The sequence below is a fragment of the Gymnogyps californianus genome, chromosome 5 (genome assembly GCF_018139145.2).
Source record: "Gymnogyps californianus isolate 813 chromosome 5, ASM1813914v2, whole genome shotgun sequence".
NCBI classification, from domain to species: Eukaryota; Metazoa; Chordata; class Aves; order Accipitriformes; family Cathartidae; genus Gymnogyps; species Gymnogyps californianus.
This window is the reverse complement of record NC_059475.1, coordinates 25,125,865-25,405,109: the sequence shown is the minus strand read 5'-3', so window position 1 is coordinate 25,405,109 and position 279,245 is coordinate 25,125,865. Positions and strand designations below refer to the sequence as shown.

The window sequence follows — 279,245 nt, the reverse complement described above, 5'->3', positions numbered from 1 at the left end:
AGTCTCTATTTAAGTCTTCAATGCATCTGGCAAGACTTCAGAAAGGGAACTGCTTTTGTGGCATGGGAGTTGTGCAGCAGAAAATGAGCAGAGGCCAATTCCACCCAAACCTCCCGTCCAGACTACTGGAATGTGTCCAGGACCATCACCACCCTAGCTGACACAGGAAAGGAAACGGAGATCACACCCATAAAGATGTGAGCTCCTTGGCTTGAACTTGAGTCAGGTGTCTATAACCAAGACTGTAGTAGCAGCCTCCATCCTTTGTAAATCAAGGACAGGTGGGAGACAGGCAATATGATCTCACCTGCAATACTATCAAAGACTTACAAACAAGAGCCTTCACATCACATTCCCAATTTCTCAGCCTTTCAGTCTGTCCTGTTATCATCTGACTGTACAGTCCAGGAGTATCTTCCCCACCCTTAAGAGACTTTGTTTTAATTGAACGCAAATTTGAGTCTACCCTTAAAAAGTTATCTTACTGGCCAGATTTAGTTCATGTCCCTTCACCCCTTCTCTGCAGTTTTGGATCTATTGCAACTGAATAGGGTAATTATCAAGGAAGACACACATAAACCTTCCCTTTGAAACGAGTGCATTATCACCATCTTTCTTCCCTCTGCTTTCCCATTTTTCAGTTTGACTGAAACTGCTTTGGTTCAGAAGTGACCAAAATTACCGTAACTTTTATGAAGGAAATTAGTTACATTTCAAGCCAGTCATTTAGAAATGATAAATACCTCACGGAAAAACCATTAAGAGTGTTGCTGGCCCAGAGGTCATGACTGATGCAGGCTGTTTGTCCCGCAAGGAAACCTGCCTCTTTCCAATTGGAAGCAAGAAATATTTTGGCAAGCAGAGGCAGCATACATGGAAGTGTGTTCTGCCTGTGCCCAGACTGCTTCAGTCTGATGGATGGGATTTCATTCAGTCTATTGCCATGAAACTCCTTAAACTTCACTAAATACAAATATGCAAAAAGAAAGAAATCAGAGTATAGTTATGTTCAGAGAGACAGCACAGATTTCCAAGCCAGCTCTCCTCATTAGTGTACTTCAAACCTCTTTGACTGCAGACAGAAGAATACGTCTTTCAGAAAGCATCGGAGTCTGTTTAAGCTAACATTAATCTGTTTTATTACTAGTAGCTAGTTTTAAACCACTCCAAATCTCATCTGCATTACCAACCTTTGAGGCAGGGGCTTTGCTAAATGGCAGTGGTTGCTTGGTACCCAGGAGGCAGCGTCGTCTGTCACTCACACGTCTGCAGGAAAGCACTGGCGTGGAAGACCTTCTGCGCCAAAGTAGAAGTCACCTCTTAGCCGTGTTGTCTCACCAGGCTCTCTCTTGTGCTCCAAATCATTGGAGAAAGAGTGAGAGATCATTGCTGTCTCCCTTCCAAACCCAGGTACAAGCCACGTGCCTGTCCCACGTGAAGAACACGCCAGATGCTCCCAGGTGATGCTGGGGAAAAAGCACAGGTGATCCACTGATTAAGTGGTCAAGGTCTGGCCTCTGGTCCAAAACCAACTGTAGTTATTTAGAGAACAATTTGCAAGAAGGGAGGAAGAAAAGAAGTTTCATTTACAGCTTTCATAGGTTTTTCTCTATCAGCTGCTCAGTTAAAAGAAAAATATGTATACTAATATACACAAAAATATGTAATTCCCTGAGGTCTGTGTATCCCTCATTCCAGTTAATAAAACCAGAAATTAAAACCAGCATCTGTTTTCCACCAAAGATTTTATTATCAATATATTGAGTTAGCAAACATTCAAAAACAGTCATCCTGACTTCCCCTTTTCCAGGAGACTTGCCTTAAAGCTCCAATTTTTGACAAATAGTAATAAATTTGGTGTTCTTTCAGGATGTTTAGACTCACTCCAATTCTAGCTTCACGCTACAAACACAAAAGCTAGGAATGCATTATTTAAATATGAATAAATAAACACTGATTTCCATGGAGCTGGGGCATTAAGAAAAGTGAAAACAATCACAAGGTTGATAGAAAAAGCCAGACTTTGGCAATGCAGAGCTGGTTCACGTTCTCTCCCATTTGCATTCAGTCAAGCTGTTGGCTTAGCTCTCCCTCTCTCCCTTTACCCTCCCTCTCATCCACTGGGAATATTTATTCATGTATGGCCAGGCTTCAGATGTTTCCCATAAGACTGATGACCTAACGAGCAAAATGTTGGGCCTAGGCTGGTGCAAAGATATTGTATGTCTGTGTAACTAGTAGTCCTGTTTTAATACTCGCTTGTAACCCAGAAACAGAGTGGGAGTGCTCGATGTTGCTGAGCGTGTCTTGGGCAGAGGCTGGAAGCAGGTGTGCAGTGTTTGTCCTCCCTCTTCCAAACCACTTCAAGGCCTCGTACCAGCTGACAGGCAACTGATTAAATACAGTGTTGTCCTTACTTGATTAGAGAAGTGTTAAAAACTTTTATAATGGGCAGGAGGCAACTGGAAGATGCAGCATGCTCTAGCCACTAGCAGGCAGGGCAAGCGTGTACAGGCAGCTGGTCTTTGTCTTGTCTTGCTCATCTGGACATGAAGGAGCCTCCATGTGGAGTTACTCCAGCATCAGTGAGGATAAGTTGGACCTCCTTCTCCAGAATCACATTTGCTTTCAATTGCCTCTACTGCCATCATGTCTATGGCATGTGGCAACGGAGGAGAAAGAGCTGCTTTCATGGACACATCTAGTCTGAAGGCTTGGAGCTTGATTCATACAAGCGCTAATGTCCAGAAGCTACTCCAAACCTCTGGTACTTTTTTCAGACTTTGTGCTCTGGTTCACAGCCTCTGTCAAAATTAGCTGCAACAGTGTAAGGCAGACAGTCCTAGCTGTCCGCTTTACTCCTCTGCTGAAGGTCATCACTCCTACAGGTTGTGGTAACCTCTGGCAAGCTTCTGCATCAACTTCTAAGAGAGGTTTAGAAATCTCTGAAACCTTTGCAGACAAAGTCACTGGTGCCAGATTCAGAACTCATAGCAGTAGGTGATGTTTGTCTCAACAAAGATGAGCAGTACAGTGCCTGTGCTCCAAGTGAAGCGTGCTTTGCCATAATTTTCCCCATGTTCGTAGAAAGTACTGAAAGATTAAAAGAGGAACGAGATGAAGAAACACAAAGATGCTGATCTTCAGTGAAAGAAGTTGATCTGTGCTAGGAGGAGTCTGGGACCCTACTGGGTTGAGAAGTCACCACCACACTGTGATCTTTCAGTGGTCTGGGGTTAGAAGTGAATGGAGTATGGTAGTACTTTACCTCTGATATGAGACTCAAGTGAGATGCTATGTTGATCACAATGGTTGGTAGTTTAAGTATAGGCCTTTCCCAGTTTGCTCCAAGACTTTTCATAGAAAAGGTGTGATACATCTTTTTCTGCACATACTAAATAATCTCATTTTATTCTGAGGGATATTCAGAGCTTTTTAGTGACACAGCTTCATTGCTTTCTCCTAAATATTTAGCTGTGCAAGCTCATGCTGTTCAGGTCTGGAATGTCTCAAGATGGAAGAGGGAAATGAGACTGCCTGGAGCTGGGCCCAGCATTTCTCTGGCAAATGTACATCAAATAAAACAAAACATTTACAGACATAAATAAAAGATGAGAGATCAGAGGGGAAGAGGAGGGGGGAACCCAGATCTCTCTCCTGCTGTGTCCAGCTTTAACTCAAACACAAATATTAGAGATGGGGGGAAGGGGACAGAGGAAGAGGAGAAAACGATACACAGAAAAGAATGTGAAAAAGCTGTACATTCCAGCACAATCTCAAACCTGCCAGGGAGACAAATGGGAATAAGCAGGTAACAGCGTGCGGCCTTTTATGGGAAATCTTCCATTCATGGGAATTCTCTTCATTTCTGTATGACCATGTCTCACTGGTCTTTTTTCCCACCATTGGCTGATTCTGGATTCACAGGTCCTCTCTACAGTTAACCACAGCAAATATTTTGAGCAAAAGTCACTTTGCATCTCACACAATATTGGAGAAGAAACCTAACAGAGACCTACCAAGAGAAGCCTCAGAGCTAGTAGATTTACTTTAATAATAAAATGATCTCTTTTAAACCAGCATGTTTAAGGTAAGTGGAAAAGGATGCAACCTTTCATCTACAGATCAGAAGGCAATTAATTCCATCTCTCTTTCAAGCTTCACTTTTCTTTCTGATGTGGTCAATGAGATGGCAGCTGTGGTGGTAGTTTCTGGGTGGAACAGAACTGCCCCCTAAGAACATGATTAAGATCTGCCACTAAACAGATCTTGAGGCCATCGCTATGGCCTCAAGAAAGAGTCAAGGAGATGACAGAAGCAAAAGGATCTGCTTTCATTCCAGAGGTGTCCTAAGATAACAATGTTTTCATGGACTTTGAGTCAATGTGTTATGTTCTTTCAGGGAATTATAGCTTTAACTTACTTTCCATGAAACCAAAACATCACTGTAGCCATATTCCTTCTAGAAAGCAGGAATGTCTATGAGTTGCTCACAAAGGTGCATAAATAGGTGCTGATAATTTTTTTCAGTTTCCCCATAATTAGGTGATATTGGGATAGGAACGCTCATCCAGATAAATTCAAAATAGCCATTTCAGCAAAAATGCAGCAGGTGGAAATCTGGCATAAGCAGTCATTTTCGGCATAGAAGTACCTGAACTAGGGCTCGCATCATTTACCCCTGACATCAAGAAAAGGCAACTGTAAGAGTCTCAAAAGATCCTAACTTGCAGAGACAACCAGACAATGGGAGACTAAGCAAACTGCCTTTACTGGTGTTTTAAAAACAAAATTAAACCACTTACTTACAAATGATTCAGTAAAAATATTGCTCAAGTTTCAGCAGTGGCCAAAACCAATCAATCTTTAGGCATGCTGAAAAGATCACAAAGATAATACTGAAAATGTAATGGAATTAAAGGAATGATAGTAGTCCATCCTCTGAAATAACTGTGTTCAGTGTTCTTTTTCAAAAGAAACAGCCAAAATAAAATAGAAAATGATGAAGGCGGCACTAGGAATATTGGAAAATTATCCATATCAAAACATGGAGAGGGATCCAAAGAAATGGTTCTTTTAGAAGAGAAAGAAAGCAGGTGAGCAGGGATATGAGAGGGCAGACATAAGCATAACTGTGGAAGAGATCATTTAGGCATACCTAATGACCTCACTTTAAAATGTAAGACCCAGGGTGCACCCAGCTAAAGAAGCTCCAAGTGTAAAACTGTCCCACCCACCAACAGAGCTTGCCACTCACTAGTGAAACAGATAGAGCTGAAGCAAAGTATTTTGAGTTATGATGTGCAGAGCACAGTTGCACAGATGGCTCCACAGGAATTTGAAAGACACGGCCCCTGTCCTGAGAACTTGCTTGAGACAAAGTGCTCGCAGGAATGCAAAAAATCCAGCGGAGATTTATGCAAACAGCAGAAGTACTCTCCATAGTTAAACATGGTTATTAACATGGTGCTACCCAGTGTCCACTTTAATAGCATTTTATGCTGTCCTCTGAAGCAACGAAGGCTGGGCACAGTGATGAGCCCTTGATCTAAGCCAGTGTGGCAATTCCTGTGCTTGAGTCCTGCTAGACTGACACTGCACTGAGAAGGTGCTGGTAGCCATTTCATTTTCTAAACCGCTTCCACTAAGGGAAACTCATTTTTCCTTTCTAGGTCCCAGTGGTTTTCCTTCATCTTTCCCACTGGAAAATCTCCCAGGAATTCACCAGTATTTTGCTCAGGAAAGCACCTGCGAGCAGTACCTGCTGCAGCACTGGACAACGGGGCAGCCTCCAGCCCGACTTCCCTGAAGCAGCGAAATTTCTGCTGCCACAGCCTCACGTTTTCAGGAAAGACAGCCTCACATGCCAGGTCCATCCGAGGGGCTGCTGCTATTCACTGCTGAATTTGAATTAACAAAAGGCTTTTTCTATTCATCGTTATTCAACGACTTTGGAATTTTCAAGAATAGAACAAATTGTAATGACCAAATTTCTGCATTCATGACAAACTAGCACCAATGAAGGGGATAATTAGTCAGATGAATTAGTCTGGGGAGAGGGAGCCAATCTGGGAAGCGTGTGTTTAACAGAGCAATCACAGAGCTCCAGAGATGGGCTTGCGGGTGGGTTTTCCAGGGAATGGGGGAATTATTGAAGGAGCCAGACCAGCAAACAGCTGCAGTTACAAAAGCACAAACCAGATGCCAGGCCGTATGAGCTCAGGAGAAAATACGAATGAGGATCTGATGCTGAACGAGGCATGGGGTGCTGACGTCAACAGTGCTGCACCAGGAATGCGCTTGGCCCCTGTGCAAACCCAGCTCCACCAGAATTCCCCCTACAAATTCCCTGCGACTCCAATCCAAACCCTCTGCCCTTTGGAGACACTGGACCCCTCTCGTGTTTGTCTGTCTAGAGTACGAGGGGACGAAAGCCTGTTTTCCACTTCGCGTCCCACTGCACAGAGTACGGCGTCTGTAGCAATTAAACCCAACTGGCTTAGGCTGCTTTGAACCCAGCAGCTGAGTAAAACCCAGCCTGGAACCAGGCAAGGCGCCGCTGGTTTGGGGTTTCATTACAAACTGCAGTGAAGGCCAGGTCTGCTCAAGTTCACAAATGTTTTGTCAAACCGGGTTATGCTTTGATCAAGTCTGGCTTTTTTGAGAGGAAAAAATCTGCAGAGTGGAGAGATCCGGAGCCGGGTTTTTTCTCAGAGGACTTTGTGTGGGAGAACTCAGTAAATATCCAGGCAGCTCAGGCAGCCAGAGGTGTCAGGAATTTCGCTCCCATTTCCATGGGTGGGCTGGGTCGCGAGGCAGGCTCTGACCTGGAATTTCAGGTCACAGTTCGGACAGGCACCTGAAAGTCTTGATCTCGATAAGAACGAGCAAGGAGGACCTGCCCAAAGCCCCCTTCCAGATACAACTGCGTCAGAGTGATAACAAAGCCAATGAAGCCCTGGATGAGGCTTTGAACTTGGCAAGCTCAGCCCCGTCTCTGGGACCTGCCTGGCCTGGGGCACTGGCTGTGTGAGGGCAACCTTTCCTCTAGGACTTTTAGCTTTCCATAGCCCGGTAAACACTGTAGAAGGTGGTGCACCATGTACGGTTTCACAGCTCTGTGGCAGATCCCCAAAGACACCAGACGCTGAGAAGAACAAATGTTTTTCAAACCTACGGCAACAACAAACCCCTGACCTGAGCTTTTTGCATTTTCAGTGGAGGTCTGAGCCAGCGGAGGTTCTGGCAGGAGGCGGCAGCTTTATGCCCATCCCGCGTAGCGCAGCACGCCAAGTCACAAAGGACGTTTGCTCTGCAGAGACTCTGTGTTTCGATGGGTGCATTGCATGTATGGCCCTGCGGAGCATATCACAGTATAAACAGAGAGCAGATGGAGCCTCAGTAGCCCATGAGACTTTTCCAGCTGTGAGTCTACAGAGAGCCAAAGAGGAAGCAGTGACAGCTGCTGTGCCCAGGGGACCTGCCAAAGCCCCAGGCGCCACTGGTAGACCTGGGAAGAGGAGCTCGGCCGGCTGTGCTCAGCCCCCTCATCATCCCTCATTCGCTTTGTGCTAAACTGGGTGGGAAAAGTTTTCTCTTCTCTAGTCTATTCTTCATGACCCAGCCTGTCCTCTGTTCAACTTCTGCTCTCCTTCCCTTCTCCTCCGCTCTGGATTTCACCTATATGTTGCTACTGCCTCACAGAAAATACCAGTGCTGTTAAGTAGCTGGGACGATGCGCAAAGGCAATTCTTATTCATCACCCATGTGCCTCAGCTTAACAACCAGGACTCATTCGATCTGAAACACAGGCTTTAAACTCAACAATTTCTGCTGCAAATAACAATCTGAGAGGTCCTATGGGTTACATAGGCTGCCAGAGAGAATATTCACACAGATTATGCAGTTAGGTAAAGCTAGTGCTTGCAAAGGGAAAAGCTACTCCAGGCCTTCCAAGTACACTAGTTTCAAGGGATTCATCCTTACTCCCAAAGGATTAGCTAGTGTGAGGATTAAAAGCTACAGAAATAGGACATCAAGAAAGTGGAAAATGAAAAAGTGGGGCAGGCATATTCTTGACCTACTCTATTATCTAATTGCTTTGAAAATTAGAACATTGAAGCCTCTAGTAATCATTTGTTAGTTTTTTTATTATTATATGCTTTCTCAAAATATTTGAATATATGCTATAGATTTCACCCACACTTTCAGGGGTTACAAGAAAAGAAAGGTCTCCATACAAAGTGATATCACAGCATGGAAAAAAAAATCTCTGCAGCGTGGGAAGATTGAACTGAATTTAAAAAAAAAGTTACTGACTTAAGAAAAAGAGGCTGAACTGCTTTTGCCATGAGAAAAGGAACAGAGAAAAAGGGATAAAGGAAGGAAAGGAAGTAGGACAGAGCTCACTGGGGAGCACAGTAGCCAGCCTGACTTGCCAGTACTCTGGTGCAAGTGCAGCGGGGGTCTGGGACCCAATTTGCTGTCCCCGGGTGTCTCTTGCCTTAGATCTGGCAGGGTCAAAGCCTTCCTCAGCTAATCTTGAAAAAGTCAAATCTGCGGTAGTGGGGGAAGGGATGCTATTCTGCAAAAGATTCACAGAATCTGAAAAAATACATTATGTCTTGAAGGAGAGAAGGGACAGTCCTGGTTAAGACCTGTGGGTGATGTCCTCTGGGATACTCTCGCTCAGTTATGGGCAGCACGTTACCAGTGAGACATTGTCAAAGTGGGAATTCAGAGAAGAAAAACAAACGAGAGAGAGAGGACTGAGCTAGACTGTCAGAGCTGAGCTGTCTCTGCCATTTGGCTGAGAGACAAAACAGATATGCTAGTAAGTCTGCAAATACGGCAAAAATAAGCAGAAGATTTTTTTTATGCATGTGAAAAGGACTTAACTAGAAAGAAAAAAAAAAGACAGACGTGACTACAGAAAAATCATGTAATACAGTAGGTCTGAAAGCTTCAGTGCAAGAGTATTTTTCAAGTTAGTCTGGCCAAGGTACTAAGAAATCCCGCGGAGGGACTGGGTTTGTTTTAGCAGAAGGGACAGGAGGGAAAAGGAATTATTTGTGATTCTGGGAAACATCAGAGATCTGTTTTGTGGTGTGTGAGGAAAGGATGTCAGGTCCTTGGGTAATTTCAAAGACCTAAATGCTTTTTCTGGAGTACTCAGCTCTGATGATCTGGAGGTTATTCCTTTTCTTGCGCAAGGATTTATTGGGAAAGAAAATGTAAAGAACAGCACTGCATCCAACTCCCTGCTCTCCAAAAAACTGGATGTTTCCACGAGAGACATGGCATTTCTTAGTTGCCCACTGAATCCCATCTCTCCACCCCACTCCATGCCAGCCTGTCTGCTCCAGCCTGGAGTACACAGAAGTTACTAAACTGCTCAAGTGCTTAAGTAACATAAAAGTACACATGACAGAGGAAAGGTTGCATGAAGGCATCTTTCATCACCAGCTCTGTTTACCTGTCCAGCACTTCTTCCTGTACTTCACTCCCCTAATTGAATCCTGACCTAAAACAACCTGTGTTTTTTAAAAAATCTTCCACCCAAGTGACACAAGTAATCCTGCTGATTTCAGCACGCAGGAAGAAACCACTCAATGTAAGCAACAATAATGAAATCAGGCTCTAAAAGTTTAGATTAAACTATGGAAAATTGAGCTAGTGACTCATTCTGCCTGGTGACTCCTCGTTTAGGACGCTGAGAAATACAGCTCTGCTTGGAGATGATCTTTGTATGTGAGTGCACTAGGAAGGATGTACAACACCATCTCTCAGATGAGAGGAGAGAAAACCTGCAACGCTCGTCACTGTAATGGGACAGTCAAGTGCAGCAAATCTGACTTCTTCCCAGGGTCTGTCCAGATTTCTTTCTCTGTGAAATCTTTGAATCACAGCAGATCAGTAACATCCCAAAAGCAGCCTGTGCGTGTATCCAAACAGCTGAGCAGTTCAGTCCATCTGCTCAGAGTTTAGCACTTCAAAGTGTCCTGGCAGCACAGCGTTAGGTGGAGGAGGAGAGCTGGCAGGCAAGTGATTACAGTGTGGGACCTGCAGCGGAGTACTTTAAATCACAGACATAGAAAGAGAGGATTCATCAAAAAAAACCCCAAACAAACAAACCAAACCAACCAAACAGACAAACACCCCCCCAAAAAACCAAAAAGTGGGGAAAGGCCTGGGCAGCCCTTCCAAGCCCACAAAGCAAACAAACATACTTAAGCCTTTGCAGCATGCCTCAGAGCAGGGCTGCACACACGGGTTTCCCAGCAGCAGGGTTCTGTGCTGAACAGTGCCTCCCAGCAGTGGTCAGGAAAGCAAGAAGCGCATCATTCACCTGAAGGCAGGCAGGCAGGGTGGCAGGTCACCCAGCCCTGCTAGAGCAGCTGGGGACAGGGGGACACAGTGGCAGTCGCCCCGCAGAGCGGGGAGGGAGCACCCAAGCACGGTGAAGCACTGCAGTGGGGGTGGGAGATGGGAAGAAGTGAAGAGCTTTGCCGGCTTCCACAAGAAGGGAATAAAAATGACAAAATGAAAGCCTTAATTGCAGAGTAGAGACGTATCATCCCCTCCGCTCTACACCCCTGTAAGGATGTGCTGCGCAGATGTCTCTGGCTGGGGTGGTTGCCAGCAGGGCTTTGCAGAGGCTTTGTCTCTGGATGGGGACTGTGCAATGGCAAAGAAATTACAGCTTTTATGCACTTGGTAACTGCAATTGCGGCTGCAGCTTTATGTTCTTGCGTTGCTAGAAGACAGCTTGTTCCTTCTTTCCCCCTGTCTAGCCTTCGTGAGGAGGATAGGGGCATTATCATGGGCCAAATAACAGATGAGGAGAGAAAAGACTGATGAGTAAAAGAACAGATTTGACATTGGAGGCAGAGGTGAAGGTATCCCCATAACAAACAGGCATCACGCCTGCAGGCAGAGTTGCTGGGAAACAAGAGAGCCAGAGGCAGTGGCTGCAGGGGGAGGAAAGAAACTGAGGCCATGGCATCACCACGTCCTTCCTTGGACACTTTCTTTGGTGCCTGGAGGAAGGTCACTGTCATGGCAGCAGGAACTGCGATCCTCAATACCGTTCAAGCAAGACAGATAACTCGCAAGAAGCAGCACCTCAGCAGCCCCAGGGTGCGTGAACTGAGCAGTTCGGCTGTCAGTGGGTAGAAAGGAAGGTGCCCAAAGGACAGATGGTATTGTGAAATTCACCCCTCTGCCTGAGGACAGCCCTGAACCTATGAACCACTCACCTCGTTTTGCAGGGCGACTTTTTCACTGGGAAAAACACAGGGAGGTGTGACTCGACCTCTCAAACATGAGCTAGCCCTTGGGGTCAGTGGGTGCCCCCGTATCGCTCCCCCCAGACACAGTTCTTCCCTCAGCCTGAGCACATTTTGCATGACTGTCTGCACCAAGAAGGGGAGATAGCGCTGCCATACTTTCACTGCCTTGTCTTTAGCATGAGAGGAGGTGGGCTCAGGCACTAATTAATTTTGTTCTGTCATGGAACAGGGCAAAAAAAAAAGGAAGTGTTGTTGTGGGTCCCCCTGAGACTGGCATATTTTGGAATATCTGGCAAATTGAAAACATTTGGCTTCAGAGTAAGTGAAATGTTTTATTAGGTGGAAAACAAATAATTTCCCTTGGGGGGCACTTTCTACAGAAGCCAAAGGAATCAGACAAAATGGCTGGATTCCCAAGGGAGCGGAGACTGTTCCCGGGGCTGCAGAAGAGAGGTGGTGCTGCGTGGGTTGCACTAAGCAGCTGGCCATGGAACCACACTTACTCTGACCTCAGAAATTATTGGAAATGAAGTAGAGCAGCTTCAGCAGAGACAGTTAGAAGGCCCTATTACCCAGGGCAGAGTAGCCACGGTACTGATTGTTCATCATGTATAAGGGAATCCCAAGTTCATGTACTTTTATCTGCCTGTGTTACCCTTCCCATTAGAGGGTCCCAATCACCAAACCATCAGATATGCTACCTATGTCTTTCAGGCTTCTCTTTTAAAGCCATCCCACCATTTCTACAACAAAATATAATGGAGACAGCATAGCACAACAGCCTGGTGACTGAAGCACCTGGGCATCAGTCTTTGCAGAAGGAGGCTTGGACATGGGTCTTTCACACCAAAGGGTCTTCTGCCCTAGTGAGTGGACTGGAAATCCTTACAGTAACTGGTAGCCAGTTCTGCTTAGGATCCCTGCCTGAACAACATGAAACATCTTGTTACAGAAACATCAAAAAATAGATTGGTCTCCATTTCAGCCATAGATAGCTGAAACAATCTGCTTATTTTTACCTAAACTAATCAATCATTTTGAGCAATCAGGTACTGCAATCTTTGGCAAAGATAAAACAAAATCCGCTAACATGGAGCAAAAAAGGAACATGCACATATTTCTGGTTTTTCTTTCTCTCATAGCTTTGCATTAATTATTCTTTCCTTTGGTCAGTAACCAAGATGGACACAGATTTTGTTGACCACATGCAGCTTTGTCAGTAACCTTTGAACAGGCAGAACCCTAAGTTGTGCGGTACCAGGCAGATGTGCAATGCTCCCAAAGAGACGGGAGCATCTGTTCCACTGATATGTGGGATCAACGAGGGTGCTGTAAATACTAGAGGGAAGGCCAACCAGATCTTGCATAAACAGCATCAAGGTCCTTTTGTGTCAGCAGTCAGTGCCGCAGAAAACTACCTCATGACAAGGTTTTGGGGGAGAGAAAAGTTCTGCACAGACTTCTAGCTTCCGTGACGTAAGTGCTTGCAACACATGCTTACTGAACACGCTCTCCTTCAGGGCCAATTTATGCTTGTTTTAATATTCTTTCCAAAATATCTTACTGGGGTCATGGGAAGTGCTATGCAGCCAAGTCAAGTGACAAGCATCAGCATGTTGTCGGGATATGAAAGCAAAAACAAACCTTTTTTGAAGGAATTAGAGAGTCTAATGACTGAGCTAATCTGAAACACTTCCAGAAAAAATTGCAGCTGGTAAAGGAGAGAAACTGGAGGTTTTTCCCTCCAGTTACTCCCTTAGGTGGAACTCCTCAGCACCCCAGATGCAAAGCCAAGCATAGCAGAGACAGCAACAGGATGGCCAAAGCAGGGATCTGGCATCAGAACATGTTATTCCCAGTCTAGGCTGACTAGTCCATCATTTCTAGCACAGCCTCAAACAAAGCCGACTCCCTGTGTTGCCTTTGCCATCTGTATAATCACAAGAACAGGTGGATTTATTTTACTTCCAAACGAGTAATGACCGAGTGCCTCACAAGCTGTACTGTATTCCCACCCCTGTGAGACAGAAAGGTACTACTGCCCCCACTTTGAAAATGAGGAGCCAAGAATAGGTGAAATAAAACTGTTCGCCCAAATTTGCACATAAAAGCGATGGCAGAGCAGCTGACTCAAAACCAGTTGGCCTGTCCCTAGGTAAGGACTTTAATCCTTAACAGCTTCCTCCCAGCTTGACCTGAGATTTGATCTAGAAGGTAAATACTGATGGATGTGGGTGAGTTTTGCATTTATCTTGCAGGATTGCAGTTCTTGGAATTCACCTCATCAAGATCTCAGTCTCTGTTTACTTATAGGCAGCAAAATTTCAGCACAGAAACTAAGCATCCCACAGCTAGTATAATTTCAATATCTTGTGAAGCCACTTGGAAATGAAGGTGGTAGGCATGCCATGGCTTTAGAGTCATAATATCTCAGCTTTGATTTCTGTCTGTAATAGGATAAAAATGCATAGAATTGGGTCATAGGGTCTCTTTAGGCAATAGTTAAACTTCTCTAGAGGTTTGGGTTCTCTGGGGTGGGGTTTCTTTAAGCACTAAATATACCTGTGACCAAATTCCCAAGAAAGTAAAATCTCCTGAATGTAGAAAATACTAACAGTTTTTTTGTTGCTGTTGAGCTTCAAACTCATTCTGTAGAGACAGAACACGGCAATTTCTTATCAGAGACTGTAAAACAATTTTCTTTCTTGCAAAGAGTTTTAGAAATGGCCAAACACATTCAGTCTCCACTGAACAAGCCTTCAGAGCCCGTGGGCAAGAAAATCTCAGTATACATTGTATTTTATACAGCAATAAAGCGCCTGCTATCTAGGAGTATAGTGGTTGTCACAGTGTCTCCAGCCACATCTACTCAAAATCTCAGTAACAATAAGGTGGAAGTCCGATCTCAGGCTAGCTGAATGATAGGATTCCCCTTCTATAGAAGTTTTCAATAGCTTGAAATGTAATTTCAAATAGGCATAAAAAAGGTTTGCAAGTTTCCTATGAAACAGAAATCCTGTAAAATTTAATTTCAGAAACACTGATACATGGTGTTTCCAAAATATTAGACATAACCTGGGACTTCAGTAGCTGTTGAGTAAAATTACCATAGTTGGGTTTTTTCCAACATCACAGCTGCTCAACACTGAATAGGGACAGCAAATTTCTTTGGGAGTGAGCAACAACGAAACTGAAGAGTCACATCAGCTTCACTCAAGAGCCAAGTTTCCAGGTTCTACAGGACAAGAGAAGTCCCATCTCAGCCAGCCAGAGGATGCCAGGACTGTGACTACAGGGCAGTAATTCAGAGGCAAACCTTGGAAGCTGTGTTTCTGTGCAGCACCGAGATCGAACATATGATACAACAGGCGAGTTATCCAACAGAAGACTGACAATTAAAGTTTGTCAAACCACATGTTTCCATGAAACATTTCTGCTTCAGCACATACACATTTTCTAACTGCATCATCTTTGTTGAAAAATTCAATAAGCTCTATTCAGTTCTGCTTGCTCCCAAAATTACAATTTCTCCTCATACAGGCTACATGAAAGCTGTCATTAGGACCTTATCAATGCAGATCCTTTGAGCATGCACATGAACAGTCTAATTCTGTCACTGGTAGCATCAGCTGTAGCAAATCATGCACACGTGCTCCCTTAACCAATTTGTCGTGGTACTTAGAAACGCACTGGGCCACACTAAATAGACAGCATTGACCAGCTCTGCAATTCTTCGTTATTTACTGTGGAGTCATAACCTAGCATAGGTAGATGCTTCTCAGAGGGGAGCCACAGAGATCAACTTTGTTTTGGAAACAGGCACCTGGACAGTCCATAAAAGAACAGGACAGCTAAGAAAGAAAAACATGTTCCAATTAACCACTAATGACTGACTTTCCTTTGTGTCAAACAGACTGTGCTGAACAAAGCAAACCTAGAGCCTGAAGTATTTAAACAAAAACACGAAGTAGTGCATTGAGATACTATAAAAGGAAGAAATATATAAGAAATCTCATTTCTGCATCCTTTTCCAGTATCATCTAGGAATGCACAGTACTTGGTACAGCCACAGTATCTGGGCTGTTGAGCTCTCACACTGCAGTATGCATCCTAAGAGGCATAAGATGCTCTGCAAATGACTGCATTCTCTATTAACTTACAACAGAAAAAAGTCACCTTTGTTCCCACGATCAAAGAGGTCACATCAGTGCGTGAAGACCATCAGGTCCCCACTGTCACAATAGTCATTGCCAAGTCATTGCTGGCAATCAGGGATACTGGTACCCAGAGTAAAGGCAGAAACAGCAGGACAAAGTGATAGGGCCTTCTAGATACATGGCTACATCTTCACATACGGTATGAGAGCAGCTACGAGCACAGCCTGCTCAATGACCTGCCCCCTCACGGACAGCCCCAGCCTGACTGCAGAGTAGCCTAAAAAATGTGCCCAAGAACATGACATCCCAGGAGATGGCCTCCAGACCCACTCTGAGATCACATCAGGGTGCTCTTGACAGAGTCCTCCAGATGTGGTGGCACTTAAACCTCTGAGTGCTCTTTGGAGTGGGGATTGTTTCTTGCTATTGGCTTGTATCAGGCTTGAAGTCTCTGGATGTTACTGTCATGGGGGTGACTCTGGGACCAAGAAGGCCTGGATTAGCTGTACTAGATGAATTTAAGTAGATGTGTAAATGCACTGAAGACATACCATGGCTCTTTACTGACCAGGGAACAGCAGGCTTTACTGACCTGCGCTCGTCTGTACAATCCCTGTATCAGGCATCACGTTTCATCCAGCAGAAGACAGACAGCCACCATGAGAGATTTTCTCTTCCACAAGTTCAAACTTAGAAGAGTTAAAACAAAAATGGCCTCTGCCCCAGCTGCATAAATAAGAATATTTCCACGCAGAACAGGACTGAAATGGAGGTTAGATAAGCAAGGCCTTGGCAGCAGGAAAAACAAACAAAGCCAGTCCCTGCTACGCCCACTGAGAAGCAGCTTGTTTTGCCATCAGCAGTTTGTCACACAAGACCTGCAAAGACTCACAGGCAGGCAAGACCAACTCAACAAGATTTCTCTGAGCCCAGCCAGGAGGAGAAATGGCTCCTGGCTAGGATTATCTCAAGCTGGATGTTCCCGGTGTTGTGACAGGAGGGCAAGGCTGCAGCCCATCCAGGCAGCTCAGCAGCACACCAGCAGGGAGATGTTCCCAGCCCTGGGCAGAAGGCTCACCTGAAGGCCACCCTAGTTCCTGTACACCATGTCAGTTGAGAACAGGGAGCTAATTTAATCAGGCCGCGCAAGTTCATGGCAATCCTCGCTCCCCTCAAAGAGGCTTTCCTCTAATAACAGCCCATCTTGGCTCAGGCAGTCGTGAGAAGCTTGGGTTCTTCTGCTGAGATCTCAACACCAAGCTGAAAGCAAGAGGTATGGGGAACCTAGGCAGATGTCAGAGCACTCACCTCCCCACACCTCTCTAAGGGATCCCAGAGGTCTAGGACAGAGGTCTGGGCTCTCCCCAGCACCCTCACAGAAACAACACTATTTGCAGCCATGCATGGAGAAGCTGCAGCCAGGCAGCCTTGTGCTGCTGACAGCAGCAGCGTGGCTGTGCTGAGCCCAGCTGCACCCACCAGCCACCTCTCCCTTCTGGGACACCTTGGCCTTTACGCTGTGGGGAGGCTGGCTGATGAATAGCTTCTTGACTGAAGGGATGATTCAGATACAGCTCTGGCAAGAGGAAACTCTCGTGCTACGAAAGCGGCACAGAACACAGCGTCTCTGTTTGCTGCTCAAGTCTCCTTTCCCCTCCCGCACCCCCCTCAGCTCTCTCCCTCTAATTTTATTCCCAGAGCCCAAAGATTGCTTTTAACAAAGATGGTTGAGTCATTTCCCAGCCCTGATGTGCCATCTACCAAATGTTTCAGATGACTGACATCTTAAGAAAGAATCCAGCCTGTTCCCTTGCTGCACTTCTTAAAGCCGCTGAAATGGAGCAATTATACCCAATTTCTGTGACAAAGAACAAGAAGTCCTGTCATTATCACAGCTTCCCCTTGGAAAGGCAGTGGGTGAGAGGAGGAAATACATGAGCAGTGTCACAACAATAACAGGCTGATGTATGCTATGAACTGCAACCAGCTGTGAGTCTGCACCAGGAAGGTGTCTCTTTGTGCCTGGAAAGAATAAAGCCCATGAGAGATTCACCTGGCTGTTACAGGAAGGCAGTGTTGTTTGATGGTGGGCCCAAGGGAGCAGGGGTGCCCCTTTAAAAGACCCCCTACCAGATAGCTGCCACTACACCCGGGGTCCAACACTGGGCTCTCTGTACAGAGTCCGGAGGACGTTAGACATGACACACTGGACTCCCCACACCATGCAGCCTGGGCTTAGCAGAGCATAGCATACCCAGGACCTCCAGGACAGGCAAGGCAGCTCCATGGAGAGGTGCTTAATAGAGCATTTGGCATTTCAACCCAACACCCGCCTCTACAGGGACAAAATGCTGTCAGACAGCTGCCAGGTAACCTTCATATGAGGCTACAGAACACTTCTCCCTGGCTTCACGTCCACTGCAGGAGAACATGTGTGCCTTTGGCTTTTATTCCCTTCCATACATAGTCCCATAAGGGATGCTGAAGGTCGACAGAGGAATGGCCATGCCTATGATCCCCAGGCACCTGTTGTGGATGTTGGCAAGGCAGCGTAGACAGCACCTTACTGAGCAATTCCCTGGCTACCTCAAGCAACCAAAGCCACATGGTGCACCCCTCCCTCCCCCCACTCCTGATATCCATCCCCACAACTCTCCCACCCTTTCTCAGTCACCAGTTTCTCACACACATAACTGATCAGCCGCTGCCTGGATCAGAGGATGCCTGGCGTGCTCCAGCATGCCTGCGTTCTCACGTGCCTCACGGCAATGATGGGTCCTTTCATGGGAACAAGGAGAGGAGGCAGCAGGCAAAGTGGCTGCCAGTAGCACGGCTCTCCCTCTACTCTACCTGGGACTCGTGTGCAGCACCTCCAGCTTTGTTCAGCCATAGTGTGAGGCTGACAGACGAAGGAAGGACAAGTAGAAGAGACAAGAGAAGTGGACAAGTCAAAACTCTCAAACCTGAGCTTCCTTGCATGTCCCCTTGTGTCTGAATGCACAACTAATATTTAAAAGAACTTGTATGTTGTCACAAGTTTCAACAAGCAACACGGGAAATCTTTCACCGACCTGACCTCTCCCTTTGGAGGGGCTCCATACCGCTCCAGCTTTTCCCTTCCTACTTTCCCAGCCCATTTTCACTGCCCTCATATTCTGCTACTCCCTACCCTCCTCCTCTCTTTTCACAGCCTGTATCTCTTCCAACTCATCACATGGACTTTTGAAACATAGGGACCAGTTACGCCTGAGTCAAGCACTCTCCATCTCATGGCTAAGGCTCTCCCTGCTCCTCTCTCATGAACCCAGCAAAGCCCCTTTCCCCGCTGACTGCTGTCTCCAGCCTCCACTCCACCCAGCATGGACACGTTACACACCAGTACAACCACCAGCCACTGCTCCTCACCCTTTGCTGTTTTAAGCTCAAACTAGCACAATATAACCATGCAAGTCCCAGGCGTACCCTCCTGCTCCCCTCTCGTTAGCTGTTGTGCTTTGTTAAGGCCTGATCCTGCAACTCAAAGACCAGACAGCTCTCCCAATCATCTCCTTGCGCTCAGCCTTCAAACTGCTGACTGGGTCCAAACGAAACAAACTGATGAGCAACCTTGGGCTTGAGCCTGCCCTTTTACTGACTCGACACTGTACAGTGCTGAAATAAATGTGTAAGTAAGTGAGAGCAGAATAAAGGTACAGACCTACACTTAGGTGTCTGGAAAACTATATGCTATTTGTACTGTTGGCAGGAGACTGACTTATTTATAAAGTCATCATGTGCTCATGTTTACGGGTTTGAGTGTAGCCTATATCCCTTGGATAAAACCCATGCACACCTTCCCAGCCACAAAGGACAGTCCCAGAGAGCAGCTATTTCAGGTATTTCATGTCTTTTAGAAATATGAATACCCTTGGACAAAAGTCACCATCATTCTATGGCAGGGTCACTGATCCAGCCTTGCCAAAACCACAGCAAATTTTTCTTTAAAGATGAGTGCTTCTCTCCCCAGAGCAACTCCCTGCCTCAGACACCACTGCCTGTCAACTCATTTCTCTGTTGTCATCTCAAAGAAGGAATAACAAGTGAAAACCACAAACCAGGGTGGCCTGGAAAAATTTTGACAGTCTGACAAAGGAAAGCAGAGGAAGTATCTACTTGTTTATACTTTTTCAGATCTTCAAATAAAGATTTCCATGAAAAAACATCGTGACTTCCTCTAACCAGATGAAGAAAAGAAGATGTCAGCTTGTATCTCATCAGATTTTCTGGTGTAAAAGCTAAACCAGGTATTTGTATGGATGATGCCATTCAGTGACAGTAATGTCCCTTTTGCAAAGCACAACCTGCATTTAAACACACAGACTAAACTAAACCCACCAAAAGAACAGAGCGTACAGAAACTACACACCACCCACTCAACCTCACAGATGCAAAACAACTGAACCCACAAGGAGGAAAACAAATGGGGAAGGCAGCCGGAGCACGACGCCTGGCTCAGGCGGCAGCGGCGAAGCGGCAGCTGTATCACGGAGGTGGGCGAAGGGCTGCACAAACACAGCCCGAGGCATGCCGTCCCCCACGCCACCCCAGAGGTCCCTCTGGGAGATGCCAGGGGTCCCAGCTGCCTCCTGCCTCTACCGTGCTTCTCTTCTCTAGTACCAGAGCACATTTCTCAACATGAAGCACGCTTGCAGAGCTGCAGTGCCCCCAGACTCCCTTGAGTCCAGTGAGTACATGCTTGGCCCCTGTTAATTTAGGCACTTCAGGAAGGGCAGCAAGACTGATCTGGGAAATGGAAGGAAAAGGTTGGATGGGAATAGGATAGAAGATCTCAATAAAGGGTACAACAACAGCATTACATGCAATCGACACAGGACAGAGCAAGGGAATTTCCCTTAGGTATTAAGCCAAAAAACAAATCCTGATGAGGGTGGTCAAGCAGTGCAACAGGTGCCTGGAGAGGCTGTGAAATTGCCATTCATGGAGATATTCAGTAATCGACCAGATATGGCCCCGAGCAACCCAATGTGGCTTTGAAGTTCGTCCTGCTTTGAGTGGATGGAAGGACCAGGTGATCTTCAGAGGTCTCTTCCAACCTAAATTAGAGTCTACAGTGGTGTTTGATCACAAGTTACCATTAAGCATTGGAATAAAACAGGAGCTTAAGAATGGCTTTTTACAGTATTTAGGAAGGGAACTGTGATCAGGATGAAGAAATCAAAAGCAGGAAGATTTGGAAATATTCTGTTATTAAAATAAACATGATCAAATAGGTTTTATTGAAATCACAGGCCAGTCTCATGCCTGAGTTTCCTAATATTGCTGGCTGCAATATTCCAGGATGGGAAAGGCAGACTGGGGAGAAACGGAGCAGCACCTTCCTCCACCTTCAAGAGATGAGTTTCCTTCCTACCATCCTGCCACACGTCGCAGAGGCGAGGGTAAGGACCTGCTTTGGCAGGAGGCAGCTCCCTGTCTGGTGCCGGCAGGTTCTGGCAGGCAGGAGTGACCTCTCCTGGAGACTGCCAGCCCGGTAGTCCTGCTTCACGGACGGCAGGAGCCCCGCCACAGGCTTCAGTTGCCTCCGTTTGGCCAGAGTGCAAGAGAGAGGCCCCCGGCAAATCTCTGCAGGCACCCCCGTGCCAGCCACGTCCCCCAAGAAACACATCTCACAGCAGACACCCTCTGTAACATTGTCAGCCTGTGGAGAAAGACGTCTTTTGCAAGCACGCTTGTTTTGTACTTGGCATGAGCAGGATTACTGATAATGAAGTGCTCTCTATTTCATCCATAAACACGGAGTTCTTTAAGCAGATGTTGGTATAAAAGATATTTAAATCTGTCGGGCCTATTCCAGTTAACCTGTCATTGGAGCAGGGTGAAATGCAGAAAGATGACTGTAGAGAACAGTGACAATTATTAAAAATAGTAACCTAATTAGTCACATAATTATATAATTACAGAAAAATTGGGGTTGGAAGGGACCTCCAGAAGTCATCTCATCCAAGCTCCTGCCCAAAACAGGTGTGACTAGCTGGTCAGGTTGCTCAGGGATTTGTCCGGTTCAGTTGTTAGCATCTCCAGAGACAGAGACTCCCCTTTCTCTCTGGGAAATGTGCATATCTTTTTAGGGGAACAGGCCTTATTAAAACATACTTGGTCTCATATTTGGTCAGATCACTAGTTTATTTAATGTAGAGAACTATCAGTATGTTTGCATCAGGAGACATTTTACAGCCTCACTTGGCATTCTCATATAAAAACAACAATCTGCAAATTTAGTATTGCTCATCGGAAGCAGGTAGCACTAAGAATGATACAGAAATGGCAGGCTTGGAAAGAGGAGCATGCTCAGCCGTACAGGCCCACCTAGAAGACTGTCCAGGATGACAAATTCATTTATGCAATATGGTGGTTAATTAATACATCCAAATTGGGATCATGCACACGGTAGCAAAGGATGGTGATGGTTACATGTGTACAATGGAAGACAGTCTCTTGCAAAGTAGCATCTCCGTAAAGGATGATTACAAATCTGACTCTACCCAAGGGCTGTGGTACATAGTCAGTTAAACATGATCCCTTAACATGATACTGTTGCTAGGACAAATGTGATTCTTGGACATACAAGCAGGAGAGTATCACGTAATAGCAGAGAAGTAGCATTACCTCAGTATACAGTGCTGTTGAAACAGCAGCAGAAACAACTACACTACATCGAAAGAGAAATGTGTGGTTGTATGTCAGTGTTCACAGTTTAAAAACAACACAGAAATTGTCAAGAGTTCAGGGAAGAGCTTCAAGAAAGATTCAGCATCTGGAAAACATACTTCTAGCAAGAAACTTAAGAAGGTCAATCCAAGTTTATCCAACAGAAGGTCAAAAGATGACTTGAGCACTGTCTATAATTACCAGCACAAGAAGAAATGATTAAGATTAGGGCTCTTTAATCAGGCAGAGAGAAAAAAAACAGGAATATAAATTGATGCAGTGGCTGGAAACAGAAGCCAAGCAAATTCAGATGAACTATAGGGAGCACTGTTTAACAAAAGCCATTAACCATTAGAACAATTTACCTAGGGATGGGGTAGAGCTTCCACAATCTGAGGTCTTGAATTGAAGACTAAACAGTCTTTTTTCAAAGATACTTTGTATCTCAAGAAATGTTGAGGCAGAAATTATTGCGTGAGATCCATTGTCAGAACAGATAATCATAAAGTTCCCTCTGGTCTTAAAAATATGAAGAGTGCCCAGGAAGAATAGTAAAGACCTCTGAAAGACATCAGAGCAAATTGTGCTGTGTTACGGAAGAGATTTTAATTACTATTAGAAGTTACAAAAGAAAGTGAAATCTTATTTTTAAAAGCCACAATTTCTTTAATAAAGATGAAAAATCCAGTGAGAAAATCCTTCATGTAGCTGCCAACAACTGAAGGAAAGAGAAAGGACATTTGTAGAAAACAAAAAAGAGGACACAGAGAAGTATTCCTTTTCTGCAAAACTTGAGCATAAATCCAAAATGGAGTAAGTCCAGATGAATTTTGGTGCAACTGAGAGCAGCATCTGGCCTTTCCTTTTAAACAAATAAAGCAGAGTTTTGTACTCTCATAAAATCAAACACAGAAAACAAAAAGAAAGGTGTAAAAATTACAATCTAGAGATTGCTAAATGTCTTTGGGTATGCTCTACCCAGTTTTTGAGAGCTGGCGTTGTGCCTTGTGTTTTTGCATGTTTGCAGAGGCTTTGTGGGTGCAGAATACCACCAAACCAGCCACTTTGTGCTGGTGCCAGTGATAACGCAGGGTTGCGGGCTGCAAGGGAGAGTCAAGTGGGCTGGCAGAGAAATGGCTGGGAAGCGTGCTGTTTTGATATGAAACCAGATGGTGTTTCAGTGGTGTTTTGCTTTGAGATTTCTGGGTTTGTTCAAATCTAGGAATCTCAGGAGGAGGGAAACCATAAGCAGATGAAAACACACCCAACTAACAAACAAAGAGTTTGCACAAGCCCCCCTGCACACAGTCCGGGGAGAAACGTACCCTCGCGCCTGCCCGCTGGAGCCACGTTGGGATCCACAGCAGAGGAGCCATGCCGTGAGTGAGGACACGCAGACAGTGGGAGATTTACAAACCCAGCTCCTCGGACAGATGGGAAAGGAAACAGGAACTCAAAACAGAATAATGCTTTGCAGAAGATGTTTTTTTCTAAAATAAATCCCAAACAACCACCAGCTGGTTCTCATTTCAGCCTGCAGATGAATAGATTTTGAACAGAAAAGCAGCAACAGATGCCTCAATGCTGCTCTGCATGGAGCAGAGAGACAACCGTCCACACCAGACTCACCTCCAGGACTTCCGACCCAGGAGGTTGTGCTGTGTCAATCTGGCCTGGGGCAGGGGAGCTGCACCCTGCCGATGCCTGTGGCTGTTGCTTTCCTAGCCCCTAGGCGCATCCCTCTGGGGAGGTGCGGGGCATGGTTGGGCTGTGGGAGCTGGAAGAAAAGGCTGTCCCTTCCTTTCACACCCTCAGAGCTGCTCATGACCCCAGCAAGGGCGGAGGGAGGCATAAGAAGAGAGCTGGCTTGGGACAGCCACGGGAGGCAAGCCTTTCACAGGTCCCCTGCAGAAGGGAGGACAGGGCCTGTGCTGGGCTCTCAGCCGTCTTTTAGGGACAGAAAGCAAAGCTGGTCTGCCAGTTGCAGGTTTTACCTACTCAAGTCCACGTAGTTTTTCACAAATTACACACAAAGGAAAACAGCTGAGGGCCATAGCCTCTCAGGAAGCATGTCACCTTCCTCCATGTGCAACCAACCTCCATGTGCACCTTCCTCCATGTGTTAAAATCTCCCTATCTCAGTAAAAGGAGAGCATGTCCCCTGAGACCAGCTCTGCACAGGCCCTGCTATACTCGCTCTGAGACACTCTCCACTTGCGCTTCAAAACTTTTTGGTCCATGAGGGTTCAAGTTACATCAAGTGACAATGACATGCAGGAGCCCTGGACACAGTCCACCCAGCCAAAGCCGAGCACCCCCCTGCCTGGGACTTACCACCTCTCAAGCTGCCATCCTCGGCCATGGGGGTCTGCCTGGCAGAGCAGCAGCAGCCTGGGCAGCTTCAACTGTGAAGCCAGCAGCGGTAAGCCAAGCAGGTAGTGAATTGGCTTTGCAAGATGGTTGCACATTTCCTGCACGTCCAAGGACCACCCCTGTGCCAAGAAGGGGACATGGAGGCTGGAGCTGCTTTCATGGCTTTTGCAGAGCCTGCAAAATCCTCTCTCCAAGGGGTGTATATAAGGAAGCTGCACCGGCCAACTAGTTGCAGCAGGGCCTTCGTTTCCTTCAGCCCTTGAGGAGGAGGCAACAGGTGGGTTGAGGTTGGGACGGGGCACGTATGTGCATGCTACAGAGGTAACCTCATCCTTTCTTAAGTCTAGCCCACCATTCCTGGCTTCACGGAACTCTTCCTGGGGCAGCCGGCTCTAGGGGTACTGCGGGGTTGTTTGATACCTGCTGGAGCTGGGGTCAAACGAGGAGAGGCAATGCGGGTAGGGATTAGCACAGCGGGTTCATGGCAATCACCGTTTCTCATGAGGGAGGGCTCCTGTGTGCTTTCCAGCCATTCCCACCCATGCCTTTAGTGCTGAGCTTAGACTGTAAGCTTCCTGGGATGGATGCCACATGAATTTGTATATAAAACAGAGGGAGAGCACATACATGCTTTATATAAACAGATATCGGAGTAAGGAACTCTATGACGGTTAACATATCCGTAGGTCAACTAGAGTCCTTGTTATGATTGCAAATGGTTTCTCAAGTACAGCTCTTCCCATCAAGGAATGTGCATTTTAAATATCTGTAACATATTGCGCACAAATACATCACTACGTAAACAGTACACACACACGCACACACCTCCCAATACTCCTGTATTATGTGGTTACATTTACCTCGTGCTCTCTCCTGGTCAACAATGTTCTAAAAGCCTGCGCACCTTTCAGCCATCCTGTTCCAAGAGCAGCCTGGACTTGCTAGTTAATGGCACATCAGCTTATTGTGACAAATCAGGAGGACTGATTAGCTTTTTATGATTCTGGAAAAGCAGGTTATGGTTTCTCTGAGATTAAATAGTCCCATTTCTCTGACTGTTCCTGCCACCGAACAGCTACCTGGCACAGAAAGCTGACAACCCTGGTGAGGGAGAGGGCCATGGAGAAATGCGGGAGGAGCAGGCAGTAATTCTTGCACTTGTTTATAGCTGGACTAAAAATAGAGGTTCTTGAACCTGTTTCACTGTAAAAAGCCTGCATAATTTAGACAAGTTTTACCAGTACATTGCAGCTATAAAGGAAAAACTCCACAGCCTTAAAAGGTCTCTTGAAGCCCATCCAAAACAGTGTTCTGTCCAAGTGCCCTGTACGAGAGGGTGGAGGAGGAGAGGCTGGGAAAGTAGATGCTAAAGGCAGCTCTGGCCTGGCAGGGAAAGAGCAAAGTTTGCTCCCCGTCTCTGAGCTGTGCCTACTGCCGGGACAGCATGTTCGAGCACTCTGGGCTCAGGGCAAGAGGCAGTCCTTTGCTTACTCATTTCTGTACTGCCACCCCCAGTACACGCGCACACCGTGTACTGCCTCTGCCTTGGGAATTGACTTCTACCAAGGGAATTGTGGGAAATGATGATGAGGAATCTTTGCTTGCCAGACTGCAATGCAAGCCTTTTAAGAGAAGTTCTGCCCCTGGTTTTATGCAAGTGTCCAAAGACAAAACCAAACCTTAAGTGCATTTGCAAAAAAAACCCCAACCCAAATACAGCCCCCAGATACACAGACATCACTCCTCTGGTTGCTCAGGTAAGACCTCCCCTTTGCTTCTGCAACCCTGTGGGTGCGAGGAGTTGACATTCTCCATCAGTCTCCTGTCTTCAAGCCTCATTTCTTGTTTTCTCTCCCTTTATTCCTTAAGCCGCTGCTTGCTTCCTTCTTCCTTCTCACAGTCTGCTCTCAGCATTTCCTCAACACAACAATGACCTTCTGCAGAAGATGATGTAGTCAAGGGTGAACTCTGGCAAAGCTCATCCCCTTCTCATTTGGCCTATAAAGAGTTTCCCCACAAGTACTCAGTTTTAATTCATCAACTACCACTTTTACATGTGCAGAGATGCAAACCTCCTTTAACTCCAAATGTTAAATACACTACATAAACTCAATGTCCTAAAAGCCCCCATCACAAGGTGAGGAGCAGCACCTATCCCTGAAAATACAGGTGAGAGAATACAGCTGAGCCAAGATGAAAAAGATGGGTTCATTCTCCAGTCAAAAGCACTGCAGCGCGTTTAGTAGTCAAGAGGGTGCCCAAGCTTTACTACATAACACACATATCAAAACTGACCTCCATGGCAAACCTGCATCAGAGTAAATCCATCTCTGTAGTGAGGAGGAATAGCTGTGACAAGGCAGTTGGCACTTCAGGCTGTGAACACAGGAGTGCATGGCTGGAAGGGCATCTCTGTGACTCAAACCTGTTGCTAGGACCATTAAATGGCCTTTCCAGCTTTCCCTGCTACCATTTGGACTGCTCTCCAGCACTCTTGGCACCAGCCCTACCTGAGATGGAGACGCTTTCATCTCCATTTGCACCAGGGACATTTAGAGAACTAGTAAATCAGCAGCGGCTTCCCCAAGGCTCCAGCTGGCACAACAGGCAAGGCACCAAGGCAGGAAGCAGCCAAGAGAGCGGGGCCGTGAGCCAGGAGCGGCTGCCCCCTCCGTGGGACTGCATGTACCGGCCCCGCTACCCCACTTGCTCTCAGCAGCCTGGGCCCTGCCATGCCCTGGGCATGCTGCCATGGTGCCGTGCCTGGAGGTGTGCAAGGGAAAATGCTGCTGGGGTTTCCGACCCGGCACTGCAGCATCATCACAGAGCCAGGTGCATTTACAGGAGGCAGATCTGATTTTTCCATTAAAGATCCACCTAGAAATAATGGGGGAAGCCCAGGCAGGGAAAACAAGCATGGTGACATTCAGCAGACCAAAACTCTTCCACCTTCATGATAAATGAATTAGTCTGGAGGCAGCAAGCAGAAGCATCCCAGCTTGCTGCAGCAGAGTGAGTCATCCTATACTCTTCCCACAGCAAAGTTTAAAGATTTCCCCACTTGACAGCCAAACACGTCTGTGGAAACAGAGAGTGAAACACAATTGACAGAAGCTGGTAGGTAAGGGCTGCCATTTGGTTTTTGCTGGGACCCTTATGCAAACAAGTTAAAGGAGCTGTATTTCATTGGAAAAGTGTAACTGCCCTACTGGCATTGAGAGGATGTCACACAACTAGTAAGTCACGTTTATTGGCATTTTTCAGGCAACAAATGCATGGGTCACAAGACCCTGGCAGTGCACTGATGGAGGTCAACAAAAGCCACAAGGATGGTTTAGTCAGCCTTCAAACTTGTGATAATTAGAAATGTGCGCTACCTGCTCACCTCCAGCCAAGTCTCCTTTTCTCTCACAAAGCCTGTTGTCCTGGTTTCGGCTGGGATAGAGTTAATTTTCTTCTTAGTAGCTGGTACAGTGCTGTGTTTTGGATTTAGTGAGAGAATAATGTTGATAACACACTGATGTTTTAGTTGTTGCTAAGTAGCGCTTGTCCTAAGTCAAGGATTGTTCAGTTTCCCATGCTCTGCCAGCAAGCAGGTGTGCAAGAAGCTGGGAGGGAGCAGAGCCAGTACAGCTGACCTGAACTAGCCAAAGGGATATTCCATACCACGGAACGTCATGCCCAGTATATAAACAGGGGGCAGTTGGCCAGGAGGGGCAGATTGCTGCTGGGGCATCGGTCAGTGGGTGGTGAGCAATTGCATTGTGCATCACTTGTCTTTTCTTGGGTTTTGTTTTTATTTTTTTTTTTTTTGTTATATTCCTTTTCATTACAATTATTGTTATTATAATATTATTATTATTCTTAGTTAGCAGCATATTTTATTTTACTTTAGTTATTAAACTGTTCTTATCTCAACCCATGAATTTTACCTTTTTTCCCAATTCTCCTCCCCATCCCACTGGGAGGGGGGAGGGGGGAGGGGGAAGCGGCTGCATGGTGCTTAGTTGCTGGCTGGGGTTAAACCACAACACCAGTGAAATCAAATGGGGAGAATAAGATTGGCTAATATTCCTTAAAGGCTTGTTTCCATCTACACGTTAACATATCTGATCAGTTCTGTTACTACCAGCCTTTACGCTTTTAAATAATAAAGAAACTAGAACGTAGCAGCATTGTGTCATTTCCCATATAATCCTGAAATGTTTATTGTGACTGGCAAAACACATGAATTTTGCACATCGCAAAATATACAATTGGTGGCAGGACAGAGAGAAAAATGAATGGGTACCATTGTGTTCTTGGTGAGTGCAACAATTTCCCTCAGCGTAGCAAAGAATTTATCATTATTATGCTGATGTTTGGCCAGGATCATGGATCCAAAACTGCCTCAGGTATCACACGCTCAGCAGGCCTTCTGCATAGTACTTGCTTGTGAACCCATTTTGATCTGCATTTCAGATGCCTGGTTTTGAATACGAGAGATATCAATAGACCAAGACTGGATCAAGTGGTCTTCAAAGTCACTCTGACAAATGCTGGATGACATCAAGACATCACGAATGTAGCAATATTTTCCTAAATTTCTCCTCTGTCAACCTCTATCAGGCCCCAAGATCTCTCTGGCCCCTCCATCCTTCTGTCGGCTCTTTCTCCCTTGCCTGTCACCCCTTGCCCAGGGAAATCAGGCAGTAGGCCACCACACGTATTATTCCTAAGATATTTTAAAATTGATTTAGAACTGGTGAAAGATGACAGCCCCAGAGCCCAAGACAGATCACTGAGATAGGGCAGTAGGGCAAGCTGCCCAGATACCGCCCGTTATCAAAATACCTTCAGGGAAAGGGGGAATTTAATCTTCATGGCCTGCTCCATGTTTGCTTCCCTGGGAATGCCAATTAGTGTTCAATGTGGCATTTTCTAAAATATAACTTTGAACAGTTGATGAACTCGGCGAAGATCGTGAACTCACCAGAGACCGAGTGGCCATGAGATGACCGTCAGAGAGGATTTTTGGACACAATTAACTGGGGTCACATCCTAAGCAGTGACTCAGAAACAAGTGGCGCTCTAACCTTTTTGCCAACCTTGCTTCCTGCCTCCTAATGATTGCTAAATTGAATCTGAAAACATCCACACTGATGACAGGAACAAGAGCTCTGATTCCTGGGAACAAGTGTTGATGACAGGGGAATCACTGGTTTTAGCAAAGCACTGGTTCCTGGGCTCTGCTCCATCAGATGAATGTTTCCTTATTATGTCCCCAAAATCCCCTGGGCAGGGGAACATGCAGTAGAAGCACACTCAGTTATTTTTCAGAGACTTTCCCCTCTGGGCTGTCAAAGATCTGAAGGAGCTGGCGACCAGCCCACTCTTATTCTGATAAATGCTATTTGCAACTAAAAATGGATTAAAATAGCCTCTGAAAGCTTGTCTGAAGGGGAACAAGCAGTCTTCTTCAGAGATGCCATTAGCAGGAAGATGTGGAGAGGGCTATTCTGAGGGCTGCTTATTTTTGGGTTTCACCCCACTTTGTCATTTGCCCTGACCAAAGCAGAATAAGGAGACTATAATTAGCACTTGGGGCACTGTCAATGGGAGCAGCAAATAGGCCCTGGCCAAAATTCAAACTCAAGGTTTCTCTGGTTCTTCATCCATTCCCCTCCCCATGATACAGATTCAGGGAATCTGGGCTTTGGCCACCGTGTCCATCACAGAGCATGGATTCTCCGCTGACCACAAAAAGGCGATACATCAGGAACTAGGCGCCGGCCGTCTTTTTGCCTGCATGATACTGCTCTTGGTCTTTCGAAAATCCAAATCTTCCCTTCACAGCTAGCTGGAAGTGAGGGAGATGCCAGAGTTTTAAGGGTTAACAGAGGGAAAGTGCCAACTTCCAGCTACCATTTTTAATCACTAAATATGCATATGCAATTAAATGGTCGAACTGGGAAGGAGAGGTGAGCTGAGGCTGCTAGGAGCCAGGTGCAGAGTGAAAAAAAAACGCAGCCTGTGGTCTTAGAAGACAAATTGGGTGGCAGTGGTAGGGCAGGATTTCCAAAAGCTCATCCTGCTGCTGTAAGACAGCAGCTGACAACAGCAGTGGGAGTTTTGCCACACATTGCACTGGGAGCAGAGTGAGTGTCTGGGCCCAATGTCCACCCCAAATGCAGGAGCTTTTGCTGTTGCCAGGGTGAGCTGTCACAGCTCAGCTCTCCGAATTAATGCTTCTCAGATGGGACAACCCTACCAGATCCCAGACAGGCCTAAAAAGAGGAAGATGGGGATCCTGCCTTCATCTGCTGAGACGGTTGGTCTGTACCCCCACCTTGTCACCACCACAAGTCTCCCCAGCCCATAGACCAGGCGCTTGTTACAACCTCAACAAACTGCTCATTAACTCTTCCTGACCTCCTGCAGGTTAGGTTAGTGTACCTTGTCAGAGGTCACAGCATCGTTGCACAGAGCAATATTCAGGCTTCACAGTGAGGTGGGTTACAGTCTGTTTCTTAGAATCATATCAGAGTTTTGCACTAAGAAATTCCCCGCTGCAGCAGGGACCTAGGACACCGGGGATGCTCTTAATCTCTCACGTCCTGTTCCTGCGGCACCTCAAAGTTGTTGCGGCTTCTGGTCCTCTGTGCTATAGGTCTGAAGTTGGTTTGAAATAAAAGCACTGTAGGCAGAAGGTGCTCCATGATCCATGGTGAGGATGCAGGGCACAGGTGGAAAATTCTCATGTGCCCTTCCAGACGTTAGAGTACCCTACTCAATGGCAAGCCTTCTTTAAGGTGCACCATGACTCAAGAGCTTTGTTGTCTTTCCCAGTTTTCTACAGTCTCCAGTCTCTTTCTAGGCTACGCAGGATTGTAACAAGCCTACATGACCAGCCTTTTCTTCTCCTAGCTGATGTTCTGATAATCAGCAAGCCATGAACAAAAATTTCAGTTATTGCTGATACTAATACTGCACCTAAGGTGACAAGCTTACTACTGCTTAACAGCAACAGCCTCCTGCCTCCATGTAAATATATTTTTGCATTGTAAGACTCCTGCTTTACACATTCATTGGTTAAAAAGAGATTCATATTACAAATAAGGAATTAACAAATTATACCTGTGTATGTAGTGAATCATAAATGAATGTACAATATTTTCCCTTAACACATTAGATGTTCATTTCGCACATCATCATAATCCTTACCTTCCTCCTCCAGATATTTGCTGAAATGATCCTATGCACAGTCCTCCTTTTGATATAGATTTGCAGCTTGTGGATCTCTGCACCGGAGTTCACGCTCCTCTGTGCCATTGACTGATCTACTAGGATCCTTCCAAACAGGCTTTCTGAATTGAAATCTCCTTTCTTTTTTTTTTTCTCACAGGCAGGTGAGCAGTAAAATGATATATTGACATGCATGCACTCGAAGTCCAGGGGATCATGGCCCAGATGAAAAGCAGATGTAATATCCACTTTCCCTGCTTAGAAATCCACATAAACCCCTGCATAAAGAATAAGAAATACAAAATGCCATTAGTTTTCCATTGCCTTTCAGTTAACTGGAATAAACTTACAAAGAGGTGTGGTTCATAGAATGGGTAAATATAAAAGGTTGTTTCAAAACCTGCTTGACACCCATTGTCATAAATATTGATGATATGCTGCAATGTGTCTTCCAAAGGGGCCGTAATCAAAAGTTTTTCATCTGACAGAAGGTATTTCCTGCCTCAGATGCTTCAAACCTCTGGAGCCTGCTTCAGTGTTGACCTAGAGATTTCTCCCTTGGCACTATTACTGCTGTCAGGCTCTTGTATCACACTAACATCCACAATTTTTCTGGCTGTGAACAAGCTGCAGCATTTTTAACATTTGCTCTGTGGTACGTCATCCTCATTGACATTTTTGTTGACTCCTAAAGTTGGTGTGTGACTGTGGACCTGGGCAGCTCTCAGAGCAGTCCACAAACTTACTTTCTTAAGGGATGCTGCCACGGCCGTTGGATCTACTGGGGCCATGTGATTTCCACGTGCATTTTCTGCTCCTGGGGGAGAACACTTGCTGCTGCTTCTCCTTACTGTTTACCTGAAAAAAAAGTGACATTGAGGTTTCACATCACCAATAATAAACTTTGTATTGCAACTGGCACTAAAAATAGCCGAAGTCATGTAAATAAGAACAGTAGTAATAGGCAGACAAACTAAAATTATATTGTGGCACCTGATTTTCATGATGGAGCTTCTAGGAAAAGCTTCTCAAGGATAAGATTATCATGCGTTAAAAAAAAACCCTAAAACAAATAACTCTCCCAAGCTTCAACTGACACAGATCAGTTACACCTCGAGCCCGCAGATGATCAGCCACCACCGTGAGAAAAAAGCTATGGTGTTTCTCTTTCAGCAAGGCCTCTGTGTTCCTAAATTGACTCCTTCTGATATGAAGCTGCTAGAAAGTCATGATTATTTTTTAATAGTTGATGCATTTCCCCTCTCTTTTCCCAGCCTACTGAGAATACTGGAATCCCATTTTCAAGCTTTTTCTTTCCATAGACAGGAAGTGTGGGAAGTGTTATAAAAGCAAAAGCAGAGATTTTTGCCAGACCAGAGGCTTCCAGGAGCCAAGACAGTAAGAAAAAAATCCTCAAATAGCAGAAGATTTACAGTCAAATTGCAAGAGCTGGGACTCAGAGCTGAGTTACGGTGACAAGAGTTACCATGAGTAACCAGCCACGCGCACAGGATGAGCCAGGACTATTGCAAGGCAAATGAAATTAAGCTCAGCCCGTGATGAAAGAGGGTAAGATGATCAGCTCATCCTGGGCTGCAGCACGTACACGTAGACAGCTGCCCCCACTCAGCAGCTTCACTGTAACTTGCAATGGCATGGCAAAGTGATGGAGCATGGGAGCCCTTCGCAACCTGGAGCCCTTCAAAGCAAACTGTCCCTTAGGGACATCTTTGTCACTGGGGGCCAGAGCAAGCGACAGAAGCAGGAGAGGCGACCACATGGCACCGCTGTGCCTTCCCAGAGCAGGCTGGGTGTGTGCCCCTCGAACCGGCACCCCGGGGAGCCAGGGGGAAGGAGCCGTGGCAGCAGGCAGAGTGTGCAGCCAGGGGAAAGAGCTGTCGCTGCAAGAGGAGTAGTCACAGCCCCCAGGGTTCGCTCCCTCTGCCCTCTCACATGTCCATCTCCTTCCCATGCCACCCACAGCCAAGCCCTCCCTTTTATGCTTATCTGTTTCCCTCTACAAAAATGTTCCCTCTCCAGCTTTAGGTCAGCCACCTCCTGTCTCCACGCAGCCAGGTGAAACAGCAGCAGTGACACATCAGCTGTACTGCCAACGCCTCCAAAGGCAGCCTGGCTTCAGGAAGATGGAAAGCCAATGCAGAAAGCAAATTCCCCAAAATCCCCCTGGTCCACAGCCCAAAAGCAGCACTTCATTTGTTACTTCCATGATGGCTCTCAGAAAATGTTTGAGGCATGACGGGAGCCATCATGCAGCACCGAACACGTCACATACTGGCACAAGATAAATGAGCTGCTCTTCCCCTGTACTCCCCAACCCTACTGGGTATAAGAGAAAGCAAAGCTCAGCCCTAGAAAGGACAAAACTATATCTACCCGCTACTGCAAGAGAGGCTTATGGTGGTGAGACAAGTGTCCTGCGGTGCCCAACTCATCCCGACACTCCCTGCCTGTGCCCACAGCTGGCTCCAGTATAGTTGAGCTGCTGGGCTTTCATTTTACAGGGCAGTTGACTCTAAATGCTAAAAATTGTCCTGGAGACTTCCTCACCTGAAATGTCAAAGGGATGTTTTAGCACAAGTGCCCACCTCAGCTTGTGGTCATGGCAGGGCCTGGTGCTGGGGGATGTCCCATTGCAGAGTTTTCTCCCCAGTGCCCCCACTCCGATCCCGGGGCTGACAGACCTCTCATCTCACGGGGCTTTTTGCAGCAAGGAGACAAGACTAGAAATCGGTGGCAAGAAATGCACAGCAAGGGAAATATTTTGAGATGATAGGCTAAAAATAGAGCTCTGACCCTGCTCGTTTATATATAGCGAGGTCTATACGTGCGCTTGCTGGCAGTAAGTCAGCAGAGGGGCAAGGCGCGCAGAGAGGGGAAAGCTGAAAGAGCAAAATTGCTGGGTGCAGCTGCCAGGCAGCCCTGAAACAGCAGCTCCTGAGGGCAGAGGGGCAGCAAGCACGGCCGCCCCACGGGCAGAGGCGGCAGCCCCTGGCGCGAACCGCAAAGTCACAGCACGTGCGGCTCCCACCTCAACAGCCCTGCAAGTGCCTTCTTCTCCAGGACGTCAGATGGGACCACATTAAGGTGCATGACAGGGGATGAATCCACAACGTGGGGGAGCAACGCCAGCTCAGGGCTGCAGCTGGAGGGGTGACTTCTGCCAGGACTTCTCCAGCACAGGACTTATGTAGCATCCTCGGAGGCCCCTTGGGAGCAGTTGCAGAGTGGGAAAGAAGGCACGGTGCTGTGCAGCAGAAATGTGGAAGGTGTAGGCCTTGCAACAAGGGCGCAAACTCCAAGTGCAAGACTTCTGGCTCGTGGCTAACAGCTGGGCTGCACAAGAGCAAACCCTTTCTTTTCACCCCACTGCCCCCAAATACTCACATTCCAGTCTGGCACTTCATCCAACCCCCTGTTGCTTGGGATTTTATCATGATAGCTCAAGACACATTTATCACTATCTTTAAATCTCAGCCTTTGGCTTTGCACAAGACTCTCAGTTTCTGCTCAGAAAAGAAAACGTGTTTCTAGTCCTCCTGTGTACAGAAAAGTGCTTGAGACTATTGACCTAGTTGCACTCAACAGGATACAGGCTGTATCTGGAAACAAGGAAAAGGAACCAAAATGCATTCTTTGTTTAGTCTCAAAACTTTTTCTGCACATAATTCATGTTTTTCACAGCCTGGACACATGGCTGAGCAGGCAGGGGCAAGTGGGGCTGATTGCCTCCAAGTCCTCTACGCAGAAGTGAACCAGGTGTCTGATCCTGTTACATCAGGATACCACTCTGCTGAGCCTGTATGTAAAGTAATCCTCTCTCTTGCCTTAGGCCTCTTGAGCTCTCCGTGTGCCCATGGTATTAAATGCACCAGAAGAACTGCTTTTAAAAACCAACAGGATTATAAATCTCAAAAAGCAATTCAAAGCCCTGGACCCTTCCTCAATACCACATTGCCCATAAGGTGTGTACCATAGACCTTCGTTGGCTGAGACCAGAGCTGGTCTCATAAGCACCTCCTGAGATGCTTGTGAGCTCCAGGATCTGGAGCTGTTTTTGAAATCGTCTCCCTCCTCTGTGATGCTTTCGGCAGCCATGAAAGGCTTAAATAGTTGCACACTGTGCTGCCTCACCACCAGCTCCCCACATGCTGCTGCTGTACTAAGACGTGGTTGCAGTTGGCAGCAAGCAGGGCTACACTCACAAGTAGCCAGTTGCATGGCAATGCCGAGCTCCTAGGTGTCTTCCCACACACGGACAGGCACAGTCTAGAATTAGGTTCCCAGGGCTTATTTTACATGACGGGGAGGTTGTTAAGGTAGCAGCAGAGCAAGCTGGAAGTCAGCTAAAGTACCTAGCAGGAGTGGCCAAGGAGAAGTGCTTAGGTGGCAGCCTCTGAGCTAAGAGCAGCAAGTCTCTCTCCTCAGGACCATGAAGTTTGAGTCCCTGCCTACAGTGACAAAACCGGCCACAGAGCTGCAGCCAGGGGTTTTGCAGTCGCCTCTGGCTACACTGCCCTCCAGGATGTGGGGGAATCAGGTTTATTCCCAGAGCCAAGTCAGGCAGAGTAAGGACTGAACACAAGTCTTGATTTCTGTCCCTCCAAAGGTTAATGCTCTATCTGCTGGACAGGCGGATAAAATAACACACAAATGCCATTGTTTGTTGACGTTTATCTGAGGTCTATTCTAGGAGACCTGGTCTGAGGACAGTTATGGGGTCAGGCCAGTCCTGTTGGGCAGACAACCAGAAACTTGATTGCCATGAATAGCTGAGCATCTACAGGTTTAAGCTGGAGTGATTGTGACACTTAAATGTTAGGTATAGATTCCTAAAGACATGGTGGGTCCTGTTTTGGATTTAGGCCTTCAGGACTAGGAAGTGCTGACTTTGGGATGGATGTTCAGCCTTAGCTTTGCCCTCTGAGCTCTGGCAGTACAACAGATTCAATACCTGGTATTGACATAACTAACTCCGCTTCCTGCACTAAGCAGATACCTGAATGTAAAATGCATAAATAAAATAAAAAGGAAAATGTATTAAAAAAGAAATACATAAATAAAATTAATATAGCTCTATAATAAACAATGAATTAAATTACTAAATAACAGCTTCTGGACCCAGCTGGTTCTGGGATCTTGTTTTCTGAGGCTATGCCCTGAAAAATAAACCTGCTCAGAGCTGAGCAAGCTGGAGCGTCCTGCACCTGCAGCGTGGCTCCGGCACAGCCCTGCCAGTCACTCTGAGGGAAGCAAGAGCCACTCTCCTTTGACCACAGTAGCCCTAGAAGGTCTGTGGAGGCCCCAGGGCCATGTTGAAAGCTTCTGCCACTCTGCACAGCTGCGCACACAACTGCTGCACCCTCATGTACCACATGTTCATGTGTAGGGGAGCTTGCCAAGATAATAGAGAATACGTACCTAATGCGCAGTACAATTCCCGTTTGCTGGTTATATAGGCAAGGTCCACTGATCCAGACAGATGACTTTCTTAACTGAAGGTTGTACTGGTCCATGGATAGATCCATCCTGTCTGGGCTTGCACTCTCTATCACACCAGTCCAGAGCAAAACTCTTCTGCTGCAAGCCGGTCCCCCATGGAGAGTGTGACATACTTTAAATCGCATCGCCTCCTTGCTAAATATCAGCACCTCCTGGGAGTTGTTTCCCACGATTGGCTTCCCACCCAGGAGAAAAGCCCTGGATCAGACTCATGGAAGATGAATTACATCCAGCCCCAGCCTGTTCCCCCAGGGTTCATGCCCTGCAGACAGGACACTGATGTCCATCAAGCGCGCACATTGCTACGGTCAGGCGTGAGGCTCTTGGGAAAGGAAGCCTGCAGGCAGGGAGGGGGAGCTGTGCTTCCCACTCACACAGAGACTCCAGCAGAATCAAGAAAAAAACATTAACCACATCCCTCATCTCATCACAAAATTCTCTCTGCTGACCTTGTTAGAAGCAGAAGTCAGAAGCAAGGCCCCAGTGAGAAGAAGCAAGGCCCCAGTGAGAAGCAGTAGCCTTAGGTCTGCCATGCAGTGCCCTGGCTGTACTTTGCACTTCAGAATCCAGTATTTGGTTTATTGCTAAAGATACAAAGATATGCGGGTTCCCACTGCATGAAGAGCATTTTGTTCTTTGCACCGATCGATAATTAGTGAGCGAGCAGAAATTCCTCTTCTAAAAGCCTTTTTGGATCCCCGTCTGCTGGAACCTGATATGTGAGGAGCTGAGGGTTTGGTCTCCAGGGAACATTGCACAGAGGGAGAGCTGCCGGCCGTTAAACAACAAAGCCAGGTCGCTGGGACTCACAGAAAGGATTAACAGGCACCATTTATCTTTTGGATTTTATTTGCCATTTCCTTGTCCCAGGACAGCTAACTGCAAAGGAATATGGCCCCACAGAAAGTGTGGGGAGCACAAAGGAGGGCTTGAAGCAGGCTCAGCAGTGTGACCGAGTGCGAAACAGATAACAGAGGACATTTTTTCACGTGTATTACCATGCTGCCCATCTGCACAGCAAGACTCCCAGGGCCCAACCTGCCCTTCCTAGTCCTTCCACAGCCTGATGCTATCAGACATCATCTTTTTTCGCAGTGTCATCTGTGGTTTCCCTAGGATCCAGAGCGGTACCAGCTTCCACAGCTTGTCACAGCCTAGCATTGCTGGGTAACAAGTGTCAACAAAGATTCCCACAGCGTCCAAGTTTTTGTACCATTCATTCACCCCTGTTTTCCTCTAATCTTACACTACTTTTTCTGCCTCACGTAGCCTTCCTGATGGGAGACAGAAAGGAAAAGACAGCTCTGATATACCTTCATGTTGCCTCCAGCAAGAACGCTTCTCAAAATGCTCAAGTTATTTGGGAACAAATAGCACTTACCTCACCTGGCCCTTCCAAACTTAAATATTTGAGCACCAACAGTCAGTACCCCAAAATACCATAAGGTAATGCTGCTCTGATTTTGTTTCATGGGAGAGGAGTAGAGCGGTACACGGGTGATTATGCTAAGAACAACACATTTGAGGTTTCTATTCTTTATTTTCCAGCTCAAGAGCCTTAAATGCATTTACTCACACCTCCGATTTTCCTCCAAGGATTGGGAGGGCTACTAACAGCCCCCTGCAGACTCAGCCTTGTCCTGGACTTGCTTGTTGTTCTCCTGCTCCAGCACATACGTAAAGTATGAGAAGCCTGAGGTGAAACCTTGGCTCACAGGCATGCTGTGACAGTGGCTCTGCGAGCCAAGAGGAGCCCTAACCTCCTGCCTCAGCCTCATTGGGCATAACCATGATAGCAGCTGAGCCCAGCCCGCTCGAGCCGCTGCACCTCAGCAAAACCCACTTGAATCCCTCAGTTTATTACACGGTCACTGCAAACTCCTGGGGCAAGAGAAGACCCCAGAAACTCCCTTCTCCCCCAGCCTGGAGAGATATTAAACCAAAGCCTTAGGTTAAGTCCTTGTGAGACTGCAGCTGAAACACAGTGAGCACGATCCAAGAACAAGCAGTCATAATTTGAGGGCTATTTGTGCTCTTTTTATGGCTTTCAGTTTTAACGACAACAAGCACTTGCTTTGTGTGTTATTCATAGGCCCCTTCTCAGCAAGCCAAGGGCTGGTTTTGACTTGTCAGAAGTGCCTCTCAGTGCCACTGCCATCAATGTCAACCACCTTTTCCTTCTGGTTGCTACTTCACCACTGCTGGCCAGCTAATATCCTATGGTAATTGTCACTTACTAGTGGATGCTTACAGTATTCAGATTCCGAGAAACCAGAGGCTATTTTCCACACACTTGTTAGCCACTAAAGCATCATAAAGTCCCACTTCTAAAATCCTGGTGGCATTTCAGTTTGAGGTCTGCCTTCTATACACTGGCCATCCCTAAGAGCCTTGCCCGCTCCTGCGTTTCAGCCAGTGCCAGAGACTGCAGTTTCCTCTACATCATAGAGAGGTTTTCAATGTGGTGTAGTGCAGGCACACAGGTGTGGGAGGCATGTCGGAGCTTGCACATCGCTTTATGTATGCTGCACAGGGCACACGTGCTCTTACGGATTTACGTACAGAAATGCATGGGAATCTGTGTGCATGGCATACGCTAAGTGCACATGCTTCTGGACGGCATGCGGAGCTGTGCGTGTGGTTCGGGTAAATATTGACGCAACAGTTTTCTCCGCAGTTCGGTCTGGCCACAGCAGCCCCAGACTACAAGGAGTCTTTGTGTTCAGCTGGCAGCTCTCGCTGCGGCAGGGGCCAGCTGAATCAGCTCCAGCAGCACAGCCACCCAGCAGCAAAGCTGGGCTGGAGGCAGCTCGTGGCCTCTGCAACTTCTCTCAGTTGTCTTCTGCTTGTCCTGCTCATCTTTTACTGCACACATAGGACAGTCATATTCTTTGAAAGACAAACCCTATGCCGTGAGGACACATTTTGCATTCAGTATACCCGTGTAGTGCCAGGGTAAACAAAGCTGTGGGTTTGTGTTTGGTGCACTCGAGCAGGAGGTGCATGTGATGTGCTGGGTTTGTGTTTAGCACACGCATCTGTAAATCGTGGATAAAACGAGAGTGCTTTGTGTAACCACGGGTAGGTTGTATCCCGTGTTTTACAAGGTGTGTGTTGTGTGGGTGTTTGGGCGTGTTTGCAGGTGGCTGGAGGATCTCCAAGGAGCTGTAACGCAGTGAGAGCAGCTGGGGCTGGGACTGTATTTACCATGCTAGATGAGCAACACAAAAAGGTCAGAGCTCTTCCTGAGTTTTAATCAGGTTAAAGCATCCCCAAAGGCAGGCAGGGCTGAGGCACACTGGGCTTAGATGTCTGCACTGGAAGACTTTAAACAGAGCTGTGGCCTCACAGCTCATAAGCGAGCAACGTGCACCCTCAGAACAGGCAAGTGCCTGTGCCTGTGCCGCGGGCTGCTCCCGTGCTCACGCATAGCCTCCCACAAGAAGTCAGGTCCTCCTGCCTTTTGCCAACAACAAGGGAGCCCTAACGCTTTCCTATTATAGCAGCATTAAATAAAAAATCTTAACAACATTTTTTAAAGTCTGAAGACTCTGACAGGGGCACTTGAACAGTTTTTACAGGAGCAATTGAAAAGGTTACCTCAGTCCACTGCCTCTGCTGATGCAGCACGTGTTTTCTTCCAGCCCTCTGCCTTCGCACCTGGCTCTGTTCACTGGGCCTGAAATCAACGGCAGCTCTTAGAGTTAGACAGAAAACGAGGCAAAAGCAATCCCCTCCTGAAGATGGCGCGCTCTCTGGTGAAAGAAACAAAAGCAGAGCATTTTGAGAATTTGACTTTAGCTGTCACTTGGGCATCTCCCTCTGCCCTTCTTCTACCCGGGTCCCCCCAAAATGGTCTGCTGCCCTTCCCGGCCTCGCCAGCACCCTTCCTGGCAGCGCTGCCTCATGAGGCTTGCGCAGCCCCAGGGCAAGGAGGAAGATGCCCTCGCCCACCCCAGCTGAGAGAAGGGCAGCCGTCAGGCTGCTGAGCTGCGCCTCCCACGAGGCACTGCTGCAGGACAGGCAAAATTAGTTTTAATCAAAAGCACGTATTTAAGCTGGGCAAAGAAAAAATCAACACAGTGGAAAAAATAAACAAGCAATTTCCTGGCCAAAAAAAACCCCACAACATTTTGACAGGAAATATTTCCTTATTAATATTTTTAATTAATTCTTCTATGTGCTGTGGCAGTCAGAGATAGAAGAAGAGATCTCCATAATGCATCAAGCATGCCACAGAGGTTTTCGCAGGCACGCACAAGGTGAAGCACGTGGAAGGCCTGATTCTGGCTGAGGCTGCATCAGGGAAACCATGAAATGAGGCTGGGGATGGGGAAAGAAGCCTTGCCCCTCTCCAGGGCACAGGCATCCCTCACCCAGGCTGCCTACATGATGCTCCCACCTTGTTAGGTATGATGGAAGCTGTTGGCTAAAGCATGTGGTGGCTGGGACACAGCTGAGAGAGCTGCTTGCAGATCAGTGCCACCAACGAGCAGGGGGAGATGGTAAAAATAACACTTGCTTTGAGAACCCTGATGTACTTTTACAAGCTGCTAAGAAGGAGACCGAGTGTGACATGCTGTCCCACTTGAGCACGCATCAGGCTGAGAGAGAGATAGCAAAATGGAAAATGTGAATCTGCTGGGGTTACGGAGACAAGCAGTCACTGGGCTGTAAATCAGAGTTGTGAGCACAGGGAAGACTGGGGACAAGCAGGCAGGCAGTGCAAACATGAAATAGGGTTACAGCTTTCCATGAAGTTTGTTCGCTTCGGGATGATGGCAAGAAAGAGCAGAACATTGTGTGATGGATGTGGCGTGCGGCAGTGGGAAGAGGTGCTCTTCTCTGCGAGATCAGCGCTGCTTCCTTGGGGCAGGTTTTATTCAGCTGGGAACACTAACAAACCAGAGTTTGTTCACAAAACAAAATGCACTTGTGGAAGGCTGAGCTAAACATTATGTCAACTGTATTTATATTTTGAGGAACATGGCCGAAAGGGGTAGCTTTCTGTGGGCTGGACGGCATATACTCCTTTAATGACCCAAAACTGGTGTTTCACAGGGACACAACAGCAGGAGGTGTGAGAAAATAGTCCCCAAAGGTCCTGAGTCCTGCCCTCCTTTCCACACAGCCCTGCCGACGTGCAGGGAATGAACCGGAGCAGCTCAGGAGGAGCTTGGCACGTAGCTCCCAGTCTGCAGCGAGCCCAGCGAAGCCCAGAGGAGCCAGCTCGCTGCAGTCTGGCCTGGCAGGTTTTCCTTATGCCCCTCAGGTCCAGCATGGTCTTAAGATGTTCACAGAGGATGTGGCAGCATGTTGCAGGCTTCAGGCCACAGAAGCCTTAAGGATGGGCAGGATCCAGAGGGCTCCCAAGAGCCAGTGGATGGACAAGGGAGCCCTGACACTTCCTTGCTTTAACAGCGTTTGGGTTTTTTTAAAATCTGAACAGTATTAAAAAAAAAAAAAAAAGCCTAAAGGCCCTGTCAGAGGAGCGCAAACAGTTCTTGCAGGAAAGCCAGCAAGACCTCCCGGCCCCAGTGGTTTCCGCAGGGAATCCTGCCCCTGCCCATAGTGGGCCAGGGACCACTGCAACGGTGGCAGCCTTCGTCTTCAGCCTGCCTCCCGCTCAGATGGTCCCGATCCTCTGAGACTGCGAGTCTCTGCTAAAGTGCGAGGAAACTGCAGGCACAGGTCTCCTGGGGGAGCCGAGCAAGGATGGGACTTGGAAAGCTCTGAGCAGGAGGGTCCAATAGGCTCAGCAACACTGGGATCCTCTCCAGAGTTTCACTGGCCTGGTCAAGCCCGACAGATAAGCACCAGGAAACACGTCAAGCCAAGCTACGAGGATCAGCCAAGACCTTGCACATGTGTATGAATTTGTTTGTGTAGGAAGCGGGGGCATCACATGGTGACAAGAGCTTTCAGCCCATCATACGTGAGCTAGGAACGTACTCGATAAAAATAGGCACTGCACATTCAGTAACAGCAGGGAAAAGCACAATCCCGGCTTTTCACATACAATCCCAGTCTACCTGTTATTATTGTCTGGGCTCCAGCAACGAACCCTGAGCCAAATTCTGGGGTGATTTATTCCTCGCTCAGTATAATTCCATTTATTGAGTGGAGTTACTTAGTCATTGCACAATTTGGCCCAATTCTTTTTATTTGGATATTTATTTTATTTTTCTAATCATGCCCCCTGAAATGTTAACCCTACAGCCTATGAAAATAACCATTTTCTCTAGCAGGACCAACATGGCATTTGGAAAGGAACCATATGCTGGCACTCGACTTCTGCTTTATTTAGATATGTTCTGGAGGTGGTGCTGATGCTCACTTTAAGATCAGTCTCCAAGTGCCTACGCAGGAATTAAGCACAGGGTAGGAGATAAAGCTCATGTCCATAGGGACAGGGACATGGACATGGGAGGACAAGGACAGAAATCTTTGTTTTCTTCTTATAAAGCTGAATTTCCAGCTGCTTGAAAGCAACCAAACCAGTCAGCACACACACACAAATGCACACACTGGGCATGGCATCACTGCGGGGCAGAGAGGGGCTGCACAGGGACACGCAGCCTCTCACCTCAGCCCTCCCGTGATGGTGCCCTGCCAGCTGGGTGGCTCAGTGCAACAAGCCTCGGGGGGGCCTGCCTGGCTCCTACAAAACTTCCCCCCAGTCTTGGGCTTAACAGCATTTGTGCAGCAAACACCATGGCCTTGAACACCTCCCTCCATGGCAGATATCAATAACGCTCTTGGAGGCACCACACCAGTGCTTGCTCCCTGCCGGAGACCTGGGGCCACGTGGGGAAGGGACTGTTGCTGCACCACGGCCATGAGGACTGCCCCCAGCCAAGAGCTGCCCACCACCACCTGGGGAGTGTTGGCAGGGGATCGGCACCCCTGACCTGCCCTTGCTCTGCCTGGACAGGCAGCTGTGGGGTCGCACCCGGGACGGACCAGGCGGCTGGAGTTTGCCCCAGAGCAGCTCAGGCAGCCGGCACAGCTGGGCGGCAGCCCAGGGGCGTCCGGAGGCTGCTCCCGGTCAGGTAAAGGTCCCTCATCCCTGCTGCAACTGCGGCCACATGCCCAGGCTGCAGGGAAGCACCGATACATCGCCCAGGAGTGCCCGCCGGGCTTCTGGACACCAGTGGTTTGGAGAGCCTCTGTCCCCCGTCCCCATGTGATCATTACTAGCTCGGCATAAACCTGTCTCCTAGGAATTTGCCTAATTGCATTTTGAGCGGGCTAGTCCTTTTGGCATCCACAACAACCTTTGACAGTGAATTGTGTGACTCTGTTATTCATTGCACAAGAAAAGTATTTCCTTGTGTTTGTCCTAAACCTGCTGTCCAATAACTCATACACTGCTCCAGCTCTTGTATTGTCAGAAATAATTAAGAAGGTCCTCATTGATCTTCACAAACTATTCATGAATTCCTGCATATCTCTCCTATCTTCGGTTTTTTTTCCAAACCAAAAGGTCCTACTCTATTAAATTTCTGTTCAACAGCAGGAAATACAGATACCTTTTTTGAAATTTTTTGTTGAAATAACTAGACCTAAACAGAACATTCAAGATACCAGAGCACTGTCATTTTAGACAGTTGCCAGATAAGGATTTTTGTTTTGCTCTTGATTTCTTTCCTAGTCATTGACAACATTCTTATCACTTAACCGTTGCTGAGTAGCAAGTTGACTTACGACTATCTCCAATGACTCCAGCATCTCTTTCACCATCAATAATTGCTGCTTTAGAGTCCTTCGTATTGAATATATAGTCAAGTATACATAGTTTACAGTGTTGCAGGGAATAGACTTAGCTTTTCTGATATTGCCTTATCCCCCTTGAGTGTTCACTTTAGTCTCCGTTCAGCCAGAGGGCCAAAGACTTTCTAGTGAGCTTCCTTCTTCCAATGTGTTTGCACAAGTTTATAGCAGAAGCTTCTAGCCTTTTACAAGCCATTCTTCAAAATCTTTTTTTAAGCATGTCTTATTATGATTTCACATTTAACATCCCAGTATTTATGATCCTTTCTGTTTTCCCCCTTTGGACATGACTTATGCTTTTTGCAGGATATCTTTTTACTTCTAATAATATTCTTTAATCTACTATTTAACTATGCTAGCTATTTTTATTCTTTTTGAAAAGTCTTTCTGGTAGTTAAATTTATCATGGACTCCTAATATCCAGAGCCTAGATATCTGCAAGCCTTTTCTACTCTTTTGACTTCTTTTCATTTTCATCCTTGAAGCTAAGACTTTACTGTAGAGGATGGGGGGAGGAAGTTTCACCCTACATGAAAACTGTGAGCTATGAAATTTGAATGCTTGATTACCTCTATTGCAAAGTGCCTCCTCATTGCATCTGTATACTCCCTGAGCTAAGTCAAGAGCTCCCCAAGGCTTGTAGGTGCTCAGACTTGTTGCTCTAGGAAGCACTGCTTATAGTACCAAAATGTAGCATCACCATCATGCCCTTTTGTAATATTTACCCGGTCTGTACGAGGTTAGGTGAAATTTCTTGTTATTGCTTTATTGGCTACCTTTGTACACTGTCTTTCCATCAGAATAGCTCATCCATTGCAGCATCCCCTCCAGGCGCTCAGTTTTGCCACCCTAGTCATACACTAATCCTATGGAGGCATGACATCTCTGCCTGTAAGGACTCTGTGGTACTTGCTGGCACTGTTTACTTAGCTATGTTGTTTAGCTCAGATTTTCTTTCACATAAAGCATCGCTCCTCTCCTGGTTGACCTACTCAGCCATCACGTTCTTTGATGTCCTACTGGTCAGCTCCTTTCCACTAAGCTCCTGAAGTAACCACATTTCAGCTCAGACATGATGCCACCTTCTTCTCTCGGATGCTCACATGAAGCCCTCCTTCCTCCCTGATGCAGACTCACATTCATGCTGACAAAATAAGCCCTTTTCTAATGTAGAAACACCATGAGATCCCTGCATAGCAGAAGGAGGAGAGTCACCAGGCTCAGGTCGCCAATCAAAGGGATGGGACACCTGAGAAGGCCACATGCAAGCCTGGTAATGTGTAAATACCATTCATCAGCTTTCTCAGCCTGAAATCCTAGCACAGTTCGCCAGCAAGTGGCAGGACACTTTTTTCTCCCCAGTTCCCCAAAGTATCTGCTGAGCAGCAGAAAGTGTGTGTGTCCCCCCAAAGGGCAGGCGCCTCTGGTCAGCCAAGGGCTGCACACAGCCTCTGACGGGTTGCATGGGGAGTCTGGACCGGAGGGGCTTGGGATCTGTGTGGGGCTCTCCAGCAAATCAAAGCCTCCTTCTTCGGCACAGGTGATCTCACCACGCAGCTCTGAGTTTTATAAACCATGACATCACATTGCTGGGCATTTGTCCTCTGAATAAATCCAAGTCCTCACCATTCACCAACCAAATGCATCTCCCGTGGCTGCAAAGCAACAGACCTCCATCTGCAGGGATTAATGAACCAAGCCTCATCAATCCCCAGCTCTCCTACAGTGAAACTGAGGTTCAGAGAGAAGCAGCTTGCTCAGGGCCATGCAGTGCACCAACAGGAGGATCGGGAACAGCACTCTCTCCCCTAACTCTCCATCTCTCCCTGTGAGCACGAGACCATTTTCTGTCCCCGAACAAGCAGTAAACCCCTGGAGCCCCAACTGCCAGCACCCCTGCTCTTAGCCCTGGAGCACCTTCGCATCTAAAGCTAAGCAGAAATCTCAGTGATCCTGCCACCTCCCCTGATTTGCCTGCTTGCTTGCTTCATCTGTATGGTAAAAATACATGGGGACACTTTATCCAGGAGTAAACACACACACAGACACAGTCATAAAATTAATAACTAAACTCCTAAAGCTAGTGGATTGGTTATTTTGGGTTGATTTTCTGGGAAAAGGAGGAGTCGGTTGATAACTCTCACATTTATTTTGGGAAACAAACAGAAATGTCACATAAAAATGTCAATGTGCTTCAGAACTAGAAAAAGCAGGCAAAACTTCATTTCATTTCCTTGGATCCCAAGGGTGCCTAAACTCAGGGGTGCTACTAATGGAAGTTGATTAAAAACAGGCTCTCTTGTTTGCCTTCTTAGGCAGGCGGGCCACATCCAATTTCGCTCTGAGATTGGGTATTTTTGTCTTCTTTCTTTCTTTCTTTCCTTCTTTCCTTCCTGCCTCTCCCCTCTCCCCACACCATTTGGTTCTGCTCCAGCAGCTCCATTCCCAAACAACTCTGCTTTAGCTGCCTCTCTGCAAAGCGACAGCGCTGTGTTCTTCCAGGTTTCAGCACTTCTGCATCTTTCCACCCCTTCAAAACCCGACCATCCAGCCTGCCTCCAAAGCACAGGGTACCTCAGAGCTGTGCAGATCACCATGATACCACATCCGTGCCTCTGTGAAACCCCCCTGCATGCACTCCCAGCTGATAAATGCCAGCCACATACGGTTGAAATGCATCCAACTCAGCTTAACAGCAAATGTTGAACAGTAAGCATGAGCGATAACCTATGTTTCCAATGCTGCTTTCCTTCTGTTTGCTTTTACATATGGAACAGTGAAAAAACCATGTTACCGCGCTGAACTTCCCCTGAAAGATTCAAGTCAGCAGAGTGTGGGCTGCCTCAGACATTAGAGGTTGTTGTGAAAAGAGACTGAAATGGATCTTTAACAATCACGGTCAGGACCTCCAAATACTTCTCAAAGGGAAAACACTGACTTGCCAGAACCCAAGATTAAAAGTAACAAGCACATAAACATCCTTCACATGGTTTTGTATTAGCCAAGAGCCATTTCACAAGTGAGCTGTGTTCTCTCCCTCCCTCTCTCCCTTCTTGCCAGTCCCCTTCCCTCCTGCCCAAGAAAGGTCATTTTCTTCACAGGGAAGGAAAAAAAAAAAAAAAAATCTTCCACAACAACAGGGTTTTAAATCAAGCCAAGGAAGAAAACTTCCCTTTCACCAGCTCCTAATAAATAACTTCAACCTCTTCAATGCAAATATTTCCAAACAAAGAATCTCTGTTCAAGACAGAGTCGTAAATTATCATGGTAGATCTTGTTTTGTTTGAAATTGGACCCAGGCAAACCTCAGTTTAGTTTCAAAGAAAGTCTTCTGCAGTCTCATATCAGTATGGACTCACAGAGAAGCCGAAGGAAAGCCCCCTCCCCTCCTGCTCCAGCTCCCCCAGCCTCTCCCCATCGCTGCCGCCAGCTCCCGCTCCATCTGGAAGGAGGGAACAGATGTCCCAGCCAGGCGGGCACACATCATCCACACTGCTTCCAAAGCACAAGGATGGTTAAACTTGTGTAAGGTTGTGTGAAGCCCCAGAGTATCCTGGGCATGACGGAGCAGGGGAGCAATGGCTTGGACGTTTCAAGCCAGTCCAGAAATGTGCTCAGCAACATCAGCAAACAGCATGAATGCTCAAGGAGCAAATCCAGATCAACTCCAGAGTACAGCTGGACCAAAACCAGTCTGACAACAGTGCAGCCAAAATCAGGATCTGACCCTATGCTATTTATAACATACCATGACATTTGCTAACACGGTAGTCATAAGTGCATAATTACCAAGTTCACACATTTAATAGCCTTAAAGCTGATGCTCTGGCACAAGAAACGGTTACATGACTCTGACACCACAGTTATTGGTTATGCAGGAAGCATTTCCTTCTCCCCTGGTACCAGTTAAACTAATTGCACTGTCAATTAAATATCTGGGGGTGCTTTGCTCTACAGTCAAGAGCTGGGCTGCTCTGTTAGCAGCACTCACTCTAGACTAGACAGACCAGGCACAGGGACACACACGCACGTACGTGTGATGAGATGCTGTTTGGGAATTAATTCATCCCCACAATTAATTAATTCCCCCAAGTTCAGCCATCTGACTTCAGGTGGCTGCTCAAGTAGAAGTGAAAGACCATGTACTACTTCTTGATAAAGCCTGCAGTGTTGAGCTGGCAACCTCCCCGTACTGTGCAATGGCCTCCTACTTCAGGAGAAGGTGAGCTCCCCTTGCTTGTGTTATTACTGGGCACCTGATTACTTTCTGCTTGGGATGTAATCTTGCATCTTTACAGCTTAAAAAATACCCCTCAAGTTAGGAGCCAGGCTTGCTGAAGCACTGTGCACAGCTTGCACGCTCTATTTAAGATGGCTGTGAGAAGCTAAACCGCAAATCCAGGGCACCAGTGCATCACTGCACAGGCAGCCTGAGCTCTGCTCAGGGATTTTAGGCTATCTGCACCTCCCCAAGGTTTTTTTACCCCACAGAAATGCAAGCCCCATGTACAAAAGACAGCTCAGGCTGAGCCATGCCATGGGAGCTGAGTGAGGTTCAAACAAGGCTAGATGCAGCCTGGAGAATCGTGCTGATCTCTCTGGTGGTGGCTTCAAAAGCCCACACCTAAGACCGGGGGCCACGGAGGCTGAGGTCCATGTACGCTGCTGGGGAGCTACAACCCCACGGAGGGCAGCCAGCAAACCGCCGGCACTGCTAACATTTGAAAAACCACAGCAACCAGATTTTCTAGAGCTCGCCCGTCAGCCCCTGTTACATGGCAATTTGTTCGCTGTCAGCCTGACAATTAAATAGATGCCTCGGTTTGTGTTTTGTCCCACGGCTCCACTGTTACTTTGGAGGTTAGATAACGACAGTCATGTGGTGTTTCTTACCCAGGGCAGTGTCCCGCAGTCTGTCCACTGCGCTCCTGCAGGATCAGACCCACAGCACTGGTAAGGGTCAGGAGACACGTCATCATTAACCAGCTCCTAATGCAAACGCATTCTCAGGATCCCAGCACAGAAACCTGCAGGAATTACAAGCACCTTCTCCTATTTGCTCCTGATAACAGCTCCACTCTGAAGTGTCCCCAGTGAGTCACTGGAAACCCAGAGATGAGAGAAGTCATCCAACAGCAGAAATGGTGCACACACAGCTAGGAGAGAAGACTGTCCTCAGCCCCTTGGCGTGGACACTAAATTGCAACCAGAAATCCTCCATGAATTACTGAGTCAAATTTAACTAAAATGTTTTGGAAAAAAAGCAGAAAAAGCTTGTCCATAAGATGCACAGAGAGGATTTTTTTTCCTGATGCCAGGAGAGCAATGATACTGCACCATTCAGATCCCCTCTGCGCTTCTCAGGCCAATGTAAGGCGCAGAGGTACAGATCCACCACACCAGCACGAGTAGCTTTACACTAACGCAGCATTTCAACACGAGCACAGGGGAAAAATGCTGACGAGCTTGAAGGGGACTGGACACAAAACAGGAAGAGAATAAAAGAATTGCTTTCAAGTTCAAGCTTTTACTCACCCCACCGGGCGCTCCTCTCACCGCAGAGGACAGGATGATTTACACATGAAGCGATATGAGAATAAAATGCATGTCCCGTTAAAGACAAACTCTGCTGTGCAATTTCCTGTGATTTGGAGAAACAGGCCTGAAGGCACCCCTGGGGTGCTCAGTCTCCCCTCCGTCCTGAGACCCGTCCTGCTGCACTGTAAGCGTTTGTCTCCCAGCTCCTTCCTGTGCAGACGTAGAATGCTCGTGCCTACTCACTGCCATGCTGAGCATCACCGTAAGTGGCATCTGCTGGATGCTTTTAAGCTGTGAATTGCTGAAGGGAACCCACATCTCAAGCCTGGGTAGCGGGTGACAGACTCAAAACCCTTTGATATAGTCATTACCCTCAGTAAAGTGAATTTAATAGGTCTTCCTGCAATCCTTACAGGACAGATATCCATGCTGCTAAAAACCATTGCAAAAGAAACCTTCAAAATTAGCAGCACAGGAAGACTGGAAGGGAGGCTTATTTTTCCAGCTGCATTCAGGAGGGCCTCTCCAGGACAGAGCTAAAACATCCTGGCTTTTCACCCTTTTGCCTCAATCGTAACTGTTTGGAAGATAAACTCTAGCCTATCTTTAGCACTGGCATCTCCCATGTTATTCACTTTGAGATGGAGCAGAAAAATGTTAACAAAGAACAGTTGAAGAGAAACTTATTTATTCAGCCTAACCACTGGAATATGGCTTTTTCTCAAATATTATGCTACAACAGATTCTCAAACCCTCTTTGTCCTGTGTTAACATCCACATTTGTCTTTTGAAACAGAAAAGGGAACATGGCTATTTCCCCCTTCCAGGAAGCGAGTACCCGATGCTCTGCTGCGTGCGGCTGGCACAGCACAGCCTCCTGTGCCTCCTGCGTGGTGGCAGCATAGCTGCATGCTAAAAGAGGGATGGGAAGGGCGACAGTAAATGGCCTGCTATTAATCCCAGCTGCTAAACAGAAACGATGAGCGAGGAAGAGGAGCGTGCACTCACAGCCTCTTGAAGCTACCACACACTTTGTGTATCATGGGGATTTGTACCAGAGCTGAAAGCAAAGCAAGACTGAAAAGTAGTCTGAAACCTGCAGTATAGGGAGGATGCTATACAACCTCTGGAAATCTTATGGAACTCATTAGCCCGCTGTGTACATTATGCAACATTTAGGCACATGGCTACAGAGTTCCCATAAACCCTTTCACAAACCCAAAACTCCCAGAATTGTAACAGCATTAGGAATTTGTTGAGGAAAATTAGCCCAGCTGCTGATAACTGATTATTTCTTACCGAATCCGGTTTGTCTGGCTGAAAGCTGTTCTGGAGGTCAAGTTGCTTTGCTTTGTACGTAGATGTTGTGTACGCATGTACTGCATCTGCACAGAAAGCAGCCATCAGGGTCTAACAGCAAAGGGAGACAAGCTGTTTCACAGACTGCATGCAGTGGGACAGGTGGGGTGGTTTAAATGCTTTTTTTACAAGGAGGTCGGGTCAGAGCCCAGACCTATTTCCTTACCTGCTGAATTGCATGCACAACCCTCCCCTGGTGCTGGAGGTCAGCTGGCTCTCCTACTGCAAGGGAGTTTTAAAAACTCTTCCTGTACTTAGGAAAGTTGGCGAAGGACCTGTCCAAAAACAAGGCCCCCCCCCCCCCCCGATTTTCCTCAGCTTTGAGCTAGAGAGAGACAGGCTTCAGTTGTGCCTGGAGCCAGAAGCCACCATGGCGCTCCTCATGCAGGTCATCTGCTCTGCTTCAGTGCCCAGAGGGTCCAAGCCTGTGGTTGCCAGCCCTAACTAGGCACCCTGTTCTCCATCTGCATCATGTTCATCTTTTTCCACTGCCCCAGCATTCACCTCCCCCGATAACCTCACAGCATGCTGTTTATCCCTATTTATCAGTATGATTGCACTTCAAACCAGGACATAAGAAAAGCTGTAACTCCCCAGAAAAATCTTACCACAGAAATGTTAGTTAAAGGCTGCAGCTCACTATCGGCTAATACCTAATAACTGGGAAGTTTCAACTGCTGGAGGCTTGCCTTGAAGGAAGATGCTCCCATGGGATTACACTATTAGCACAGGAATATTTAAAGAGAATGGAGAAAATACGGGGAGAAGATTCCTAGTCCAGGAATTTGCTTTTCATTCTGTGGAGAGCTTCAGATGCTCCTCGGCACATACACCGTAGACAGAGAAAATCTTACAAAATCTTACATGCGCCTGCACACGCACACGCAGAAGCCCCACGTAACTTCACTCCTATACCACAGCAAAATACCCTTGCTTTTCAACTCCAAGAAAAGCATGTCCACATAGTACCACTTGCTCTAGTAAATAAAACTGCATTATATCCAATTACCAAACACGTCTGCAGCACTAAACAATTTACGGGTCAAAAGGGGTAGAAGAGACAAAAACAACTTGGATGAGAACAGAAAGTATATATGCATTTTTACGAATGCACGAGGCTCGCCCAGTTGCATTAAGGTTCTCAGACACAGCCAGTTATAAACACTCCTTAAACTCCAGGTTAACACAAAGATCTCAAAGAAGCAAATAAAGTTGTCCAAAATGAGTCTAACCTGGCTCTTGTCTCATTAGCTTGTACCTGACAGTACAGACTGCAAAACCTCTCTGAGCAGCATCCCCAAGGAAAGCATTACTGCTTCTGCGCTAGCTACCAACAGCCTTTAAACCCTTTTAGCCCTCAAAGGGGTCAAGGAAGCTGAAAGAGGACAGTTAGGTCCCTGAAATAAGGACAGTCCGGTATGTACTGTGCAAATATATCAGATTTTATTACTCTTTTATGGAAATAATAACAGACATTCAGGTAGAAACATATTAAATTAATGCAGTCAACAGTTTAAATGCAAAAATAAATATAAAGTCCAGCAGCTCAATGCATCTAAAACAGCTCATTTCTTCTAACGAATAGAAAAGATTTTTTTTTTTGTCTTTTAAACGGAGTTTCATACAATCAAATAGAAACGAAGGTACAAGCGCTTTCTTAGAAAACATCCCGACCCGGTTACCCGCCCCGGGCGCTCCTGGGCCGGCGGCGGGGCGGCTCCCTGTAGCCCAGTCCGTGCCGCCGCTGTCGCCGGGCGCGCTCCCGCCGGGCCGGGTCCCGCCGAGCCGAGCCGAGCCGGGTCGCGCCGAGCCGAGCCGGGCCCCGCCGAGCCGAGCCGGGCCGGTCCCCGCCGAGCCGAGCCGGGCCGGGCCGGGCCGGTCCCCGCCGCCCTCAGAGGGCCGAGTCCGAGTCGCTGGAGTCGAGGCTGTTGCGGAGACGGCAGCTGCCGAGGCGGTCCCGCTGGAGGCTGAGGTTCTGGGTGCTCCGCCGCAGGCACTCCAGCGACTGCAGGAAGGACTTCTTGGCCTTCTCCTCCTCCATGGGGGAGACTCCCTCCTCCTCCACCTCCTGGATCTCGTCGAAAGTCACCGGCTGCGTCTTGAAGCGCGACTGCCGCGGCCGCCGCAGCTTGCCCTTGGGGGCCTTGGCGGGGCGGGCGGGCGGCGGGAACTCCTCGGCCACGCAGACGAAGTGGGGCATCACCGCCTGGTAGCTGGAGCAGATGCCCATCAGCTCGGCCGGCTTCGCGGCCATCCTGCCGCCCGCGGGAGCGCCCGCCGCGGGGGCCGGGGCCGGCGGAGCGGGGCGCGCTGCTTCGGCCGTGCCGGGCGCCGAGGCTCCGGCGGGCAGCCGCGGCCGGGCAGGGACGGACCCCGCGGAGCGGAGCGGGGCGGCGCGGCGCGGTACCGCCCGGAGAAGCGCGGTACGGTGCGGAGCGGCGCTGTCCGGAGAGGTGCGGTACGGAGCGGTGCCGTGCAGTACGGAGCGGTGCGGAGCCCGGTACGGAGAGGCGCGGTACCGTGCGGAGCGCGGTGCCTGCCCCCTGCCTCACCGGAGCCGCGCTGCTGCCGGCGGCGCCTCGGCGCCGTTATATATCCCGGCGCTGCCCCCGCGGGAGCATGCTCAGACGGCAGCGGAGCCCACTTGCAGCCTGCCGGGCGCTTCCCTTCCGCCTGACGTCTCCCCGGCACCGCTGTCACCGCGCCGCCGCCCCCGGCCCCCGCCCGCCGCCTCCCCTCGGGGAGGGGGGGCAGGGCCCGGGACGGAGGAGCCGCCGGGCGAGCCTCGCCGCTGCCCCTGCGGAGGCTTCGCGCTCGGTCCCGTCGCCCCTTCCCGGCCCCTCTCCCCGTCCGACTGCCGGCCCCGAGGCTCCGCTCACCCGTCTCCTCTCCCCCGGGCACCGCCGCCGCAGAGGCCGTCTCCCCCGGTCCCCTCTCGTCGCCTGCCCCGCAGCGCCCAGTGGAGCGTCAGGCGGGTTACCGAGGCCTCGCTACATCCCGGAGAGCCACAGCGGTAGTTCAGCTTTCTGCATCTCACCTCGCAGCTTTTTCTATCAATACCACGATTTCTATGGCTGTAAAAGAATACTAACAGACTTGTCGCCTCAGCTTTCAGCGGGGATCGCTACCGTCAGAGTAACATACACATGGTTAAAGGAAACCCCGAGGCAAGCCCAAATCCGAATACCCTAAATGCTACAATGAACCAGACTTAAACTACAGGGATCACACGGGATGGTCCCAGACAAGAAACCATCAACAACAGAGGGTTAAGCAGGACTCAAGACACTGGGATCTCGTCCCCAATTCTGTCACCTCTAATGTAGTTTAAACACCTGCTTCAGTGTGACTCCATTTTTTTCCTTTTAGAAGGGATCCTAAAATTTTCCATTCCCTTGTGGGCTCTGTAATACTTCTTTGATATGATGCAGAATCGGATCCTCAGACAAAAAACGGCATACAACTGAGCTGAAACAAAAGCTTGCAAATTAGTGACGGCTGGGACCATGCTTTAAAGCTGTGCGTGCCAAGGAGTCTCAGTGATGGAAAAACCCAACAGCGTAAGAAAAACATACGATAGGAATAGGAAAGGAGCTAGAAGGAAGCTGAGTAGAAAAGCATGAGGGAGGAAGAGCCTGAAATGGTTAGTCTGTCCCCTCTTCAGGGCTAATGTTAGACTATTCCCATAAAGACATTCTCCAGTATAGCTTCACCCACTCAAGGATATTTTTGAAGCTTGGTTAGGAACCGGGAAGGAAGCAGAGGCTTAGCAACGGCATTGGGAATCCTGGTCTGTGCTGGCGAGGGGACAGGGACAGCGCGCTCAGGGCCCCGACGTTTGCTGAGCAGTCAGTACCCCCGTGCTCGGTGTGCACACGTGGCACAGCAGTGCAGTGTAGAGGTACCCGGGGCACCTCCAGCACCAGCCGGTAAATTAGCCCACAGAGAGATCTGCGCTTATCCCAGCAGCCCTGGGTCCTGTGCCCAAGCTAGCACATGTGCAGCTAGCTTGAGTTTATTGCATTTTGCCATAAAACATGTTCTTTGTGCGGAGGTAGACAAGTGCTCTGAAAAAACCCAGAAGCTTACATACAGCACACACGTCCTGTGCCATAGTCCAGCACACAAAAAGGGACTTGTTTTTGCGAGTTCACCATCAGAAAGTCTCAGCTTTGTCCTTGGGTAAAACTTCAGACTGGTCCCTCCTCCTTTCAAAATGCCTTAGCTGTGGCAATGTTTCAGGACCTGCACTGGAAACAAACCATTTTAATTACAACCCTGTCTCAAACAGGATAAAACAAAACAAGAATACAGCTTTGGGGGAGAGGGGACCAGAGGCACTCGCTAGCGTGTTTCCAGAAGGCTGGCTGCTTTGCCTCTTGCCAACGTAAAAGAAACATTAAGAGCCTTGGCTTTATGAAGCACCTGGCTGCAATCTTTCGGCTCCTTGGCTCCCCAAGGCAGCTTTAGGGCCAGGTTCGGTTTGAAGCCTCTTTATTGGGAGATACAATTAGCTTAATAAGGGAACAATTTTCTGTTTGGTCAAATTGAATCATTCCAGCTTGGAGAAGGCTGTGTTTTCTACTGTTGATTTTAATGGCTAAATTTAGCCCATACAGCCCTTACTGCAGTACAACAACTTTCTCTCCAAGAGCCCCATTTACAACAGTTCTTATTCCTGACAATTTGATTCTGCAGCACGGTGAGGGCCGAACTGTGTTTCCTCAGCACAGCCCTCCAAGAAGACAAGCCTGCAGAACAGTTTGGAGGACTCCTGGGGCTGAGCTTGTCTATCCTGCAGAAACAAGCTGTGGGATGACATAGGAGCTTTGTTCTGGCAGTGGAGAAAAGCATCTCACATTCATATGAAGCAAGGTAAATTTAATCTGCTCTAGCATAAGAGGATCCAAGGTTCTGCTGAAAAAAGGCCAGTTGACTTGATATCTGAAATTTAACACATGCATCCCCAGTCCAAGCTGCCCGTCTGGTTCCATACAGAAAGTTCAGTATGAGGTTTCACTTCAGGTACAGCGAACATTTAATTCCCTCACAATTCTGATTACAAAATGCTCTGGGAAATTTCAGTGCTGAGTTGGAGCAACATCACCATGGTAATAACCAGGAGGCCTTAAGATTTTATTTGAGACAATTCAGAAAAAATATCCTGTGACATAATCCCCCAAGTTAGGTCTGCAATGCGCTAATGTAAAAACTATATTTACTCCAGTGGTTTAAATCATGACTTTAATCTCGGTTGCTCCCAGTATTGAAATGTGACCTCATGGTATAGATTACAGAAACTCTCTGCCACGTGGATCATCAGAGTGGATTTCTTTCCTGCATAGTGCAGGGCTGAAGTCATGTTGTATGCCAGGGCGCTGCACAGGGGCTGGAGGGAACCTCTACCCGGGGCTGGGAGTGTTTCAAATGCTGCATGTTTTACATAAAATACCCACTCGACAGCTGTGGGGCCTTGGGAAGTTAAAATGCCAGTTTCATAGGAGGAGAAACGACTAATGCTGCTGAAACAGCACCATGGAAATTAGTTTGTCATCAGGTCAATTGTTTAACAATGTGATTATAGAAAATACACACATAGCCTATTAATTATTAGTCCTCTTGCTGGCTATCAGATTGAATGCCACAGAAGGGAAAGGAAAGAGTAAGAAGAGGAGGGAGAGAGAGATATCCACATCTTCCTGTAGAAAAAGAAAATTTTGAAAGGCCAGGGCTTCCACAGAAACCACCTGCAGTTAGGCAATCCTAGTGCAGATACCCTGGACACCAGGGTTCGTGCCCCAAAACAGAGCGGTGCGGTGCGGTAACCCTGTCGTTGGTCGTCGGAGTTGACAGGGCCTCGCTCGTGAGCCAGCAGGATAAGCTGCTTCCCAGCAGGATGCCTTGACCCATCCCCAGCAGGTGGGTTTCAAATCTCCTCTCAAAACATACTCAAGAATAAAACCTGTCTCCTGCTGTCCTGCCAAGCGGCATTTCCAGTCACACTTTTGTACTGTCAGCCACCACACAGCACCTCGTCGTGCACTTCTCTACTCAGCATTCTGCTCTGTGAATTAATTTCCATGAGGAAATGGGAAGGAGTTGCAGTTCCTTCTCCACTATAGTTCGTACCCTGAACCAACCATTTTAAAAATAATAATAAAAACATTCAGCTAACTGCAACCTAACAGATACCAGCTTACAAATAGGGAAGGACAAAATAAATAAACAGGCAGTCGATACAAACTACTTCTGAACACAGAAGGTAAGTCTTCTCATCTTTTTCTCTGCATGCACACATGCACAGTTGATTTAAACTTGAAATTGTACCTTTCTGATGGGGTAACCTACGTTATTCAACAAGGCCCAACTGAAACCCACTCCGAGTCTGCTGCCTGGAAAAAAGCAAACTTGTTTCTTTCTAGCTATCATAACAAAATAGCAGCACCACCGAGTGCAGCTTAACTCAGCAGCCAAGCCTCTCTGAAGCACACGCAAATGCATTTACACCAGGGAATTGTTTGACTAATTACTTGCAAGGACTATGCACTCAAGGTTGCCATATCCCTTTTCTTATGTATTTGGTTGGATATCCTTTATCTTCCTTTCCAATGTTTCTAGCCGGGACTTCAGCAGCCTTTTAACATTTTTTCCTTTTAAAAAAAAAAATATAAATAAAAGCAAAGCCAGCCCCAGCAGCTGACTGCCTGAGGGTAACCCTACAGTAAGGATCACACGCCCGCACGCTCACAATCGGGCAGCCAACAGAGCAACACGCAGGCAGCATTTTAAATGCTTGATGTGTCCCTTGAAACATTTTCCTAAAGACAGATCCCTCACGTTCCCTGGGCCATGCCGAGGGGCATCCTACCCGGCCGCACTTGGGGGCAGCCGCGGGGAGCCCTGCAGCTGGCAGCGCAGGTGAGGAATAAGCACTTCTCCCCTCTGCAGCAGGCAGGTATCGGGAGGGATTTAGCTGCAGGATTGAAAATCTCCGTAGGTAAGAGAACATCGGGCTTGTTCTGCAGCACACCCTGACTCCAGCCTCCTGCGGGCTGGGGCTCTCCTTCACACTCCAAGCATCGCAATTTTTGGCCCCTGCAGCAGAAGAGGGAAAAGTGTTACGCAATAAGGTGTGAGGAAACTCCTCTACGGCACTTACCGTATCTTGGAGGGCAGATGCATTCAGCGAGGCACCAGTGAGTGGCACCAGCAGGCTCAGGTCCCTGCTGGGGTGTTTGCAGGCAGCTTATGAAAAATTATTTCTACAAGCCCCTTCCACGAGGAAGCTCTTGCTGATGTACCAGGGAGTTGCTAGGATGGGCAAGTTCTCCAAGGCATGCTTCAAACTGGATGTGTTCAATACATGAATTACAGGTGCTTGAAAGGATTTTTACATCTCCTCAGGCAAACTCCCACAGAAATGGTGCCACCTTGCCACTTACTGAGGTTTCAAGGTACTTCTCTAGACAAAATAACTTTTTAAGAGAAAAAGTTTGTCTCATTTTTGTATGTCTCATTTTTACATATAACTTGGCTATTTTAGCTGAAAAATTTCTTTCCAAGTCAACCTAAAGTAGTAAGTATGGGAAACTCAGCTGAGTTGTTGATTCCCAACTTTTCCTTTTTACAGATAGCTTCATCGCACAATCCTCCCTTCCTCAGCCCATCCCTGAAACCTGGTTCCTCCTCTTCCCTGTCCTCCAGCTGCAGCTCCTGCTCCCTCTTCCTCAGTCACAGCCACTAGAGTTTTAGCAAGACCCGTGTGAGCCCAGGCCCACCAGCCCAGCAATGCTTACCGGCACAGGCACGCCGTGGTGTTCACCATCGCCAATGGTGCCTCTCACTAGCTGGGAACTGACCTGGAAGAGAAGGTATTCCACTACGCAGTGTTCGCCATACAACGTCTGAGCATTATTACTTCCGTTAAGTATAACTATATAACCTATACGTGTATTTATAAAATATAAATCAATGCAATGCTGAATCATTTCAGGGGTGCGGTCACAGGCCTCGGAAACTGGAGATGTAAACCTGTCACAGATTTTTACTGCGACGTAAGTCACCAAAACCCACATTTCAGCTTCCCAGTGAGGCATGTGAGAAGAGGGCTGTTGTAACTTGGCCAAGGGCAGTCAGATCAGGCTTGGGCTGCTTTAAAATGAAGACTGTAAAGATCAAAGTCAGGTCTGATAGGAAGGATGAGTTGAAATGAGGAACCCTCAGAAGCAGAGGAGCCAGCCAAAGGCAGGAGCGTGGTGAAGGTTGACACAGGAGGGAGCAGGAGGAAAAGCGGGGCCACATGGGCTGGTCAAGAGCAGAACCAAGGCTGGAGTAACAAGAGCAAGGGACAGAGTCTGGGGCCAATGACTAGGATGGAAAACCCAGCAGGGGGCCGTACGGCACGCTGCCTACAGGGTACACAGCATTAGCTCTGTTCAAACCTCACTTCTCCCTGCCAGCCTGTGACGAGATCTAGGAGCAGGACCATCTCCTTCAAGCACAGCAGCCAGCGCTGCAAGGTGAGGATGTACCCACAGCATGACTGTAGGTCGTGACAAACACTCGTTAATACTTGTGAGGCGCTCATGATGCAACACAGTTAATACAAAGTATGTGTATTCAAAGATGCTACCCCCTCAAATATCTCACTTTCAGTCTTGCCTGACTTTTTATGAGCTGTAATAAATCCCATAAAGCTTCTGCTCACTGCCATTAGGACAAAGTACTAAAATGTTTGAATGTATTAATGCTCCTCACAGAAATACATTATTTTATTCTCTATATTGAATTGTTTTAATTGTAAAGTGATAGCTGAAGTGAGAAGTCAGTGTTTCAGTAGCACGTCACAGGATAACAGCATTTGGCTGTCATCACACCACTAAATAAATGTAGTAATAAAACTCTTTGTTTTCAAAGAGAGCTGCAAAATGTTCCCTGACGAAAACTGCTACATGAAATTTCCCTTGTTTGGCCTGACAGGTGTCAGAAGGGATGGCAGCTTTTCCCAGCACTGTTACTGACGTATCGGAACACGGTGATACCAGGATACAAGATAAAAGTGCAGTTTAGACAACTGGAGACCACTGACTGCAGAAAAGTCAGCTGTTTAAAGAATGAAACTGTACTTTTAACAAATTATGAGACTGACTGCTTTGAATATTCCTGCTGGTACAAGTTGCTGCCACTTGGAGTAAAATTAACCTCTAGCCTCCCATGGCTTTAACTGTGGAGGTATTACTATGTCTAGTTGTTACTGTGATCCTGTCAATTAAGCAGCACAGAAATTAGGGTTTCTAGTTCAATAATACCTTTTACAATTAATAAACCACACCCTCTCTCAGGTTCAAAAGCCTGAAAAAATGTTTTGCCCCACAAAATCAATTTAAAAAAAAAGTTTTGGGGAAAAAAAAAAACCTTTGCATGTGCAGGGGAGAACTTTGCACATGCACTCCCAGGAGTTTCTGTCCCTCCACGTGGTCCATGCCGAGCTGGTGGCTGGGACAGTGCTGATGGCCCCGCGTGCTGTGCTGCCTCCCAGGCAACGTGTCAGCTGCAGGAGCAGAAATGCTATCGACAAGGGAATGAGGAGGATTCCCCCGCTCCTCATTGGGGAGGCCCAGCGTAACCCATAGCTGTCTGAGCATAGGACGCTTGTCTTGGTTTCTCTTCTGTACCCAACTGCTGATTTTTGCAACAGCTGAAGAAATTGAATTATTTCTGAGACTTCTCCTGTCCTCTCTCAGACTTGGACAAAACTGACCATGAATTTCAAAACTAGCAAGGGAGGGCTGACCAGCAGACAGCACGGCCACAAAGGCTCTGGCTGCTTTGGAGGTCGGGCAAAAGGGAAACCTTTCCTATGTATGTGAGTCGAGATTAAAAATCTTAAGTTGGTGCCACAAACAGGATCTTAGCACTTCTGAAGGATTTTATCTTCCACTTTCTTCTGCAACTAAAAACACTGCAGAGCATCCAAGTATTTCAGCAGAATAGATTTCCTTTTTTCCTCTCTTTTTAAGCCTATTTGTAAGTAATCAAGAAAGAAATCAACTGTAGTCTAGAGATTAAAACAGAAGTTTCTTGACAATGAACTATCAGACTTCAAGTAACCAGATCCTGCAGACTGTTTTTCACTCAGTCTCTAAACCTTTTTGGGAACTATAGACAAAAGTTACTGCAACCACATCAGTAAATAGGTGAGTGATGCTGGTTCCAGCAACCAAAGCCCTGCCTTGCGGAGGAGATCCAGTGTGGCCCTAATGCTGACAAGCAGAAATAAAAAAAGCGTAACCCCATCCCTGTCAGATGAAAGCCCACAGCACCTAAAGCTGAGGAATGATCTTTGTAACAGCAGAAAGAAGCCTTGCTAAGATAGAGACACTTTGGGCTCTGCAAGGAAAGTGAAGCCAGGAGTTAACTGATGAGGCGACCAAAGGAAAGACTGATCAGTGCAAAATACAGGGATGTTACAGAGAAGCAGCCAATGCTCAGGCCATTTTATTCTACCTCTGGCTGCTGCAGCACCAAGATGCTGGGTCCTGCGTCCAGCCCGCAGTGCCTCACTCCATCGCTCTCCTTGCCCTGAGGCCTGGGAGGATTTCTTCATGCTGGCTTGTCAGCCGGTCCCAGGGAAGCAGTCTCTTCTCTGGCACCAGCTGTGATGGCTCCATCGCCGCTGGGGAAGGGCAGATACTGGCAAAGTTTGCCTTATGCGCAGTTTGTCAGACACCTGCCTACTGACGTGCCCGCCGCCTCCCCTCCCCTGTACATGGGTGGGTGGGTGGGCACCAGCGCCACATCCTGGCCGCACAACCCAGGGAGCCTGCAACCACCCACTGCTTCCCAACAGAAAACGCCACCGGGCAATTTTAAATCCCTCTTCCATCACTCCCACTTGCTTCTTCCAAAGAATTGAGGAGCCTGCATCTTGTGGCCCCCTCCTTTCCAAGCCCCCCCAGCTATTTCCAAGCTAAAGGGATGCCACGCTGGTTGGGCAGGCTGTCTCCTCCTCGGCACAGTGCAGAAACCCAGCACGGATCTGCCTCCAGAAAGCAGGACGTGGCGGGGGGGGGATACTGGGAACCATGTAAATTCTGCAGCCTAACAAACCGGGCACCAAGCTGGGATTGCGGGTTGTACGCCCTCTGGCAAGTCACGTTTCTGTTCGCGCCTGCTTCGTCTTTTGCTCTCTACATCAGAAGCTCTTCAGGGCAAGAAGTCCTCCCGCAGCCCGCCCTAACGATGATGAGGACACGACGGCCAGTGACAAGTCTCAGCCGTAACTCCCCTGTCCCACCCAACACTGGGGCTCTTTCTAGCCTGTGGGTTCTTCCAAGTGGCCTGTTTTCTGCTCTTTTCTGCTTTAAGGGATCATGCTTGGCCAGCTTACCTCCCAAGGTCAGCCACTACAGGGTTGCGTGGCAGCCTGCCCTGGCACAAGGGCATTGCTGGAAACACATGCCCAGGGGCAGAGGACTGGCACTGGTAACTCAGAGATCAGCTGTAATGTCAACCCACTCTTCTGCGTGGATCTAGGTGGTGTCTCCACCACGGGACTAGAGCGACAGAATAAATAACACCCTCCTGTGAACAGCAAAGCAGCTGCACACGCAGCTATAGGCAGAAACAACTTTCGGTTGAGCATCATTCTGGATCCAGTGAGCACTGTCTGTCTGGATGATCCCCTGCGATGTGAAGACTCTGCTCTAAGTCTTGGTCAGCCAGCAAAACCTCCTGAGTGAACAGAACAAAGTTTTTGTTTGTTGGGAAACCTAAATCAAACGATGGGGGCCATGCAACAGACCTCCCTGCTCCTTATTCTGATAAAAATTCTTCAATACGGTCCCCACTTTCTTTACTTAAAACAAGGCCTCCTAGCTCTCCCGAGACATGCCTTCCCAGCGTGAGCCACCAGAGACCTGCCAGCTAACCTGTTCTTCAAGGGAGCTTGTAATAACTCCACAAAGCCGTACTGAACGTTACACAGAAGAAGAATGAGGTAAATCAAACAGGGCAACAGGGGAGAAAGCACACATCTGTCATCTTGCTGAGTGAGCGGCCCTCTGGGAAGGGCCAGCGCTCTTATAGTCAGCCGCTGCTGAGCCCCTATATAACCCTTACAAGTCACTCTCAGGCATGCCAAGAAGAGGAGATACCACCTGCAAGATCTCAGCAGAAGTTAGGTGCGGGGAGGACAGGCCAGTGAGCTCCAATTTAAACAAATGGCCCAGGTTGCTATGGAAACCTCAAGGATGGAAAAGAAGCACTCTGAAAACAAAACATAGTGAGGCAGATTTCATATCCACTCTGAAAAGGTTTATGACCAGAAAAGGAAAAGTGGGTGTTAAATGCTTTTTAGCTAAGTCAATAGTAGCAGCACTCGAGAAGGAGGTATTATGGATTCACAGCACCCATCATACGTCTTCTATCCCAAACCCCAGGAGAACAGTCTTCTGTGCTTTGCCAATACTATGGTATGAAAATTCTCATTTCTTAACCCCTTCCTGGCACGTCATCTCCTTCTACATTACTGTTGTAGCTATAAATTACTATATGTAGATATACTAAGCCCATTAGTCATGACAAGTGGAAAATATATAGCTAGAATTAATCTGACACAGGAGGAATAAAATTATCTACAGTTTTAAAGCTAATCAAAACTGAAAATCCTGAAGAGTTTTTTTTTTTTTTTTTTAAAAATTCAGCACAGAAATGACAGAACTTTGCTATTGATTTTAAATGGCGTGTGCTCAGATCAACCTGGTGTGGCCCAACAGCGTAGTATTCAATCAGATATACTCTAACCTCATCAAGAGTTTGTGCTTGAATATTCAAGTATTCTGTGATTAAATGATTATTGCAAGTAGCATGGAGACAGAGTGATTCCTGACACCAGTACGGTTAATTAATAATGTTATTGTTTATATAGGTGTTAAATAAATGAATGGTTACATATTGTTGATGGAACCAGTTGCCCTTTTTTTCAGAACAGCTCCATCCTGCATGTTCCCCCAGGGTGGCAGGCCACCATCGATCTTTACCAAAGACAGCTTCCATTCATCTGCTCCTTATCATCACACCTGAGGGCCATTATATTTCGGAAAAGGTGATGGCTATTTTGGAAAAGGGAATCTTAACTGGGGTAACTAGTAGACTCAATCTGTTTGAAAGCCACAGACAATGAACAGTTTTGAGGAATGCAATTTTTCAGCTTTTCTTGGAAGAGGCACACATAGTCTGCTGAAAAATAACATTTCAGAATGAAGAAACAGGAAAAAAGTAAACCCACAGTTTAGATCTTCTACATAAAAAAATATGGTCACACCTGCAGCAGGGAGCATACGAGAGGTAACTAGAAATAAATATGAACAAATGACAATGGAGTGACAGGGGAAAGGAAAAGGCTATGAGAGGCAGTTTGGGAGACACAGGAAGAATACAGGGAATATGGAAAATAAAATTCAGAGGTGCTCTGTAGGCAAAGCAGCTCTTAGCACCTGCTCCACTACCTCATATGGACAGACTACTCCATGCTTAGATTAGTGAGCCTGGTGATAACAGCAAAAACAAAAACCCCAGGCAACTCCCCCACCCCCAAATCCTCTGTGTACCTATAAACCTTTGTTTTCAGATAAACATTATATTTTACTTTAAATTAATGTAATGTATTCTGAGTTTAAACCTTTTTTCAAAAAGCTTTTGGCTGGGAATATTGTACTGTCAAAACAGCCCTGGGAAGGAAGAAAGCCTTGTAACTGGAAAATAAATCTTTTGGGTAGCATTTTTAGAAATATTGTTTTCAAATCCATATAACTAGGGGAAAGGTTCCTCCAGCTATCTTTAAGTTAAAGAATGGAACCTAACTACATATTTACCATTCTCAATACGTTGCACTTGACTCCAACAGCAGAAACAGCTGAATAAGTAGCACTAGAAATTTTCAAGTTGCCCTGGGCTCTAGTGAAAAATCTTCAGGTGCCATGAGAACACCACCAGGCTCAAGACTTCTCAAATCTCACTTTTGCGCACATCTGTTTTGAGAACTGTAAGAGTACTTGCAGCATTCAGGAACAAATTTCTACCTACAGGAAAAATGTCCCTGCAGAAAGATCTCCTGACGAGACGTGGGCTGGAATCTCCTCTGCTCTAAGCCATTTCCTGCTGTCCCGGCACGCAGGAGCTTGCAATCCCCTGCCACCTGGCTAGGTGACTTTTTTGGGAGGAGGTGGGGGGAGGAAGGAAGGACCCACAAGTTCCCAGCTGACAAAGAAACTTGACCTCTATGCCAACTGCTCCCCTTGCAGCCAGGGCACTCAGGATAGGGGGAGGAACAATGCCACGTGCCTTCTCCTCGCTGTCAACCAGATTTGAATATAAGCAGCAGCGCAGTCGACACATGAGAGCGAGCAGAACACAGTAGACACCAGCAACAAAAGGGTATCGCCCCAAGAGAGCTCCGTGGGATACAGCATTTCTCTTATAAATCATTTTATTGTTGGGGAGGAAACCTTGGTCTTCTCCTAGATCAAAGGAAGTAAAGAAACTAAACGACAATTTGCTAACATTATAAATTTAAACCGAGAAAGTAAGAGAAAAACTGTTCTTCAGCAACAGTATCAGCCTCCAGGGCCCCACCATCAGTTATGTGCCATAGCAATTCAAATGAGTTGCAATTTCCATAGGCTGAGGTTTGGGGGTTTAAAAGTTTCCGTCTAGTCCCCATCTCCTGCTCTCTCTTGCAGCATGACTGCTCTTAACACAGTGTAAATAAATGTAGCTTGTATGAACTGATAAAGGCTAAAGTGTTGCCTTGTCAGAATACCAGGAAAAATTAGCACTGCCCCTTGGTTAAGGAAAACCACTCTCTGTCAGGACTGCCAAACCTGGGCACACATACAGGGATGTGCACAAAGCTCCAGTTACCTAAAGAAAGTAAACGTGAAAGTAAGCGTCTGCCTCCTTCAACACTAATTCTCAGGAGATACATCACAGAGCCCAGATTTTAGATTCAAATGCAAGGAATTAGCATTAAATATACTCCAAAAACGTATTTCTATACGGGATGAAAGTGAAGACATTATTAGATAACAAAGTAAGTTTTCTAATAGCATTCACTCATTTTAGAAGAATAAGCTACTTCAAAAGCTGTATGGTGCTTTAGGTAGAGAAGCTGCTTCTAGAGTTGTTTGATATACAAAGAAAATGATTCTGCCCAACTTCAGAGCCCAGGGATTGAAATGGCTCAACAGTCTGTCCTTTAGGTCATCAATAACATTAAAACATAGGCATAACTGGGTATTAATAACTTGACTGCTCTCATCAAACAGGAATTTTAAACTACAGCAAATGCTGGCTAATAAAAGATAGACATTTTCTTAACACCAACTTATTCTTGCACTGGAGAGGGATGCTAGCTTGCTTAACAATGTTAACCTGTTACAAGGCATAGAGTATTTACCCATGCTTAGATCCTACTTCAGGCAGAAAGTGAAGACATACCAAACCTATGTTTTGATCCAGTACAGTGGATGCCATTTAGCTGCAGTGAGAACTTAACCACGTAGGCAGCATACCTGACTTAACATCCAGACAGCAGTCATCAGCTCACTGATTCCTACCAACAGGTGAGACGTGCCTAGGGCAGGCAAACTTGAAGAATTCCATCAAGTCAACCTAGAATCAGGTCTGAGCTGCTGACTGCTTCTCTGTAACAGCAGAGGTTCGAGAGATAACCCTCAAAGTAATATTCTTTAATGTAATATGCATTGACCTAGGAGCAGTAGCACCAGAGCGAGCACCTGGTGCTACTACACTCTACTTAGTGTAGCTTTGCAACTGACTTACATTGCGATTATAATAATTTGGGTCCAAATCTTTGGACCAATTCTTCTGGGTATCAAATCTGGCAGCACAAGCCTAATTTTTAGAGATGCTGACATTTCCTGTCCCACCTGAAATCACCGGAAGCCACGACTTAGTTGTGCTATAAAGAAAAACAAAAAAGAAACTAAGAATATATTAGCAAATTCTGAAAGTAATGTTTTTCATCTCTTTGTGTCTATTTTCCTGCCTATGACACAGAGGTAACAGTTTTAAGCCAGCAGGGATGGAGGACTGTTAATACTCAAGCAATGGGCAGCTTCGACCTGGCTGACAAGGCTCATGGCGAAGGTGTCTCTGTTGCTTGCCTTTGTCTGTCTTGTCTACATGGATAAACAGTTAGGATAAAGTCTGACCACACAAGTGCATAGCAGAAGGGAGCCTTGACCCTCTGTTCTACTAGACACTAGTATAATTCAAGTAGTTATATAAATAAGGAAACTGATTGCTTCATTGGAAAAGACTTTGCAACCTACAAATAAAAAGCAATGCACTACCCCTTGGTGAAATGAGTAATACTCGGAGATCATCATGAAGTGCAGCTTCCTCATTTCTGTACACACAGCACACATACAGCTGGCTTTATGTAAAAGAATCCTGTCTTGTCGTTACTTAGGACATAGATCACTACTTGGGGGGAAAGGGGAGACAAGAGAAGGTGCAAAAATAACTGCTTACTGAATCTTTCTGCTCCAGTCCGTACCTCTCAGATCTTTCATGTGCTTCGTGTTCTTTTAAGAATGATCATTGTTTTTTCACAAACTTAAAGCCTGTGATTTAGTATCATCTAATAGCATATCATTTCTGAAAACAAAACAGCACTGTCCACGTAATACAGGCAGCTTCTGATTGTCAAAGATCTTCATAATATTGATTCTTTTCCCCATCAGATATTTCACAGAACTCTGTTCCTGTAAGGCTTCCTTTAAATCTGTAGCAATTGGAGGCTCTGGATCTGCTGTAGGTTTATATCCAACAATGCCCAAAGTGTCTCTTCACTTCCAAACTCCATCAGGTTCTGGATAAATGATCCTAAAGGTCAAGTTTATCCGTGCATCTCTAGAATGATATTCCTTAGGCACTCGATGCTGTAAGTGGCATTAGGGAAAGAAAAACAAACCCAAAAGCATGAGCTTATGTATTTAAAATACAGGTACTCAAACAATGTAAAAAAACTTCATTTCCTGTGATCGCTTTTTATTAACATTTCTAAACATTTAGGTAAGGCAAAAAATTCATGTTCTGACTGCTCAGGGCAACTGAAAACAAAAGGTCTTTGTAGATTACTGTAGACCTGCTAAATTAAGTTGCAACTTCTTAATATTCCAAGTTCCTAATGCTCTTTCAGCTGCAGGCTGCAACCTTCATTGCTGAACTTCAATGCTGGAACATCTGAGCCGATTCCTATTACATCACTTAGCACTTGAAAGAAAACTCATTGTTTCTGTAGGTGCTTTGAAATTCTGAGGTAAAAGCAATACTAATGAGCTGGGAAACAATTGCGTCACTGGAAGCAGAATGTCCCATACCTTTATGGGAGTGCCTTGTGCATATTTAGAGAACTGCATTGCAAGTAAAGCACACAAACGGTGTCAAGGAGTTCTTACCTGCCAATCCTCCTGGGTAGCTCCTTCCATCATCAGCAGAGTCCCGTGATCAAGTGGGATTCTTAGTTTTTCTACGTAAGTATAGTCTCCGTTCTCTTCCTAAAAAGAAACACTAGACACTCAAGAAGCGGGCATGTGCATTTGGTAGAAAACCAGTCGCCTATAGCAGAGCTTAAAAAGCTGTGAGGGAAGAGGACGGAAGGAAGCTCTCACAAGATCAAGAAGTCTAACTAAACCTCTCTGTTACCCTATTTCATAGAGTTCAGAAGCCGAGCATTTTAAGGATGAAAGAAGCCATTGTGTCTCACTGTCTGTAGAACACAGGTAAAGTTCAACAAGTTCCTACATCTAGTGCAAAATTCTGGAAAGAGGCTGTGAACCTTTTGGAAACATCCACTCTTGAAATAAACAGTTCTGTGTGGAGACATTCTGCACTAGCCACCCTGATTCCAACGGTTAACTACTTCATCTAAAATACACATCTTCCTTCTATTCTGAATTTGTCTTGTTTTGGACATTACATGTTGGTATAGTATTATCTGCTAGATGAAGAACTTTTCCTACCTCAAAAAAAATCTCCTTTTCCTATAGCACCTTGTAAAACAAGTTGTCTTAAACTTTATCATCACTAAGCAAAACAGACTGCTAAACTAGAAGACAAATAATTTGCAAACTTTTGTTAAGCCTTCAGATTATGTACTTTTTTAAAGCACAAATACAACAACCGGACATAGTAACACCGCAGTATTAGTCTCACACACCCCATGTCAGTGGGAACAGCAACCCTCTATTGCTTTGCACTAACCCTTCCAATTTTAAAACAGACTAATACACTGCTAAGTCAAATTGCTCAGGGAAATCTATTATGCCAACACAGTCTCTTTATCAATCATGACAGTAACCTCCTCATGAAATCACACTATGCATGACGTGAACTATCTTCCAGAATGCCACACGGGCAGGTATTATAATGCTTTATGTACTCCTTTAATATTTTCTGATTTTAGCCGTCAACAGCTGCAGAAAAGATTTGGACCCAAATTATTATAATCACAATGTAAGTCAGTTGCAAAGCTACACTAAGTAGAGTGTAGTAGCACCAGGTGCTCGCTCTGGTGCTACTGCTCCTAGGTCAATGCATATTGCATTAAAGAATATTACTTTGAGGGTTATCTCTCGAACCTCTGCTGTTACAGAGAAGCTGCAGAAAAAATTGCTGCGAACATTGAACAACTTCCATTTAACATCTTGCCTACTTAATGTTGGCACTTTGATTATTTCATTAATATTGAAACGTGAATAGGAAAACCAGGATGTCCCCCAAATCCAGAGTGGCAGTATATATTTTGCCTTTTATAGATCTCTATTGCCAGCTTTGCAAGCTGTCTAGGAAGACTGGAAAGCAACTCTCACACTGACAAAAGTCCCACATTTCTGAAACAGAAACAAACATTACAAGATCTCCAGGTTTCAGCTGTATGTTGAGTTATTCAGGAAAACTAACAGGGCTCTGCACAGACCCAACAGTTAGAAGAAAACATTAACGGGTCATAAAAAGGCAGACATAGTCTTTTGAGAGCCATTAAAAAGACCCAACAGCTCTCATCCAACACATTTTAATGCTTTTACAAAAAACTCACATTTTCAAAACTCTTAACTAACTTCCTTGAAGCTTAATTGTGCACTGGCCCAACTTGATGCAGGTTTGTCTTTTTTAAAGTTCATGGCTTGCTGAAAAGCTCAAAATAATGAGGTAAAGTATCAACTACTGGGAAAATTATGTCCTCGACTTAAAACAAAGTTCGGTTTTCAAAAGAACTACTGGGGGGGAGAGAGAGAGAGAGAGAGTGTGTGTGTGTGTATAAAAAAGATGCAGATAGAAAGAAGACTGCAAATCCTCTAAAATGCAAAAGAGCTTGGTTGGGATCAAATCAATTCCCAATAATAAAAAGCATCACTTGATGTAATTGACTATTTATTCGCACCATTGCCACTTTCTGTTCATGTCTGGGACTAGAAGTTGCAGTGTGACAGAACAAGGCTATTCAATACTGCTGGTGCAACTGGCAGCACTGGCTGGCAATTCTGGATTTGTGCATTTCTTGGGGATACCTAAGGGCCCAAGGCTGTGCCAGTGACTAATTAGGCTCACTAAACCTCTGGAATCAGTGAGTGCTGAAGGCACTCAGAATCACCAGTAATATGTATTCTTTGTAAGGACAATGCAAAACATTTTTTAAGCTTCTAGAATTATTAGCCATTTATGTTGCTCTATTAAAAGTAAGGTGTAATGCCAAAAACATTTTCTTAAACTTCAGAGGAAACACAAAAAAAATTTCAAAAATAGATATTATAAACATGACTACTGATGAAAAGCAGAGAAATACCATTGCATGGCTGTTTTCTATTTCACAGGATTACATCATTTCACTTTGTGGACGGACAACAGTGGACTTATTTTTATCTCTTGCTCATCTTGATTAAAAAGGAATTCTTCTAAGAAATGATTTAGGAGAAAACATCCTTTTGGCTTAGAAAAGTCAGTATGTAAAAGCAGAAGTTACTTTGGCACATCTCTGAGCTTAGTTTTACTTCGAAAAAGAGATTTTTATGTCAATTGGTTTTGCAGAGCCAGTGAAATTAGACAAAAAGTTTTTACTGTCTTACATGTTGTTACTAACAGTCCACCAAATCTCATTTCAGAACTTTTATCTCTAGATCTGATGTTAGACATACAGAAAACTCAGTTGAGTTTCAGAGGTCAAGAAATTTATGAAGAAAATTTATTCTTGACATCTAAGGAGGAAAAGACTTTTTTAAAACACTGATAACAGACATGGAAAGAAATGCATCAGTTAACTTTTATATGGTCACTTCGTAACTCTATGTATGTATTACAAAACCAGCTGCTTCCAAGAACAGGCCTAGTAAAGCAACTGTTCTGCTTCTTAGTATATTAGAATTTTCATAATCTTGAGTTGTACATTTAATACAATCCAAGCTTTACACTGTCCAAGTACACTGGCTAAAACTTTTTTTTTATCCTTAATTCAAGTAACTACAGTTAACAAGTGAGGAAAGCTCAGCATGAGTTGATGGGAAGCTGTGAATATAAAATCTGTAAGTATTCCTGGACTCCATCAATGTTTTTTTCTTAAAATGGTATCAAAATCAAAAAGGTAAGAAAGAGGAAAGATCTAGTATAAATCTATATAAAACACCTAAGTTTGTTTCTTAAGTCTCAGGCAAGTTTATCAAGATAGTAGTAGGATTCTGGATAGTGTGGAAGCATCTTCTATTATAAGGAAAAGTATGTGGCAACATCCTGTAGAAGAATGTATAAATAATAATGCAGTTATACATGCAAATGATGCAAAATTATTTTCAAAGGCTAAAGTCAGCAGCCTTCATGGAGAATGCTGACTTCTAGTCTTCTGCTTTACCTATTTGCCTACTACCAAGAGAATTATGCTTACAAAACTTCTCATCCTGTATTTTTCAGATTCCCATCTTGCTTGTATCCCTCTTTTCCAGTTTACTCCTCTACCACCAGCCGTGGAAACACCCTCCTCCACAACAAGGTGGTTTCATCTAGCAATACTTCTGCCTTTTTACCTGTTTATTCTCACTATCTCTGATGAAATCCTCACTGCTGCTCTTTTCTTTATGGATTCAGTAAGAATGAATATCAGTTATATTGTCCTTTCCTCACGTAATCCACTTGCCTGCCTACATAGGACCATCTTTAAACTCCCTCAGTCTTTCTGCAGCTGACCTAGCAGACTGCAAGTGAGGTAGCTCTAAAGCACTCGCATCTTCCTCTCTGCTTGTCTACAGCTGCTCAAGTCCTGCCAATACTGGTGGACAACACCTCCTCCTCTGCAGCCACTGCTGTCTGCAAGTCTCTTTCACGCCAGTCTAAAAGTTCAATCCTCCTCGTCCTGATCCAAGCCTCTGTTTCTATTGTGCTCCATATATTCCCACGTTCATCTTCAATTAGGCCTGTTAGGACACAAAGAGTTATTTTTCTGCTGTTTTCAAAAGTACTAGGAGATCTTTAACTTCTGCTAGAACAGCTACTCAAGGTCAGAAGAAAAGGACTGTGTTGTAGTGTTTCATTTGAAGGACACACCCATCTGAAAGCTGATTCTGAGAACACCACGAACATCCTGCTATTATCTAACACACACGTTAAGCTCCCTCCCTTCCCCAGCACCCATCAGTTTCCTTGGTTACAGATGGAAGAGCAACCTGACAGCTGGCTTTCTAACTCCTTCCCCAGTTCACAGGGCAGTTCGTTGGACAACTACACCCAACCAGTCCTTATGGTACCCAGACCTCTGCTACAGAGCACCTCCCAGTGGGATGTGAGAGCTTAGTGGGACATTAATATCACTCTTCACCCTTGAAATAACATTTCACACTCAGCTTCCAGAAGGACCTAATCAGATAGCCTGGCATTGTCTCACTGAGTTGAGCAGTGATAAGCAATAGTGAAAATGGCAGTGAGACTGTATCAGAAAGACCCATTTAACACAGTGAAATCAATTCCTCTAGAGTAGGACAATTAAGTCATGTATGAGTTGGACAGGGGCCTTGAGGCCATGTGGAGAACAGGAGGTGGTCACGGTGGTGCAGTGGTGACAGTTATGCTGTGGGCAAGCACGAGAGAACTTGTTGACTAAACCAATAGATTGCGTATGAATCACAGCTCTAAACCAAAGCATTCACCTCTTGGTTTTGGTGTAGGCAGGAGCTACAATGATGGCGGGGAACAAGGAGGCAAGAAAATGTTTAAGTAATTTACTGGAACTAGAAGTAGAAAATAAAACAAACCAGATCACTTCACTGTAGACTTTGAACTACCAAGTAGGCATCCAAAAAACCCTAGAAACCATTTATAGCAAAGGCAAAGTATCAGCTACAACCACACAACTGGTCCAAATAAACAGAAAACGCAGTATTTAGAAGAAAGAATGCTTAAAAACTCCAGTGGGTAAAGTAAAATATTTTCTGGCGTCATGTTAACTTCCATGAAAAGTCTCCTTAATTCCAGAGGGGAATTTACTCCTGAAATGTATTTGCAGCTTTTTTACACGCACTGGGCTGAAATCTGAGTAAGAATTATTTCTACTTATCCACAAGGGATGCTTGTTGATGCAGATTCAAATAGGCTATATGCATGTCTCTACGCTCCTTTACCATCTATTATATGATGAACTTACTCATCCAGTACAGTACTCACCAAAAAGAAAAACAGAGGACTGAACCTTTCCTTCCCCTCACCCTAGAACAATTTTCAGGAAAAAAAAATACCACTTGCACCTAAGTAACTTCTTTTTTTTTTTTCATTTTTTGCCACGGAAGAATGCAGAGAAAGGATAAAAAGATTTCCTTTTGTTACAGTTTCAGAGTGGCCTATATAAACGCCACCAAATTCCTACCAGACAAATGTCAAAATTCACACAAACACACACAAAAAAACAAACCCACCAACATTATTGGTCGTCTTTGCAGTTAGAGAAATAGGATTTTATTCTCTAATAAGTTCATCCACGTTTCAAGATATAATATGGAAAATATTTGTACAGATACTAACATGAACTGAAGTCTCTGAAGGCTCTCATCTAGTATTCTTCAATAGCACTACAAGATGTTACTTGACTTGTGCTACATACTGTTTTGTACCCAGTACATGATCACACACAGGCAACCGCTTTAGTTTTTTTTTTTTCCAGTATCATTTATCCACAGTGAGCTTCTACCATAGTATTTCTCATCTTGTATTTTCATGACATCTTTCCATCTTTCATCTCAAAATACTTAAAAGCACTTACAAGAACAGAGGGAAATGAAAGCCTTTGAAACTCTAGAATCTGAAATACTAGAATGTTGGCCCTCGAAGAGGTTTAATTTTGGGAGGAAAAGGATTTGCTTTCTCTTTCCCTCCTCAATGAAGACTAACTCTGGAAAACCCGGTGTACTGATACTGGCAGATTACAAACCAGGGAGAGCCTGAATGCCTGTGATGACTGTTAATCTGAATCCCTTTTCCCTAGACTACATTCCTCTTCCTGTAACTTGGTTTTGAACGAAGTAATGATCAAACTTCAAGTACCTACAATCAACTTTAACTTTCTCTTAATGAAAGAGAGAATGCTACATTACAATAGAGTATGAAAATTACTTCTTTGGTGGTACAGCCTGAAAGGTTGTAATTTCCATCAGAGCCTCTTGTAACTCCCACTTGGCAAAGCATCTAGTGTCATAGGATGCTCTCAGAAAATTGCAGGCTTTGGGAATGTGCAAAGAATACGTAATGTGTGCCATATAATTATTAAGTACGAGTTCCCTTAGGCACAGGATGCAGTTAATAGCAACTTATTCAAAGATCTCTCTGCACATGGGGATCATACCTTAGAAACAGGTATGTCACACTTGCAAAATGAATACACTTCATAGGTAGCAAGACTCAGCTAGTCAGAAATATCAGGTCAGAGGCATTGCAGAAAAAAATGAGGAGAGCTTGAGGGATACATCTATAGAAAATCATCCATCTCAGGAAGAAAAGGGAAGTGCAGTACAGATCAAAGGAGGCGGCCAATTATGAATGGCACAGACTGAATTTCCCCCTTTGCTCATAGTGGGTGTCTTTTCAGAAAATAGAAAACAGAACAAAAAGATATCTTGCTCAACAACTGGGTTTGATTTCTAAGAGGGAAACTGCAAAGTTTATACTGAAATCTAAGTGACTTTGATTCTGATCCACTGAAGGGGAACACATACACTTCTAGAAATGAATCCAAGCACCATTTACAGTTTCCCAGAGGAATGAACTTTCCAGCTGACATTTTGTTATCATCACAGCATCAGAGATACTTACTCATGCTATGCCCACTGATATAATGTGCTGGTTATGTGATCTCATGCTCAGGGACCAGGATTAAATTCACTTCAGACAACAAAGAATTTACAAATTAGAGAACTGGTGAAAAATACAAATATATTTGTTTTCTGGTTCAAATTCTGACCTTTGCTGTTCACGACTAGGTGACCCAAGGTGACTCTTGATGGGCAGACTTCAGTACATCAGCATACAGTTTTCTAATAGGCTGATAATCATCACCTTTGCTTTCTGCATTACTTATTCAGAATAAATAGCAACATAAGCAGACAGCAAACTTCTTCCCAAAGTTCTCAAAGACTACACATGCAGAAAAGACATCTGAAGCAGGATACCCTGAAATCAGGCCTGTATTCTCAACACAGGAATGTGTGATTCCTTTCCTTGGATAAATACCAATTGCAAAATTTAAGTTTTAAGTTGGTTTGTAAACACAGCATTGCCAAGCACAGCATTTTATCTAGAAAGAGTATTCACTACTGAATCACCAACTAATTCCTGAAAGGATGTTTCACACATGCCTCCTTATCAAAGTAAAGATCTCTGTTTAGTCTGTGAAGTATGATGCGATAGTTTGGTATTTTATGGAAAAGAAATGAGCTCCTTCCCTCTGTTCACTGTCCCTCAATCTGAACACACACAAGCCAAAATGCAAACATTATTAAGAGGATTTTTACTTACAAGAGCAGTCAGAGCTACTCTTCATCCCACATACACTATGCATTACACAATGTTTGCCTGAGTTTAAGAAAATGGTATCAACTCTTTGGTTCACTTACACAGTGAAAGTCCCCTTCCACCATCACTGATTTCATTGTAAGTAATGGGAAAGGCCCTTATTTGGGCAGAAGAGTGCCCAGGTTGCAATTTCACTGCAGCACTACCCTGCTGCACATTATTAGAGTGGTCCCATTCCCATCCTCAAGATGTCACGTTCCATGCAACAGATTTCTTGATCCCTACGCTTATTCCACAGAACTTTACAAGTTGTGCTTTCATTAACTACTATTAAATGCTTTTAGTAATTAAGTTCTTTAAACAGAGGGAAAAAACTAAACATATTAGTAACTATAGGACTCTCAATGTGATATGAACACTCACAGGGGAGGGTTTCTTCCTCATCTCAAAGGTCCGTGTAGCACCAAAGCTGAGCGAGGCAATGACAGGATTTTTTCCCAGTGATGGTTCATCGTCACTGTGCCAGTCTACGCTATCCTTCTCATTTCGGTAGAGGTTGCAGAGAAGAGAGTTGAAGGTGTAGCCAGTGAACTCTTCAATGCGCTCCTTTAGCATGGTCAGCAGAGGATGCCACTGTAATCAGCATAGCAGGAGTAGGATAAATACAATGAAAGCAGGCCAGCAGCAGATAACATAAGACACAAGGGGAAAATTACTAAGAAACAAAATATACTGCACTTTAATCACAATAAACTTGAAATCAAATGCTTCTGAACAATTCTATTTTTATCAAAGCTGAGGAATGGGCTTTCTGCGGAATATGCAGTTACCTATCGCTCAATACTAAATCATCTCTTAAAAGCTAGTCTGCCTTTCATACTAATGTAGCCAGCCACCTCAATTAATTGAAAGGTGAGAAAGTAGAGAGAGTAAAATCTGCTTGAACTGGCCATGGGTAAACATGGGGAGTTCTTAACTAAGACAAAATGTGTGCAACTTCTCCCATGCATACCTGTTTTTTTAACCTCCTGGCCAAGCTAGAGGAGTTTAACACAGGGGTCTGATAACATCTGAGTTACTTGGCCATTGCTAGTAGGCACAGTGCATTCAGAAAGTTGCAATCAGTGACTAAATGACATGCTCTCAATTGCTTGCAGCTGTTGACACAGAACAAGAGACAACGGTTGGCCTAACACTGTCACAGCGTGGCCCTCTGTCCCCACTCTGTTAGTACAGCTTGTTGAGCCCAATTCATCACCTCTTGGGGTTTTGACTTCGAGATTGTAACTTTTCAGTGGTTTGCAAAACCAGTGTCACAGGCCCTAAATTTCATCCTTCCCTTTGCTAACATCTTGCTGAGCCCATAGCCCACAGCAGCTCTGCACATTCCATTACAACTCAGTCCAGTGAGTCATTATTTAATGTTACAAACTTACATCATGACTTTCATCTGTCAGAGTGCTTTTAAGTACTACATAAGTATATTAAAAAAAAAAAGCCAAAGCAATGTAGGCCAGAATTTTTGCCCATTATATAAGCAGAAACACAGATCAAGAGAGGACAAAGAACTGATTCCAAATCTCCCAGTGCATCACTGGTAGAAGAATGAACACACAGCAGGAATTATTTCCTAGTATCCACCTCTAATAATTGAGTCTGCACCACCTTCTTTCCATGCTTACCCATGTTTAAAGGGGTTTTAACCTATTGGCTACACTGCAGGAGCCTCAACATACCATCTTTCTCTATTGGGGTATTTCTAGCTAAGTGACCCCTTCAATGACTAAGCATCATGTGAATAACTAATTATATATAAACATATCTTGCAGCTATGGACATGTAGGGAAATCAGTAATACCACCCAAAAAAAGCTATAACTTGTAATTGGGCTGCCTGAACATGCAGTACGTGCAGGATATACAATGCAATGACAGAAAAGTCCAACAAGAATTACTGAAAGCACTTTGCAGTGACCAACTAGGACTGGATTCCTTCAATTCCTATCACAAAAGTATTTATTACTAAAAATGTTACCATATGGTGAATTTTACAATTCAGTGGAAACCCCACTACAAACCTGCAGCCGTGGAAGTAATTTTATTGAAACATTACTGTGTCACCAACTACATCACTGCTTATAAAGAAACATTTTTCTAATATCAAAATTCATTTAGGCATGAGCGCTGGATTATACCCAGCAGTGCTGCAATCACACCCAGTCTTACCAAACAAAAAAGGAGGGGCACAAAGCTAATTACTCCTACAGATCAAGTGTTCAAGGCAGGTAATTGGTTTTAGCCAAGCTGTGCACTAAATTACATATTACTCGGGCTATTTTTGTGATATAAACCCTATTCTACAGGTAAGGACCGTGCTCTTTACACCATCCACTGCTGCTTCTAGGCTGCAGGAACTCCCACCTACAAAGCCGAGTGAAATGTCAGAGTGTCCATGTGCAGTCCACCCATGTATCCGCCTATGGGCAGTTTCCAACCAGTGGCAGGGCTGGCTCCCAGCTATGCAAGTTTGCCAGTGCATCTCACTTTCTGCTGGAGTTTCTTTCTCAGTAAAAAGGAGAATTATTCACGGATAAAAGGCAGGATCAGCATGTGTGACTGATTTAGGCCTTGTACTTCTTAGATGAGAAAAACAAGCCAGTAGCCCAATGAGTGCTAACTCTGAACTTTATGCAAACCGAACTGAAACTGTGAATTCAGGGTATATAGGCTGTATCCAACCTCTGAGCAGCAATGGCTTCTGCAACAGGCAATTCTGAACTGGATTAAGTCACTAGACTACAGCAGAATGATTTTGTGGGGGCACTTCCAATACCTAAAGCCATTCAGCTTCTAGAAAAGTCCATTTAAAATAATATTCCACAAATGAGTACAAAAAAATGCCTATTTTTCCACCACAAATTCCACAGATTATGGAATTTTTGAACTATGGTATTTTTGAGACTACAAAATCTTCACAACTCATCTTGTTAAATAGCACCTTTCCACTTTTCCCAAACTAATCTTTGCTAGGAGGTACCCTATTTTGACAGCAGTTCTGGGACTTGGGACACTTCTCTCTCATGCTATCCAGCCTTCAACAGTCACACTTAATTTATGGTTCAGAACACTGCAGCCTACTGCCATGGAAATTTCAAACAAAGCAATACCAAGAGACAGGCCGATGGGACAACAGGCTGGAAGACAGAGAGTGAACATGAACAAAACGTCAATGAGTCACTCAGAAGGTTTTTAACCCTTCCAAAATAGCGTGGGAAATTACATCATACAATCTGGAGTTGCTGAGCCGGCAGGTTGTGTGTGTGAATTTCACAGCTTTCACATAGGAATCAACATAAGTGTTTCTGAAAGTAACTATTTCAGTAATTGATACTACTGTATCTTTACAACAAAAAACTCAGTATGACTGTGTACACTACAATCTCTGATATAAAGACACATAAAGTAAGTCACACAGAACAATTCAGAGTTTTGTCCAAAGCTACAGTGACGCAAAAACAGAATTTTAAACTCTGGAGTGATAATTTCCTTTTGCCAACATTCAGCAACTAAACCATGCTCCTCTCAGTCAATCCACTCATAATGCTTGTTTATGAAGTTGTTCACATTCCACTAGAATATGCTGCTGATCACAAATGAAATGCTGATAGATACTCTAGATAAAAATAGAGGATAGAGTGAATTTTTGTCTCTCAATCTCTGCAAAGGATTTCTCTGTAGACAAAAATAAAAGAAAACCGTAAACATATACATACATGTGGGTTTGGGTGCATTGTTATCCTGGAGTACGTGTAAGGAAGTTCCCCATACCAGGAGGTAAGCCTTGGTTCCTCAAAAGATACTTCTAAAAAAAGAAAAACAGGAAGACTTTCTCAGTTGCCTTATCAAAGGGCTTGAAAATGGAAAGATGATGCAATTCTGCCAAGCAACTTAATCAAAAAGGGCCTGTCCACTCACCTAAAGTTAAAAAGCAGCCCCCTAAAATCCTCAGCCTTACATAATGAACTCAAGTGAAGGAACGAGATTATTCAAAAGCAGGCCTGTCTCTGGAAGAGGAATTACCTTGCCAAAATCTTGGAACCACATCAATTTTCTTATCCCTATGTCAGACAGGGCAGGGATTGGACAAGTTAAAGACAGCAAAATGAAACTGGAATTTTATTTATAATTCTGGCTTGTTTTATATTCTCCTGGTTCCAGTGCCCAATACGCTGGCATAAGTTGCAAGATGTATCCACTGGAAAGGATGAAGTAGAAAGGACTGCAGCATCAATGGGACATTACAGAAGCAGATCATAACGAGGCTGGACAAGTAATATTTTGTCAAATATCGTGTGCTCTGTGGTGTAATAGAAACACCAAGTTAAAAGTACTTTCAACTTCTGAAAAGACTATCTTGGTAGCAATTTCTCATGCTTGACAGGTAACATTCTCCATTATACGGTACCTTTATTGCAAGCCAGTAAACACAGATGTTGAAGGTATTTTCCAGCCCTGTCCAGTAACTACTCCAATACATTATCTTACATCCATTCCTGACTGAAAGAGAAATTTAGCTAGACCAGGTGCCCCTTAGTGAACAAATCCAGAATAGCAGTCTCTTCACTTACTGCATACTGGAACTAATAAGCAAAGACAAGGGAAAAGAAACATGCTCTGCTGGGATTTTACGTGAGAGAGGCAAAAAAATATTCCTGGTGACAGAAACCTCAAAGAACACAGTTTTTACAGCATCACTGGGAGACAGTATGAAGGGATGGAGCACAGACTTAATCTAAAAAAAAAAATAGTGGGAAAAAGAACTGGGGATGACGGAGGACGCAGTAAAATTCAAAGATTTTTAAGACCAGCAATTTTAATTTGGAAAGATCTGATTTACTTGGCAATAGGAACATGGTGATAAAGATTGAAAAATAAGCAGCAGTACTCTTCAGATATGCATGGAAAACCTGGAAGGAAATGTGAAGGAGTGGTAACATGTAAAATGAAAAACAATGATAAACAATGCATGGATTTTGGTATGGAAATGACCTGGGAATGACCTGAAAAGTTGGTCTACACACTCCTCACCCTGTCTGATATGAGTTCGCTGACCCCAGGGTATGTCTTGGAGGAGCTGTTCAAACATCCAGTCTGCTTGTTCTGAGTCAATAAAGCCAGGAATCAAATGAATCCTAAGGAAGAAAAAGATAAAGAAAAGATGGAAGGAATATACATTTCTATATATGCTTTGATAAAATATTCGCTCTGACCACAGCTAAAAGCAGGTGTGAAGGAAAGAACAGAAGGCAGCAGGAACTCCTGATGAGTCTTCTCTTCACCAAACACATCTAATTGCTTTTTAAAACCTATAAAAATGTATGACACCAACAAAATCCTACGAGTCCCACAATCAGCCATATACTGTGTGAAAAATGGCATCCTTCTGCTTGTTATTAATGTCACATCTGATAAATTAGATAGCCCTGATTATGGTACTACAATCAACATAAGTAAATAATTGCCCCTTATTCACCATCTCCATGCCACTCAGAATTTGATAGCCCTTTATCACTACTGCCATCTTATCCTCTCTTTTCCAAGCACAAGAACCCTAGGGTATTTAACCTCTCCTATTTTACATTTTCATATGTACATTTTATATTTTGACTGTACTAACAGCAGCATTCAAAAATTCCAGACACTATGGTGGGCTGCAGAGTAGGAATGCTGTTCACAAGAGTCTACTCTCACAAGTATTCAATGCTCCAAAGACATCACAATAAGAATATATAGTAAAGGTACTAAAAGAGATGCAAAATCTGATTATTAACTTTCCAGAAATTTATATATTCCAGCAGCATATTATGAAAACAAACTCCAGAAAATGACAGAATAACCCAGATGGTTGTGTATCTTTTCTCTTTCCAGCTAGTCAAAGCTTTTACTTTTCAAATTAGTATAAAAATTTATTGGCAGCTTTAGAAGAAACCAAGATGAAAGCTTTGAAATAAATGCACAAAAAGTTACTACGTCCTTGGCATTTTTCCACTATTAATAAAATCTATCAAATCCAGAAGAAAAGGATTAATACTGATATGGCACCTAAGTCAGCAAGGTAAAATCAAACGCATTTTAGTTAGTAGGAATCACAGAACAAGTAGGTTTTCTTTTGAAGTGTCCTGAAGCTGAAATAATTAAGGCACAGCATGAAGCAAAAGGGACAACCCTAAAGTTACCAAATCTGCCTAAAGTTAAATGCTTTTATTAGATTAATTTAAAACAAGGCCAATTTACAGCTAAAAGTTTTTAGTAGCTCTTAACTATACAACACAGACATCACGCACTTGCTAACACAGGAATACTGAGTCAAATTTCAAGCAGCAACTTACTCTGGATTGTGAAACAAATGGACATAGCCCCTTCTCCTTATTCTGGACAAGAACACCAAATGCAGTATGCACTAGATCTTAAGAGGTTCATTTTTCTTCTCTTCAGTGCTGCTCAGAACTGCATAAGTCTCTGCTACCTGATACTCAAATATTTCCAGAAGTACTCTAAACAGAAGATACACAGGAAGGGCAATGTGCACCTGCTAGAGTCAAAACATTCTACAGAGACTAGACTTCAGAAAGCTGAGTATCGCCGCATCGTTCTGCAATAGCAAATAACAAGTTTCATCCACTTACCTAGAAATGCCAGTTGGTACTTTGCTGAGCTCATACACACCAGGCTTGCTGAGGGTGTAGAAAGGAAAGAGCCATCAGATGGACAAACAACAAGAAATTATCTTACACTGAGCAGCATGGACTGGAATTGCTGTAAGCCTGGACTGGGGAAAGTTTTCTTTAAAAAGGAAAAGAAAAGAAAAAAAGGGAAGCAATAATGTTTTGGAGATGGTCACAGTAAGGCAGCAAGGGGTGTTGCAGAAGCAAATGAGTTTGTGTGTACTTCCTGCCTCTCACTCTCATTTCACCAAAGGCTCAATATGCAGTTTTAGGGCTCCAGAGGTAAGTAAACAAGGGATGTCATGGGGAATCTAAAGGAGAGAACCATACATGACTGCACCCTGACCACTATGTTTGCATTTATAGGCACACTGAGTAAGAAAATTCTACCAAGATAAGCAAACCGAAGCAAATTTAATTTTCAAAATCTGTAACTTCACCATACACCACCACACCTTGTCACACTTCATGCCAAAGTTATTCTGAGAAGATCCCCACTTCAACACAAAGGGTAAGTGATCTACAAATATCTAGCTTCACTATGACACTTACTAGCAGCTACTTTTCCAAACCTTCAACGGAAGTGCTGCTTGAGTTGCCATACCAGCTATATTCCTGGATAACAGTAAGTAATTTCCAGCACAGTTTACACAGGGACCGTTCTAGGAAAATGTACATCGCTAACCAAAGGAAACATATTTGCAGTTCTGTTGATCCAGAATGTCCAATTGTTCGTTCTTCCCGGCTTATACAGCTACATCAAAGCTATAAAAACTAGTTAACACAGACTTGGACTCTCCTGATTATAAATTCGGTTCAGGATAAAAGGGCTGAAAGTCCACATTTTCTGCTGAAATTTCTTCCAAAGGCACGGCAGTTTTAAGTGGAGAAGGAACTCTTTTTCAGCAGATTCCCATTTAGCAACAAGACAGAAAAAACACACAAAGGACAGTTAAGTCAGCAGTATACTCACTCTATCACACCTGCCTCAGGAACTTTGCGCTCCACCTGAAAGGTAACAAGACAATACATGGTGAATATTAAACATTTAAGTACCTGGCATGCTCTAGTCAAACACAACCAATTGCCATCTCTAGTGACTCTATATAGCTGCATACTGATATGTCAGTGAGAAAAACATACCTCTGGACAATTGGTAAGCAGTAACGACCCACCCTCTCTCTCCATGCCCCACAAACTCTCAAATGCAGCTACCACTGCAGGCAGTTTTTAACAATCAACTGCCCCCTAAAGGACATTCATTTCTAAATTATTTGGATTATTACAATACTTGCTATTTATCAACTGCAACCAAAAAAAATCTTATCCTTACATTGGAAGTAAAAATCTAGAGCAACTATAGGAGGGATGAACAAATCCCAGGCCCCAGACAATGAACAAAACACAAGACAGACCAGACATAGCAGGAGCTGACATTTTAAAATTGTCTGCACAGCTTGAGATAGCTGGTTTTTGTTAAAACAAAAAACAAAAACCACACACAGTAGTTTAATCCAGCCTGGATTATCATTCTGGTTGTCTCAGGGATTTATGCTTCTCTTCTCTCAGCTCAGTGAAGTGCTGAGATGCAAGGAGGTACTGAGTTGAGCAAGAAAGAGGGTCAAAATATAGTACTATATAGATACCAGGGCTCTGCCACAGAGAAAAGAGAATCTTCCCAGACCATCTCCAATCCTTCCAAGCCAAGAAGACAGCCTTTCAAACACTTCTGGCTTAGAAAGAAGTGTTCAGGATTTTTTTTTTCCCAAGCAAGGAACTGCCCTCCCGTCACCTGCTGACGGGACATAAAGCAAAGTCTATAAAACAAATCCCATGCTCTTCCCCTGTAACAAAAAAGACAGATGTCCCAACTGAGGGAAAAAACAGAGCTCAAATCATGCTTAGGACATGGCATCATTCTGAATATTTAGGAGACCATATTCTTTTGGCTCTCCGAAAAAAAGTAGTTATGAACAGGTACATAATTAATACTCCAAGTCTGAGGCTAAACAGAGGGACCGTAACTTTCTGTTTACCATATATGCAAGAGAGTTGCAAACTCTGCTTGGTAAAAGCCCAAAGTTCGCTCAGCTGAGCTTTTTGTTTGTTTTTAAACATGAGACTATAATCTCAAAGTCTGATAATTTTTATCATTTGAAGTTTAATAAAAGATGAGATTCTGCTAGTAACCATGTAGTTTTTACCTCTGATGGCTTTTCAAAAACAAATTGCTTTTGAGTGTGAGGCTGCTCTTTCCTCATCCATGCCGGTCTGGTGCCTGCAGGGGCAAGGTTGCTGGCCACAGGTGCCTTAGGTGCTAAAGCAAAGAGGGAAAAAAAAAGGATCACGTGAAATGGAACTCACCATACAAAAAATACAGTCTGGAAGAACTTATGGAATCACTTTGAAGTATTCTCCTCTGTTTGGCAGAGACTCCAGGGAACAGCCAAACCTACATTACATAAGAGTTAAAATTGCACAGAAACTGGCATTTTTCTATATATATTTGTTATTCATAGACAAACAAAAATGAAAACATCCTTTTATCAGAAAGGATGACATCTAGAACCTTTCAATTCTACCACAAACACCTATCACATGCCAGCAGAAATTTTCCCAAGCAGCTAAACTACTTTCCTCTGCAATTTTTTTTTAGGAAACAAAAAGACATCTCTCTGAGAAAAATACTTTTATTAAAACAAGATTTTGAAACTAGGGAGAAAGTATGGAAGAGCAACTCAGGCATATCACTTCATGTGTTTTATTTACACATGCAAACAGGCTTAAAAATGGGCCTGAAACAGAGACAAAATAAAAGTCTTCACTCCGCATAATTCAAAAGATGGGAAAAATAATTTTTAAAAATCCCCTTCGGAATAGGTGAAATGAAAAGCACCTGTGACAGCAAACTTACAGGCTACATGCACAAGTCAAAATAGTTGGCTAATTTTTTTCAGGATTAGAAAAAAACAGCTTGCCTAGGATGCTCAGTCTACAGAGAAATGGGAGCTTTACTGGGTATTGTAATCAGGCAAGCAGAACATGGTGTTTTGACCACGTCCACAAAACAAACCAGTCCTTCTTGCAAGACTGGAAACCCACACAGTGCTCTCCTGCCTCTGCACTCTTTGGTTTAAATGTTTGGTACAAAACAGCGACGTTAACTCCAGCCCTTTCAACTAGCACTCTTTACTTTGCAATGTTTTCACTATGAAAAGATAAAGGAAGACACATAATAAGTTTTATGAACAAAAAGTGACTAGTAGTTATTACAGAAGTTAGCTCCACCAAATCCTATTTGTCTCATTCAACTTGCCCAAAGATGGGAATAGTACGCTTACTTAAGCGTGTGCATTAGAAACACATTTATACACATATGCAGCTGACCCTGTGTTCTGTGCCCAAAATTGCTACAACATACCTGTGACATACATAAAAATTTTACTTAAAAACTGGGTTGGAACACCTGAACTTTAGTTACCTAGAAAAAACGGACCACCACTCAAGGCGTCATGCTCCATGTCACACAGCACGTTCAGAAAAAGCAGTGAGGAGTCACGTCCTAAGAGTTCTATATTCACTGTAGGTGCGTTTGGAGACCCGAACTTACACATACACACCATGCTGCTGTTCTCCTCAGCGAAGAAAGCGATGCAAACTTCCAACCATACTTCTAGAGGCTTTCAAAGCTTTGCCGACTACTTTTCGCCTCAGCCCACGTCACGCCTAGGACAGCAGTTTACTCCGTACCGTCTGTAAGGCAAGGGCAGGCGGCCAACGCTTCCCTCCAGGAGCGGACTCGCTCCGGCGCTGCACACCCCGGGCGAGGCGGCTGTTACTGCGGCGGGCGCGGCCGGGGATGGGGCTCGCCAGCACCGGCCTCCCCGCAACACGGCGGCCCGGACAAGCCCCGGGCACCCGCCCGCCCGCGGCCCTGCGAGTCCGGCGGCAGCGGCCGCGGGACGCCGGGCCGGGTACCTGCGCGCCACAGCCTGGGGGCCGCCGCCGCGCCCCCGGTCCTTACCTGCGAGCTGGGCCTTGCCTGCGAGCCGTCCCGCCGGGGCGCCGGCCCAGCCGCCCTGCACGCGGGCTCGCTGCCGCCTCTCCGTCATGCCGCCACCTCAGCGCCGGGAGCGAGCGCCGGCAGGCCGCGGCCCACACCGCCGCTCCGCCCGGTGCGCCGCCCGCCCGCCTCCGCCGGCGCCGCAGCCCGCGCCGGGGGTTCCGCTCCGCGCCGCCGCCGCCGCCTGCTGAGGTCCCCAGAGCCCCGCCCGCAACGGCGGCTGCCTCCCGGGCTGAGCCTGCGTTTCTTCCCCGGGTGTAGGCTTTCGGCCGGCCGCGGCACTGAGGGGCAGAGGCGCTACGGGCCCGCACACAGGTTTCAGTGAACAGTTGAAATTAAAGGTTTTCTGTCAAAACGTGGCTGCTCTCGCAAGGAGGCTGCTTTTAACTAGCTGTGTAGCTTACACGCATATTTCCCCGTGTGCGGAAAGAAGCAGTATAGATTTGTAAAGTTACAACTAATGAGGGAAACCAGAACTAGCTCCCCCCACAGCGCTCAGCCCCGCTCCCGGCCCAGGCGCGGGGCACGGCAGCAGCCCTCAGCGGTGCCGGATCGCGCTGGGCGCTGCCCGCAGGCGCCGAGCCCGGCTGCTTCTCCTCCCTTCAGCCTTGCGCCGTTCCTGGGCGAGGCAGGCGGCGGGACGGGCAGCTGCCCGAGGCCGTGCCACCCTCTCGTGGCTGCGGCGCGGGGTGCAGGGACGGGCGGCGGTTACCGTCGCCGAGGACCGGCTCCGTGCCGCCGGTGCGCGGGGCAGGGACGGCTCCCCGGGAAGGGAGGGGCAGACACGCTACTCGACTCCTACCGGCCCTGTTCTTCCCATGCAAACAAGGGAGTGAAAACACTCCTGCTCTCGCATCGCATCAGTGACAAAAACGCCCTTCAGAGCAGAGCTGCCCAGAGACAGCAATGGTACCGCAACAAAACCCCGCCCGTTTTCTGTCGCGTGCCCAGGATAGTTCACAGTACATCGGAAGCTATCGAATGCACATTGTCCCAATCACTGAGGGGAGCCGACGTTCAAAACCAAAGTCAAGGCAATTTAGGTTAAAAAGTGATGCCCTGCTGCCGTTTGGAAAATAGAAGACCTCAGAGGCAGCACGGGAGCGGGAACCCGACCCGCAGCACCACACGCCGGGCAGCGGGGCAGAAGGACCAGGGGCTCCAGCAACCCCGCTGCCAGGCACTGCCTTGCCGGGGCACCGTTGCTTCAGTGCCGATCGGATGTGCATGCTATTCCCCTCAGACGTATCTTTCCAAACACCCTCAATAGTTAGAAAATTGTTATTTGGAAATAACTATTTCTTATTAATAGCTTAATTAATAGTTCTAATTAACAGTTTATTTTGTGTTCCAGTGATTTTAAAATATCAGCACTGCAAAATAGATAACAGCCAGGAAAATGGATTAAGAAAAGCTTTGGTTTTGGCATGTAGAAACACGGTAATTTTCACTGCATTATTATATATGATGGACAATCGGGCATTTGAATGTACAGGCAAACATTTTAAGGAAAAAAACCAACACATTAAAGATTCAGAGTAAATTCCATTTTATTTGTTTTACAAAGTCAAAAACATACAGAATGTTTAGTCCAATGCTTCCACATCAGATCCAGAGCAAACCAAGTCATGCGCTCTTACAGAACTAATACCACTGACTTCACCATCCCCCAAAAAGTTAAGAAAACTATGGGATAGGATCTGCGTCTCAGATTTGATCAGCACCATTGCATCGGTATTCAGGTTTTTTCAATGTACAGAAATGTTAGCCCCAAATCATGTCTCAGTACAACATATTTTACTTCAAAATCAGAGCTTGAAATTATTCTTTCAAGGGCAGAAAACAACCTCCATTCTTCAACCACAGGACATCACCACAGAAAACATTGGTAGCTGCTCGCAATTTGATTTGCCTTGTAAGTTTCAGTACATTTTATGTTTATAAAAAGCAACATAGAGACCAAAATCTTTATTTAAAGAGGAGGTAATTACAGACAACAGCAGTGCAGACTCCTCATATACTCTGATCCCTGTCTCCTGGAGTTGGGTAACTTCAGCCTCACTGGAGCACTCCATTTTGGAATAGAACCATGAAACAAATCAGTTCATTTAAAAACAATTAAATGAAAAATGTTCTACATTTAAAGAACTTCACTGGTTCTCATTTTTAAAGCTGTCTCAAATATTCAGGATTCACATTTCAAAGGGCCTCACCAAAAAGACAGACTGATACATACTTCGAAAAGAATTTAATTTAACCATCATTGCTAACAAGGAGAGTAACTCATTTCAAGCTCTGCATTTAAAGTGCCTATAATCTTTTACATAGCAACCAGCACGTAACACATAACTTGACATTTATCTACATTGTGTTATCACCATCTATTACAAAGAGCAGGCACTGAACTTTTAAAAATGTTATTACAGATCATAAAGATTACATATTACTGAAAAGTTAGAATCCATATTCAAGAACCAAGAATTTAAATACTTTTTGCAATGTTATTTTATGTATATATTTATAGATAAGCAATTACACTTATTTTGGGTTTTGGCCCATTTCCCTTAAGTTTATAATCAAAAATCAAACTGGACCGTGTAAGCAGGGGAGCGCTCATGAGCTGACTGGCAATGCAGAATCCTTGCAAGTACTGAAAACCTGAGCTGGGAAAAAGTTATACTCTGTCAATACTGTTAGGTTGCTTTTTAAAATAAATATGCTCCCTTCCCACTGCTGCCCACCTGTCCAGGAATATGTGAGAACTACTATTTTTCTGCCCTTCACCCACGCGCACAATACATAGATGTGATGGACACTATATAACCAAGCTGTTCCTCAACAGCCCAATATCCGATCAAGTCCATGTAAGTATTTCTTAAAGCACAGTGCAATTTTAGTCCAAAGCAGTTCCCCCCCTCATAATATCTATAAACAAATAAAGCCTATTTTTAAATCAATATTAGAAGTCAACAGTCTTGTTTCACCTGTATCCTCAAAACAAGACTGTTTTGCTTGTTGGAAAGTACACCTACAATTGAAGATATTTAAAACATTAGGTCTGCTTGGTGCTGCAGCATGGGTATGGAACCTGCAGGAGTCCCAGGCTTCCAAATTCAAGTTGCCTCCAACTTACTTCTCCTTCATTTTTTTCAAATAACGAGCCCGTATTTGTTTGTTTGTTCTCATGACTAAATTAATGACAGCAGGTGTAGGCAGAAGAGAGAAGATCCATCCCTAAAAAAAAAAAAAAAAAAAAAAAAAAAAAAAGGAGGTGGGGCAGGGGAAGTCTCAGCTTTTTATAGCCTGTACTAAGTGAAATCCAACAGTTACCAGCACACGCAAATATTACCAAGTTATGATTAGAAGTTAAAGAATGAAAATATTTAATATTCAAAATTATTCGTTACTCTTCTTCCATAATAGACACATACAAAGGGCATTCCAGATCCTTACGTTTTCCAAGGTGACTTACCATGAGTGCATGGGGTAGGCACCCGTTGGTCTGGGACTGCAGGCCCACCGTGCCTAAGGCAGCTCTGACATACGTTTCAGGACTGGGCTTACTGAAGGTTGGCTTGCGGATTTTGGACATTTTTGTTGCCACGTAATACGGTAGAACACTCTGCACGTAGGAAAGATCATGTTAAGCAGAGAATGCTTTCAGATTAACTTACAGATCCATCAAGGAACTAAAATAATTGGAAATTAGATAACCTGTATACTGAATTCTAGCTTAAGCTAGCCTTCTTTTCAATTCTAAGATCACAATGTACAGTATCAAAAACATTTTTAATCAGGTATCTTGTAGGCCATATTTGGAATGTGAAGGATAGTTCAGTGGTCTGTTGACAGTCAGCATCCCCAGTTGGGGCCCTAGAAAAACCACTCCTGCAAGCGTATGGTTGAAAAGCCTTTCTTACAATTTGCCTTGTAATTACAAAACTTCATTCCAGTTGTTTAACAGAAAATGCTGTAGTGTTGCTTCTCTGTAGTAAACCCCCAATGTTTGCTTGGGAAGGAGGCGCAGAACTCAAGACAGGGATTTTATACTTGAGTAACAGCTCCTCAGTTTGGCACCTGTACAGAGAGAAACACAAAGGCAGGAGGAAGAAAGAGAAAAAGGAACACCAGGAGACTTGGAACATTGAGCTTGTAACTCCACAGGAGGGCTCAGAGGAAGGAGGAGATATCGGTACCAGAGTGGAAGACCTCAAGGACAGAAGGAAGGACCAAGAAATGGTGCACAGTTAATGGGCTTTTATAGCAATGTTTGGAAGAAACAGAAAAGTGATGGTGAGTCTCAGAACTACCCGGCCCTGGCATAATGGAAAAGCAAGGTGAAGCGGCATGGGTATATTGTTGACAGAGAGACACTGGTACCACAAAGGCATGACAGCAGTGGGGCAGGATAGACCTAGGGGATCCAAAACCACATTCCACCTATCCCCAGCTCATGGTACTGGAGAAGGAAAGGGAAACGCATGTATACTCGTACACTAGGAAGCAACCCTCTTTCCTCATAGTCGTGGTTTTGGCATTGCTTTCAACTTGTTCTCAATCTAGGCCTCTAAAAAAGTAATCCAAAAAGCCCTGGTCTATAGCCACTTAATCAGATATTAAACATACCAGATCTCACAAGCTTAGAAAGGTTGGAACCTTACCAACACTTTGACAAGGACCTCCTAAGACACTATCTGTGGCTGTACTAGTGATTCAATACATACAGTCACTACGGCCCATCACAGTAGTGAGTGCTATGATTCATGTACCTTTACAGCAGATACCTGAGAAGTGTGCATCCACTTCTGCTACACTAATAGACCTCAAAATGAGATTACCATCTTGAAACTCAGTATATTTGGGCAAGTTACAGTTCAGAAACCTGCTTGCCCATGTTAGTCTCTTAAAGAACAACCACCACACATGCTTGACCTCAGAAACATTGACTATCACACTCTCAGAAGCATAGCGCAGGGGGGAAAGGACCACTTGAACTCTCATTGACTATTTATCTATGCCATAGCTGTGCACATTTCAACAGGAATTTGACCACCAGAAACAGGAAGCATTGGTATGTCTGCCCATTCCTTCACCTTAGAACATTAAAACCATGCACTTCTCTTTATAAATAGGACTTTCAATAATATACTGCATGAGTCCACTTTCAAATGGGGAGGAAAAACATGGAGACCTGAATTTCAGAAGCGTAAGCAGTTACCATCGCCTTTAAAGTTGCCAAAAGCTACAAATGCTTGGATAAGAAAACCACTCATTCTGTTACCATAACAGCATAGGTACCTAGCTTCAGCTCCAGAATGTGAACCTCATCCATTTTTCAGATTACATTTCTAAACTGAATCTCTACTTTGGTGTTTTAGAAAAAGAAAACAATTCTAAGCTTCTTATTCACCACCAAATTATATCTGCAATATCCCCACACAGAGTGGCATGATAGTTATAGTTATGATTTATTTTCTGTCTTCCTCTGCTCAAAACAGACTTCTGGATAAGCCACTGGATAGCATAAAGGGGCAAACAACCGTGCATGAGGATACTTGAAAAAGCAAGCATACAGTAGCACTACTGATTAGCTATTGATCCACAGACTTCAAGGCACATAGAAGCACAGAATTATACTCCAACTTTTTTTTTTCCTCCCAAATGCTCTCCAGAAAACAGAGAGACAGGTATTTAATTTTAGAGACATTAGATTTACCATCTTCCTGTTAACTGTGCCATATTTGAACAGCTATGAAGAGACCTGTTGAATCCATTGAGTTAGTTTTCCCCCCTTCTTCCTCCCCACAAGGAGCTCACACATTCACGACCCATATCTAAAACTGGCATGACAGATTTAAAAAACAAAACAAAACAAAAACCAAAAAAACAACTCACTGCCTAAAGCCTTTTAGCATTTTGCATTCAGGCAGACATAACCAACACTACCTGGGCAAGTAACTGTATAGAAAATTCCTTGTCCTTATCCAGGGAAAGCCTAGCTGGCTCTCCAGTTTCAAAACATGCCTTAGAAGTAGCTTATGTCAATACAACATCTCTTGCTCACTTAAAACATTTGCTACTGCTTACAGCTCTGATGCTTATTAAAATCGGCTGGCACTCAGAATTGGGGTCTTGAATGTTGTATGGATGCAAGAAGTCAGATCAAGTCCTGAACAGAAGCCTCTACTAATTATGCTACAGTCACATGAAAGTCCCAGAAAGTCAGAATAGCTTGTTTACACAATTTTATCACCTATTTTACCTTACTTTTAAAAAAAAAAAAGACCTGAACTCTTGGGTGTTTCCAAAGAAGTTTCTTTCCATTTCTTTGTGGGGGACATAAAGGGGAAATGGAAGAATTGCAGCAACCAAAGCTGACCTGTACAGAAAGCTAAAAAGCAAAGCTAAAAAGCTTTGGAGGAAGGCAGGCAGTGCCATTAGCCATTAGTTTGGTGACAGCACACTTTCGTGAATACCTGGAGAGAGTGAGCTGGGCTTGTTCAGTGTGATGAAAAGGAAACTGGTGGTGACCCAATACCTGCCTGAAGTTATTTCAAGGGCAGTTATGAAGATGAGCGCCAAACTCTTCTTGGTAGATAGAATAACAAGAGGCAAAACTGTCAATTTTGGCTGTGGACTGTCAGACTCGACACTAGGGAGAAAGCCTTTTGCTAGGAGAGCAGTACAACACTTGAACAGGCTGTCCAGAAAGGTCACAGCATCCCTGCCCTTGAAGGTTTTCAAGATTTGGCTGGATAAAGCCACAAATAGCCCATGACCTAGTGCTAGCAGCAATCCCACTGCTAACTGCTAGGCAATCCCCCCGCTAGGAGAGCAGGAGGTTAGACTAGAAAACTTTCTAGAGATCTCTTCAAATGAAGACTTCCATGATTTTGTGATCTGATATTTTATATAGTGGATATGGTAGAAGAAAACAGGTAGTGAAAGTTTTTACTGTTACACTTTTGCTACGCATAGTAACGAAGTATAGAGGGAAAATGCCAATAACTAACTGAAGTTAAAAAAAGGGAGTAAAAGAAAGGGGTAAAGAATGAAGCAATATTTTTACACATATTCAAAGAGCAAAAGTTTCAGAAGAGTCTGCAGAAACCTTTCAGGGAAAGATTTTTCAAAAAAAGTCTTGAGAGAAGTCCTTGTCGTCTTCTTCCTCATTCCTTTTCTTTTTGCCTATCTCTTTCTCTCCATGTAAACACACAGAGAATTTTAACCTACACTATTATAGTGCTGCTTCTGTAAAATTAAGTAGGCCTGTCAGCCAGAAAGAGTATATTTTTAATCTAAAGATGGCTACATTGCTGTCCTGGTTTCGGCTGGGATAGAGTTAATTTTCTTCTTAGTAGCTAGTACAGTGTTTTGGATTCAGTGAGAGAATAATGTTGATAACACACTGATGTTTTAGTTGTTGCTAAGTAGCGCTTATCCTAAGTTAAGGATTGTTCAGTTTCCCATGCTCTGCCAGCAAGCAGGTGTGCAAGAAGCTGGGAGGGAGCACAGCCAGGACAGCTGACCCGAACTAGCCAAAGGGGTATTCCATACCATAGAACGTCATGCTCGGTATATAAACTGGGGGGAGTTGGCCGGGAGGGGTGGATCGCTGCTCAGGCAGTGGTGAGCGGGTGGTGAGCAACTGCATTGTGCATCACTTGTCTTTTCTTGGGTTTTATGTCTCTTTGTTTGTTTGTTTTGTTATATTCCTTTTCATTATAACTATTATTATATTTTTATTATTATTATATTTTGTTTTACCTTAGTTATTAAACCGTTCTTATCTCAACCCACGAGTTTTACTTCTTTTTTCCGATTCTCCTCCCCATCCCACTGGGAGGGGGGAGGAGCGAGCGGGCGGCTGCATGGTGCTTAGTTGCCGGCTGGGGTTAAACTACGACAATTGCAGTAAAAGCACTATATACTATCAAAACTAAGCTTCCACAGAGAAGGCAATCCACTTGAGCAAAACTGATATACTTTAGGTTGAACTTCAGAAATTGGTAAAATCTCACCTGTACTTTGTTTCTGCTTTTCACACAGTGGTTCTCCGCAGGTATTGGCATGCTAAAAGTTAACTGGTTTAAACGGTGATCTCAGCTGGAAGTGCAAGTCTGGAATTAAAAGTGCTACACTTCTGAAGGTCAGAGAGATGAACTTCAAAGAATCTAAGGGGGATGCAGTCTTCCTAAGGGCTTGAAGGAGATACGTCAGCTAGTCCTCACAGGAAGGTGCTTGTAATATTCATTAGTGGTTTATAGTGACTTAGGCTGGAACAAGACGACAAGGACATGGACTGCAATAAAATTAGCATAACAAATTGAAGCTGTGACAGCTACTGGTCATCAGGCCCACATAACTCAGAATGGCAATTCACTGTCTACATTTAGGGGCAAAAAAGCAGCGCTGAATTCAGCACCCTTGGCCAACGTGGGAGTTACAAAAATACAGCTTACTACAACCTGTGAAGTTTTCTACAGGAAAACATAACTGTTGATAGAGAAAGCCAGATTTAATTCTTCTTTTTTTTATAATGATAAAAATGTAAGACACTGAAAACTTTTTTTGTAGCTTTTCCATACCCAAAAGGTACAAAATCTTTCCCATACTATGTACATTCATACTGTGTTTAACGCCTTTAGCCAAGCGTGATTCACTGGGTTATTTACCTTTTCAGTTTCAATAGGTACTCCATAGTCATAAATGAACAGTACCTGCTCCTCCTCCATTCTCCTCTCAAATTGACAGAGCACTATTTAGACAAAATTTGGGGAGAAGGAGACAATTGCACATAGGAACAACACATCTCAAAGATGTAACACTTCTTTCTCCTGTAAGCATCTGTCTCTACTCTCACACTGAGGTAACTATCAGCAGCTTTACCTGAGAAAACACCAGAAAACAGAGAAAGAGCTTAGACATTGTACCACACCACACAGACACACCAAAAAAAAAAAAAAAAAAAAAAAAAAAAAAAATCACACCCAGCTCTGTCGCCAGTGAAGCTGTGCGTTGAAGGAGCCCATGCCTCACAGCTTGTAGGTAGGCTTGAGCAGGAAAGAAATCCTACCGGAAGACTTCATATTATTGATGTAGAAAAGAGAAAAACTTTACTAGTTCCTTCAGTCTCATTTGGAGACTGTGACCACACATTAAAAGAGGGCCGCATTGCACGTAGATGAAACTGATTGGAAGAACAGCTATCTGATAATGAGGCTAAATCTGCAAGTAATACAGTTTGAACTACATTGGGGAGATAGAAGTAATATAGAAGGGTAAAAGTGAAAAGAAAGCTGTAAGGAACTTGCAGTATGGTAAAAATTGACTCATTACAGGACAGTTTGGGGCTCAAGCTGGGGAAAGACTTGGAAAGCCCTGTGAGAAGAGAAAGTAACAAGGAGACATAAAACACTAAAAGTTACTCCAGCTTAATCCAAGAACTGAGAGCACACACAAACCACCCTGTATGCTGAACCTGTACCTCTTCAGAGTGCTACCTTTTTATGCATCCATCATTGCTGCACGTTGGTTTAGCTGAAGGTACATCCCAGGGTGCTAGGGCACAGCATCAAGCACTCTGAGGAGAAGTTATGCTTTGGGAGCTCTACAGCAAGTTATAATCTGTTACCAGCGTAAAACTAATGTCACCTAGTCTATCCTTGAGAAGGTCTATAACAACAGTAGTTAGAATGCTTTCAGGGACCACCTTTGCTAGCTTCCTCTCCACTGCCAACAGACCCCAAAATAAACAGTACCCCTTAAAATGTTTAGTACAATAAAGTTTAAATCTAGGTTTAAATGAGGTTCCCATTAAAGAGTCAGCGACTGCATGGAAATAGCTCACCCAGCAATTGTCTTTTTTCTTAACACAATCCTCAGGAACTGGGACAGGACATTATACTAAACATCTGGGACTAAACATCTGGATACTGAACTGCAGGACATTTCCTGGTGATAAGTTCTTGTTTTGCTAAGTGTGCTTAAAGGGAAAAAAAAATCTAGCACATCAAAAAGGTAACATAGCCTTAAGTTGGTAACAACTTCTCTATGGTTTTAGCCAGTAACAAAAGTTGTGCTCTCACACTTCATGATTACACAAATAAGGCAGGCAACTTTGTGCCTTATTCCTCATAGGGCCTTCGGAGTTCAGATAGTTTTGAGAACCACCATACAGAATAGGGGAATGACAGGCATGGACATAGGCTAATCTTGTTTGTAAGAAGATCCCTAACTGAATTTTAAAAAGATACATCACTGTCTTCACAGTACAGGTAAGATCTTATACCACCTTTATCAAACTGACTATTGCTCTGGAGAGCAACAGGTGTAATAAGTAACGAGAAACTCAGTGTTTGTGACCAAAGCTGGATATTCCAGCTACATTTTGGAAACAAGCACTAAGAGTATGTGAGAAGTGATATTAAAGCAAAATCCCATAAAGCTGTGAGAGACTGGCTTGGTTTGCTTTTATGCCCCATCAAGAATAATTAAAACCATGGAAGGTAAACAAATGGGGGGAAAAAAGCAAGGCTCATTAGTAATGTGGAAATCCAGTACTAAAGAAAGTTAAATCAGTCCATTACATACAAAGGCTCTTTGAGGCTTTTGTTTGTTCTTGCTACTGTGCTTACACCAGCAGTTGATTCACTGACACCGCAGCGGCTGCTCCTATTCTAGTCTTTTGAGCAGTTACCCATTGAATCTCTGTACAAATGCATTCCAAAAGTGCATTCCAATAGATGAAGTTGTATAAAGATGTATTCTACAGTTGCACACAGTTTTATGGAATATTTTATATTTAAAGGTTCAATTACCACCATCAGCTAAAAAAAAAAAAAAAACCAAACACCACAACCCACACACAAAACCGATGTTTTTTGTTGCTTCAAGATGCATTGTTTCAGAGTAACTTAAGAAAGCTGCTAATGGGATCAAAGGAAATCCTTATCCTTAATCTGTGTCACATATTCATGAATAAGAGAATATGCTGATTCCCTTTTGTTACCAAGACACCAATGTTGCTGTGGTAACCACACTTACATGAAACAAACTCTACTCACCTGCACAATGATGCCCTTGCTCTTGTATTCTGCATGGAGGCTTCGGGAGAAGTAATCCACAAAAGCCTAGAGAGAAAAGAAGGGAAACATGCAGCATGCTACACAATAAAATGGAAACTATAGTTTGCAGGTTTTTGTAAGCATATTTGAATTACTATTTAGAGTTCCTGTTTTCAAAGTGAAAAACCTTAGGTTTTCAAAGAAACTTTGCATATTAGAGCAATGCCATCTGAATAGAAACCCTATGCTTACAAAGTATTTTTACAGAAGTGAGGCTCAATCTAAACAAATAAAGCCCTTTTTAATTTAGAAGGAAAAGGAACTAGATTTGTTACATAAAGCCCAGTTAAAAGAGGAAAATAAGACTTTGTACGTTCACATTGTTCACTACTTATGTCATCTTCTTAGACTTTTTTTTTTTTTTAAATGAGTGATTCAAGTAGGTTTCTCTTATGCATGGTTTTTAAAACATAGTGTTTAAATACTTTGTCTTCTACCTTTACACTTTAAAAAGAAATGTCACCCTATGGTGATACTTCTTCCTAGTCCTGAAGTCTACCTCCACAGATTCTCTTCCAAGCTTCTGGAAGTTTTAGAAATTACAAGACTAAAAGTTTAAAGAAAGAAGTGAAAGGGCTTAAAATGTGGATGCTAGTACCTGCCTTCAAGACACCCTCACATCTGACCAAGTCACCTCCATAACCATGCCGAGAAAGTATTGTCCTAATAACGCAATGCTACTCAGCAGTTCAAACCAGCACAGATTCCCCCTCCCCGAGTTCTTCTAAACCACCTTTCCACTTTTCCCTCCTGCAGTCCAGTGACACAAAATATCAGGTTCTGCCATGGTTTCTTGTTTTAGTGAAACAATACAGCCAAGTAGGATGAATGGAGTACCTTCAACTGAAGGAACTAAACTATCTTATCCATGCTTGAAGCTAAAATAAATACTAAATAAATTAATTCGAGTATTTAAGAAGCAGTTGCTTCAGACCAGTTTCAAAACAAACAGCAAAGCTCTAGTACTGCACCTGCTTTACAGTCTTCCTTTGGTCACCATGTCACCAGTGGATTCACACAAGTCCTAACTGAAACCAGCACTTAAAGTTCGCAGTGCCCAGTGTTTTTCCTATCAAGGTCATCCCACTGAACTCAGCCTATACAAGAAGCAACAGAAACACTCCCACGCTACTGGGCTATTTTTATAGACACTCTTCTGAGCGTACACAAGATCTGAAAGTAAACTAGATTTTGCTGTGTAGCAGATAGGTCCTTTTATTCTTCAAGTTGCATGTACAAGCTAGAAGGAGGCTCATTAAACCAAAAAAGCTTATCTTCTGTCCAACTGTTCTTTCCTTCTCCCTTCCCCCCCAAGTATAAGTTCTTAATGAAATTCAGCACTCAACATGAACAAGACTCTGAAAGTCTGGTCTAGCAGCAATGATTCAAGTGAGCTAGCCATCCTATTGCAACAATAAGGCACTTGCAGACATGCAAATAGTTCGGTGCAGTCCCTGAACACAGTTGCCAGATGTATGCGTGATAACTGTACAGAGTATATAAAAAAATCTATTAAAAATAAATTAAAAAACCACCTATATTGTGTTAATCAAAGTGCTTTGATCATTCAAATTTCTAACTATTTCTACATAACAGGAGTCCTGAAATCAGTTACTGCTCCAAATATGGAGAGACAGTATAAAAAGACTGATCTCTACTGGTTGCAAAGAGCTTGCAATAAAGAGAACGTTCATTTTACATGAGAAGAAAAAGCAACTTCCAGTATCCAAATAAGCTTTGCAGTTTTTCTTCTTGAAGAATTTATTTCAAGACAAGTTGAGTTTTCTACCTCCAGATGCTCAAGCCCCTGAACAACCTTTAACTTAAACCAGTCTTAAGAACGCTCTCTAAGTAAACATCCCCTGAATAAGCAGATAAGCATTGCACGCAAGAAAATTTCTTCTCCCTGGATATCCAGTAACAAACTCAAATACAAAAGACCGGAGGGGGGGAGGGACTCATATTTCACTTCTCATTAGTATTAACGCAGGTAGATAGGTAAACCTGTCAAAAAACAGGACTATGATTCCTTTACAAGTGTCTCGTTTCATTGTTAAATAGGGAATTCTCCACAGGAAGGTTAAGGAGTTGGACTGCGTCTGTTCCTGATAATTAGCCAAAGCCATTGACTTAGACCTGAAGGATACTATGCTTCAAACCCCCTCTATATAGTTGAGGAAAAAAACCCTAGAACTTGCAGATACAGTCTTTCTATAGCTACATTAGGGGAGTCACTTTCATGCTTACTAATCTTGCTGTGGTAGAAGATGAGCAGTGCTGAGAATAGGCAGATTACTTAACCTGTAATTGTTTCTTAGGGGGAGGGGAAGAAATATTTGAGATTCTCATTGAAAAAAGACTAACCAAAGCAGTGTAAGGCATATTATCACTAAAATCAGAAGCTCAATTCATTCCATAAAGCTGAAGGCACTGCCACAACAAAAGTGACCTTTTGTATCAAAACAAAGAACTGTGCTTTCAGGAAACAGCTATTTCAAGAGAAAATTTTATCAGCTAAAACTAATTCAGGCTTTCATGATTTCTAAACTTAAATATCCCCTCCTTTAGTACGAATAAAATAGTGTGCATCAATTCCTTTCTGAAAATATGAAGACGTTACTGAGAATCTAGAGGAAACGTAGGTCTGTTCTGACATGAATGACACTACTGAAGGTTTCTTCATCCTATCAAGGTTCTGCTTAGACTCTGAAATCCTTGAAGTATTTAAGGTAATTACCAGGTGCGCCTGAAAAAGCTGTAGTGCCATACTGTTTTAATACCAGTGTAAATGTCTCTTGCATTTAGTTTTATCACATATACTTCAGTTCCATACTGTGTACCCGTATTCTGTCTTTATGGCATTAACTGGAGATCTTTTAGGGGAACATTTTAGAAGCCCCTATAAGTATCTTTGGAAAAAAAAATAAGACCAGCTGCAGAAAGACAAAACTCTCCCAGTGACACAAAGAGAAACCAGAGCAGATAAATTTAACATGAAATGTAGATCTAGAGTAGTAACTTATGAACTGGTAAAATAAACCAGCCTGTTGTGGAAGACGACTAGAAATTTCAGTAAAAGGAGTGTTTGGCTAAGTGGGGAGGTTCTTGATGAATTAAAAATGAGCATATGAGAGACAGAAACAAGGAGAAGTAACAAAAGAGAAACAAAACATTATTGGGTACTTAGGAATAAAATCCAAGCTAGGAAAAGACTAGCAAAGGACATTAACAGTAGCAGTAAAGGATCCTACAGGTACACTAGTTTCAAGAGGAATTTCAGAGAAATGGGGGTCTGTTGATGGATGAGGGAGACAACCTAGAGATAAAGGACAGAAAAAGTTTAAGGTATTCAACAATTCTCTTGCCTTTGCACAGCCAAAGCCTGCTCACACGCCTCTGCATGCACCAGTTCTGTTTAGTGAAAGGGATAGGCAGAGGCAGCAATATAGGGACTACTCAGAGAAGCTGGATGTATTCAAATCCATGGAGCCACCATGGATTCACTCAAGAGTGCTGAAAAAACTAGTCTGTATGTATACAAGTCTGCTGCCTACAATAGCTGAAAAACTATGGAAACTAGGGGAGCTCTTTGACAACTGGAAGAGGGCTAACATACCCCTCCTTGAAAAGGCAAGAATGATCTCATCAACTTTAACTCAGTTTGTGGAAAGATCATGGAGCCTTCCTCTTGGAATTCATTTCCAAGCACATAAAGGACAAGAAGATACATCAGAAACAGTCAACAGATTTACCAACAGCAAATCACGTTTGACCAACTAAACTGCTTTCTACAATGGAGTGGACTAGCTTTGTAAATGAGGGAAACAGATTTTTAACGTATATAAACTATGTGTGTGTCTGTGTATAGATATATTTTCACTTCAGTAAAGCTTTTGACGCCATCTTCTGCAGCATTCTCATTTGGAAGTTGAGCAGATATGTGCTGAAAGGACAAACTGCTGGCCAAACTGAAAATTGACCCTGGTGATCCAGCCAAAGGGCCATGATTAATAGCTTGACATCTGGCTGATAACAAGCAGAGAACTCTACAGATCAATACCGAGGCCCATATTCTTCAGTATCTCCTATCGGTGACCTAGATGATGACACAGAGCCCACCCTCAGCAAATTTGCAGACGACAACATTAGATGGAGCAGCTGACATGACAGAGCTTCAGTCCAGAGAGACCATGATAAACTTGATCATTGTTAAACATCATGAGATTTCTCAACTGGCACAGAGTGAAATGCAAAGTTCTGCATACAGAGCGGGATAACGCCATGCCTCAATTTTGGTCGAGCAGCAGCCCTGCTGCAAAGAACTTGGAATTTATGGTGGCTGCCAGGGAGAAGATGAGCTAGCAATCCCCTCACTACAAGAACATCAAACAACATACTGGGCTACGTTAGCAGGATGTATGGTCAGCAGATCAAGGGAAGTTGACTATTTGGGAATGGTGAGGCCCTAGAGTTCTATCCTTTCTCTTACCTGAAATGCTAAACTTAAGGCAACTAATAAAAAAGGAGGACAAATATTTGCTTCTGGCAAGCACCAGAAGAGTCCTACTTAAATATATATACATATATATTGAAGATACACATCTTCAGCAGGATTAGGGGAAAAAAGTTTCAAAGTCAAAATAAGAAAGTGTGTTAAACTTAGTCAATGTCCTTTCTCAACCTCACACTAAGTTTGCTTGGTACACTAGCATCCTTTTCCATGTAAAAGTAGAATGCATGATGAAATATATAAAATAGTCATTTCCGTGCCAGTAAACCCTTGCACTCATTTTTCTCTCGACCTTCCACTATTAGAAAAATTTAAGTTAGAAACTCAGTACTTTTAGTTCATGAAAGCACCACTAGATGGACACCAAAACATTTATTCCTGTAGTGTTGGCTTATATTTGACACTTGATTTCAGTGTGGAAAAGAACACTTACCTTGGTTGCGGAGTAAAGAGTCAGCAGTGGAGTTGGATACATCCCAGCAGCTGAGGAGATATTCAGGATTACCCCTTTTGATCTGAAAGGCAGTGAAGATATATTATCATGAAATAAAGGTAACATCTTTCATGTTTCAGAAAATTACTGCAAGCCTAAAGAAAACCTTTAGGATGCAACCGAGATTAAGGTCTGTTTAAAAACCCCAATCAAATCCTAAATTGAAATTTACTAATATGACTTTAAGCACAATATAAAGTATTCAAGCAGCTGGCATAAATCAGGAACAACTCCAAGGTCAATACAGCAAGAGAATCAAGTTCCATACATATATACACACACAGGGCTAAACTATGCGAAAGCAATTGAGTGAAGATGGCACAAGTCCAAAAGGCAACTTCTAAATCTTACGCTAAGGTGGCAGAAATGGCAACACAAGTTTGTTGTATAGTTTACACTTTGATAATCTCTTTCATCTTCTGAATGTTACTTCATGATGGATCTTCAAGATAGGAAGTATCTGAATCTATTGCTCAAATACAGAAGTGTTTTAATATAGAAGATATTCAGTGGATGACTACAGAAAATAAGAGTTGTTTTACAGCTGTATTACAGTAACACTGAAGGTTTTCCACAATAATATTTTGGTAAGGGTACCAGCCTGAAATTAGCTACCACCTGCTCTGCCAAGCACTTCTAAAGCATGTGCAGGTAGGACAGAAAGTAAGACTCCTGGATTTCCCAACCCACTGACTGATTTTAAGCATGTCTATTTCTGAGACTAGTTTTACCTACAAAACCAGACATATTATTTAGTGCTAGGTAGAAAGAAGAATTAGTTTTAAAAGCTTCAGGCAAATTAGGGCAAGTATGCTGTTAGAAGGTGCTACCAGACAGTCCAACACAGTGAAAGATGCATCTCTGTTTCTTCTTACCCTGTAGTAAATTCAAGCCAGTTTACCTGAACATACTAAGTATGCCGTGTTTAGTGCAGAGTGAGAACATTCACGCAGGTAGGCATCACGCAGCTTAACTCCTGCAGATTCATATATGGAGTTTTGCATCATATTTGTTTGTCTAGGTATACCCTACGCTGCTGCTGCCACAATGATTTAAGCGACCATCTTAAAAACAAACAGTTGAGTTTAAGTGACCATTAAAAATTAAAATGATATAACTCTTCGAAAATCGTGACAATAGATTCAAACAGACATGGCTTCTGCCATGATACAAGTGTGAATTACATCTGTGATCGATTCACCTCTAGAAATGAGATGGCTAACATTGACAGAAAAGAATCATTTCAGTCATTCAGGATTTCAAACACCTTTGCCAAAGTTCGTTGTATTTTTCAGGAGTTATCTGCAAGGCTTGGTTGGTGAAATAAAGTAGTAACGTGGATCAAAATATGTAGCATGGAGAAAATAAGACCACAGATTAATCATGAATTTTCACAACAGCAAAAGGTTAACAGTGGATGCCAGAAGTTTTTCATATCAAGACAGGTGGTGCTTGTGATATTTATTCATGAGCTCAAATGGGGATTAGCAGTGAAATGAGTATTCATGCAGTTTTTAAAAGATTACCAGATTGGAGAATACTATAAGGAACTTCTTAAAGAGCTCAGACTGCTATGTGAACAGACTACAGAATGGCAGATGAAAAATCAATATTAACAAAACCAACAATGCATACTAAAGAAAATAACGTGAATTAATCACAAACCTTGCAGGACTCTAAATCAACTATCTGCTCCCTGGAAAACCTGAACAAAGTCCACAAGGAGTTCTCTTTTGTGCAGCAGCCACCAAAACCAGCCAAAGAACAGGATGGTGGGAATGGCAGGGACAGATCCACCACCACTGAAATCTTGTATTACAGTCTACAGAACACTTTTATCCCTCCAAATATAGGACAGAAATATTAAGAACCTGATGATTTAAGAAAGGGGAAAAGAAGAAAAAAAAACCAAAACCCTGATACATCGATGAGGTGAAAAGATTGGTTCAATTTAGCTATTCAGGAGACTATTAAGAGCAGCCGTGATAAGAGTATACAGACTAATGAATGACAAAGATCAAGATCTTCATTTATCCTCTCCGAACACAAAAGAAAGATCACATTTATTTAAATGAAAGACTGAAATTTAGATCCGATAAAAGGAAGTGCTCTTCCCATATTCAGACTACGGGAGTACTTGCCACAAAACTTAATTGAGGACAAAAGCTTAACAGGATTCAAAAAAGGGTAAGCATTTATATGGATAAACACAAGCCTCACACTTATAAAACAAACTGAAGCTTTAGAAGAAAAGCTGGCATTCAGGTTGTAAAGCACAGGTCTCGCAGCATCTGGCTAGACTGCAACTTTCCAGCAGGAGTAGTGACCATCATCTAGGTGCGGTGAATGAATGGTCTGACCCAGTGAAGAAAACCCTCCTGGAAACACAACAAATTAATAGCAGCCCCTTGCAGAAGCTCCATGTACTGGTCTCTTTGAAGAAGTCAATGCCACCATGGGTTTTGTGGTTTGTATTTTTTCTTTATAAAGAAAACAGTCCTAGCCTTAAAACCTCGTAACTTAAAACCTCCAGATAAAAGGAAACTGAGAAGCATGCGTGTAGGGGGAACACTTCCAATTACTCCAGTTACAATTTTGCTTCTTAGAGGAATTGCAGAAGAAATGTTTTTAGGGAGGGATCTGAATAACTATGCGAGCATCAATGCAGCAAAAAGAAATTTTGGCTCCATTCAACTCAACTGTACAGTTAATGAAAAAAAACCTTGGTTAAGATGAAGAGAGCCAGGCCCACACCCTCACGCCTCCCCATCATTCTACCTTAAGTGGTCCAGCGCCAGGGAGGCTATATTTAGCCATCTCCCTGTTGCTGTGGCAACCAGCGCCTGCTCCAGCTGCATGCCAAGTGGAAAGAGCAAGCTTCCCCTGTAATGTAATTATGCACTTGCTACTTCCCTGGCAATAAATACCATAGTTTGATATTTGTCTAGAAACAGTCAACTGATTTTTGTTGTTGTTGGTTTTTTTTGTTCCCAAAGACATCAAGCCTCCATTTTCAGTTCTATGAGCCTCCCACCTTAGACAGTAGCCTGAAAATTTATGGAGGAACTGCTCATTTAAGTGTAATAGGAAGCTGCAGATTATAAATTGTCACTTTAAGTGTTCAGAGCACAGGAGAGGAGCCACAGCACAGAATCTAAATGCCATTACCAGAAGTGGCATTCATCTAATGCTGCTATGTTTATTATAAATAAAAAGTAACAGACACACCAAGATGCAGTTGTGTTTTCTCCTTGCAGACCTGGATGCAAAGCATGTAAATTCTGCTCTATTTCTGTATTTGTCTTGTAATATATTGCCACAAACCTAACATTCAAATATGCAAAAGCACTCACTATAGCTAGCTACAAGATGCTATAGCGTGCTACGTCACATCTATCTACTCAACATGCTATCCTCCTTGAACAAGTGAGGAATAATGTTGGGATTCCTAGTCTAGTTTTATTCTTAGAGCCTGGAGCCCTTTTTCCTAACCTGCAGTCCCATGTGAGAAATTTATGGTTGGCCCAAAGAGCAGCTGAGTACAGCTACCATTCATTCATGCCCTTGGATTCGCTGGGCATCCATGTCCTCCTGTGGTTACAGACTCTTAGTGGTGTTAATGGCCTGTGAGCTATGACTATACAGGAGTCGGCAGCTGCAGACATTGCTTCTGTGCACTGCAAACCCAACTGACTTCACAAAACCAAACAGAAAATGGAAGCTTTTTCAAATATTTTTCCCCGGGACAGAAACCAAGACCTTCATTCAAATGAAGCAGTCATTTAAAGTGGCTCCTCACACAGGAAAAACTTCAAGATGTTAACTTTTTTTTTTAACCACTATTAACCTTTATCTTTCCAAGCTGCTTCTTGAACATTTATCCTCGAGATTCCTGAGGTAATCATGTAGTTAGGAAAATGAGAAGAAACATGACATGGCTCAAGGCTAGTCAGAACCACAAGTCAGCAGGATCCTGGTTTGCTGCCTTTCATTCAAATCATCTTACCCAGGTTAATATGTAACAGAAAAACATACACAGGGTATTCTATAAATAGAGTATACATCATTCTGTCCTGAGAAGCTGAAGAGATCAACTCTGCCAAATGGATAACTACATTTCTTTAGACAAAGAAGAAACTGAGGCAAGAAATTGTTAGAGCTTCAAAGTACCAAAAATTGATAACAAAACAACATTAAATCCTTCGAAAGCAGAATGGCTTTGGTCATGTTGGCATCTTCAGAGGGCAGTGGTTTCACAAAAGGCAGGTCCATTTATCAATACATGTGCAAGGAGTAACTTTTGACTTACAAACCCTGAGTAGCTAACCACCACTGTACTATAATCCTCATCCTCTACTCCAGCTGTATTGGGAAATATTACACCCCAGCCCCAGAGCTCTGTCTTGGGTCTTCTTTTCTAATTCAAGTTTCTTTACATGAAATAAACTCATTCTTATCTTCTGAGTGTTTAACTAAAAATCTAAGCTCGCCATCACCCTGATGTGCTAGACATTGACTCCCATACTGGCTGCTAGCTCTGGCAGTTTGTGCCCATGAAGAAACTTTGTTTTAGATATGAAACATTTGCTCTGCATCTGTGTAACACTTGAGTAATTGAATCCCGATCTGAAGCGAAGACTCCCAGATAGTGGGATGATACAAGAAATACCAATTTTTTTTTCTTAATCTTTCTCAGATTTGGATGTTTGCTCCATATATATGCTCCTCCTACAGTATTCGTTTGGAGGCAGTACCATGCTGACTGTCATGCATGGTTCTACACAGCTTTCCTCAGTATTGCGAGCATAGCTCAGACCTGACCTAGGGCAACCCCCAGCAAGCTGGGGTTAGCATCTCAAAGATGGCAAACAGCCTGGGACAGCCAACATCAGCTAGAAAACAGCCTGCAGGGACTACATGGAAACTATGCACCTTTTAGTTTCACCTGGGAGCTAGGAAGTCAGTACACGTCTTCCGTGGCAACAGTGGTGTGCATTAACTCTTATTTTAAAGAGCTGGTCTCCAATTCTACTTTTCCAAATGATCACAGACTTTCCTCAATATACCTCCTACTGTATAATGAGAACATATTCTTTGCATCCATTTTACTTACAATGACTTAGAGAAATAGCCTTAAGAAGGTTATTCCCAGGAACTGTAACCACCCCCTCAGAATAGCAGGTTGTTGAGTTAGTGCTGATGAGTCAGACGGGCTTTTTAATTCTGTTCTAAAAGGAATCACCACAACAGTGAAGAAGGGAGAGGAAAAATAAAAAGGGAATCGAGTGGAAAAGGCTTCCACCATCTGATGATTCATGCACCATCAGCGTGACTCACCCAGCATTACTCTGCCATTAAAACATGGAGACTAGGCTGATTAGTCACAGTAATGAATTTTTCAAGAAAGGATTCTCCCCTATAAATAATGATGACTTTGTCTGGATAGTGTTAGTGTGACTCACCTTTCCAGCATGCCGGGCAGCACCAATCGTGTCATCTGCAAAAAGAAAACATTCGTGATGGCTGAGAATGCAGACACCAGACAGCCAGAGACGGAGGGAAGCCTCCCTTCCTCCCAGAAGCAGCTGCCACCCCCTCCACCCCAACCAAGGCTCAGGGAAGCAGAGACCATACTTTGCGTAGGCAGTTTATTTTTATTCTACCTGGATAACTTGGCTCTGTCAAGTAGTGTGTGCACTGAATCTGGTGAACCCATCAAGCTAGTAGCATAAGAGTAAATAAAAAAATGTCTTCACCGCTCTGCAGCATCTGTGGCCTCTAAAGAACATTAAAACACCAGAGTACTACGGTACATGTATGATCTTTCTCTCCCCACAAAAAGCATCTGTCTTCCTCAAGACTGACTAAATTTACCACCTATGCCAAGACTCAAGACAATGTCCAATGCATTTTAGCTAGGCTTACTGAGCTGCTGATTTTAAGTTAAAAATAAATTGTGGAGCAGCAAGAGCACTGGACAGAACTAGTGAAGATAAGTTTCCTACATTATGCTACCTACAGAAAACATTTAAGACCCCAAAACTTTTTTTGCTGATTACACAGATGTTTTCACACTGAAGAACCTACACCCCCATGAGGAAAGCAGCCTGGCAAACCTCCTCACTGCTCTGGAAGCTCCTGCCTTCGTTATGACTCTGAGCAATCTATTTACAACCTGGCTGAAGGATTCTCCAGAGCAGTAATCCTAAAACAAGCTTCCCAGTTGCAGACAGAGCAGCTCTGACAAGGGAAACAAGTTAAGCACTGATCCAAACTTTGATGAATTTTTAATTAGTGTGAAATAGTTAATTTTCCTACTACTAATTACTGCCATCCTAAAATATGATTTAAATCCAAAATTTCTGCCTTTAAGAAATAATGTCATCAAAGTTCAGCTTGTGCCAAATACTACACTGCCCCCAACCAACCCTGTTAATAAATGTCAAGTCACTGACACCAAAGACAGATCAGACAAGAAATATAAATTGTAACCACTTTTCACATCTTTAAGAGGTGTTCCAACAAAGTTCTTGAGAACACAGTGAGGAGGGGGTAATAGAATACTAATGGCACCAAAATGTAATGGTACTCCCACTGATAGCAAATTACCTTGATAGCTTAAAACATGAAACATTTGAGTAGTATGGGAGGAAACACACACACATAAAAAAAGAAATCAGCATATACAGGAGCACAACACACCTGTAAGCACTTTTATTACAAAGAAACAAATCTTAGCAAACTATTCATATTACTATCACCACTGCATTAGCCCTTACATATGACTGAATGTGGGTTTGGGGTTTTTTGTTTGTTTTTATTTTTAAATGATCAAGCATACCCTCTCAGAAATAAAGGAGAAAAATCACAAAAGAAAACAAAATTTCAGTTGATTGTAGTTGACACACAAAGAAAATGGTAGAGAAGGGCTGTGTTTTGTATTTTACTGGCATTTCTCACTTAGAATGGATTCTGCCATCAGCCATGCTGCATGACAGCTTTGATAAGGGACTGTACAGGCAGGAGTTGAACAGATCTTACTTTCATGAAGTTGGCTGTTGACATACTTAACTCTAAGCACTGCCCCAGAAGTCAAACTAAGTATTCAGAGTTGGTAAACATCACCAAGCTAAACAGATCTGATGCAACTTCAAAAAAACCTCTAACGTTAAGTCTAAGTATACATGAGCTTTTTCATACACTAATGCTTCAAAAGAGATGTGGAAACAACTGTTTATTTTAATGTTAAAGGATAAAGAATGACTTGGGCTGATTTTAAGACTAATTTAAGATTGGCAGATCTTTTATCTGGTGCAAGCTTTATGATCTCTCCCACAGATCCCGTGGCAAAAAGCAGCATACTGTTTCTTGCCTCTCAGGGCAGTGTAATGCTGCATATCATCTCCATAGATTGACACATGGACATGGACTGAAATTGCCTTCCCTCAGGCACCCATAAATGGTCTGAAAAACCAGTACAGGATCTTCCGTTGTAATGCAGAGGGGACTTTGTCATCAAGATTTGTCATCAGATTGAAACTTTGTCATAAACCCACGCAAATGCGTTCATGGTCTAAATCCAAATTGCAGCCCACCAAGCAGCTCTAACAGCTTATCACGAACCTGCTGGTTACTACTGATGTCCAAATGAGAGCACCGAAAAACATGCTACAATAATTGTTTGACTTATATAAATTAAAAAACTATGAAGCCACTGACAGTTGAGATACAACAATAGGTACGCAATTCAGGTAGAAATCAAGAAGTCTCTCACCCCCAGCTGTGTTAAATAGTCTGTTTCTCAAGTTCAGCTGGACAGGCAATCAATTTTTTTTTTTTTCCTCCACAGAACACTGATGGCAAAACTGGATTTTATACTCAACATCACTTCCTTTTGTTTCTAATAAAATTAATAGTTTGAGGGAATTTAAAAAATCTGTGAAATAGGGCAAAACTGTTTTTCCTATCTGTATTTTTACATCTTGTGATGTGTGAAAAGAGATACATGAATATTCAGTATCTTTATGTAGAGAAAAAATACCGGTTTTTTTTAAAGAATAAAATAACAGAAGGCAGCCCTCTGAGTCAGTCTCACCTCACCCAGCCAAGTCCACACTCAGACTGCTCCAGCAGTGCAAGAGCACTATTGGAAAAATGCTAGCAGGGCATTCTGCAGCCATATTCAGGTCTGGCAAATGTATACATTGTACACACACATAAAATATTCCCAGCATTAATTCAAATAAAACAATCTATAGCAGAAATGTCATTTTGCCACTAATAACAGTGTCCATACATGCTTGCATAATCTTTATCCAAAACAGCCAAACTGGTTAACACTCTTGTCTTCAATAGCTACAATCTCAGACATGCCATTATGAAATAGGCAGTTCAACAACAAACATTTAGAATTGAATAAATATCTCCCAGATAAAGAATCCAAATTTTAGCTAGGTCTTATTTAGAGATAGCCAGTTCTGTAAGGGAGTGTATTTCATAAATGCCAAGGCATTGCAAGTCTGAGTCTATAGTAATTAGCACGTAGGATGCCAGAGAACTCTATGGGAGTTTTTGTTTCTCTGAAGGCAATCTAATAAGGGAAGAAGAAAGTGGCAGGAAACCTCAAGGAGAGGTTGGGAACTACCCTAAGAAGAGTGCCTTCAGTTGGTGGTTACAGAACTCGGGCTTCCTTCACATAACCACTTTTCTGAATGAATACTACTTTCCACAGAAAATACCAGTGCTGCAGTTGAAAATGTGAATGTTCCCAAGACTCTGAAGGCTCAGGTAATTTCAGACAAGTAGCCAGACACTGGGCTATGTGAAAACTGCCAGCTCATCCAAAAGCAAACTGTTTTTCCTTTCTGAAAGTTTGCACTAGAGCAGAGTGAGAATGTGTGTGTGTGTGTGTACGTGTCTGAGAAATTTGCTCAGGACAGTCTCCTTGACATCGGAAGTTGTTAATCTTTTATATTTTACATAGTCTGGCAAAAAGTTATGGTTAGCACACAGCTATGAAGCAGTAGCTGTTGAGGGGTTTTTGCTTGTTTGTTTTTCAATGATTTCACATATACACATAATGCTACCATAGAGTTTGGGGTATAGTTCCTTTGGTTTGGAGGACTGCGTTATTTTTAAGTCAACTTCTTTCACACCTAACCCTCCCGCTCCTAAGTTCCAGGATGCTCACAGCAAATACCTAACTTAAGGCAGAGAGATTCATTGCAGACCATTTCATTAATCTTTTACAGGCAGCTATCATTTCTTGATGTCCATTTACCTGTAACTGCATTTATTACATGCCTGGCAAGCACTGGTTGTATTGTCCACTCTTCCTCACCAGACTGGTCTTCTGCCTTCTAATTTTGGAAAAAGGAACACCAATTTTAGTCTAAAGCAGAGATACCTACTTGCAGATACAAAAATGCACAGCCATATGGCTAGATTTATGTTCTAAAACAGGTGCTACATTTAAAAGCTCCTATTAGAGGACTAACAAATAGTGGGAAGTTATAACCATGTATTTCCAGTGTTTTTTCTTCAGGAAAAAAAAACTTCCGTTCTTCGTGATCACTGAGTTGTTGTCTTTTCTCACTCCGATCCAAGCAATAGCTCAGGAGCAGAGCTTAGGGAAAGAATAATAATTTGTAAAGTTGTGAATACCTTTCAAGTGATATTCACTCAGATTGCTAAAATACAGTAGGAAAAGCTGAGGTAAATATTCAAAGTCATCCTTCACATCTTACGGGCCAAACAATTGTTACACAAAGCCAGAAATCTAATACCACAGTTGTATATTTAGAGACATATCATTCTCTGGTATGATGTTATGACTGCAAGTTGCTCTCTCCACTTCCAAAAGTTATAATGATCTGTAATTAAGCCTATGCAAGTACAACAAAGGATGAAGCTAGAGAACTTGGACAAGTTTTCTACTTTGTTATGCAGCTAAGAAGCTTCCTTCAGATCTCATAATTTCACCTCAGATTCATGAATAACAACTCAAAGCAACATAACTTTTTAAAGATCAGCAATTCCCTACGGTGCACCCACTCACATACAAAAACATCATTGCTATCACAAGATAATTCATAGTGCCTGGGCAGAGGACTCACACAAGTTCACAAATGCACTAGCTGTTTAACAAATAGTTAACTGACACCGTGCCTATGCAACACTCACCTGCAGACCTTACACTGAAAGAACTAAGGAACTGTACTCATGCACTGGTAGCTAAATTGATCGTGAAACCTATTCTCAGCATCTACTATTAAGTTTTTTTAATGTGTCTCTTTTGAAACAATAATTTCTTAATGCAGCTCATATCCCAAGCTGAACAAGAATGATTTATATTTGTAAAAACTGGCAAGTAAACCTGATGTCAATTCAACAGAAAAATCACACAGTAACCCACGTGGCAAGGTCAATAACCGGAAAGGGGCATGGGACATGCAAAGGGAACAAAGGGACAATACAAACGTAACATGCTGCAAGTCCTGTTCATTGTCAATGACTTCCATTTGAGCAAGTTTTAGGAGAGAAACTTTTCCCCTATTTAGAGCCACAAACTTTTGGAGTCCAGTTTACAAGGGAAAGCTCTCAAAATAAGCATCTCCCCCTCCTCCCACCCTTTACATAGGAAAAAGACTACTCAAATAATAAGGCTGAACTTTCTCTTTTCAAGATATGGAATACGTATTTGTCTCAACCTCAAATGTACAAAAAGCCACAGAACTCCAGGATTTCCTAAATTTCCACAAGTTACTTGTACTTTGAAGAAAAATCCCCAGTGCTTCCCTGACTATTGCTGAAAAGTATTTATCACAGCTACATTTCCCTTGTTCCAGCTTCCCGTGTGTCATGCTCTCAGGTTCAAAGTCAGCAAGGTGGGAAACTGCAGCATTTAATTTCTCCCTCTGGACCATCTGAATGATATTCATGACCACCTTCACAGAACACTTGCTCCTCTTCCAAGCGTTGACAACTGTCCCTCTCAGTTATAAATTTATATTATGTACTTGGCTAAATCGTCATCCCCCCTTTGATTATGACTTTGAATATAAATGTAAAGAAACCTCTTGACTAGACTGGAATACACACACACACACACAGAGTGATCTCTTCTCACACATCAGTGTTGCCACTTCCCTCAGAATTATGTTCCCCATACTGTCATCCTCTCCAATACACAGCAAATACAAAAATTCACATAGGGTTCTAGCAGGGCACAAACAACTATCATCTGATTTTTGGTAAGGCACCTTTACAGACGCGGTATTAGGCTGCACTAGCCCATCTGAACACTCATGGGAGAGAGAGACGTCATTTCCTACTGTCTTTCAGAATTATTGCTCCCCAGGCTTTTCTTCTTTCTACGCACAGGTTTGCAAAAGAATATTTCCCCTCTTTCGCAAATACACTAGCTTCTTCTCCCCCTTTCAATTTTATATCTGTTGTGGGTTTTGTTGTTGGGTTTTTTTTTCCTAAACTCCCCGTTTCAGACTTTGTAGGTAGAGTTGGTCCCTTATCCTGCCTGGGATTCACAACCTGGTATAATTCACCTCTTGCTCCTCTTCCATTAAGAGAGCAGCTGACACTAGATCTCTCAGTTCAACACACAAAGTATTTATGTACTTTGAAGTCTTAAGCAAGTTATAAGCTTCTCAAATAGAGTGACGATAAAAATCCTCGATCTTGTAGGCCTATTATCCCTTTGTATTTGACACTCAGTATAAAACATAAGTAAGGTGATCAAGGCAAAGATAAGCACAGACACCAAGGCATGTACATACATGTAATTTACTCTCGCCTTTCCTCTATTAATGCCAATTTCCAACCGTAGCCTGGCCTGCAAGCCTAAAATTTACATTCCCCCACAGCATAATAGCTTACAAACCAATTCAGCTCCTTGCTTAATCAACCGCTAAGCCAGCACTCCCTCAACTGTTTAATCCTACTCATTTTTCAAGAGAACACAAGTTTATGCCTCACTCCCAACGCAATGAGCATATTGCTATGCTGCAAACAGAAATAACATACTTGCTGTTCCTTACACGCAAAGTATCTCTTGCAGCTTCCAAAGCAGAAAGAAGGGCTCCCTGAAGTATGTGAAACTATTCTCTATGCTCATTACCTACCCATTTTTTCCACTGGACAGCAAGTCCAGCATCCTTGGCTTTCAGGACATTAATCCAACTGCCAAATCAAGTTTAATTATTTTTCCAAGTGAAATCAAAGGCTGTAGCATACAAAGGCAAATTGACACAAGAAGATGCAGTTGATACAGAGGAACTATAGATGAAAACTATACAGAGCAACTATAATTTTGGCTCTTCAACACTTGCTGGTTAGTGAAAAACCCCAGGGCTTTTGACCTGATATTTTAGTCAATGTCAGAAATATGTTTAGTTTGTGCCTCAAAATGCGATGAGATATCAAAAAATTATAATACAAACCCGTGTTACCTGAACTGCCACCAACAATCATTAAAGAAAAGTTCTGCTCTTTAAATCCCTCCAGAAGCTCGAGATGAGATTGTGACAGGAACCATGAAACTTTGCATACTACCCTGTCTTCTTCCTCATTTATCTGTCAACTCAATCCTTGTATAAGGCTGTATTATCTCAAGCTTTCCTCAGAAAATACCACAAACAAAAATTCTTCGTTCTATTTATGGCATCATCAAGACCCAAGGCACTTCTTGGTTTGTATATTATATGAAGACCAGAGTAACTCCTGCACTGCACATCACCATAAAAATGTGACATTTCCCAGAGAGCTTAAAAAGAATCTGCTGTGGTTGGGGGGGCAGGGTGGTGATTGGTCAGGTTTTTTAACCAGGATTTTACAAGGTGTGAGATTTCCAACGCATTTTACATAGTTTTACGTAGCTTGTCTTCAGTGGTGTACAGGGTGCTTTGAAGGCAGATCACAGTAATCACAACACTTCATGCCAGACTGACTGAGCCTCAAAATTGCACCACTGTGGGCTTTGTGCGTGACCTAACCTAACAGTGCTCTAAGGACATGATGGGGGCAGGCAGCATGGAATAGGATTTGGGAAAGACACGTTTAAAAGCTCTGACAGGAAACAAGTTCTCAAACATTAGGGAAAATTTCATAGTATTAGATCCTTTACAGTTGGGAAAAAGTATTAAACAGCAGGACCAACTAGGCTGATAATTTATCCTGCGAGGTGAAGATGGGGTCTTATCTCTCAGTGCACCCCTTCTTACATGCTGCATATCCCTTAGGAAATCCAATGAGTTTTCCAACAAAGAAAAAGATGGGTCAAAAGGTAAGGGATGAGCGTTACCCTTCAAAAATGCCTACACTTGTGGCAGCAAAACAGACCTTAACATTTCTGCAGAATCACACTGTGCTGAATATCTTGATTTTCCCACTTCAAGCCTACAGAGTGTTTCAGCCAGAACTGAAATGGAGATATTTGACATGTGAGCGAGAAGAGTTATACTGTCCAACAGAGGTGTTGCTGATGGCACATGGTGCAGGTTACTGAGAAGACAGGGGATATCATTACCTTTTAAGCACTGAGGAAGTTTGGTCTAAAAGGCAAGGAGGTGGATGGCAATGCTCCACCATGTAACAGTAGACAGGTTATGCAACACCTCTGACAAGGATCTGGAGATACTGGAGCAGAGCCTGAATGGGTACTAGCAAAACCTGCTCTGCCTCTTCTGTACCTTCACATCTTCAGCAGACCTTCATCTCCTTGCTTAAGAACTCAGTGCTCTCTTCCATCTCAAACTTCAGACTTTTAATTAGGCAAGAAGGGAGAATATTTTTTAAACACACTTACACCCCTGGATAAGAGATAGTATCAACCTAAAATACTGAACTAAATATTCACAGGATTACGTCCCAAAAATCTAAGTGAAAGGACATACAGACTTTTCCTAAAACTATTTTTTCCTAACATGATTCTCTAGTTCTATGGGTTCTCCTGAAAAAATTACTTACAGATGGTACATATCTCTAATGTGCTCCCCTCCCCAAAACGGTAAGCATCTGGCATGCCTACTGTTTAATTACACAACAGGCTCATGCAGGAGGAAACATTTTCAAGCCTGGAAGCTTATGCTCAAACTCTGATTATACCCAGTAGCAGGAGCTGTTCACAGTCAAGAAAAAAGTTTTCAAACAGAAGGAAAAACACTATTAACACACAGCAAGTAGATCTTCAGTACGTTTTTATACGTGTGAAGACAACCACGTTAGAATGTGAAGAGGCTGACAGGATGCAAATTTTACAAGAAACCGTATGACAATTTTGTTAAATTGTTGACCACCACTGATCATAAACATGATGACTCAAGCCACAAAACAGTGCTAGTTTATTCTAGAAACCAATATAATCTGGCTGCATCTCTGGAATTTTAGGAGTATACCGAGTTAAAGTAGACCTCAACTATTATTCTACCCTACTATCTTCAGAAATATGTATTAGAGTAGTTCATCTGTAACTTTTCTATTCTAATAAAATGCTTCCAGGAAGACTGACACCCCAAATTCTTTAATCACTGAATAGTGCACTCCCTCTGCTGGCACAGCACAGATGTCACACCTTAGCAGAGGCATTCTTCCGATTACACTGATCTCTAAGAGGTCTATGCATGACAACACTTCTTCAGATTTACACCTGGTGTAGCTCTGTTAACATTAAAAAAAATCTGCTAAATGACTTCCATAAGAGAAAACTTTCAAAGGTGCCCATTAATAACTGACTTCTCTGACGAAATCTTGCAGAAGTGCAACAAGACACCATGGGCCACAATCCTTCTCGGTCAACTAAAAATCTGTACTTGTCAGGCTAGCAGTCATTTTCAAGGTGAAAAGTTTCTGAAGACTCACTGTTGTAGCATTTCTAACTTTGCAACAAGTAGTTCTAAGATGTCAAATAAAACGCACATGAAAGTGAGAGTTAGCAGCAGCAGCAAGCTGACATTAACAATCCCATTCAGTCATGCAACGGCTGCATTTTCACTGTTTGCCTATGTTTTAGTAAGGTGTGAAAATCTTACAGAAGCATTGTTTTAAGAGGTCCTGTGCCTCCTCACATGGAAATAAAACATACAGTTTAGACTCCCCAAGAGCACCGTACCAGATGAATTTAGTACTTGACCTGATCAGAACAGCTGCAAGAAGTCAAATCTTTTGAGCCAGCTTTGAAACATCTAATATTTTGGCTTTGAGGCAAAAGGTTAACCCTCAGCTAATGGAGATGCAAGTTTTGTTATGCATAAGAAGAGACAGTTAAGGTTTAGCAGTGAATAATCTCAAGCAGTTTCTTCAGCAGTTGCTGGTAATACACTAATTGACTCCCTATGTCATGTAAGCAGCTGCTACTCCCTCTGCCCCTTTTAAGCTCTGAAATACTAGGATGAAAATCTGATTTTTGAATGGGCCTCATGTTAATAAACAAGGGAACAGCCATATGTTTTAGCCTGAAGTCAGCTTGATTTCTTCTCAATAAAAACTTCAGTTTAAATATCAAAAAGGGAAGGTAACTTTACTTCAAAAGTTAGTGCAAACTTCTGTGAACTTGATTTTCCTTCTTGCTCATATATTTCACAGAAAATATTGAAGTGCCTTCTCACTACAGCGTACAAAAACCTTAGGTGTGCAGAGATAAGGGTTGCCCACCCCAAGAAACATAGATACAGGGGGAGAAGAATGAACGATTTACAAGAAGGATTAGAACGACAAGCATGAAGAAGCATTAAGTGTTGTTTTGTGTATATACCTTGCTCTTCCAAATAGCTAATAGGTATCTTCGCAACAAATTATATTTCACACAATCAGAACCGTCTGATACGACAATCATAACCTCTGGGTTACCCTAAGAAAAATGAACCTGTGGTCCAACAGGTGAAAGGAATTGCTTCAGACAACTGAATTTTAATTGTTTACTGGTTTTGAAGTAAGACATCAAGAACAAGTGTTGGTATCAGGGCACTTACCTTACAAACAGCCATGATGTTAATGTGGATCATTTTGTCGATTGTCTGCAAGAAAATAAAGTTTTGGGTTTTGTTCTGTTTTAAGTTATTTGATCAATATTTACACACCCTCTGGGTTTAAGTGCCAGGATAAATTAAACCTTACACTTACACATTCACCTTTACTCCTTGCTTTCCTGCTTCAGTATCAGGAACAGCGACAGACTTTCAAAGCATAGTCTGTGAATTGCTCTTGGTCACATTTTATCTCTGATTAGGGACTCGTAAAGAACAACACAGATGTATCACATTGACACTGTATTTCCTAACACTATTTGCAATATTTACGAACTTGAATAAATTCTGGTATTTTAGACATGTTCATAAATTAATGTCTGTATTTTGCTCTTCATTTCATAACAGTGTTTTAGTGACTTAAAGTTTATTCATCAGGTAAAAAAAGGGATCTTTTTGCTAAATATTATGAAGCTTATTTGAAGGTGAAACAAAAACCAGATACATATATCAATACTTAAGCAGAAAACACAAAACCACAGTGGATACAGTGAGCTACAGGGGTTTTGGAAACAAAATCATGCACCAGTAACATTGTTCATAATCAGAGTTTTCAACGTACCCAATGCAACCAAGATTGTCCCTACATTACGAACTGTCTAAAACGGTCATATTTAAGTTTCGTAACAGTGTGATGGAATATGCAGCTTCCATTCATGAAGTTGCTTGCTTCCCTTCCCTTCAGTCACTTAAGAACCCCCCACAAGCTAAAGCAGCTCATGAACAACAGCCAGATGAGACCATGGACAGGAGTGGAATTCAGATATTGACCCCAGAGCATCTGTCTGAAATAGAAATATAAAATGAAGAAGCAGGGAAGAGTATGTAAAAAACACAACACAAAAAACAGACTGCCATCATCTGAATTGTGCTATGTTGTTTATGTAAATCCCTCAGCTTTTTGAACCCTTAATTCTAACCAGAAAACCTTGTTACGTGGGTACCTTAACCAAACCTAAATACTTTTGCCGTATCTGTTAGGCATTTACTGCTAACAAGGAGAACACTAGAAGGTACCACAAAAGCACTTACCTTATCCAGGTCTGGAACATCAAGAAAATATTCAGGATAAACATAGGAAATTCCCACATTGTTGACTGAAATGAAAGCATGAAGTTTTCATTAGATCGCTTGAATGTCATCTGATTTCTCATGCTCTGATTAATGGCAATTTTCAAGCAATACTCTTAAAATGTTGCATTTAAAACATTCTAACCCCTTTAGCCAAGTTTCCTTAACTGTAAATATACTTGTACACACACACACAAGTGGAACATGAGAGCGAATACACAAGCCATTTTAAATGTGTAAACGTTAATTCTCCAATTGTTTAAAAGCCGGCATATTTAGCACATCATACGCATCTTCGACTGCTTTTCACAGCGCAGGGGAAGAACGTTTCCTCTTTTAGAAATGTCAGCGTGCACTGTGCAAGTGTACGAGCGACATCGCTGTTACACGGAGTTCTGCAACGCTGCAGAAATGGAGTTGCAAGCCAAAGAAAAGCTCTCGATGGCTGGCAGGACGTTAAGTGAAACTGTTTAATATCCTTTTTTTTTTTTTAATAAATAAATAAAGCGAAATAAGATACAAAAAAATCTTCTGGCAAGTCTTCCCAGTACTTCTCCGGCCAGGTGAAGTACTTCTTTCTCCCTTCCCCAGGTGCCCCGAGGGCTGCAGATCAGCGATTGCTTCGGGACACGCACCACGACCCTCCTCAGCCCCGGATTCCCGCGGAGGAAAGCAACAGGCACGCCGGGCCCGCCGAGGCGAGGGGAGCGGAGCGGCCCGGCCCGGCCCGCCGGGGGGAGCGGAGCGGAGGGGAGCGGCCCGGCCCGCCGGGGGGAGCGGCGCGGCGCGGCGCGGCGGGCGGGCGGTAGGTGGCAGCAGGAGCCCAGGCGGCGGCCGCCGCCCGCAGCGCTCCGCCGGCTCGGGGCGGGAGGCATCACTGGCAGGGCGAGCTCCCTGCACCGAGCAGCCCGTGTTTTCGACGGAGATTATCTGCCTTTAGAAAGGGTTCCTGGTCTGCTTTCGCTGCGTAGTCAGGGACTCGTTACATGGGGATTCACCGCAGCAAACTGTTCGCCCTGCACCCCCACATCTGCAAAATCTGTCCCTGTTGGCAGCATTTAAAATTAACCGAGAGAATGTATTAATTACTGAAACCGCTCCCCCCCCCCCCCCCAACACTTCAGACTGGCAAGGCTTTATTCTCAGACATGAAACCAATACCCATTCTCAGATCCCAACACAAGTAGGGGAAAACTTCCAATACCCTTAGAAAACAATGCTGCTCTGCAGACCCGGTTGCCTCAAACTTAATAAAGCATATTGAGATGGAGACAAAAAAAAAAAAAAAGCAAGCAAATGGGATCTCCGTTTCCTAAGTATCTGTTGTTCATCTTACGCAAGTGAATCGTGTGACATTTGGTTGCTGTGGCAACATTTTACATTTATATAGTGTCTTACACCCCAGAGAATCCCAAAGTGCTATGTACGCTCCATGGCACTGTGCACCTCCAGGGCAGGAGTCTATACGGGGGGTAAGAAACACCGTCAAAAGGTACTGATGCCTTTTAAAAAAAAAAAAAATAGCCCCTACACCTGTGCCAAAAGCTATCATTTTAACATCCAACCTGAAAGATATTTAAGTATCAATAGGGATGCAGGACATGCAGGAAACACGCAGGAGAGATTCTGGCAAAGTGCACAAACTTCATTCAGAGATTCCCTCAAATAACAGCTCTTTTAGTCCAGATCTTTGTGTATTTATGGAAACCCTTAGTTCATTAGTCATGTCGTGTGTTTCAAATTTTTAACTTTTAGATAACCTTTAAAAATACAGGAATTGAGGGGAACAGGGAGTTGGCAAATTCTCTCTCATTTTAAATATAGCAAATGTCTACTGGGAAGTTTTAAAAAGGAAGAAGGTCCAATCTTGCTATTGCCAGAGTGAGCCAGATTTTTTCCTCCTTTTCATCCTAAAATAAATCATTTTTCAGTCCATCTCTCTGGAAAGGATTCTGGCTATGAACTGTGGCAGGGTTTTGGGACTAACCTTGGTTATTCTCCAAATTTAGAATATTTCTATGATTCATGCTCCAGAGACAGTCACACAAAATTCACACCCCTTAGTGCAGACTGGGTCCCAGATATGAACCCTTCCACTTTCAGCAATCATTTTCTACCAAATCATATTTTGCTAGAGTTTGGAACAGAACATTAAAAAAATTAGTTTTCAGTTCGTACAGGCATATTTTACCTAGAGAAATCTGGATAACAACAGGGTAAGATACTGTCCAGCTCAAACTCCCTTCGAGAATCACAGCAATTTAAGAACACCAAAAGGAAGATTTCCCACCTCTGCTTGTTTAAGATATTGCTGTAGCTAGCACATGTTCAAAGTCACTGACAGACGCTGTTTTGAACACACAGCAAAACATTATGCAAACTCTTTTAGCCTTCGTACGTGGGTGAGAAGCAGCTTCCAAATAAGAAGTTTACAAGGATTTCAATCTGTAAGTACTTTAGTTAGACTCAGTGCAACTATATAATCAGAAGCTCGATCTTGAGCAGTATACGTGGAGACTCCTGTGTCTCTAAGTATAAGGTTAAAAAAATAATCAGCATCAATCACTGGCAACTATGCTGCGCTACCAATGCTTCCCATACCTACTATTCCAGATGAGACCTGAAAGAAGAAAATATACTGGAACCTGAGAACTCATCCCTTGTGGCTGTTCTCATTTAAACCCATGTTTTCCCTCACACAAACATGAAAAATGCAGATCAGCAAAAGCTATATTCCGGATTGCAACAAATGCTACAAACATAAGGCACTAAAGCATGAAATTAATTGCCATAAAAAATTAAGATACAGTCTTTCTGGAGTAGCCATCATTTGTGTTGAAAAATTACATTTGCAAGTGGTTTATATTAATACAGCTATATCTGGGGAAAAGAAAAAACCTACATATCATGTAATCTGATGATCTCAAACATGAGATCTACTAAAATTGCTCGTGGTTAGTTAGAAGAGAGATTTCTGTAAACCTGCACTGGCAATGGCTGCAAGAAAAAAAGCGGAGGAACTCAGCTAGAGAATACACAACTCTAGAGCATTTAGTTGCTATTTTTACCATGTTTTTAGTCAAGGTGCTCACGCAAATAAAAGCAAGAACCAGGCTCTGTTGGAGGAATGTGCTTGTTTTCCTGTAATAAGCTTACACAAAATTTGAGACACATTCACTGCTTTAGTGCCCACTTTGAGCAAGACTACAGAGACTCATATTTTCATGATTTTGTGCATCACCATAACCCTATCACAGCCTAAGAAATAATAAAAACTTTCCAGTGTGGATATGTACCTCACACAGTAAAAGGTTTGCTGGTGTTTTGAGACATTTAAGTGATACACTATTCTGCAGCAATTGCTACGTGACAGGCAGCTTGTAAGCCTTACATTCCCTGAGTTGATTTTGACAGGACAGGTTAGAACAGACGTTAATATTAATCTTCAAAGTTTCTTTGGAACTTATTTCCTTCAGAAACAAGAAACAAGGCATGCACAGCTTTGTCACAACTACTCTTTACACAAAAACACATTGTTGGCACTTGTAGTTACTCCAATGGATTTGAATTTTTATAGCAATTAAATACTGGATGTTATGAGTCGTACGTACTCAAATCTGTCAGAAGTATTAGGGAACATTCTGGGCTTTATCCTTTAATGTTATTTTTTAATTGAGGTTTTATATACGCTATTTTCTTGGGCATTATTTGCAGACATCGTACAACAAGATTCATCTATTAGCAACAAAGTTCATATAGTATATCATCATGTGTATAATTTATTTTGAAATATGCTTTTTAAAAAAACCAGTTCTAGCTCCAATTACTGCACTTCAGGTTAGTAAAGTGAGCTTTGTAGTGAGAAGTACTTTATCAGATGACATACACCAGTAGATGTCCAAGCCATGCGACTTTATAAAATTTCATGCCTTATGTTTAACCATCACAGGTTCTCATCCCCATATTGAGTAACTGTAGAAATATAGGATATGCACAGGTATATGTGCTTCTAAGGAAAAAAACAGAAAACTGATTAGCAACTGCCTTTACTCCACTGTTCAGGAAAGATTCAGGTAAACTGCTGTTACGTTTAAACTCTTCTTAGCTTGTGATAAACACCTTCTTGGAATGACCTCAGTTCTACATTCGACAAAGTAACTGGATGGATCACTTTGTCTTTTCAAGGACTACCACACCACCTACACTCCTGCAATGTCACAAACCATACTAGGGCATATTGTGTTGCTACCAGCAAAAGAAACGCAGCTTACCAACATGACCAGAACACGCTTAAAACTTGAAGCAGGAGCCAGTTACTTGATGCTATATTGTAAAGATTAAATTTCAACAGCTCTATAATTAAAAATTAATGGTACTCCCACAGGGCTCTACTGCTAAGCTGAATCTAAGTATCTAGAGCTTGCTCTAGGTTCTAAGATGGCATTAGGTCAAGTCACTGTGGACGCAGTCATAAGCTGAAGAGCCTTTAGCAATCCCAGAATAACACATCGAAAATATTCAACAACCATCACAATTCCTAGAACGTAGGCACACATGCGAGCATTATCTGGTGTAGTGTTATCAATAGGAAGCTAAAAAACATATCAAGCATGCAGCAACATAGTTTTAGTCAGGCAAATATTAGCTTTTGTGAATTGGTTTCAATAAACTTCAGTATGGGGAAAAAGTTAGTAGGCATGTCAAGACGAAACACCACTATGAAAGATTTAGAAAGATCAGATACAAACCTAAAACACCGATCTCCAGGCCTTCCAATCCTGCTTTGATTCTACTGTAAATATCTTCTCTCTCTCCAAAGTCTGCCACAATGACTTTTGTTTCCACTTTGTACTTCTCCTCTAGGGAAAAAAAAAAGTTTTTAAAAGTTTAAGTTTGAAATAGTCGAATTACCATTCCGATATTAAGAATATATCGGTTATTATGGTTTTACAAAACATTATTTTAAGTAGCTAATATTACACATTAAAATTTTCACCTCTGCAATAGGAATCCTTGAATTTTAACATAACCTGCACAAGAATTTTGTGACATTAAGCTACTTCTGGTGAGAACATGAATTCTCAAATGATTCAGGACATTTTGTTTGTAAGGGACGGTGAAAATGGCAAGAAAACAAATTATACAGGTTTGCATAGAATAGAAAAAAATGCAGAAATTGGAAAATGCACATACACAACAGTGTTCAAGTACAACTTGACAAGAACACTTTTTTCCAACTTAAGCCAATGGTAAATGAGTTGCTTCAGACCAAGCGAAACAATTCTTTATTGCCCTCCGTTTCCATTCTCACTTCTGGTGCCATAGAACTTTTTGAATATTTAGTATTTTGAACATAAATCAAAAAGGGAACATGTGGGTGAACAAGAAGAGCAGAACTTCAAGTTTAATCATTCCAAAACCGTTCTGATATGCTGTCATCTCCATCCTTAACAGAACAGAAAAAATACACGTAGCCAACTACATTTTGAAATAGAAGAAAGCAAGTATTAAAAATACTTCATATAAAAAGCAATTCTGCTTCCATCAAGCTAAATTAATTACACTGAATTAAAATCAGTACAATGTCCTCTCAGACTTCAAAAGAGCAGAACAGTAGCTTAACTTCGCTGCATCTCTGTGTTTTGCTGCGCCTGACTCCCACCCTCACGTTCCTTAAGGAACCTGTATACAGCTTGAGAAGGATTTTGCAGCACTTTGCCCCCAGAGCCATTCATAAAAGCAGTGCCATGTTAAAGGAAAAGAATCATTCACAAAAAGATTAGAAGCAGTCAGATTCCCATGATGCTCCTTCCCATTCAAGGGAAAGCCGCGACTCCCATGATCCTGCCGTCCATTCATGCAGAATCATGAATCTACTGAACTCGCGGGTTTGCTGGCTGCCTCCCCTCCCCCACACAATATCCCTAATGGCAGATTAAATTATTTCTCCTCCTTTTCCCTCTCCCCACCCTCAACCTCTTCATCTCTCCTGAACAGCTGTATTGTTTAAAAATCCCCTGAGAGATGTTGCTATGTCAAATGACGACGTAAATAGCATTAAGCCCCTACTGCAGCGGCAGTCTTGTGATCACGTCAGAAGAAAATCAAGTTCAACATTGGGGGGGGGGGGGGGGTGGGGTGTAGAAATGGTCTATTTTTGAACACAGGTGTTTAATATTTAGCATACACATTCGAGTTCTTACAGGACACTGAACTAAAGGCAGTGTTAGAGGCACATCTAATGTGCAAGTGGCCTGGGTGGGCAAAGCCCAAGTCACACACTTCTACACACACGCCATTTTTAACTGTTTTGTGGGATCTGCAGCTGTCTGCACTGCCACTCAGATGCCTCATAAAATGCAAGTTGTTTAAAGGACCCAAACACCATCCTCACAAATTTGCTCAATTGGTACTGGCCCTTTTACACTAAACATTCTTCATTAGGATTGTTACCGATCTATCTTCAAAGCCTTTTGAAATCACTACAGGGATACTGAGAGGACAAGGTAAGAAAAAAATCTGAAGACCTAATACTATAAATAGAAAGAAAATAAAAAGCCCTCACACCACTGTTCATGTAAGACCGTTCTTCGAGCCTTTAGAAAATTAGCAAAGAGCCATTACATTTAAGGTAGTTAAGCAACACACCCATGAAAAGATGCAGCACCCTTTGTGGACGGAGGGTGGGTAAAAAAACATGAAAAGCAGAAGACTGCCTGCTGGTATGGCCAGAGGACACAGTCTTTGTGTGGTTGCTCACTGCAAACACACAAGACTGTCTTGCCCTGGCAGATGCCACCCGCTGACCAAACCCTCCCTCTCCATTTCACACCAGTGTTCAAGTATCCTGTAACTTCTGCGTACCCCGTGCTCTGTCCCAGAAGCTGCGATAGGTGGGATGATCCACTACATCAGAGAAAAGACTAGTAGATACACCTGATAAAATGGTTTTGTGTCAAACGACGATGCAAATAGCATTAAGTCACTTCTGCGTAAGCTCGTCCTAGTAGTCAGAGCACATGGTGCAGAGGAGAACAGATGTGCTCTGCTCTGTATCAACAATGGAAAAGGGAATTTCCTTGATCTTAAGAAGGATTAAGATGTTCTCAAACAGATGGGCTAGAAGAGAGAGTAGCACACATCCTTGTTTTAGCTGCCAAAAAGACTCTGAGATGTAGTGTAATAGAGAAAGAAGCAATCAGGCTATGTCCTAATCCAGGATATCTAGCAGTGACTGGGCTCTTGCTGTCCAAGAAGAGAAAACCTGAAACTCCTTAATGGAACTTTCACAGCTTGAAGACCATGAGGTACTCTGGAGCCACAGGGAGCGAAAGAAGAGTATCAAGCCAGTTTTTGCAGTCAGCAGCTAGAGGATCTGAAAGAGCTGATATTATCTGCCAGCGTGTCCAGCATTCCTGATGATATATTGAAAAGTGAATCTGATGTTTCATCTTTGGAACTGGTACTTCAAATGCTTCTTAGCGGGGAATGAATATTACACCACCATGTTATCAATAGTTGTGGGGACTGAATACACCACCACCACATTATCAATAGTTGTGCAGCAGTCAGTCATCACCTACCCATAAGGTCTCAAGGATGGAAAAGGAAGTTCAGCAGACCTCCTTCACATTCTCAACTCTGACACACCAGTGTCATTTACTAAAAATCTCAGGTGAGATCAGTATTGACCCTACAAATAAGTTTTAACCTAAACTTGCACATGTCCAGTTTATAGGGCCTGTATGACCTTAGCCAAGACTTAGAAAGAGACCAACTATGCACAACAGTATGCTCGTAATCTAATAAAAGCAGACATGATCTTCTGCAACCACACCATCATTTGAAAAATAAGTTGTTGACCACAAAAAAAGCCTCGACAAAACATCTTCACAGCTGTGGGAAGGCTGATCGAACCAATAGTCATAATGGTGATAGAGCAGGATGGTACAAATGTTGTACAAGACAAAAAGGCAAAGTGAACTTTTGTAGAAGATACTGGGATGGATTCTTTCGAAGATCCAGATAGCAACTCAAGAACACAGTCAGACTGCAGAGGCATAGGCATGTCCCAGACCAGTACCTATAGAAAAACAGTTGTTATGCAAACAAAGGCGGTATAAAAAAAAATACACATTAGAAGAGCAACTGAAAAAAGTGCTACTTTTTGCACAGGTGGTGAAAAAAAGAACTGACCTCCTGAGGCATGTTCCCATTCTACGCATTCCTGCACAGTACAGGATGAGATGGTCTGGAAACAAATAGGCTATTTAACCATGTTCTTCACATACACACCATCAGAAATACAAACACTTTTATGGATAATCCCTCGAAGAAACCACTACCTTTGGTATCCTCAGAAGAGGACTCCAAACAGTGTCTCAGACTTGGTTAAGGTGCCACTATTCAAAGGAAGCATAAAGACATTTAAGCAGTCATTCCAGGTCTGTCCAGAGGTCCATCTATAGAAGTATTTGGTATTCTGTAGCAGATACAAGAAAATGGTAGAAAGAATAAGGAAAGTACATAGTCATGTTTCCTCAATTTATTATCCCAAGCTCCAACGGTTTGTTGCTCAGAAACTTCCTGAGCTGGGTATGTCTACCCTGACGGCCTTCAGCCAATTCTTCCTACAGCTGTTCGGCCAATAACTACAAATCTTTACACATTTTCAGCACCCACACCACCTCACCACTGCCATGTTTTTTGCTTTTGAACCTGCCAAGAGCAGAACTGACCAAGTTTCAAATTGGTGTGCCTGGATCCTTTCCAATTGCTCCATCTGATACTAGGTTTTTGAACTGCCATCTCCTCTTCCTCAGTTATACCTCATAACGATTTTTCTTCTTTCCCATTCCTGTCACTATGCATTGGTTGATACTGCACTGACATTTAGTTGCTAACACTGAAGAGGTAACTTTCCTCTGGCTCAAAATTGAGAAGTAATGACATTCAGATGTTAACATTTACTTGTTTTCATGTCCGTCTTTTCAGTTTCCTGTGCATGTCAGACTTCTCCTATGGATCTTCTAGATTTTTCAGGATTTGAACCTGCCCCTTTCAGCTTTTACAACTCTTACCTTGTTGAATTTCACAAGCACAAGGAAGGTGGAATGGAGACAGCAAAAACAAAAGCCACATCTATCCTATCCTACACCTTCCTTCTAAGGGGTCTCCACTATGATAAACTTTTAAATACACTCACGCTTTGAAAAGAAATGATGTATCATATTATATGTCCAGATCTCAATAGTCTTCCTAAACTCTGGTTTTTAATTTTTATACAGACATTGTCTAATGTTCATGGAAGCTCTTGCAAACAAACTTTAATAAAGTTTGTTTATTTGAGACTCAGTTTAACATTTTAAAATCACAAACTAAATTTGTCAAGTAAAAAGGATACTCGTGTATTCATACATGATTTAAGTCATCAATAGTTCACAGGAAAAGAATACCTACTCTTACACAGACGTGACATTAGTGTTTACTTACAAATGCAAGAACAAAGGCTGCTGAAGAGCAGATTAAGCCTAAGAGGCCCAGAGGAGACCCCCAGTTCTACCTTACAATGGAAACAGTACCTCCAGATGCCAAATGAAGTTAGTGTGTAGCCAGCAAGATTATAAGTGAAAGACGCTGCAGCACGGGGTGGGGGGGCCGGGTGTGGGGAGTAATACTAAAGGAAGATGGACTGGTGGAGCTGGAAACCATGCACTTCAAGCAGGCAGCCATGGAATAGGCACAACTGAGGCAGCAGAGAACTGAAGACAAGAAAGGCAGAGAAATGACAATTCAGTGGCTGAAAGCACACCAGCACTGTCCCAAGCAACAGCCAAAAATACACAACACTTACCTTATTTCTCATATATAAGATGGTTAGTTACAACCTCACTAGGCAAAGCAAAAGCTTCATTAACTCCAAAGGCCAGAGAGATGTCTGACTTGCAGGAAATGTATCCAGTGTCTTGCTACGCAAGGAAAACACTAATCTAAATGATCAGGCAAACTAGCGCACACCTTTGCTACGAGAAAGATTCAGGTGCCAAATAGCACCACATTACCTAGAACATCAGAAAAAAGGATCACACTGGAATTAAAAAAGTGGAAAGTTAGAAACTACAGTGAGCTACATCCTAAATAAAGACTAATAAAGAATTGTAAAGTGGCTAGGAGGTAAGCATCTTCAAATTTTTTTTTTTTTTTGGAAGCTTGCAAGTAATTCAAAGCAGCAGCCTCCCTAAACTGAAATCTTGGTTGACAGGCTAAGAAAATGCTAAGGAAGTGAAGTTTTCAGACACAGATAAACTGGGCTTGAAAGAAGGTTCCCCTAGAGGAGTAACCTTGTGTACTTAGATGCAAAAGCAAACAGACACTAGCATAGTGGTCAGGAGAAGCAGCTCAGTTTACCTGACAGAAGCAGTGTCAGTGTTAAAGGGGTCTGTGGTACAAAGTCTTGCTGGGAAACAGGAAAACTAGAAGATCACCATCTCAATAAAATAACATTAACACTTGCACCAGCTGTTTCAAAGCAGTTGGCTACAGCAGCGTGAATTTGCACTGAGTATGTTGAAACAAATCCAGTCAACTTTGCAGAGAGGTTCAGGATACGAGGCCCATATTGTAAGCAGGTACTGGGAACAGTTATTTCAAGCTCAGGGAAAGTACATTCAAAACCTCTTGCTAGAACTGAAGCATCTCATCGCTTTAAATTCAAAGCCTCATATAAATATTGCCATCACAGTGATGTGGTATAAAGCAACTGCTTGCAAAAACATAAAAGTAGTCTCACTTGGTCTTTAGCTTCAGGATGGCCAGAGATGCAAGTGAAGCAGTAGAAAAATAGCTCTCCATTCTTCATCATACAGGAGGGGAAACATTTGTTTAAGTAAGGTGATTCAACTACATCCACAAATAAAGATGTCATCTTTCCAGTACCACTGCAGTGGCAAAACTCACCCTAATCCAGTACCCAGTCTCCAGAGAGAGAGTTTGTAACCTTTCAATAACAGGTAAGAAGCTGAGAGATGAAAGCAAAACATGAAAACCTCCTGCTTTTTAGTACTGTATCTATGCCGGGCAGAGATGAAGAAGAATTTAAGACTATAGAGTGGTTGCAGATAGCTCTATAAAGTCTTTGCGTTTTTAAGGGAAAGCCATCCATTTTGGGAATGCATCCAATTCAGGACTTTCAGAGTTCACAGAAGTAGCACACCAAGTGTCATGTATGGATGGAATCTGTTTTCCAGAAGGACCAAATACTTTCAGACTGGTGATAGCAGTTTGTTATTACACACTATTATGCACCATATAGAAGCATGTTAAAATCAGCTGGGTATAACAAGAGCTAGCTTTTTCTGATCTTTTGTAGGGACTTAAGAATGCAAGGAATGAGCTTTGCCTTTCAGCAGAACAGAGACCAGCTGCTAATTACAGTTCTAAGTTACTCAATGAAGTCCAAGATATTGAGAAAGACATGTAAAATGAGATACAAACCTCCTCCTCCCCACCCCACCCCTGTCAGCCACAGTGAAATACAGAATTACCAGAGGAGTGTATGGATACTTATGAGCAAAGACAGCAGAAACCCTGGAGAACCCGCAACATTCTTCAGGAATCAGGTCCCAGTAGCACAGGTAACGGATGGAGAAGAGGCGATTTAGAGCAAAACTTCTGGACTCTTTTGCCACATGCATTTTATTTATGTTTCAATTACCAAGTCCATAGACAAACCGAATACCTAAAGGGCTAGCCTTTCTGAAGGGATGAGTTCCAAATGATGGATCATGCTTCTCATTTCTGTGAAACAGGAAACAAGAGAGACCAGGGCCTGGAGAGCAGCACCAAAGATAAGGGAGGGTCAGTGCTGAACCCTCATGCAGGGGGATGCTGCACAGCAGAGACCCCATGCAAGAGAACATGAGCATTCAGAAGGGAAGCAGATATGCAGCAACAGATAGAGTAGGATTTTTATTACGATACATAAGTTACAGACATTTCTATAAAACTCTGAAGCAGAGTACTGGTAACCTAAGGAATAACAAAAGTTGAAGTAAGTTGTAGCTAAAAGAAAGCTCTGTTCGCAGCTGGTTTGCAAAAGAGGTCTCCAGTTAGGAATGCTATACTGTATCAGTTTCTGCATAGCATAATGAGATGTCTGCCTACAATTTAACAGAACTTGCTATGTTTCAACACATTTTTCAAAGCACATGTGTATGCACATTTGGTCAAGCACTAATGAATAGGTTCAGATTGCTTTCATGCAACTACACGTGCAACACTGCCAGGGAATTCCTTACATACTGCACTAGTTGCACATGTAATTTCATAGATACAGCTTCCTTAAAAATAGTGAATATTTAAAAAATCTAATCACATAGAAGTATAGAATGGGTAAAAAAATGCAAGACCTTATTTAAAATGTTACAATTCCATTAAACACCTTTAAGTTTCAATACACACACACACACACACAAGTCAATTCCTTACTTCTCAGCTTTCAAAGACGACACAGCAGAAGATGGATCTCTAAGCCAAAGTCCTCAAACCCTTGAGCCACAGGGGACATTTAAGTTTTTTATGTGTATAAGCAGTACTGTTACTACAAAACATAGGAAGAAGACACGCTGTATTAATACTTGCCTCCATTTGCTCCTCTCTGACTTCCATTACGTCAAAATATATTACAGCTCCTAAGATACACTTACCAAGTCAGAAAAACATTCTTAGCAACACACAGGATCAATCAATAAGCCCATTCACCCAAATATTATGCTCAACATTGTAAGCTTTCCTAAATCAAGCTTGTCCTAATTACAAAGCTAACTAAAACACAAAATCAAGCAGCCTGTAAAAACAGCTGCAGAGGCTGACAGCCAGGGGGGCTGCACAGTCAAGTCATTGCAATGTTTCCAAATGTCGGCGTTATTTCAGGCAACAAGGAAAGCACAGCTTTGATGCTCACCATGCACACTCCCTCACTCCAGTACGCCGCAACAGGGCTAGGCATGAGAGACACCAACAGACACCGCACGTGCGACTGTCCTCGTGCAGGTCAGGAGTCCTGCTTACCGAGAAGAGCATCGTTTTGCCCTTGTGTGGTTTTCCTCATCACTACCTCAAAATATCCACTATGGCTGAAACTGCACAAAGACTTTGTTAGGAAGCAATCCCAAGTTGTTTCAGAGAGAAGAGCAATGTGAGGTGTTGGAAGGTTAGTATTGTGCGACAGGCAGCATCTCAAATTCCCATTCCCTCTCTCCTCTTTCCCTGACGCTATTTTCAACCCCCTCCAAGACTTTTTTTGATATTCATTGGTGATACTGGTTTTTACACAGCATGAAGAAAGCTATTTTTAATTTACTAACTCATTTTACCAAGGGCATATGGACTATTTCCAATACTTCCTATAACATCTAGTTTTCCTTAACGTCATCATTATTGCTTGACTGTGACAATGCGTACACATGATACATATATACATGTAAACATGAATTTTTCATCACTTTTTGCAAACAAAAGTCTAAATTCTCCAGCCATATAATTACTAGAACAGTAATGACTTTAAAAAAACACTTTTTCTTCAGATTTAAGTTCAACAGTGAATTCCAGAATGACCAAGAGAATTGCTTAGTAAGAAGAATTTAAGAGTCACTTACAGAGACTGAAAGCTATCATTGTATGGATTAACAAAAAAAATTGTGCCCTTACTCTCAAGTCAATTTGGAGACACTTAAGTCAGTCACTCTACATGAATTAAAACAAATTTAAAAAGTGAAACAAGCTTCTAGGCTAATTCAGCATTATTTTTTACATCCCTGATAGTTTCATCTGCATTCAGCATTCACAGAAAAGTGTTTACTGTAGTCAAAAGACAAGACACTTAAAAGCACAGTTTTCAGGGTTCTTCAAAGTGTTACTTGTAAGGGAAAATACATTGTTAATTGGTCCACATCTAATGCACAAAGTATATTACCCAGTTCAGCACTGGAAGTGTTGCACATGCTTAAGGAGTTACACAGCAAGCATACTTGTATCCATTAGTTACACCATTTTTTAAATTGTTTATTTTTCATATTCATGGATTTTTTCCAAAGAATTTGTTGTGAAAAACAGATCAACTGAGTTTCCTTTCTCTATGAAGAGCTACTAACTAGCATTAATTATTTTCCTCACCACAACATATTCCTGAAAAAAACATAAAAGCAATTATCACCATTTCCTCAGCAGAGAAGTCTATCGGGGATTTTTACAGCTTTGACAGATAAAAAGGGCATGGTGTAATGGAACTCAACCTGCTAAAAAAGTGACAAGAGACTAAAATATACATTCATAGAATGAAGTTGGAGAAGCAAGACAGCACTGTTTGCATCATCCAGTCCTTTCCTTGTGCCAGAGAGAGACCATTCCCTGTAGAGCCTCTTAAAAGGCCTAATTTTAAGTCTCTCGGCAACAGAGCTTCCACCAATTCTCTTAAACCAGATTTGCAGAACAGACTTTCACTCAGTGAAAGCAATCCAATACTCATTTTTCATGTAATATTCAGTTTATTTTACACTGAAAGTGATAAGCCATATATTGCAGCTGTTGTGTTAACAGAAGGTGTTTAATGGCCCAGAGACTAGCACAAGGGCTCTTGGTTTTGGCATCCGCAAAAGCTTATGTTACAAATAGGCTGTTAGCAGAGACAGGTATTAAGTTTCTGTGTATTAAAGAATGCAACCTGCTCCCCCACCCAACTACTGCCAGGCAGAGGCAGCAGTGACCCTGAATGTTTGCAGGGATGACTAATTCCTGGTTCTTCAGTCTGGGTTTCAAAAGTACCAAGTAAGTCATCTGCCCCATTGATCCAATTACTTAGTTTGTAAACCATTAAGACTCAAGACACCATTAGGTCTCAGAGTTAGTCCTGAACCTATAGACACAATATAGAGAGTATCTGAGGTGTGGAAGAGGCTACTTCTGCTGTAGTTTATATTCAGAAAAGGAAACCCAAAGAACCTAATTCACATTTAAATAACCTTTACACATTTCTTCTCCTGGACTTTATGGATTTACAAACTATCAACACAACACAACAAATATTGCACAGAAGCACTCTGGCAGTGAGGTTCACAGCAAGCACACTTCCAGTCCTTCTTTCTGGAAGAGGCTAACTCAGTCTTGCCAAGTGTGAAAAAGCATCGTCTGTTAGAACTTGCCAGATCACGTACTGCTATGTGTAACCCATGACACTGACTGCTAAACTTTCTTAAACTGGTTTTCACCCTTAAAAGCAACTATGACAATGTGGTCTGTTACTCCGTATGCTCACAGCTGATATGTAAACAAAGTCCTGTGGGAAGGATGTCACTAGTCACCTGCAGAACGTTTTACTCGTGGCTCATTCGACCTTGTTGTTGCCTCAAAATTTTCCTAAAGGGTGAAGTAGTCCTAGGACTGCATCCTGTAGCTTGCAGGACATCTGTCAAGTGTTTCTCTCTAAGCATTCTGCTCAGTTTCTTCAAATTAATCTGGGCAAACTTTCACTGAGAAAATGCAAGAGAAGATGATAAAAAAAGAGGGACTAAGGGGGGGAAAAAACCCCCAAACCACAGAAGCAGGATGCTTCTTAAAGAAAACAAAAAAACCCAAAACAAACAAACAAAAAAACCCCAAAAAACATATATAAAAATAAGCTCCCTTCCCAATTGCTCTACGTCTTTTACATGCTCCGCTGATTGTGTTCGGGGTTCATCTATTTCATTTGACAAATTAATAAAAATTAATTCGGCTTGAATCCTCCGTCAGCTCTCTACAGTGTCTGACAACTGCTCCTTTAGTAAGTGGCTGACACCATTCAAGGCAAAGCCATGGGAACTTTCTGCACTTCATCCAAGGGAAACTTTCTTCAGAGACGAAAGCTGAGAGCTCATTTTGAATCAAAGATCCTTATGCTACAATTTTATGTGAAAGGTGACTTCAGTGCATCAAAACAAGTCCAAAATATTTGAAGCCACTTTGTCAAGTCCAAGAAAAATAGGGGGATTTCAAGTATGTCAGGTTGAACCTGGCTTAGATGATGGAAGGCTGCAAACACATTAATATACCTTGAAATAGATCACAAAAGGTCAAAATCACTGCCGGATTCAGTTAGTCTTCAAGTTAAGCTCAGGAAAGTGAACCTTGTCATTTCTGTGCAAGAAAAGTAAGATGATGTCCCCTCCCTCACCAAGTTTGTCTGCATTTCAATCTCCTCTATTAAATGCAAATATTCTTACCTGCCAACTCCAAGATGCGAGGAGGATTTACCAAGGCACGAGGGGGAGGAAATGCAAATGACAGGGCAGAGATTAAGGGGAAAAGTGCTCCAAGGTAGCTGCAGCTGAGCATCTGCAGGGGACAGATTTGCCATGGGGGGCATTGGCCATTTGTAGCAGTAGGTCACGGTACAGCGGTCAGCATCAGGTCTGCTTCAGAATGCTCCCTGCTATCTTGTTACCAAGAAAGCAGAAGAAAGCTGTAAAACCCACCCACCTAGGAAATGGAGAAGGAACATTTCTGGTTTTGGCACCACATCCCATTCCTTTCTTGTACTCACAAATCATGCCAGAGTAGTAAGAATACAATAGAGCCCAAGTCTAAACATGACAGCTATCAGTTTACTATGTACCTGAAATCTTAGGGTTAGAGAGTAGCTCAAGATGAAACTATCATGACCAAGCAACTTCAGGAACACTACACACTGAGCTCAGGAAACTTATTGGAAGTAAATAGTCAGCTACACAGATTTTAATTCCAAAAACCTGTATTTTGTCTTTAAGAAAGACATGTAGCAGAACCAAATTAAAATTTTGGACACTAGTTCTTAAACAGTATCTAAAGCTTAAAAGACAAGGTATTCCAGTTAAACGATCGTTTGTGAGAATATATTGGAAAAAATTTGGTATTTTTCAGTCCAAACAATTTCTTAGGAGCTAGTATTACATACACCCAGGTGATAATATTAACAACCACCAACTTTAAAGCAGCAAATGGGAATTTACTTTAAAAAAAGTTTTTAATTATATAGTAACTGATGACAAACTCAAAATCTCCCATGTTGCATTTATATGCACTTACCTACAAGTAAGTAGACACTTATACTTGCAGGTAGAACACTACTTCGCTACAACTGTTTTTTTTCTTGGCTCCCACAGCTCAGGCACAACTCCACCACCTGTCCTGTGAAGCCACCAGCTAACAATGTAAACCAATACCAAATTCTTCTTTTGACAATTTCCCTACAGGCAAGCTGTCTTTAAAGTGTTTTCCCTGCTTGACTAGTTTTCACTACATTCTTCATATTGCAGCCTGTGGGTAATTAGTTTCTACAGCTAAGTTCTTCTCAAGTCTGCTCACAACATACCTATCGGCAGCAGTGCAATAACTGAAGCTTTTCTGCTTGCAAACCCATGGCTCTTGAACCAACTGCTGGCACAGAGCACCTGAGATGTCTTGGACCATACTCATTATTAAATACAGGAAATCAGGGAACAGCCTCGTTATGTGGCATTCAAATAGTTGTCTCCATTCACAGAGAAGTTTTCTTTCTGATCCTCCCTGAACCTTTCAAAGTGTTTAATGACGTAATACAACAGACACTTTACAAAGGTGCTGGAACAGTGATGCAGCATGAACTAAACTAAATCAAGCATTTTGTATAGTGATCCTAGTAGTCAGTGCTTGTGCATGAAAACTTGATTAAAAGATCAAATATGCTTCCATAAAACCTATGTAATTCCATGCAAAGGTGGTCCATGACTACTGAAGAGGAAATTCAGAATTTTTTCTTCTTCGGTCTGTGGCCTATGCTCAGTTTCTTAGGGAACACAAAGCAGAATTTCCCTTTCGTGGCAAATCCTACAACACTTAAGTATTCTGCAAAAAAAAATTCAGCTTTACAACATGCTTGAAGACACATCGGAAAGTCTTCTAAAGTCTTTAACTACTTGTAATTAATCCACTAATTTTCATTGCTCAAACTGAGCCGCAACTTCAGAACATCTAGCCTTCCTGTAACATCAGTGCAGCCAGTTTAATGTGCACACACAAAAATATCAGATCCAGGTCAGCTGGCATTTAACATTCAGAAAGACATATCAGTACTTCCCTTATGATGGTGGTTATGCAACTCGCATTTTGTACATAGATATCACTCCTAATAGAAGTACATCCTGAGAGCACAAGAAAGGATTCTTCTGAAATAGAATGAATATACCTGATCCTCAAAAGCCCTCTCATTATTTGTGGCAGAGGGCATCTATCCATTCACTAGGATGAGCAGGACTCTGATCAGTGAAAGTGAGGAAGGAACAGAAAACATGCATGGCTCACACAATTCAAAGAACTGGAATTAGTTAAACAGCCATTCTTCCTTAAAGTGATTAAGCGTCATCACTCAAGAGGAGCAAGCTCATGTTAATTGGAAGAACAATTGCAGGACCACCATAAAGAAGTTTAAAGCTACCTTAGGAGCCTGCAAGGGAAACACCCAAGTAGTTACAACCTTAGCTCTACAAAAGTCACCCACCTTATATACGACAACATCTGAACAGACTGCAGAGACCACATGAGCCTGAATACAAGAAAATTCTGTCCAGCTAAAACCTAGCAGGATCTGAAAGTGTGGCTCAGGCTTGCTTGATTATGCAGACTATCCTAATCCTTCAGCATATGCCACAATGAACAAGGTATACATTTCAGTAGCTCAGTGTTGTCAAAAGAAATGTTCTGAAAACCCAACGTGAGTCATCTCATTTCAGAATGGTTTAGGAAAGAAAGCAGAAAAATGTTTGGGTGAGGCTTAACAGTAATTATGTATTACAGGCTGCTCTACATAGGTACACGTACCTATTCTTTTAATCTGAAAAACTCCCCCAGCAGCTATCATGTAAGTGCTGAAAGCGCAAAGCAGTAGATTTATCGGTCTTGTCAGCATCATGCTTAATTCCCAAAGAGAAAGAGATTTCCAGACTGTTACAGAAAGGGTTATGACTACTTCCAGGAAGCTTGTCGCCTCACGCTTAAGTGTTAGGTTCCAGAACAAGATATTTGTAGATACTTCTATCAGTTACACTTTTACTTAGCAAGACAACTTTATACAGCGTTGTAAGAAACGTGACTGCATACACCCACATATGCAGCAAACCACCATCCAGCTACTGCAGTGAACCACCAAAAAGACCACCTTGTTGCAACTTCTTTATGTATTTGCAGTAAGCTTCAGCACTCATGCAGGTTACCTGAGCAGTGACACCTATACTGTTGCATTTACACTGTGACTGTATTGATTTGAGTATCGCAGGTATGTGCAGACACTACAGTGACATCCTTAAATGCAGGATACTAATGAACAATGCCAATTACTTCCAAACCAGCAGAAGATAGGACTCGATGCCATCTTTGCTCTAAGAAGGAACGCTCTCTACCACCTAAACATACACATAGAACGGAAGACTTTTCTGTCTAGAAAATAGTTTCATATGCCATCATATATTGGACACTAAAAATCAGACAGTGGCATTTATATCAACAGAATTGTATGCCCTCTATCTTTCAGTAAACTAGTAAAACAGTTACCATTAAGCAAGTCGAAGTCCTTGAGTCTTTTAGTCATCCTTATATTCACTAAGCAGCCCTTACAACTTAGTATAGGACAGTTTGTTGAGGCTTGACTTACAGATTATACTTTACAGTCAAGCGGTGCCACTAACAAATTTATTAAAAGTTTTAACAAACTCAAGCCAAAATAATACATTTATGACCTCTGAAAAAGAGCAGCTCTTACAATTATCTGCATTATGTACACAAACCATTTTAGGAAAGTCTAAGCAAGACAAGGGAGGGTAACACAGAAGCATAATATTAAAGGTTTGTTTACCCAACATCATTATGCTGAGAAACCTGCTTTATAGTACACAACTCCCACTCCTGCTTATCAAAAACCTCTACACACAAGGCTACATTTCTCACTTTATCTTGACATACTCTGCACAAACTAATAACCTTGCATGAAATCTGCCTTAAGAGATATAGATTACAAGAGGAATTCCTGTGTGTTATGGTTATACTTTGCTCTGATTGGAAAATCACTTGTCAGCATGAGACTTGAGGAAGCTTTCTCCTAACTGATCCTATACAAATATCCATTTTACATTTGTGATTGGAATACTTAAGTTGCTCCCTTATTTTTGCATTACAGCCATTTACTACACACTTACTGAAGAAACAATCCCTAATACCGGTTCTTAAACACATTAACTCATTCCCTATATTCCTATGACTATGCACACTCGTCACCCCAAAAGAGCTTACAGCTCTCTAATCTGATCTTTGAGTAGTTTATCCAAACAAAACAAAAAAAGGGGGAGGAGGAGGAAGCTACCCGCAATAAATTTGTATACTTGGTAATACAGTGACTAACATAAGGAACATGTTTTCAACAACTTTGAGTTACAAAGAAACCACCCTTATGGCTGAAGCCCATGAAATCAAACTTGCTTCAAGCTGGGGGAATATTCAGATGAAGTAATGGCTACATGTTTTTCACCTTATTATGATTTTAGACAGCTACTGTGGGGATAGGTGGTATTTTGGTCTGACCTGGTAAGCTGTTCTCATGGAAGACTAACAGTTTTAGAAGTACTTATTCCAGAATTAAGCCCTATTGTTCTCAGAAGTTAAATATGAACACCTCTAAAATTAATCTGCAAGGCCTTTACCACTTATATCTGTAACATTTGCACTGTGCACAAGAGCAAACCTTTTTCAAAATTAGAGCTGTATATATTAGCACGTATGAAATTCATGTGCAATTGCATTTATTTATAAGCATGCCTGTGAAGTTTAGGGAAGAAGTTTTCAACTCACTTATTTCACTAGCAACTTGGTCCAGTTTTTCTTTTGACCTACTGATTAGAGCCACCTTCATTCCACGTCTTGCCAACTGCAACAAAACAAAACAGGAGACATAAGAGCAGTCACAAATAGCTTCCAAGCTAGTATCCTAATTAAAGGAATTACATATATTGTTGTGATGTTTGACAAATTATGACCAGCAAGTTTGAAAAAATTACAATTTTAAATAGAAACATGAAGGGGAAGACCAGGACAAATACTTCCATGCTACTTCTTACTTGATTCCCTTCATGCCAAATTTATTATCTTCTCTGTCATCCAATACAGGTGTATAGGCACATTTATAAAATAGAAAACTAACAGCAGATATTTTACAGAACTTTTACAACACCTCTGCAAGTCAGAGCAAAGAAGTTATTACCCATAATTAAGTTTAACATGCCAAGTTAAGATATCCATGGTCACTTGAACACCCGAGTTGCAAAATTACTCAATACGTCCTTCCTTTAGTCAGGGTCCACTCTTACTTTCTGCTAATCATAGGTATACAGGTTAACTTACTCATGCAGTTTTTTTAGGGAAAGCTATCTGTGTAACTTAAGCTGTGGCCAGAGCATATCCTGGTCATTAAATCAGACCTACCGCTGCAAGGTCTGATTTGAAATATGATCTAACAACTCAATTTAAAAGTGTCTGCAGAAAGACAGCTACATATCTGAATTACTCTGCAATGAAAACAAACAATGTTTGTGACTACTATAAGTCCCTGTTCCAGTGAAAAGTAAAAACAATATATCCACAGTTCATAGTGACACTGCCTTTCAGACACTTAACACCTACATATAAAAAACAGGTAAGTTCTCATTGCTCCAATAAAACTCCTTCACTGCCTTAGGAAGCAGATGAGAATGGCTCTTAAAGAAAATCTAAAAAAAAAAAAGAAAAGAAAAAAAAACCCACAACACCACAGCACAGTACAGCAACAACCTAAAGTGACTTAATCTCATCTACCTTTCTAGCAGAAGTATGCAAACCAAGAAAGCTTCTTTCAGAGAGAAGTATGGCGAAGTTCATCACTGAACTTCGTATTTCACTCCCATGTGTGATCTCTAAGCATAAGAAATCTCATACTAGATCTCTCATGAGCGTAGAGTAAGGTGTGATGAAACCAAAGACACTCACCTAGGAACTGCTAACAAACCGCTGCCAGGTTCAGCCTCATGGGTAACTTAAGCTTTCCGCTCAAGGAAATGATCTGGTGCTATGAGGACAATTGTCTAAAAGGGATGAACACATCCACCTCCAGATAAGCACCTGGCTCACTGCAATGAAAACTTTTCATAAAGCCAACAGTAGGCTTGGAAGGCAGGGGGGAGAAGGGAATAACATAGCATTCTCTCATTCCACAGGATCAAGGCAGTGAAGGCAAATACTTTACCTAAAAGGATCTCAGCCTGTGACACTGAGGACAATCTGATTACTATCTACTCGGAGTCTGAAATAGCTGTGGTCCCATGGGGTAAAAAAGCCCCAGAGATGTTCCTCATGGGTGCAAGCTCCAGACTGTTGACATGCAGTTTGCTTTCTTCCAGCAGTCATGACCTCTGGGCTCTCAAATTGCTTAAGTAGGTACCTGAGCTTTATGGAAAAGTATCCAGCTGTACTTGTCTCAAGCAGAGGAAGTAAAGCCATGCCAATGCACCCAGTTAGTGGAACCTCAGCACATTTGAGAACTTCCACCACAGGAGCAAGCTTGAGAGAAACTGCTGCTATGTTCACACCAAAGGCATGCACTCTAAGAAGCACATCTGAAAATGGAAATGGAAACCCATTTGCAAGAGAAGTTCTCTGAGTAGAGAGCACGTAAAATGGTCAAGGAAAGAGCCTGTAACTAGGAACGAATACCACTAAGAGAAGTGATCAAACTTGGAAAAGATACAGTGCTCAACAGCAAGTTCAGTTTGAGTCTGATGCAACCAGATCAGTTTCTGCTGAGCGCTCTGATTTCACTGGTAGAGGCCTAGTGGGTTGAAAGAAACCACACAACAGTCCAAAGAGCAATAATGATCCACTGAGATCCCAGTAACTAATTACTTTTTTTATATAAGACACGAGGAACACCCACTTGCTTTGTAGATAACCTGCCATTATACTTGGATCTTTGGCCAATGTCCCTAGGCTCATGAAAAGGTTGAATGAGAAGACCTTAAAACTAATCACAAAAACTCACCCAGAGTAGCAAACATTAGGAAGATGCTCTTGTAGCCTAAGGATTGATGCAAGCAGGAGTCACCATTCTAACAGAGTTGGTGGATGTAGGTGTCTGATTTCCTTAAATGTCATGTTATTAACTACCACATTTTCCACTTTGGTAGCAAAACACAGCTGCTGTTAAAGCCCTTTCTCTCCAGGATGGAAAGGAATGTCATTAACAGCCCACCAAAGCAGAGTCAAAGCTCTTGTTAGAGTAGGTATAGCAAGAGGATCTAAAAAAGCAATACTAAGCAGACGTGCATAGCAGAGTACTGCAGAGCACGCAATGGGATCACAACCTCTAGTTTACCACTAGCATACAAATACATCTAAGATTAAATTTAAACTTATGATTTGCAAAAGCGAACAGCAGACAGCAAGAGAGGGGCAACAAATAGTGACTCCTGACCATATCCTGCAAAAAAAAAAAAAAGAAGAAAAAAGAAAGAGAAAAAAGTGTGCTGCTTTGGAATCAAAGACTGGGCGAGCATTACCCGGACAGGGAAGAAAATTTTCATTTACCATGGCACTACCTTTCGTGAAGGCATGGTCTCGTAGTGAAAAAGATATCAGTGCTGAGCAAAGAATAAAGATCTTAATACTGCAAGACTGAAAAGTGAAAAAACGGCTCTTTGCTTGGAAAAGAAGGAAAGTAACCAACAGAGCAGAGTGTAACCAGAGACTCCACAAACTCGTAACATTCTTCCGTCACTTCCTGGTGACCATGTCAAACTTCCGAAGAGGCGATTCTCAACACACCGTTACATTTCTCACAAACTCCTCCAAGGAGGAGGACGTAATCTGTATGATTATAATTACAGCCATCAGTGCCCAAGCAGCTGTATGCCAGTGGCATTTATAGTAACCTGAAGGGAATTTCTAGTAGAAAGTCAAGCCTCTGCTGGCAGTCTTATGAAGACATCTCTAGAGTTAATTGAAAGATTGAGAAGTCTTTTCAGGTATTCCACATTTCACCCTGCATCCACACTTGACTTCATCAAGTATTCTTCATCCACCTAAACTGTCAAAGGATGACTTTGTGTTTTATTCTAAATAAATAAAGAAGTAACAATAATAAACACAGCTCATGAAAAACATGTTTTATTCTACAGCCCAAGAATGAATATTTGTACCCTTTGGGGTGCTTTTGGGCTGCTCTGTGCCTACAGCAACTACAGCAAAGAAGCTGAAACAGTCATTGTTTCCCAGCAGCATCTCATACTTGTGTCAGCTCTCCTAATGGGGGTTCGAATACAAGGGTCTGCCAGCAGCACACATTCGTGTTTGAAGGCAGCCTGGTTCCTAGAGACACCAGCAGAACATAAAGCAAGCTGTAGTTTCATTCTCCCGATAACCTAATATATAGACCCTGAAACTAATCTCTCGTGATGTTCAGGGGGTGTCTCCCACACCAGAGGACTTCCTCCTGATAGTGCTATGCCCTGGGCACAGTGACCTCCTTCCACTTGCTCTAGGCAGTTAAATTTAAGTGTTGCATCATTAGCTTCAGTGCCACGCAGCTGGGATATTTGGCATGTATGAGCTGTCAGCTCTACGCCAGAATCAGGTGCTGTTGGCACCAGGCTTAATTCCTTTTGCAGACAACTCCCCTTTCTTGACCCAGTAGGACAAGGTGCTACTTTCTGCAAAGTAGAAAGGAATTTGGGGGCCGGGGGTGCAGGTGGTAGGGCACACAGGGATCAAGGGAAATCTGAAGGACAAGGACTACCCGTGAAGAGGAATGCTACTTTCCCTGTGGGCTCTGCAAAACAAAAAATTCAAGAAAAAGGGAATCTCTCACAGCTGTTCTCCTCACACAAAGTCATGCTGGTGTTTCAGAGAACATGAAAATGAGTACCAACAGGCTCACTTTGATACTGATGCTGGAGTTGAAAGTTATTTTTGCTATAAATTGTTGTAGTCAGCACTATTTGTCATGATGTTCTCTGGGCTTATAGGCTAAATTGCCCCATACTAACAGGCACTTTCTGTCTTAAGCAATACATTCCAGTACCATATTTGGAGCCCACATATCCATCAAGAGCAAAAGTACACTAAAAGAGACAGAGGTAAAACCCAGCTTCAGAGACTTCATGAACTATAGGGAATAATTGGAACATACTGCAGGCAGCTAGAAATGCCATTTAGTCAGTGCCTGGAAATACCAAAAGGAAATACCAAGGGTTGAGAAAGTTAAAATAATTGTAACAACTAAAAAAAAGTTAAAAATAAAAAATGAAGGACAAGGTAAGGGCTGAAAATAGCATTCACAAACAAAGGAAACTAATAAAAAGGGATACAACTTTTGGCTGGTCACCAGAGGGAGGCAAGGCAGGAGACCCCTTTCTCCACAGACATCTATGTTAAGGTAAGGTGAGGAGATATGACCTGCTGCTTGACAGAGTTGAGCCAGCATGACATCTTGCCAAGGATCGAGATACACTTTCAAGTGACAAGAATTCTTACCTCTTCTGCATAGGCTTTTCCGATCCCATCAGTAGCTCCTGTGACCACTGAAAAAAACCAAAAAAACCAGACAGATATACATTAGTTGCTTCACAGAAATAACTGCAATGGGTGTTCATTAGTAGGCTATTAAAGTACTCATTCCAGCCAAGAGACACATCAAAGTCTCTGGACTAGACATACAACTTTTATTAAATCTCTTAGAGAATTCGCACTAAAACCTTTCCCTATGTAAGAAAGGAGAGGAAGAGACAGTTAGGAGCCTAACAAGTTGTTTCAAGAATCAGGTTCAGCACCCCTTCTCATGCCAGTCCTCTGGCCACTACACTTCTTCAGCAGCTTTGCTGACTAAGAGAGATTTCCAAGTCATTTAACTAAAAAAAGCTCAGTTATGACTACTAAACCAGCTCTCAACTTAGTTTTAAGCATATAGTAATATACTATTACACATACGTGCTGCTAGTATGAGTGACTGATGCAGCCATCAGCTGCAAGCTGGGCTTCTAGAGCTTAAACTTTTTCACCCATGGGTGACTGGGATCTGTGTCAAGCCTCAAATCTTTCTAGGATTCTTTTCCACATGCTGAGAAGCTCTGAGTGACTCAACATGCCATTAGTTTGACAGACTATTCCAGGGCTCTCACCCCACCAGTAGCTGATCATCTCAGTTTGCTCACTAAATAGCAATTCCTCCATCCAGAATCTGCTTTTTCAACTACTTTTTAAGCAAGCACATTCAGCACCACTTCCTTTTTCTCTCAACTATTCCTTCTCATCAAACCCAATACGTACACCTCAACATCCTTACTCATTTAGCTCTCCACTCATTCATGTCTCTGCTCTCACTCTCCAAGTGGCTACAGAATATACCAGATTTTTCTGTTTGTCCTCATGTCAGATCAGAACAGCTTGGTTTGTGCTTCCACTGCTTATCCCTAAACATAGGCATGACCAAATAATTGGGCTTGTTTAACGTTTCAGAAAACTGAACTGAGAATGTTGGTTCAACTCAGGTCAACCTCTACCTGAGTGAAACTCACAGCAGACAGAGGTGTTGTCCAGCACTGGGATTCAGGAATAACTTCCCTTCAGGGCACCAGAAGGAGACGTGTTTGCAGATGATTTGATTAGTCACTGCTTGCAGATCACCCATAACAGTTAGCATGCAAACAGCAGCCAGGATATTTCTGTTTGAGTAATAACAGCTAGGAAATGCTCTAACCATTTCAGTTTCTGTGCCTGCTAGCTATAAACAAGTGGACGTAATAACAAGTGACGAAGCCGCCAGCGAAGGTCCTATTTGAGCTTGAATGGCCAGCCAACAGTGCAATAACAGGCTAAGAATGAAAGACCCAGTCATGCCCCTGACTTGAGCTAGATTTACAGATGACCATAGATGAAGGTACGTACACATACATTTATCTCTTCCCTGGTTTCAAGGTTTATTTGCAAGATGCCATAGCTCCAGTGTGATGAGGATATGCAGGACTGTACCATTAGCATACTAACACATACTGCGCACACAGGATGCTCTGGCTAGTAAACAGAGTTCTAGCTGCCGCACTGTCAGCCCCAGTGAATTTTATTGAGAAAACCAAGTGTCTGTGACACACCGTTTTGCCACTTCCTATCCAGCCATGATTAGGGAAGTGTGAGTAACAGTTTGTTACACAAACAAATCCACATATAGAAAGGTCAAGCAAGGGTCCAAATGACGAAAAAAAGCAGACCTTCGGGAAGAAATCAAGAATACATTCCCAGGAGTCCACTTGCCTGCAACCAAACTTGTACCAATATTGTTACCCATTTAGCCAGACAGCATTACAGTCCTGCAGGATGGCACCATCCCTTTAGTTCAAGGACTAACAAGCTTCAGTTTCAGCCTTGCTGATCTTGGGTTTCACATTATGCATTATCACACAATTCATTATTGCTTCAGCGAAACAAGGAAACAAAACAAAAGCACAGTGAAAACCTGTACCAGTACCACTCCCCATTAGGCTTACAACAGTAGTTCGACATGTTCTAAGTTGACCCAATCTGGAAAACATTCAACTTCAGTGACTCGGTGAAAGTGGTTGTTTCCTTCATTACAGTTAGTGAGGTACCTAAAGAACAGCCATTCCCTATAACACTTATAGACCATTTCTCCTCCTTCTAACTCAAAATTCATGGACTCAATTGTTTTATTCCCAGATAACGAGCTCAGCATTTTAAAATACTCTTTTCTGACACTGAGTTGTTCAGCTTCTAGCAACTACAGCTGAGAGTGCATGCTCCGTAAGGCAGGGACTCCAAAAAGCGTCTGTAGCACTTTAAAGGCTTAGTAAAGTTCAGGTATAATTTCAGTCAAGGATATTTACCTCATTTATTGAATCCATTGCTTAGGTAAATTGCAATAGAATCGGCTGGAGCATGAGACTTAAGAAGCTGAAGATCAGGGATTTCTAACTGAACTACGAGTAACAGGACGGTTCCTCCTCTTTCAGGCCCTACTTCAAATTAAAATAACCTGTAGTCCAGAGGTTAAAGTACCCTCCAGAATAGAACTTGAGAAATTTAAACAAATCTGATATAGATAAATGATGAAAAGCATTACAAAAATCCCACTAGGAAAAAAAAAGTGCTTGACCCATCACCTACATAAACAGGCACCTAGCTGATACACAACATTGTTTTGCTTCTGCTCCAGGTAAAGACATAGGCATCAGAATAAAGTACGCAGCTAGTTTTTCTTAGCAATAAGGGAAATTCTCTTCTCACAAGAAGGCACTAATACCATCATTTTATTAGTGGCGCCACTGTGAGAAGGATAACTTTGTTTCCTGTTCGGTGCTCCCACACTACCTTGAAGAACACACACAGTACAAGGACTGCTTTCCGACACATAACCTAAAAACCACCTTTTTTCAGGCCACACTTCTCTTCCTAAGGCCCTTCAAGAGAAGCCACCTGGCTCAGCTCTCACCCATTCTAAGCAAATGGATTTCCCATCAATGGTTGCACTGGTGCAGAGGCCGTCGAGGTTGGCACCGGAGGACTGCGATGGGAAACATGCACTAATACAGACCTGTCCTGCTGCTGACCAGTAGCACCCAGTTCAGCCAGGCAGCTGCGGTTACTGCCCGTTTATGGGATCCTAGTGAGCAGTTTGGTGGGTCAGAAAGGCTGCCCAGCCAGATACCTGCCAGAGCAGAGCACAATACTTAGACCCTATGTTGTAAAAGGAAGGGAAAGAGGTGGGGTAAAGGCAACTGATTGGACCAACGTCACAAAAGTCAAGATTCAGCCACCTTATCTTCCTCCACTTTTTGGATTACCTGAAGTGTATATGCTATGCGCAAGGGGAGAGCGATAAAAAAGAGGCTTTGGTACAACTTGTGCATTAGCAAGGCACTACACAGTTTTCATATTGATTACATTCATCTCTAGTTTCCACTCCGGAGCCAAGCGTCACAGTTTTAACCACTCCAAAGCTATGCCAGTTTAACTAAATTTTTACTGTCAACCTGATGTGCCGAAGCTAGTTTAACTCCAAGTGTGGATTAAGCTTTTAAATTGTTTCTTCTACAGACTGCCTTCCAACAAAAGTTACAAACTGACTGCAGTTGGCAGAGCTTAAAGAAGGCAAAGCAAGTAGGGTAGGAATAAGTTATTGTCTGTACAAGAAAGCTGTACCAGCTCATAAGTGTGATTATACACATTTACTCAGTAGTCAGACTAACTGTAGTAGCTTCCCACTTCAGCCATCTGCCGTCTCCAGAAGAGAAGCAAGAAGAGTGCCCAGGCAGCTCATGTGTGAGCCCACCGAATAAAAGTTTGCCTGAATGGAAGCTTGTATTGAAGCACTGGCTGATTTTAGGCAAAGTAGTCAACATCCATCTTCCCCTGACTTTTGGGGCTGTAGAGGAAAAGGGGAAGAACAATAAGGAAAGGTATACAGTAACGTGACATACTCTGAAAACAGCTCACTCCTAATAAATCAGTATATGCACTCGCATTGGGCTGGAGATATTCTACCCCAAGAAGCTACCACTAGCCAGAGTTCAGCAGCTCTGGACACAAGGTATTTCACAAAATAACTGGACTGCATGCGGAACAGATTTCCATCTCAAGACATGCTTTTTTGAAACTAGCATATGTATAAGGACAGAGCTGACACGTGCAGAGCTGACACGTGCAAGACTACAACATCTTTTCTCAGTTCTGAAAAACCTGCCCAAAGATTCCTGTTCTGAGTCACAGAGTCCACACAGCCTGGACCTAGTGAGTCCAGCACACTGAAACGAACATCTCTTGCTCTTCTATGTAATGACACTTTCTGGACTGGGTAAGACTGGCATAATCATGGTTATAATGGACTACAGATGTATGCATGGGTTTTATCCTCTTGTCCCAGCTTTCATTTCAGTTGTGCATGAACAGTCCTATATTCCAACTGACCCTATACTGTTCAAAATGGTACACAAGAAGTAGGAAAGCTGGTAAAACACTTAAAATCACCATTCATGCTGGCCACTACTGTGCACCACAAAGTACAAGTGACTTTGAACCCATCAATGCCTTGGATACAGCCTTACTAAAGTGTAAGTGTGCAAAGAGAAACTTCCAATGTAGTATCAAGGTCTCCAAACAAAGAAAGCAGTATGGGGCATCATCTGCTCACACGGCTGGAGGAGGTTATGCCATATGTAGGCTGTAGATCTTTCAACTGCCATTGCATATATACAAGTCATCTGCACAAGAACTCAGATCACTAGTTAAATTTTTTCATTACAGTATTATCCTTAATACATCATACAATCGTCTCCATAAATCACCAAAATCTCCACCGTAGGACAGTATAGCATCTTTGCCCTAAAGACTGTGCCAGAGTTTTGCTTCCTATACGGTGGAGGGGAGGAAGGGGGGGGGGGGGGGGGAAGCCTTTTCAACTCCTGCTTTGAGTTTACTTATACATCTTCGACCTCTTACAATGATCTCTTCAATTTAAGATACAGCTACACAGGAATCCACCATAGCAGGCACACAGGAATCCACCATAGCCTCTGCTACTGGACTAGTTGTCGATAGACACAACTCACTAATTCTCTAAACCTTAATACCGCCTAGCCACTTCATCTCCTAATGTTTCACACTGTGTATTTCACAGCTTTTGTCACATATACAACAGATGTGATGCAGCTCGTAAGCACTGACGTAATTTCCTGTCCAGTACCAAACTCAAGGCGACTCTTGACAGAGGGCAAAGTTAAATGAACTCAGCCAGTGAGATGCATGGTCTTGCACTAAAATGGAATAGCCTTCCTGTTATTAAAAAAAGCCATAGACCAAGCCTATGAAACACATGTAATCAGCCAGTCTTTAGTCTAGAAGATTAATATGCCCAGTGGTACATGATTTTAGGGGCTAAAAATGTAGACTCTTCTCCACAAGGCTTAGAGGGGTAAATATGCAAATGCTTCCAATAGCACCTGCATCCTTCAGAAATCCCACAGTCCGTGGCTAAACATGCACAGGATAAGGTACCACCAACGGTGCGGAGAGCTCACATGTTCTTTCTGCTTGTAAGAAGTAACAGCCACTGCCTTCCCAAGTAAGAGGTCACTTAGAAAACATCCACCACCTCTTAAGTGGTATACTGGATAAACATTCCCTGCTGTCAAAAAGGGGACTACCATTCTACAGCCAGGGAAAAGCAGCACCCAGCAGACCATGGCAGTCTGTTTTGTGAATGAAGTGAATATTCAAGGCCCAGAAAGAACATTTTTATCCGCTTCTTATGCAGCCAGGACATCTTAAAACAAAAGCAAAGAATGGTGCAGTAAAGCACAAGGCAGGCACATAGAAATCATCTCATCTCACAACGGGAGCAAGGACCAGCGTTGACACAGGGAGAGGGAGCAACAGCAAGCATAGAAAATTCTACTGCAGTTCTGCAGAGCAATCACGCTGAAACAAGATTATAGATTCGTGACTCCCCAATTCAAGGTTAGACTACAGTGAAGACAAAGCTTAAAGAGATCAAGCCTGCCTTCAGATACAAACCCGTTTTCCACAGCAAAATAAGCTTTTGAGATGCCTAATGGAGATAAAGCTTGGAATACTTTTATCCATGTTGCTGCTAGCAAACAGCACCCAGCATACTTCTCGCAGTGTTTTGACTACCTGCACAATGAAGCTAACAACTATTATGCATGTTCTCTACTAGCCTCTTCAAACTACAAATTCATTTCAGTTCAGCCATTTTCCTGTTTTCATTAAGAAAAGCATGAGTTTTTAGGCAACCTTTCAAAGTACTGCAGATGCACTCATGCATGTCATTACCTAGGAAGAACTCAAGCCACTAACAATGTTATTCCCCCTAGAAAGATGTGGGTCCCGCAATTTGGGAATACCTATACTCTTCCTGCCAAAAAACTAAGCTAACAAACAGATCTCAAGGAGGGCAGCTCAGCTACATTTCAGATCCCCTGAGAGGTATTCAAATTTGTTGTCAAAATGGCCACTGCAGAGCTAGTCTCTCACCTACATCCTCCATTCACAAAGAAGAGCCACCCCTGTCCTGCAAGACTGAATCCAGATAGAGCGATGGTCTGTCACGGCACGGCACCCAGCTGTAGCAGACATCAATATAAAGAATAAACTAGGAACCTAATGTGTCTTGTTAAAGCAATACGGTTGAGAGAAACTTCATTGCACAGCTAACCTTAGCATAGGTTTAAAGTACAACACAAACAACTGAAGACTCGAGATTCTTCTGCTACGAAACACAGAGGCTATATTAAGAATATGACAGCTCCTGGGGAAAACAAAAGCTGGCAAGGGGAGAAAAGACTATCCCTGCTTGGCATCAAGCAGTGCTTCATTTATTACAGATTTATATAAATCACTGGCATTTGACCAATACCAAGCTTCTAGATTATCTCCAGCCAACAAAAGTACTTTAGTCTGTGCTGGTTAAAAATATTCTACTTTTTGTCCTCAGCTTGCTAGGAATGGCTATTTTTAGTAAGAGCCCAATCAACCTTATCAAAATCAAGCATCAAAAATAGACTGGAGAAACACTGGAAGCAAATACTATTTTTAGCTGCTCTGTCTATCCCTGCCGTTACCCACAAATTCTGACTGCACAGACCATGCACAAGTGCTTAGTTATTCTAGGCAGATTCTCGTCGTGACCCTTTTTTTCCCTGAACACCTGAATGCAGAAAACACTCGATTGATTAAAGATTAATACAGCCGCAAACCGTGACAGCTGCCTTTCGTCTGAATGCTTTTGGGGAGGGGAGAATATGGGATGACAGAGAGCTTGCATCAGTATTCCTCTTGGGGATCTATTACATGGAAAGAAAATTGCTATTTCAATTCCCTTTTGTTGCTAAAAATAGCAGCCCCAATTGATTCAAGCAAACAGGGCACCGGCTTAGCAATGCCAAATTTAGAAACCACTGAAGTCCCAAAGAGTGAACACTAACGCAGTCTAACACATGCCAGCTCATATTTAACAAAGAACAAAGAAGATAAGCATGCCGGCTGCAAGTTAATAAGACAGCAGTAACTCCCTGCATTTTTATTAAATAAAAACAGAAAACTCGATGCAAAAATAAGACAAACTTCACTTCTATTCTCAGTTTAACTTGCTGAAATAGGAAGCCTCATCAGAAAGACCATCTGTACCCGAGCTGAAATCCTAGAAATTCTGTATTTTTTTTTTTTCATATAAAGGTTTTTTTTCTGCACAAAGGAGCTAACACCTAATGGTCAGGCTTTGAAAAGACAGGCTACAGAAGAAGGTTCAATTCCCAGAACCAAACACTTACTTGGTAACAGCTTGTGTCTAGGAGCTAGGATTGTGGGTAGAAAAATATTCTATAAATATCGCAGCACTGACAAGTTCCCATTTCATCCAGAACTACAGCAAGAAAGGGTTTTGGGCAGTGCACTCCCAAGATTTCTTTAGACTTGAGAGCTAGGAGCAATCTAGAAATCCCAACAAGAAAACCATACAGAATAGTTCATTAAAGTCATAGGCAACGCTTATGCAACATCAGTTCCAATTGCCTCTATGTGAGCTCTCCCAATTCCAGGGTGGCCTTCTTTTATGCGCTCACACTCAAATCTCTGCCATGAGGTCTTTTTCTCCTGTTAGTCTTGGGCTGCTATGTTATGGATATGGGAGTCTGGGAGGAGAGGGGGAACTTTGTTATCCTGTCTCCCGCGTTCAGAAGCCCCCACTCAACCCTGTTACAAATTTAAGAACTTTGCTGCTTTCAAGGCTTTTGATCCAGAAAATGTCAGGTGAACCTGAGAGTGCCCAGAACTTAACTTCTGCAATAGCAAGGAAGTTGTTCAGATCATCTGCTCAAGTCTGTTTGAGTTAAGCATACGCAAAAGCTATAGCTGCCTTGCGCTCAGTAAGACACTACCATAAGAGTTACTGCATAGTATTAATATTCAGCAAAAACAAGCTCTCATTTGTTCATCATTGTGAAATACGTGACAGATGCTGACTGTCACTGCAAGCACGACCAGGCCAAGCAAGCACGTGCACAGAGGTCATTCAAATTACCGTTTCCGGTTCTTCCCGCCTCTAGGAGAGGGTGAATACAACAGGAAAATTTTGAAGATCGGATAGCTCGGGACTGGCACCATCTGATGAATGCTTTCAGTGTTTGCGCCACTGGAAACATGCATAGATAAGTTGCTTTTCTGAGAAGGAACTAAGCAGCCAGTAGAAAGGCCTCTGGGTTTGGAGCCTGCAAAGCTGAAAGAAGGTTCTGCATAAGAAGTCACTAGAAGAAATTTGAGATTTTTTTTTTTCCCCTCTTTTGCTATGTAATTGTAACAGGCAGAAAAATAAATTCAAGTCAGTGAAATGGCAACAAAAAACCAACACCTGTGAATAGAAGAGGATAACAAGTGATCTTGGCAAGCTATGGGCATATTCATTTCAAGTCAAAGCTATGCAAGGTGTCAGAATAATCACGAGCACAGAAAAAAAGTGGAGATTGGGATAAAATGCAGAGCTAGATCCATTTTTAATCAAAAGGTAAACTGTCCCAAACTTTTTTAAAGTGTGATCAGTTTAGAAAAGAATACTGCTCCAGACCTACGAGGCAAAAGAAAATAATTTTATACGATGACTATAAGAAACTATGACTGTGAAGGTGACTGGGACCAAACACAAGAATCTTAGAATATCGTCAGGAGCTACCTGGGGAGGCATCTACAAAGGTTCAGACAAAAAAAAAAAAAAAAAAAAAAAAAAAAAAAAGGAACTTTATCAGGATAAAAACAAATTACTAGTTAACGCTCCTCAGGGACTGATCTCAGCACAAATCCTGTTCAGCACTGGCACTAGTGATCACCGCGCAAAGAAGGAACACTTTATGAACTTCAGACAACCTAGGTACTGAAAAGGATCACAGTGTCACACCACAAAGAATTAGATGGTTTTATAGACCAGAGTAATAAAAACATAATATTGCCAGATATTACATGGTGACATGGAGGTACCAGATGTCAAGATGTGCACTTGAGACTAACTTTGCTTAGAGTTGAGGTGACCATTGTAAGTAATAGAAGAAAGGTACCTGGGGTGCAGTGGCTGAATATAAAATGGACTATAAACTGCCATTCTGATACAGCTATAAAGACAACTTATATAACCTGATTGCATCCACTGAGGTGCTTCCCATAATAATAGAAAGCAATAATACGTCAACTAATTTAAATGGGAACAGCTGCAAAAAAAGGGCTAAGATGATTAAGAGTTACCTGTTCTGGGAGATGAGTTTAAAAGGGTTTTGTTTGCTCTTCATAAGCTCACGTAGTGTAACCACCAGAAAAGGAAAAGCTTAGGTTAACATTGGGAAGGAAATATAAGTTGGTCACAATTAAGACTGGAAATTAGGATATCTCAAAGGAGGAAAAAATTTGTTTCTGACTCTGAAGAGCACAGTAAGGGTAAGGAACCTGACCTGCTGGAGGAGCCCTGAGATGCAAGACAGCAGTGCAGGACAAGACAGATGTAACTCTGGAAACACAACTACAAACTTGCAACAAGAATCTGTTCATTACTATCCACTTCATGGATCAGAAGGAAAATGGGTAACAAAATAAGCCTGACTGTAATTTGTGCGGTTTTGAAACATTCTATTAATCGCATGCTTCTAGGCTTCCTCAGGTTGTCAGAGGGCATCAGAGAAATTCTCCTTTTTTCCCCTCCCCATCTCAACACACCATTTGACTTCCAGAGTGTCTCTGCTCATTTCTTCATGAAAGAGAGGCTAGTTGCAGCTAGAGATGACAGACAAATGATATGAGAGACAAATGCACAGTGGTTCTAACAGAACAGAGACTCCGGTTTCATGAAGAGGGTCTGAATCGGAAAGGGGTTCCTTCTGGAACCCCTTATTGTGCTGGCAATAACTCAAATTATCTTACTCAAGCACCTCCATATTCACAGTGAGGACACCGGTCTCCAGAAACATTTGGGGCATGAAAAGAAGCAACAGCACCTTGTAACAGCTTCTTAAGATCAGACTGTGGGCATGAAATTCCATAATTTTTTGCTGTACATGTCAAGAGACCCCAGAATGCAGTGCTAAATACCACCTTTTCTCTACACCTTTGAAACATTGGTTGACCTTTCACAGCTTCGTGACTAGGACCTGAACAATTTATAATTACACAAAACAAAGCCTTGAAGAAATCTTCAAAAGAAGGTTTGGGTACATTTCAAGCATAATGCATCATTCAGTACGGGCATGGCACATCTCAACACATCAGGTCATTAGAAAAAAACCCATGTAACTTAATAAGAACATCCTGTGATCATTCACCTGTTCCCTCCATTTGCACGTATCCAACTATCTATATTGGAAGCGAGGGGAAAAAACATAGTGTAGACAAGCTCCCTCATAGTGTAACAGTTTTATCGCAACAATAGACCTTCCAGCTCAGAACAGAGATCCAGCTAACCCAAGACTTGGTCTCTGGCAGTGGTCAGTAATAGGTACTGAGGGGAGAATTTAAGAAGCCACCAAGCACATCATAATACCTCTCCGGGATACTGTTCCTGTCTGCAGCTTGCAGCTCTGAGATTTGGTGGACTACAGCTGGTGATTTTGGACAAATTCACAGGAGAAAAAGCTACCAAGATCTTTTACCAAGTAATTTTTTTTAAAATCCATGTAAACTTTCAGCATCTAATACAGACTGTAACAGGAAGCTACACAGCTGAACTACATCCTGCATGGGACTACCATCTCCTGTTCTTTTTGAAACTGATCTGCTAGTCTGGGATTTGGTGCTTTCTCCACCATCTCCTGATCATGGTAAGCAAGGACACTGATCACTTTGCTTAACTTTCCCTCTGTCCTTTAAATTGAAGTTGTGGATTTTCAAGTTATTTTATATATTTATTAAACAGGTAAATCTAACACATATAACAATTTATGAGACTAGACATTCGGGCAACTCTTTGATGGGAGCCTCTATCAGAATCTCTTCGGACTACAGGTTTGCAGATAGCAAATGAATTAAAAAATTAAGCACATTTAGACTACCAAAATGATCTAAATATATTCCATCTATTAGAAAAAGCATGCTCCTTCCCTATCTCCAGAATTAAAAATCTTCATTTCTAATGCAAGTTACAGAGTAGAATTTCAGTGCGTCAACAATACACCAAAAATAGGCAAACTGGGAAGCACAGAAAGACTAAGAAAACTAACATTGTAGAAACTGATTTTTCTTCTTAACTTCCAGCTGCAACGAACCCCAAGCCGCAGAACTGTTCGGACATTTCTTCACCACCCTCATCAGCACCCTGCCTTGTCCCAAAGATAATAAACATTTGCAGCACCTAAGTCTGCAACAAGGATCACTGTGCCCAAGATAAAACATTCTCTGGGAAAGACAGGTAGATAGTCTCTGAGAAGAAAGAGAGCTATAGATACTTTCAGGGGTATATTCTCACATAATGCAGCCTGCCAGCTTTCAGCTGATGAGCCCCCATCCAGACCCAAGTCATCTCCACAGAATCACTGGGTGCCTCCCTATGGAGCCTTTCAGCCTCCCAGAGAGCTGAAGAATGCCTTGGACTCACGCATTCACCCAGCACTGCACCCAAGCGACAAACCTCCTTGCAGCACATCACCTGGGAAGGACAGCAGATAGCCACCATGGTCCCAGGTGGGAGCCAGGCTGGGTTCACCCTACTTGCTGCCAGATTGGTACCAATACCCCAGCTAGGCGCAGACTGGCTGAGTTGGAACCATGAATCCGCACTGCACTCCCGGCATTTTTTTAGGCAGAACAGGCCTTACTAGCTAACCTAGGTCTGCATGGATGAACGTGAGCACTGTTGCACCTTCCTGGTTGAAGGCACGCGTGAGGCTGCACAGGAGCAGCCTCACACGTGGACAAGCCTTTTTGCTCTGGCTCAGACCAGCCACGCCAGGCGTGTGCCCACTTCATGCAGTCACTAGCACGTTTCTGCCTTACCTGCTTTCTCCTGTAACATTTATCCAACCTGGATATCATTACCCTTCACGACAATAAACCATTTTAGGTCCAGCCTCCAATCCTTAACCTCTTATTTACAATGTGGTTTCAAAGTCATCATAGTCAAAACAGATCAAAAAACTGAAATACATGGGTTACTTAATTTCTTCTGGAATACCACCTACCACTGTACTTTTTTCCACAAGGCCACTTTCCTAGCGTTTACAAACTCTAATATGCAAAACTGAAAAAGTTCCATTTTTAGGACGGAATGTTATAAATCAGGACAGCTACCTATCTGTGTAGAAGGAAAATCAAGTTTTAACCCTGAGAAAGGCATAGTGTTACATTATCTTGTGCAGCAGAAATACGACTGATAAAATGTATCTTTGATAAGCTACTTTTTAATTATACACACTTAGGGAGGTTACTAGTTAAGTCACACCACATACTGAGTATATTATATTCCCATACACAAAAGGTGCACGATTGTACCTGAGAACCCTCCTTAGGAAGGTCTTAATCTACAGTGCCTCTCCAAATAAGATCAAAATCCAATCCATTTTTCCCCCTTAAAGAAGGCTTAACACATGTATATATGGTCTAAGCATACTGAATCTCCACTTCTAACCCAAAAAGTATCAGTAAGCAACTATCCTCATCATTTCATTGCTCTTACATTTGTGAATACCTACCATTACTTATCATAACACTTAAGTTTGGCCCTGACCCAACAAGCCATCTTGGGTACTAGCGCTCCCAAGACTTCAAAAGCTTTTAAAATTATAAATAAATCAAAACTAATCAGGACAGAGTTGACTCAGACCTTCAACTACTGATAGAGTATTTGCACCATTTTCACTTGTTTCTCTCAGTCCCTTTAGCATTTAAGATGCTATGTCTCCCATCATTCAGGCAAAACCTAAGTACGCAGCCAGACCATTACGCGACCCATCGCCCTCCTAGGCAGGTCCCCCTCGGGCCGTGAGCTAACTCAGCTCCAGCAGCAACCTGCTCCTGGTTGCCATCTCCCACAAGCAACAACTCTTCCCCAATGCCAGCAAAAGCAGTTAAGAGTCACTCAAAAGCAAGCTCCTATCACTGCTACAGCAAGATCCCCATGTTTGGGTTCAGGGGAGAAAGGAAGGGGCCAGCAGCAGTACCAATTGCTCTGGTGACAGCAGTCCATGCTGAGTCCCCTGCCAACCTAGATGGCTCTTCAAGGACTCAAGGAGCAACTCTTTATGAAAGCCTCAGGCTTTCCACACATATACAGGGCAGCTGCACTATTGAGGTTCAGAAGTCCAGCACCATAGAAAGCAACTGTAACTTGTGGCACTCCTGCCACGAAGAGAAATTTGCGCTACAGATTCACGCTTAGTGAGAGTTACTGCGTCACCATCCCAAAACCGCGTTGTTTGGAGCCCCTACTGCCATGCTCTAGCCACGTCTCAATATCCCAGACTAGAAGAGATCTCCCCACTTCTATTTTTAGAAGTCAGCTGACCTATATACATTTATTGCAAAGAGATCTTCAATAGCTTCTCCAGGAAGTAATTTTATACCTGACAAGTACCCCGAAACCATACATGAAACTATTTCTCAACAGCACTACCACATCAGGGTATTTTGGGGGCAAGCAGAGAGAGAGGGCAGCTGAGGCAACCAGTCCAGCAGCAAACCCGTTTCACCCCTTCCCGTGCCTTCAGTTCTATGCACCAGAACAGTTCACCCATTGCAGACAATAAGCAAAGCTGCGTAAGCAGCCGAGTACAGAAGATGAATGAAACCTGTGACGCTAAAGATCTGTGAATTGAAAAATCTAATGCATGAATTAAAATCCGCACCCTCGTTCCCCCTCTCCCTTCCCCCCCCCCAAAAAAAAACCCGTATACAGCAGAACAGAAAAGTAGAAGTAGAGAGAGAGGTGGAAAAAAAGTGGTCTGACACATTTATAAAAACTGATGGCCTGTCACCCAGACACTGATGAATATTTTTACAGGATAAAAATGGCAACCTAGAGTCTAAAAATAAAATGCTGTGCTGCAGACCTGTCTGGTTCAGCAACACCACTGGAATACAAACACACTCCCTTGCTGGTACATCTTGACTAAGATTTCAGAATAAGACAAGGGAAAAAACCCACTGTAGAACATACCTTCTGTTTTCAAGGGAACGGATTTGGGTTTTGTGGTTTTTTAATAAGAATTTAGATTAGCATTATACTTCGCTTGCATTGTATAATTGCAATTTAAAAAAAGCACTCCTAAATTTTAAGTGATTGATGAGAATAGCAGACTACCTCATGCTGCACAAAGCAAATTTTTTTCTTCCCTTCCCCAGACAATTACAATATAAGAACATATTTATCAGTGTCTTTAAATTGTAATTTCAGTAAGCTTAAAAATGTATTTTTAGAATCATGCTGCAGACAGAACTGTGGACACTGCTATTTTCAAACTCGCCCCACCCCCAGAGACAGAAAATAAAACCTTTTACTTCATTCTGCCTCAAAATTTAGACTAAAAACCTGCTTAGCTGAGAAGCAAAAATGACTGAACATCATTCACAAGAAGCACTAATTTCTCAAGCCTATCCACACTGCAGACAGGCTGCCTCATGCAGTACAGATGCTATTTTTGGCAAGTGATGCAATAGCTGCAAGGGCTCTCCCAGAACCTTTCATTAAGAGTCCAAACCATATTAAAATGTGTTATAAGATACATAATAACCCTGCACTGACACCTTCCCTTCTCTGCACCAGCATATTACCCACAGAAGTCACCTTTTTTAAAGTTGTATCTTTCAAGAAAGAGTCAGATTTTACAGATGAAGAGAAAAAATGTATATATACATCCACCAGCAAATACACCTGCCCTGCACATGACAAGAAAGTTACACAACATTGTATAGGGATCTTCTGACCTCTTGATTTTCTATTGGAATATGAAGCAGCTTAGTTTCCTTGCTGAATTTTTGTGAAGACTTTGAAAAGCCCACAAAGCTAATACAACATCTAATCCTTCCCAAAGCTATTTCCATTCTTGGAGATCTTTTTAAAAGTTCTTGTGTCTAAGTGACAACTGTTAAGACACATTTCTGCTATGTGACTGTTTCAACAGCTAAAAATTCTAAAAGAGAGAAGAGTTCCAGAAATGCTAGGGCTTTTTAAAATTATTTTTAAAATAGAATAGGGATTTTTCAGCCCTTTGGATCTGTGGATCCTTTAAGTTTTGCAATAGCCATGTGGACCTCTATGTAACAGATTCAAGCTTACCAGTAAAGTTTTCCACTGACCCCTTATAAATTCAAATTCCACCTGCCCCCTCCACCAAAATAACAGAGGTATTCCCGAAGTCAGAACCACCAAAGAAACTACTTTTGTTTGACTTCTGATCTCCAGGGGCCTATGGAGGAGGAAGACATGCAAGGGCCATAAAAAAAATACACTTACTGTTCTGAATGTGTGGTCATGGACACAATATATTAATAAATCCATGAGCCCAATCTGCTGCTGTGCAGAGTTTGATTCCTTTGCTTAACACATGCAGGGTATATATAGCAGCTCTTACCTACTATTTCAGACCACCCATTTATCAGTCATGGCCAGCATTTAGGGCTCAGGAAGAATTCCCCTGCGTGTATCATGTACGTATAACAACTCACATTTGGCTTGGGTTTTGTTGGTTTTGTATTTCCAAACCTTTTCTCTCATGATCTATTTAAACTCTACATTAACATCCTGATTATGTTCCAGGCTTAGATTTATTTTTTTTTTTAAGCAGCCATAAACCAAAAAATCAACTTGAGCACAAGTCAATTTGCATCTTACTTCACAGGCCAGTTTGCACAGCCTGCAGTTAGCATGAGTAGCATTAACATTTGTTTCAAGTTTTACACCTCAGCTCCTACAGTGCGTAACAGATCGGGAGAGAGCAGGTATAAAGATGGATCTGAGCACAGCAAAAACATTTGCTTTGTTTTAGGATATTTCCAAGATCTTCCCCTCTTCATGAGTTCTCATCACGTCATGTACCACTCAAGAAAGACAGAAGTAGAAAAGCTTGACAACTCTTTACTACTTGTTTGGAGCAGTTAAGTTCTGCCTCCCCACCACTCACACAATCTGTTTACTTCCTCCCCCACCAACACCAGCGTGGGGAAGCCGATGTAGGTAGAATTTATAACATCCGCAGGCTATCTGGGGAAAAAGGAATCTGGCTGCAAAGCAGCAAGACTTGGAGAGATTTCATTCAGAAGCTATATACAGAACAGGGAATTAAACTCTCTTAGAGATCCTGACTGCTCAGAAGTAGAACAGAAATTGAGGCAGGAAGACACCCAGTGATATTTTATTCATTTTGGCTAGAAGCAACATTAAAACAAGCTGTACACGGAGAAGTTAGCATTTGCTCTAGGGACACAGAGGTATGAAAATAAGGATTCTGCAGAACAGCTGAAGTGCCAACAAGACTGATGCCCAAACCATGTAACCTGCCCAAAAGTAGGGAAGTTGAAGCACAGAGACTTCCATACCTGAAGCCCCAAAACAGCAGTGTGGGGAGCATCACACAGGGAATTTAGCAAGGCCTTGTGAAGGTGGCAGGAGGATGACAACTGTGGAAAACAAGCTCAGGCCCTTTAATACATATACAGCAGGAAGCAAGAGTACAAGCATATGTCTGCTTCACTCCTGTGCCACAGGAGCAGTAACAAGCCAGGAGACTGGGCCAGTTCCCATAGCCAGTTCCCGGTGGTTTTACTGAGACAAAGCCAGACCACAGCAGCAACGTAAGATGCGTCGTGTCAAGACATAGGGGTGAGAAACATTCACCAGTGTCATGAGAGCCTGAAAGAGCTGCTCCCATTCACCCAGCCCACCGCTCCTCACGTCAGGCTGCAGAACTATGGGACTGCAGGACGTTCACAATTTTAAGTGAGCGGGTCAATCTATCATATCCTTATTACATCTGTGTGCAGCTTGTCTAGGATAAATGAGGACTGAAACTAATGTGATCACTACAGGTGAAAGTCTCCAGCACTTAAATTAGGTAATAAAATCGAAGGGTTTAGAACACTAATTAGCCTAGATGGCTTCTTAAAGCAGTACACAGTAAGTGAGAAGCAATATCTTCTTGTTTAGAGATATTATTGTATCTTCTAGTAAAAGGTTATGCTTCTATTCCCACCGAATGGAAAGATCCAAAGTTTCAGGTCACCCAAATCTTCAGTTCCCAAGTACAAAAAAAGGTGGACTAGACTGTTTAGCTGCCTGTTGCTACCCAAGACACAAACCAACGTCAAATATGACTCTTCCTCCCTTCCCCCTTGCTAGTTTGAAATGAAGTATCTGTGCAATCTTGCTCAAACCAACTGCTAAAGTAGCACTTCTGGGGAGAGAAGAGAACACCCCTCAGGGTGTCCCCTCTCACAGGTTCAAGCATGATTGCGTGCACTCCATGATCCACGAGAAGCTGGTGAGCATGTTTATGCTATGGTAGGAATGGCTCTAAACCTTTTATAACCTCTCACTCTAAATAAGACTGTTATTTCTGTTAAAAGCGGAGCCCTCTCAGTCGTACTGGAAATAGCTTCTCGTGTGTTGTCAGAGACAAAGATGGCTCTAGGAGTATGTTTAGTAGATAATGGGCTGTTAAAAAGATGCAAAGACAAGCACAGATAAAAGTTGATGGAGCTGATAAGTCTTTATTCAGCTGCTGAAATGTTATAGAGGCAACTCTTAAAAATGTAGAGAAGTAGCATAAGAAGAATTTAAATTTCTAGAGTCTTTGGAAGTTACCTAATTATGATGAGGAGCAATCTATTCAAATAGACGGTTCGTACACAAAAAGACAAAGTCTAAAGTTGCTGAAAAGCCATTAAACTTATCTTCAAAAGATACCCTGCCTACAACAAGTATGAGGTACTCTGCAATATTTTGTTTAAAGTCTGCAGTTTACGTTCTAGCCTATGCACTAGAAACGGATACACAAGTGTAATTTTGTTTAAATTAGAAGTCGTCTGATTGTCGTGCTTTTGTGCACTGCAGTTCTCGAATAGAAGCTTAAACAAGCTCAAACCACACCTTTCTAAAAAGTCTTTCTTCTCCGCATTGTCAGATTACTCAAGTGCTCAGCAGCACCCTCTAGCCCACAGACTTTAAGAAGGAACAGACAACAGACTTCAATTGAGCAAAACCTACCATTCATAAAAAGGGGGTCGCCTAGAGCTGAAAGGCAACGATGCAGTGCTAGAAACCGATCAAATCTGAAGACTATTCTGTATTTTTTTGGCCCTAAAACAATATATATATGTTGTAGCTAAAAATGAGAATATTTGGTAATTATTGTTCCACAGAGGTCCCTTCCATCCCACGCTCTTAATTACATTTGCTTTAATTGAGTATTTCTATCCATCGGGGGAAGCGGGGCTGGGGGGGGGGGGGGAAGATGAATGATGTTAACACACCCAAGTTAATCAATTTGGAAGGTAGCAGTTCTCATGAGAAATGCCCTCGATAAATTACCTTCAAGCATTAGGGAGACACTTATGTTAAAGCGATTTAGAAATTCTTGACTGTTTTATTTGTATCAGCACTGTTTTGCAATAGGTGTTTGCGTTAAAGATTGAAGAAAAAAAACTCAGGCAACACTGCCTTTCCCTTCCCATTTCTAAATAAAGAAACAGCCACTGATGCTTTCTATATTTCACTCCGAGCCCTTGAAAACATGCAGTATTTTCCCCGGTGGAAAACTCCCCAGGTTTTCCTATGGAAACGAGGCTCCCATCAAGCCTCCTTAAATGTTTCAGCTGCAGTTGCTTCGATGCACTTTCTTCTCCCTGGCAGAGCAGGGAGGCAGAGGAAGCGCCTGCGGGCACCGCATGGGCTGGCGCAGGCTGCGTTCGGCGGCCCCCGGCCCCCCCGGCCGCACGTGGACCGGCCAGTGTCCCTGTCACGCGAGGCGGCTGCGGGCCCCCCTCCCCGGCTCAGTCACATCCAGGCACGGCTCGGGCTGACGGGTCCCGCGGCTGCAGAGATCCGGCGGGTGAATGGCGCGCCTCCCGATTCACGACGGCGGGCGCAGTCCATTCACAGCCCACACGGCTCCCCGCAAACGGTTAATGAAACTTTCGGGAGGAGAACTCCGCCGCCGCCCGGCTTACGGACGGGGCAAGCCCGCAGCCTCCCGGGAGCGAGGGCATCCCGCACCCCGGGAACAACGGGAATCCGGGAGGAGGAAGCCAGTCACAGCCTGGCCGGGCTCTAAAGGGCCCTGCCGGGTCTGTGAGCCTGCCCCAGTGCTGGCCCCGGGCGTTTCGTAAGCGGAGCGGAGGGAGCGCGTTATGTCACCGGTTAGGTAACGGGCGCGGGAGCCGCCGCAGTGACGGCGCTCCTCCTCCTCCCTCCCTCCCTCCCGGGGCGGCTGAGGTGAGGCGGCGTTAACCCTTCGCGGGGGCGGGAGCAGCCTTCACCCGCGGCGCCCGCGGGGAGCGGATCCCCCGGGAGCGGGGTGGGCTTCCCCCGCCGTCCACCGGAGCCAGTGGGGAGCGAGGCCGGCTCCCGCCGAGAGGCGCGGCGGCAGCGGCTCTGACCGACGGCGCCGAAGGCCCGCACCCTCCCGCCGCGGCCGCCGGGCGGGGCCGGCAGGGGCGCTGCGGCGCCGCGGCGGGGCGGGAAGGAGACTCGCAGGCGCAGCCCGGCAGCCCGCGGCCCCCGCCGGCTCGGGGGGCGCCGGGGCCGGCGCCGTGCGGCCATTTCCCCGCGCCAACGCGTGATGCCGCTGCCCCAGCCCGCGGGGCACCGCGCTGTCCCACGGCGGCGGCAGCCGGGAAGCGGCAGTTCAGCACAGAAGTCTCGCATGAGGCCCAGGGTTCAACAGGTGCGAGGAGGGCCTTTTGTCCTTACACATTCGTCCCAGTATGTCCATGTCACCGCACACAACGTGATCAATACTCTGACGCTACAAATGCGCGTTATCGAGGCGCTGGAGCCCCGCTCCAGGCCAGCGGCTCGCACTTCCAGAGAGCCTGGCTTCCAGCAGGACCAGCCCGGGGCTACCAGCACTTTCTCTGCAGCCCAGCCCACACCACGCTCAGCTGCAGCAGCGGACAGAAGCAGCGGCACAGCCGGGAGCATTTCCTGCCGCCCTTGCTGCTGGCCTGCCCCGCAGGAGGTTGCTCTTGCCACCTCTGCGTAGACTGATCTTGGTACCTTTAGTCTGCTGACCAGAACCAGCCTGCCAAAACAGCTTTCTTATCCCCAGGTCCTTCTACCCTCCCTCTCTCTCAAGACCCCTCAAGATAGCACAAAGCTACCCTCCTGCCAACAGGAACTGTTCCAGCAACTCTGCTGCTCTCCTTCAGGTCCCGTAAACCTTTACTACAACATGGTCAGGCAGCCAGGGCCACCTCACCTTGTGGTACGGCTGTCCCACAAGCACCAGGACATGTACACAGACATCAGCACTCTGAATACAGGACAGCTGGGGCACAGCGCAGTCTGGTCAGGTCACCATTAGAGGCAGAGCAGCCCACTCCACCTGCAAACTAACACACTACTGAATTTAGGAACATCATTGACACTAAAAGTGGCCCATGTGGCTAGAGGAAGTAGCTTGCATCAAAGGTACTAACACACCTTAAGGAGGGAAAAAAAAAAATCAAATTGTTTTAAGACCGTGATCACTGCTCCAAGATTTAGGAATAAGGGCAAAACTTCAGACTGCAGAAAATCCACAGCTAGTAAGACTATATGCAGGACAGGACTGAGCATTAAAAGTTATGATCAGCATCCCTTGGTTAGATGCATATCACACTACTAATTCCCCCCAAAATAAGGCTTTAGAAATGAAAATACAAACCAACTTCTACAGTAAAGGCCATTTTAAAACAATATGCATTTATAAAATATGTCCTTACTCAGGTCATCTACTTCCATTTGTACAGAATTTGTGCTGAAAGTAAGTTTGAGGAGAAAAAAAAAAAGAGCAAAGCTGCAAGGAGACAAATTCTAGGTTAGTTTACAAGAGACATGGTTTCAATCCAAAGCTTACTAACAGTGACTGAAACAAGCTAGTTATACTGGTACATCACACTAACATTTCTCTGAACAAATGCATTATTTTCATATGTTGGCAAGGCAATGTTTCATATCAGAACTTCTACACTTCGATTTTAACCACAACCAGCAACACCATAGAAGTGACAAATCCAGCTGGGATGAGATCCTATCACAATTCTGCAGAGCTGGCAGCTTGAAAATCCACCTCTTTCTTTGTAAGCCAAGAAATTTTAGCCAAATGACTTCCGGATGAACAGATTTCCCCACACACACATCCCCCCCATTTTCAAACATGGTAAAACATCAAGATTTTGGTTACCAGAATTAGAGTTTTAAATACAGCCAAATACAATGGTCTGTCCCCAAGGATAAAGCCACAGAAAGAACAGAGTACTAAAACTACTGTGTAAGGAGTGGCGAAAATTTTTATTTCTTAAAATTAATTCTCTAACTAGCAAATCAATACAAGACCATTATCCTAGTCTTCGAAAAGGAAAGGAGCTTGTTAAAACTTGTTAGCAGGGACCTCCAAAACTGTACTCTGCAACTCACAAACAAGCCTCTCTACATACCCACAAAAGGACTGCGTACATGCCACTCACCTTGACCCACACAGACCCGAGCAAAAAAAGACTTTGGAATAGCCTGTCAAGATGGGGCGAAGCAACAGAACTGACAACAGGCTCCTCCTGTAGTTTTAGGCTCAGTTTAAGCCAGCGTGGCTGCAGGATGTCACCCAACCATCCATTCCTACCTGCTTCCTCAGCATCTGTTCACCAATTGCTTTTCAGGCAAATCAGTAAGCTGATCCAGCTAACCCCGCAGCTGATCTTTCTTGCAGAGTTAGTTGTCAGCCATGCTAGAGAGCAGACCTCACTCACACCACCACACATCCACTAGAGGCAACATAAGGGAAGCAGTGAGAGCTCACAGCCAGTGACAAGAGCAGAAGCAATTCTTTTGGCAGCAGCCTAGTCTTGGAGCAACTCAAGCCGACCACTGGGCTTAACTGTATCCTCAACATACAGTTTCATGATATTTCTGAGTTCCCCTGCTGTTGCACCAGCACTGAAACTCATTTGACCCACAGCAAAGCAGTCCAGGGAGCATAAATAGCCAAAAGTGACTAATTTTCTGCAGGGCAGACTCCTTAACCAGATCACTGCACAAGACAAACACCAGAGCCAGCACAAGGAGGAAAAAAGCAGGAGAAGAGCTCTCCATCTACCTTCTTCTCTCCCCGCACCAAACAATTAGATCAGAAAGCCACAATGTAAAACCACACACAGAGTCTTCTTGTGACCAATGGTATCCCACTTATAAACTGACATCATGTGAGAGAGGCAGTGAACTGATTCCAGCGCAAAGGAACATGAACGAGGCCCTGGAGGTAGGAGTGAACACCCAGACCACGACCAGAATTGGCAAAAAATAGCAAAAGAACCAGTCCAGCAAATGGAAGATCTTAGATCAGAATCTAGGAACCAACACAAAGCTGCAGAGCCCCAAAAGTTTTGACATAGATCTGAAGACAGAATTGGGGCTACCGGGACAAAGAGACTGAGGTAAGGAGTTTGTATTAGGACAGGTAACTTGCCTTTAAGCACAACTGAAAGGTGATCAGAACACCTTTGTCTGCCACGCCAGACAAACACTGGGTTGGACATGCAGGACATCTGAGGGCAGGAACAAACACCAAGACACCCTAACTCTAATCCCTTGTTCAACTACTGACAGGAAAGCAGCTTATTCCAGCAGCACAGCGATCCTTTACTGCCCTATCCTTCTCCTGGTTGCTGCTTCTCCCTCCTGTTAGAGATCTGACTCGTGAGCTGTGCTGAATCACCTCTACTCAGTCACGCTCTGGAGATGGAAAGCTCCTCTGGCAGATGGGACTCAGACACCAGGAATACTGGGCATATACACCTCAAAGAAAAAAATACTTGTGAAAACTCAGTGAATAATGAGTTTATAGATCAAACGCCTTTGCTGGCAGGATAAGAATCCTGGGGAAGCAAGCAGAGGGTCTGAAGCCCATGGGAAACAGGTCAACCAGAGCCTTCAGAAGAGACACAAGGGCAGAGTTTTGGAGGAACAGATTGGCTGGACACAGACAAGGAACATGAAACTGGGACTTGTTGGAACAAGGATCCAGTGGTGAAGCAGAGTATGGAGAAGAGCAGCGTGCAAGCATAAGCAAGTGTTGGTTGGGTAGCAGCAGTCACACTGTAGATAGTTCTCTGCCTTCTGCTTTCCACACCTATACAGACCCTTGCACACCTCCGCAAACCTCTGCATCTAAAAGTAGGGACTAGAGACTTTGGAAGGAGACCAGACTCTCTAGTCTCTGTACAAGTTTCCTCCCCTCAACAACAAAAACCTTTGCCCCGTTGAGCTTATCCTACACCTCCCATTCGCCTTCTCTCATTACAGCTTTTTTCTGCTTCAGTGGTAGTCTTCTAACATACATGAAAATCCTTTGGAAAATCTTTGTGAATAACATCCCTAGAGTTGAGCTCCTCACCATTGCTCTTCCTTGTCCAGTAAGTACAGAGTTCCTCAAGAAGTGGAAGTGCAGCTGTCCCTCAGGTACTGGCATGACTGATGTAATACACCCTCCTAGGACACCATGGATCACGATTACTTAAGAGGAGAAAACAGGAACGAGGTAGAAAAAACAGAAGAAAAAACCCCAAGCAACCAAAACCAAATCCCGTACAGTCAACTGGACAGTAAGTACTGCACACAGACCATGCCTCAGCCAGAGCCACAGAGCTGTCTCCCACCCTCTTCAGGACAAGCAGCTGAGCCATGAGAGAAACACAAGAGAGAACTCTCAGGAGAGAAAGAAGCAGGGAGGGTGACATCAAAAGGGAAAAAGAAAAACAAAGGGACAGGCACCATTTTCCCTGAGGCTCAGCTTCTGGACATCCCATCTCCAGTTTTAAGAACAGCTACACAAGAGGTTTCTTTCAAAACCTGCAACCAAACCCCAGGATTTTAGGTGTCACCATCTGTTGCTGAGAGCAGGGGTGTAAATTAAAAGCTCAGTAGGAAATTTTGCATATAGCTCTTGTCTTAGTTTCGGCTGGAATAAAGTTAATTCTCTTCTTAGTAGCTGGTACAGTGCTGTGTTTTGGATTTAGGATGAGAATAGTGTTGATAACACACTGATGTTTTAGTTGTTGCTAAGCAGTGTTTATACTAAGTCAAGGACTTTTCAGCTTCTCATACTGCCCTGCCAGCAGAGGCTGGGAGTACACAAGAAACTGGGAGGAGACACAGCAACAACAGCTGACCCAAATGAGCCAAAGGGGTATTCTGTACCATATGATGTCATGCCCAGTATATAAACTGGGGGGAGCTGGCCAGGGGTACCGCAGCTCAGGGACTGGCTGGACATCAGTCAGTGGGTGGTGAGCAATTGTATTGTGCATCACTTGGTTTGTATATTCTCTTATTACTATTTCCCCTTCCTTTTCTGTCCTATTAAACTGTCTTCATCTCAACCCACGAGTTTTACCTTGTGGGGTTTTTTTTTTTTCCCAACTCTCTCCCCCATCCCACTGGGGGGGGGGGGAGGAGTGAGTGAGCGAGCAGCTGCGTGGTGCTTAGTTGCTGGCTGGGGTTAAACCACAACAGCTCTTTTCCAGTGTTAGCTGCAGAAGCTTATATTGTGGATCAGGATTTCAGCTCTGCTAATGACTCACCCAGTGGGTGATGGTATACTGCTCTAGACTTCAACTCCAGGAATCTGGGAAGTTGCACAGATTTGGAAAAAAATACTGCATTAAGGTTAAATAATCAGGAGTCAAAAAACCAGCAATTTAAGGTAGAATCCTTTTGTGCAATTAAATGTACTACGGGGAAGGAAGTCAAATAGCCCTAATTCCAGCATTTTCAAATATTAATGTACTCAATCTGAAGTGTTTTCCTTTACTCTAGGAACCTAGGTTTCCTAAAGCCTATCAATAAGTGAGCAACAGAAGTCATCTGAAGTTAGAAGCAGCAACCCTAAATCTAATTAGGCAAGTGATTAAACCATGCAAGCCCAACACAACATGAGATGCTTTACCCACTAGCTATGCTGTTTATCCCACATTTGTGTTCATATACGAGCCTGAAGAATCATATCTGGCATTTCTGTTAGAATAATTAGGAAAGATATTTTCTTACTATCATCCCTTCTGTAGCAGAGATGGCTGTCCCAACCCTATGGATTAGGAATGAAAATATTCGTAAGACCAAGAACAACAATGTGTTTCACCCACTTACCAAAAAATAATTCCCAGGTGGTAAACTACTGCAGTTTTCCCCAAACCCCACTCTCAGCTCTGCCCACACACCCTCAGGACCTCCTGCTAGCTCACTTGTTCCTTACACAGGAGTGCATTTACCCAACTGGCTCTAGCACCCGGCACAGTTCCAGCTGGACTTCTTTGCTGGAGACACTTCTGTGCTCCTCACTCCTGCACAAGGCCTTTCCTTGCTTTCACCAGGGCACTTCACAGGTAACCTTCCCAAAGGGAAGTAACAAGTTTCCATTACAAGTATTCCTACTTTAAAATAGACAGAAGGTTGAGAGAACGAGCTAGCTTAAAATAACACAGCTATTCATCCCCCAAGCTAATAAATTTTCAAGCATTTCCCTCTCAGACTGTTTATCAGAGATGGGTATTCCCTTCACCTCAATGCAAACAGCATCTGTCCTCCACTCACCATTAGCTTTTTTTTTTTTTTGGAGGTAGAGAGACCATACTACAGCATTTAACTCTCCTTCACGTGCATCTCTGTCCCTGCAGTTAAATATGGCAAAGCCTGTTCATAATCTGATTTAAGTTCCCCAGTGACATTAGCTCTATGTTACTGAACACTTCCACCCAGAATTTCACTTGAAAAATGAAAAGCATCTCTCAAAAAAACAGGAGAATGGAAGTGTTCACACCAAATCAAACTCTAAAGCTGGAGATTATGAGCCTGGTTGATGCTGAGGTTGGTGGTGCCTGCATGTACACATTTAGTCTCAACAGGTGCTGACACAAGCCAGAAGCGAAGTGCAGAAGCCTGTCAGCAGGGATGCAGCAGAACTGGAGATGGGACTCTGGACTTCTGGGCTCTAAGCATTTGCTCTCCCCCTCCTCTTCTGACCAGAGAGTGCAAGAACGAGCACTTAACGCAACAAGTGTTGAGCAATCCTACTAAGCAGACATTTTAAACAGTCAGTAACACCATGCACAAAGGAAAACACCTAAAAGAAGCAATCAAGAAGCAGAAAGACAGCGAAATTGTAGAAAACAGAGTAGAGTATGGTTCACTCCTTTACATCGTCCAGGAAGCAAAACTGATTTTAGGATATGTTAGTAGCAGTAGCCTATGTAAAAAATACTAAAGAACCTCCCTGACTCACTAAGAGCTGCAAGGTCTCAAAAGGAGTTGCAGCCTACTAAAGTACCACACAGTGCGAGCTGCTGAGCCTAGAGCAACAGGGTCAGAGATCCCACCTCTCCCAGATTGCTCTGGAAGAGCAGTGCTTGCTTAGTGCAACAAAGAGCAGGCTGGAGGGAGACACTGACAGAAGTCTTCTAAATTACAAGCTATGAGTAGGATTGATGACTAAAGGAAGACAGCTAGTTTTTCTACCAGAGAAAATTTAGGATGGATACTGGGGAACATTACATGGTTACATGGGAAAAGAAAAAGCCATACACACCAGAGCACGGCACTTCTCGGAAGTTCAGACAGGATTAGGACACTTGCACTAGATCGTTCCCAGAGCCACATTTCAGTGCAGTAACCCTTCAGAAGCACTTTGCAAATAGCCATACAAGAAAACAATACGTGCTCCAAGTTCAGGCTGCAAGTTTCACTTGAGCTGTCGTGATCAAAAGTTATAAGCAAGCTGGCATATTTTCACATTTTTAAGATTACTTTTTGGGTTGACAAGTGACATGCTTCATTTCATACAAGGGTAGAAGTGTTTGTGTAACACCCAGAACTGAGAACAAGACCAGAAAACCCTCGCCATGGATCCAAAGTGCTGAAGATGACAAATCCCTGAATAAGTGATTCTGCTAAAGGATGAGACATAACCAAAAGCTCTCCCCAAAGCTCCGCACACACCAGCCAAGCACTCAGGTGCAGGGAAAACAGGGAGCTGCGCAGAGCCTCTCCTTTCACATCCTGCAGAGAGAGCAGTGCTAAGAGGCTGAAACTCCCTTCCTTTCCCCACTAACTATACCCTCACCACACATTGCACTAGGTTGGCTGTTTTAATCTGCGACAGTGATTTGTGACATGGTCTGTCAACTATCATTGCACATTGCCAAACACCTGCAAAGCAAGATTGCACTCATTTGTGCAACAGCGATTGAAACTTATTTGCAGAAAACAAAAAAGCCTTCAGGTAACAACTATTTCACTTGATGCTAAGGAGCCAGAAAAATGATGTTGCTTGTGAAAGCTGCTCAAAGTTATCAACAAGTTACCACCTGGTCAGCACTCAAGTGAATGTCCTTTGTATGGAGTTCTTAAATTGTCATTAAAATCATTTATCATCCGACTTATTTCATTAAGGTTGCCCCAAGAACTTCATAAGGATCAGAGTCTGTTTTATAAGACGCTGTTTCCAGGGACCACAGGAAGCATAATATTATAGATGGAATCTAACTCAAACCATTTACAAGCACAAAATCCAGCTTGTCACTTCTTCCTCTTCACATAAGCATCACATCTTATTAATCTAATAAGATTATTGTTAAGGTCTGATTGAGAGCTTGTTATTACGCCAACTTCCTAGTCAATAAGAGTTTGGGAATCACCCCACATATTCTTAGTTTTTTAAAAGACCTGACCGTAAAGACACAAATAAGTATCCACGCTACTACTTGTGTACCCAGTTACATACATTTTTTATGCTTCCCTTAGTGGCCCTGGTATACAAATCGCTATTTTTAGATGCTGGACTATGCACAGCCAAATGTAGTCCACGTTAAGTAAAAGAGGCCAACAAGAACAGGCAGAGAGCATTCACCCAGCTTTGCTGCTGATGAAAGAACTTACTGTTAAACATTTACACAGGAGAGGAATGGTTTAAGACTGAATAAGGGGGTTTTGTCTAAAACTAAACTACAGAAAGTTAGAGGCAGTTGAGAGCACCATCCTGATTAATGACCTCTTACAGATTCTTTTTTAAGAAATCTAGAGCAAATTGCCCACACTTAGTTATTTTTGCATGGTAGTGAATAAACCCCGAGAAGCTTAATTAAGGCAAGCTCATCTTCGCAAACATTTGTTGGCCCCAATACAACTGTACAGCTGTATTCACCACATGAGAAAGCATCATCGCTATCAGGCATTTTGTAATCACTAAATGTACAATTATTCAACCATGCTTGTATCAAAGGCACTGGTGGAAGAACTGGATGCTTTTCTAAGCCACTGTGAGGCTTGAAAGAAAACAGGACTTTTCTTTGAGTGTCATATGGCCTATTACACAGTCAAAATAAACTTTGTTTCCAGTTAACACATCACTTCAGTTACCACAAATTGGAAAAAAAAAAAAATATTTATCATTAAAATACTTGCAATTTTGAGCCAGGAAAAAAGAAAGAAAAGTTTAAGTATCTGACATGACCAAGATGTTAGAAGTTTTAAAGCATCAGATCACTCCAACTTGTAGTGCCGGTGCATTTTGAATATACAAAGTTGATTATTTGCATATACCAGACTGGTCTGATCTCGCAGCTGACTCTGCTCTGAGCGGGAGGTTGGACTAGAGGCCTCCTGAGGTCCTTCCCGGTCTGAATTACCACAGGATTTTGACTTCATCTCACCAACTTACTGAAGGGAGGGGGCAGAAAAATGATTTCATGTTTTCCAGAAAAAGAGGCGGCTTCCTAAAATAGGAGATATGGCAACTCTCCAAATGGGAGCTATGACAGCAGCAGACTGTTCCCTGCTCCAGACACTCTGTACTCCAGAATACACCCAACTGTCAATGGCAGAGAAGCAAGGTGGCTGCCTGCCACCACCATCAATGGGAGAAGAATAGGACACTCATCCGACCTAAGGAAACACCATTATGGATCACAATTACCAGCGCTGCCAACAGATCTGCCTGTCTAGAGGAAGGCAGGGGAACAGCCACATCTTTGCTGTATTCTTGGTGATTTCAGAATGACTCCGTGGCACTCTGCTCCTGTCAAGTCTGTGGTTTATTTAGCTAAACTGTCTTCCAAGCAAGGGAGCTGTTATTCTTATCTTCTGTTATCAATTTATGAGGCACATTAAAGGTACGGGCACTCGACCCAGGAGTTTTCACTGTATTCTCTCTCAAGATGCACCCAGAAATCCCACATCAAAACAACATCCACCCAACCTCCATCACGGTACAGTAGCCAAAACCAAGCCAGATGTGAGTTATGGGGAGCGAAAACCAGAAAAGCTGATTACAGACTTCACACATAAGTGTGACCATAGAAAAATTAACTTTTTGTCAAAACAGCTGCTATTTAAAGTAGTACAAACCTGATTTTCTCCGAGTACATTATGGGTTCACACAGTTCCTCCTCCTCACAGCCCTTCCTTCTAAATACCAGCAAATTAGACAGAGCACAGACAGAAGCAATTGCATATATGCAACCAAAAACCCACTAAGAAAACAAGGAAAGAATTTGCAACTCAATTTCAGACCTGCAGAAGAGTAAAGGGCAGTAAGGAGCCCTTACAAAAGGGCTTGTAAGGGTTTTCTAGTTTTTGTAAAGTTGCTTTCTAGTTGTGCAGTAGAAAGAATGCATTGTCACGGTAATCACAGCAGCTAATTAGCATCAAACCCATTGGTTTTTAAAAGACCAGGAGAGGAGGAAATGAACTTCCTCCTACAGTATGACTTAGTAATTCGCTGATTCTCAAGGTGACCCAATATATCCGCAGCTGTGCCTTCATCCTCCTTTCCAGGAGGACAGAAAACAGAAAGCCTCCCCAGCCTATTGCTGGTGCCACAATGCACTTCAGGGCAAACCACCCCAGTGCTTATTCAGACTGAGAAAACCTCTCCTCATTTCAGCTGGAGACTACAGTAGCTGCCCCAGTAAAGCAGCATCTCGCCTGCATCAGCAGCATGCAGAGGATGTACAACAGCTAGCTGATGATGGCCACATGCCTTTCTACAGTAACAGCTCAGGTCCAAGTTAGCAGGCACCATCATCTTATTTCTCCATCCTCCTTGACATTGCAGCAGTGCTCCCACTTCAGAGCAGGAGTAATAAACACAGGGAATTTAGCTGTACTGCCAACGCTCCTCTTCCTCCATGCCTTGAAGACCATGCTCATGATAAAGAGAAAGAATAAATCTTGTGAGCAGCCATTGGCCACATACAATGGGCTGCTGCTGCCTGTGCTTGTACGAAACAGTGACAGAGGACATTCGCATCGCAGTTCTCTGTTCATGGGATGTTTGAGGATGTGACTGAGGGAAGATCTGTTGTCTACAATTTGTGGTTCCAGGTGATAAGCTGGCGTTTGGCTCAAGCACTGCAAAATTCCATGTTTGAAACAATGCAGAACAAGCTAAAGTGGCCACCAAGACTTCTGTGGTGCACCACAGGTCAGCATGCAACTGATAATGCAGTAATATATTCAAAACCAGCATTAGAAAGTCAAAGAGGCTTCGGGTCTCCTGTGCCAACCATATCTTTAACAGGCATACCATTTCTCTAGCTGGAAGGAAGACATGGGCCTTAATCATTTGTATGTAATGCTATAACTTGTCCAAAGCACTGCTGCTGTATTTCAAGCCTGTGCATGCAGGACCCATGACATACTCTGGGATTATGTATGTGTATGCTGCCAGTAGCATTGCTGGTTTACTGATGTCTTACACAAGCAGATGCTCAATTACCCGACCATGTGTTCACATACAAGTTCTGTGTTGGCTGTTGCCCAGGTTATGGGGAACCACATTCATTAGCCCTGCGACCTACCAGCTTGTTGTGGGGCTGCTGTACCTACAGGTCTGCCACCTAGAAGCAGCTGCAGAGTCTAAGCACTTGATGCCCTCCTACTCCCCTTGAGGGAAGGAAGTACCTTTTGCAGCCTTTTAAACTATCATCTCATCTCAAACTCAGAGCTCTTACAGTTTGCCATTATTTTTACGGCCCACCTTGTCAATTCCCAACCAGACACAGGGCCTTCCCTTCCCACTGCCTTCAGCAGGAATGGATTTGAAAATTCTCTTGGCCTCATCTGTTACACTGGCAGAGAAGCCAGTTTCTAATTCCTCATCATTACTTAAAAGCCACTGTAGCAGTGTCAGCCTAAGATGGAACAAACGGCCTTTCCCCAGCAGGGTTCCTGTGACTAGGTATGGGAGAACTGAGCAAAGTTAGCACAACATAGCACTGATAGTCCCCTGGTAACATCCTCTGCTACACTTCCACAGTGCTCTGTATTTCTGGGATGCCAGTTAAATGCTGTGGCCACTCGCTCCTGGCCATGGCTACTGTCACCCCTTTCACCAGGGACAGGCACTCATGCTTCAGCCCTTTTCTGAAGGGCCCTCAGCTGCAGGCAAACACGTCTCAGGATTCCAGAGGGGATGGTCTGCAGGAGAAAGGGGGGGCTGGCACAAGTTTCACACAGCTCCTCTATTTGTAAGCTGTTCTTAGCACACCCGTTCCCTCGCCCTTCAGTCCTCCCGCTACGGAGCGGTTCGCAGCAGACACCGTTCGGCCGCACACCGGCTTTCAGTCGCGCTGCCAACCGCTGCCGAGACGGCGGGACAGCACCGCTCCCCCCCACGCTGCCGCGGCCAGACACGGGGCTGCCCGGTACCGCGGCAACCGCAGCCCCGCGGTTCTTCCCTTCTCCCGCGCTAGGAGCCGGGCCGGCGGAGGGAAGAGCCCGCTCCTCCGGGGGCGGCGGGGGACGGGGCTGACGTGACGTCAGCGATGAGGTGCGAGGCCGGCGCGCGCGGAGCCACCCGCCCGCGCTGGCACGGAGGGGGCGGGCGCGCACCGACCAGCCGCGCTGGAAACTGCTGCCGGCGCCGGCACCGCTCCCCGCGGCCTCCGCTCGGGCAGGCACCGCTCTGCGGAGCGCGGACCCCGAGCCAGGCTGCGTGCTCGGCCGCCCAGGAGGCCAGGCCAGGCCAGGCGGCCCGAGCCGAAGTTCAAACACGCCGTGCCCGCCCGCCCGCGCACCAGTCCCAACAAACAGCGTTTCCCGCAGGACCCGCCCTGACCGGCGCCTTCGGCCCCACAAACTTCGCGGGGAGCCCGAGTCCGGCTCCGCGGGGGCGCGCCCGGCGCAGCGGCAGCACCCACCGGCCCCTCAGCCGCTGCCCCAGGCCGGCCCGCCCGGGGACCCGGCTGCCGCCCCCAGCAGCTCCGCCAGGCCGCCCCGGTTCCCCCGAGCGCCCGCCCGCCGCCCGCTCCCCCTATGCGGAGCGCACCCTGCCCCGCTCCCCGCCGGGCCGAGGCCGCCGTCGCGCTCCCCCGGGTGGCCCTGCCGCGGCCCCGGCGGGTGGGGGTAGGGGGGGCAGAGCCGTCGCGGGGGCGGCGCGGCCGGCCGGGACGCGCACTCACCTGCCCAGGCGCCCAGCGCCGGCCCCACGGCGGCGGCGCCGCTGCCCAGCACCCAGAGGCGGAGGCCGGCCAGCAGGCGGTAGGAGGCCAGCGCCACCGCGTAGAGGGCGCCCAGCGCGCCCACCCAGTAGAGGAGGCCAGCGGCCGGGAGCGCGGCGGCAGCCACCATGCTGCGGAGGCGGCCGCGGCCGAACTGAACCCTCCCGGCCACCGCCGACCTGCAGCCGTCACGGCGCCCGCCCCCGCTCCGCCGCGATTGGCCGAGCGGCCGCTCAGCCACCGGGTAACCCGGCAACGCGGCCGGCCCCGCCCGCCCTCGGGCCGCGCGGCCCCGCCACGCTTCTGCCGCGCCGGAAAGGAGGGGGGCAGGGAGCGAGCGGCCACACGCCCCCGTACTACTTGCGGCCTGCGCCCCACGTGGTCGGCACCGCTCTCTTACCGCCATTGGCCGGCGAGGATGGCTGTCACCCGGCGACCGTGCTCCGATTGGACCTGCCGCCCGAGGTTCTCGCAGGATTGGTGGAAGACGGGGCCTCTCTTCCCGCCCCCACTGACGTCATATGAGCCCATTCATAAAATGCTCAGGCTCCGCCTCGCACCCGAATATGTCCCTCGGTTCCCCCCCTCCCCCCCCCCGCGCCCCGCACTGCGCTCTCCCACGGGGCGCCCCCGCGCTGCGATCGGCACGGCACGGCACGGCGGGGGGGGCCGGGGCCGGGGCCGGCACGGCAGGGGCGGAGGGGCCGTGGGAGCAGTGACCCCCTGGGCAGAGGTGTGTGTCCCCAAACCAGGGAGCCTGGCACCGGGGAGAGTCCACCCCGGGGAAAGCGGGGCTGGGGGCCACAGCCCGACTGCCATTACAGAACACGCACCGTGGGGCTGGCAGCGCCTTCCTGTCTGACCGGCCTTACTCTGCCTCCCCCGGCAAGACCCAGGGGCAGCGGGGGCCTCCTGAGATCTTTCCCCTGAGCTGACCGCTTGCTGCGCCATGCCTGGGCTTGCTCTTCCCCGCTGCCCTTCACCGGCCCGTTCGACACGATCTCGCTCCCACAGCTCCACACGTGATGGGCTGGGAACCCCTGCGCTTGGGAGGAGAGCAGGAGACACCTCCGAAATCACCCTCCCTCGGTGGCTCTGCCCGTGGTGGCAGGGAAGAGCACAAAGCCCCACCGTCTTCTGTCCCACCTCCAGCCACCTGCTAGGGCCATGCCACCCGTACCCCACGTACAGGCCCAGGGTTTCTCCTTCCTTCTCATGGACACCAGCCTGGGAGCAGGGGGGGACACGGGAGGCTGTGGGAGGCTGAAGCCCCGAAATAGCTCGTGGCTGAGGTGTGCTGCCTGAACGGGCTGAAAGGACGGGAGTGGCTGAGGAAGATGGAAAATCGACAGCGACTTGGTGCAATGTGTGGGTCAAACAAAACACCAGAAAAGTCCAACAGCGGTGGAGGTGGAGGGGACTGCTGTTTTTAAAGGTGGACTTCTGCCACTCTCAATGTCAAAATCTTTTTCTAGAAAGCAAGCCTTTTATACGATTTGGCAATGACCTCATTACAAGCGGTAAGAAACCTCCTCTAGATCTAGAGGTTTTTTTGAGATCCACATCCATACAAGTTGTTAATGACAGGTAGCATAGAGGGTAGTTTTATATGTTGCCTTTCCTTTCTCCCCCATCTTGGGAAACAGGTCATACCCAAATCCAGCCACTACTGCTGAAGACCTCCAAGCTCCACCAAAGCACCACTCTGCTTCAGCCTTCATCCTCTTTCTGTGCTGCTCTGACACCTAGGACTGGTGGCAAGCTGGTGGCACTCACCTTCATAGGTCTCTACGCGTAGCTTTGCCACCAGCCGGGTTTCAGGACCCTCCAGTTTTCCACGCCCTCCTTGCCTCTGCTAAAGCGCTGCTGCCAGGCTCCAGCCATTTGCCAGTTCCCCTCATCCACTCCTTTGCGTTACTCTCCATGTGCTTGTTGATGCTAGATGCAGCCTCAGGGAGGCCATCTGCCAAACCCCGGCACGCTTCAGATCCAGCTTCTTTTTACAGAACCCACTCCTGCAGACTGCTTACTGTAAGCTGAATGGATTTAAAAGCGCTATTTAATTTCTCTCTCCTTGTCCAGTTCCATGTTCCCTAACCTTTGCCTGCTTATCTTTCATAAGGCATGAGCTCCTTAATGCAGGGGTCATATTTTTCAGAGTTTGGGAAGATTGTGTGTTAGGTACTACCCTAAATGCAACAGGTAAGTAGTACCCTAAGTGTTGCACCTTGAGGTCCCCATCAGATTATGGTGCCATGTGGATGCAGTTACAAAGACTACTGCAACCTCAAAGCTGTTCTTTAGAAACAAGACACTTCTGTATGACATCAACTACCTGATGCAGTGAACTGTGTGTCCTGAGATACACGAGATTGCACTTAATGATCTTTCATTTATACTACGGGAAACAAGACCAAAGAAATTAAATGAAAACATGCTTTGATAGGTTTATTTGTTTTATTAGTTTAACAAAAATAAATGTTTGTTACATTTCCTGTTATTAAATATATATATACACACACAGTAGCTTTTCACTCAAAGATACATAATTAATAGAAATCAAAGGTTTCTGTTTATAATCTATTTGTGGAAAACAAATTCATAGTGGGATTCAAACTTCACTGGATTCAACAATACACTGTCTGCAGTGATGCAGATTAAAGGCATGAAACTATCATACACTTTGCAATGAAAAATTTGTCAAGTCACTGTCTTATTGGCTGACCTATAGGTTTACAGTTGATTTTTAGAAATTAATCTTTATCATACAGCAATTGTATCAGATCTAATGGGAGGGAGCATGTCACTGGATTTCTTTCCATTCCACAACAGGAGACATCCAATCTCACAGTGACTTAGCTCACCTTTTTTTTCTTTTGTTTGTCATTCACTCAATTGTGAAAGGTGACACCACAGAGGATCAAGCTCTCACCAAGTTTTCTTCCTGGTTTTTTCCCCAAGAGAGCCCATCTATGGCTTACTGGCCACCATTTTTAGGATAGTGTGATTTGCTAGGGCTAGCTCCTGCAGTCTTTACACAAGGAAAATTCTCATAGGCCTCATCGAGTGTGTATCCTACACAACATCTGCCACAGACAGGACTTGATTACAAGGAAGTGCACAATTGCTGGGATAATTTAATTTCCCTTTTGTTCCATACCAGCCTTTCCTTAATTTGTAAACCTACTTTAATCTGCATGGAGAATCTTGGCATTTTTGCATGAACACGTGCATGTTGGAAAGAAACAACGTTGTTACAGTAAGAGAAAAGAACACAGGTAATCGGACGGAGGTTTGAGCATCACTCCTCGTTGGGATCATAGTGTAACTGTAAATTGTTAGAAAGATCACGCGCTTGCTGTGGCCACACTGCACTGTTTTATTCTATTGGCTGTCAAAGCAGTTCTCAAGCTGTTTGCAGGGTAACGACACATCACTGATTCTCACTCTTTTGTCTTCCAGAGGACCAGGTAGTAGAGAGACAGGATACAGCAAAAGCATCTGAAAAGAGAAAAGGAACCAGTTTGGCTCTAGTAAGAGACCTGCTACCAGTCAAAGACAAAACAAGAGCTGAAGTGAGGGATGGAAGGTAACAGTATGATCACCAGGGTCACCTAGTGTCGAGAACAGAAGTGGACTGGGCAGCTGGACAGCATATGTAGAGGCTGGAGGAAAGGAGACGGGTGTCAGGCAACCTGCTGAAGGGAGCAGGCAACTTCCTACTGGATGCCCATGTAAGCCACACTGCAGTTATCACGGGGATGCTGCCGATTACAAATGGGTCAAAAATAGGGAAAGAAGTACATGGGCGCTATGAAAGATTCGTTGGCCTTTGTCAGAGCCTACCTATCTTTTATTATAACGTCTACTGCCCACAGTACTGCAGTTGTGCTGCTCCCGAGACCTCTTGTCTGAACAACCTTCTTGTTGCAGGTCAGGACAGAACTGCTCTGCTGTTCTCCTGGGGAACCGACAAATCCCTTGACAGAGAAGCGCAGATACAGCAAGGCAGTCCTCAAGTTTTTTGTGTTAAAAAATAATACTGGTTATTCAACAGCGTTGCTATTTTTTATGCTACTCTGTTCAGAGAGAAAGGCAGTCCTCTGAGAGGCTTACAGTCTACATTTAGAAGATGAGTCACAGGCAGGGAAAGGGACTCACTGGAAGGGAAAGAATTATACAAAGGTCAAGTGATGGGTTTTGGATCTCTTGCTTACGGTCATCACACGTTCCTGGGCAACAGGCATATCCCCCTTTTCAGGGTTAATCCCAGTCTTCCCACGAGCTTTGCAGGTCTGTTCCCATTTCCCATAAGCAGCTGCAAAGCCCAAAGGAGCACCCAGTCAGCTGAGCTGATGGAACAGGCAGGCATTTTGAATGTACTCACACATCAACATGCACACACATGTGTATGAGGATACCTTGCCAAGGCCCCAGAGATCCACGTTTCCGCAGCATCTTTTTGTCAGTTCAGGCATGTAGTCAGTTCCAGATGACTGCAGATGCAATCTGGTTCAGGGTGGTGATGCAAGCCTAAGTTAACCCACAACTCAGCTACATTGCTCCATCGCATGGAAGGTGGCCAAACTGTATGGCAGATCACAAGAGACAAAAGAGAAAGTATTTAGGAAAGCTAAAGCAGTAAAGACATGTATGAGTAAAAAAGCAACAGTAAATAAAAATGAACAAAAAATAAGGATGTAGAACTACAGAGAGGAAGACATCAAAAGGAGAGATAAAGAAAGCAAAAATACAGCAGAGAGGAGAAATAAAATACAACGAATAGGGGATAAAAGAGTATCCAATAAGAAAAGACATTCCATTTTTATTATTAAGTTTTTCTGTGACTTTGCTGCCACAAGTACCTCACGAGCAATCACACATCTCAGCGAGAACACATTCCCATGTCTCCCACGTACATCCTTGCTCCTGCCCTGCTCTCCCAGTACCTGAGGAAGACACCTCTTACTACAAGCCCACAGATGAGAACCAAAGTCAGTCATTCACTGTACATACAGCAAGGTGTGTGGCCAGGAGGTCTCAGCACTCGGGAGGCCTCAGCGCTGGGATCCACTCCCCACCGCAGCCTGGTTAGCCCAGCCAGCAGGGCCGTCTACTCTGCAGCAACTCTGAGAGCAGGATGGGGGACTGCTGGTTATCTGTGATGTGTCACTTTTTTCCTGCCACTGAGAAGAGGTATAGTCATTTGTTTCATTAAATGGCATTCTTGTACCCAGCGCTAATTTTATCCCTTTACAAATACGTTTTTCATTCTACCAAGTCAAGTGCAGCTCTCCCTCCTGTACAGTCATTCTGCTCTCATGCCTCTCTTACCATTACTCACACTTATTGCAGTGAGGCCAGATTCAATAAAGGGCCTGGCTGTTGCAGTGCTGAGTACTGCAGTGTGTCTTTGCCTAATCCACAGCCCCAAACTAAGATACCCTGCCTTGGTACACACTGAAGGCAAAAAGCAGAATACCTAAGAATGGGATCTACACTGTTGATCCTGTTAAGTGAAGAACTCTACAGGAACCAGTTGACATGCCAATAAATCTCTCAAGACACCTCAAACAACAGTGGGTCCTAACACTGGGGTGAGGCAAGATACCTTGCATGGAATTGCCAATCCTGAGCCTTTTCTTAGGCACCTACTCCATCCTCTTGCAGGGGTCATGGTACCCCTCCAAGCCCACACGCTGTTTAGCACTCACCCAGGAACTCAGTTTTCCCTCCTCTGCCTGAAAGGGCTTGCACCAGCAAAGTGTCTTAACAGCATGGCACAGACATGTGCTGGGTGAGGTGCTCTCAGTTGAAGCTGTTGCACAGCACACAGAATAACTGGTTTTCCATCAGCTGCAAAGATGGGAGGGAAAGCCAGCAGGACTGGAGGCGCTGGGGCAGACACTCAGCCCCATCCCGTGCATAAATCTTAAGCATGTGTTAAAGCAGTGTATTTGGGCAACTCGGGAAGCAGGTATTTATGTAACCCTCCTCACTCCTGGCGTGCTCCCCAGTAAGCAGGGGCTTGGGGATCTACGTTTTAGACTTGGGCCTTGACAGCAGAAGCTAGCTGGCTCTTGCTTTCAGCCCCTCCAGTACTCCTGTGGGCCTAACACAAGGCACCTCAGCACTCATGAAGAAGGGGCACCCAACTCACCCAGGCACTGAACAATCACAGAAGAGCCGATCATCCCTGCTCTGCAGAGCTTACAGGTGCAAGTGAGCCAGACAGCAGCAGCTTGAGAGAAAGGGATGGAACTGGTACCATCAAGTGCCATAATAAGTAAGCAACCAAGCACAAATTTTGATTTCCATGTCTCTCATCCTGCAATTGCACGCTTTTGACTATAGTTGCTATGAGAAGGACAGGAACCTGCAAACACAAGTCAGCTTTGAAACACAAGTCTTAGCTTTGAAACTGAGTCATCCAGGCATTTTAGGTTACCACACTGTGTAACAGCTATACACTCCTTCTTGTTTCTTAAATAAACCTTGGGCGTCAGCAACCTGTCCTTCTGCTTCAGGGATTAAAGTCCCAAATTTCTCAACAACAAATCACTCCAGGCAAATGTAGCAATGGAAGCTAAACAGAACCTAAAGCAAGACTGTAGTTGGCATATTAACTAGTTGAGTCTACAGATTGTAAATTTAACATGCCACGCAGATGCACACTGCTCGTTGTAAGAAGGTCTGTTCAATTCCCCTTAAGAAGAATAGGAAACAATGCAAATGGCACTACAAACTTCTAGTACTTTATACAGGGATTTTTCACTTTTACCTACTATGGATTAACAGGCGAGTCTCTTGTAAAATCTCAAAATTCCTCTTTTTGTTGCCATTCCCCATTTAGAGTTCTCAGAAGTGATTACAATGGGGAGCTCCAGATCCTCTCATCATGCAAACCAAGGAAAGGCTTGAGTAGGACGTATTATAAAGTGGGTTTTTTTTAATGACCAGCAACGCTGGAAACCAAATACTTCTCCAAAAAAATTCTAATAGTTGTGCATGCTGCAAATCCAAGTGCAGCATGTGTTTAGTGGAGAGACATAATATGGGCTGTGGCAACAGAAGATTAACCTTCTTCAATCCTACAGCCCACTGAAATGTATTGATTTTGAGCTGAAAATATCATCTGTAGAAACGAAATACTGTGTTCTCATTGTTTAATCCTTGATGTCTCTGCTACCTAGTTTCGTAACTGTAGATAAGTGATACAGATACTTGTCCACGTAAAATGAACAAAGTTCAGGAATGCATGTCCTTCATGCCACTGACAACACTCAGTGTCACCTTGCATGATGCATTCACTTTCAGACCCAGATGATGGACTACATTTGATAATAAACCTTTGTCTCCTCATCTGTAATCTATTGTTCATCCACTGCACTGTATTTTATACATTCAATCCTCTTCCACTGCATCCTTTTGTGGAGTATATTGAATGTGAGACTGTGTCTATAGCCCTCCCTCCACCGCGCTTCGATGCATCTATTGTCCCTGAGAGAGTCTGCTTAGCACAAGCTGGTTCATATGCATGGGACAGTAATCATGCGACATTTCCTCTCTTCCACATAACTACTTCACCTCTTCCATATCCCAGTGGACTAACTTTGCCATCATATCCTTTTAAAAAAATCTGTCTTCCTCGAGTGTCTCCTTAAAGATCCACTTGCCAGACAGTTCTAGTGCCCCTGCCATAACCTGGTACTTCTAGAAGACTTTGTCTTGGCCACTCCCAGTATTTCATGAACATGAATTAGGCTTTGAAGAATGCCCATTAAGTACAATGTATCACTCCTAGTTTGCACTCGAGGAAATGTGAGGGCAGACAGTTCAACTAGGACCCTACCAGGAACAGAAGTTGAGAGCAAAAAAATCTGTTTCCCATCTTTAACACCCAATTATGCTTCTGTATTTTTTTTTTCTTCAAATTCTCCATGATGCTTTAAAATGTCCGGCTTCCAGATTTCCTAAAGAGTTCTACCATTAAAGTTTTAAGCATTAAAGCTGTCATTTTAAATACTCCCTGGGACATTCAGTCATTCCCAGGATTGTATATTGCTCCCCATTACAACAAGGATTTGGATCCCGAGTACCCATCATTGCAGATGGTTGCCCTAACCATAGGCTTCAGCGATGTGGCACTGCACACTCTACTGCCCAAACAGTAACAGTTCTTCCAACATGCACACTCATCCCATACCTGTCTTCTCTAAATACCTCAGAGGTCCTGGGGGGAACAAAGCATGAGCTCTTAGGAGATATGTCTGCTGAGGTAGGCACGGGATTGGAACTTCAGGTTTCCGTGTCTCACACACTTGAACGGGCAAACCACCGGTGCACAGTGCGTCTCACTTCGTGAGGCCCAACTGCAGCTGACCTGCTTTGGGAGACCTGGCAGGACGGACCCCCACTAACACTGGCACGGGAGTGCCGTGTTGGTACATCCCAGCACAAATGCACTGCTCACCAGCGCTAAGGTCACTGGGACCCTGGCAGGTAGAGAAACTAGGGGCAGGAACTGAGGTCCTCTCACAGTTAGATGGCACCCGAGCAGGTGATCTGCGGAGGCATAAGCTTTCTCTTTGGATGCTGAGAGGGCAACTAGATGTTCTGGATGGTAACAGGAAAAGAAGTATTAAACGTCAATATTATGTTGGGGAATTCATGGTAGTAGAATATTGCCCCGCTCAAACAGGTGAGATCTGGCTTCTCTAACTTGATGCTTCTTTGTGCTTGATGGTGGGAGAGCAAAACTCATTTCGCCTTAGTAATTTAAACCAAGCTGTCATCTACCTGAACATCACAATAAGAATAGCGGCAATCACGTGGACTCTCCTTCCACAGAAACACTTGAGACAGAAATGACCACCACTACTCTGAAACAAGTACAAACAACAGTTTTATCCTACTTATTAGTTATTCTGCTTTGATTAAATTTTGAGAGAAGTTGCTGTATATGAAGGCACTGCAGAAAACAAAATAAGTAGCTCCAAAAGATGGCATTTCCTTCCATCCTAGGATTTTCACAAGTTGGAGAAAGACCAGGGGAATGCCAAAATTCCTATTTCTCCTGTTGCTATTTCTATTCCTATAGATGCTGCTATAACAATAACATCCAACAGCTTTTGTACCAACTGTACGACCATTTTAGAGGCATGGAGCTTTTTTTTTTTTTCCCTATGGGAGGAGCTTATTGAGGAGCTTAGCATTACCTCTCCTTTGACTGTTTTTTCTTTCTGGGAGTAAGAAGTAGTAAATGATGTAAGACCAAAGACACCATAATAATGTCCCCACCCAGAAGGCCATCTATTCAGGGGGTGTAAATCACTGTCCCTCTGGAGACATCAATGAAAATCTGAAGATTTACAGCAGCGATGACCTGGCTCCAAAGCATTCCTACAAATAATAATTAAAAACAAACCAACCACAAAAAAACCAACCCAAAAAATGCTGCCGCAGGCTGCAGTGAACCATCTCTTTCCCAGTCTACTGCTACCAAACCAAGCTCTGGCATACTTTGATTTTGTTCAGTGTGTAAGTTCCCAGTACTTTTATATATTGATCCTCTGCTATTTTTACTCATCAGCCAGCATATGCAGCAAAGCAGGTGTATGTGTATATATACATGTGTGTGTTTGAGCATACACATGTATACATTCCTCCCAGACTTGTTTATATAAAACCAGTAAAAGAATGGATTTGTCCTACTCTTAATAACAGCACTAACACCTTATTTTTGTTTAATATTAAAATACTAGCTGTTTTGATTTTGTTATTGAATCATGCAAATGTAAGTATCAAGCTTATCACATGAATGCTTCTCCTTTCCATAAATTTGCTCCTCCAATCAGTAGTATTTCAAGAAGCGTAATACAGCACAAGAGAATGAAAAAACGGTGACACTAGTGGAAGTGCCTCTTTTTGTGGCAGAAAGCCTTGCAGGATGACACTGGCAAATTAGGCCAAAAAATTTTCCTTTGCTGTAATCCTAACACTGTGTTCCCACCATTTCAGTGGGAAAGTCCACGACTTCCTTCCAATTCAAAAAGGTCAAGAGAAGAACAAGAGAAAGCATCTGCTATGAATAGGAATAATTTTCTTTAAAGAATCAGACTTACGATAGAAGAGAAAAATATTTTTCAGGAATCCAGGTTAAATAAGGACCAAGCGTGTCTCAATCCATACTCATAGAATCACTTTACAGTCACATTTCTGCCCTGTAAGCTTCGAGATTCTGTCTGTAGCTCACATCTTACCATCTATTATAGAAAAAATGTGCAAGAAACCACTCAGAGATAATATATATTTCTTTTTTTGTCTTCCAAGTCTTTCATACTGTCTCCTACCAAATGAGCCTTCCATTTTCACATGACTTGTTCACCTCTAGGGAGATGAAGGAAGTTTAATCCTTATAATCCATTCACTACTCTGCTTCAGCAACTAGTGAAAGTGCCACTGGTAGCACTTAACGCATACACTGATGATTACATTGATTCCATCACTTAATTTTCTATTGACCACTGAATGGGAAGTTACCTCCTTAAAACAAATTCTTTCTCTTTGAATAACCTGTGGCAGTTGTGGACTGAAAAATAAAATTAAAATGGATGGCTGAGCAATGATTGCTTAACTCCCTGCTTTGTGGAGATTTCCCAAATAGCAAAAATGCCAAGTAAAAACCTAAAATGTCTGCCTAGAGTATCGTAGCCTTGCTGAAAAGCAGTGTTCTTTAATTTTAAGGTTCTTCTGTTAATTCTTCAGTGCTGCACTAAGTGCTGTATATAAAAACTATACAGTCTAAAAGGCAGGAAAAAAGATACAAGGTCTCAAGTAACATCCCAAGGGAGCTGATTATACACACATTTCAGAATGCAATATTGTCTTGCCCTAGATGACTTTAAGTTTTTCATTTAAATACTTTCCTAAAAATTGTTCCATGAAGACTTCTACAAATAGGCCATCCAGGGACAAGAAGTCAGGCAGCACTGTGTGAGTACACCTTCAACCATGGTGTCCAAACCATACAGTTTGTCTACTCCCAATGTTAAAATCAGTGAGGTAAAGAACATTGCTTCTCTTCTGCCAGCACAATTCAGAGTGTGCAGGTGATAAGCAGCTGATAGCAAATATAACCAAACTACTCTGCTTCTAGTAAGGGGCCCGAAGAAAAGAATTTGATTAATGAAAAAGGAAATTAAGATGACAAAAACGAGCAGCACTTTCGAAATGGGCCCACTGTAAATGTACACATCCATCTCAGAATCCATTTTACTGATACACAAGAATGCAGAATTAAGGGAGTGGATATCCAGGCTTCCCAAGTCAAATTCCCCACTACTATGCAGAACCAAACACTGATGTTCTTTTCTGGATTTATCAAACTTCATTTTACAAGAAATTTAAACTTCTTACTCATTTGAAACTGCTCCAGAATATCAGTGGTCTGATAGTTAGAACTCTTCCTGTAATTTCCAGCAAACTGTGCTCATTATCCCCTTTATATGCATTTGTTTTGCTTGTTTACTCTAATCTTGAGCTCACAGAATTATTTTCCTCCCCTATATAAAAACTGTGTAATTGTCACTTTTGTGTCTTTCCGTTAACAGTCTCTCTATTCCTTTTAACATCCACGTGGTCCTTTTCTGCATCTGTTCCATCCATCTGTTTGAATCAATTTATCTAAATGTGCGTGATAGTTGGGCTCCAGATAAGATCTCACTAATGCCATATACTTTGACATTAATATTTTCTATACATACAGGAAATACCTCCCCTAATGCTTTCTAGGACACCATCTTTTTTTTATTTTCTCAGCCACATCACGTAGCAGTATGCTATCATTCTGCTGCTAACTACACCAACTACCAGTTCACCACTAAAGTGATGAGCTTTTCTAGAATAAATTGTGATTAGCTTCTATTTACATCACTAAATCTCATCTAATTCTATTAATCTCAGTTTTGATTCATCTAGTGGTACCTGGATATTCCAATCCTCCTCCCTATTGATACAGTCCACCAGTTTTGTGTCATCAGATTTTATCACCGCACTTCTACTTTTTCACTAGTGTCACTAAGGAAAAAATTAAATAATTTCCAATATAGTCTTTGAAAAATCCAGTTCACAGCCTCCTTTCCATCAGTACATTCTCTTTCCACCTATTATCTGTCAATGTATTCCCCAAGTCATCTTACAATGTAATTAATCCAAATTTTCTCCATTTTACATAATTTCCTCACATGGTACAACATCAAATACTTTCCTGACAATGAAACATATTAGATCTAGTGTATTTACTCTGTCTAGAAAATCCTAGCATAAGGTAACAAGTTAGTCTGGCACAGTCTGGTTTTGCCAAAACTATGTTGCATTTCATCCCACCTTTCATTTTTTTCTGTGTCTTTTATTTTGCCTTTCAAAAACTGTTCTACAGCTAAGTGTACTATGGCTATCAGATTAGATCATCTGTATTACAAATCTTGTCTTTCTGTTGGGTACCCTCAACTATTTGGCCCCCTTTACATGTAGCTTCCACTGCTTATACAGTATTTAAAGTTAGATTGTACGTTTTTGGAACGGGGATATATTGTATTGTGCTAATGCACTTCCATTGCCACTGAAATAAGAAAACAGATTCCAGTAAAATTAATTTCCTATTGAAGAACTAGAAAAGCAATGGTTCTTTTCAGATGGGAATAGAGCGGGCCATACGCTAATAAGTTTAAAACACATTACAATACATTATTCACATTTTCCTTGTCTTGAACTTTTATATTTTATTTTGTTCTGGACTTGCTGATTTTGTATCTCAAGTCATCTTCAACAGCTTAACTCTGCAAGTCCACACCACCAGGGGTTATAAAGCAGGCACTTAGACATTTATCCCTTTTTTGTGTCTATCCAACAATTTCTTTTATAAGCAAAACATTTTTTCCTCCACTAGAACAATACCTTCCCTAAAAAAAAAAAAAAACAAAACCAAACAAAACTCGTTTCTTTGCTCTCTTTCTTCCAAGAATTACACCCATCTGCGTACACTTTAAGGACTATTTCAGGTGATGATCACTGGCAAAATCTGATGTGCTTTCTGACACAAATACAAAAATGTTTGTAGAGCTCCTTACATACCTCCTCTCAGAACTGAACTGTAACGTGCAATAGAAAACAAACCTATTACAGCATATTTCCCTTTTTTGTTTGATCTCAAGTGTTATTTTCTTTGCACATCTTCATTTATTAATTAACAAATAAATCATGTTTTCTTCTGCATTTCAAGAGAATTACTATTACCAAGAAAAAGAAACTACCTAACAAGAATCTTTGCCGTTCCATTCCCATGAGAAGTTTAAGCATGCGCAGCCCCAAGTTCAGCTAACTGCTGATGCATGGCACCACTATCTTTCAAGATTTGCCTTCAAAAAGTAAGGAGGGGGAAAAAAAAACCCAAACAAAATTTACCAAATTCACTTCAGACTGATTTATTTCACATACTATTATTTGTCATTCCTTTCATATATAAAAATAAGGTACCTCCAACTAATTAACAAATTCCTTTAAAACATCAGAATGTTTAACAGGAAGCTGATTTTGCACTTTGGGCTCACTATTAACATAAATTAAATTAACATGTAATATTTTTTCTCCTTTTTCTTCCCTCCTCGCTTTGTCCTCAGAGAAAATACCTTGCTAGCAGGTAGACTACCAAGTCCTGTTTGCTTGCTGAGTTTGTCCCTCCATAACTTCAACACACCTCAGCACCTTCATGCATCTTAATTCTTCCCTTTCACATTAAAAAAAACCCCAAAACAAATAAACTTGTAGATAAAAAACGAGACCCCCTCCTGCCACGTGCAAGCGTTTGCTATCCGAGCGAGCTGACTCCCGGAGGAGGCCACAGGAAGGCATGGCTCTTCGTTTTGCTGCAGAGCTCACCAGAAAGTGGAAGCAAAGCTCAGCACACGCTGTGAGCCTGTGAGCCAGCGTCTTGGCCGGGGCCGGGGCCCCGAGCAGCCACAGGTGCGGCGCGACGACGGGAGCGCACAGGGGACGCGGAGCCCCGAGCGGGAGCCATGCAGATGAGCCGCACGTGTTGTTTAAAAAAAACAAACTCGCGCTTGGGAGGAAGAGGCTCTGGGCGAGCCTGCCGGGAGGCCCTGCCGGGCCGGGCCGGGCCGGCGCTCCGCCGCCCTGCGGCACCGTGCCGCGGCGGAGAGCGGCCGCCCGCCAGGCCAAGCCAGGCCGAGCGCCCCGCGGCCGCCGGGGCTGGCTTTCGGCCTGATCCTCCACCCCCACCACCGACGGGCCCTCGCCCGCCCGGTCGGTGCCCGTGCCCCGGGGCGCTCCGCAGCGCACGGCCGGCACCGCCGCGGGGAGTTCACTCGCGGGCAGAAAGTGACAGAGGGAGGCCCCAGCCGCCCGGCCCCGGCCCCGGCCCCGGCCCCCGCCCGCTCCCCGGCGGGCACGGCAGGCCAGCGCCTCCGCCGGCACCAGGGCAGGCCAGGGCTGGCCGGACACGCCCGGCCCGGCCGGCTCCGGGGGAAGGGGGCAAACCCGCCACTGACCTGCCGACGCCTGAGGCGGGCACCTCGGCCGGGCTGCGCCGCGCCGGCGCCCCGGAGCTGGTCCTCACGGAGCGGGGGATAAAGCCAGCGCTCCTCGAGCGGCGCCGGCCGGGCACGGGCCGCCCCAGCGCGGCGGCTAAGGGCAGGCAGGCCCGGGGCGCCCGGCCCGGCCGCGCTCCTGCCTGGTGGTAGAGAAGCGTCGCGCCATGCCGGGCGGGCGCCGCGGCGGCGTTTACGACAGCTCCCGGCATGCCGCGGCGCCTACAACTCCCAGCCTGCCCGGCCCCGCCGCCGTTAACCCTCTGCGGCGCCGAGGCAGCCGCCGGCCCCTCGTCGCCCGGCCGCCCCCCTCACCACCCCCCGCCACCACTTCCTCGCGGTGGGCCCTCCGCCGCCAGGCCGCCCGGGGCCCCGGCCTGGCTCGGCTCTTCTGCGGCCCGTGGAGGAAGAGCCGCCCCCGGCCCGGCCCGCCGGCAGTGCTTGCTCCGAGCGGCCCGGCCCGGCCCGGCCCCGGCCCGGCCCCGGCCCGCTGATGCTGTGGCAGGTTTCTGTACTCCTGCAGTGTGGTTTCTGGTCCCAGCTACTGCTGTTTGTTACTGGCGGCGGTGGTATTAATTGCCCGCTCTCTGTCAGTTAATAAAAAGCAGGTGAAATACCTTCTTCCAACTCTTTGGGGTTTTAAGATTTTTGTTTCAAAAGACAAATTGTAATAAGTAAATTAACTAAAAAATAACTTTACAACCCCCAGAAAACTTTGTCCCAAAGTTAACCAGGAAATGCTATGTTATCTTGCAGTGAAAGTAACGTGAAAACTCAGTCACGCTATCACGTTTTGTCCTCCTTCCCATATACTCTTCATATAGGTGCTCAATATATGTATAACTAATTATACAGCACTTCTTCAGCTCCTCTCTTAAAATAAGGAGCAAATGATGTGCACACAACTAACCCGCTGTGAACTAAAAAATAACCCAGAGAGTCAGAATCCATTTTTAAAGTAAGTGAGGGACGGGGGCAGATAGCACAAGTTCATGCAGAAGCAGCACCTCAGAGTAAAATCCACTGGGTCCCACCCGACCCTCCGCCGCAGCTTGGCATCCGCACCCCAAGACGCCCCCCGTGCGCACACAGAGCTCATCCCCTATACATCTATTTTATTTGCAATATTTTTTATGAAAGCCTTGTGCAGCAAATACAAGTCAAATGGCTCTAATTTGTAGTGCTACAAACTGTAACATGCTCAGACGTGTAACTGCCTGACAGACTACACAGAAATCTGGCTTATGCTCCAACCTCTGAAACAAATGCAAATATCCAGAAACATTCTGCTATTTCTCCAAAATTAAAATACAAGTAAAACAAACCTAGTGCCAGATTTTTCATACAAATACTTATTTTTAAAAAATAAATCACTAAAAATTTATTATTTATTTCAGACCATAAACAACACAGAGGAAAGAAACACATACACGTTTTCCCTTTTAAAAAAAAAGTATCGATAAGAAAAGCACATATATAGCTCTTTTTTTTTAAGGGTTTTTTTTTTAATACCTTGTCCCTTAAATCAGCCTACAAGCCAATATCTTTATCTAGAGTAAACACAATTGGAAAGCCTTTTTATGTTGTACTGTTTTTCAGACACTTACAGGAGGTTTTTAAAGACAATTCACAGCCACGCTATTCCAAATGGCACAAATACAATTATTTAGAATTTATTCCTTACTGTGGCAATTTTTACTTTGGTATATTTTTCAAAATTTCCTGGGAAAAGACAATTGAGCTTAGCGCACCTACACTGTTACCTCTTTCTCCACATTTTCTCTTTACAAATCAACCACAAACATTTTAGAAGTATTTTACATATATATAATAAAGTCTTAAAAAGGGCAATACCACAAGACAAACGCTTAAAAACAAACTGAAGGTGTAAATGACCTCCTCCCATGTTCCAGACGTACCTACAAAATCCCTGCTCACTGGTACAGGATTACACATTCCATTATGAGTTCGGCCTTTTTATATTTTGTACTATTTTAACACCCCAAACTTATAGATTTTTAAAATTGGCATGTTAAAAGGGCTTTATTTAAGGATTTCAATGAAAATAGTGTTATGTTTTGTCATATCACCATAATCCTTCTTTTTAAATCACTTAGAATTTCAGTATAACCTAATTAAGTAATTTTAAGTAAGTCTTAACCCAAATACATAGATGTAATAAAAAAGTATTTTGCAAACAGGGAAAATGGACTTCTAAAATGGATTCCTCAGGTATGAACAAAGATGCTGAAACATTTTCTCCCCAGAAACTTTGAGATCTGAACTATTTCACAGCACTTATATTTAAAAACCAAAATACTTATAAGAAAACAAATTTCACCAAATTTAAAGCATAACGTTTCATTCCAATTGTATTTGTTTATTCCTTTTATATTTAAAAGAAATCTTGCAATTTTCCTTGCCAAAAAGGAGGGAGACTAGGGGAAGAAAAACACTGTAAAATCCTAACTACCTGTGTTTATGTATTGTTTATTTCAAAGCTCTTCTAACAGCAGTTTATACTGTTTTTAGATATTGTATATTATTTTGCCAGTGGAAATATTATTATTTAGATTTTTGCCTTTTAAAAGGCTACAGAACAACATTGCAGATTTTAGAGACTTCTAACCATTTTTAATCTCTCTCTTTTTAAAATGCTACAAACATCCCATTTGGTAAATGGAATTTACATTTCTCTCTTGTCTAAATTACCAGAGTTGAATCAACAATTCAAAACAGAAAGAACAAGTGATGTACCGTAATACAACAGCAAGTCGAACACTTTAACACAGCTCCTCTCTTTATTGGTGTATAATAAGCTTACGCAAAGTAGAAAATATCTCAGAAATACAGCCTCTTTCCTGATCAGAAAATTTTACTTATTGACTAATTTGACCTCAAGGAATTGCATTTTCTCAAAAAGCATCCTATCTATAGCTTTATGCCATTTACTGACTTGCTTAATTAACCAGCATGCTTTAAAAACAAGTATTGTTCCTTCAACTTAATCAAAACAAACTATTTTTAATTGCTACCACATCAAATATATTTGCCAATACAATAAAGCCACGTACAATTAGAAAGAACTAATTTTTTAGCCCTGTCTTTGACCAACCACAAATTACAGCATCCACTTCCAATTTATTTGCTATTCTAATATGAGGTGAACTGAAACACACACCACAGCTCACAAATACATCTATCTTTCTATAACATCCTATCATTTGCATCTTTTAATGGGAAAATCCAGTATACCACTGTCAGCACTGCTGTTCTCCTGCAACCGACAGGACTTCAGAAGGACTTGGCATTAACTTCCCTCCCTCACAACACTTTGCCTCCTCACCTCTCTCAAAATAAAACAAAAATATTTGGGTTTGTCTGAAATGTCAATAAACTCCAAAACTCCAAAAAAAGGCCAAAAGGTCAGGTATTATTTAATCTGAACAGAAAAGTTATTTTCTCTCTATGTCGAAAGCCGTCAGTAACAGCACATTACCTGAGAAGTGATGCTTGCTTCCCTTGGACGGCCGTCCTTCTGTCCGGAATAGGGGCTGTGCTGTGCTTCCTATAACATAAGAGAGAATAGATTAAAATTATTACGTGCTTAGACCCATTTCTGCACATTCAGATTATCTGGCCCTGACAAGGCTTTGTATCTCTTGGTCTGAAAAGCATTTTAAAAACTCCTGTTACATTCTAATTAGAGCCCTCAAAATTGTTTTTGATAAGTCAGGCACACGTGTCAAAAATTAGCTCTATACATGGTCAATCAAAGTACCAGATTCTCCAGACTTGGTTTTCAGTTCTTAGAGGCCTGTATACTGCTGCATGCTCCATCTCATTAGCAACATTTAATCTGCAAATGGCATGATCTTATATTAAAAAATAATAATAAAAAATATTTTACATATATTGAAATCTAATTTTTTTTTTAAAAGCCATTTACATGAGGGACAGAGTCCTGAGTTGCCTTCCCACGGCAACTTTTCCCTCCCCTGTTTTAAAAGCTGAATACCTTCTCAGATAAATATGGTGTTTGCTTTACCCGTTTTTCTGTGATTTGTGTAATTGTGTACTTATTTGTGATGCTGCAGAATTTACACAGGCCTGTAGTTTTGAGACTTCTATCTCCTCCCTTGACCTGCAAGGAAGATACCAGCTAAAATCACTGTCTATACACCATTTTTATGCCCTTTTTCCCTCTGCACTTTTTCAAACAAATGTGAGAGGGAAAAAAAGTTATGATAATGAGTACAACTTCACAGTGTACTACATTTCCAAAAAAACCCTTGTTTCAGTTTGTCATTTAGTAAGCATTATCAATATAAGTCATGGTCAGAAAGCCTCAGCACTGTAGTGTAGTATTTATGACTAAACTGCCTTTTTAAAAAAAAAAAAAAAACAAACCCCAAAAAACTGATCTGCCTGTGTTGAAATCTTTTCTTCCATCTTTTACCCTTCTCCTTCCACATATTTTACCCTCCTCATACTGCTTAGATCCTAGCGGACTGTTGCCACACATGTATTTTCCCACCCAATTTCCTAGACATTGACAAATGTGAACCAAGGAGGAATTTTGCACAATGTTAACTTATCTAAACCATTTCTTTCTGCCATTCTCTCTTTTTCTCCATGGCACCCTATGCTTTTTTTTACCCTCTGCTGTTGCTTTGTTTGGTCTTTGCCTACTTTTCTGTACATTTGTTTCCTGCCAATCCTATTAGACCGGGCAGGAAGAACTGAATGTTTCTCTCTCCCATTTGCTACAGTCTCTCATTTTTTAGTGTTTTACAGATTAAACACATTCTACCATCATTTTCATATATTTTTAAAGACTTTTTTTTCCCCTTCTCTAGGAACTTGCTGATTACAGTCACCCATACTTTTGCAAAGCAAGGGGAGCCCTGTCCTGCTCTAGTACATGCTCCTGTCAGCATACTAAGTGTAAATGACTTGCAAGCCTGTGATGCAAAGCATGAAAAAGGAAAAGGGAGTAACATGTAGAGATGCCCCTTAACATCATAAAGAAAAAAACAGACATTTTTAACCGATTCTGACTTTTTAAAGAGATACCATCAAGAGAAAACACCTATCTTAGGGGAAATCTTTATCTAGATCACTAGCAACACTTTTCTACACTAATAAAAATAAAGAAAATTTTAAAATTCAAATTTACTGTTCAGCATCACCTGTTTAGGATTTACTTTTCTGCATTTCACTCAGCCTGGGGAGTGAAAGTCGCCTGTTGGTTTCACTTTTGTTCTCAGCCAGTTTCACTTTCATGCGCTGGCAGAATATTTTATATTTTCCGTTCAGCAATGTTGAAGAAGACATTTACATTTTTAAACAATCCTCATTACACTTATAATATGAACAATGCATGTCCATCTCTTTCCCAGGACACTAAGGAAAAAATAATTTGGGGGCCTAAATGTCATGGGTAGCATCCTTCTAAAGGAGCAGCTTTCACCTGTCTCATGTGAGGTTGTGGTCTGCTCCTTCTTTCCCTGAAATCAATAGGAAATATACCCTTAACTTCACTGACAGCAGGATCAGGCCTCTGGGTCTGTAATCTGCAACAAAAGAATGCTATATGCAGACCAATATATTCCTTATAACATACAATGCTTGCCTTCAATTATTTTCCTATGCAAACTCAAGGGAAAAAAACAGCCCCTGCATTTACCTTTCTGTATGCTTTTAAATTAGCGATAAATACCCTCCTTGACATAGGCCGTAGGAAATTAGAGGGCATCTATCCACTTTGGTTTGCATGGGGAGGGAAACACTGCATCTCCCTGCTACCAGTTGCGAGTAACTATTTCTCCTCCTTGTGCAGAGCACAAGCTATATGAAACACTCCAACCGATACAGAACCGTTACTGTCTTGCACCAGGACCTTGTTTAATCAAAGTTTCCAAAGCATATACTTGTGTAACCCTCTTTTTTTTCAGGATAAACCACATTGCTTTCAGAAACTAGAACAGCAGGAAAAAAAATTGTTTCCATTTATATTTTCAAAACCTTTATCTTCCCTTCTGTATTACCTTCCCCTCTCTATGGCACAGACACCCAAAACGCAGCCATGAACTCACACATATGTGTAGGCAAGCGCATATACATACAATGAAATCTTCCTCTAGCTACCAAAGCACTGCAGCTTCTGTCTTTGTAGACATAAGGGTTTCTGAGACATTGAGACTTAATGGAAAGACTTAAGGGCTTATAGGAGCCGTGCAACATTCACTTTTTCAACTTCTTTCCTAGAAATTCTGTGTCCCACAAGCACACACAGAAACTGTCACTAGCTGCTTACAGAAATCATTGTCTTGTTTACATGCCAAAAGTTAAATCTTAAAAGCTCACGTATGCAACTCCTGTGAGAATACTTATATCTCGGGTTTATTTACCCTACTGTTTTATTTCACCATATGAAACGTGAATAAAAATGGGGAATTGCATTGTGATCATGTACCCATCCGCTTCATAGACACACACTTTTCTACCGAGTAGACTGTGGTACTATATATTTGACTTATATTATCACGTCACGCATCTAGACACGAGCAGCTTCCACAGCACCATGTAGCACATGTTCCCGTCTTCTCTTTTCCTGGATGCCACTACACAGAAGAGGAGTAACCGCGCTCTCAAAGAATTTCTCTCTGCCTTCCTTCTCTACCTCCACCTCTACTTTCCTTTCCCCAGAAGACATCTTTTGTGTTTCCAAGGCCAATTCAACATGAGACTTACACATACACTTAATTTCAAGCGTACAAATACACCCTCTGTGTTCAGTGGGGTTATGCACTCACCTAGGTCAACTGCACCTTACAGTGCTTCAGTGCCATACAAAGACAGACCACTATAATCAGCTGGGTCACAGAAAACTCTGTTTACTGGAAAGCATGATCACAACACTGACTTTCACAGACTTACAACATGCTACCTCTATGTCCCAGTGTAGCCACATTCCTCATAGATGCCGAAATTCACTCTTTCCTAACTGCAATGTCGAAGACTTCTTTGTCCCTAATTTCCTAATTTGCAACAGAGCTGTTGATACGGTGTTTTGCTGGGAGTTAGCTATCACAGATTTTGCATCAGGCTTTCACCCAGGGCTGCATCTCCCCCAGTGATAAAGTGTCCCAGGAGAAAGACTTCGCTACCGCTAGCTTTCACTGCGTTAGCTTTTAGGGCAAAGGCCCTGAATTGTATCAATTTCTTTAAGATATGATGAAGCTTAACTTAAGCAGACACTCATGAAATCAGTAAATATCCCTCAGTTAATATTGGTGGATCATTACCAATGAGACAAATAATTACAGGGAAATACAATGGCCTGTTTCAAAATGGTTCCTTTAAAGGACATATTTCATAACTTAGCCTTGCTCTTAAATGCTGCTCTTGGTGCACTTGTAGAAATTATTTCTCTCTGGAGCATTCTGCCCTGTATTTTACCTGGCTTTTATATAAATATTTACTATACATTTTTGTGTTACTTAAACTAACCAGATAATTTTAGCTGTGTGATTGCTATTTATCTTTTGTCTTCCAATATTAAGGATATTGAGGCCTCACAGCAAGTATTATCAATGAACCCTTCAAAATATTATGAGTGTGGCAGAGGGGCAGAAGACAGTTACATGGGAAAGATGATGGAAAGAGGGTTGGTGTTCTTTCAAAGACTTAATGTTATACTAACTCCTGAAGTGCAAAGAAGGGAACTCCCCATGAGGTGCCCTGCCTAGCCAGGCCAGCAGTCTTGAAAGGCTCTGCAGTCTCTCCTTGGGGTTCCTAATGGTCTGCAGCCCTCTCCTGACAGGTCCTGCTGCAGTACAAGAGGTTATATCACAGGGGCAGCCTGCTCCTCTCTCCTTTTCCCATCTGGAAACAAGGAGTGGAGCAACTATTAACAAATATTCATTAATGCATTTGTTTTGGAAGGCATCAGGCATAACCCCTGGTGCTATGTAATAGTCACATTATTAATAATAATTGTAGCGGAGAGTAACTGTCATGACAGGTAGGTTAAACTGAGGAACAGAGATGTGAACAGGTCAAACAGTGTCTGTGACAGGTGTAGGGAGCACAGCCTAGGATAGCTGACTCTTCACCTCTTTTTCACTCTAGTTCAGTCTCAAATACACCAGACTTTAGCTGTCTTTACTTTTTCCTGATCTCTTAAGCAGTGCCCTGATCATAACTCAATGGGGCATTCACACAGGAGAGACCAAGATGAACACAGCAACAGCCGGGCTAGGTGCTGGGGATGGGGATCTGTGGAGAACATTCCAATCGCACTGAGGACCCCTACTTGTGTCCGTGAGCCAAAAGCATCTTACTGTTTGCACAAGGGGGTTGACAGAGATACAGTGAATATTACAACACAGGTATTATAAATGTCATCTGGCCCTATTTTAAACAACCCCATAGTCTTTTCCAACTTCTAACTAAAGACCAGCTGATCAAGAGATCTAAACCAATATACACACAACATAGGGAAAAAAAATACTGTCATTTTTTCCTTAAATTTAAAGCAAATATACCAACATCAAAATCTCTTCCTATCACCCATACCCCTTACCAAGAATAATTCTGTTTGAAGAGGAACATGAGAGAAAGATGGCTGTAACTCAGATGATCATATGGACTTTGCACTGTCATGGAATTATGCAGGTCCTCTGCCACTATCAACAGACCTTCGCTGCATCCAGGTTCAACAAACCTGGTTTCTGTCACTTTCTAAAACTGTGCTGCTAGGGAATTCATCCCTAGATGGGAACTTCACCTCTGCTAAAGAAGGATTTCTCAAACTATGGGTTGCAGAAGGACATAACAATATTCACAGCATTCGAAAAAACAAAGTTCGTCAGCAGTAGCTCAGTTTTTGACAGCAGGGGACGGAGAAGTTCCTGCAAGTGTCTAGGGTAGCCACTAAGCTGCTGACTACCTTGGCTTGCTGGCAGCAAGTCCAGTCTCCCTGGAAAAGTGAGTGAGTTTTCAGGCAGTGATTACAGAGTCTTAGTCTCTATTGCCGAAAAAGGGAAGAATTCAAGATAATAACAGGGAGAGAGGTGAATCAAAAGGAGGTCACAGATTCAGAAAGTTTGATAAACACTGCACTAATGGACATAATGACATTGCATATAGTAGATCGCAAAAAAGGAAGTACATATACTGCCTGCTAACGGGTAAACGAACTGCACCACAGGTACCAAGCACTTGATCCCTATGAGGTTAAAAAAAAGAACACAAAACTTTTCCTAGTGATGGGCTGACTGATAGAAGATTTATCAGACTCAATCAATTAACAGCGCTTCATTTAGTGACTACCTTTTTGCCATATATTCAGTATCCTTCTACAATTAAAAAGCAAGGCATGATCCTCATAGTCCAAAAGCATTAGTCCTTCTGAATGAGTTACTAGTGGAAGAATGGGAAGGAACTGCACAGCACTTGTCTCAGTTGGAAGAAGTGCTCAGCACATCTAAAAATCCTGTGGACTCCGATTGTCTCAAAATGTATGGTGACCTTGGTACCTGTCATTTATTTTGGCTTGTAAGGAGACAGCTGATGAGCTTGCTCTATTTCCCTCTGCCTTTTTGAAGGGCTTCAGCTATGAAAACAACTTATTGCCAAACAGCCCTTCTATTTTCTTGTGCTTAGACCAGTTTTGTACACTCCCACAGTCCTTCCCCAGCTGTAGCTTGGAGAAGATGGTATGCCATTTCTCCTACAGCAAATCTGACAATAATATATTTTACTTATTTCTACATTTTATTTGACATTCCAGGGCACCTAGGCAAATGGCATACATTGAACTCACCATATTAAATTAAACTGCTTGCAAAAGATAAAATATTCCTTATTTCCCCTGCTCTCTTAACAAGCTAGCATAATAAATAACACCCTCTGGTCAAAAAAGGTTGGCTAGAAGTTTTTGCTTTGTATCATAATGAAGGTCAGAAACCATCTACTAACAGAGGATGACCAGAATATCCATTTTTATCCTCAGGAGGACCATCAGAAAACATACTGTATCTAGTCCTCAAGAATGGGTTGTAAACCAAGCTGTGTCCAACTAAACTTGGACATACGGTACAGCCATCCCTTTCCTGGACACCAAGTCTAGCCATTCCCAAATAGCAAAGCACACTTGTTAGCAGTGAACAAGTGAGGGGCTTTCCAATAGTGCGGTGCTGAGCATGGCGTAACAATTTAAATGGAATGAAACAAAATCCAATAGACTTCCATAAAAAGAAAATGAAGTGTTCTGGTTTCAGAAATATTCTGGGTGTGACTTTGATCTTTTCCCACAAAAAAAAAAAAAAAAAAAAAGTGCTTTATAAAAATTACACCAACAATCCTACAGATTTTTATGAGAAATGAGGCCCTGTCAGTCTTTCCCATGGACATTTCTTACTGTCCTATATGATTTTGCAGCCCCTCAATATTAATGGTTGAACATTTCATAAAAAGGTTTACATGTCTAAATACTGGAGGACTTTCAGTCATGGCTAATAGCAACCTAGTCTTCTCCAGCTGCCCAAATATAGTTAAAATAATCAGGAATCAGGCAAGGGCACAGAAGAAGAAAATTCAGGCCTGATATTTATTCACACATTGTCAATTAATTACAGACCTATCTGTAAACAGTGGTTGTGGGCCCAAGTACTTATTCCTGATCAAAGCAGTATGAAGTGGCCACTTCATATAGGTTAAGGTAAGATATTTCTGCTCAGGTTTTGTGTCTCTCACAATAACGGTATTGAAGCTGGTCTTACTGTGTTTTGTAAAGGGACTCAGCTAGCTGCCAGAGTATAAAGTCAAACAAAAGAGAAGGTTCAAGCAGATTAATTCAAACTTCACTCTGTTACTCTTCTCAAATAAACTAAACACAAGGAGAACACTGTTAATTGACACAACCTAGCTAAGATTTTTTCCCCCTTTTGAACCTTCAGAGCTTATATACCACTTGCATACCATGCAGTTGAAGAATATGACCCATACTGCACTATTGTTGCACATCTGTGTGCAACTAGTGAACTCTGAAATTCCAGAGAATGACCTTCATATTTGGGAAGAATTCTTAATTTTAATTAGATTTGGAAAATGAGGCACATGTGGAGCCCCCACAGATGACAAGTGAATCTATCAGCATCCACCTACTTTTTACCAGTTGTTAGTCTAAGGCAGCCATTAATACCTTCTACCTTCATGTTACTTTCCATCTCATATGGGTAAGGAATAAATGCACCAGCAGCTAGGTGACATATCATCTATTTTATATGGAGTCTGTTCTACATAACAATATTTTTTCCTTGGAAAAAAAATAGTAGCTCTCTATTCCTAAAGCCCCAGTTCCATTTAAGCAAGCAGACAGAATAATTACAAAGTCCAACCCATAAATACAGAATACTGTACACAGAAATATTCTGATAAATACAACCTGATTAAAACCAACTGCACTGTGCACTAGAACGTAGCCAAATAATTTTTACAGAAACAGGCCTGACCCAAAATTTCTGGAGGACTGAGCAAATGCAGTCAGGTACCACAGACCTGGAACGGTCCCCATCCCAGAGCTGGGCAGCTCCGAGGGTAGGCAGGCCCATCTCCCAGCTATGAAGCTTAGCCTGTACCAACTCATCCACATCTCAACACCAAATTCCATTTCAATGCGGAGTCAGATTGCAGTACAACTAGTCACTGCTATCACATGAGCCCAATGATCACTGACAAGCTTTTGGCTGGATTTATATAGATCAGACAGTCTATAGAATTTCACATCTTCACACCTATGATTTTATATGAATTGAAATTTTGTATCTTCAGTTCAGCAATTTACAAAGAAGTTTGGTGTTAACCCACTGAAATCCAGATATCCTTGTATGCTGATTGCTTTCCTTTCGGTTCCCATTAGATGCCCTTGTGCACATAGTGCCATCTCATCTTATATCCCTATATCATGAAATACAGATTTGCTGCATTATTATACAGATCAGTGGTGAAGATTATTTGAATGGTTGCTTTAAATCTTAAAAGCATGAGGCCTGGTTGTTTAAATAGCATTCTATACCGTAAGTATAATGACCATTAAAACTAAGAGTTAATAGCTAAAACCACAATTTGCAACCTCTGATAAACATTGAGGCCAATTAAATGGATTTTTTTCAGTGAAATAAATTTAATTAATGGTATATTTTAGGTTAAAAAAATGCATATTAGTAGCAGCATGTCATTATTACCCCATGAATTTGTCTTACAGAAACACAGGATTTGATGTAAGTTGGGAAATTATAGTAATCTGAATCCTATTTTTCCCCTCTCCCAAATTAACCAGGGAGAAAAAGGGAGAGGGAAAACTTAAAGTTAATTAAAGTTATATTAATTAATTCTTATCCTGACAGGATGCATTTTCAGAGACCAGAGACCAAGCAATTGGGTCTTCTTGTTTGAAATACATTAGCAATGAAAACTCTGACAAAAGTACTAGTATTAGTAAATAGAATAGAAATCTAGATAGCTGTAGTAGAAAAAAGTATTAAAATTTGAACCTCTGATATAGATATTCCTCTGGTTAGAAGATTACAGCCACAAATGAGGATACTGCATTCCAAATCCTGCAGTATCTGCCTTGCCTAATCTTATACTATCATCAGTAGGAGTTTTGACTGCAGGACTTTGTCTTATATGTATGGTGTCCTACAGAAGAAATTCATATCAAATTACATAATAATGGTTTACTGTAATAATAATTTATAGCTGAATCTTCATCCTTGGGAATTTTTAAATTAATGGATTACATTGAATCATCTTCCATATTTGCCTTATTTTAATGTGAAATACAAAAATCTTGGAAAACTTTTTTTGGGACTTAAAACAAACTGGTAATATGTTTGACCCTTTCAGCAACTTTGGCATTACTTCTAGAGAGCAAAAAGAATACATAATTTGTGTGACAGGAGAACAAAACTTTTTCAAAAAAAGTAATAGAGGTATGCATTTGTGAATTTATTCTGGAGAATTTATTATTCACCGCTAAAACTGTTCATTAATAAATAAAGAATGAAGCATATTACTGACACATCAATTCTGTTTTCCATATTGGGATTACAGTATGGCTTACAGAGCTCACTTTCTAATTAATGAAATATTTAATAACATAATCATATTTAAGCTTATTAATACCTCTTTTAAAAGCACATGATTTCACTGAAGCACATACAATTAGCAAACTCAAATTTAAGGTAGTATTTCAGTGGAAATTGTAGTCAAAGAAGTTGGACTTTGTTCCTGACATTTATATTTATGTGCTGCCACTACATTGAGCGGACTCTGAGCTCGCTCCCACTGCAGATGATACTGTACCTACCTTCCATTTAGTTTGTAAAGTCTAGCTTATTGTACTGATTATAGCACTAATATGGCCATAAACAGATGCCCATTGATTTAAAAGTTATGTGGAAATAATTCTTTTCCTTGAAAAAATCACTTTTGTGGTGTTCATGGCTCCATCGATCAGATATATGCAGTTATTTTTTTCCAAGGTAAACATTTAGGTTTACTTAGTACATGAAAACATCATTTTTTTAATGTAGTTTCAATTAAATTTAAGGAGCTGACCAGTCTTTTGAAAAGCTAAATTCTGTGGTAGAACTCTTATCATGAGTTTTAATGGCATTCTTTGAATTTGAATGCATTACGAAAGCGAGAAAGCTGTTTTCCCCTCTTAAAAAAATTGCAGCAGACATTTAAAAACATTTTTATTCAAATATGGGGTTTTTTTTGTTTGTTTTTGTTCTTTTAAACTCCTTCCCTTACTTAAAGGACTTTAAAACTTCAATTGCGTAAAGTTACTTGTGCAAAATTGCCGTATATCTCCTTCTGTCAGTAATTTCTTTCAATGTCAAAACAAAATCAATATTTATTCTTTATTATAAATTTCAAAAACAACAGGGATATCATGTTTATTATTCTGGAAGCCATAAAAGGAAAAAACTCCAAGAATATTAAGTAGAAACTGAAAAGATAGCTTCCAGACACATGATCAATATGGGACTGTTGACATACATTAATTGTTACAAATGCTTTTATTTGGATAAAACTTCATGTAGAATATTTATATAGCTCATTGTTCTATTAAATAAGTCTCAGTTAAACTTATAAACAAGTATGATGTAACCCTGTCTGCTCAGTCGGTTTAATGAGATATGAACTATCTAAAAATAGAAATCTTCTATCGTAAGAAGATTTATAAATAACCTATACATAATAGGCAAAAATATATCAAACCACATTTAAAGGTTTAGAAACATTTTTAAGGTTTTTAAGGAAGATTTGAAACAGATTTTTTAAATCTCAATTTATTTTCATTGCTAACTGCTTAAAAGCCTTACGAAAGAACAAACCCCCCACTAAGATTCAACAATGCAAATTAATGTTCCTAATAATTGTAACTGTATCTACATCCACATGTTTTGTTAATTATGTACAGTATTCAATTTGAAAAAGGGCTGTATTCCAGCTGCAGTCAGTTATAAGTAAGATAATGTTATAACTTGCAAAAAGCTTCTTACATAAATTAACTTTAAAAAAACTGTTCAAATAATTTCCTATTAGTAATTTCAAAGTAAAAAATCTGCTTCAAGAGAAGGAGCATTTGTGAATTATGATCAAATTTACTGACTTTTTTTTTCTGCTTCTCTGTAGAAAAGTCAATAGCAATTTTTGCAAAAGAGGAAAAAACATAACTTTTTAATAGAAATATATTCAGTAAGGATGAATAATGATTCTAATATTTTAGTCTTTAAGTCATATGAATTAGTATGAACTATAGGAATCAATAGGATAGTAACAAACCCCAAACTGACTTCTGTTTATTGTTTGCCCTTATCAAAGTATTTTCTCTTTGTACAAATTGTAAGTTTTAATCCTACCTACTACTCCTCTTCGAAGGATGTCTCTGCCTGCTATTTAAAAAATGTATTTACTAAACTACAAATTTAAACTCACAAACACAAATAAAGATTTTTTTTAATGTCTGAAAGACCAAATTTGTATATCTTATTAAAAGAAGTTCTTTCCTGATGCAAAGATCTCTCTGCTTTATTTTCTACTGCTAACATTAAAATGTCAATACATAAGTAACTAAGTTTTAGATTCAGCAGCTAGATCTAATTGTTCTAATTGCCAAAACATATTTCTGCCTTTATTCTGCAAGGGCAGGGCTTTATTTGTTTCGGATCCTATATATGTTAATGGAGAATGTAAAACATCTAAGTTCTACAAACCACTGAAAAACAGTAGATAAATAAGACTGAATTCTTTTTATCAAATTATCAGCTGATAGGCTAATAATAGCAACCACCTAAAAGCTTTTTTTACAATATTTGCTACTTCTGTTTGCTTAAGATTTTAATCTAAAATTTTTGTTAGTTTGATTTTAAAGAAACAGTGAAGTTTTATTCTTTAGCAGAATACTGAAGAGTTAATAAATTCTATTTAAAAAGCTGACATGAAATTCAGCTCCCTTTGAAGTCAAAGGAAATTTTACCACTGATTTCAGGAGAGCAGGATCAGTCCACAGGACCTTAAAATCCAATTGTCTCCTAACTTTTACCATATGAATTTGATAATAATTAAGCATGCTTACTCTTTTGACATATTTGATAATTTCAATCTTTTTTATTACTGTTAGGAAATAAATCCTAAGGATTTATTTATCCTAAGGAAAAAAAATTTAGCTGCTATTTTGGCTAAAGTATACAATATTCCCACTACAGCTTCTTCCTCTGTATATTAAGGTACAAAACACCCCACCCTTGCTCTAAATAGATTTCACAAATACTTGTATTTATATCTATATTAGATAACTGAGCTTACTTTGTTTTATATTTAGCTGCATACTGCGTAGCACTTTGGCTATTATGAGTCTAACTTCCCAGAATATAATATAAGAAAATATCTTCCCTGAAAATGATTTTTCAACTGGATGCCATTTAGTATGAATATTCACTTAAAAAAAAGCTGCCCACTGAAATTATCTGGCTGATGGCTGTAGTCCTATAGTGTTTTCCCTAAATTTTAATCTAATCTAATTTGTAATTTCCTTCAAGTCTGAATTCTAGGTAATTAAGAGAACCTGTCTCTGTACGTCAATCTTTCACAATATGTAATATATACAAACAAAGCTCAAGCCCCTTTTTTTTTTCCCCAGGCAGAAGTAATTTCAGGCAGTACATTTAAAGGCAGTAGGTATTTTGCCTAAGTTAACTATGGAGGTCAAAAGACCTATATGAAATTTCTCTTAATATTGAAAATAAGTTTTTTTATGATTATGTGAAAATAATGTTTGCGGTAGACAGTATGTTATCAAAGCAGCTTTGAAAGATTATATAGTTACCTTTTCTGAATGTTCTGGCTACTTCTGGTTCTCCCTCATCTGGAAGAAAAAGCTGGTTTCCAAGTTAAATTTGCAAATTATTGTTACAAATCCAGTCACCAATTTCTTTAAAAACTCTAGTACTTTGCAACATTTTGTTTATGTAGTTAAAGATTCAAGCTGCTTGTCCTGGAGATTTTTATTTTTGTAGAACTGATTATAGCAGATCCAAACATCCAAGAAAAGAAACCCAAACAAAACTACAGCTAAAGGCCTTTTTTGATTACTTGTTTTTTAATTCATTTGAAATACTTAATGTTGTTTGATGTATACTGCATTTGGAAACATGCAGTTAAAAGTTTTAACTTTTACTTTTGATTTACTGCTTTCAAAACTTAGCTCTAAAAGCCAGGTACTATGAGAGGAAGCACTGCAGCATTATCAACTGGAGGTTCTACCGGGGCCATATTATGCTAACCTGCACTCCTAGGAATAATCCTGATCCACAGAAATGTTCCTATTGAGTTCCTTGAGATTATTTTCATGAATATGCATGAATATTCACTAGAGGTTGTAGGATTTAGCCTTCAAATAGCCAGCAGAGATTCCTTACTTTTTCAGTAAAGAGCAGAAAGCATCTTTAGTTCTGATGTTTATAGAAGCTATTTTAACAGGACAAAATAATTTTGGAAATCATTGTTTAGGTTTAGCTCCCAGGATTTATAAACTCCTTCAGTAAGCAGTGCAGTTTAGCCTCATGTAAAAATGACTCTGAACCCAAGAAGGAGAGTATGGTGCAGAGACAGAGCAGGACGCTCATGAGCCCCCCAGCCCTGCGTGGTCCCAGGCACACAGGTCCCCTGCAGGCTCAGGACCGTGGGCACTAGCAAAAGCAGGGCTGAAAGTCATCTTCCAATCCATAAACCTGCAGGTGTCAAATAGAGAGGGCAACGGAAAGGCACAGAAGGTTAGTCAGGATCAGGCCTTCGTGGTGCATGCTCCTGCTAGTATATAGTTGTGAAAAATTAGTAGTTCCATCTATTTTACCTGTGACCTTGATGCCTCTGGTCTATATGCTGTTAAGCCATAGGCTTCCCCTCTCCCCAAAAAAAGCAGCAAACTGGCAAGAAATTTTCCCAGCAAATACAGAAAGTGTTGAACTGGGAGGGGAGAGGTAGAATTGGTGAAAACTCCTTTACTTTCTCCAAAAAAAGGAGTTAAATCAGGATGGTCTGGTAAAGACTAACCAAACCAAGCAGCAAAGCTTTCCACTGCTCGTTCTTCGAATTGCTGGAATTGAAGCAAGTCTTTGAGAAGGTGCTGGGCAGGGAAGGGTTAACAAGGTTTTTATTATGGAGAGACACTGATGGCTCCATTTGACATGACAAAGATAGTTATGGGCCTGATCCAAGGAAATCGGGAGCCCTTTCAGCAGAGCAAGAGCTTGAAACTACACAAGGTGTAGGAGACTACACCTTGTGTCATTTTGTAAAGCTGTTGCCAAAAATAAAGGTTTGATAACATTTCCATTCAGAATTACCCTTCTTTGAGCCAAAAACTGTCTCACTAAATTAAAACAGGACATCTAAAATTTCAGTCTAGCTGTGTAACAAACTTTTATTTAAACTAGATGTGAAACTTATTTAAAATGTAATTCGTAAGTCGTCCTATTTTTAACTTCTAAAAAATAAAAAAATGCGTTACTAATAAATAGAAATCAATGCTATTCAGGTGATTTTGAATATTTCTGTAATTGCAAACAAAGCAAGTTCAAGTTCCGAGCCCATTAATCATTAATAAAGACAATTACTTAAACTAGAAAAGGTGCTTTTACACATGGAAGGTAACTACTAGAAGGTATGAAAAGAGTTAGTCTGCTTTAAAAGACTACCTGCTCCACAGATACTATGACCCATGGAGTTGCTGATTTTACCCTTTATTAGCCCCCTCACGGTAGATCATGATATAGTAGTGCCTCCCTAGCCAAACTACCCTCCCTTTTGAAAGTCCCCACTTCCAAAGGGTTAACCAAACACCTTAACCCCAGATTGTATTTTTTAAAAGGTCTATAACTTAACTAGAATCTAATGGTCACAGTTTGGTCTGTTGCCAGTTGCAGGGTTCTTTTGTGTAGCTCTCCCACTGACTGCACAGTCTCAGGTATGTCGTCTTTGCTGTGCTCTTGTGTCCTCAGCTGCAAAAAAGCCCATCATGAAAGTGGCCAGCCCAGAGGACCAGACGGGTAAGAGAGAAGTAAGAACTACTTTCTGAAAAGTTAAAACATTCTGCATTAAGCAGCAAATATCCTTTTTATTACACTTTTTCCACTAAAGTCAACAGCCATTAACTAGTTTTAAAAAAACACAATCGAACCCCCAATGCATGACTTCTGCAATGTCCTCTTGGGGTCTGATCACAAAAGCCTCTTGGGGTCTGATCTGCTGAAATCCACTGAGGTCAGCAACTGTTCTGTGATTAGCCCCCAGTACTGTTAACTCTTTGCTGCAGGTTTATGGCACGTTTCTTCCAGAAAAGTAACTGCAAAAAACTACCCATTCCTAGCACATGCATTCAGTTCCCTACATATAAATGCAATCTGTTAAACTAGAGTTACGTGGTACACAGCACTGACCCATGGCAGAAAACTTCCGAACATTTTAAGAGCAAGGATCTCCACACTTTACTGGCAAACTAAAGCCAAAGTTACTGATATGAACATCTGCAGCTGCAATGATCTTAGCAATTTCTCTCATGTATGCCAGTAAGGATTCAGGTCAATTGCATGTACTTTTATCACTCTAACGCTGCCAAACTACCGGTACGAGATACAGAGAGCGGGACTTCAGTCTGCCTGCTAAAGCATCATGACCTCTTACGACTGGAGCGCAGAGATCTGAAATAAACATTATGAGAGGCAGTAAGATGTACCTTGATTTTCAGATCTTGGGGGCTGAAATGTGGGTAATAACCTGTTTAAAAAGTTACCACCTAACTCTGTGAAATCACTCTCTGTGTCGAGAGCCCAACATGTCACCTACACAGACCCTACCCCAAACCTGCAGAGTGCTGTCTGTCTGTCTGCACTCTGCAGAACAATCAGTTTTTCCCTTGTTACAATGAACTATAGGTGTATGCAAAATCTTGTACCGTCATTTTTTTGACTATTACTACATTCAGACATCTTTTTCTTCAACTTCGCTCACATAGTTTTCTTCATACACACTCTTTCCTTAAAAAAAGCAAATAGCATTTTGCATGTACATTACAATATATTTTCTCCATTTTTTTTGTATTAGGAAAGAGAAGATTTTAGTAACACAATTTTTTCATATTATTTACTGTTTAGCCAGCATCTTGATACTAGTGTTTAAGGAAATGCTTAGCTGCTGAATTACACATAATTTAGGTATTTATTTACAAAAGCTGTGTCACAGAACTTGCACTTTTCCCCTTACTAGCAGAATTCTGCCAGAGCCAGCCCCTCTGAACCCACCCAAAACTCCAACAACTTCACTGATTGGAGGTGTATCACCCTTTGCATCTGTTGGTAACGGGAAGAGGCAAGGGGAGGACAGGATGACGACACCTTATCATTAAAGTTATACAGAGAAGACCTGCTTACCTTTATGTCAGTCCCCACTGATGAAACTGTCTCCCCATCCAGTACCTGGTTTCCTCTCTCATGGCAAAACAGAACCTATCTTTTAAAATGAATTTGACAGGTATTTTTATATTGCTTTTTTCAAAAGCAATGTTAAGGTAAATGTTTTAGTTAAGGTATATGTTTTAAATAGCCTCCTTACCTTTGTTACCAATAGCACACTGAACTGCTAAACAGAGCAATTTTTACAAGTTCACTTGCATTTCAGATCTTGTAGTATCTGTTTGTCAGTGCACTTTGGTCATGTTGAACAGTGAAGCTGGACTGGCCAGCTTACTCCTCTGCCTCCTCAAGTTCCCAGGCTCTACTCAGCCCAGGGCAGCAAGCACTGAGTGGCTAAAACGGCCCTGTGATACTGTTTTTTACAAATCATGTAAATGTTTCTAACCAATATCTTCATTACGAATGTAAGAAACAAATCAGTTTTAAGCTAGCTAGTCTATTTTTAAACATTTTGTTGTTGTTTATCATGAACTATTTCACCCTGTTTGCTCTTAAGCAAATGGCCCTCTCGATATTAACAGCAGCATGCTAGGACTACAATGTGATGTGGCCCTATGGATTTTAATGCGCATATTGGAAACATTGCAAACCAGACTTGTAAGTTCAAAAAGAAAAAATGTTCTTCTTTGACAGAGACTATATCAAGTGAGCTAAACACCAAAATACTGTTCAGTTTGAAAGAAAACCGTATTTTCTACTGCAGCTAGGAGATACAAGTTAAGGCTGTGTTATTCTAACCAGGATAAAAGGGGTGCAACGAGGAAGACATTCCTTCCTCTTTTCTGTCAGTTTAAGTCTTGAATGACTCTAGTGAAGTGACTGAGGTTACTTAGACTTTATACCTCTGTAACTGAAGGTTGCTTACCAATACATCTCCTGGATTGTTTAATTGACAGACATGTCTTCTACTATTTGGTTCAAAGTTTCTGTACCTCTGCTGTAGCCAAAAATACATCAATTGGGAACAAAACACCTCCAAATTGGTAAAAGTCTTTCTGTCCCAGAAAGCAATGAATAGATATATCAATGATTCACCACATCCTTCCACAGTGTATTGATAATTATCTACTTCGCAGGTCCCCAGACAGATACAGTGGAACTTACAGTGGATGGGGTCTCCTATGTTGATGAGTAAAGCTCCCTGATGTTGGACAACCTTGTTATATAATCCCTTTCATTAACTAATCAAAATCCATAGCTAATTTGCTTGCCTGTTTCCACTGCTCCTGTAAGAAAGCTGGTCCAGAATTCTACACCTGTGTTGGGAAAGCCCTTGCCTAATTTTGAGCTTATATTTTAGGGTCACAAATTGGAAATACAAATTAGGACAAATCAACAAAATCTCCAAAATAAAGCAGTGCCCATCTGCCTCAGGACACTATTAATGGACGACTAAGTAGAATTATGTCATGAAGAATGACTGCAGAAATGCCCCTTGCTCCAGCATGTATTTCCTACTTTGACGTTTTCCAAGCCACACTGACGTCATCTACCTGGAGCCCTGCCTAGATTGATGCATGAAGTTTCTACTGTCGTCAGTGAGAATTCCTATTGTGTACCATAGAACTGTGATGTTTGGGGATGGGATTCAAGATGGGAAAAAAACCCCAAACATCTATACTGTAGATGACATGCTGATACCACTGCAGAGTTAATCTCAGAAGAGCAGGAGGAAATCTGGTATTGAACAGACTGAACGAATGTATTGGGGTGCTCCAAAACGACAGGTATCATGGAAACTTTCTCCAAATAATATCTATCTATCACATAGTAATGCTCTGTTCTTATCAAACTCCTTAGATAAATCCAGTACTCACAGTGGAAATTCAAAGGTATTGGTGTGAACATCAGGATGAAAAAGGGGGGGAAAAAAGAATCCTACTGTGGCCTTGCACTATATTGTTTTCTGCACACAGAAAAGTAGTATGGCTCTTTGAAGTGCTGATAGGAAATGTATAAGTCTCGATCCATTTCAATCATTAGATAAATTCATCTATCTCTTGCCATATCCACCAGAATATACAAACCTTTCTGACATACATCAGTGACATCAGTGACCAGGAACAAGTCATACCATTCAGAAATCAGATATTTAGTGGCCACTAATCCCATCATAATAATTACAAAATAATGTAACGATGAGCCACAGTAAACAAAATATATGAACAAAAATGGTAAGGAAAAATGCAATTAGAGTCTTGGGCTTGATCCAACTCCCTTTTGCTTCAGTGGGAGTTCTGATGATAGACTATTACCCCTATGTAATTAGAGATTTAGGCTTAATCCAGCTCCCATTTGCTTCAGGGGAATTGGGACAGGCCCCTATGCCCTAATTTTCTGCTGTCTTGCCCCTTGTGTACTCAGTTCCGCATAAGCAAAGTGGACCTCTTTCACCATGCTGGTACTGTGTCATATTAGGGAATCATGTTTCAAGGCTCAGATAAGAAAAGTGCAAAACAGAGCGTCTACACCTGTTTTGCACTCACTTTGCATGGGCCTGAATTATTAGATGAAGCAGTGAAAAATCAGGTCTTTATTTTTATTCAAGGTGCTGGAGACTGAAATTTTTTTTTGCTGTTACCACAAAAAAAAAATAATTCCTGGTTCTTTTGCAAACTGTATGAAATGCTCCCAAGGAGATCTTCAGGAAGGTTGCTTCACTTAACAGATTAACTAGACAGAACAACTGATGGATACAGTCCTTCGCTTTGGCTTACCAGACAGCTACAAACAGCCTGTAAAACATTTACTAGGGATGCAATTTCCAAACCTGGGATCAGAAATCTAAAGATTTGTATTTCTAAGCATGAGGCAAAAATTCAAAAAAACCTATCAAAACCAGTCTTGGCCATATTCTGCATTCCCTTAAAAACGAAAGGTCACCTCTCTCACAGTGCTGCAATTCTGATTTTTTTTTTGATGGATGAGAGAAAATAGAGTCAGTTTTGTACAAGAATATGGACATTATTGACTTGATAAATTAAAATACCTTTAACATTAGCAATTATTACTGACCCTGATGTTGTCAAGAGCACTCAGTGGTCAGCATTCTGTACACTGAGAATATGTTAACTGTCTGCAAACTAGCACAAACACACTTCCCTTGCACACACACTACTGCACAGAGAGATACTGGCTCTCCAGATCAGGCACAAACAGGTTAACCATGTCTACATGAGTGCATGCACACATATATTATGGACGAGCACAGGTGCTGACTAGTACATGTAGTATGAACTCAAGTATGTGCATCCTTTCATTACAGCATTGACAGACACAGCTAAATGGATATACTTATGCCTTATACTGACTTGGAAGAACCTTTAAAATGGATTGTATGTATGTCCAGACAGACACACATAAAAATAAATACAAAAATACGTGATCAACTATGTGACATAAACACATACAAATATTAAAAAAGCTAAGTGCACATGCACAGACACACATGGAGAGAACACGTGCATGGTTACACTCAGACAGCATACACATTATGTAGGCATTTGCATCCTGTGTACATGTTCTCATATTACTGTCTGTCTGCCCAAATCAGTCTAGAATTTTATTTGAGCTCGAACCATCGGTTTTTTTCCTTTTTTTTTTCTTGCATAGAGAGATTGTGTACACATAATGTTTCAAAGACATCAATTACAATAAATGTAGGCACACTTTAGCGTGTACATACCACCACTTGCATACATTCCAGAGAGAAGTCCCTATTTTTCAGAAAAAAAAAAAAAATCAGCTATTTTTCCCCATCAAGCTCTTTCTCTTTATGAGCTGCTTGTGTCCTTCAGCAGTAAGTGGGATGAGAGAAGCAAAAATATCAGCTATTAAATAATAACTGCTTGGATTACATTTATAAAGATCTTTTACTTCCACGTTACTTCTTCAAGTTTTATTCCAAAGTATGGCCTTCCACCTGCAGTCTTGTCATGAATGATCTGACTTGAAAATCAAAGCATGGAGAAGAAAGAATGAATCCCTTGGTTAGTACGCACAAATTTGAGCTAAAGGAACTGTGCTGATGCCTTTCCTGTTGTTACTGATACAGTGCCATACATACATATATCCCAGTACAGGCAAAAATATAAAAAAAATCTGTTGCTGAGAGGCTAATGTTCTAAATTAGACTAATCCAAAACATACCTTAGGGCGTGTGAGGAAAAGGGAGAAATAGAGTGGGGATGCTTGAGCAGTGCAAGGGTTTTCTGCAGAAGACAGCCAGTGGTTGCTGTTTGGGTCCACATATTCCTTGCCATTTTATTTTATCATCCTTTTCAACCTGTTATCATTGACATTGCACTGGTAGATCTCCTCTGAAAGGACTTGCAGAAGAAATCTGTCCTGAGGAATCTGCAGAAAAAGACAGTACCTGAATAACAAAATTAACTGAGAGTTGGTGTAATCATTTTGAGAACAGAGGCATCCTGGGAGTCAGTGTGGAGACAGGGAGAATGAAAGGAGAAGAGAAAGCAAGGGAAACACCTTAGAGAAGCTAAGTTAAATTATCTAGAAAGCAAGAATTATGGTGAAGATGAAGGTTAACAATGCCCCTTCTCCACATGCTGGTACGAAGGTCAAGGTAGTAGTCAACATATTTTTTTGCCAAGACACTGGGCATTTATTGAAGGTCTCCTATGAAAAGACTTTGTAATAGAAGACTCTGGTACCACCGGAGTGGTTATGAGCATTGCTGTCCTTCTTATAATTACTAGCCAACACTAAAAGTGTCATGGGTACTATGGGACAACCACATTTAGTCTCACTGTAGTAGGGTTGTACAGTCCCACAACAACTGGCTGCCTCTGCCCCAAAAGCAATCTGAAGGATAAGCCCAGCCAGAGAAAGGGCTTGGCAGGTGTACTCAGTTTTGACAGTAAGTATTAACTCATGACTCACCATGCATTATTGGTAAAGCCATATCATATAACTGTTTGATGGTTTCTCATTTGTTAAATGGGGAAAAAAGCTTTAGGTTCTTGTTGGAGTTTTTTTCCCTTCTTTTTTTAATTTAAATGGGATTATTCCTCAATTAATCTTGGTAAAACGTTTGGGGATCTCCAAGCTGGCAGCACTATATAAGTAACAAGAACCAGGCAGTAGGTGCTGCAATATTTAAAAAATAAATGCACACACACATTTCACTGTCTAGCTCACAGTTTATACTAGACAGTTTGTGTATGGGCTGGTACTTTGAGCTGTAAGTCAATATCATTAGTCAATATAGATGTATACTGTCCTCTCAGATGTATAAGTCAAGTTTCTTCTAGTTCCCTTTATTATCAGTTATTAAAACCTGGTGCTTAAAGGAAATTACTTGTGAAAACAAACAAGTTTTAGGGATGCCAATGATAAATCAACACTTCAATTGTACGTATGTATATTAAAAAATACATATACATATGCAAATAAAAAGAAAAACTTAATGGATCATATTGACTGTCAATGAACAATGTTGTTGGTGTTTTTTTATTTTTAATATAGCTTTTAAATATTAGTCTTTTCCAGCAGGATGCACTGGTGAGATGTACTGTGTGATATGCCCTTGCCCAGAATTACCCTTACACACATTGTGCAGTTCACACACACTATGCAGTGTGCTATAAGCTGATTATTTTCTTGGCTGCAGCCCACCCTCTAAGCCTGGGCATTTCAGTGTGGAAGGAATTCCTGTACATATGTCATTTGTAAAGCACTGAGAGATCCTCTGGGTTGAATATACACTGTTAGCTGTACACAAAAGGAGAAATAAATACTAGATGTGCTATATTGTTGTAGCATTCAATTGGTTAAAAAGTGCTACTCTCGGAGACTGACTTTAGGCTTCTTCAGCTGTAAAATAATTGCATGCATGTATGTGTGTGGTAGTACATGTTACAACTCTTCATAGCATAAGTTTTGCTGTTTGAACTCCCTCACAAAATTTCCAGGTAAAATTATAAAGAAGATATATGGTAGAATGGACTGTAAAGCATAATTCTCACAGTGCTTGGTTTGGGGAGTCTTTGAGATCATCTGGAGGAAGTGGGGAGAAGTCTGTTGCAGGATGTTGTTCTCGGGAAGGGTTCAACACAATCCTGCTGAATCACTGAGGAAGCAAAGAGCTTCTCAGTCTTGGTCATGGCATTTAAAAAACAGACTTGAACTACACAAGTCAAAGAATCACATTTCTGTTAAAACTGAAATCTTTCTAAGGTCCCTAAATTGTAGTTATGTATTTTTGATGCTTCTTGAAGATATGTACACGCTCCTAATTTCAATCTTATTATCTTAGCAGTTAGGAAATTTGCATCAACATCTTCCTGTCTGGGTAATTTAATTCCCCTTTTTAAAATAAATTCAAATTAGCAACAATAAAAGAAAATACAAAACCACTGTTGAACTCAAGTAGTTACCATAAACAACCCCCCCAAACCAATCAGGCATTGTGCAAAGTTATTGTTTTGTTGAGGAAAGAAATCCTGAGAAAGAGGGCCAGCCCCTGCTCTCACAAAACCCTATACAGTAATTCCCATTGACTGAAAGAAGAATGGGGCTAGAAAGAGAGGGACACTTGATAACAGGGCTAGGTGTACTAATGCATGCCATGCGGGGAGAAGAGCTGGGACAAAATGTTGGGTATTTCAGGCCAGCAACATCAACGTTACCGGAGTTGCTGGGAATGTTTAATTCAGTCTCATCACTGAATGCTTTACAAAAAAAAAAAGAAGTTGAATCGAATCGTGACAGGCTTAAAGGCACATGGCTGCCTCAAAACACAGATTCTTTAGCAATTTCAGTAATAATTTTGTAATAAATTTTGTCACTCTTTTCAGTCTCTCTGACTTTTGGGTCATCATCTGCGTTCTGCATTGCAGTACAGGTCTGGGGCTACATTTCTGCTGTTCAGGAAACTGGTGGGGTCTGTACATCTATAGACAGATCTCTTCCGATAAGGAATATCAGAAGTTCAGAAGGTTAAATATTTGTAAGTGGAGTCATGTGTTTTGCGTTGTTAGCTGGCAAGATATTTCCCACAATGCATTTATGAGATTTATCTTTTTTTTTTTCCAAAATGTCAATGAGCAGACATATTTTTCACAAATTATTGAATGAGTAATTACCAACATATTTCTGCCCATGAGATTGCTCACAAGCTATTCACTAAAATGACTGCTTTGTGTATTTTAGGAATTCACCACTCGTAGATTAGTATTTATAAGGGGTTCTTGGTCACCCAAATCACCTGACATCATTTTTTTACCCTTGGTTGGTAAATTTACAACCCATCAAAGGCTTCCCTAAGAGCTGCACGCAGACTTCCAGTTCAGGCATTCATATGGATACAGAAATGCATCATTGCATGTGGCAGTTTTTCTACAGAATATCACTCTAATGAATGTTTGTGGAAAGTGAAGGAATTGCCTCAATTACCATCAAAACAAATAGTTATATTCAAACAAAAGTTCACATTTTTTTTTCCAACAGTCATCAGTCTTTATGTACTAACCTCCATTGACAGAATACATTTCCAGATTTTACAGATGAATAGAACATTTGTTAAAACTACTCTAAAATTCTTAGTTTAGAACATAGTAATCCCAGCGCTGTATATGCATGACTCCTCCTATCCACAGAAGCCCCATATATACAACACAGGGTAAGAAACAGCCATGGATATTACTTAATGCCATTTGGAGTGTATTGGACTTCGGTTCCATCTGTGCTGTGCATGCCCCCTCTCCAAGGATTTGTTTGTAAATCCTAAAACATTGCAAACTCAGTGCCATACCTTCTGACTTTCCCACAGGTTTCCCATTGATTTAAGCATATAGTGGCATCCACGTTAGTGGAGGATCCTCAGTAAAAATATAGTGCAGCTTTCTGAATAGTTTCCAAACAACAAAATCCAGTTTGCTTTGCTAACTCGTTGAAATAAGCAGACTAGCTCCCATGAATTAAGCAAACAGCATTTGGCCCACAGAATATTTCACCCAACTATCAGTCTAACAGAATGCCTCAGACCAGCAAAAATACCAAAGACACTTTATTTACTTATCCAACATAGCTCTAGGAATAGATACACCAGTTCGAGAAGGTAAGCACAACCTTAACAGACTACCATCAATCTACATGGCACTGTATTGTCACTAATTTGCCCCAAGACATATCAGCATCTGATTAAAATATTTTCTTTTAATTTACATTTTTACCTGTAGATTTGTAAAATATTATTAACAAGAAATTTAAAGTTCTCTCAGTTAACCAAATAATCAGCAAAAGGAAACCACTTCTCCCTGGCTAACAGTACACCTCCTAGACCACTGCCGACAAATGATCTGACTCAGTGCGCAGAAGCCCTATCAACACGCCTGGCCAAATTCAACCAGGGCTTACATCAGGCTACAGAGGACATTTCAGAAAGAAGATGTGCCTTGGAAGATTATACAGACACAAAATAATCATGATGATCTTCTGCTGAAGAGCCTACAAGGGATCAGAAGAATCTAAATGCCCAAATCAAGAAAAACATGTTGACCAAGTGCATCCTTTCAGTAGGATCTGTACTATAGGGTTTCTATGGATCGTGGCAGCAAACTATGAGTTACAAAAAAAATACCTGAGAAGGTATTAAGTGATTTATTATCTGCCTTCGATACCTTGGGGCTTTAGCAAAGGTTTTTATAATAGATAATGTCCTTTGCAGTGCCATTAGAGTTTCTGGTAACAGTGGCACAGGGACTATGGCGAAGGTGGCACAGGAATAAAAACAGAAATGCCTTTCTGTCCTTACTGGTCATTCTCCCAGTGCACATCCTTACTCCCCTACTACATTACAAAAGAAGCTGACGTTTATTAATTAAATCAAATAATATTTATAGAATCCCTTTCCCTATCCTTGGGGAGATAGAAATTCAAACACAATCAAATACAATCACAACAGCAAACTATTAAACAGCTGAAAATAGTAAGCCATTCCAGCATTAATCAGAATAAAATCTCAGGTTTGAGAGAGAAGACAAAGGTATTGACAAAGAGAGGGAATCACGGCCCTTGTGAAAAGGATCAACCCTTCCATCTTGTTGCTGTGGCAAAGGCTCAGTCACCTGCAAGACTGCTGGCTACACCTCCTCTGAAACATTAAATGGTGCCAGGGACACTACCGCTGGCACCTCTTCTCCAGTTTCTAGAAGATCCCTGGCATGGCCGAGGCCAAAGAGCACTCTCCCAAACAGCTCCTGGGTGTGGGCTGGGAGTTACCATGAGCCAGGGACTGTTCTCAATAGGCATTTTGCATATGGCTGTCCTGTCTTGGAGTTCAAGACAGCTTAATAGTATGGATGCTGCCTATTTTGTGCCAGTTGACCTCAATGCCAGAGAATGGTCCAGGATGTGTTTAATTTACTACCATGGACACAGCCAGTGATGTGAGCCTTCAAGATACATGGTGCCAGCTCTGAGATATCTCTCAGTGAGCTGCCAGATCCCTTTTCTTTAAGGATTCTAAAGCTATGTGCCCAGGATTTGAGACATATGCAGGGAGATAGGTGCACAGTCTGCGGCAACTTTAATCTCCTAGATGGCTCTTGAAAATAACTGCATTCTAATAGTTCCTTTCTCTGCTGATACGGTAACATCAACCAGAACATCAGCACAGCTCCCAGACTACAAATGTTTCATGGCTTGGCACCAGGAACAGCCTAAACCATGCGTATGCAACCAGTAAAGACAGCGATACTGTTCCAGGGAAGCTGGGGACGAGGTGGTGAAAGAGAGTTTCAGAAAATACGTTTTCCATGCCCTTGTTGGTGGCCAGAAGTACTTCAAGTTTTACAATTTCCCACCATTACTCTAGCAGGCTTCCCACTTCCCAATAGACCCTTGCTGCCAAGAAGAGCTTTTGTCCCTAGAAGGCCTGACAAAGCTGAGGTAGTTAGAGGCTGCTGCTGAGTGACTTCAGGTACTCTGTCTCTGCAGCACTGACAAACTTAGGGAGAGAAGATGTAGAAATGCAGATAGGATCTGGGTTACTTATGTGCCACTGGGATTTACTAATCATCACTAGGCCAGCCAATCCAAGTAGGAAGTTGGAAGGCAAAGGAATCACTAATAAACAGTATGTACAGTTAAGATATAATTTCCATCCACTGAAGTGAAAGTCCATCCAGACAGGACAAGAGGAAATATTTTCCAAGGCTGAAATTTCTCTGATTTTACCCAAGAACAGAACTTCTGTAAGAGCAAGTACGGGTGAAAGTGTGGAAAATCACAAGCAAGGAACAAGCCTACCTTGGTCGTGGGGACAGGCAGTCATAACCAAGTAGGTCTACAGTTTCTGAATTTCTAAAACAGTTATAAGGAAAACAAGAAGTTGGATTTATTCTTACATGACAAATATGTATGTTCAACTTACTGCACCCATTTGTAGGCACCTTAACTTAATGTTTACTTGAGATAGGTAGAGGGGTATGTACTACGCTTTATCACTAATTAACCTGTTTTACAAATTCATACCCAGATGAATTCCTGCCCCTTATGGTTTGTACTTTGTAATTGTATTTGCTAGAAGAAGAAGGTGGAAGAGTATGCAACAATTCATGCTGAAAAGGCAAATAAGTCTCCACAAGTGACCACGTTGGTCAAAAGAGCAGACATTTGTGCTGCTGTACTAGGGGGGGCAAAGAAAGAAGGGTTATACATGAACAGCTACCAAAAGTATGGCTTTCATGTCCCCTATGGAGAGAAGTTCTTCAAATTTTGCAGCTCCCTGGCTCTGTTTTCACTAACCTCACGTTGCACTGCTCACAGTCACCCCACCCTTGCAAGAAGTTAAAAGTACCCACCTGGATATAAAAGACCAGAAAGGTAATCAACGTCTGCAGATAAGGGGCCTCTGGTATCCATCTGATCTCCTGCCCAGGGTTAGTTCTGCAGCCTACAATACCCTCAAAGGTAGAGAACATGGTCTGCAGTGAGGAAAGGGAAGGTTTGCCAGCTGGTGGCACTTACAGCAGCTGCTCAAACTGACAGCAGAGACTGCTTCTCCATCTGTCACCAAGACATCAGTTTGGAGGGGTGGCTGGCCATCACCTTGGTCACAGGATGAATGTGGCTCATATCCACAAATGCTAGGCAGTGTAAGCACCTCTGTATTATGAAGGTTTAGCCATAATGCACTATATACATATTTATGCTAAAGCAAAGATGATAGTGGTTGAGTTAGGACTAACCTAGAGATTTCCTTAATATTTAACCACTGATGACCCCGCTTTGGGCTTTTATGCAAACAGTGCAGCCCACTGAAATCCATTCAAGAATATCCCTTGTTCTTGTGATGCTGCTACTACTTTTTTCAAGGTAGGCAAGATTCTGCAGTGAGATCAAAGTGATTATGGGAGATATTCTCAACAATAAGCAGGGGACAAGGAAGGAAACCTGCAAGCCAAAGCAGCAAGTATGACTACCGAATCAAGTAGAGAATGACTAGGGAATGAGCTAAGGCCTGACAAAGATGGCAACCGGACAACCCCATGACAGACACTACAGTGTCATGCAGAACAGAGCCTAGCATGCAACACGTATGATTTCCATTACCTAGCATCCAAGAACACATCTGATCTAATGAATAAAAAAAGCCTGTGCTAGCAGTTTTAAAAAGGAGCTGGAAAGGAAAAACAATGAGCTCATGCCTTCTGACCTTGCTTGTTTTTAGACTGGTTTCCTATGGCAACAAGGCTTGTGATCATGCTGTGTGTGTGCATGCATATGTGTGTGTGTCAAACAGACAGAAAGTGACCATCAGGGTGTTCAACAACTGTTGAATGCTTTGCTAGTTTGTAGTCAGACCTAGCACTTGGATACAGGTCTCTGATAATTAAGTTCCTACAAGTTTTGTGGAAGCAGGTGGCCACCAAGACTACAGAGACCTGTAAGTTTCCAGGTCGGAGGGAAAGGCTGCACTGTGAGTGCATGCCTTATTAGGCACCGGAGAAGACACAGAAGAGAGGACAGTTATGAATGTCCCAACTGCAGGAGAAGCATCCATCAAAACTTGCAGCAAAGCACGAAACAACCTAGGAAATCAGCTTTGTCAGTTCTGGTGCTATGGTATGTAAGACATTCAGGCGATGTTCCTTTCCCTATTTTTCCTGGTGAAAGTTAACAGGGACATCCCCATTGCTGGTCTTCAGGAAGCTGATCCTGATTGACAGCACAGAGACAAGAACTTTTAATTTGGATTTTTTTTTTAAATACTGTTGTATATGTCAATAGCCACATACATAAATAAAATGTTTTGCAAGACAAATGAGAATCAAAGATTTGATGACCGCCTTCTTCAACAAAGGGCCAAGAAACATCATAGGCAGCTTAGCTGGGTCCTCTAAAGACAGCTGAGAAAAACTAAGTGTTGACATTGCTGAGGTCTGCCAGATAAAAAAGGACGGTTAATTTCTGGTCAGTGTGGTTTGGGAAGACCCACCAAAACCTTTCTACCTATCTTTGTACATAGCCTTCTGACACAGCAGGCTGCCTTCTTTCTTCTTCTCAGTAATTTTAACAATGGAGAGGGAGCAAATGACTATTCCAGACAGGAACCTTCAGAAACTATCAGCAACCAGGCCATTCAGGTGGGATCACCAGCCTACGCTCATAAGAGAAGTGAACAAAGTAGAATAAATGAGTGTACGCCAATCTCCACAATTCAGTAACCAGCTGCCTAGGATCAGTCTACCCAAAACTGTGTCTGCTTGTTGAAGCCTCTACTTTGCTGAAACATGTTTCATGTAAGTAGTACATACCATTTGAAAAACAGATGTCTGCCCAGGGTTATACTGAAAAGCTGGTGGAGCCTGGAGAAGGACCTGGAAGTCCCGCTTATTAATGCTCTATTTGAATCACAGAACCCAGCAATTCATTTGAGCTAGTCATATTTACAGGATGGAGGAGCAAAGCCATTACAAAGTAGTCTGAAGAGGGAATGATGGCCAGTATTGCTGTCACTCCTTTTAGCAGACAGTTGTCTAGTATGAAGTTATACATACAAGCAAATTCCCTCTTTCCCGTAAAAGTCAAAATTGCCATTTGTCATTGCTATGTACAGTTAAATAGCTATCATGTTTGACTCCAAAGAGACTGCTCTCACTGCCTGATGAAATCATACTTCTATACATTGGTAGATCAATTTGGGATCCTCTGATCCAGAAGTCACTCCAGAGTCATCTGAAAATAGTCTTTTTGTTTTGGTTCCAAGTCAGATGTGAAATGTTAAAATCTTCCCTCTCAATGTCAACAGGCAATATATGAGTATATCTAAGGGCAGAATTTGACCCTCATAGTTTTCCTTAATTTTCACTGCTGTAAAAACAATATTGTTTAGAAACTTAATTGCCATTTCCCAGGTAGATATATTTGTCACACTTGCAAACATGGCTTCTAAAACATTGATTTTTCTGGCCTCCTTATTTACCATTGACTATGTCCTCAGATCCCTTTTCTCTCATTGCACAAGCTTCTGACTACGTTATAAATATTCTCTGAGTTGTGAAATACTCTTTTTATGCACCTCTGTCCTTCTGCTTTTACACCATACCCCTTGTCTCTAAAACTGATACTGATCCCATTAAATTCAGTAGGAGCAGTATCAAGAGCCAGGCATGTAGCTTTTTCTTAGCTGGTTTTTAATTTGTGGCTGCAGTTTGGAAGGGATGGGGTGAAGGTGAAAAAAGCCTAACTAACCAAAACAAAATTCTTAGTGAAAAAAACACAGCAACTATAACAACTTACATATATAAAATAAAAAGCTGTTAATCTAATAGCATCTTTAATAAGCCTTTTGACCCCCCACAAATTTCAGAGACTGATTCCTGTTTTTGCAATTTTTTCAACCAGGTATCATAGGATAGGAAGATTTCTGTATGTCAGAATGTTATCTATAAATTTAACTAAATCGGGACCAAAGGTTTCAACAATCACAATGATTAGATTTGATTAAGATATCAGGTATTTGAGTTAACTTTATTTTATGGTACAAAATTAAGCAGTTTCATTTATGTGTTATGTGTCCCAAACAATTTCATGAAATATACTGTCATATTTCTTGATGATCCTGGCAGGCATATGCAATTAAAAATAAAACTTAGTACCTGTAGCCCTTCCCTGTCTTCTCCTCCATCCAAATATCTGCAGGTCCCAAGCCTGCAAATACGTACTTGCTTGAGGAGCCCTGCTGGCTTAGACTACTCACAAAATTAGACTTACTCATACGTACAGAAGTGTTTATAGCCTCAAACCTGAATCCCCAAGCTTGCAAGAAAGACTATCCCAAATAGTGACTGCTCAAAATAAGAAAACTTCAGTATAGAGGATTTAATGTTTTGAAATATAAATGTAAAGTTACAGAGGGGAAATTCTCATTTGAAAGACAAGATATTTCTAAGGAAAATATTAGTAATATACGTGGAAATAGAGGATTAGAATCATACAGAAATTAAAACCTGCTTCATATATTGCCCAGGAAGAAACATCAAGTAAAATATCAAATAAAAGCAATGACTGGGATGGTCAACAATAAGTGACAAGTAAATAAATTGTTAATCAGTAGTTTAAATGGAGAAAAAATAAAAATCTCCAGCCTTTGCTCTCAACAGCAAAATTTTTCTATATTTTTAATGTCAAAATTTAAAAAAGAAGGAAAATATGACTGTTACTATGGAGTAAATACAAAAAGAGGATTAACATTTGTTTTTAATATTCATATTTATTTAATAACATTTATATTAACAGATGACAGAGTGATAAAATGGCAGTATGCTGCTCTGACAATTTTTTTTTTTCCTGATCCAAGCTTGTTTAACATTTAGCTTCCACTACTACCTCAATGGAATTATTTTTCCTTCCTACTTTGGGTTACGTTCATATTAAAAATTCATCCTAAATCTGCTTTGTTGGTTGTAAACGTGCAGGAGACTTTTGTTTGCATATGACTGAGCCAAAACATGCTTGCTTTATGTATCTGAATTGCCCATACGAAGCCAACGGGCTAGATCCTGCTTACGTGTAATAGGACTAGATTCATGGGACAGAGCAATATGGATTTTACTGTTATCTAAACATGCAATTAGTTTTTGTTTTATTAGCTGTAGCAGTCATTATGCACTTTATATCAATAACCCCCTGACTAGCTATAGCAAGAATGACAGAGTAAAGTTTTAATTTTTTGTTTGCTCTCTGCTTCATTACAAATTTGGATTTTTTTTTTTTTTTCCCCAAAGGATGCAAAGGAATAATACTCATGGCTAATTTTTAATGCCAGTTTCTGCTCTGGCCACTCAGATAAATACCTTCATTTACTGGAAACAAGACTATTGTAAATCATGTATGGAAAGTGAGCTGCATTTGGCCTTTACACACATGGGCTTGGAATCTGTATCATGCCTAACAGACATGCTTATCTTTCCCTCCCCCCCCCCCCCAACATTCTCTTACGTACCAGACCCTTGAATAAGCATATACAAAGTAAAACTTTCATTAAGGCTTACTTCTACTAGGCAAATGTGCTTCTTAAGCAACTATTTTAAAACATCCTCAAGGTCTCCATTAAACACTGCCTAACTCTAGAATAAATAAAACAAAGCTATTACAAATATTCCTTCAAATAAGAAGCCAAGCCTGCATTCATCGTGCATCCAGAACTTCTAATTTCAAAAGAGCCCCCAAGTATTTTTGGTATCTTTTTGATATTTAAGTTTCCTTCTTACATTTTTAGCATTCAGTTTGCTTCATTTTTGCTCCTCCTCAATAGACAGATTAGCTCGAGCCTTGACACTGCAGGCATTGAAGTAGGCTGCTGGCTCAGCTGACTGGTATCGGCCACCGCAACTCCAACGGACTTCACACATGTTACACACCTACCAGTTTACAAGACTAAAGCCCACTAAAGTTAAAAACTATTTGGGACTAAAGGTCAGGACCAATTATATTCCATTTTTATTTTGACCCAGATGTTCTAACAGGTTGAGCTAGCGTTGCAGCAGGGCAGTGGGTAGACCAGCAGAGCATGGACCTGGTGCCGCAGCTACAGCAGGGCTCGCGCACTGAGCAGGTGGCCTCGGCATGATGGTGCACATCCCCTCTCCCGCCCACTCACCCCGTCGGACATGCTCCCACAGCCTTACACATCTGCTGGCCTGAGAGGGTGAGGGACTGCCTGCACGGATCGGTTTCACCCGAGGCTGATGCCTAAATGACCAAATGGGCATGTTTCCTCGTGCTCTATTAGCACAATTTGCACCCTTCAGAATTCCCTTAGATCCAAGATCTTCTATTTGCTTCACTGAAATTCTGTTATTCAAATTTCATACTGTTCAGGGTTGCTAGAAATGACAGAGAGCAAGTTGACTGGTTTCCTTTTTGACATCTTTTGCCGAAACTCCATTAGACCTAACTGTGGTTACCTTTTGGATACCAGAAAGTAGTATTTCATAATTCTTAGATTCTATATACATTTATTCTTAAAGCTGATATAGAAATAAGTGCTGTATAGGTTGGGGACTATCCATAAGGTTAAAAAACAATGGCCTAAAATTTCAAACTTGCTTGTCTGAGGTTAGGCTCCTAAACTAGGCGGCAGGGAAAGGCAAGCTAATAAATAAAAGCATTTTAAATCAAGGAACAACTATTTGATGTAATGTCTATGATACATACAGATGCAAAAGTCCACCTATGAAAGCAACCAGTATTTTTAGCTCTGTAATTAAGTAAGTGGACCTTGTTAGGAAAATTTCGATAATAAAGTAAGCAGGATTTGGCCCACAGTTGCTTTATCACTATGGAGGAAAAAAAAAAAATCTCCTTTGGTGTGTTAGACACTTCAGATATGTGTTCATGACTTCTCAGTCCCTGTGCCAGAGACATTACAGTCTGTTTCCAAATAAAAATCGTGACATGAAGTGATCACCAAAATAATTTTGACCTTCAAGGACAAATTAAAATGGGAAAAAGCAGCAAAAATTAATCTGCTGTTTTTCCCATTGAAGTCTAAATGATGCCTATTCCCCTAGACATAAAAAAAAAAAATATACTTGTGCATAAAGAGGAGACCACTGTTACACAATTCTTCTCATGTACAACCTCATGCACATGTGTCTACTTAATGCATGCACAAAGCCACAGTAAGAACAACACAAAACATATGTTTTTTGTATATGGACAGATAGATGGATAAAATATACATGGCTACATGTGCACACATACACACACACAGAAATCATGACAGCTGTTTCCCTCAAATAAACGAGGCTACTGAACGGACTGATACAATTCCTATTCAGTGAAAAAATAGCCCTTAATTTCAGCGGAGTTTGGAGCAGATTTGGTTAAACTAGGCGAGCAGTATGCACCTTACAGACATGTATGTTCAAACGCATTTTCAAAGCAACTATTGGAACAACAATAAATTTGTGAAATCCCTCTCCAGCATAACTGTTTCACTATATAGGAGAACTATACTGCAGTTTCACGAACAACTTAAAATTCTATGAACCTACCCACATGCCTTACAAACAAATTATGAGGACAGATTAATTTGATTTATTTATTATTCTCAGTTACTATACTTCTCCTGTTTTTTTAATGCACATATGCCTACATATATGCACATATACCCACCGCCCCACATACAGAGACCTACTATTCTAGTTCAAATTTATACAAGAAATTTCTTTAACAGGAATGAATCAAGAGACTGATTTAGTTTAATAAGAGTGAAAAGCAATGACCATTATTTAATTGGGACAGTGTTAGCCAAAATTTCACGTATGGAGAGGGGAACACGAGAGGGGCATGCTTATGTGGTACCAGTGAGTTCAGTAGTGTTTAATGGGTGTTACATGATTGCAAGGGCGGGGCGGGGTGCGGGACAGACAGGTGGACTGTGGTCTTTTGTAGATCAGAACACCCAAATTAATCTGAAAAGGAAAAATAAAGATGAAATGCAATAAATGTTATTTTATGCAGAACAATGTTTTCTTCCATTTCAATCTCATCAGATTTTCCTGACTTTCTTCTAAGATCGCTTTTCTTGCATGTAATATCTGCTTAAATTTGGGCAGCAAATAAAGTAGCTAAATCGTGATGTTTCTACTGTATATAAATATGTATCAACTGAACAAAATAAATGAAAGGGATGAATATGTCTCAAAAGAAGAGGTAAAATAACAACTTCGGAATAAAAAATTATCACTCTTGAACCAGTACTTTTTGTATACAAGTCTAAAGGAGTTTTGCTAATGGCCTCACTGTAGTAACAGAACTGACTCCATAATCTCATGAACCGTATAGGAGAGTAGATGAAGGTCTTATGCAAAAAGATACAGTATAGCAGGTTACAAGGGTTTCAGCACTCATGTTCATTTGGGAATCTTTAAACCTATTGGTAAGGAAGTACTTGGTCACATTTTGTTTACTGAGTGCTAAACTGCAGGATCTCCATTCTCAGCTTGGCAGCTGCATTATACATATATTTTTAAAACCCATTACATTGAGAAAGGCCTAGTTTGACTATGAATAATCAGAGAAGGAAACACGCAAGTAAGCTAACAAACAAGGTACCAATGGTTTGTGTGATACAAGTTTGGAAGGTCTCTGTTCAGTTGCCAGGCAATAATTGTTAATGATAAAAATAATAATAATTAAAAAAATACCCCCCCTCTCATCTTTTGACAACTTGAGCAGAGAGGACCTGGAAAACCAAATATTCCTCTCAGGCTTTGAATAGTCCCTCTGCCCTGGACTAGATGTAGCATGGGGCAGTGAATTAATAAAGCCAGAATATCTGTTGCTAATGGGTTTACTAAGCATGTGAACAGAGAACCAGTCACACAATGCCAGAACTACAACCTATGGAAACTGTTCAAAATAACAACAAGTAGAAATTCACAGAAACCAGAATCCTTCAGGGAGGGCTGTAAATTCTTTATTCCACTTCTGCGACTGGACAATTAAAAGTAAAGCAAAATTCAGCAAGAGCTTGATTTTCAACACAAGCAAGGTATTTTTACCCATTGTGAAAAGGAAGGGAAAAAATCTCAGATGCAGTAGTGCAAGACAAAAGGCCTTTCCCTGCAAGCATCTGCTTCTCTGAGCAGCGCTTACTGCTGTGAGGAGCCCTATTGTGGTCAGGCTAAGTCCTAATAGAAGACTGCTTGGAAGAGGAAAGCCCTTGCTGGATCAGAATGTAGTTACTTTACTCAAGAAATAGCTGCTGGGTTTGCAAATAATGTACAAATCTTTGTATCACAACAGACTGCTGGTGAATACAGACAGCCATAAAATACCTTCCTGACCATACGGTTAAAACTGGAGTTAAAAAACTGAATGGAAGTTGCAGAAATGCAGGCAATCACAGGTCAATAAACTTTTTTTTTTTTTTAAATGTCCTCGACTCCATAAACTGTGATATAATAAAATAGTCTGCCCTTACTTCAGCATAATGAATACTGAATAGGCCTTAAAAAAGTAAATATTTATGAAATGAACTATAATTTTCTTAGTGTACAGTAAGCCTTTACATTTTGCCTTTGTTATTTCTACTATGGATTTGCATACACATGTATTTGTGGATATGTTCACATGTGCACATACACATTCGTCCACGCACCCATAAAATAGTCCGCACACACAAAGACTTGTATATTCACAAATACCGGGTAAGAAAAACTAAAGAAGAGCTAAAAAATGCACCTTGTATAATTGTTATAAGTTAAAACTATTGCATAAATTTAAAATTATTATGTAAAAAATGTCATGGTTTCTGATACTAATTTTATTTTAAAGAGCAAAACCAGAAAGCGTTTGGAGAAACTAAAAAAAAAAAAAAAAAAAAAAAAAAAGGGCAATGCTGATTTCCCATTTTATAGGCTCTTTATTGTTGTATTTCATTCAGTTTGGCCAGTAAAAAAAAAAAAAAAAAACTAAAAAAAAATATCAATTGTTTATCTTCCTATTCTAGCCATTTTACCTCCTTGCTGTCATGTACTAACACAAATCAGCATTTGGCTTTTTGACAGTAAATATAAAATAAAGTCTTTTAATTTAATTTAAAAACAAAAGATAATTGTTTTTTCTGTTCCTTCTCACAAACATACGCTTTTTTAAATTTTTTTTTTTTTAAAGGAAAAACATGGAGCTTTAAGAAGTCATTGCCATAGGTCCTTCAAGATGACTTTTAGGGTCACACTTCAACATAACATCCCTTATACTGCAAGCCTGCTGAGCAGAGCTCCCAAATGTTTCAGCTTAGTGACTTGGCACCCTGTTACACTATACCCACATATTTCAACCTCTTAATAAAGCCTAGCGACGAAGGTGTGGGTGACCTGCCAGTATATGGACTAGAACAGTTCAGCGTACAAATCAGTATCGTAAAGCTGGGATTTTTTTCTTGCTCCTGTTTTTCTTATTCGGTTCAGTTAGGTTGGCCTTTTGCTACAACTGCATGATAAAAATGCATGCATGTGAACATACACACACACTCACACACAATTATTTACAAAACCCTCTATAAAAATGTGGAACGTGTTAACAAATCCTATTTTTGTGTAGTAGATTCTTCTTCCCACCCTTGCTTGCCTCAACTTATCATAAAGCAGAGAGCACGTGCTCCCCTCTATGCCTTGTAACTTCCATCGTCGTCTGCAATGTACTGCAGATGGGTAATCCCTTTCTGATCTAGCCACACTGCCTGGAAAGTCCACGTCAGCCCTGTGCAACAGGCACAGCAGCACACACCACTCTAATTTACCTACAAAGCAATTAAGGCGAGGAACCTTAACACCAAACTCAGCAGCTGAGGGGGAGATTTCTCACACTTACATTGACAGGCCCTGACATCTGCTTCCTCTGCTCCGTGATGAACTTTGTGATCATCCAAGTGCCAGAAGACAGTGGCCAACCCAGCTAGTAATCACATCTGCTGACCTGGCTGCTCAGACTCAGGCTCACTCCTCTGCCTTCTGCCCTGCCTCCCAGTTTTCGCCTCCTGTGTTCACCAGGAGCGCTCATCTTGTGCATCATAGGAAACAAGGCGGGAGGAGCAGTGTAGCAGGGGAATCGGCTGAGGGCCCTTTCCAGGGACAGGTGTCCATAGAGGTGGGTGAAAATCTGGGAGATACAATGGAAGGAAAACAGAGAGACAGTGTGCATGTGCCTGAGTCCGGACAAAGGAGAAGGAGGAACAATGAAACAGAAATAAGAGGAAAACAGGAAATTTAAAAAAAAAAAAAAAAAAAAAGTTTAAAAAATAAAAAGGAGGGGGGATTGAAAGAGGAGAAATAGAAACTGTCTTGCCACGTTCACATCATGAGTTGCATCTAGTCATTTCTCTACCTGCGCCTTATCATACTTCCCCAGCAGATGTTCCCGGGAGGGTAAGGAGGGTAACTGAGAAGCATTGCTTTGATGAGGGTGAGTCTGGGAACCAACAGTGGACAGATATTTTTAAAAGCCTATGTGTCACTCTGATAATTCTTTTTTTTTGGCTTCTTAAGTCCTGATTTGGAAGGAAAAGGAAGTTACCAAATAAATTGCCAAAAAATGACACTCCCCAAAGCCACGTCATCTCTCCCCGTACTTTAGGATGTCCCTCTCTTTCTGCCTCCTTGAGAGGAAATTCAAGTCCTCTTCCAACCAGGAATTCTGCCTGGCCGTACATTTGGGACATATGCATGGGCTGGAGACTCTCTGAGGAGCAAGAGGCCACACAAGCAGATCTACGGCAAGGGCCGAGAACTGTGCCTGGGCAGGGAACCCCTCACTGGGCCATCCCTGTACTGGAGATGTACCAACAAACAGCAAATTAGCAATGAGTATCTGTTTGCATCAAAATTGGCAAACGTATTGGCACAGCCAGGAACTTCTAACAGGTATGTCAGGATTTTTCACAGTCTCTTAACAGATAAATAGCTTACATACATTCCCTCTCTTCCCCACTACTGCTCCTACTGGTTTTCTCTTCTCTTAAATCGCTGGCCATTTCTAATGTGACAAAACAGAGCATAGGAACACATGCTGAAAATTAACTGAAATATAACAACATAATTAAAGAGATTTAGAAAGGAAACCAGAAAGTGATAGAGACCTGGCATCAGCTTGCCACTAAGGACATGAGCAGCTACGCCAGACATGCAGAATTTTAGCAAGTCACCTAGCCAGGCTTTCCAGACAGAGAAAGGCAAGGGCATTGAGACATTTCTGTGTTGGCTTTTGTGTCTTTCTTTGGATGCTCGCAGCTTATGGTACTTATGTTAAATGAATACTGCTGACTATCTGTTCTCTATATTGAGGTTAAATAACTGATAGTGTCATGGCTGCTGGCCACTTCTCCCCAACCCTTCTCCTAATTAACCAGCCTTTTTCGTCTTTACTCCTCTCCTGGGAAATGCTGACATTTTTTCCAGAGTGGACACTATGTGCCATTCACTCAGTGCAAGATTAAACACGCTCTCTTCTAGGCCGCCTCCTCCTTTCCCTCCTTTTGCTTGTACTGAGGGTGGACATCAACATGAGTACTGACTTGCATCCGTACAGTTGGGACTGTGACGCAACGAGCTGCACAACAGCACATGTTTTTTTCAGTGCTTGTCCCGATTCCTCTGTTGGAAAATAACCTTATTTGCTTCAGTAAAGCTATAAGCTCAAGGGTGCGGTGGGCCCTGATTCGGCAGTGCTTTCTGCCTCCCACACCAATCTGGTAGAACTGTTCACGTGAGGGCAGATAATTCAAGGAGGGAAAATGGAAGAATTGCATCCTTTAAAAACTAGATGTAATTTCTCCATGGCAGTTTTCCACTGCTTTCCATTTTTTTCCTTCAACCATGCACTCATTTTGAAAATGCATCATTTAAAACAATCAAATTCCCAGAAGAAATTTTTTTTGCAATTCCCCTTTTCAGAAAGGTTTGCACGCAAACTGAAAATGTTCAGGTTTCCCAGGCAGTTGAACCTTGTCCGGTCGGGCAGAAGCCCGTGATAGCTTACGTTATTTAGCATGGCATTATCCCATACTGTTTACTTACAGCTCGCTGAAAATAAGGGATGATGGAACACGTTTTCCTGGGCACACCCTGACTTTATTCTTAGTAAATTGTTTACTATATTCTCGGCCTAGAAACTCACACTACTCGGAGCCCTTTTTAAAACAGTACATGCCCAACTGGAGCGGCCACTTTCAGCTGTGGGGAGAAGTTGACAATAACCCTTTCAGTACCTCCACTGGCTAGCAAAGGGGGCAACTTCAGAAGATAGCCTGGCCACCTCCTGGGAGACAGAGCTGCTACAATGGGAGAGCAAGGAGAACAGGAGGAAAACAGGGATTTGCCAAATTCAGAGAACAAGCTTTGGGAATGGGGGAATCCTCTTATAAAATAAACGGAAAATTAAATTCACCTCCCTTTTCCTCCCACATGTCTCCCATCTATGCCTGCTTGGGAGAGAACAACGTGGTGCCTAGGTGTTAGGACTAACAAGGCCACAACTCAGCAATGTTGCACAAACACAGGGGTCGCATTTCGCCTCTGGCTAGACTCAAGGGAATCATCCCTTTTCTCCTGAGGAGGTTAATGCTGCATTCTGGTGACCAGCACGAGTACCATCGGTACCAGAATGCACGTCCTTGTCACCGGACTTATAGCTCAGCCCATGGCTACCTGCACAGGGACAGGAACACTGGTCACAGGAAGCACCTGAGCTGTGCTGGAGGCCGTACTGTGGCCATGCGGTACGGACAGTGTGTACCAACTCTGGGGAGGTTCTACAGAGACTAAAGCTGTATTAGAAATGAGACTCAGGACATGCTGCTACCATGATGCATTTCTCCGTGTGCAAATATCATAGTTAATAAAGCATCTTCCATCATCCTTCCAAACCCACCCGAAGAACAGCATCAAATACACTATAAAACACAGGTGTCACTTTTTTTTTTAAGTGGAAACTTTGAGTTTCACAGGGACAAGTTTTGTAACTCTCTTCTACAAATTAGGAAGCCTGACTATCCAGAATTAAAACAAAACACTAGAAAAAAAATCCATTTTATATTCACATACATATGCATTTTGCGTGCATGTGTGCACGCACGTGTGCAGCCAACCCTGTGCCTCTGTGTATTGTTCTGAACAATACTAGGTCATTCATACAGAAAATTGCCTGTATTTAAATAAGGTGCAACTTCTTCTCGCTGCTCCAAACAATGTCCATGGACACTGCTGCAGGTCCAAATGCATCTCTTTCCTGGTTATATTTACAAATGGAAATGGATTATATTTACAAACGGAAATTAAAGTGAAACAGCATAGTCTCATTTCAAACTAAGTTTGGCTGTTGTAGTGCTCCCCTTTGAAGTTTGATAAGTCTACACCCTGTATTTTCCCCCAGATTGCTTATCACATCTGCAGTACCATAAATCTGCTAACCTTTGCTACCACTTGTACTGCTAATTAGGCTTCATCAGGGTTTTCACTCTTACGCTCCATACATTAGATAAATGCAGTGGCAGCTAAGCATGCTGTAAGAACTGCTAACTGCATTACTGGTTATCATCAGAGCAGTTCCAGTGGTCATGCTAAACAGGTGATAATAACAGTGGGAATATTTTCACAAAACAGACTTGTGTGGACACTGCCAGTGAGTCAACAAACACTACTTAGCATTCCCTAAGTAGTCCCCATAAAATGTTTCAGAGAAAGAGAAATAATAACTTTTCGTCCTTTGGGGGGGGGGGGGGGGGGGGGTGGCGGGGGGGACGACATGGACACGACAGACGGGACCTGACACCAACCAAATTAACCTGCCCCTGCTGAACCTGGGGTGTATCTAGTAGCATAAAAGCCAAAAGATATTTATTTTAATTTCTAGAAAAAGCCCCTCCAAAAGTATATTTAAAAACTACTAGCATTTCAGCAAGAGTTGATAGTTATTGAAAGCTACACAAACAACAACCACCACAAAACTTGCCTGAAAATACAATAATAAAAATAAAAGTTAATTTACATGTGTCCTTTATTAGAGTGATCTCTATAGCCAGAAATGAGATGGCAGCATACCACAGCTAATGCAAATATTATAGTCAAATGTATTTGTGGTAACAGATTTAAAAGAGAAAGAATGAGAACTGATGTGCAGATGATCTGTAAAAGATTCGAATACTAATAAAAATTGGAGGGGAGGGAGGGTAGAAGGAGGGGAGGGTAAGAGTGTTAATCATTATTTCATGAGGCCCGTATTCACAAAGCAATTTTTTACAGATGGTTGGAGGTATTTCTCAGCCCTTAACTGACAGGAATACAGGAGGCTCAGAGGCCTTAAGCAGCAATTCTATTCATAGGCCCTTAGCCTTTATATAATTGTATTAAGTGCAGTAACAGACGTAAATTAACATGCACTGACCCCATGCTCCTAGCAATATATGCCTTGACCTTTTAAAAAACCTCAAGAGTAGTACTAGTTTAATATTTGATACGTCCTCTTTTGGGGGAGATTAAATGCTGGTATAGGAGGTGTATGTACTTGAGGCTGTAACAGGCCTTTTCCATCTTTGGCTATGAGGATCTGCTTTTCTTTCCTATCTTTAAATAAGCTGAGTTTGTCTATTTTGGTGGTAAACTAGCTGATATCAGTAAAGCGCTGCTAAGCTTTATGGGTCCTAACGAACTGTTTGACCTAAGTCAGGTGGCAATGGAGCCCTTAACCTCTGAAGACATGTGCCCATAATGGCAGCTTTCTGAAGGAAGATATTTTTGTTGTTTTACAGCAAATCGTACATCGCAATTCTTGGGCAGATAACAGCCACCGAGAAATTAGATGCCAAAATGAAAGGACAAAAATGGACTTCTTGCAAAAAGCCTACGTATTTTATTTACCCATAAATTGAATTTAAAATTCAAAATACAGTAAACGCAAAGAGACTTTGCTGTAGTTACTTATCTATAAAGTTTTAATTTTGTAGCTGGAATGTATTTCCTCTTTCTCCAAAATTGCCAGGTCTAGAAACAGAGCAGGGGACAATCACTGAACATGAATGAAAACAATGTGTTTCGTCATTTTACTGGGAGGGGGTCCTTTTGCTTTTAAAACACGTGCTATTAATTAATTTGCCTCTTGATTTTCTACCTCACGATTACAGTGGTAGGCAGAAAATTGTACTAGCTGTCTCAAGGATTGTGGATTAAAAAAAAAAAGAAGAAACCTACGAGACAAAAACTACGAGAACTGCAAATGCGGACAACGCATTTAACTATGAAGGGGACGAGAGCATTAACTAGTGAATAAAGAAAGAAAGACGAGGTAAAGAAGGAGATTTTAGGCAAAGCCCACTAACGTTTTTCCTTCCCCACCTTCTTACGACGACAGGTTTCACTCGAAATCAATGCGACAGCCTTTTTATGTATAATTTATATAAAATTTAAGTGGATTTTTCCGCCTCTTTCAATGCCCTGACCTCCCCTCTGCCAGCCCGGGCTTTCCCCCGTGTGGACGAGGGGTGGCTGCCTGTACCCGGGGGCGGCAGGTCCCGCCCTGGGCCCTAGCGCTGCATTAGGCCGGGCCTGGCTGTAACCACCGCCGGGGTCAAAGGGGAGGGCGGCAGCCGGGAGGCTCCCCGTCCCGGCTCTCCGGCCTGTGTGAGGGCCCCGAGCCCCCCGCCTCAGCTCTGAGGGAGCCCCGGGAGCGCGGGGGAAGCCCGTTGCCTCGCTGCTCTCACCTGCGCGCGGCCCTCGCTGCTCCCGCGGCGCCTCCGGCCTCGACGGCGCGGCCGCACCTGAGGGGAAAGGCAGAGGGAGAGGAGGGTTAACCGGGTCGGGGGCGGCGGAGCCGCTGCCTGCTCCCGCTGGGGTCCCCGCTCCTCCTCGACTCACCTGGCTGCGGCTTGCCCTGACGCCTAGAGGGGAGCGGAGACTGGCTCACGGCCCCACCCGGGCGTCCCTTTCACCCGTGGGGGGACACGCGCGCACACACAGAGCCCCAGCATGTCCCCCTCCAGCTGCCCAGGCCCGCAGCAGAGGGACGAGCGGCCCGGCTCCGGCCCAGCACCTCGGGGGAGGCGAGGCCGGGCCGGGGCGCGCCCCGGCAGCGCCGGGCCAGGGCCCGGCGGGAGGAGGAGGGGGCCGGGGCCTCCCCCGGGGCGGCCCGGACGGGGCTGCCGGGGGTGGGTGCCCGGTCGGCAGGGGCAGGGGCAGGCGCGGCAGCGGCCGGGATCGCCCGACGTGTCTAACTTTCCTGCTGCGGATAGAAACCTTTGAGGACGGAGGGCAGGGAGAGGGGAAGGGCGGGGTGGGGCAGGGCGGGGTGGGGGAGAGGTGCCCCGTGGAGCTGCAGCGGCTGCGGAGCCCGGCTGGGGGTAGCCCTCGAGCAGAGAGGAGCGGTTCCCGCTCCCGCCCGCAGCAGCAGCAGCCCTTAGCATGGCAGCAACAGTTGGCTGGCAAGGTAAAGAGACGTGGAGCTGCACCACCGTGGCTCGGATTTCCACTCGCGCCTGAGCTGCCCCCCCTAAATCACTCCTGGTTTCAATCCTCTTGAGGGACGACGTTAGGCAAGGAAGAAAGAGGATGCTTTTTTAGCCTTAGCTTGGCTGATCCCTCTTGTCACTTCTCTTTTCTTTTTTTCCCAAGTTCCCTCTAGTACCTTGTCTCTCCCTTTAAAATATGCTCACATGAATAAAACCCCTGTAAAGAGGTTTGCTGGCGACCGGCAAGGACAAACGCCTTTTTTCGCTCTAAATAGAAGAGGATAAATAATTATGAAAATGCGAGTCTACTTGAAAGATATTGTGACCCTTCCACCTTTGTTTTCATCAAGCCAGCTAGTGCTCAAGCTACGTGTCCTGAGCAAGAAGGAAAGGAGGGAGGGGAGCACGACGTGCTTTTCCTTTGCCTTCTTTCCTCGCTTATCCCTTAGCCGGCCTTTTACTCTTTTCTAAAGTGCAGGCAGGTCTTCAAAATCTCTTTTATCTCTCGGGAAATATTAACTCTTAGCCTCGACTGTGCTCCTCGCCCGATCTCTCCAATGCAGGCTTCCCTGAAATGCAAGATCAGCCCTTTCTCAGCCGGATCTCCCTCCGTGCCGCTGTCGGGGGAGCAGAGGGGAGAGCCCTTCTAGTTTCTAACAGTTGAGACATTAGATCGCCCCCCCACCTCCTTTTTATTTTACAGCCGGGCGAGCCATAGGCCCCTGTGTTGCGTCAAGCGGCCACTCCGCTACCAACTTGCTGCTCAGATCTTGTCTCTTTCACGAGGCTGATCTGCACGGACAGATCTGCTCTTAATCGCTCCTTCTTTTGGGGGGCGGCAGGCAGGGAGGATTTCTCTTTGCTATTTATTTCTTGCCCACGGAATCCGGGCTAGTAATTACTGCAAAGAGAGGGAAAATGCAGCTTCCCCAACTCCTGCCTGAGATGCTCTCAGTGCTGTGTGCATGCACAAGGCAGTTTCGGAACCAGAGAGCTAGTGCTAATGCTGCTTTGCTCGCTTGCAATCACCTCGTCCAAAAGCATCGCCTCGGCTGGGTTTTCCCCCGGATTCTGCCTTTTTTACTCTTTTCGGGGGCACTAGCTTTTGGGGAAAGAGTGATCGGAGAGATCGCCGGACTGCAAGTTGCTTAAAATCAGGTTGGAAGTGGGCAGGGGGGAGGGAGGCGCCTTTGGCAAGCGCTTCCATGGTGCATCTCCTGCTAACTGGGGTCTCCCCCAAACCGCGGCGGATCCGTGCGCCTCCCCCTCCTCCTCCCTCCCTATTATTTATGGGGTGATCCCAGTAAATCCCACCCTCCCCAACTCGAAATAAGCCGAGGCTCCCGATTACAGAGCATTTAATGAATCGCTCCGAAGATTTTTTTTTTTTTATGAATTAATCTCCATCAACTAGGACACCCATATTTTTTAAACACGGCTATGCCCTGGAAGGAGGGGAGGGGGGAAAAGGTGAGGGTAGGAGAACTTTTAGGAAGTTTTATTCTATTTTTATTTTTCCATTAATGAAATAAAAACCACCATACAGTTATCCGAATAAACGTGTGATCTGCTCCGTTAGGCAAAAGTCGATTAAAAAGTTAGGCTAGTAGGCGACGGTGAATATTTGAACGTCTGGGGGACCAAGCGGAGTAGAAAAGGGGGAAAAGGGTGTTTATCTCTCTCACTACATATATATCTAGGGAGACACATATATACATTCACGGGGGGGTGGGGGGGGAGGAGGGGGGGGAGCTGGATGGGGGAAAGGGAAAGGTGCCAGGAATTAATAATAGAAGCCCACAGAGTCTAGATAAGTCCAAGGCTCGGCGATCGCAGCTGCTGCTCCTTCGGCGAATGCGCCCTCCGCGAATGCTTTTTGGGGTAAGGGCTTCCCGGGTAGGTAGTTATGTACAGCAAGCCCAGACCGCAAAAAGATTCGCGAAGGACAAAGTCTCCCGCGGCTTCCTACATCCATCCATCCGGCTGCCACCACAACATCCACAGGACCCACGGGCGATCGGCTCCGCCATCCCCCGCCACGCCGGGTCCCCACCCCCCATCCCCACCAAGTCCCGCTCCGAAAACCCGGGACCCCGCCGGGGCGAGGCGGCGGTGGCAGGGGGAGGGGTCCCGCCCCCCCCCTCCCCCCCGGCGGGGCCGGGGCCGGCGGCGCGGGGCCGCGGGAGCGTGGCGGAGCGCGGCGTGTCCGCGGCCCCGCTCCGCGCGGAGGCTCCGGCGCTGGGCACGGGCGCTGCGTAAAGAGAAAACTCTCCCCCCTGAGCGCTAAATAAATAGAGAGCAGGCGGGCAGCTCATTGGTGCGGGCTAAAATCGTCACCCACCAATCAGGCGGCGCCTCACATTGCCTAGTTCGGCTTTTTTTTTTTTTTTTTTTTCCCTTTTTTTCCCGAAAGGAGGAGAGGAGGGCGAGAGGGAAGGAAGGGAGGGAGGGAGGGAAGGGGGAAAGGAGGGGGGGGGGAAAAAGCCCTCTCCGTGTTTAATTAGTCACCAAATCCGCGACAAGAGCACGTCCGAGAGCGCGGCCGGGCCAGCCCAGACCCCTCCTCGCCCCTGCCGCCCCCCCAGCCCCTCTCCGGGAAGCCGCTGCCAAAGGGGCACCGTTAAGCTAAGGACCAGCCCCGCCGCCGGGGGGCCCCGGGCGCGGAGCCGCTGCTCCCCCCCGGTGGGGGCGCGCCGGGCCGCCCGCCACCTCCCGGCGGGCAGCCGGGGACATGGGAGACCCGCCGCTGCCTCCCACCCTCCCCTCAGCTCGGGGAGCCGGCCAGCCCCGAGGGGCGACTCTCCCGGGGCGGCGGGGGACGCGGGACGCCCCCTCCCCTCCACTCCTCAGCGCCGTAACACCGTCCTGGGCGCTGAGCCACCCGGCCACCGCCGCCGGCGGGGACACCCGCTCGGTAAAAGTTTCCAGGACATGTCACTGAACTCCAGAGGTCTTCTACTGAAAGCCTGCGGGGAACCAGGGGCCCCGACAGTGCCCGGCGGCAGCAGGGGCAAGGCAAACACACGTCCGTGTCCACGTCCACGTCGCGGCCCGCTCGCCCGCCGGGCTCCCGCACGAGTTGGGGCAGAGACCCGCGGGCGACCGGAGGGGACTCGCACATCGGCCCGAACTCCAGAACTTGCAAGTCCACCGCTGCCCCGCGGCGGCAAAGGGTCCCGCGCGAGCGGCGCGGGAAACCCACGCGAGACACCTCCGCGCGAGTCCTAGCCCGCACCGACGCTCCTGCCCGCCGGGCGGCATGACGCCCCGCGCCTCCCAAGCCCCCGGCGAGCCCAGCAGCAGCGGCGCGGCGGAGCGGAGCGGAGCGGAGCGGAGCGGAGCGGAGCGGAGAGCGGGCAGGGCGGCCGAGGCAGCGCAGGCAGCAGAAGTTTGAAAACCCCCAGCACTTACCTGGCGGGGCGCGTCCCTGGCCGCTCCGGGGAGTCCCGCGCGGGGTGCAACCATCACCAACAGTGTTTTGGTTTTTTTTTTAGAAAGCCCAAAAGCAAAGCGTCCCTTCCTCCAGGTATGTATATAAGTTACTGTACTGTGTGGGAGGGTCACGATCTCACTAGGTGCAGAAGATTCCCCAGGATTAACCCCTCCTCTCCCTTCCCCTTCTGCAACTTGTTGAGGATTTTATACACACACGCGCGCAGGCACACACACACACACGGGCACACACGCACACGCACACACACGGGCGGGAGAGCAAGGAGAAAGCGAGCTCCGTGGAGTCCGGCTGCCCCCCGACGCCGTTGTGATTGGATGGTCTTTTCATGGAGAGGGGACGTCTCAAGTCGAAGTCACGATTTCTCCTCAGTTTGGAACCATCTGTGACTGGAGCCATGACGCAGCCAGAGCACATTACTCACTTTTACAGTCACGACTTGGAAATCCGTGCAGTTTCCAACCAAAATTACACCGCCACCATTGAATTATTTAATAGGATCCAGTTAAGGGTAATCTTATGCATTGTGCCAAGAGAGGCAACGATCTAGGAGGGGAGGGCTGGGAAGGCGAGGGAGGGGGCGAGGAAGGAGGGCATTTCTTGTTTCTAATGACTGTTTTATAGAGATATATTAAGAGTTGCAATGATTGGCTACACGTGTTGTAAGGGGATTTTTTTCTTTAAAAAACCAAACAAACAAACTAGATATCGGGTCCGCTTGTAAATACGACCACGCAAGCTCGGGGAAGGGACGGTTTAGACATTAAGGGCAGCCGTGGGTGGAGTACCGTGCTGTGAATTCAGGCGCTGGTGTTTGATTAATTGCAAGAAATGATGTCTTTTGTATGCCTAGCTTAGAGCCATTGCATGCAGTCTTGGCCAGGAGGTGCTCTCACCCCCCAACCCCATGTGTTCTGCTATACTGATGTTCATGGCTGCATCATGCCATTGTCTGCAGGATCCGCAATTGTTGCTGGGCTTTGTGTGGTAGGTGCACCATTTTCTAAGCTTGCTTTTACTGCGAGACTATGGCTAAACGTGCTTAGGGGAAAGCTGCTTCCTTGGCTATTGTCTGCCTTGTGCGTTTTCCACCCCTTGCAGGTCTGAGTCTGCGGCTAAGCCCCCCTCCACGGCAGTTTCGGAGGGATACCATTGTGCGGGATAACGGGGTGGTGCATGTGAGTGCCGGACGGTGTTTCCGTGTCTCTTGTAATGCAATGTGATGACATGTCTTTGCTAGCCGGAATGCCTGTGAACCTGCATGCTCATAGCCTAGCGAGAACTTCCCCGGCTCCCAGAAGCGGTGAGGGGATGACGGGTGTTTGCAGCAGCGAGGTAACCCTACATATCTACTCCGTACACACCACAACAATCCCCCACTACTTCGCCTCTAATTCAGTCATTCCACCAACTCATCTGGTGAGGATATGACTAAGGACGCGAAGGACGGGCAATAATAAAAACAGACACTCGCACACACACGATCTGCAGAAGGTGTGAGCACTTGGAGGGGAAAAATGAGGTGGGAGGAGAAGGGGTGAGTCCAAATAAAGCAACCTATAGCCTCTTATTTTGCGGAGCACCATCATCAGGTACAGGCTCTTTCAAACGCACGGGCGGGAAGGGCAGGCGGCGCCGCGCGGAGGAGCGGCGGCGGGGAAGCCTCCGCGGGAGAGTCGCTCCCGGGCGGCGCTGCGCGGCCCCCGCCCGGCGGGCAGCGGGGCCGGGGCCGACCCCCGCCCGCGGCGGCGGCGGGTTCAGCACCGGGGCGCGGACAGCTCCCGGCGGCCGCCCGGCGGGGAGCGCCCGGCCCTCGCCCCCCGGCCCCGCCGCCGCCGCCGCCGGCCCTGCCTCGCCCCCCCTCGGAAGGCGAAAATAGAGAGGGGGGCGGGTAGGGAGAGGGGCTCAATAGCGCCGACAGAGAGAGAGAGAGAGTTGCAGCTCGCTATTGATTCAGAGATTTACCGACAGGGTGATTCCCCTTTCTGCAAGAATTCCCTGTCTCTGGGCTCCGTGCATGCACCAAATTCATTATGTAGACGAGTATACCCCTCTCGCTTTAGAACAAAAGTAGAAAGGACGGGAAAAAATTAATCCAGGCATGCATAAAATAAAGACGAGACTCACAGCCACTCTCTGCACCATGCACAGGAAAGATCACTACTTACCCAAACGGGAACTCCTCGGTTAGGGGAGGGAGCGGGGGGGGGGTTGGGGGGGGGGGCGAGGAAAGGAGCGGGGGGGAATCCAACAATTAATTTCCAGACAGGAGTTGGAAAAAAATACTGCGGTGATGTCCAGGTTTTCTTCCACCCGCGCTCGCTTTTTATACAAGTGCAACCCTCTGTCTATTTCTGGAACGCGATCAAAACCCTGATGCTATTTTTAGCAGGTACTGGGGAAAAAAATCCACACACAAAGGCATTTTGCTGGAACGCTACGTCCAAAACATTAAATGTGCATTAAGTCTGCCCTCCTACAACACAACCACCCCCAGCCATGCACCCCCCTACCCCAGCTTCTTTCTGCACCACCGTCCAGAGTTGCTTTAGGTGCATCATTGCAGAGAATTAAAAAAAACCCAAAAACAACACAACAAAACCCACACCAAACGACCCAAACTGACCGCCTTCCATGCTGTCCTATTGCACAAACCCCTAATCCACAGTTGTATTGAGTCTGTCTCTGTGCCTCTCTGCCTGTTGCCTTGCAAGCATTATTGTGTCTGTCTTCTTGCAGTGTCTTTATGAAGTGGGCTTTGGAAAAAACACAACAACCACCATGCACCAGTTTGCCATCATGCACAAATGTGGATTTCAAGCAGGGATGCTTGCTTTGCCGAGAGAAAGAGATGGTTTCATATAGTGAATTGCACCCAGCACAAAGAAGGGTTGGTTTTTTTTTAAATTCCCTCCTCCCCACCCAGTGCCTTTCCCCCCCTAAAAAAATCCTTTGTTTGGAGAATAAAGGATCTATAAATATATATATGGGGAAAAAAAAGTGTGTGTGTGTTTGCGTTCTAGTAATTCACTACGAGGGGGGACTGGGGAAAAAATAGAATCATTAGGGCTTGCAGGCTGCAAGGAGCCAGCCTGAGACTCCTTTGCAAGGCTGCGTCAGTTATCAGCTATTGACGTCACGTTCAGATTCTCCTCTTCAGAGGCTCTAGTTCATCATAAAAGATGTCTGTGCTTGGAGCTTTGTGCTTGCAGTAAGGCACTTCAATTCGAGGAAAAGAGTTAATTAGCAAGCCCCATATTTTGTGTTGTGCAGCTCTCTGTACAGTTGCACAAAAATCCTGAGGGGTGTGCATATGTGTGTTTGTAACGGGGGGGGGGGGGGATAAAAGAATATGCGCTGGGGACAGGGAGATATTTCTGAAAAAACACACACATATCCCATGCAGAAGCACAGGCAGGGAGAGCAATCTGCATAGCCAGACCTTGCAAGAACAGCCCCCCTCCCCCCAATCCCCTTCTCGTGGTTAGCAATTTTAACAAAAAGCAATTTGGATAAAAATCTCAGGTTTTTGAATATTTGTAAGGCAAACAGCATGGGGGTAGCTGAATATATTTTAGCATCCTTTCTTTCTCTCTCCCCCTCTCACCCCCCCGCCCCCCCAATACGACCAACAACAGCAGCAGCAGCTAGTCCCCCTACCACCTTACACTTGTATTTGGCTACTGTAGCAAAAGACAGATATTGATAAAACCAGGATTAATTCTGTATATTTGTCAGGCAAACAGCCCCGTCTCCTAGAATGACGCAAATAACAGATTCTATGGCTCTGGCTTTCTATATTCTGCACCCACGCACTCTGCTTGGTCTCCCACGGAATCAGCTACAGAGAGCAATGATCCAGATTATACAGAGAGAGGGGTGGGGGAAAGGGAGAGAATAACAAATGAAATTGCAATTAAAAATTATAATGCTGCTATAGTCTGTACGCAAATGGCTAAACCTGAGCTTGCACAGTGGCATACACAGACACACACTCGCACCCCCGAGCCCCCTGCCCCAAACCCAGGCATCAATAGCAACCAGACAAAAGAGAATTGTCTTGCTGACAAATGCGGGGTTTATCTGGCCAGGAGAGGTATTTCCTTTATGCACCACACCTTTCCCAGCTCCCATTAAGCAAAACACATCTCTGAAACGACCTCGCTTGCCACTAAGTGTGTGAAGAGGGGACAATTAACACATGCAGCCGGGGAGGGGAGGGGGGCCACCAGGAGCCCTTCCACGGTCCCAGAGGAGCTAATGAGGACCTTGAAGAGCAGGTCGTCTTCCCCGACTCCCAGACAAAGGGACGCAGGTCTTTCTTATAAAGCCTAAAAAAAAGGCAAGTGCAAAGGGCTGTTGCTATTTTTAAACACATCTCTCATTTGCTGGAAAATGGCACTAAAAGCATTAAACAACCTCCCCGCCCCCGGGGACAGGCTCAGACACACACACCAGCACCCAAAGAAAAGCCAAGGTTTATGGGACGCTCTCCTCCCCAGGTGAGTATCGAGAATCCCCTACTATGCTCTGCCCACCATCAGCCCACTTCACACCTTGTATGAAGAGAGAAGCAAAATGCCGGGGCAATCAAGAAGCCAGTAAGTTATTTACTGTCTAATCTGTACACACACATTCCTTATTTATTAACTCACTTAATTATTACCAACTTCTTTCGCAGACAATGAATTTCCTAATGTTAATAAACTGCAATCAATGAGGTAAGGCTGTTTCTCCCTCTCTCTCTCTCTTAGCCAGACAATGCCATTGCCAACTACTGCTACTGCTACAGCAGCACCCGGGGAGGGGGGCATCACACACCTATATGAGATCACATCGTAGGCACTGCCAGGCTCGGGGAGATAGATTAGGCATTTAAAAGGACTACACACACTCTCTGGTAGAAGCGAGCAGACGCATTGTCATTCACACATCTCCACACACGCCAGCCACGGACCCATCTTCCCAGGACTGGGAGAGATGTTGCTCTTCAGATCTGGAAGAAAAACGCAGCTTAAACCATGTTTTCACTGTATACACCTGGAAAGACGGCCTTTACAGCAGTAGTAGCCCAGAAGCCAGAAGAACACGAAATACCACAGCAGGGAAAGACCTTATACCGAGGACAGATCTTGTCACCTCAAGACCTCAGACAAAGAGCCAGCCACAAAACATACCTTCTCCGAGGAGCAGCAACGAAGCTCATCCTGGATGAATGAAAATGATAGGCCACACAGGAATTTAAGGATGGAGATGTGCACACCTAAACTATCTTCTGCCACTCAGACCCAAGAGCGTTCAGACAACCCATGGCCTACTGCGGAGGGAGGGGATGGTCATCTTCTCTCTTCCCTCCTGCACATACCCTAAGAGCTTTGCATTTCTCTGTAGTGTTCAACTCTGTGCATGCGAACAGAGGAAAGCTATTTAGCTTTTCTCTATTGCAAAGAAAACATATCAACATGGTTGTGTACAAAGGATGATCTCGGTGGCAGGTCAGGAGTGGGCATACTGGCAAGCTGTGCAGCTCCTGGACCTCAGGTCCTCCCCAGCCAGGCAGATGCCTGCAATTCCCTCCCTGCTTCCCATCCTGAGCAGCTCCTTGCAGTCACATGCATGTTTCTTTTCCTAAACTCTCCAATCTTAGTGAAAGAACTAAATCTTTCTACCAAAGGGTTTGACATGTTCTTCTGGAAGCTGTAGTACCATCTTTCAGCCTCAATTTCACAAAAGCAGCCTGCCTCCTCCTTTGCTCTCCTCTGCTTCTCCACCCAAATGTGTCACCTCCATCTTAGCAGAACCATCTCCTGTCTTGCCTGTCTGCTGCTAAAGGCTTGGTCAAAGCAAAGTCCAGTGCCCAGGGAATCTCTGGCTTCAAAAAAAGAAATGGAAACCTTCCAAACTGGAAAGAATGTTTGGCAGGCGATCATGTACCAAACAGCAGTTCCCACTTCTCCTGATCATTAGAAGCACTAAAAGGAAAATTTATCTTCTATCTTGATATTTTAGTTATCAGCAATCTCCTTGTTTCCAAACAATTAAGCCTCCCTACCAATGAAGTCTTAATGAAAGCAACGGATCCTGTATTTTTTCCTCCACTGAAAATTAATACCGCTGATACTGGCCGAAGCAACAGAGTGCCCATCAGCTGCAGGTACGTGGCCTTTCACTTAGAGCTACTGGAGATGCCAAAGGGGGCAGCCCAGTCTCTAACACGTACGATCTGCATATCGGACTGTCCTCACCCTCGGAAATTTCCCTTCCAAACTCTGCCCTAATGGACAACGGCACACATTGGGGTACTACTATTATTACTAGTAGTAAAATGTTAGCCTGCACAAAATTGCTGCTCAAGACAACTATGGTCTGTCACTTAGAAAGTACCTTAGTTTGCAAGTAAAGCTGTTTTAGCGGTATTCATTACTTGTTTGGAGTTTTGATCCAGCAAGTTCAAGGCTCCACCTCTTTCTCATTTTGGCCTGGAAAATGGTTTTCACCTTCTCTCTTCAAGACAAGGATCATCCAGAGGGAACACAACAAAATGAGGGGAAAATAGCCTAACAACATTTTGCTGTAGTTTGAGTGTTACCTTCTCAGACCCTTGGAGTTCTGCTGACCTGTGAGCCAGGCATTGATTCATTAATATAACGGCTATAGCATATTCTCCTGATGCAGTCTTAACTCCACAAACAGTTAGAGTCTGCTCTTGGCCTAGTTCGCCTGGGCAGCTGAATGACACATGATATGTTCCAAACATAAGGAGAGCAGAATAAGACCAGAAACAGAGTGAAGTGCCACCGAGATATACCAGGAGTTCACAAAAACCCTCAGCTTTTTGAATATAATTCACCTTGTATCAGGGCAATCAATAACTTATACTAGTTAACTCTTGTTACACGAAAATATAGCAGCCAGAGGAAAGAGCAATCACATTGAAATGGAAATAAGTTAGAGCAACATCTAGTCAACAATCTACAGGCTATTATAGGTGGCAAAGTATAAGCTAGTGAAGGAACCTGAAGAAGAGTAATTGCTAGTTAAAGCCGGGGATTAGTGCTTCTAATCATAAATTTGCTGCAACAAGTGTTGATCTGAAATTTCTCATGGAAAGGCTTTTTCCTTGAATATTTTTGAGGTTCTTCTCAAATTTCAGGTGAAGTGCCCATTGCTTCATGCTTGGTTTATCCTCCCATGAAATGAAGATAAGACCATACCTACTTACCTAACGAGGATGTTCTTGAAGATATCTATAGTGTTGAGATAATCAATAAAAGTCATCAGTAAGAAGACAGCAATATAAATAATCAGAGAGATCAGAGCATACAAGGAAGCACAAGGAGGAAAAGAGTGCTTTTCCTCCAACATGAGGATGAGAGGCTGTGCAGTATGTTAGTAAAGAAAATCTCACCTGTGTCAGAAGATCAAGGACTTATTAAGACTTGTGACTTCGATTTATGGAATTTTTGGAGAATCCGAATGCATAGACCAGGAAACCAACAAAATAGACAACTCATGTGCTAATGTCATCTCACACAGATTGCGTTAATAAACACTTTGAACAGTTTTGGGTTGAAATGCCAGTATACCTGGGTCGCTTTGTTATCTTTAGCTTTTCTGTTTACATTATAGAAATATATCATGGCTATAACGTGTAAAAGGATAGAAACTGGATCTTCCTCCAATGGCTGCAAAATCAGACCCTAGAGACATACTTCTGTGTAACAGGGATGAAAAGAAGAAAACCATTAGCATAATGAAGCTGGTGGAAAAGAGTACTAAGGTCTCAATATTGAGGATGATATTGAAAGAAAATCATACCACTTTTTAATAAAAGTTGAACCTATGGAAGAAATACAGTGAATAGGCATCATACTTCAGATACATGGAGCATAACCTTTGAGGAATTCTGCTATGAATTTGATGAGCCTTTACACTAAGATTTGATTTTCGTTAGCCTTTAAAATGGAACTTTTCATGAATAAGACCCATGACCTTTAACATAATGTGCACACATATCTGGCAACCACCTTAAAGAAAGAGTTATAAACAAGAATAAAAGGATAAGACAACACTTGGAGGTGCATTATACCGGATCTTGTGCTGGTAGAAAAAAGAGAAGGCAGTGATGAAGAAATGCCAAAAAATCTGTGTCAGTCTTTACCTCAAGCTAGCTAGTATCATAGCCAGTGGGAGAGAATGGGATATGGAGTGGGGTGATATTAAAGTAATTTAGGAAGAATTTATTTACTGAGATAATAGAACATGAAGCCAAAGGATCCAGTCAAAGAAAAAAAATCAAGTTCTCTCAAGTAAGAAGACAGTGGGGTGAAAAAAGAAAACACATTCATTTAGCTGCATTTCATAGATGATGAGGTGAAAGACAAGGTGAGATGCCTAGGGTTATGAAGACATGGCCTTGTGAGCTCTTATCCTGACCTATGATGCTCCTGTAACACTGTTCTTTCCTAATGTGTTGCTTCTGACGTGTTCTTCCTTATAATGTAGTTCAATCTGGCTACCAAAAATTACAACATAAAATTGCTACTCAGCCAGAAAATCCAATGGATATTCAAACCAGGACAAGATGGCAATTTTATCAGTCACTTCTCTACTTACCTTTTGGGGTAAGAAAAATCTCAGATTTACACCATTCAGTAGTTCTGGCATTCCTATCTAGCTAGAGCCCAAACTTCCAGAAGTCCACATTCAGTAGAGCAGAAACATCTGGCAAAGTGGTTTCCAGTAACATCAGGGAAAATTAAAACATGAATGGAGCACAAGATCTAGATCACGTATGACTTTTTGTCTGAACATCTATTTTTATCACCAGTTAACATTTATGCACTGCGTGCTAATAGCAAGTTCAACCCTATAAATGGCACCAAGATCCAAGCTGTTTCTGCTTGGATCCAAGCTGTCTTTGCTATGCACAGTTTACAAATTAAGCCACTGGTTCCCTGACTGTGACTGGCAAACCATCAGTGTGTACAGAACTTGTGGAAGTCCCAGGAGGACCAGCTGGCCAAGCAGCAATGGCTTTTATTTTCCCAGCTGCTGAATCTTCTCTATAAAAAACTTACAATACTTCTCTTCCTTTCACTTTGCCAAATAAGTGACTATGGCTATTGGTACATGGTGTTATCTGATCATGAATCGGAAGGAGGTAATTTATGTGACTGGGCACAGGAGTGGAAACATCTACATGATTTTACTGTTAAGACATGCTTCGGTTCCCCTAGGGAAAACTGTGACAGCTATTCGACTAACAGCTATCACTGAGAAGACAAGACATGCCATGAAATTAACAGGAAGAAGGACACACTTCAATACTCGGAAGAGTATAGGCCCTTAAGACAGTCTTCAGAAACACCACTGCATTGCATGCACCTGATTGCACCACTACCATCAGCCAACGGATGGCCAAACGTGCATAGTGGAACCACAGTGGTTTTCTTCATTTTGTCCCCTCGTCAGCGGGCCCACCAAAGCAAAGGATGGGTAGCAGCTGTGTCTCTGTTCCTTGCTGTGGCTACATTTACATTCTCTTAACATCAGGAGATGTGTATTAATACTTACCCAGCTCATGATGTGAACTGGATGGGGAAGTGAGTATCATACATAACTTACTGAGTATTAGTAGAATATCTGGAGATCCATGGATGAGCAACAGAGAAGTGCAGGCTATTATATTGCTATAAATGCCTGCTGCAGAGCCAGCTGATGAAACACATATACTTCTGCAAATCCCTCACAGATCATCATTTTGGTGCTGCTTTTGCAGTAATTGTAATTATTGTAGGACTATATGAACAGAGATACAAAGTCTGAATTATATTCCATGCAATGATTTTCTGAGTAGTTCAAGGTTTGCATATAAAAGCTATCCTGAGTTGTTGTTCAAGACTGACAATGAGTACTTAGCTAAATTTAAAATGTGTTAATTTTTTTTTTTACTTTAATATTGTATCAGTTGATTGCTCCTTACATTAGCAACACATGTCACAAGTTAAACTTTCAAATGCGAGCCTTATTACTATATATTGGCAGTCACAGATGAAGCTCCCATTCTATTGGATGCTGTGCAAACACAGAATCAAAAAGTAACCACGTGGAACATTCTAGCTGGGAGTCAACACCTGAAAACAGAGGCTGGGGCATTAAAATAAAGCTGATCCTTATTCAGGGGGGAGGAAAAGAAAAATAATGACAGATTGTGTCATTGTTACCTAACCACCCACGATGTGGTAGGTACTGTACAAAATAACGAACAAGACACAGTACCTGCCCCATGAGGTTACAATCCAAGTGGAAGGGCATAGAACAAAGACAGAGTCCCATGAAGAACAGAGGAAAATGACTTGTGTCCAGGCATGAGTTTGTATTTCGGAAGAGACAAGGAAAAATTAAAATTTCCAGAAAGGTATTCCAGCTATGCAGATCATTTTGGTAAGATCACAGTAAGAGACAGACACAAGTTGACAGGAAGGAGATCTGGGGTAGAATAAAGAGGAGTGGAAAGTCACAAGTGGCTAGAGCAAGATGCACGGCTTCACACTCATGGTGGGAGTCAACAGGAAGCTGGTGACTAAACTTGAAAAGTGGAAGAAACTGAAGCTTCTATGCAACAAGAATTTGCAAGAATGCATTGCAATAAGGCAAATATCAGGGGTGAGACAATCTTACTATCTTATTTGCAATCCCAGTGTTTCGAGGGGAAAAATGTCATGGAGTATCAAAAATACTCCATGGAGTATGTGGATGAGTGGAGCCACTCGTCTTGGCTTGATACTAGTTTTTCAGATGAGAAAGTAGAGGTGAACTAACCTGGCAGTGAGACTGCACATGGGTGTCAATGAAATTTGGAGTGTCTTTCAGAAAGGTCTGCAATGAAATTGAGATAAGGCAATACTTCTGCCAGACAGTTTGTGGACTTGTGCCCTCTTCTACATTTTTCTATAAACTAAAGGTGAGTCTAAGCAATAAACTGTTTTGTTCTTCCACTTATCCACTCATAAAGTACAATATTTAGCACAATTGAAGCCTGATTGATCAATGGTCATAAAATAGCATAAGATGTCTGATGAAAGAACAAAATACAGTTCTACCTCACCAGCACTGACTTTTTGTCCAGTCCTACTACATACATAGTTGAGTAGAAGAGCGAGTTTTGCTTCTTATTCCTAGAGTATATAAGATAGTGTGGGGTTGCCCCTCTGAAGGTTTTTCATAAGAAAGTGCTAGTTTAGCTGCCCATGAAGAAGACTGTATCTAGATCTCTAATAGTGCTACGCAATTATTGTTAAGACAATCCAGAGAGATACTGTGAGAAGAAATGCAGGATTTTCATCTACATGGCTGTCCACCTGACACTCTTAATATGTTGCATGGTGCCATATGCTACCACCATCTTGAATGAAAACTTCATTTTAGAATTAGCTTATGCAGCCTCCTTGAGATAAGTGGCATCACAGGACATAGTTTGACATGAGAAAATCAAGAGTAGCAGAAGAAAATACAAAGCAGGAGGAGCCTTGATAAGGAATATCTTTCAGCACAAGCATCTAAACCTAGATAAGCACTTTCAGGGTAAGATCCTGTGTTGACGCAGTCCGGTTCATTGTTGGACTAGGAGGAGATGGAAGTAGAGAGAAAGGACAGGGCAGAAAAAGAGGTAGTGGTTAGCTCTTTCAACACAGAGAATCCTTCTAAACCTGACATGAAAAGACATAGCATCTGGAATGCTGCAGGAAGGTAGATGAGCTGTGTGCAAGCTGGAGAATTCCCTCTATTGCACAAGCTATGCAAATGTAATTGTAGGCTAGAAAGTGCAGTGACTCATAGGTGAAGTGGATGTGAGAATATCTGGGTTAAAGAGAGTTTGTACTGAGAAGACCATGTGTAGGACCTCAGAAGTTTCCAGAGAAGGGGAAGTGAAGGGAATTAATGAAAAGTCATTACCAAGAGTCATCCTGTCACAGACTGCTTCCTTGAAGTGGCAAGCGAGGAGCTCCTGAAGCTGTTTAAACCTGGTGGCATTTCAAAACACTCAGATATCCAGATCAGTCAAAGATTTGGGGCTGGGGGTGAGGCGTGGAGAAAAGAAAACAGATGAAGCCCAAACCTCAGAAAATGAGGGTTAGGAACAACTTGCTTTTTTGACAGGAGATGATACAGGTCATTGAACCAGAAATCAGAGGCACTAATGCATATTATGAGGGCACAGGTTGGACCTAAACCAGCACCCCCAGGTGATGGACTCCAGCTGTTGTAGTGCTATGCAGAGGAAAGAAGAGAGTGGCACTGCCCCATGGTGTTTCACCTCCTGCAGTTCTCACTAATCAGATGACCCCAATGACGTACGCATCAAGATTCACAGCAATAAACCACAGGATTTCCACCTTTTCTCAGCTGGATAGGCAAATGACAGATGAGGGGTGAACAGATGGTAGTAGAGGTGATTCAAGGCGAAGCTAACTTAAGATCTCCATATTTCTGCAGGGAGGTGGCCCGATGGTGCAATAGGCAGGAGAATTAAGAGATGAGGGCTTTGTAACCCTCAGCCCATTCCTAACAGATCTGCACTTCACGTCAATGGGTGAATATAGTGCATGAGCAAGCAAGAAGGGAAAATGCTGCCTCCAAACCACCTTACTTTTGACTTTCTGCACCACCTGCCACGGCTTGGGCTTCCAGTGCCACCTCACACTTCTGAGGCATTTGGCCATCACCCTGAAGTTGCATGTTGGGTCCCCTCTGAGGTCAGGCTGCTTCATTACTCCACTGAGTGCCCTGAGGTTCCTCAGAAGAAAAGGCACCACACAAGGCGTGGCACATTATTCACACTGTGCCCCGTGTCAGTTATCACATGGCGTTAGTTATTACTCTTTTGATTACACAGAAGTTGAGCAGGGTTCTCTGAGGGGAAAAGGCTTTCCACTGGTTAAAGCAATCGGTCCTCACAGCTACTTTGGAAAGCTTCCCCTCAGACAGTGAAGACCATCCAACTTTTCCCGATTAAGAAACCCGCTTGAAATTAGCAATAAATCAAACCCACTCTTCTCAGGCAAGACATCTGTTGATAACCACGTCGAGTGCAGCAGCATTAAAGAAAACCAGGACATGCACCACAGATGGCTGCAGCCAAGGTGGAGACTAAGACTCAGTAGCTGCTAAACCCTAGTTTCTCCCGAGCTAACAGGCTCTGCAGTTTGCAAGCCCCCGAGAATTAACCAAGCAGCTTGGCATCTCAGCTTGCACATTGCAGAGCAGCAAAGTTTGGAACATGTAATTCTCTTTAGTTTCTCTATAGATCAGCTATCAGAAATTACTATGTATAAAGATTTCCCTCTACAGGTGGTTAGAGCTTGTAACAGCCTCTCACTTTCCTGCATCACTTTAATTAGTATTTTGTCTCATCATTTACTTTCTTATTATTTTGCCTATCCCCCAGCCCCCCTCGGACTTTCAGTCTATTCCCAGTGGTAGCAAATTCTCTATGCAAGAAATGTCAACTCCCTTCCATCCTTCTTAAGCTTTAAAGCTGCTGACTTTGACTCTTTTGGCAATTAAAATTTAATTTGCAAGCTTCTTAACCTGAGTGAGTCGATGCCTTCCTTCTCCCCCCACCCCAGAATGTGACAAAGTGAAAGTTGCAGCCTCTGCAAAAAGTGTGGGGGGGCCTTAAATACATAGCTCCCTGGCTGCAGTTTGAGCTCGCAAACTAGCATGCTTTCCTGCAGGAACATCAAATACACAGGACACACGACACGACAGCCTAGAGAACTCTTTGTAAGGAGGGGGAATGCAATGTTGTCCAGTCTTTTCAAAGGCAGGCAGCAGAACAAATCACAAAAGTCTACTTCTTGTAAACGCATCTAACAACTGAAATCAGAAAACTTTGCAAAAAGCAAAAGCAAAACACCTGCACACACATACACACACACGCACGCACACGGAGAAACCTACCTTGCAAAATCTTCTTCACTTATTTTTGTATGCAAAGAAAAAAAACAAAAAAACCCCAAACCAAAACAATCCCCAAACAAAACAAAAATAAATAATTCCCTCCCCTCCAAAACCGCTTTCCCCTCTTCCCCACGCCTTAGCTGGATTTCTAGGGAATTTGGGGACGGGTGGAAAGAGCCGAGGGTGGAGGGGCTGTATAAATAAACTAGAGCGTTTCGAGCTGTGTATCGCGAAAGGCTGTGGGTTTCGCGTAATGTGTGCCTGCACTCTTCCAGGAGAAAGGCAAAAAAAAAAAAAAAGGCAAAAAAAAAAAAAAGCGCCAGTTCGTGTTCAGAGCCTGACTTGGAGACAGGGAGAAGCAGCAGCCCCCTCCCTCCCTCCCTCCCTCGCCCCGCCGCCCACGCACCACCCCCGCACCGCCAAGCCCGGCACCTCCTGAGTGACTGCGCGGGGCGGAATCGCTCAGCCCCCGCTGCCCCGCGCCCCCGCCGCTATTTATAGCCCAGCGGCTCCCGGCCGGGCGGGCACACGCGTGTCCCTGCCTGCCTCCGTGTGCGTGTACCGCCACAATAACGCTGCCTTTGACAGGTAGCGAGGGTGGGTTTTCTTTTTCACTGCACTGCGTCTCATCACATATTTTTTTTGTGTTTTGGTTTTTTTTTTTTTTTGGGGGGGGGGGTGTGTGTGTGCTTGCAAACAGCCCACGGGGTGCGTGGGGGGTGGGGGGCAGGGGTGGCCGGGGAGGCGGCGGAGGTGCGTGTGCGGGAGCCGGGGTGTTGGAGCGGGCTCCCAGCCCTTGGCTCCCGGTAGCACAGTCAGTTCCTCCAGTGTGTGCTATTGACCTGCATTGACGTCATTGCGTCATTAGGTCTCCCTTAGAAACACTGACTTTCAAAAATAGTATCAAATTAATTCAACTGGCAGAGAGAAGCCACTAGCTGGAATGAGCCATAAAACTCCAGAATCTTCAGCCTGGCTTTGCTGTGCCGGCCCCCCGGCCCCCCCCTCCCCCCCCCCGGCCAAGCGGGGAGAAATCAGATTGTATGGAAAATACCACCGATGGAATAAAAAAAGAGAGAAAGAAAGGAGGGGGGGGAGAGAGAGACCAAATTAGATTGCAAACCCTAGACCAGCCTCTCTCCCTCTCTTTCCTTTCTCTCTCTCTCTCTCCCCTCCTTTCCCTTTTCTGATCTAAAAATATCCCCCTTGCTTGAGCTGACTGCGGTATCTTTTGTGTTGCATCTTTCTGTTTTTAGCTTTTGCATGAGCCATTGAAGGGTGGCCCACAAGAGATCAGAAGCACAAGATATTGATCTATCGATACCCTCTGGGGCCAAGAATTAATTTTAAATGAAAGAGCTGCACCTTGATTTTGGCAAAGGGTGGGTGGGTGGGTGGGCAGGCAGATGACAGGGGTTATTTTAGGATACCATTCACATTCTGTGAAGCCGCAGCTTCCACTTTCTCCCTCTAGATTCATTTTAAAAATATCCTTCCTTCCTCACCCCACCTCTCTCACGTGGACCTGTGGGCAAGCACATGTCACCCCCATTCATACAAACACAATGCAACGGAGCAGCAGTAATTTGCAGAGATGGTACATTCACAAACAGCAACCCAGTCCCTTTAATGCAGGTTGATTTCACAGAAAGGACACTGCAGCCCAGAGGAATTTGATTAGACTGGTGATTTAAATTTGCAAGCTGCTTATTGGGGTCCTTATTGTCTTCACCTTAACTTAGCAAAATTGATTTAATCTCTCTTTCTTTCTTTAAAAAGAAATAGGAGGAAAATTCCATTTACACTGTAGATGGAAGACCTAAATCTTAGAAGCAGTGGTAAAGGACAGTAAAAAACATCGATGACGGTCGGCTTTCGAGTGCTTTGCTTCAGAGCCTTAAGCAGGCACACACCCATGGCAAGATACAGCTATATCTATCCATGACCTATGCTACACAGAGCTGTGCATACGTACCATACAGCAGACCTAATCCTGCAACGTCCACAGTTCAGGGGAGTGTTTGAGGCTTTTTTTTTTTTTTTTTTTTTTGCATCAGTGAAACTATTTGGGAACAGAGGCACTGTGCTAGACAGTAATAATTTGCAAGATCAGGCCATAAATAGGGCTCTCGCCCTGCAAACATTTATTCACGTGCCAAGTGTTAAGACTGTGACTAATCTAATTTGAAATCAAGGGGATTACTCATAGTAGTAACATTAAACTCATGCATGTTTGCAGGATCAGGGCCTAAATGATTAATCACCACTGCAGCTAGGCACTATTGGGTACACCATTTATTATTTACAATACTTCAGCACTGTATACGTTCAGATCTATCCTGGAGAGTGTGCATTGCTCTGCTGTAGTGAAGAATGAGCATCATATTCTGCTTAACAAGGAAGTATGTAACACATCTCGATATCTGTATGCTCAGTCTGATTTTTGCGATGTTGATGAGCCTCCCAGAGGCCCTAGCTAATACCACTTGGGGCAAATTAGGAGTCATTTGAGCAAGAAGTTGTGGATGCGCAGCCTGCCTCAGATGGGCATCTTGCGTGTCACTTTTTTTCATATAATGGCTACACACGTACTATGGCTGCAACTGTATCTGCAGACTGCTGATTACTCCCAGTTTAGCATCGGTGTGCGCAGAGGCTCCACCCTTAGTTCTGAGGGGAAAATCAGGGGGAAGAATGAATGCACGGCCATTACATGAATCATTCATTCATGCATTCATTCATCTTTGTATTACTGTTGATATTATTATTTGGCAAAAGATGGTCTGGTCCTGTTCAGACTGGTCTGTTCTTTGGTATTCATTTCTGCTGGTGCTCAGCAGCCAGTGATGACACTCTAATGCAAAAGTGACTGACCTTTGAGCTCGGGTCACATCAGCTTGTGGCAAACTATCGAGTCAAAGGAAGTGAAGTGCACATGGGCAGTAAGACACGTGGTGGGGCAAGAAGGTTTCCAGGCAACTTGCTGGTAAAATAACTAAGCGATTCCAGGTGACACGGGGTGTTGGCTGAACCTGAGCTGCACCCGTGCACTGCGCAGGTGACTTCTTCTCTTGACAGCTTTCGGGAACAGAGTGATGTACACGCTTCTTGCGTTTTACAAGGGCGCCTTTTGTTCAAACCCCACTATCTCTTGTCTAAAAACAACATTTGTGAGTTCTCTAAAATAAACAGTCCAATGTTGTTTTAGAAACATAAGTAGTCAGGAAAAATCAGTAATGACTAACTGAGGGAAGATAGAAGACAGTTAAAAAAACAGGATTAGGTTACCTGGAGCAAGGAAAGTGAATGCAGTCAAAGAAAAACAAGCAACTTGGTCATCTGCCCCAATAAGTCACCAATACAAAATCCCTTTAGCACAAACTGTTCTGGAGTTTCTAAATTTTTTACATTGGGGGGGGGTGGTGGTGAACAGAAGGAAGGCTTTGGGGCATGTGCACTGACTGAACCGGGGCAGCGTGGGCTGGTTGGATGCAGAAAGAAGAAGGGTCTGGAGGAAAGCACAGGAAGGAGAGGATAGGGCTCTGGAGAGGCAAAAGCGATTAGAGGGAGAGGATTAAAAGGTGGCAGGAAACAAAGGCAAGGGAGTAGAGCTGGGGTCCTAGCCCAGAAGTGTGATGAGAGGCCTGGCAGAGAATGAAGGCCAGGTAGGCAGTGAAGAGAACGAGTCAGAAACTCTCTCCCCTCCTGCTGTGTAAGCAGAATATATTAGTCAGGGGGGAATCTGCATCCATCTCGCTGCTCTTCTGCTGGGCACTGAGCCCGTCTCTGGCCAGAACCACTTGGAGCTGTGCAGACAGTGTTTTCCTTCATGCAGTATTTTTGTTTGAACAAGAATGAATCTCTGAATTTCCAGGGCTGTCAACCCCCTTCCCAATGCACCAGGAGCAGCCTGGGGCTGGACCGTGGCTCCTGTTCCTTGTCCTGCCACCCTGCGCCTGGTACAGTCACGCCTTGCAGCACTGCCATGCTCCTACTTGCCCACAGGTCTCTCAAATTACCTCTGAGTGTGGCGTGGGAAGGAGAAGGGTAAAGCTGAGACGGACACGTGGGAGGAAAAGAGGGAGGAGAGCTGCAAACACTGCATGCATGTAGAGGAAGAGGAGGGTGTCAGAAGACATGGAGGTATGGGTGTAATGGAGAGGATTTCAGAAAGCTAGAGCACCGTAGGGGAGTAAAAAGAGTCAGAAGGAATACGGTGGATGAAAGCAGTGAAAAGGAATGGGAGAAGCTGAGTAGCTGGGCTTCACAAACTTCACAACCAACATCCATACCTCAAGGGGCTTTGGAGCACTTTGTTTCAGGTCTCCTGCTCATCCTACACGCTCCCTTAGCATTTGTCCTCTCCACCTTTCAAAGTGTGCTCAGTGGCTCCAGGCTACTCCCCAGCCCTTCCCCAGCTCCACTCTCGGGCTCCATGCTGGTACCTGCAAACACAGGAGGATAAAGGAGAGGGAAGCAGTGTGCAACACAGTGAACCAAATGCAATGTGGGGAGCTGGGCTCTGGACACGGAAAACGTTGCATTTTTTTGGGGGGTGTGTGTGAACTGAAGAAGATTGGATGTTCCAAAACTTTGCTTAGAGGGAATGAAATTTTCTTCCTTTCCTTTCAGGAGGCAGAGAAGCAGAGAGCGGCTGAAAGCAAGCATGGAAACCCCGGAGATACAGAACTGTGTTGCACACGCTGTTTGTAATGCAACTTCAACTCTGCCCTCTGGGCGCTGTGCCACAGCAGGGCCCTCACCCGCACACTGGTACCCTCCCTCACCCGCCATTGCAGATGCGCTGGAAACGAGCACAGAGGACTCCTGGACGAAGTCTAACATCTCCCTTGCTGTGGCAAAACGCAGGGGAAGGTCATGCACAGCAAACAGGCGCAAGCTAGGCTTGGCCTACGTTCAAGTGCTGAGCCTACACACATCGCACTAAAAGTTATCTTGACCTCTCCCTTTCTATACAGATTCCTTCTGTGAGATGACCTTGCTCACCTCTCCCAATGACCAGGAGATCACACTGATGTACATCACCAGGCTGTGGACAATTCCTGTAGCAACAGATTACTACGGGCGCATCAGGCAAACCTCTGTTGGCAAACCAAATAACCTACACTCCATCTCTCAACATAGACCTTGCACTGTATCATGATATCAGCTTTTCCAAGCTGCTCCAACAGATAATCAATACAGCTACAGTCAACACAGTTAATATACTCAGAATAGATGCAGATAAATGCTGGATTTCCAATTTGTTGTCTGTGATTCTAATAATAGCACACCCAAAGAGAGTGTCTCAGGTCTATTTATTAGGCTCCTTGCTTTTTGCCGTGCCATTCCCAGGAGCTAATGCCAGCAGGACACAGTTAAGATTGTGTTGAGGAGGGATATTTCTTTTAGCGTTTCATTGCTGACTTCTCAGACATTGCAGTCCTGTGAATATTGGAGTTTTCTAGAAGAGCAGGGAGACACCACACTAACTGTGCAGCAACAAATGTTCCGAGCACTAAATAATGGTGAAAGAAGGCAGTTCAGTGCACACAGTGCTTTATGGTCAAGTATAAGAGAGCATCCTATACACAAGGAGATTACAGTCTAAATGAGGAACCATACAAAGAAGAACAATTAGAAAAGGGGAGGGAGGATGGACAAGGTAAGTTACCAAATTGAACTGTAGGTGGGACAGACACATCTTGCTATTTTCAGCTTTTTAATCAAATTGGCATCCTGTGTTTAAAGACTACTAGGAATTACTGCAGAAGGTTCAGTCCTGGAAGAAGAACCAGGAGATTTTCAGTCTGGATAGGCTGCGTGGCACGTGGGTTTAGGGGTATTAGAGGCCATAGGCTACACAGGCATCAGAGCACATGAGCAAGTGGCTGTGTCTAGCCCCAGGTCAAAGGAAGATGTCTTTTTTTCCCATGCAAGGGAGGGCTACCCTCGCAACTTGAAGTCCAAAGGGAAATTTCTGGTCTGCACAGAGTGCAAGGAGTCCAAGGCATGAGGGATTTATCTGGAATTTAACAAAAGCAGAATCATGATCAGCTATGGCACTACCAAAGCCCTGGCAAACTGGTAACACAGTGAAAGATGTCCGTCCTGCATCCTACCTAACCAAACATGTCCCAAGGGTGAATTGGACTTCCCAAAGCTTTGCCCATGCCACACATAAAATGTTGAATGGCGTGGTGTTGCTGTCAGCATCATGAAATAGTCACACAGTTTCTGACAGGAGACCCCTATGCAGCAGCCTTGGATATGATGTCCCAGGCTTTAGCATACTTCAAGCTGGGTTTGTTTCTGCTGATCTCCCCAACAATTTTATCATACACGCAAATTACTGCTGTGTCAGAGCATCATTCAGGATAGAAAGCCTTTTGCAGGTTTATTTCTACCTCCACTGCCTTGTAGCTCAAAGTCTCAGAGAGGCCATTTTGGGCAAACTCATTCAAGAGCTAAATCTGTTTCATACCACAGGTAAATCCAGCCTGATTCCCCTCTTTCTTTTTATATAAAACCTTGCAGCACCTATGTCCTGCTCGTACCTGTGCAGGGGGAGAGACGGAGACGGAGACAGAGGGCAAGGTTGCCTTCTGACCTGCGTGACAGGGGCTTTCTGCCTTTTATAAGTGAGATGAAGGGGCTTGAAGGCTGAATCATTGAAGCTGAATAACGGCGGCTGTAGGCCTGGTCCTCCCCTGCATGGTTACTGGAGGAGGTGCTCCCTGTGATCCACTGGCTTGTCACTATAGAGCAACCCAGTATCTCCCCTTTGTGCGCTGTGGGGACAGCACTGGTACTTTTTCTTTCTACCTGGCTTTTTCCCTCCCCCTCACCATCAAAGAGAGGAACGGGAGGCAGAAAATAATTCAGAGAGTGGGGTCAGACTTGCTCTCCGCAACCCTGCCCCTTATTGCGGTGTAGTCTGTAACTACTGGAGGAAGGGCCCTCGACTGCATATGCCATCTGGTCCCAGCCCGTGGTGGGTGAAGGTCTGACTGCATTGCCCTAACACTTGGAGGGGATGGGTTACGGCAGACAGTCACAGGCTCACAGGGCAGGCAGAAGTGAGGGTTGCTTACCCATACCTGATATCGCTTAGGACCATCCTGACCACTCCTCTTTGCCAAATTCATCCTTGGCTGAACTCCACCGCAGTCACTGGAGTTACAGGTGGTGAGCTACACATTTTGACTCATATCCTGTGAAGTTATAAACTGACTCCCAGCACATCTGGCTCCATTTTGGATCGAGAAGATAGGACTCTAAAAAGCCAATAAACCAACTATTTACTGTGAGATGCCCAGCCAGAAAAGCTTCTGCTGGTCTCATTTTCTTTGATCCATTGCATTGGGAAATCTGTTTGAAAGCGAGACTTCACAGTGGCCATTAGCAGTTCCTAGTCCTTTAACTCATCAGAACGCTTGCAGGCACCTGATGAGACCATAGCAGGCACCTGATGAGACCATAGCAGAGCTGGGCTAAAGCATCCCCATGGGTCCAGGCTCCCCGTTCAGTGCTCAGGCCCCCTCTCTTCCCTCTACTCTGGTTGCCCTTTGGCACAACCCTCCAAACCCCAACATCAGTGCTGTAGGGCAGGAAGAGACCGCAGAAGCTGGGAAACTTACCATGATGAGGATGGGTTCAGTCACACCAGGCTAGGAGGTGGACGTCAAGTTTGCTTAGAAATAAATATTCTGTGTGTAAATATTCTTCGTAGCCATTAGTCTCCTCTCCCGTCTTGCCTAGCGGAGGAATTAAAAACGTTCGGCAGCTGAGCGCATTTGCTACAAAACCTTAAAAAACCCAACAAAGCATCCCCAGAGCCAGCTAAGGCTCGAGCCTGTGACTATCACTAACATCCTCTCGGCTTTGGCGTTGCCACTGTCATCGCTTTCAGTGGAGTTTGGGAGCAGAATTAGGCGCTCTGACTCCCCCTCCACCAGAGCTCCCTGCTTCAGCAGGGGAGAGCCGCGGCGAGGCCACAGGTGCGTTTTAGGCCCCCACCAGTCCTCCACGGCTCCCTGGTTTCCCTGTGCACAAGCCCCACGGCCAAGCTCCCCCGTCACTACCCGTGTATTCTCCAGCAGCGTTAACTTATGCACACACCATTCACCAATTGTTCAGCATTTTTGTCAATGAAGGCACATTTTATGAATTAGAAGAGCACATGCCCCCTTGTGGCTTGACTTCGCTCCCTGCTCCACGCCGCCAGCCCCCTCCGCACCCCGGCGGGGGCACTCCGGCAAGGAGAGGCTTCGCTCAAACCTGCACGCGGGTTAAAAATAGCCCACGGCACCCGAAGGGATGGCCGGAGTATTGGAATGATGAGCTGAAAGGACAGCATGCAAGAAAAAAAAAAGAAAAAGCAGTTGCTTGAGGAGTAAAGGGATATTTATTTCTACAGAGTTTTAAGAAGGGTTTAGCTAATTGAATCAAACTGAAAAGCAAGGCGGCTGACACATATGCAGAATGCAGTCCCTTGTTCATCCATGGAGCAGGTACAGCACAGCAAATGGCTTCTGCCTGACCTATATGGCTCAGACACTCACTAGAGAGCACGAGTGGAGCTGATTCTTCACAGCTTTTTCTCTCCTCACCCCTTCCAGTCCCTAACACAGGATTTTCTGGGGTCGGCTACGGTAGCAGTTTAATTATGAGAAACAGTTTTTACTGAGAACCAAAATGAGCCCCATGACCTAATCCACGGAGGGACTTCTGAGATGACCCAGGTACAACACTTTGATTTGGGAAGTACAGGACCAAAGCGCATCCACCAGAGGAGAAGAGGCAAGACGGACAGCGCAGAACCCGCCCATGGACCTAATTTACAATTAGGGTCGCATCCTGCTGTTGTTATTCGTGGCAAAACCCAAGGAGACAGAAGCCAGAACAAACCTCCCAAGGCCAGCGACAGCCCTGACATCACAGGTTGTGGGATTGCTGTCTCTGGGATTGTGGCTGGGGTTAGGAACTGGGAATGCTGGGGCTCCGATCCCAGCTATCACATCACTCCTTTCCTAGGCAAGTCTCTGTAAAATGAGTAGTTAGTTCTCCACCTCCTGGGGGCTATGTCTCTGAATTATTGATGGTAGAAGGTGAAAAGCAATAAACAAGAAATCAACCAAATTGCTAGCATGAGGGAAGAACAGGTATTAATATAATTACAAAAAATAAAATCTTTGTTCCTGCAAATGTGGGAAGGAGTGCAGTCTCATGGTTACGGGAGACAGGGGGAGGCAGGACTCCTAGGCTGCAACGCTGGTGTGTGCGTGGCAGCTTGTTGGGCTTGGACTAAATGTTCAGATCGGTTTGGTCTTTACTTGCAGTTGCATGTTCTTTGGTCAGGGATTTCCTTGTTACTTTTGGGGGAGCGTCTAGCACTGTGGGGCCCATAGGCAATATTGTGAAGAGATAGGATGCTAGACATAAAATACACGCACACACTTGTGCATGTGTATATTTGCGACCCCTTCGTATGTAACTATCTGTCTACGTCATTAAAAACATTTTGGGGTTGGCACCTTACCTTTATATCTATACACACAAGGACCTCGATCATGATTAGGGCCTCTGAGAACGGACATAATAAGAGTTTAAAAATACATACAGTAGTGGGTGTTATGAGTGACCTTTGTTTCTTCTGCCTTAGACAGAAAGCCTTGTTTTTCAGTAAGCCTTACACAGTCTCATATAGCTTGTGGGATTTTTTAGCTCATGTGGCTGTCAGTTTAAAATATTCGGGTGGAATATTTAACTCGAATGCTTTCCACCTTCTCCTTCCGCTCTTTGTGTGAACCAACACAGGTTTCTTCTCCTGAGTGAGCAGAGTGACTCTAATAAAAACTATGGCAGCTAAATCTGGGATTGCTGTGTATTTCCTTCACAGGTCCTGGTTCAAAATATTCAGTCTTGCAGAGAATGCCCCTTCATACATGGGGAGATCTAGAGAAGCCAGTAAACTAGATCATCTCTCTCTCCTCCTCAGGAATGCAGAAGAAGAAAGCAGCTTGCTAAGATGTCTTTCTTGGGGCCAGAGGCCAGCTTCCCTGGCTCCTCAAAAGAGAAGGAAAGTCAGCACTGGGAGAAAAAAATTGTAACCACCACCTGTTCACAGGAGAAAATTACCAGGACTGCAAGCCAAATTTCTCCTCTATACTTTTCAAAGGTACAACACTTGAGATGCTGTCCAGGAGAAGGCAAAAATGCTTTTGCCCTGCTGGATTTGGAGCTCCTATTAGAGACATCTGGAGGGTTACTCCAGTCAGCAAAAGCATCCTAAGGATCCAACATAGCCCAAAATATCTTTGGTGCTCCGGGTTACAGAGAGATCAACTCCGCTAAGTCTCTTGTCTCATGCCCACTAAATTAATGAGGAAATTAATACAAAGATGCCTCTGCTGCGATACAGTTCTTCCCTGATGTTGCTGCCTCGTTTGCCAACAGAAACGGGGGTGTAGGAGAGAGGTCTAGGGATTTTCCCCTCTGTTGCCCAGAGTGCAATAACCTACCCTTTTGAAGGAAAGAGCATCTTTTCACCTGGATTTCCTGTTGTCCAGGCCTGAGCCACCATCAGACTGACCTGCTGCAACGGGAGCTGGGGGGGCTCAAGGCTAACCCTGAAGGGTGTTAGAAGCCCCCATCAGTGCTGGTTGTTTGCTGGGGAGGGGTCTAGCCCTGCCGCTGCTGGCCACCACCACTCCCAAGTGCAGTTCAGAGGGTCGCTCGTTCTTGCTCACCACGTTTGCTCTGGTGTGGACCAGGAACCTGGTCCCCTCTTTGGTTCACCCGGGATGGCTGAGGTGAGTCCTTGCCTACCCATGCTGGGGCAAAGGTGCTCTGAAGAGGAAATTCCCTGCCCATATCCCTGGCACACATGGTAGCTCCTGAGGGGGTGAAGCTCTCCAGGTCTTTGCATTGACGCAGCCTTAAACAGGGGGTGGGAGGAAGCTGGCTGGCGATGGGCTGCAGAGCTCTTTGTAGTGACAGTATTTCTGCATGATGATAGAAATAACGAATCCAGGTGGTTCATTTATTTTGGACCCAGTGTTAGAAGAGTGGATGGTAAGACAGCACCGCATAAACTGGGCAAAGGTACAAGTATGGAGGGTAAAACTGTGCTATCCATTACCCTGGTATACTCCAGCTCCTGGGGCTGGAGCAGTCGTATTGCCACAGCTACACCAGCCCACCGACAGCTGGAGATTATTTTGGATTTTCCCTCCCCTCCTTTTCTGCTCCTTGTCACAGTGGGGATGTGACTGTTGGAGTCAGGTGGGGCAGGCGGCCTGTTGTGGCTTGGGAATGGAGGCAGGCAGGGGCACCAAGCACCGGGGCCAGCGGTGGGGAAGTGGGCTGCAGCAAGGTGAGGCTGCAGCGGGGAGCATTTCCTACCCCGCTGCCAGATAATTACATTTACCTTGGGGATCTCCGGCATTTGTAATGGGGTTGCTTGGAGCTTATTCACCCCCAGCACGTAGGGCTTATGTGCCTGTGTCTAAATATAGACTCAAGCTTGCCAAGTCCCCAGTTTTAGGGAGGAGGGCAAAGGCTGTGGCTCGGCAGAGCGCAGCTCACTCTGCCCCAGCCTGCATGGTGTCACAGGGACGCAGAGGGGAGCGTGCCGCTGATGTAACCCCGTGTCCCAGGAAAGGGTGGGATGTGTGCTGGCACCGTGCTGGTTTTGTGTGCAGAGGTCACGTGGAGCTGCTCCCGCAAGGTGGTGGTGTGTGGGTGTGTGTGGGCGTGAGGAGGCGGGGGGGCTGCTAGCGAGGCCTCCCCCCGGCCACCCGGGCTCCGGCCACCCGGAGGGAGCGCGGGGTGGGGGTACAGCTAAGCTGTGCTGAATCTCCTTTAAAAATCTGCAGTTTGGTGTCTTACTGGGTTTTATTTCTCTCTCCTGTTCCTCTCTCGCCCTGGAGTTCTGTAGTAGCCCTGAATTAGCATGTCACGTGTATGGCATGTGGAAATGAATCAGGGGCATGTGAGGAGGAGGAGGACGCCTGTGTCTGTGTTTGCATCCAAGGATCTCCTCTCACTCTGTGTTTGCGTAGGTGTCTAGCTCCCTTCTCCCCCCTCCCATCCCTGCCTGCCTCTCTCTCCCTGCCTCCCTCTCATCCCTCCATCTGGCCAGCCCAGCTCTCCCTGCCAGCTCAAGCAATACCTCAAGCAGAAACTGCAGCTTTTTCCCTGCACCCTGTTAGGAAAATAGGGTGGCCCTAGACTCTGGACACGTACTCAGGGGAGAGCATGCACACGTGCTCCCAAATGCGGGCTCCCTTTCCCGCTCCCCCCCTTCCACGGATTTTTGCTCCTTAGTCAGCACCTCAAGCCCTGCAGACTGCACCAAGGGCAAGCTTATTAATGCTCACAACAACAAAACACAGCCGCCAACCGAGCCCCAGAGCCTGCCTCTGTTATCGGGTGGGGTGCCCTCACCCCTTTTAGGGAACTGCCACCAGCACATGTCTGCACATAAAGCCAGGCATGAATCAAACCCACCCACGGGCAGGGGGGGGAAACGTCCCCGGTGGGGCACGGGAAGCAGGCAGGACCCCTGGGGAGAGGGGCCAGGCGCGGCAGGGGGAGCAAAGGCTCAGCTCAGTGAGAGCTGAGGGGGCTGGGGAGGAGGTGCTGAGACCCTCTCGGGGGGGTGCTGCACACATGCCATGGCTCTGCCCCTCTGCTCCAGCCAAGGTCAGAGCCCGGCACCTCAAAACAGGGATGATGCCAGGGAAGGGGTGGGGAGCACACTCTGCACCCAGTCCCCTGCGGCAATGGGCCTCACAAGCCCAGAGTCCCCCAGTCCCAGTTACGACTCTCAATGGACCAGTCGCCCCCTCCCCATGGGACAAACTCCAGTACTGCTCTTTTTTAAACTCTCCCTCTGTACTGGGTGAGATGGGATGTTTATGCATCCCCCAAATCCACTTCCCAAGAGGCAGGTCTCACTTTGACCAGCTCCCAAGCACTCCCAGATCCCAGGCAAGGGTTGCCCCAAGATGGTTTCATTCAAAGCACCCATCCTAACCAGAGAATAGCTGCCTCCCATCTCCTTCCTCGAATCTCTCCCAAAACAATTTTTAATGCTTCCAGCTTCCATCCCCTGCCAAACGTCTGAGACAGCTCCCCTTGTCCGCCTGCCCTCTGCTTCTCTCCACCTTGCATGCCATGCCCCTTGTTTCACCTATCTCCTTTGCTTGGCTCCCTGCCCCTCCTTGCCTTCCAGGCTTTCCCCTGCCCTCCTCTCCTTGCCCAGGGGCCCTGCGCCCTGCCCTGCCCTGTCCCCTCCACCCCGGGGGTGGCTGCTGCTGCTGCTGCTGCTGCTGCTGCTGCTGCTGCTGCTGCTGCTGCTGGCAAGGTGCAGCCTAGTGTGGCGAGAGGCTATAAATAGCTCTGTAAGCTCCACTCTCATTGACACCGTTTGGACAGAGGATGGAAAAATAAACAAAGGAAACTCCGTTCGAGCCGGGCTCCAAGCAGCAGCCACATTCCTCATGCTAAATAATAACAGATTTTCCACCAAGGTGTGTGGGTAATATATAGATTGGCATGGGGGGGAGGAGAGAGAGACAGAGCTGGAATCAAAACAAATTATACACACCCAGTGCATGTCAATATTTTGGTCCCTCTCATTCTACCCTGTAGTAGTTAAGCACACGCAGATTGCCTATATTTAGAAAGGGGTATGTTTTTAAATACTCCGAGATGGAGATTGTTTCCATTAATAATGGTGGAGCACATTGGAGGAGGCAGACCTCGCGAGGAGCTGTCGAATGTTGCTTTAGTGACTTATAGAGGCCTGAGAGATAAAGGACAGGGCAGGAGCAGAACAAATATTTTGAAATCAAGCAGTGATTACCCTGAAGTTTGCAGTTGTGTTGCTATTTTTACACAGGGGGCTGTTTGCACTGGGAGATTATTCACAGTTCCCTGGTGCAGAGACTGAGGCAGTGGGAGAAGAATTATATTATCGGGGGTTTATTTTATTTTGTGTTTTTTCCTTTTTTTAATTGAGGACAGAACATACACTGCAGCAGAAAGGTTCAGCTCAGAATGGCTGAAAGCAGGGATGGACACACAAAACAGTAGCATTTATTACCCCATTCTGGGATGCTAACTCAGCCTGGCTTAGGAAGGGCAGTGTCTGCATTTTAACAAAATCCTTTTTTTTTTCCCCTCTATCCTGTCCTTCCCAAAATAACCTCTCCCAATCTCAGTATTCCTACAGGGATTTTAATAGTGAATTTTCATTTATATCATGGGGGGAGGTAAACAACCAAATAAGATCTGCACCATAACATGCTAGGAGCTATACATGCCCAGTATTAAGAGACTGCCCAAGAAGCTTAATATGTGAAGAGAAAGAGAAGAAAAAGAAAATAATAGAGACAAAAGGAAAAAAACCTTTACACTTACTTTATAGCTGGGTAAATGAAAGTCGGGTGACTCACCCAAGGCTGTAGAGGGAGTCTGTGGCATTGCTGGGACGCAAAGCCAGCTTTTCCATCTTAGCGCAACACCCTTCATGTGATCAAGAAGATGCTTCAATTTTTTTCTCCTAGATGTTTCTGCTTAGCTATTTCACAGGCAGGATGGTTTACAGAAGCAGAAATGCCAGTAATTTCCCTCTTAGTCTCTCGTGGAGGGACACATACCAGTCAGAGCTGCCCTCCCCAGCTGAGGCCCAGCATGGTGGGGGGAGACACCCCAAGCAGCCTTCAAGGCACCTCCAAGTTACAGTCACTCCTGCGCTCAGTCTGGCCATGCGGCTCCGGCAGGCAGCCTCTGCCTCCACCCTGGCAAACGAGCAGGGGTGCCCAGGGCTCAGGACGGCAGATTCCTGCGGTCGTGTCGGTACCACCTGGCCCTGGTGCCAGTAGGGCTGCTTGGTGGGGTGTCCCCCCTCCTGGCCCCTGCCGAGCCGAGTCAGCCCTAGCCCAAAGGTCTCTCGCCCCTGGGGAGTTGAGGGCAGAGGAGGCTCCAGCCTCGCTGCTCAGATACCTGGTGGGGGGGCTTTAGCTCTTCCCCCAGAGGGGTGTCCTGGTGGCATTGGGGAAATCCACTCCTGAAGGGCCACAACCTGTCCCCCATCCTCACCTCCTGGTCAGGGCTCAGCCCCGTTCCCTGGCCACACCAGGTGGGGATGGTCATCTTCCTTTGTGGCCTCGTAGGAGGGAGCTAGCCTTCACCAGCTATGGGAGTTATTCAATTATCAGATCTGCTAATGCAAATACACCCCTACCTCCCCGCAAAACCCATTCAGGCACCAAGTTTTCCCCACATTCATGTGCAGAGAGAACAGGCATGGCCTGACAGGTAGGAAAGTGCTGGGAGCAGATGCTCCTCAGGTTTTCTTTTGTTTCTGCCATGGTCTGACCTGGGTAAGTTGTGCTACATTACCCAGCAGGATAGAGCAGGAGTAGCTGGGGAAGCCATGGGATGAGATTAACCAATGACTTGTAAATGTTTCTGAACTCTGAGTAAATGAAAGTTAGGTGGCAGAAGGTGCTGAAAAGTTTGGGAATGTGGGGGAGCTCCCAACTAGAGGCTTTCTTAACCTGCTCTGCACACACACATGCCATGCCGCCAGGAAAGGACAAAGCCCTTCCCCTTTCTCAACGGGTCTTCACCAACATCGGGGTGAACCTCAAGCTGTCAGCTCACTTGTAAGGATCTTGGTGGTTTCTTGGTTTTGTTATTTTTTATCTTGGAGTGCTCAGCCCACATATTTGAGCTTTTCCCTCACAACTTTCTTACAAACAGATATAGTGAGAGGCAACAGAACCAAGCTGCCTCCTTTCCCTGGAGGGAGAGGGGTGGATAGAGGTGGGCATTTCAGGCTAAGCCTACTACACTTGCTGAAAAAACTTCCCTTTAAATATATGTGTGGAGTTCAAGTCTATCTTCAGCTAAACCTTTGGATGAAAAATAAGTTGACAGCCTCATTCCGCCTGTCTGATGCACAGGCGGCACACCCCACACACATGAGCTAGGGATTTGGGGGAGAAGCAGTGGAGGGATTCCCATTAAGGAAGCCCCACTCACTGTCTGCTCGGGTAAGGCGCGGGGGAGGGCTCCTCTCCTTCCCAGCGCTACGAACATGAGATCAATTGCCTTATGGTTGCATAATTCCCTCACTCGTTTGGGAATTCATGCATTACTCCCATTTAGAGCCACTAAGAAGAGACCCCATCTTTTGGGGACTAGGAGCTGAGGAGGGCAGCTCGAGCAATGTAATTGGGCTTGTGCTCCCACCATCCACCTGGCACCTCGTGCAAACTCTTCCCTCTTCCAGGCTTTCCTCCCCAAGGGAAATGGCTGCATCACCTGGGGCTGGAGGTTAGGGTGAGTTAGCATGTGTGCTGTGCGAGCCCCCCAGGGACTGGAGCCACAACATGGGAACTGAATGGATTTGACCTTTCAGCACAACACAGATGTGATGTCAGTGCGCTGGTAAAGAACAGCACAGAGTAGACCAGCTATTTCTGGAAAACTAATCTTGCCCTCACAGCCTCCCTCTAGTCTGCTCCTTGGCAACAGAGGGTGGGATGAGATGAACCCTGGTCTCAATTATGGCAGGGTACCAACTTTTGCATTTATGATGTATCTGTATCTACACAATCAGAGGTTTGGAAGTACACTAATTTATGACAAGCTCTCTTCCCAAACCAAGAAAGGCCCTTGCCTCCTCTTTACGTTTTGGTTGTGATGGCTCATCAAGCTAATGGTGGTGGAAACTGCTCTAAGGGAGTTGTCACAGAGCAGCAGAGCTGAAGGGCACCTGTATTGCTTATCTAATCTATCCTGCTAGCTGGAGCAGAGTCAACTGTAACCAACGTCATTCCTGACAGATGTCAGTTCAACCTTTTTAAAGGCTTTGCCAACATCCATTACACCACAATCTCCATTTCACAGAGGACCTCTCCGCGCTGCAGAGAGCAGGTGCAATGGTTCAGCATTGGCCACACTCATGTCCCCAAATGGAGAACCTGGATGGGCCTGGCCAAGGTGTGTGGTCACACCATGTAAAAGGGACTTCATGGCCATGCATTGGATTGTTAATCCTGGCAGGCAGCAACCAGCTTCCCCATTAGCCCAGAAACATTAAGGCAAGCATAGGTTGAACCCGTGCTGCAGAGCTGTTAGAGTTGTGGGCAATATAACTACGAGAGGAAGAAACCTGGGTACCTGCTATTACTTCTTTTGAAAATGCTCTTGGGATCATGAAAATCAAATGAGGGTGTAAAGGCAATGAAGAGAAATACAGCTACGGAAGACAGCTCCGAGGAAGACTTGCAACAGGAGGCTGAGGTGTAGGATGACTCTTACTAGAGCACCAGGACTAAGATTTCTATTGGCCTTGATGACAATAAGCCTCTAGCTGACAACGCAGGCTGCTCTTATGCTCTGATGCATCTACAGGGACAGTGGCACCATGCCAGCTGGGTATTTTATTCATACTTTGCTACTCTTATAAAGATAGGCTCAGGTGACTCATATGTCACTGGCCACACACCATACATTTAAACTCATTGTCATGGATTTGATTTCTGGAGGTTAGGTTTTCGTTGTTTTCTTTCTTTCTTTCTTTTTTTTTCCCCTTAATATTAATTCCTTTCCCTCTGCTCTCCTCAATTTAATTACGGCTGTGTAATCTGGAGATCTGTAAGGCTCTAGCATGAGGTCTCTGGCTATCAAGTTTCCATGTTCACAATTAGCAAATGGTGACAAGAGCAGCACTGGAAGAAAGGGGTTTTAACTTAAGATCCTTAAGAGGATCTGTGATGCTGTGGTCTCATCACTAACAGGAGGGCCATGGATGAGGAAGGTTTTAGGTTTCAAGCACAAGTTTCAGGACACTTAAACCAATATGAAAACCAGTCTGTTGGACTTTCTAGAGGTAGATAAATGTTAAGCAATTAGGAGCACTAAAGGGATTTTAAGCCTTCCTCTGTAGTGTTCAAGAAACATTGAACCCCGCTGATGTCTGCTTGATCTTAGCTGAGAAGTTCTCATTTCTGGTCAAATGCCACTGAACAGTGGCTTTTGAGCAACACAAGCCTGAGATTGGTGGTTTTTTCACATTCTGATTGTCAGCTGCTGCTTTCTCCCTCTTTTCTCCCCCATCTCATGCCACAATACCCTCAGAGACTTCTCTCTCAAACTTTGCAGTTGCTCCTAGACAGATCCTTGTGGAGGGCAAGGGTCTTAGGCACAGTCAAGAGGAAGACAAGAGGCTCGGAAAAGTCCAGGATGTCACCTGTCGCGTTTCACCCACAACTTCTACGCTGCACTGATGTGTGGAGAGCACAAACACATTAAACACAAGGCAACTGATTAGCAAGATCAGCCAGAAACTTGCTGGCATGCTTTTGAATTCAATGTCGGTCCACCATACTTTTCATACCATGTAACACCTGAATGTCTCATACCACATTCCTGCAATGCTAACTAGGCATCTTCAACCTAGTGTTATCTCATTTTAGGATGAACTCAAAGTATAGATTTGGAATGGTACCATCCCAGAATTAAGAAAAGTAGAGGTGGTGTTTTGGGAAAAGATTTCAATTAAGTGATTGGATACAGGTTGTGAACATTTTCCATTTCTAGAACAGATGTGCAGACATGAGGAATTCCCTACCATAAATCCCTTCTTCCCAAGAAGCCATTTCCCCCTTTCTTTTGGGGGAGAAATTTCAATTTCTTTTTTGTAATTTTCTTGAAATGCAGTAGAGTGAAAACTAGTAAATATGTTACACTTGGCTTTCTCAAGGAAAACATCGTATCTGTTATGACCTACCTGTCTCCAAGGACCTCCCCTCTGTCATGGGAGTTTCACTGCTATCTCAGATGCTATGGAGCCTCTTGCTCAGGTCCTGTGCTGTACCATGGTAACTGGTTATCAGGGAAAGAGAGAGCCGATGTCTACACATCTCCCATGCAGGTAACAGTCAGGCACCCCAAGATGCTAGTCATGTCCAGTCAGACCTGAAAGTAAAAAAAAAAGAGAACTCAGAACTTGCTGATTATGGTGAGAAGGACAAGCTCATTTAGGCAATGGTATGCCTTAATTGTCATGCCAATGGAAAAATTCTTCTACACTGTTCCCAATTTTTCTTGCTGCAGCCACAGCTGAGACCTGCTATGGGCTGTATCCCTGTGCAGGTGGTCCCATGGTGAGACTTTGAGTTGCCCACAGATGCAGGGAAAAAAATGGAATAGGAGTACATGGTACATCAGGAAAAATACCAGACCTTCTTACTGTGCTTAAACATGGGACAGATGCAGTGACACAGTACCTGAAGCAAGTAATTTCTGTGTAATTCTCTCCTCAGCGATGATGCTCCGTTATAGAAATGCAGGATAATGCAGATAGCCAAAAGCATGAATCTCCTAGTCCAGCTTTCTAAATCGCAGTCTCCTAGAAAGGCAGGTGAGGGTCTGGAGGCTTGCAGGCTACACATCCCTCCACCCCGACATGGTACCAAAGATGGCAAGAAAATGGAGGATGCTGTTGCACGTTTGATACTGCAGTGGTCTGGCACTGCAGGTTTGGGAAAAGGAGGAAACCTGACTTGAAGGTTAAAGTCAAAACTGAGAATCCCACCTCCTAATTTCTGTTCCAGGTACTGCCTGTAAGGTGGCTTTACACAAGTCCCCCCCTGTGGCTCACTGCCCCTCTTTGTATAAGGGCGTTAATAGCACCAGCTATCTCCTAGGTGGGGGTACCTGAGACTGAATGAAGCAATGGCTGCAAAGGGCTTTAGGAACCTCAGTTAAGGGGTGAGGGTAGCAAAATATTAACTGGTTGGTAGTAGACATGCAACAGCCTCCCTTCTGCATATTTACTACGGGAAAGC

At 43.7% G+C, this 279,245-nt stretch overlaps 3 protein-coding genes and 1 long non-coding RNA gene across 5 annotated transcripts; all 4 read right to left on the bottom strand.

The window, feature by feature from the left end:
- Nucleotides 1-53,364: 53,364 nt before the first annotated feature.
- Nucleotides 53,365-54,485, bottom strand: C5H11orf96 (chromosome 5 C11orf96 homolog). Its single transcript, XM_050897861.1, has one exon. It carries the CDS (start codon nt 54,195-54,197, stop codon nt 53,835-53,837), a length of 363 nt encoding a protein of 120 aa, XP_050753818.1. The 5' UTR covers nt 54,198-54,485; the 3' UTR covers nt 53,365-53,834.
- A 13,631-nt stretch (nt 54,486-68,116) lies between these two features.
- ALKBH3 (alkB homolog 3, alpha-ketoglutarate dependent dioxygenase) lies at nt 68,117-87,402 on the bottom strand. The gene is made up of 9 exons (XM_050897692.1): nt 87,346-87,402; nt 85,940-86,052; nt 84,709-84,743; nt 83,697-83,744; nt 82,099-82,202; nt 80,784-80,872; nt 77,435-77,644; nt 69,430-69,528; nt 68,117-68,910 (listed from the first exon to the last, which is right to left on the bottom strand). The coding sequence occupies exons 1-9, from the start codon at nt 87,356-87,358 to the stop codon at nt 68,818-68,820; spliced, it is 804 nt and encodes a 267-aa protein (XP_050753649.1). The 5' UTR covers nt 87,359-87,402; the 3' UTR covers nt 68,117-68,817.
- Nucleotides 87,403-89,330: 1,928 nt separating this feature from the next.
- On the bottom strand, nt 89,331-180,226 carry HSD17B12 (hydroxysteroid 17-beta dehydrogenase 12). The gene is given in 13 exon segments (XM_050897230.1): nt 89,331-91,032; nt 91,271-91,420; nt 98,865-98,930; nt 103,868-103,949; nt 109,390-109,424; nt 119,908-119,952; nt 120,994-121,058; nt 125,781-125,891; nt 141,919-141,994; nt 146,626-146,672; nt 179,782-179,955; nt 179,958-180,144; nt 180,146-180,226. Coding segments are annotated over 13 exon segments (1,224 nt in total). The 3' UTR covers nt 89,331-90,927.
- Nucleotides 180,227-182,261: 2,035 nt separating this feature from the next.
- Nucleotides 182,262-194,510, bottom strand: LOC127017359 (uncharacterized). Of its 2 annotated transcripts, XR_007766572.1 has the most exons (5): nt 194,388-194,510; nt 184,837-185,006; nt 184,242-184,407; nt 184,038-184,138; nt 182,262-183,321 (listed from the first exon to the last, which is right to left on the bottom strand). It is a non-coding gene; the product is annotated as an uncharacterized LOC127017359 (long non-coding RNA). The 2 variants fall into 2 exon arrangements; XR_007766571.1 differs by lacking the exon at nt 184,837-185,006.
- Between the last annotated feature and the right edge of the window lie 84,735 nt (nt 194,511-279,245).

What these genes read in the sequence shown, in the direction of transcription:
- C5H11orf96 (XM_050897861.1), bottom strand. Translation starts at nt 54,197, where the DNA reads ATGGCCGCGAAGCCGGCCGAGCTGATGGGCATCTGCTCCAGCTACCAG.
- ALKBH3 (XM_050897692.1), bottom strand. An exon ending in CCTGAGGCAGGTGTGATAGA is followed by an intron (nt 83,745 to 84,708) that starts GTGAGTATACTG and finishes CTACACCCTCAG; the next exon opens with CAAGCCTGGTGTGTATGAGC. An exon ending in TGAGGAAGAAACCCTCCCCT is followed by an intron (nt 69,529 to 77,434) that starts GTGAGTGTTCAT and finishes GTTTCTTTTTAG; the next exon opens with GAAGAGAACGGAGACTATAC.